This window comes from Siphateles boraxobius, unplaced genomic scaffold (assembly GCF_051911475.1).
Source record: "Siphateles boraxobius isolate OS27281-9 unplaced genomic scaffold, OSU_SipBor_1 33, whole genome shotgun sequence".
Classification (NCBI taxonomy): domain Eukaryota; kingdom Metazoa; phylum Chordata; class Actinopteri; order Cypriniformes; family Leuciscidae; genus Siphateles; species Siphateles boraxobius.
The window spans coordinates 3,729,098-3,972,632 of NW_027508953.1; the positions used below are offsets into that span (position 1 = coordinate 3,729,098).

The 243,535-nt window shown below is 38.0% G+C and overlaps 10 protein-coding genes and 1 long non-coding RNA gene across 29 annotated transcripts; 7 read left to right on the top strand and 4 right to left on the bottom strand.

Moving 5' to 3' along the window:
• The first annotated feature begins 39,615 nt into the window (after positions 1 to 39,615).
• On the top strand, positions 39,616 to 39,872 carry LOC143701628 (uncharacterized). Its single transcript, XR_013190146.1, has 3 exons — positions 39,616 to 39,647; positions 39,723 to 39,779; positions 39,851 to 39,872. It is a non-coding gene; the product is annotated as an uncharacterized LOC143701628 (long non-coding RNA).
• A 1,703-nt stretch (positions 39,873 to 41,575) lies between these two features.
• On the top strand, positions 41,576 to 52,173 carry LOC143701614 (CMP-N-acetylneuraminate-beta-galactosamide-alpha-2,3-sialyltransferase 2-like). Of its 2 annotated transcripts, XM_077195044.1 has the most exons (8): positions 41,576 to 41,775; positions 42,604 to 42,677; positions 43,301 to 43,616; positions 45,065 to 45,258; positions 45,959 to 46,138; positions 48,939 to 48,984; positions 49,143 to 49,262; positions 49,508 to 52,173. In XM_077195044.1, the coding sequence occupies exons 3-8, from the start codon at positions 43,347 to 43,349 to the stop codon at positions 49,673 to 49,675; spliced, it is 978 nt and encodes a 325-aa protein (XP_077051159.1). In that variant the 5' UTR covers positions 41,576 to 41,775; positions 42,604 to 42,677; positions 43,301 to 43,346; the 3' UTR covers positions 49,676 to 52,173. The 2 variants fall into 2 exon arrangements, with proteins under 2 accessions (XP_077051159.1, XP_077051160.1); XM_077195045.1 differs by lacking the exon at positions 42,604 to 42,677 and having other exon boundaries at positions 41,602 to 41,775.
• A 6,291-nt stretch (positions 52,174 to 58,464) lies between these two features.
• fbxl20 (F-box and leucine-rich repeat protein 20) lies at positions 58,465 to 81,585 on the bottom strand. The gene is made up of 15 exons (XM_077195023.1): positions 81,345 to 81,585; positions 69,549 to 69,610; positions 69,258 to 69,312; positions 69,033 to 69,107; positions 68,810 to 68,904; positions 65,435 to 65,503; positions 65,202 to 65,297; positions 64,993 to 65,119; positions 63,685 to 63,759; positions 63,469 to 63,599; positions 63,303 to 63,363; positions 63,159 to 63,203; positions 61,620 to 61,676; positions 61,155 to 61,367; positions 58,465 to 59,437 (listed from the first exon to the last, which is right to left on the bottom strand). The coding sequence occupies exons 1-15, from the start codon at positions 81,384 to 81,386 to the stop codon at positions 59,330 to 59,332; spliced, it is 1,311 nt and encodes a 436-aa protein (XP_077051138.1). The 5' UTR covers positions 81,387 to 81,585; the 3' UTR covers positions 58,465 to 59,329.
• Positions 81,586 to 84,234: 2,649 nt separating this feature from the next.
• cdk12 (cyclin dependent kinase 12) lies at positions 84,235 to 128,912 on the top strand. 2 transcript variants are annotated; one of them, XM_077194977.1, is made up of 15 exons: positions 84,794 to 84,892; positions 85,002 to 86,072; positions 89,247 to 89,912; positions 111,470 to 111,670; positions 112,646 to 112,785; positions 113,038 to 113,208; positions 113,687 to 113,876; positions 114,770 to 114,826; positions 114,985 to 115,086; positions 115,182 to 115,259; positions 115,343 to 115,459; positions 116,138 to 116,269; positions 116,790 to 117,016; positions 120,378 to 120,782; positions 127,993 to 128,912. In XM_077194977.1, exons 2-15 carry the CDS (start codon positions 85,027 to 85,029, stop codon positions 128,220 to 128,222), a joined length of 3,762 nt encoding a protein of 1,253 aa, XP_077051092.1. In that variant the 5' UTR covers positions 84,794 to 84,892; positions 85,002 to 85,026; the 3' UTR covers positions 128,223 to 128,912. The 2 variants fall into 2 exon arrangements, with proteins under 2 accessions (XP_077051091.1, XP_077051092.1); XM_077194976.1 differs by having other exon boundaries at positions 84,235 to 86,072.
• Positions 128,913 to 129,508: 596 nt separating this feature from the next.
• ppp1r1b (protein phosphatase 1, regulatory (inhibitor) subunit 1B) lies at positions 129,509 to 150,488 on the top strand. 10 transcript variants are annotated; one of them, XM_077195058.1, is made up of 9 exons: positions 129,509 to 129,666; positions 130,267 to 130,335; positions 130,913 to 130,962; positions 131,061 to 131,216; positions 131,892 to 132,387; positions 144,041 to 144,124; positions 146,138 to 146,213; positions 147,249 to 147,368; positions 148,797 to 150,488. In XM_077195058.1, exons 5-9 carry the CDS (start codon positions 132,274 to 132,276, stop codon positions 148,949 to 148,951), a joined length of 549 nt encoding a protein of 182 aa, XP_077051173.1. In that variant the 5' UTR covers positions 129,509 to 129,666; positions 130,267 to 130,335; positions 130,913 to 130,962; positions 131,061 to 131,216; positions 131,892 to 132,273; the 3' UTR covers positions 148,952 to 150,488. The 10 variants fall into 10 exon arrangements, with proteins under 10 accessions (XP_077051173.1, XP_077051175.1, XP_077051174.1 ...); XM_077195059.1 differs by having other exon boundaries at positions 129,530 to 129,837; XM_077195063.1 differs by having other exon boundaries at positions 129,547 to 129,666; positions 131,838 to 132,387.
• A 992-nt stretch (positions 150,489 to 151,480) lies between these two features.
• stard3 (StAR related lipid transfer domain containing 3) lies at positions 151,481 to 161,239 on the top strand. 3 transcript variants are annotated; one of them, XM_077195018.1, is made up of 15 exons: positions 151,481 to 151,554; positions 152,958 to 153,205; positions 153,591 to 153,668; positions 154,239 to 154,316; positions 154,918 to 154,971; positions 155,161 to 155,278; positions 156,587 to 156,688; positions 156,773 to 156,828; positions 157,616 to 157,708; positions 157,789 to 157,851; positions 157,941 to 158,036; positions 158,622 to 158,701; positions 158,897 to 159,001; positions 159,095 to 159,188; positions 159,630 to 161,239. In XM_077195018.1, exons 2-15 carry the CDS (start codon positions 152,984 to 152,986, stop codon positions 159,735 to 159,737), a joined length of 1,347 nt encoding a protein of 448 aa, XP_077051133.1. In that variant the 5' UTR covers positions 151,481 to 151,554; positions 152,958 to 152,983; the 3' UTR covers positions 159,738 to 161,239. The 3 variants fall into 3 exon arrangements, with proteins under 3 accessions (XP_077051133.1, XP_077051135.1, XP_077051134.1); XM_077195019.1 differs by lacking the exon at positions 151,481 to 151,554 and adding an exon at positions 151,557 to 151,678; XM_077195020.1 differs by lacking the exon at positions 154,239 to 154,316.
• Positions 161,240 to 164,319: 3,080 nt separating this feature from the next.
• LOC143701621 (melanoregulin) lies at positions 164,320 to 170,053 on the top strand. Of its 2 annotated transcripts, none has more exons than XM_077195056.1 (6): positions 164,320 to 164,482; positions 164,732 to 164,838; positions 165,323 to 165,485; positions 166,375 to 166,465; positions 166,550 to 166,713; positions 167,902 to 170,053. In XM_077195056.1, exons 2-6 carry the CDS (start codon positions 164,747 to 164,749, stop codon positions 168,094 to 168,096), a joined length of 705 nt encoding a protein of 234 aa, XP_077051171.1. In that variant the 5' UTR covers positions 164,320 to 164,482; positions 164,732 to 164,746; the 3' UTR covers positions 168,097 to 170,053. The 2 variants fall into 2 exon arrangements, with proteins under 2 accessions (XP_077051171.1, XP_077051172.1); XM_077195057.1 differs by having other exon boundaries at positions 164,348 to 164,611.
• Positions 170,054 to 171,464: 1,411 nt separating this feature from the next.
• Positions 171,465 to 201,273, bottom strand: chd4a (chromodomain helicase DNA binding protein 4a). 2 transcript variants are annotated; one of them, XM_077194970.1, is made up of 41 exons: positions 200,968 to 201,273; positions 200,439 to 200,564; positions 198,680 to 198,801; positions 195,635 to 195,859; positions 195,426 to 195,544; positions 192,773 to 193,023; positions 191,807 to 191,931; positions 191,440 to 191,575; positions 190,669 to 190,838; positions 190,342 to 190,575; positions 188,776 to 188,979; positions 188,237 to 188,448; positions 188,020 to 188,151; positions 187,216 to 187,315; positions 186,913 to 187,104; positions 186,051 to 186,251; positions 185,828 to 185,965; positions 185,567 to 185,688; positions 184,399 to 184,572; positions 184,172 to 184,313; positions 183,911 to 184,042; positions 183,158 to 183,275; positions 182,921 to 183,045; positions 180,181 to 180,273; positions 179,941 to 180,082; positions 179,664 to 179,833; positions 178,964 to 179,141; positions 178,721 to 178,807; positions 178,523 to 178,614; positions 178,305 to 178,438; positions 177,469 to 177,613; positions 177,184 to 177,346; positions 176,512 to 176,612; positions 176,167 to 176,395; positions 175,988 to 176,050; positions 175,728 to 175,895; positions 175,416 to 175,524; positions 174,481 to 174,613; positions 173,409 to 173,604; positions 173,159 to 173,322; positions 171,465 to 171,701 (listed from the first exon to the last, which is right to left on the bottom strand). In XM_077194970.1, exons 2-41 carry the CDS (start codon positions 200,491 to 200,493, stop codon positions 171,690 to 171,692), a joined length of 5,808 nt encoding a protein of 1,935 aa, XP_077051085.1. In that variant the 5' UTR covers positions 200,494 to 200,564; positions 200,968 to 201,273; the 3' UTR covers positions 171,465 to 171,689. The 2 variants fall into 2 exon arrangements, with proteins under 2 accessions (XP_077051085.1, XP_077051084.1); XM_077194969.1 differs by having other exon boundaries at positions 178,955 to 179,141; positions 200,968 to 201,253.
• A 6,788-nt stretch (positions 201,274 to 208,061) lies between these two features.
• eno2 (enolase 2) lies at positions 208,062 to 219,701 on the top strand. Of its 2 annotated transcripts, XM_077195025.1 has the most exons (12): positions 208,062 to 208,365; positions 210,455 to 210,540; positions 210,888 to 210,983; positions 212,175 to 212,233; positions 213,122 to 213,191; positions 214,073 to 214,206; positions 214,332 to 214,554; positions 214,657 to 214,854; positions 215,480 to 215,681; positions 215,762 to 215,870; positions 216,007 to 216,065; positions 217,449 to 219,701. In XM_077195025.1, exons 2-12 carry the CDS (start codon positions 210,456 to 210,458, stop codon positions 217,516 to 217,518), a joined length of 1,305 nt encoding a protein of 434 aa, XP_077051140.1. In that variant the 5' UTR covers positions 208,062 to 208,365; position 210,455; the 3' UTR covers positions 217,519 to 219,701. The 2 variants fall into 2 exon arrangements, with proteins under 2 accessions (XP_077051140.1, XP_077051141.1); XM_077195026.1 differs by lacking the exons at positions 208,062 to 208,365; positions 210,455 to 210,540; positions 210,888 to 210,983; positions 212,175 to 212,233 and adding an exon at positions 212,718 to 212,854.
• A 721-nt stretch (positions 219,702 to 220,422) lies between these two features.
• tpi1a (triosephosphate isomerase 1a) lies at positions 220,423 to 224,949 on the bottom strand. Its single transcript, XM_077195055.1, has 7 exons — positions 224,753 to 224,949; positions 223,907 to 224,030; positions 223,718 to 223,802; positions 223,420 to 223,552; positions 223,158 to 223,243; positions 221,893 to 221,980; positions 220,423 to 220,963 (listed from the first exon to the last, which is right to left on the bottom strand). The coding sequence occupies exons 1-7, from the start codon at positions 224,862 to 224,864 to the stop codon at positions 220,845 to 220,847; spliced, it is 747 nt and encodes a 248-aa protein (XP_077051170.1). The 5' UTR covers positions 224,865 to 224,949; the 3' UTR covers positions 220,423 to 220,844.
• A 1,544-nt stretch (positions 224,950 to 226,493) lies between these two features.
• Positions 226,494 to 235,200, bottom strand: gnb3b (guanine nucleotide binding protein (G protein), beta polypeptide 3b). 3 transcript variants are annotated; one of them, XM_077195038.1, is made up of 9 exons: positions 233,952 to 234,300; positions 233,037 to 233,127; positions 232,804 to 232,949; positions 232,223 to 232,286; positions 231,344 to 231,500; positions 231,194 to 231,260; positions 230,003 to 230,204; positions 229,597 to 229,813; positions 226,494 to 227,278 (listed from the first exon to the last, which is right to left on the bottom strand). In XM_077195038.1, exons 2-9 carry the CDS (start codon positions 233,091 to 233,093, stop codon positions 227,172 to 227,174), a joined length of 1,017 nt encoding a protein of 338 aa, XP_077051153.1. In that variant the 5' UTR covers positions 233,094 to 233,127; positions 233,952 to 234,300; the 3' UTR covers positions 226,494 to 227,171. The 3 variants fall into 3 exon arrangements, with proteins under 3 accessions (XP_077051153.1, XP_077051152.1, XP_077051151.1); XM_077195037.1 differs by lacking the exon at positions 233,952 to 234,300 and adding an exon at positions 235,115 to 235,200 and having other exon boundaries at positions 227,021 to 227,278; XM_077195036.1 differs by lacking the exon at positions 233,952 to 234,300 and adding an exon at positions 234,953 to 235,093 and having other exon boundaries at positions 227,021 to 227,278.
• Positions 235,201 to 243,535: the final 8,335 nt, after the last annotated feature.

Below are 243,535 nucleotides of genomic sequence, written 5' to 3' on the forward strand. Positions count from 1 at the left end.
ATAAACACGCGCACGTGACCATGTGGCGAGAGACGCACACACGCTTCTTCACCAGCCATGCGAAGATGTGACGTTAACTCCGCGTGATTTCCCCGTAGAGATCTTTATTTCTTTTCTTTGTTAGTCAAAGTTTTGTTTTCCGTAGTCGACTCTGTTCACTTCCACAAAGTGAAACAAACTTAGCCGAACTATTTTCCTTTGGTAATGTTACCCCAAAGACTTGGAAACTCCGTTCAACGCGCGCCAAGCAGCACCCAGGGACGCTTCCTAAAGGACTCCGCTCACGCACGCGCAGGAATGCCGCGACACAGAGAGACCCAGAAACTTAAGTATATCTCTTTATAGAGCTTCTAAGAAGCATCAAGATGATGTTTTTGTGTTGTCACAGGCAGGGGACTGTCAGGGGAATGTTACCAATGCTCTCTCTCTCTCTCTCTCTCTCTCTCTCTCTCTCTCTCTCTCTCTCTCTCTCTCTCTCTCTCTCCCTTCCCCTCTCACACGTGTTTCCATTGTCCACACTCTATGCATTTCTCATTCATCGATGCCTTGTCGTGTATTGTTGTTTATTATGTTTGTAAATACATATATCCCATGTAACCGTAGTAAATACATAAGTAGTTCTGCCTTATTAAATTCATTATATTCATCTGATTGATGTACTGCCTTTTTGCTCATTTAAGTCCCTTAAGTGCCAAAAGATCTTATAGCAACAAGCTTACAAATTAAAGATACTTTAAAGAGTATGTGTTTATAGGGCAGGAAACCCAATTCTTGTGGCCACAGAATTGCTTTTCCTGAAATCCTATAAAGTAAGATGATATTGTGGATTCCCACAGATATTAGTCTGACAATTGAGCTAATTAATTTTGCCTGGTTTGTAAAACGTGGTCCGTGCAGGTAATTGCAATCAACTTGTGGTTAAGTGCAAGGATACACAAGCATGCATGCAGGTAAAATTACATATCATCCCTTATCGGGAGTTTTATTAACATGTAAGACTGATCTAATCCAAACATGTATGAATAATTATTAATTACCAATTATTAATTATGATATGCAAATTCCCCACGGATTAGATCCGCCCAGAGTCTTTACATAATGGTGGAGAATGCAGGCACATTTTAAACTTGTTTTTGAGCAATTCAGTTTCAATCGATGTCTATATTGTGATTTAATAATGTACGCGCGCCTCGAGTGAGCGAACGCAACGCGAACTCACTGGCTGACTGATTAAAGGCACAAAGCCGAGTCCAGTTCAGCACATTAACAGCTGCAAAATAATGTCTAACATTCCTTTTGCGATTGTTAATAACTAAAAGTAAAACTGCAGTTTCATAGTATTAAATTTGTCCAACAAAAGACGAAGAAACCTCTTTTGAATTGTGACATTTTAATGTTAAACTCCCCTGTCCGAACGAGATTCTTCTGTCAGGGTGAAGACTAGATTTAGTGAAACGATGCTCTTTCACTATTCTTAAGAAAGGCCTGATATTATAATCGTTAGATTAACGATGAACTCCTGGTTAAACATTGACGTAGCTACTCAATTGTAAAAAACCTAAAGCATATTTAATCATAAGTGCTATTTGATAATATGTCATGGGAGTCGAAAAAACAGACGAATATTTCCTGTTTTATTTTTGCACGACGCAGCGAAGCAATCCTGCCAGACGTGTTTGTTAAAATATAGCACCAAAAAAATCCAAAACCGAAAAACATTTTTAATCATAAGTGATATTTGATAAATGTTATTTGGATCCGAACGACAGACGTATAATTCCTGTTGTCCATATTAGTGTGTGGAAGCGAAGAAATCCTTCCGTGCACACGTGTGTCGAATAGAAAAAACCCGCCGAGGTTTAAAATTCATAAGCGAACACGTGTGAATAATAGCGCTAATTGTTTATGTGGGAATTGAAAAACCGATGCCTAATTCCGGTTGTCCCTATGTGTGTGTGTAGAAAAAATTCCTGCCACGCCGTTTTGTGAAATATAGCTGAAAAAAAAAAAAAACGCTGAGATTTTATTTTGGATAAGTGTGATCTTACAGAAAACAAAGCGTCTGCACGCTCAAATTTGAATCACACATGGAAGCAGGGTGGTTGTTATTCCACTGACAAACACTAGAGGGCAGCCCTTAGGCCTAAGTGCTTGACAGTTCTCGAATTACGCACCGCCCCCTGACTTTACCCTCCATGAGCGAAATGGCGCCATCTCGTGGACACTAGTAACGAGGCCGTCTTTTCCTAAACAATCTCTCTCATCACAATTTCAGATTTTTCCAGTGAATTTCTGAAATTGTGTTTCTAACTTTCAATGCATGTGCAAGTTCCAGTTTTACTAACATGATTTCACTCCCGACTGTGTACACTTATTTTGAATTTGGTTCAAACCACAGTTGAATTTAAAATTTAAAAGTAAGCAGTACCAGTTTCTGATGACCACTTAGGAGGAATGCGCCCCTTGTGGCCTCCCCCCTCTACGTCAGCTCATCACTTAGTTCCTAACATCATTCTTTTCTGAAGTGGCTTTCTCCCAGTTGGTTTTATTTTGGTTATTATCATTGATACCTCACCGTAGTCGTGATCATCATCAAATATAATGCCAACCTTTAATTTCCTACACTTAATCAAATTTGGTTTGAAACAAACAAATTTCAAGATCAATTTGAATTAAGTCTCCTTTCCTGTTGGGAATGGTTTTATGGCTTTATTTCTATATTTCCTTTTTCAAATTATTTTCAATAATTTTGATTTGATACGTTACGTTATGTATTGGATACGTTATGACAACTGTATCCTTACCATTCTAGAAGTTACTTAACATCTATGCATACGCTTGATTTGAATTGTATTTAAACCAGTTTGAATGCAATTTAAATCAAGTTCTCTGTCAGCCAGGTTGACCACTAGGAGGAAGTGGCCCAAACCCTTAGTGGCCCAAACGCGCCACTACAGCTTGCTTCCTCCTGTGCTCTTCCTGCTGCACTTAATCTCTTCTCTGAATGGAGGCTAGGTTGTTCTGATAATTAACATTGTCATAATTCCCTTTTTGTTTGTACCATAATTTTAGTAAAACCGTTGCCTTTGATTTTTCTACAAAAAAAAATAGACACTCAATTTGATTTAGATAGAGAGAGCTTTAATTCACGTTGAGGTTCACTTGTCCTTCATCCTGTTTTGTGTTTGTAGGTAGAAATTTCTCTCGTGCTGTGGTGATTTGACAGTCATCTCTGCTTGGGGTCCAGCTGGCTGGTTCGTCTGACCTGCGTCACCAGCGCTGACTGAGCACGGGTCTCGGACTTTCCTGTATTTCTCCGTTGGTGCAGCCCGCAACACGACATCACCAATTTGGCACTGCCGGTTGTGTTCAAGGTCGGGTTGCGTGAGGGCACACATCGGTACAGATATGCGGAAGGGCCCGGGACACTGCTGTCAAGTGTTTGGGGACGACAGAGAGACCAACCAAAATGCTGACTCCAACCCGAATGACCTCAGTTCACCCCAGGGAAACTAGAAAAGGTATTAAATCCATCACTTAGTATTGGCCACAGAATCTAGAGATTCCCCCGGTCATTGAAGTGTTTGGCTCCCTCCTACTCTCCTAGCCACAAATCGCAGGCTTAGGCCTCCTCTTCCCCTGTAACACTTCCTGTGTACTATTAACGCCATTTCATTACAGACCTTTCCATCTTGGATGGTTGCATGTTACTTAAAACTTTGCTGTCTTGCCATTGCTCTTTTCTGTTGTGCTCTGCTCCTTTCAGTTCACTTAGAGACAGAACCTATCTGAGACAACAAGGAACGCTGAATAATAGTTTGACAACCAAGCCGTTAGCATCAACAGGTGACCCCTAAGCTACCGCCCCGTTAAAAATCTTTATTCAGGCCATGCTGACCTACCCAAATTGTCCTACCAAATGATTTAACTGTCGGCATCAGTTAACCAAAATTTTCATACGCGGCATAGCCCGTATTATAGCTTGTTAAACGTAGAACGAACCTGCATACAGATAGCTTTATTAATCCCCAAGGGGCAATTTAGTTCCATTGGTCTCTCTGTGTGTGTGTTGTTCCTCTCGCCCACAGTGAAGCCAGTATGTTCCGGTCCTACAGTCCCACAACCCGCTGGGACAACCTGGAGACATGGCTGAGATTCATGAAACCTCCATTCCTGACCAAGGTCGCCAGTGACTCAGAGCCCCGAGCCAAGAGCATCGCAGACGTGGACAGGCTGATGGCGCACAAACCAAGCCAAAGCTCCCACGACAAAGACCGGTCAGACACGTCAACCTCACTTGCCAGCTCATCGCACAAGCACGTCTCCACGAAAGGAGCCGCATCGCCCTGGAGCACGAAGTTGCAACGCTAAGGATGCAAGCCGAGGATGACAACGACCCCGAGCTACAGAAGGAAGTGGAAAGACTTCAAACTGCCCTATCTGATCTTCATCTGCACATAGACCAAAGAGTGCAGTCAGAGAAAAGAACCAGAGAGGAACTCAACGAGAAACTCCGACAAAAGTGAAGCCCCTTGCAAAGAGCAGAGACTGAACTTAAAGAGACTCGAAAGCCACGGCCTGCGAAAGAAACTCGCAAGAGGCCCGTGCTACCATCCACAAGCACGTTCAGCAGAGACAAGATCTCGAACACGAACTTGACACCGTTCACACAGAGTTGAAACCCTCTTATAGACCGGGAAGGGGAAACGCACACCACAAAGTTTCCCTGACCAGCCAGTCCGCACCTTTCAGCCAAGAACCCAGAGCTGTACAGGGGGGTGAAAGCCCACTGTTCAAAACATCACCAGCCAGCCCACAAGAACCCCCGTCAGCAGCGAGGGGGGAAGAGCCTTTCCAGGAGAGCCCCGGCCACTAACCACGGCATGGCTCCCAAAAGACTTAACAAGCTGGCCAGAAACATCCCTATGTTCACTCCGAACCATGCAGGAGGCCACAACGTGCACGCCATCCGCAGGACATTGACTTTCACTTACAAACTGTTTGTGAACAGGGACAGTTTGTGAGCAGGGACAGATTGTACCTGCTCAGAATCACGTCCAGTCGTGATGCGCGCAGCTTCCTCGACCGTCAACCAGAGACAGTCAAGTCGGACTACCAGCCGCTGCGGCAGGCCTTCACTAAAGAATTCTCTGATCCAGAATCAGACCAAAGACTAATCACAGCCATGGACCTCAATCAGTCCGGCATGGAGGATGATTTCAACCTCAGAACTTTGTCTCTCCGAAATCTGCACCCCACAGTGAGACATCATCTAGACATCCTGGCCTGACCACATAGCATGACTACTCAACAGCTAAAAGAAGCTTACACAAAGCAAAAGACTGTGTCCGAAAAGACTTTGAAAAACCCCACAATCTACTCTGTCTCTGAGCCCTACTCAGAGCTGCCTCTAGAGGGCGCCCCACAACACCATAGCCCTGTTTACAAAGAGCCGAGCCCCATCGACCAGACCATCAAGCCCAGACAGCCCAGAGCGTAACCCCTCTCGACATGCCACTGGTAAGCACAAGTCTGAACCCACATCAAAAAAAAAACAGTGCCGCCACATCTGAGACAGCTGAGACCCTGAAGTCGCTGAAAGAGCTTCTTCACAAAAGACTTTCCAAAGGAGACAAGAGGGACAAGACAGACATCCTATGTCTAAGCGTAAGACCTGAACCAGGCAACCAGAACACTGCTCGTCAGCCTCAGAGCACAGAGCTAACTGTCACATCACAAAATGACAGCATCACCCAGCCACCACAGCTGACAGCTGCACAGCCTGAGCGACACAGCACAGTTTCCCACAGCTGGGTCCAAAAGCCCAAAATACCTAGAAATGCTGCTTGTCTGTCTGTCTCCGCAGAGAACTACACAAGTCCGGCCCTAACCGCCCATCGATCACCACACCAGCCCCTACGCTAAGACTCCTGGGGAACCTGATCGAAAAAGGGGGTGGCCCGGAAACTCTACCTAGCCATCACTTTGGAAAATGAGGTGAGCTTGGAAGCCCTGGTAGACACCGGCTCAGACCTCACTTTAACGTCAGCTCAGCCCTTTGAAAGACTCGGCACTAAAGCTAAGAGCAAAGATTGAACTCTTATACCCCAGACGTGACAGCTGAACGTGCAGTCGTACAGCCAGAACAACATCCGGCTCGAACAAGTAGTTCCCAGGAACTCCAGCAGCCATCCATGGGTACACAGCCTCAGCACCAAGTCAAGATTCAAGTTCACTACCCTGCACCTTCCAGCTCGCCAGAGACCAAGAAGTGCTGCTCAACGATGCGTGAACTGATACAGAAGGCCTCTAACACATAAGGCCTCCTCAGAAAGGGTCCCCTAAGATCCCATTGTTTCCGAACTGCAAAACCAGAAGGCACACAGAATGAACATAATGCAAGACTCTGTAAAAGGGTCCCTGGTCAGCATAAAACATAAAACTTTTAAAGTAGATGAAAATGTGTGCTCGAAGAGAAGCAAGACTCTGCATTAGACAATTTAGAATTTAACTGATTTAAAGAAAATCTTGAATGGACGTGTATGCCTCACCTGCCAACACACTATGCACAACTTTTTCGAAACAAACATTTGCTACATGCTGGGTGAAATGACACTGCTAAACATTAGTTTCCATGACAATAAAGGGTTACAGGAAACCCTAGCTCCAAATAAGGCATACGTCACCTTGACGCCATAGTGTAGGAAAACCACCTGAGTTGAAACTACTGTTAACCTACAGGTTTAATTTGATCATTGCAATCCAAACGGAACACAACATGCGATAAGCATTTTGATCACTGGTTGCTGGCTTGTCTAAATGCAGATAAAACAATAGCTGGAATTGACATCTCTACTGTAAGTGAAAGAGTCTTAGATTTCCAACTAATATAAGTAAGTTCAGCAGTAAAGCGTAAGTCTGTTTGACAAAAAAAAAAAAAAAAATCTCATCTCAGCAGCTTGTAAACTGTACCGATATCTATCCTGCTTTGGTTAAAGAAATCCAAATTGCAGTATTGCTAAACCTGTTTCTGACAAAGGAAGCTCAGGACAGTGTTATATATACGTAGACCTGGGTGATGCTCCCCTTTCTACAATGTAAAGGCCTTACAAATTATTGTTAGATTGATGTAATTCACCTAAAAAATTTTTAGCTGCATCTACAAGCAGAGAGCTACCTAGCGATCAAAACTGTTCACTCGCTGAAGAGCCAGCATTTGTGCATGAGAGGGACGTAACTATAGATGCTTAGACAACCTTTGACTTACAGCAAATCTATTTCCTGTAAACAAATAGAATAAGTTGTGTAAAGTAAAGAGAAGAATTACATGAGGAAAACTAGCAAATGCCAAAACACAGTCGCATTTTACTTAATGTAACGTCAAGTTCTCAAAAGACTTTAAAGTATAGGCGCCCCCTTATAACCCTTTTAACCCGTTAAAAGGTGCAGACATTCTTCAGGTACTGTCGAATTGTTCTGACATGCTCTAGTTCCCATGACAATGACTTGTCACAGGAAGTGCTAACTCGTGATGTCACGTTGTAAACAAACCAGCCTAGGTGGCTAAGCTAACCTAACCTAGCGTCCATCCAGCTTAGGCTAAGCTAACCTAACCTAGCATCCATCCATCCAGCTTAGGCTAAGCTAACCTAACCTAGCATCCATCGAGCTTAGGCTAGGCTAACCTAACCTAACATCCATCCCGCTTTGGCTAAGCTAAATAATAACTTCTACAGTTAGCATCATTTACTTTAAGCCTTAATTACAGCTGCTGTTTATACAGCCCAAAGTATTCTAGAATACTTTCTTTAACCCCAGTTAGGGTTTGTAATTCTTCACTTTCCGTACTTTCAATTCTGCTCAGCTAAAGTTCACCTTCACTAGTTTAGGCATAGGCCTTGCTGAGCACTGTAGGCTAAATCGCCAATTAAACTTAAGCTTAAGTACATGTAAAATGTGTAGCTAGAGAAGAATCTGTATAGTAATGAGAATTTTCATCAGCATGTTGACTAAACATTTGAAGGGACACACAAAGTGGTCTTGAACACGCAACCGCTGTAACCCACCATCGAGTGTTGGTCCAAGCGAATTCAAAGTTTAGTCACTAGTGCTACTGACTATTCTCACATTCAGATCATTCCCGCTGTTGTGACCACTCACCCACGTTTTATTTTTATTTTTACTTTAATAATAATAGCATTCAGCTATTACCTTGTCTTTTCGGTCATCTATATGATTCAATTCCATTTCCTCTCTTGTTGGAATGTGGTTCCATTTCCCATAGGGCCCAGAAAGGAAACAGAGACACCTTTATTTGTGATTTTGTTTATTTTCAACAAGTGCACTAATTTTTATGACCCTGCAACACAAGTAATTTCAACGATTACTAGGGCATAACTATAGTCCTGAGGATTGATAATAAGCCTAATTTGAATAGGAAAGCTGTCCTTTTTCCCCCTATCATTCACTTCGTCAAGCCGTAGTGAACCACTAGTTAAGTCCTGAGAAATAATTTAGTCATAAGAACCATCTTAAGTCAGTTATTTCATCTCGGCTATGCCCTTTCCGGGAAATACTCTCGGAACCACATAAATCTTAGCCTCCTAACATCCACAGCTAAGATGATAAGGATACAAGACACACTTCACTAGCTAGATACACGTGAAACGCATAGCTTTATGCTACATTCCTAGCGAACCCATTAAACCTTGGTTCTGAACTTTTAGGGTCATGCATTAGTCTCACCCCAAGTGCGACAAAATGTCACAGAGCCTCTGCTTAACCTGACCTTAACGTTCCAGCTTACCAAAGACTATGACAAACAATGGACACTATGAGAAACCACCTCTCATACCCCTCCAACCACCCACGAACGCCGTCTGCACCCACCGACAACCAATGCCCCAGACAACCGACGTCTACCGGCACATGCTGCGTGCACAAGACAACATTCAGCGTTCTGCACCTGATGCCATCACTGCGCCACAGCTTGTGGTGCCACAGTGCAAAAGGGGGGTCATGCCAATGTATGCCCATGACGCACCATGTGCTGCACACCGCAGCACCAGAGACACTTGCAAGACACCGAACCAAGTGGCATACCGGCGTCCTCAAAAGCGGAAAGACTGTCCTAGCCAACCAAGGACGACACTCGCTGAAATTTTTCCTCCCTTTCTCTTTCTCTCTCCCTTTCACTTTTACCAGGATGCTGCTGTGGTTTGCCATCCTGTGCCTTCAGTCGACCAGAGGCCAGCCGCAATCGGAGATCATCTCACCAGGTCCGGCATCAGGCATCGTCCTGAGGGAACAACCGGGACTCCTGATCACCAACTGCCGGACCCACACCCAGAAAGTATATGTTCGACTAGACCCGCGTAATGTTTACAGAGCACATTACCCCAGCGCAGTGGCCCAATACAGTTGGGCCGGTGCCCGATGGACAGAGGACTCCCTCACTCACGCTGAGGCCGATGTCAGGCACATGCTCAACCAACTTGAGAAAATGACTGTCACACAAGCGGAGCTAAGTGGACACAACCGCCGCTCCAAACGGTTCCTTGGAGCTTTGCTCGGAGCCGCCGCTGCCGTCGGAACTCTGTTTAACATCGGTATGTCTAGTGTCAACTCAGTGAACTTAGCCACCGTGAGACGGCACGTGGCCGAAATCCGGACTGAAATCCCACAGATAAAAGAGCAACTCAACACACAAAGTGCCTCCCTTCAGACCATCGGCAAGACTTTGAGGGGAACTGTGGTGGTTCTCAACACTCACAGCGTCCTGCTGAACCAGACCGTGAACTCTATGAAACAGCTGTTTACGGTTTTCCAGAATGACTTTGCTCAAACTCAGCTGGTCACAGCCCTGATGGCAGACATGCTGCGGGAGGTGAGCTCTTCCATTGACAGCCAGGGGAAGGATTCCACCGTACCTGATACCCTTAAGCCTTGTCCAAACGGTGCTGGCTTCCGCCGTCACCACGCCAACTGACCCTCTACAAATACACCTCACCTGTTGTCCAAGCCTGGACCGCAGCCGACACCGCGCTGTGTATCTCTATGGTAGTCAGCCACATCCTGTCACTAGGCCTGGCCTTCATCCTGTATAGGAGGCTCAACGAGATGCGAACATCGACAGCCAAGCTCACGAAAGCCGTGTCTGGAGGTTTCCGACGGAACCCCCGGAAAGAGGGGATCACACCAGACACCGCTTTGAATCTCATCGAGCTGAGCCCTCAGCCTCAATAACCACCTGCTACAAAACCCTCATGATTCACCTGCCATCCGCCATTGTGATGATTGTCGTCCGATGATGTCTCCACAGAGACGTCATCCGACGAAAAGGGGGAATGTAGGGTATGAGCGCAGAATCATGGAGTCAGCATTCCTTAACACAATAAACACACGTTAACAGGGGTTTCTAAAGCCCCAACCTATGACTCTTCCAATTCTAAATCTTCCGTTAGCGCCAGCCAGTCTGGAGGGTAGATTAGTTTGTGACACCTTTACAGCGTAATGAGTCCCCAAAGAGATCCTCGCGCGATCCTGATTTGTTCGCGAGCCAACATCCAAGAAGACCGTTATCTCCAAACCCCCCCCCCAGCGAGGAAGGAATGCCAGATGCGCAAATGGACAACACACACTCACACACACACATATATGCATCTATAACATTAAAACCCAGAAATGAGTGATTATGAAATGTATACATGATGTATTCCTGTATGTTTGAAGTTTATACTGTATCCTGTCTATCTAGGACTGTTAGTTATGTAGTTGAACCTTGCGGACTTCTATAAAGGTCTAAGAGTTTATATATATCCTTGTATGCGTAACAGACACGGAGTGATTGGTATTAAACGAAATCGCTCAACTTGCTCGAGCCAAATATATGTAAGAAGTTAATGAAAAACATAGTTTACTATGTTTTCCATCTTTGGAGTGAAAAGAGACCAAAACTAACATCACTGGTGTTCTTAGATAACGGCGTTTACGACCCAAAGGAATGTTCACAGAACTGCCACCCTCTCTGAATTCTAACCAAGGAGGAGAAATGAATCCTGTATTCATATATATACAGTATATGCTATTATATATCCACTTGAGAATTGTATGAACAATGTATCTAAGTTCCCTATTTCATGAGTTGCCTTTTGGTGGTTTGGTCTATGTTTCTCGACAACTCTAATGCGATAATGTTTTAAACTTGGCCAACTAATGTTTAACCAAATCCATTTGTGGCAAGTTTGGTCTTGATAAACTCCAATCTTCATTCCCCATTTGTTAATTGACATTACATTTTGCTAAACTTGTGACACATTAGTATTATAAGAATTGTGAAGATTCTGCTCTTAAACACCCTAATTTCGTCGGTTTCAAATGTCTCTCTCTTAGACAAAGAGCAATAAAAACCAAAGTCCCGCCTGTGAAATTCCAACCCTCTAATTGGCCAAGTCAACAGGAAGAGGCCGGATTTTCTCCAAGGTGATAAATGACGCTTCCCCCCTCCGCTCGTCGCTCTGTTACTCTGACTGTCAAAAATGTAGGGTCTCGCCTCCGGGCGAGCTCTTCGCCTTTCTTTTATTTGTTTCTAGTTTAGTTTGTGTTTTTCAGTCTTAGATAAGTCTCCGTGTTTAATTCCAATCGACGAGTGAAAAGAACACCGCGTGACATATCTCTTCAGCAAATCCATCTACAAGGGACCTTTAAACGAGCGCGCGCTCGTTTTGAAGGATAAACACGCGCACGTGACCATGTGGCGAGAGACGCACACACGCTTCTTCACCAGCCATGCGAAGATGTGACGTTAACTCCGCGTGATTTCCCCGTAGAGATCTTTATTTCTTTTCTTTGTTAGTCAAAGTTTTGTTTTCCGTAGTCGACTCTGTTCACTTCCACAAAGTGAAACAAACTTAGCCGAACTATTTTCCTTTGGTAATGTTACCCCAAAGACTTGGAAACTCCGTTCAACGCGCGCCAAGCAGCACCCAGGGACGCTTCCTAAAGGACTCCGCTCACGCACGCGCAGGAATGCCGCGACACAGAGAGACCCAGAAACTTAAGTATATCTCTTTATAGAGCTTCTAAGAAGCATCAAGATGATGTTTTTGTGTTGTCACAGGCAGGGGACTGTCAGGGGAATGTTACCAATGCTCTCTCTCTCTCTCTCTCTCTCTCTCTCTCTCTCTCTCTCTCTCTCTCTCTCTCTCTCTCTCTCCCTTCCCCTCTCACACGTGTTTCCATTGTCCACACTCTATGCATTTCTCATTCATCGATGCCTTGTCGTGTATTGTTGTTTATTATGTTTGTAAATACATATATCCCATGTAACCGTAGTAAATACATAAGTAGTTCTGCCTTATTAAATTCATTATATTCATCTGATTGATGTACTGCCTTTTTGCTCATTTAAGTCCCTTAAGTGCCAAAAGATCTTATAGCAACAAGCTTACAAATTAAAGATACTTTAAAGAGTATGTGTTTATAGGGCAGGAAACCCAATTCTTGTGGCCACAGAATTGCTTTTCCTGAAATCCTATAAAGTAAGATGATATTGTGGATTCCCACAGATATTAGTCTGACAATTGAGCTAATTAATTTTGCCTGGTTTGTAAAACGTGGTCCGTGCAGGTAATTGCAATCAACTTGTGGTTAAGTGCAAGGATACACAAGCATGCATGCAGGTAAAATTACATATCATCCCTTATCGGGAGTTTTATTAACATGTAAGACTGATCTAATCCAAACATGTATGAATAATTATTAATTACCAATTATTAATTATGATATGCAAATTCCCCACGGATTAGATCCGCCCAGAGTCTTTACACACTCTTGCAAACATTTGTCCACACATGCCTTGATTGCTTGTGCAGTGTGTGGGTGGGCTACTTGTTCAAGGTTTGATAATATGTGTTCAGGTTTATTTTGTTCACCAAAAAAGTAGCATGAACTTATTGCAAGGAATGAAGCTGACAGTCCTGACTTTGTCAGACTTAAGGCCATTGCACACTGAGTCCAAAATTTTCGTATGCGTTTTTTTGTATTCGTGATTCGGTGGCTCTGAATTGTCAAAACACCATTCAATCATCATTCAAACTGCTTGCTACAGATGCGAAAAACGCAGAAAATCGAACCCGATCCGTTTTTTTTATGACGGATGAAAGTTTCGTATTCAGTGTGCAATCTTTGTTCAGTAACTTAACATCACTATCTTAGTTTTAAAAAAAAATTGTTTTTTCAAACGTGCACTCCGATTCAATTTGAGGACAGCAGCAAATACCATTTATTATCTTTAGCATGTCAATCACTTTTAATGTACGTTCTAACGGAGTCACTTCTCTAGATAACACCAGCCAGCAGGCTAACTTATACTGTTTCAGTTAAAGGGGCATTCGGAAACTATTTCAACTTAATAAAACGGTTTAGAAATCATTTGGATGGTTTAATAACCTGTTCTGGTGAGAATGGTGACTTTCCCCGCTCCCCCCAATGTTCCTAGAAACCAGAAAACCAACCTTGCAACATGAGGATTAACGTCCCGGTTAATTGGAAATAGGATCGAGCGAGAACCACAAACTGCTTTACGGCAATTCGACATAAACACACACTCAATGTGTATGATGTATTACCCACCTCAGTAGACATAGCTCCACACGATAAAGTTGGCCGGCTCCGATAATAACAAATGCACATCAGCAGCGGTAAAAGGGGGGAGGAGGGTGCCGCAAGTGAGTTTTTTACGACATTGTTGTGAAATATACGCCACACAGCTGTAGGGGGAGCTCGTTGACAAGCATGCGACAACAAAAGTAAAAATAAGCGAATAAATAGCTAGAGTTGCCGAATGCCCCTTCCGACTCAGGTAACGTTAAGCTGATATAATAGTATTGGCAAAAAAGTCGTGCTTACCTTTGCGTGAATTTCAGGATGATTCCCTTGCAGATGTCGCTTTAGATTTGTTGTTTTTACCAGCGATTTCCACTCCACACTCTTTACACAAGGTCTTGTTTGTCTTGGCATCAAATGTGAAATTGACCCATATATCTTCTCTTCTTTTTCTCCCAGCTGTTGCCATTTCATAGTTTAAGTCAGACAGACACCCAACGTATGCAAGATGATGTCATGTACTCGCGTCCAGGTGGATCAGTACGTTACTTTGTCAATATAATTTAATTATAGTTTTCGTCATCAACACTTAATTTCGCATTTTCATCAGTAAAAACTTGTCGTCATCAACGTAATTAACACTTGATAGCGTTCACTATCCATCGTGATAATCTCTGATTCGTGATCGGAAGCCCCTTGGTATGGCCACCGAAGCATGCAAAGAGCTGTTCCGACTGTCTGAATGGGGCAGAACGCTCCAGATAGATTCTGAGAGCCCTAACAGGGCAGAGCAGACCTAATTCTCTATCGTCTTCCATTAAGGGAAGCGCCGATGGCAAAATTACCTGGGCTCTGAACGGAGTGGAGAGCACCTTGGGTACATAACCATTTCTTGGTCTGGGGACAACTTTGGAGTCGTTGGGTCCGAACTCGAGACATGAGGGGTCATAGAGAGCGCTTGTAAGTCGCCCACTCACTTGACAGATGCTAGGGCTAGCAGGAGTGCGGCCTTGAGCGAAAGAGGCTTTAAGTCAGCCAACTGAAGCGGCTCAAACGGGGCTCCCTTAAGGGCCCTGAGGACCGTGGATAGGTCCCAGGCAGGTATAGAGGGAGGTCGAGGTGGGTTAAGCCTCCTGGCCCCTTTAAGGAAGCGCACGACCAGGTCGTTCCTTCCCGAGGACTGGCCAGCCACAGGAGCATGGAAGGCTGCTATGGCCACCACGTATACTTTGAGCGTGGAGTGGTCAGACCCACGTCCTACATGCTCTTGAATAAAAGATAGTACCACTGGTACATCACACAAGTAGGGGTCAAGGTTCCGAGCTGTACACCAGCCGGTAAACACTGACCATTTAAGGGCGTAGAGGTGTCTCGTTGACAGCGCTCTAGCCTCAGTGATAGTGCTTAGGACTTTTTCTGGGAGGTACTCGGATGCCTGTTGAGGGGCCATACATGAAGGGGCCATACATGAAGGGCCCACAAGTCGGGGCGGGAGTGTCAGACTGTCCCTTTCGCCTGTGTGAGGAGGTTCTTCCTCAGCGGTATCTGAATCGAGCAGCTGCACCAACTCGGGGAACCAAGTCTGGGTCCGCCAGAGAGGGGCTATTAAGCCTTGTTTATACTCGATGCGTCCGCACGAGCACGGCAAAAATGACGTCATTGCGCTGTGGGCGGTCGTGCGCGTTGGGCAGTGTGCACGGCACTTTTTGTAGCATCCGAAGATGAACGACTTCGAGGCGACTTTGTCCGAGCTGGTACGTCTGTACCAGCATGTTTATGATCCTTCTATACACATAGAGACATTTGCATTGATGGGCGACCATAAAAGCCTCTCATTTTGTGAATAGGAACACATTTGCATTAAGCACCCAGTTTGCACTTGTCTAAAGTAACTGCTAACATTTAAAAAACAAGCCTACAATAGCAGAAGTAAGGCCTGCGGATGAAATTAAAGGGGTGGTAAAACGCATTTTTTCAAAGGCTTGATTGTGTTTGTGGGGTGCACTGTAACATGTGTTCATGCTTCGTTTTTAAAAAATTGCATTATTTTTCATATATTTTACCTTTATTCTACACTGCTCTGTCCCTCCTTGTAAAAACGGTCTGATGGTTTCCGGGTTCTATGAAGCCAGTCCCTCAAAAATACGCAATGGGCTATTGGTTAGCTGGCCCAGTGTGTTGTGATTCGCTAACCGCCTAGTGCACGTTTTTCGGAAACGTCATGGCCCTTACCTTTACCGGTAGTTTGTGCTTTGGTGTATTATAAACAATGGCGTCAATAAAACCAATCGGACCCAGAGAATGTTAGTGAAGATGATTGAGCAGAACCTGTTCAAGAATGGCTGTTGAACAACGTTTCTGAAAGGTTTTTTGTTGTTCTCTCATTACTTTTTAGATACGCTGTTATTTAATTGTACTAATTATTATAGTATTACAAAAAATAAGCTTCATAAACAAGAATTTCATATAATCGTTCTAACAAATTATACTACAGTCCAAAAAGGGATTTTTTTGTGGAAAGACTGCGGATCTATTGTGATCGTTGCTGACTGTATGGATTGTAGCAAAATATTTGTCGACAGAACTATTAACGCAAATGAACACTAAACATTGGCTTTACTACAGTAGCCAAATCAAGCACAGAACCATGTTTAGTATGCCTGTAGATAAACAAGCATGTAGATAAACATAAAAGCTCTAATCAAAGAATAATTTACACTAATTCCAATTCACTGTTGAGATTAAAACGTTAGGTGTTTGTCGGATAACGTTAAGTATGAATGAGCATTTAACAAACCAGCAGAGCCAAACAGCGTTGTCATTTGTTTACTTCCTTGCTACAACGTACAATTAACAATACAAACTATTACAGGAAAACACATCGACGAAAAATAAATCATACTTACAGGTTTTGGCCCGTAAACAACAGCTTCTGTTCTTAAAGTTGGAACTGCTCCATCTTTCAGGACAAGCCGTTGTGCGAATCCTGCATTGAGCTCGCAAAGATTGTGGAAGCTTTCCTCCGTAAAATGTGCAGCACAGAGAGAGAGATTTGGGTAATAATTATGAGGGACCAAGTTAAAAACAAATTTTAACCATAGATCCCAAGTGGACCTGCAATCCGGATGAAAATAACAGCGTTTCAACGGCATTGCGGCAACAACAGCCTACTATACCACAACAACTCTTCTCCAAACCAATATGAAATGGCCTCGCCCCCCTTATTTAGTATTCTAGGAGGAGGGGTTTAGGGGTTAGTGATGTCAGCAACCCTGGGGGAATGTCGTGTAGTCCCTACCGGTTGTTTGCTGTAGTCCTTAGAAATTGATTTCTTTAAAAGCAAATATCTCCGTTTTACACACTAGCTAAAGTTAGAAAAGTGAAATCGTGTTTTACCACCCCTTTAAGGTTTAAACACTCTTCAATAAGGCTTCAGTTGTTTAACTAGGTTACATAGGAGGACTGCATGCTTGTTCTCCCTGATCAGCTCGATGACTTGAGGGAGCATCGAGACCGGAGGTAATGCGTAAAGGGGGAGGCTGGGCCACTTGTGGGCCAGCGTATCCCTTCTCTTTGAGAAGAATATTGGGCAATGAGAGTTGTCTTCTGAGGCAAAGAGGTATACCTCTGCCCTGCCGAAGACACTCCAGATCAGACGAACCGTCTGAGGGTGGAAAGACCATTCTCCGGGGGGAACGTTGTATCAAAATATAATGTCTGCACCCTGGTTCAGTATAGTCGGTATATGTGCTGCCCTTAGTTAGCACAGGTTGGCGTGAGCCCATAACAGGAGCTGTTTGGCCATGATGTACAGGTTATGCGACCTGAGACAACCCTGACGATTTATGTTTGACACCATTGCCATGTTGTCCATCCGGACCAAGACGTGGTCTCCCACCAGGTGCGGGAGGAAGGTTTTCAGGGCTAGAAAGATCACTCTCATTTCGAGGCAGTTGATATGTAGGCGTTTCTGTGAGCTCGACCAGAGGCCGGAGGTTGGCCTGCCCTCGTACAGAGCCCCCAACCTAGGTTGGAGGCATCTGTTAAAATTACCTTACTCCTTGAGACTAGACCCATGCTCACACCAGACCGGTACCAGCTGGTGATTTTCCAAGGGGACAGGGGTTTGATACAGCCGTGATACACCCTGAAGCGCGGGTGGCCTGATCGTCACAGGACACTGGGACTCTGGGCTTCAGCTAATGCTGAAGGTGACGCATATAGAGTAGACCTAGCTGAAGTACTGACGATGCTGAGGCCATAAGGCCCAGTGCCCTTTGAAACGTTCTGAGGGGTCTGAGAGAGCCCGCTCTGAATGAAGCAGCTAGCAGCTGGATGGAGAGAGCGCGGTCTGGCGTGAGCCAAGCTCTCATCTGGACAGAGTTGATAACTGTTCCCAGGAAGGTTATACGCTGGCTGGGGGACAGTACACTCTTGCAAAAATTGATCCTGAGCCCAAGGCATTCTAGACGACTGAGGAGCCAGGATCTGTGGGCTTGTAACTCAGCCTCCAATTGGGCCAGAATGAGCCAATCGTCGAGGTAATTCAAAATGCGCATTCCCCGCTGTCTCAGGGGGGAGAGTGCTTCGTCTCTGCATTTTTTAAACGTACAAGGTGCCAGAGACAGCCCGAATGGTAGGACTGTGTACTGATAAGTCTGCCCCTCGAAGGCAGACTCTCAAAAATGGCCTGTGATGTGGAGCTCTCTGGATATGAAAGTAAGCATCTATCAAATCCACTGACAAAAACCAATCCACTGGGCGAATCTGCGCGATGATTTGTTTGGTTGTTAGCATCCTGAATCTGATGCTCAGTATCCAACACAATCTTGGGTCGGGGGGCCTGGCGTTCCGGGAACGGGTAGCGCTTGGCTGACTAAGGGAACTGGAACATTTTGGCAAGAAGTGTCGCATGGCCTGCGAAGACTTCTGTGCTTTGGTGAAGCGCTCAGAGTAGCCCTTCACCACGGGACCGAAGAGGCCGGTGTTGGAGATTGGAGAGTCCAGGAAAGCAGTCCTGTCTACATCCTTAATCTCTGTCAGGTTGAGCCAGAGGTGGCGCTCTAACACAACTAGACTGGCCATACTCCTTCCAATCGCACGGGCGATAGTCTTAGTGGTGCGCAGAGCTAGATCGGTGGCGCTGCGCAGGTCCCTAAAGGCCTCAGGGTCCGGTCCAGACTCGTCCATGGAGCGGAAGAGTTTGGCCTGGAACACCTGGAGGACCTCCATGGTGTGCAGGGCCGATATAATCACAAATCTGTTAGTCTTGACTGGCAAGGCTACGAGTCGACTTTACGTCTCAGCCAAACGGTTAAACAAAAAATGCGAGCAGCGCCCGATCATGGAGAGAAAACGCCCAGGTGGAGCAGAGAGGGAAAGGACAAAGAAAAAGAAAGTACTCCAAGAAGAAGCAGCAAAGTGTTGCAAAATTACTGACCTGTTCACAGCTTCAAGTGCAGGTCAGTTTCAGCTGTACTGTACTTTTTTTCTACGTTAACTTAGTATTGAACTGCTAGCAAATGTAAGCGGTAGCACCCCTATTACTATCGTCTTCATTCGTGGAGAAATCAAAACAAATGAGTGAAACAGCACACAGAAAACTCACAGAAGAAATGTACTGAGGTAAAAATTCGAATTGTTTTTTTAAATTTTATTTATAACATATGATTTAGTTTAACATAACACAATGGAGCGTTTCGCTGAATATTATCACGATTGAAAATGTTACATTGAATTTATTGTTCAGTAAACAAGTAGCGTAGTTAATATTTATTTTTAAGTTACTTACGTTTTAGACACAAACAATATTAACTGTTTTTGTTCTATTTCACCAACGAAAATAGTTCCAAAGGAAAACAACAGCAGTGCGTGTTTTGTTACTGAATGATTCAGCATTTTGAACAAATCTTTTGTATGAATGACTCAATGACTCACTAATTAAGACGGTCACTTGCCACCACCTATAGGCGGTTCAGTTTAATGTTTAAGTATTGCATTTTTTTTATTTGCATATTCAAACATTTATTTAAAACATCAATCTCATAACATTATTTATTGCAGTTGTAATTTTGCAGTGCAAATTATTTAATGTGATGGGTAACAGCCCTGTAGTGTCTTATTATTACAACTGAATTTATTGATCAAATGTAAGAATTTGACATCAAAGATGATGCATACATTGAATAAGGTAATAAAAATTATTTTTATTAATGAATTTTATTAAATTTATTTAATAGATTTATTTTACTAAAAAGTCTTACGCAACCTGCTGACCTTCTAAGCTAACATTTTTGTTTAACCTCTCTTCTGCAGTTTATATACATTTATGAGTGAGAAGTAGAGAGGTAGAAACAGCTTTGAACTTGTAGAGTAAATGCTTCTATAACGTTATGTGCAGACCCATTTGATATTAGGACTGCTTTACTTGTAGGTTGGCTGTTTATGTTTTCAGGACGGAAGGTGCCCACTTGAAGACCCTAGAGATGTTCCCTACTCCGCTCAATCAGTAGGGTTGTTATGGGGGGACCGCACTGTGGTTGCAGCCGTTGTGTGTGCTCACGCGCAATACATTGTATTAACACTAGACAGAAGATTCACGTCACCAGATGGAAAGAAGCGTAAATGGATGGAGAAGCATAGGTTACTGTAAAGCTAAGTCTTAGTTGGTGATTATCTTGGCGAAAGCCCAGTACAAATCAGCATGAAGTTTTAACATCTACTCTCGTGTAATGGAAATCTTTCATGTTATGGTCATACTGTGAAATAAATGTAATTTAGGGGGAAAAAAACAGGGTTGTCACGTGTTTCTAAATTTTATTTGGGTGGATGGCCTGGATGGTTGTAGGATTTCCTGGCTTGAAATTGTGTCCCAGTCCGGCCCTGCCGGTGACATTAGTTTATAGTTTATATTGTGCCACGAGGATGTAGGTCTACATGTGTTTGTATGCTGATGTGACACACATTCACCTCTTTCATTCACAACTGAGACAGGAGTCCTTTTTTGTGTGGTTCATTTTGCACTCTACATAGAGACAATGAATGGTCCAATCCGATGTTTGAGCAATCTTGAGATTGGCATCATCACCATCATCATTACAGAGTTTATCTCTCAGCATCTATTTATTTAAACACACACAGGGAGAGACTGAATGTTCCAGGTTTGAGCAATCATGGATTGAAATAATGGAAAGAATACCCATAACCTATCCCTTAAATCAGAGGGAAATGATAGGTGAATAACACTGATAGAAGCACCTAACTTGTTGTAAGCCTAAACTTGACATAAACTGTAAACCCAACATCTGATTGCATCAAAAGACATTCCGGATGGTTGACTGGGACTGTTACTACTAACTACAACTCTTGATTCCACTTTGTATTTCACCCTCATGAAAAATAACTATTGAGAGTATCCATGATTTATCAATTTTTAGACCGTACATGTACACATGTAAAACCATGCGTGGCTCCACACTACCATGGAAGCAATGTGGTCTGTAGTAACACAAATTGTGATTAAGGTAGACGGTTACCTAAACATGCATATAAACTATAAATACAAATAAAATACAAAAACTTTAGAAACTGGGGTGGTGCCGCTCTTCTCTCTAGTAACATGGCACATGGTCTTAGAGTTGGCACTTGATTAACTGGGGCCCCGGTATATAAACCAACCGTCTGCTAGCTGTCTCACGTCACAGAAAGACAGAGAGACTCTTTGACCTAGATATCATATCATTAGATGTCCATTCCCCGAACTAGGCAATGCAAAAAACTAACAGGGTAAAATGTAATTGATATTAAACAAATAAAGAACAGATATAATAGAGATGAACAAATGATAAAGCTCAGTTTGCTGAGTATATTATGGCGCTTTTCCACTGCATGGTACGGCTCGGCTCGCTTTAGCTCGGTTTTAGTGATGGGTTGGATTAGGAACGATTCGTTCATTTTGAACGAATCTTTAATATGACTCGGGACTACCGAGTTGTCTCAGAGAGTGATTTTTTCATTTTGTGTTGACCGCGCATGCGCAACATCTGTACTGGAAACAGAAATGATTAGTTCATCTCTCGAGTCTTCAGGTTCGGGTCCGAGTCTTCCGTTCTTCCTGTCATTAGAGCCTATGATGTCTGTCTTCGGGTCTGAGTCTTTCGTTCTTTTGTCACGTGACGTGAGCGCTGGACACAGAAATAGTTAATAATTCCCTAACTTTCTTACAAACTATTATTAATTAATAACTTTTTTTAAAACAAAAATGGTTTATCTATGATGGGAAAAATCACTTTATTAAAGATGCCTATATAGGCTATAGCCTATGGCAAGCCGTTTTAACATTTAATCATTTAAACCTTCTAGTCTCTATTTTCATACTAATAGTACTTATTTTTTAGATACTAGTATCTATTCCATTAAGTACTAGAACTTATTCATTAGCTACTAGTGCTTATTCTTTAGGTTCTAGTGCCTATTCATTAGCTACTAGTGCTTATTCTTTAGGTTCTAGTGCCTATTCTTTAGATACTAGTGCTTATTCTTTAGGTACTACCTTTTTAAAGGTACTAGTTATTCATTAGATACTAGTCCTTATTTATTAGATACTAGTGCTTTTTCATTAGTTACCAGTACTTATTCATTATATTCTAGTGCCTATTTATTAGATACTAGTATTTATTCCAAATGTTACTAGTAAGATTTTTGATTTTACTAGTAAGATTTTTAATTGAACTCTAGTGACCGTTCTGACTAGTCATAAGATAAGACTAGTAAAAAAGCAGTTGTGACTAATAAGATAAGAATAGTTACTAGTAACAATTGCAAAAGATACTAGTGTCTAATAAATAGGTACTAGTATCTAATTAATAATAAGTACAAGTAGCTAATTAATAAGTAGTCTAATTAATAGGTACTAGTATCTAATGAATAAGTACTAATGAATAAGTACTAGTATCTATTGAATAAGTACTAGTAGCTAATGAATAAGTACTTGTATCTATTTAATAGGTACTAGTTTCTAATGACTTAGTATTTATTGAATAAATAGTAGTATCTAGAATGGGTACTAGTATCTAAAAAATAAGTACTAGTACCTTGCAACAATAGTGATTGTTTAGAATGTGGGAATGTGCTATGATGCGGATCCTTGGTAATATTATGGTCGCAGCACGGACTGTTTAGTAAGTTGCAGAGGCTTGCATGGTATGCTGTTGCACCGTTAATGCACTATGTATGTGTTCAAACTTATTGCTTAATAAACCGCCACCCGTTGTGTGTTAAACAAGATATTCTGGAGTCTGTGAGTATAAAGACCAGGATATAACATTGTGGCAGCGGAAGTGGACTTAGGCCGTTTAACGAGACGGTAACGGTGACGTTAGCAGAGTTGCTAACCGTGAGCATCCCCGTGTGCAACATGTAAGGATTGAAGTCGCCGCAGACATTGTGTTTGGACTCCAACGATCTTTCAAGGTCCTGGAAGACATGGAAGCATGGGTTAATGCTTTATGTGGAGTTAACAGTGAGTGACCACGATGAAAGAAAAAAGTGACACTTTTCAGCTATCTTGTTGGCGAAAGCGGCAGAGAATTAATGGACACACAGAGTGACGTTTGCCAGAGATACATGGAGGTTAAAAGACATTATCAACAAATTTGATGGACATTGCAACCCTTGTGTGAACGAAACTGTGGAACGGTATCGCTTCTTCACCAGGAACCAGAGGTCAGGTGAGTCTATTGACAGCTATATCACGTAACTAAGAGTACTGGCGAAAACATGCAACTTCGGACAACTGAGAGACTCGCTTATCCGCGACCGTATTGTATGTGGATTAAACAGCACAAGCATGCGAGAGAGACTGCTGCGAGAGAAAAATATGTCGCTGGACACGTGCATACAGCTGTGCAGAGCTGCAGAGTTGTCGCGGGAGAACTGTAAAGCCATCTCAGTGCCGATGGTGGAAGAGGTGCATGCACTACGAGAAGCAGTGCACCAGACGGACAAGTGACACAGTGGACTGCAAGTTCTGTGGTAAGACACATGAAAAAAACAAGCAGAAATGCCCAGCTTATGGCAAGAAGTGCAAAAAATGTGGAAAGGACAACGACTTTGCAGCCAAATGTAGAGCTTGCCCAGAACACAGAGAAAAGACTATTGTACATAAAGTAACAGAATGTGAAAGTGAAGAATGAGGAAATCAACATGACATCATGACTTTGCGTAAACATACACGCCACTTTCAAGTCAAGTGGCGTGTTATCTATACGCATTTTGAGCTATCCGCGTGTATGTCCACGCCGAAATCTTTTGCGTGTATGTCTTCGCCATTAAATGTCCGAGTGATTCCGCGTGTATGTGTACGCCGTTAAATGTCCGAGCGAAACGAAGCAAAATCTATATCTATATCTGTGGAGCGATCTTTTTTTTCCTAGGATGGTAGGAGAACACTCATAAATGGTATTAACCCCAGTGACGGGTAGGTTTAGGGACGGGGTTGGGGTAGGTCATATATCTATATATACATAATACAGTAATATAACGTTAAGTCAAAGGCGTTGATAAACACGCTGAAAAGCGATTATGCGTGTTGATAGCACGCCAAAAATGGAAATACGAATTGGCGTGTCATACATACGCCATTTCATGAGATGAGTCTGAGGAAATCCTGTGTGTTACTGAAGCACAGGCAGAGGATGTTAATGCAGTGGTCACGAGCAGAGCAAATGTCACCCAGCTGTTTGCAGGCATGCTTCTTGGGACAGACATGGTGAAATTCCAAATTGACTGTGGTGCCACTTGCAACATCATTCCGATCGATTTGATAAACCCGCAAAACAAAACTGGAACACACAGACAGTGTATTATGTACAACAAGAGCAGACTGAGACCACTGGGAAAATGTAAAGTGAAGTTGAGAAATCCTAGAAACCAGGAACTGAACCAGCTCGAGGTCCAAGTGGTAGATGGAGATGGCGCTGTACCATTGCTTGATAAAAATGCAAGTGAGGCCATGAAGCTCATAAAGGTGCGCTATGAGAATATTATGGCAATAGATAGCATTGTCACCAGCGTGGGAATTATACAGCGGCCACGCGGCCACGCGGCCATGGCCGCCGTTGCCCTACACTTTGGCCTTCATGCCCCGTGAAAAAAAAATCATCGTACGGCCACAGTGGCCTGTGTGCCCTGGTCCTGTCCAAGTTCCATGTATAAAGCGCCAATGCGTCGATGTAATCATTATGAGCGCCGTATACTGATGTGCTGTGTTTTCAATTCATACCAGCAGCCTGAGGGCGCTCTACTGGACATTATAGTCCATATTTGAAACACATGAAGAAGAGCGTTCGACAATGCAGGAAATCCCAAATCCCCGACCACAAACAGAGCTAACAGATCGCTGTAACATGCAGATTATGTCGTTTTGAAGACAATAAACATGTTTGAAATTATATTTGACTTACCTGTGTTCTTCGAGCCATGTCAGGCATTTTCATAATAATAGATTATATGTATAATGTTATGCTAATCGATAGACTTTATCATCGTTGCATTATACATAAAATATTATATTTTCTGTCAGATTTTTTTTTTTATCTGAAGCCAAATCAGATCACAGAAGGTTATTTAGAACACTCGACTTGAGTTATAAAGTAAGTTTGGAGCACAAACATGGTTTTAATCTCATAAATTGTCGTGTATTGATGGTGTGCTAAGCTATTAAATAAAGTCATATGACATGATCTTGAAAAACATTTACCTAAATACAGAGTTTTAGACATATCATCTTCAGATTTAAGTATAACATGGTCAGACATGTGGCTTTAGCTGCAATGCATTTCTAGACTGATACAATGCCAACTTCAAATTTATTTTCATGAAGATGTTTCATAAAGAAAAATTCTAATAACTTTATTTTTTTAAAATCTATTTATAACTATTTTTTTCATTATGACAATAATTAAAAATAATTCTACATTTACAATAAACTACCAGGTGTCAGCTTTCAAATGAGAGCATACTTGTGCTTTTAGTACAAAGGGTTCATGAACTGTATCTGTTTCAGTTTGGGTATGCCATTTCTGGGGATTTTTCAAAAGTGGGGTTGCAGCTTAACAGGTTGTAGTTGGAAACAGAGACCTCTTTCAACACATTCAAGGGTTGCTGAATTTGACAAGCCCTGATCTCAAGCTGAATTTTCTTATTTGTACAAGCCTCCATAGACAATAAATTGCAGACCAGCACCTGTGCATTTCCCAATGCAATTGTGTTTTTGTATAATTGCACAATTTGATTTCTCTGAATCCATTGCAGTAAGGCCAGAAAAGGTGGAGGCCAAATGGCCTTGCCCCTAAAATTACATAATTCCCACCCTGATTGTCACCACAGAAAACCTTAAAAATGGAAAGTGAAAAAAAGGAAAAAAATCAAAGATGAGTATGCTGATGTATTCAACGGAGACAGATGTCAAGAAGGAGAGTATAAAATAGAGGTAGATAAAGCTGTAAAGCCAGTGCAGTTGCCCAAGAGACGTGTGCCAGTCTCTATGATGAAACCACTCAAAAACCTCGCTAATTGCTTGTTTTTGGAAAAGGTTAAAGGCTACATAGATAAGAGTTCTTGTGTTGGTGCTGTCTTCCTAGACCTAAAGCGAGCTTTTGATACTGTTAATCACAAAGTTATTTTATCTATATTAAGATATTTTAATTTTTCTGAGCAAGCTCTCAACTGGATAAATTCATACTTGTCCTGTAGAAAACAATGTGTTCGTATAACAACATGTAAAATAACTTTTCAAATCAAAACTCAGTGAGTCAGTGTCATCTTTGTTTCGTGATTTTGCACTGCGTGTGTCACGGTTCATGGATTCATTGACTCGCCCTCGCTATGTGTGTGCATGTTGAGTGAATGGGCGCGAGATAACGAGCCGTGCTGATAAGCCGATCAGCGCCAGCTGTTCTGAATGAGGATGTCCTATATATTGTTTGTCATTTCGTCTTGTCTTTGTCAGATGGTTGTGGAGGTCTCCGGTTGTCTCACTATCATTTCTCCTCACTCCAGTTCCTGTTTCCCTTTGCTGTGGATTCTGCCCTGTTCGGAGGATCGTTGCTGTACCGGTCTCGTCGTCTGCCCACTGAGTCCTGCGTTGCCTAGCCTTGAGATCTGCTGCCTGTCTGCCTTTGGACCTGCACTACCATCTATTTTCTTTGTGTTAATAAACACCAGTACTCACTTGCTATTGAATCCTTGACTGTTCCTTTGTGACGTAACAGAACCATCTGACCAGACCATGGATTCAGCGAGTGCAGCCGAACTCGGGCATATGTTTTCACGCTCCTATTGTCCTGGATCATCCGTGGTTGGTGAAACACGGACCCAGGATAGAATGGGGTCAGAACTCTGTGTCCAATTGGAGTAATCAATGTTATGCCTCATGTCTTTCGTCTGCCGTCCCGTCTGTTTCTCGTTTTGTGTTGCAGGAGGAGCCAGTGAATCTGTCTAACGTGCCACCGGAGTATCTCGACCTGAAGGAAGTGTTCAGTAAGTCCTGGGCTGCTTCTCTTCCTCCGCATTGTCCCTATGACTGTGCTATAGATTTACTGCCAGGTATGTCTCCGCCTAAGGGCAAGTTATATTTGCTTTCTGCTCCAGAAAGGGAGCCTATGGAGAAACATATTGCTGATCTTCTAGCAACTGAGTTCATCCGCCCTTCCTCTTCTCCAGCGGGGGCGGGATTCTTTTTTGTGGGTAAGAAAGATGGTTCTCTGCGACCTTGTATTGATTACAGAGGGCTGAACAGCATCACGGTAAAGAATACTTATTCTTTGCCGTTGATGTCTTCAGCTTTCTTTCTCCCTGAGAGGTTGCAGGGAACATCAATCTTCACAAAGTTGGATTTACGTAACGCATATCATTTGGTTCGCATCAGGAAGGGGGATGAGTGGAAGACCGCGTTTAACACCCCCAGGGGGCACTTTGAATATTTGGTTTTGCCGTTTGGGCTTTCCAACTCCCCAGCGGTCTTCCAAGCACTCATCAATGATGTGTTCAGAGACATGGTAGATCAGTTCATATATGTTTACCTGGATGACATATTGATTTTTTCTTCGTCTCTCCAGGAGCACGTTCAACACTTCAGACGAGTGCTTCAGAGGTTGCTAGAGAATGGGCTTTTTGTCAAGGCGGAGAAATGCGCTTTTCATGCACAGTCTGTTCCTTTCCTAGGGTACATAATTTCGTCTGAGGGAGTACGGATGGATCTTGAGAAGGTTAAGGCTGTGGTGGAGTGGCCAAGCCCAGATTCCCATAAGGCCCCATACAGAGGTTTCTGGGGTTCGCGAACTTCTACCGGCGTTTTATTCGTAACTTCAGCCAACTAGCCGCGCCTCTGACTGCCTTGACCTCCCCCAGAACGGCGTTCAGGTGGTCAGACACAGCTGAGGCTGTGTTTGCCAAACTAAAGGGCCGCTTCGTTTCAGCCCCTATCCTTATTGCCCCTGATCCATCACGTCAGTTCATGGTGGAGGTCGATGCGTCAGAGGTGGGGGTAGGAGCAGTGCTGTCACAACGTTCTCCCACAGACGACAAGATGCATCCCTGCGTGTTTTTTTCCCGTCATTTATCGCCTGCCGAACGTAACTACGACATTGGTAACAGAGAGTTGTTGGCAGTCAAGTTAGTTTGGAAGAATGGCGTCATTGGTTAGAGGAGTCGGGGGTACCTTTTATTGTCTGGACCGATCACAAGAACCTGGAATATATCAGAACAGCCAAAAGATTGAACTCCAGGCAGGCTCGGTGGGCTTTTTTTTCCGGTCAATTTCATTTTTCTCTCTCGTACCGCCCGGGTTCCAAGAACATCAAACCCGACTCTTTATCTCGTATTTTTGACAGTTCCGAACGCCCGTCAACTCCCGAGTGCATTTTACCCGAGACCCTATTTGTCTCCACACTCACATGGGAGGTCAAGTCGAAGGTCAAATCGGCCTTAGAAGGGGTAACGCCTCCGCCCGGTTGTCCACCGAATCATTTGTTTGTGCCGGAGGGATTACGGTCCGATGTTATTCAGTGGGGGCATTGTTCCAACGTAGCTTAGTCATCCAGGGGTTAATCGCACCAGGTTTTTAGTCAAGCAACGATTCTGGTGGCCACGTATGGCTCGTGACATTCACAGTTTTGTTTTGGCTTGCTCGATTTGTGCCACTGGTAAGACTTCCAATCGACCCCCAGATGGGTTACTTCAACCGCTGCCTGTCCCTTCGAGACCCTGGTCCCATATTGCGCTAGATTTTATTACCGCCCTCACGCCCTCTCAGGGTAACACGGTAGTTTTGACCGTGGTGGACTGGTTCTCGAAGGCGGCCCATTTCATTCCCTTGCCCAAATTACCTTCAGCCAAGGAGACAGCGTTGGCAGTCCACAGGTGTCACCGCACTTGGACTAGAGCCTGTGAGACTCTACTCCAAGTGGGGGCTCGCACCACGGCTAAAGCCGATCGCCACCGGTCTAAGCCTCCCTTATACGTTGTTGGTCAAAAAGTGTGGCTTTCAACCAGGAATATTCCTCTCCGCTCCGTTTCTAATAAACTTGCCCCAAATTCATTGGCCCGTTTACTGTCACCAAGATCATTAGTCCGGTGGAAGTCCGCCTCTAACCTTCCTCCAGCGCACAGGAGGATTCATCCCGTCTTTCATGTGTCTAAAATTAAACCCGTGTTTCATTCTCACATTAATCCGCCTGCCCCGGTTACTGGTCTCATTGTCTTCCCACTGAGTCCTGCGTTGCCTAGCCTTGAGCTCTCCTGCCTGCCTGCCTTTGGACCTGCACTACCTCTTATCTTTGTGTTAATAAACACCAGTACTCACTTGCTATTGAATCCTTGACTGTTCCTTTGTGCCGTAACAGCGTGAAAAAATGGATGTGTTGCTGCGTGATAGTTGGCAGCCCTGCTTTATAAACATTGCCTTCATTTCATACTTCATAGGCCTATATTGCCGTAACTTTCTCGAGGAGTGTAGGCTATGCTATAAAACCGGTTTTCCTTTTTGTTCATGTGACGTTCGCCATAATGCCTATAGGCTAGATATGATGACTGGTGGCATTATTTAGTTTATGTTGTGCCATGAGGAAGTAGGTCTGGTTCAGTCTGCACTCTACTTATCTTTATTCTTATAATTTGTAGTATTATGTTTCAAGTTTCTTGTTGTATTTGTATAGTCGACTGGAAGCCTCAGCACCAAAACAAATTCCTTGTGTGTGCAAGCACACTTGGCAATAAAGCTCTTTCTGATTCTGATTCTGATTTCTGACTTAGAGACAATGAATGGTCCAATCCTATGTTTGAGGAATCTTGAGATATGCATCATCACCATCATCATTACAGATTTTATCTGTCAGCATCTAATTATAGAAACATACTGCAGTGACTCACACAGTGAGAGACTGAATTTTCCAGGTTTGAGCAATCTTGGATCTCTCTGCTTTTATTTTATTTCCTGGTTCTTATTTTCCTTATTCTTATTTCCTTTAAAAAAAAAACTCAAGACAAAAGAGACTTAATGTTTCAGGTTTGAGCAATCTTACGTCAATGCGCATTGTCAGCTTTTATTTTTTAATTTTTTTAGTATTTATTATTCTTGTTTCCTTTATTTCCATTGCTGCCTTTTGTTACCGTTGTTAATTTTGTATTACCATCTAATAGTTACCATGACAGTTCATTACCCACCCCTGTTCCTTGTCAGCCTTGTTACCCTGTGTATAAATACCCCTATGTTTCAGGGGCATAAAAAAATTCAGGACACTGTTTTCAACTAAAAATGGAAAACTTTTATATGTTTTACTTTTGGTTTTTATGCTATAGTTTTTTTTAAAACATCTGTGAGAAATAAAGTTATTTCCATTAAATGTGGCATTGAAGGACACATAAATATCAATGTATTTAACATGCTAACTAATATTCCACTCAAATGCATGAGCTGCTAAATGTGTTTGGATTAGTTAGGCAATATTGCATCTTTTGTATTTTATTTACAATATAGTTGAAGGGCTTTGAGATTTATACATTATATCCCCATATACATCAAATGATCTACCTAAAAATTGCTCTTTGTAAGTTACTTTGTAGAGAGACTAAACCAGTTTTGTAACCTATCGTTTTAATGGATTTTCAGTGATTGATATAAATGTGCATCCATGTACAGTATACATACTGGTTTATGCTAATTGTTGCACATGTGGCATTCACATTGTTATGTCCGTTTAATAATGAGACTCTTCATAAAGTTTGAATAGATTTGATCGAGGAAATAAATGATGATACTTTAATCCTACTTTAATCCTCGAAACATTATTCTCAGACAATTTGGAATGTCTGTACACAATCAATTGGGTGCTTATGTGTGAAAATAAACTCCACAAAGAAACAACATAGCAGCATCTGGTAACTGTATTTTTCACTATAAGGCAGCAGACAAAAAAATCCTGTGATTATTTTATTTTTCATGTAAACACTGATACCATCTAAGGAAAGTGATTTTCTTCAGAAAAATAGAAACTTTTTTACACTCACCTAAAGGATTATTAGGAACACCTGTTCAATTTCTCATTAATGCAATTATCTAATCAACCAATCACATTGCAGTTGCTTCAATGCATTTAGGGGTGTGGTCCTGGTCAAGACAATCTCCTGAACTCCCCAAACTGAATGTCAGAATGGTAAAGAAAGGTGATTTAAGCAATTTTGAGCGCGGCATGGTTGTTGGTGCCAGACGGGCCGGTCTGAGTATTTCACAATCTGCTCAGTTACTGGGATTTTCACGCACAACCATTTCTAGGGTTTTACAAAGAATGGTGTGAAAAGGGAAAAACATCCAGTATGCGGCAGTCCTGTGGGCGAAAATGCCTTGTTGATGCTAGAGGTCAGAGGAGAATGGGCCGACTGATTCAAGCTGATAGAAGAGCAACTTTGACTGAAATAACCACTCGTTACAACTGAGGTATGCAGCAGAGCATTTGTGAAGCCACAACACGCACAACTTCGAGGCGGATGGGCTACAACAGCAGAAGACCCCACCGGGTACCACTCATCTCCACTACAAATATCAAAAAGAGGCTACAATTTGCAAGAGCTCACCAAAACTGGACAGCTGAAGACTGGAAAAATGTTGCCTGGTCTGATGAGTCGCGGTTTCTGTTGAGACATTCAGATGGTAGAGTCAGAATTTGGCGTAAACAGAATGAGAACATGGATCCATCATGCCTTGTTACCACTGTGCAGGCTGGTGGTGGTGGTTTAATGGTGTGGGGGATGTTTTCTTGGGACACTTTAGGCCCCTTAGTGCCAATTGGGCATCGTTTAAATGCCACGGCCTACCTGAGCATTGTTTCTGACCATGTCCATCTCTTTATGGGCCACCATGTACCCATCCTCTGATGGCTACTTCCAGCAGGATAATGCACCATGTCACAAAGCTCGAATCATTTCAAATTGGTTTCTTATACATGACAATGAGTTCACTGTACTAAAATGCCCCCCACAGTCACCAGATCTCAACCCAATAGAGCATCTTTGGGATGTGGTGGAACGGGAGCTTCGTGCCCTGGATGTGCATCCCACAAATCTCCATCAACTGCAAGATGCTATCCTATCAATATGGGCCAACATTTCTAAAGAATGCTTTCAGCACCTTGTTGAATCAATGCCACGTAGAATTAAGGCAGTTCTGAAGGCGAAAGGGGGTCAAACACAGTATTAGTATGGTGTTCCTAATAATCCTTTAGGTGAGTGTATATAGCCTACTTTAAAGATATATTACTCACGCTCTCTGTCCTATCACGTTAACTAGGCCAGTGTTTCCCAACCCTGCACATGGAGGCACACAAACAGTGCACATTTCAACAGTCTCCCATATCTTTCCCATACTGTATATGTCTGGTCTTGGAGTCTCTACTTACGAACTGATGAGTTGATTCAGGTGTGATTGATTAAGAAGAGTTGGAAAATGTGTAGTGTTGGTGTGCTTCCAGGAACAGGGTTGGGAAACTAGGCAAAGGCTGTTAGATTATTAAATCAACTTCAAAACCACCCTGTTAAAGATGTTTTGATGGTGAATAGCATAAAACAAACCAGAATAAAAAACCTTGACCAATATGGAAATTCAAACTGCTGAGAACAAACTGTGTTCATAAAACAAACCAAAGCAAAGTTTTGTGTATTTATGTGTGGATAATTGATCAGATCTCTTTATAAAAATAAATAAATAAATAAATGTGACGACTGAGGTTAATCTTTCCCTGTCATCAGATTAACTTAATCTGGCTCTTAATCTACTTAATCTTAATATAGTGCATTTAGAAACATTCTTTAGAGGAACAGGAACTATCTGAGCACAAATTATTTGGAGCTGAATGCAACTGAAAGTTTTTTTTTTTTTCAGAAAGTTGTTGGTTGTCTTTCCTTGGGCAACATCGAGAAAAGCAACACTTCAACAATTGATGAGTGCAAGATTTACAAGACTCGAAAACTGAAACCTGAGATCCTGGATCCTCTTACTTGTTTTACTCTAGCTACATTCACACAAGTGATTTGATTCTTTTGAAAAGAGTGATATAATCAGAGCTGTCTGTTTGTTTTAGTTAATCAGCGACTTTTTTATCAGCGACAGACACAGTTGCACTGATTTACAGTGAAAAAATTAAAATAAACTCATGTTTCCAATTCCCTTTGGAGTTTTGCAATGCTGCTCCATTGACCTTGTATGTAAAACACACCTGATGCACATTCAGTGTTCTTCATTTTCTAGAAGTAGAGTTTAAAAACCTGGCTATGTTTTTGTGCTCTGACGAAAGTGACTTGAACTCACATGATCAGCTCTAGCCCGAGCTGGCCCGCTTTGGGCCAAATATTTTATAAGTCTAACCATCGAGATTTTAAATAACTAGAGATGGAACTTTTGTACACCACGTACAAACCACTGAAATCAGTTGATAAATGTAAATGTTAATTTTGTTTTTATCCTGAAAAACCAAAGCTCACCCGTTTACTTGCATTTGTTTACAACGCCCGTCTTGCCCTCAACAATATGGTTGATGAGTTGACGTATCGCAGCAACGTCCGAAGCGACCAATAGGGCGTCTATGTATTTATTATGTCTATGCTGGCAGGCACTAGCACACCCGCTTTTGGCCCGACAGTGGAAATGCGGCTAATGATACCTTTCTCCATCCCCCTACCTTTCGGCAGGCCAATTACTCTAACAAAGACTCACACTTGTGATGTCTGAAATCGCCCCCTATGCTCTTAAATAGGACACTATTTGAGAGGACAGCCATTTGTTGTGGTGTCCGAAACCAAAGTGGACGTTATTGTGTGCATTTATACAAATACCACAATGCACCTACATTGTGCACAACTGATAACTAAATGCTAAACGGCTAGAGATTACCCATAATGCACTTTTAGATTCGCGCGGTTGAATGAATTCCCATGTCTGTCCAGAAGATGGCGGCCGAAGCTTAATCATCCTTCTATTTTCCAAACCGCTGGTCCAATCTGGCTACAGGGTATTCCATACAGGTATAAATTCATTTTTATACCATGGTCTGGGTGAATACTCGATTCTGATTGGCTGCAGGGTGTCCATTAAAAAGTGATAGAGGACACCTAGTAAAGGAGTTCTGGTGAAACTGACTGTTTACCGTTCGAAATTCATAAATAAATGTGCTGGCTACATCAGCTATGAGTAACCATAGCAACCGGCAGTCAAAGTATCCATTTACAATTTATTGTATCAAAACAAACATCTAGTTAGCCGTTATACATAGCCTACTAATACAACAATGAGCGACTTCATTATTTCTTTTAACCTTTTTGTAGAATTTGACAACTTTGATGACTGGGATGCTGCTGAAGAAAGAAAAATTGTAAATTAAACGGAGAAACGACACAAGGAGATAACACCGCTGAGCGGACTATAAATATCTCCGGCTGCTTTATAAACCGTCAGGCGTAACCAGGGAATCCAAGTTATCGTTTGTAAAAACTTTAGATTTAGACTGTAAAACGAATTAAAACTATAAACTAATGTTTTAAAAATGTGTTATTTGGCAAGTGACCATGGTATATAAGCGTGTTAATGCCCTTCGAGGTGTCCATTGTCTAGGTATTAATGGACTTTGGCGGAGAAAACTTAATACCTGACAATGGACACCTCATCGGGCATTAGCCCTTACTTAATTGATTATTAAAAAATTTAATTAGGGTTTAACATAGTTTCCATGACAGAGTGATACATCTTTTCATCTTACTACTGGAGCTGCCAGTTTGCCTAGTATCAAGTTATAATTAAACACACTATGCAAAAGCACCAGCCCTTCCGGCGCACTCAGTGTCTCAATTCGCTCGCTCGTTTTCATTAACTCCTTCAAGTGGACTACATAAGTTGAGTAATGTAGGGGATAGGGAATGAGGGTATAGGGGTGATTTCCAACTTTGGAGATTTCTTGCTTTCCGTCTGAAAGAGTACTGAATCTACTGATCAAAACACAGCAAAAAAGGAGCAGAAACAAGCAATGAAAGCATTGCACACGTTGTAGCCTTTAAAACGCGATTTTCTCATCTTTTTGTTCAAAATGTTCCTTTTTTAAATTAAACTTACCCACATTCATGGGCTCAAGCCCCTGTCCCTTTTGTCTCAAAATGCATTGTGCCCCTCTATGATAATTTTAAATAATAATAATGATTATTATTATAAATAGTATAATAGATAACAATACAATTGTACTATTGCCACTTATAATAACAATAAAAAAAAATATTATGTAAAAAAAATTTTTTTGCGGAGGTGAAGTGGTACACAAGCAGCAGGTAACGTTAATCTTATATGGAAAAGTTTCATTTATCCTACATATGCTGCTGTAAAAGTTGCTGCAGCATGCGAGTTATGCTTAACTAAAATAAAAGTATAACTCGATTTCAGCCGCATTCTGAGTCTGACAATGTCATTCTTTGTTTTTATCCAAGGCGTGTTATTAGCTCGGGGAATTACATCTAGTGAAATTAAATCTTAAGTCCATGTCCAACTCTAAATTATAAGGAATTTATATATTTGATTTCATATAACACTTTACAATAAGGTTCATTTGTTTATTATTCATGTATTAACTAACATGAACTAACCACGAGCAACACATGTGTTACTGTAGCTATTTGGTCATTTTAGTTAATAATACACCTGTTAATTGTTTGTTCATGTTGTCACAGTCAGTGCATTAACTAATAACAAATACAACTTTTGATTTTAATAATGTTTTAGTAAATGCTGAAATTAATATTAACTAGGATTAATAAATGCTGTAGAAGTACAGTTCATTATTAGTCCATGTTAACAAATTGAACTAATGATCCTTATTGTAAATTGGTAGGCTACTGATTTCATAGCTAATGCTATATGCATATGTAGCAGGGTGACTGAATCCACTTAGGAGGATATCATTGGAGGATATCAAAATGGACGAGATTCGACTCAACATCACATGCAACAAGAGACTTTTGAACTGTAATGTCCTAATCTTCACAGAAACATGGTTAAACAGCGGAATACCGGACAACGCTATTGAGCTAGCGGGACACCATACATTCCGGGCGGATAGAACATTAGATGGCTCCGGTAAGACCAGAGGTGGTGGATTGTGCATCTACATTAACAAAGCTTGGTGCACAAACTCTGCTATTGTTGGGAGACATTGTTCAGCTAACCTTGAGTTTCTCATGGTTAAATGTAGACCGTTTTATCTACCGCGGGAGTTCACTTCCACTATTATCACTGCAGCCTATATTCCCCCGGATGCTGATGCCAAGTTTGCTATGAAAGAACTTCACGCAACCATCAGTAAACAACAGACCGTCCACCCGGAAGCTGCGTTTATTGTTGCGGGTGATTTTAATCATTCAAACTTAAAGTCAGTGCTACCGAAATTTCACCAGCATGTTTCCTGTCACACCAGAGGAAACAAAACTTTAGACCATGTTTACACAAGCATGGCTGGAGCTTACGTCGCGACACCCCTCCCCCACCTGGGACAGTCAGACCACCTTTCTTTGTTCCTCACGCCCAAGTATGCACCTCTCATCAATCGCGTGAAGCCATCAGTGAAGACCATCAAGGTGTGGCCTGCGGGGGCAGATTTCTCACTCCAGGAAAGGTTTCTACACACTGACTGGAGTATGTTTGCCTCTCAAGCCACCAGTGACTCTCACACGGACATTGACTGCTACACCTCCTCTGTACTGGATTATATTAATACCACCATTGACAGTGTTAAAACCCAGAAGCAGATCACCACATACCCAAATCAGAAGCCATGGATGAACAGGGAAGTGCGACTCCTATTGAAGACACGCAACACTGCCTTCAGATCAGGAGATGCACAAGCCTATAGCACTTCCAGAGCAAATCTGAAAAGGGGCATCAAAGAGGCCAAGCACTGCTACAAGCTTAAGATAGAGGGACACTTTTCCAACGCTGACCCTCGACGCATGTGGCAGGGCATTCAGGCCTTCAGTGACTACAAACCCACTCACTCCACCTCCGCACCCACAGATGTCAACTTCCTGAACGAGCTAAATTACTTTCATGCTCACTTTGAAAGAGACAACAGAGAAACTGCCACCAAGCTCAAATCCCCAGCAGACCACCCGCCAATCACACTCTCCTCCACAGATGTCTGCAATGCACTGAGCAGGATCAGCGGGCACAAGGCTGCTGGACCAGACAACATCCCTGGACGCGTACTCAGGGCATGTGCGGAGCAGCTCGCTGGGGTTTTTACAGACATTTTCAACCTGTCTCTTGCCCAAGCAGCAGTACCAACATGCTTTAAATGCACTTCCATTGTGCCAGTGCCAAAACACTCCAGCCCGAAGTGCCTTAACGACTACCGCCCTGTAGCACTCACACCCATCGTAATGAAGTGCTTTGAGCGGCTGGTCCTGGCACACCTAAAAGACTCTCTACCATCCACATTGGACTCACATCAGTTTGCCTACCGTAGCAATAGGAGCAGAGAGGATGCAGTTTCCATGGCACTGCACTCTGTGCTCACACATCTGGACAATAAGAACACCTATGCACGCATGCTGTTTGTTGACTTCAGTTCAGCATTCAACACTGTCATCCGAACTAAGCTAATAGCCAAATTTGGAGACCTGGGCATCAAAACCTCCATGTGCAACTGGATTTTGGACTTTTTGACCAACAGACCCCAGAATGTTCGATCTGGCTCCACCTGCTCCACGTCCATTACACTCAACACTGGTGTACCACAGGGCTGTGTGCTAAGCCCGTTTCTCTACTCCCTCTTCACCTCCGACTGCAAGCCTGTGTACGGATCTAATTCCATCGTCAAGTTTGCGGACGACACTACGGTGATTGGTCTCATCAGCAACAACGATGAGACTGCCTATAGGGAGGAGATCAAGCACCTGGCCACATGGTGCACTGAAAATAACCAGCTCCTCAACACCACCAAAACGAAGGAGCTCATCGTGGACTTCAGAAAAGAGTCAAGAGGCACACACGACACCATTCACATCAATGGAATCGCTGTTGAGCGTGTCTCCAGTTTCAAGTTCTTGGGAATCCACATCTCGGCGGACATGTCCTGGACAACCAAAACCTCCTGCCTGGTCAGGAAGGCTCACCAGCGCCTTTTCTTCCTGAGGACACTGAGGAAGAATCAGCTTTCCTCGACTATCCTGGTGAACTTCTATCGCTGTGCAATAGAAAGCATCCTGACCAACTGTGCTACAGTGTAGAATGGGAGCTGTTCTGTTGCAGAGCGCAAGGCACTGCAGCGGGTAGTGAAAACCGCCCAGCGCATCACTGGGACTCAACTACCTGCCATCGAGCACATCCAGAGGAAACGCTGTCTGCACCGAGCTCGCAGCATCCTTAAGGACTCCTCTCACCCAGCCCACTGACTGTTTTCTCTACTGCCCTCCGGCAGGCGTTTTTTTCCCCCAGAGCTGTCTCTTTACTGAACTCTAACCCTCACTGATCCCACTCCCCTCATATACTGATAATCTCTCCTCTCCCTCCTCACACCTAACTCCATTTTGTTATTGGTTATTTGTTATTTGCAATGCTATAATGTTAATTTGCACTGCTGACTATTATCATAGTAACAACTGTTTACATATGCATCTTGCACTACTCACCTGACTAGAATATCAATTTGCACTGCCGACTGTTTATTTACAGTACGATTGTTTACATATACATTTGCAATACCGTACTTTAACTGTAATATGCAATTACTTTCCATTGCACTTTTACTCGGATAGCTTCTGTCCAACTTAATTTGCACTACTTTAAATCCATTGTTATAATGCTCATTTAGCCTTACTTATTACATATATCTATCTGTAAATCCTGTTTATAGTAATAACCATCTGTTTATTATGCTCACATTCTGTATATTATCACATTCTATATATATCACATTAGTATACTAAGCTCACATTCTGTTTATAGTAATAGCCATCTGTATATATATTCATAGTACACATTCACCTGTAAACTCTGTTTATAGTAATAATCATCTGTATATTATGTTCATTGTACATATCTGTAAAAATTCTGTTTATAGTAATAGCCATCTGTATATTATATTCAGTACATATCTAGCTTCAAATTCTGTTCACATAATAGTTATCTGTATATCATATTCATAGGACTAATCTATCTGGAAAATTCTGTTTATAATAGTATTCAACTCTATATTTATTCAGTACATATCCATGTACTGCACTTACGGAACCATTGTATATCCTGCACTTGCTGCTATTGCACTTCTGGTTAGACCCAAACTGCATTTCGTTGCCTTGTACCTGTACTTGTGTAATGACAATAAAGTTGAATCTAATCTAATCTAATCTAATCATTCACCTGTGCTTAATTTGTTACCACCCCCGCCCCTTGTCCTATATATGAGATGTGTGGTGGCCACTTGGTATCGCCCACTTGACGTCATCTGTGGCTGCCGCAGGTAGGTGATTGTATGGGGAAACTCTCGCTTTCTTGTTTTGTGCTGGCGGTTTATATGAATTTTTCTTGCTGTCAGGTTGCGACGGTAGGCTGTTTCTCCCGTTGCTGTGTGTTTGCTGCCCACTTCTCTCAGGTATGTGTAGCCTCTTTTTTCAATGGGAAGAAATTGGCTGCGTTTGACAACTTGTGATTTAATATCTGCAGTGGCAACGATAGAATGTCATCTACAGTATATGTAGCCTACCTGAGTGAGAAGCTGTATTATAGTATGGTGTGCGACTCCGAAGCAGTTTGTGAGCAGTATCTCCCCATGGTAGGTAAGATTATGGTTTTGGGTATTGATAACTTGCTGTTGTTGTCTAACATTATCTTTCTGCTCGGCAGGCTCCCTGCATAACTGTCTCTTGGGCTAATCATGGGAACCGTGCATCACTGATGACTTATGATCGCGTACAATTACGACTGCGTCGCTGTTTTGCCTCGACCTAAATGATGGAAACCCTTTTTATTGTTGTAATTCTCTCGCATGCCGTTTGAGACGATTGTACATTCGGTTGACGTTGTGGAAGGCCTGTCTCTACTGGTCGCCGCCGATTGGAACTAACGGGTGCGTTTAAGCAGTTTTGCAAGCTTTGTGTAAACTGGCTGTCGCCATGAATCCCATTGATTTTCTTTTCTTGTTGCAGGAGCTGGGGGGAGGTTTCTGGAGGGGCGAAAGTGAAGCTGCCGGACTGTATGGTGTGCTCACATTGAGTATTGTGTGTTTTCTGGCATTTAACCTTCATGTGTGCAGTGGGTATTTGTAGTGGACTATTGTGGGGGGTCCCTCTTCCAATTTGGCAGCTGACCCATACCTCCAGACACCCCCGCTCTTGGTTTAATTTGTTTCTCTCAATTGAATGTGTATGTGGTGCTGATTAATGGTGTTTCTCATTATAGTGCTTGTGACAAGTTTTAAACTGAGTTTCTAACTATTTAATATTTTGCTGACAAACAAAAATAAACTTTTCTATTCTATACGACTCATGTCTTTTCACCCATCCACGCAAAACAAACCTGTGCCCTTAGGGCTATTTCCCTGGTTTTCCGGGGTGGCGTAGTCGATCGCATTATATTGTCGTTTCCGTTAGAAGTGTGGTAAAATCCTTGTTAGTTCTTTTGAGACTCTCTCTCGTACCCGCAACGCTACACATATAATACATACATAACATTTACAACATCAACAAAACTAAGCATGAATTCCTCATAATTACCTTCTTGATTCTCACTATGAAAAAGGAATTTATTCTAAATGTACTAGTTCAGGTGGGTGCGTGTTCGCACTGGTGTGTCGGTCAGGACATCTGAGTCAGGATTCAGTTTCCAGAATTGAATGAAATTATTCAGACACGATAGCACAGTCAGACCACAGGCATTTATTGTTCAAAAGTCTCATATAGTGGACATTTATAGATGTGGTGTATTTTCAATGACTCACTAAAAGGAATGTCCACTTTATGGAGAAGTTTTGCTGTTGTTTCAGCCTCAGGAAACTTAATGCTTATCTCTCTTCACCAGGCACACACTGGCTGACGTCACGCAGGGGAGAGCGCTCCTATTGGCCGGAGATCGCGCTTATTGATGTAGAGCGCGTTCATTTGCTGTGTCTTCTTAACACTCACTGTTTGTTTGGTAAAGTAAATAATATTTAGTAATATTATAATAATCTCCCTATTTTCATTTGATGTGTTATGCATTCTAATTGTATCAACATCTTTTCATAGAATGCCATGGAAATAAAGGATAAAAAAAAAAAAACAAGGAACTCTTCTTCTTTTTCCTTTTTCTTTTTGGTCCGGTTAATCCATTTTTTTTGGTCCGTCTGTGCACACCACTGTGCCGTAGCCTAACCAACCCGTATAAGAGCAGGTGGATTAACCGGTATTATCAGGGGGATAGAGTTACACAAAAGCTCCACTCATAAAGTGAAATCTAAATAAAGCACAGGTTCCATTACTCCACACACACACACACACACACACACCATCGGCAGAGTCTTACCTTGCGCATTACTCTAATAATGCGCATCTAATAACCCAGGATTTGAAAAAACACCACGCTGAGAAGTCTGAAATACATTACCAAAATAGGTTAGTCATTCTTTATTCTTAGAAAAAGTTTTATGAGTAAATTATGCATGAGTTTCAAATTATGTCAAATGACATTACCTATAGCTATGTATTCAAGTTCTACAAAATCTTCTAACAAAAAGTAAGTACCATGTTACAGTTGTAGTCGAATGCTTTGATAAATACTATGGTACTACTATCACCATATTTGCATGTTATAACCATGTAGGCGACAGCCTTTTTGTGTAAGTCCTGTAGAATTAAAACATGCATGTACACAAGATTTTAATAATGCTATAGACCTTATCAAATTAAAATATTTATTATACTGTCTAGTTATTAAATAAATCTCAGAATTCCAGGTATAAAGTCAGAACCCTTAAAGAAAGAAGTGTATTCATCATTTATATTCTATTAGACCTGTACTTCTTTTACACAAACGTTTTTGATTGAGATATACTTAAAAGTATAACTAAGTATTCTAATACTGGGCTTATAGTTGTCTTTACTCTTTTGATTGAGTAGCCTATTAAATACTTTTTTCCTATTAGTTTTACATACATACAAACAAATCATTGTTTGAATATATTGATTTATAAAGAAAACAGATGTTCCTAATTCTTACTTGTCTATGTGAATGTTTGTGTAGTCCACTGATAGTGTACATAAGAATTTACTTCAGATCTACTTAAAAGATATAAGTAGATATGAAGTCGCAATTGCAAGTTATATTTTCGAGTTATAATTCGTTATAATAAGTTATAATTCGAAGGCCAGATTGCCTCTAGATTTGCCAGCGGACTGTTCTACAGTTGGTTGGTTTAGTTATTGGCCATAATATATCTGCAGGTTGCAGCCGCTGGACATGCTCCTCTATCAGTGCGGGTCCTCACAGAACCGATCATCAGAGCAAACAAATCCAGGTAAATTAAATGGGATAAATCGAGATTTTAGCAGAAAATCTGAACAGAAACCGTTACTTTAATAGATGTGATAACAGAAAATTTGATATGGATAGAACAGCATTTACGTATCACAAATCATCCAGGTTTAATCAGATTTAATGGAAACTCTGTCTAATAATGATGTCTTGCCCGAAAAAAGACAGCGTTTCTGTTAATGATACACATAGTAGAACTGCACAAATAATCGGTAAAAGATCACAATCAAACACCAAAGCGATTTGTTTCCTAAATGACAATGATTCGTCTATTAGACCTTTGACAAGCAAGATCACAGTGGAGCATTCAGATCTGCATTTTCAAATTGGGGTCTGAGAGCCCATGACCCATTGCCATGGGGTCTGCAAAATAATTAGCTATCCGTATTTCTGGAGTTTTTAATCATCAGCGGTGAAAACGGCGTAATTTGTACTACAGAACACCATTTTTGCAGTTTATTTTCTTCTAAAACGCCTTTTCTGGACACCTGGGGGTTTTTTATTGGCGAAATATGACTTGTTTAGCTATCCATATGGTGCGCCTTTAGCCCCTTTGTATACGTCTCTTTTATAACACAATATAAATCACTCTCTTTCCCTCTGTAGATCTATTATATTTCTGTTTGAAGTGACAAATCCTCTAACATCACTGATGACTACTCTACTGAAACGTTTCCATTATATCACTGCACTCCTGAGCTCCTCGGCCATCTTGTTATTCCTGTACTTTCAAAACTCAGAAGTGGTTTTGAAATACAGTTATTACAGTTTTGTCTCCGAGCGAGCTCAGCGCACATCCCATATATGTTTGGAAGACCGAGGAAATAGTAGCTGGTTCAGTGAACGTTACAAACCCACTGTTCCAATTCTGCTCAACAGCACCAACAGTGAATTACATCCAAACATCTCCAGCTGGTGGAAGGTAAGAAAGTTTGCTTCAAAATAAATATGCCTTTACTTGGTATATGCCTACCCCCAAAATTAAGATGTTTTTAAAAGATGTCTCTTATGCTCACCAAGGCTGCATTTATTTAATTTATGAAAATACAGTAAAAACAGTAATATTGTGGAATATTTTAAATAACTGTTTTCAATTTGAATATAATTTTAAAATGTAATTTATTCCTGGGAAAACCATGTTAATAACCATGCTTAATATTTTTGTAAACAATTTTTAGTTTAATACATCCTTGCTTAATAAAACTAGTTGGGCCTATTTTTTTTAAAAACTCACTGCCCCCAAAAATATGAATAATATGTACATGCATGTCCATTTTTAAATTATATTTAATGTTTATTAATTGTAAATATTGATTAACATTTAAATATTTTCACCATCATTGATATAGATAAAAAAATAAAACATTTCTTACTGTTTTAAACCAGATGTTTAATGTCAAAATTCAAATTCACTTCCTGTTTACACCTGGGGCACGTTAAAGCTCAAACAACAAGTAGACAAAGGACACACAAACACTTTACACTTGTTGTTTTAATCCTTCTCTTTTGTCCACTTTCAACCTTTCTTCTGTCCTGATTTCTTTGAGGGAAGGGTTCTACATGTGGGTAATTTGTATGGACTTTTTCAGATCTTTTGATCTAATTGACAAAATAGCTTACGCAGTTTACATATGAATGCAAAAGAAGACGACGGAAAAACATACGGACAGTATCAGCTTTCATTTCTGCTCTGATAGCCGCAAGACCACGTTAAATGCTGTGTTAGAAAATCAGGAATGGTTAGAGAACATCTATTGTGCGTGCTTGGTACATTTTTTGTCTTCAAACCAAACTCAGGTCTTCAGCTGACAAAGTTTAAATCCTATGTTTACGCATTAGGTCAGTCGCCTAGGAGGAGAGTAAGCAGTCTTGTGGTTGTTTGTTTGTATTCGACTACATGAGTATTTACACTATAAAAACAATCCAGTCGAATGCAGTTTTGACTACCAAGTTCTGGACAAGCTCAAAACGTTTTAGACCCCATTTACAACTTGTCATACAATTGTGAATTGGATTGACGAAAACGCTTCTTAATATCAGGTGTAAACAGGACCCTAGAGACAACAAGCATATAAAACAATAAATGTGTAATGTGACTTTTTACTAAAAACCTCATGTTATGGAGATACAGAGCTTCAACAAGACCGTCTTTATTCTTCGTTCACAATGCCTCTTAAACATAAGGCACTGCACGCCTGTGTCCCCTGATTAGATACATGCGTGCGTCATGTGACTGTTGATGTGCCTATTGAGATGATTTCAGTTTGTCACGTCTTTACACGCTGAAGTAAAACATTTAATTTCCTTTTCTTTTCTTTTTTTCTTTGCCTTTTTAGTTCTGGTCCTAACTGATTAAATAATTTCATACAGGAGCTTCAAGATGTACCAAATGTCTCAAACTACACAGAGGTGGTGGACCAGCTGTTTTCTCTCTTTCCCGATAAAGAACACTACTCAGACGCTGGTCCAGATCGCTGCAGAACCTGTGCTGTTGTGGGAAACTCTGGGAACCTCCTGGGATCCAACTATGGTCAACAAATAGACAGCAATGACTTTGTCATAAGGTAATATAATAGATTATGTCAGACTGAAGGTTCTTTATTTGCATTGATGGTTCCATAAAGAACATCCATGGAACTTTTCCATCAAACAAAAGGTTCTTTATACTGGAAAAAGGGGGTATTCAGATTATTAAAATGTTCTTCAGAAGGTTTTTTTAAGAACTGATCACTGAAAATTTCTTTTGTCCAATGAAAAGTTTCTATGGATGTTAAAGCTTCTTCATGGAATCATCAATGCCAACAAATTCTTTATTTTTAAGAGTGAATTTTAAGAGACGAATAAGATGTTATTTAAACTATTTTTAAAAAGATGCCTTGAAGGCTTTTCATTAGAATATCATTGTAGCAAGGTTAGATTTGTAGGAAGAAGGAGGAGGGAACCAGCGAACATTCAAAGACTTTAATAAACGTAAAATTTACTAAATCAAAATCAAAGTTAAGACAGCAGCCTCTCACAAACGACTGCTGTCACATATAACAAAACACAACATAAATTCAGGCCTGGCCTCTCTCCATCTTCACTGTCGTCACTCCTCCTTTATGCTTCCACTTCTCCGTGAGCGATATGAGACCGGTGCGTCGCACAGGTGTTGCTTGTTATCAAATCACAACATCGGCCTCGTGGCGTTCTCTAACGGCCCTCTGCCTCATCCTGCTCGCCACAATCATGAATACCTCAATCTCCTGTGTGTTTTTCTTTCAGGATAAATAAAGGCCCAACAGAGGATTATGAGAAGGATGTTGGAAATAAGACCACTCACCGGATTCTCTATCCCGAGAGCGCTGTGGACTTGGATGACAACACCCACCTGGTGCTTCTGCCCATTAAAGTTCTGGACTTGCAGTGGCTTATCAGCGCTTTTACCACTAAGAACATCACACAGTAAGAATTAAACCAGAGATGATCTTACGATTAAGAGATACCAGGGTCCATTGGCTCTACCATTGGAGAAAGCGTAATGGCCAACTTGAATCACATGAGCCATGATAATCACATTACAGCATTGACGTACAGCCATTGAATTTCTTTCAGAGATGTGCGACAGTCAATGGGCGAATTCCAAATATAGTTTTTGCGCCCTGGAATGGCACTTCGGGAAGGGGACGCCAATTGTAGGGGTGTTCCTAACAAAAGTGAACACACCTAGGGATGCTCACTTCCGGTTGAAATTTGCCCGATGATGGCAGACACACGTCCAAAGTAGCACTTATGCTCCTCCTTTAGTTTGTGAAATTTACGATACTTGCATTGCCTTAGCCGTTGAACTAGAGTCCAGATGCAGTCTCAGGAGAAAGTCTTGATGGTTCCGTAAGTCTTGATGGTGTTGAATTTGTAATCAATTTCTTCTGTGTTGAACGAAGAAATGATGATGAACTTGCGGTGTTAGTTTGACTGTTGTGGTCGGGCAAGTTACAATGGTTGTAACTTGAGGCCCCTCCAGCTGCGCAGCGGGGAAATGTCCCACGGTCGGACTGGATGTCTCCAGTCTTTTCACATGAACCGCAACCAGGAGAACAAGGAAGCGAGGAAGAGGGAGAGGGGAACTGTGTGGATGCTCTTTAACCTCCACAGAGGTCACACCTCTTGAGTTTGGCTTGACCAATGAGAAAGGTGCAATTTTCAAGTGGCAAAAGTTCCTTTTTTTGGAAGCTGACTCATTCGCATGATTGAAGTAAGCTGGCAGTTTGTGTCCCTTTATGCTCTGATTAATATAACAAGCATTCAATGTTCAGGGCGTCACACAAGGATTTGATAAGAAGCATGATACCAATAAGGTTACTTTATCTAGTGGTTCAATCATAAAGCATGCCTAAAACAATATACAATACAAGAGATAATATACAAAACCGTGATTACAGATACACTGTCCTGGGGATACCCATGTTAATTTATAGAACATTGAATCTAGAAATTAATGAAGAAAGTCTTTCCTATAGCCTTTTTCATGTGGCCAACTTCCACATTCTTTTGAGCAAAAAAAGCTCTGGTCTTACCAGAGAGAAACCAAGGTAACCAGAGGCCTGTTCTGGTTTTTTGGGTTGTTAGTTGCTCTTCGTGGGTTGTCCACAGAACACAGTTTGCTTTTTGGGCGAGGGGGTTTGCAGGATTATTCATCAACTATAATGAATAATTGTGTGTTGTAAACACACAAAACACATAAAATTGATACTGTGAAACTAAGGGGGCCTATTATACAACTGGCACAATGCAGAGCCAGGCGCTACGCAAGTGTCTTTAGCTAGTTTTAGTTTATTTTACTTGCGTGCTTTAACCTCGCGCATGAGCATATCCGTTTCCTGTCTGGAGAAGTGTTCGCTCTTTCCACTTGCAAATTCCGCCATGTAAATAGCAATCCCCAATGGCGGGAGTGGAACTGGCTTTTAAAGTCAAGTCACATTTATTTATATAGCGCTTTTTACAATACAGATTGTTTCAAAGCAGCTTTACAGTGATAACAGGAAAATAATGCAACAAAGTCTGTTTCCAGAAGAAAATAGTGTCACAGTCCAGGTTAAGTAAGTTCAATGATGTTTCATTTTCGTTTTAAAAAAGTTATTAATTTAGTTCATTCATATATATAGCCACTCTGTAGAAAACCATGATGTCATCGTCCAGCTCAGTTCATTTCTCATATAATGGTGTCAATGCAAGCAGATCAATATTATTGTTGAATATGAAATTAAATGTCCCCAACTAAGCAAGCCAAAAGCCAATGGCAACAAAGGTGAATAAAGGGTGAACAGCACTTTGTTTTAAAGGGAATGGGAGATGAGACTCTGATAGGTTTATTGCACATAAAGCCCAAAACACACCCATTACTCATTAAAAGAGGGACAACCCTTTTAGACCATGCACCAGATGCGCCGACCATTTTTCCCGTTGTTATAGGACAAGTTCGGTATTTTACACTTAAAGCCCTGTTTTAAGATCGTTTCTGATGAAATAGAATGATTAAGATTGAAATTTGGACAAATGCTGCTGTCCCGAGAATTTTCGGTTTCTGTGTTAGCACCCCCCCACCTCCACAATGGTTTCATAGGGGCACTGGAACAATATCATTCATAAAATGTATTAAACTTTAGTTTACAAAGACGTGAAACTCACCGAGTGGTCTGGGGTGTTCACTGCTCATACAAAAATCGCTGCAAAAGATGCTTTCCAACAGGTTTTATCGTAGTTTTTGTCCTGACTTAAGTCAATGGAGTTGGACAAAAACTACGATAAAACCTGTTGGAAAGCATCTTTTGCAGCGATTTTTGTGTGAGCATATCAGTGAACACCCCAGACCACTCGGTGAGTTTCACATCTTTGTAAACTAAAGTTTAATGCGTTTTATGAATGATTGTTCCAGAGCCCCTATGAAACCATTGGCTATGTGGGGGCGGGGTTTGCTAATACAGAAACCGAAAATTCTCGGGATCTTAAACAGGGCTTTAAGTGTAAAATACCGAACTTACCCTTTAAACTAGCTAAAGTGGAATCGGACGCCCTAAGTGCACTTGCGCCGTACGCTTTAGACCATGCCCTTAGATCATTAAAATAGGGCCCTCAATGTTCCTTTACCCTAAAACAACGTTTTCCTTAACTAAAAAAAAAAATACTTAAATGCATTTTGTATAGTAATTTCAGGCCATATGGATATTTCATTTTAAATGTTGATCTAATGTATTTGTTTACTCAGAACATACACAAAGGTTCCATCTACAATCAAAGCAAGTAAGGACAAGGTAAAGAACAAAGACCTTATCATGAAATAAACCAATCAATCAATGACAAATGTTGATCTTTTTTAATTTGCATGGTTGATATTAGCATCTCCTGAATGAATTCTGTCATAAATACACATTTCATAAGTGTCCTGTTTTATTTCTGTTGTTGTTTTTAGGTGATGATTCTCCACCCTGAATTCATAAGATATGTGCATGATAACTGGGCAGAAGGTCATGGCAGATATCCATCCACTGGTTTCTTAACGCTGATATTCGCCCTTCACATCTGTGACAAGGTAAAAACTCCTGTTCTTCCGCTTCAAACGGTGTGTGGCACAGCTTCAGTGTGGCATTGCTGTTGTTCTTATTTATAAAAATAGAAAAAAAGACAATGAATTTATATTAAAATATGAGGAATTATTTTTTCACAATTTTCTTTTTCAAAAAGAGGGAGTTTTATTTTTTACATTTTATTAACTTAAAATAAGTTTTTTTCATGAATAAGAAACTATTAACGCACCGATAACTCTTTCTCTTACAGGTGAAGGTTTTTGGGTTTGGAGCTACGAGTGACAGAAACTGGCATCATTATTATGATGAAACATTGACTTTATTTGAATACGGCTCTCATGGTGGAGACTTCGAAAACAAAACAATCAATCAGCTCCATCAGGAGAACAAGATTTTGATGTACAAGGGTTTGACATGAAGTAGGTTCTTGGGGAAATCTACCTTTGTACTGCACAATATTGCGTTGCAATAGCACAGCAGAGACTTTCAGTTCAGATTCATCCCAATATGTGCAAGAAATCAACAAGAGTTTAATTTGATCTCCACTAGCAGCACCAACTGAATTCGTAGCATTAGCGGATTCATTTTTCGGTCCCACGTTATATTAAGTGCCTTTACCACTAACATTTAAATGAATATTTGTGTACATGCATGTTTTTAGATTGTAGTTATTATAATACATGCATTAATTTAATTTATTTTATTTATTTTTAAGTACATCCTTAATGATACTAGATATTAAGTGTGACCCATTTTTCTTTTGATGAGCCAGTTCAAACACCACAGACTTTTATGGGAAATTGACCCACAAATGTCTTAAGTTTCTTCTGAATATTAACCTGGAGTAGCAGGGCTCCAGGCTAACATTTGAGAGCAGTAGCACCAGTGCCAGTAAGTTCTACAGATGGTGGCACCAGCACCTGATTTGGTTGTGCTTCTATTGTACCATACTGAACTGACCGACAGCTTCAGTGATTATAAAAGTATCTTTACTTGCTTTCTGTGTAATTCAGTCAAAATTTAATTGTTTTACTTCATACTTCAGTACAAGAAGTGCAAAACACCAGGATATGTTTCCCCACTGAAGACCCTTCAATCTGGTTGTGGCAAGCCGAAATTGCGCAGAAATACACCTTAAGGGTAGCGGGGGTCAGTCCAGCTAAAAGATGCTCTTTTCGAAACTCCAGTACTGAACCAACCACCAAGTCGGCTGGGTTAAGATGGCATTGCTCACACCACGATGAGAAAAGATGTCATTTAAGAGCATACAGCTTTCTAGTAGCTACAATACTAGCATTGAGAATGGTACCCCTCAGGGGCCAGACCCACATTTTCCAAATCTGAGGTCGGGGTTGAAAGACTGTCCCCCAACCCTGGGACACAAGGTCCCACCTGGTTCAGAATCTCCCAAGGAGAGCCTTCCAGGAGAGAAACCAGGTCTGCAAACCATACTCGTGTTGGGCAGAACGGGGCTACTAATATTAAGACCCTCGCCAGAACTCCTGGGAGCAGAGCGATTGGGGGAAAGGCATACAGACGCAGCCTTGGACACATCTGTACCATGGCATCAGCCCTAGATGAAATGGAGGATTGAGAGAAAACCAAAAGTTGATAGTGGGTTGACTCCTCAGAGGCAAACAAGTCCACTTTAACCCTGCCAAACTTCTTCTAAATGGACTCAGATCTGCTGCACCGGCCTGAAAATGAAAATACCACTGGCCTGGTGATATACAGTCAAACCAAACATTATTCAGACACCAGAAATACATTTTTTTAATAATTTTACTAGTGGGTGCAGGACACTATAGTTCATTTATGTAAGTGAGCATAGCAAAATAAAGTACAATGTGACATTATACCCATTGCAACGTTTTTACAACGCAGACTGAACAAAATTAAGCATTGCTTGGTATTTGGTTGACCTAAATTGGTATTATCTAATTGTGTACTTAAATTGAACATCTGACAGCTATTCAACCTAATTCATCTGTGACACAGTCTAACAGAAGGATGGACAAAACCAGTGAAATATCAACTGATTTGTTAACTCTTTGTTAAGTTCTTGTTATATTATTACCATTTTCTAAACTATAGCAAATAAACTGTGATAATGTGAGAAATGTTGAAGGTGTCTGAATCAATTTTGGTTCGACAGTAAATAGGCGACTACCAATGTGTTGTCCATCCAAACCAACACTTGAAAGGGGATGAAGCACTTGGCCCACTGAGAAGGAAATGAATAGTTGAAATAAAGTCATTATTTTAGGGGTTTTTTTGCGCACAAAAAGTATTCTCGTCGTTTGATAAACTTAAGATTGAGCCACTGTAGTCACTTGGACTATTTCAACGATGTATTTAATAACTTTTCGGGGCCTGCAAGTTCAATCCCTGAAGAAGCCTATGGAGGAGGGATCCAGCTCTCAGATTTCATCAAAAATATCTTAATTCGTGTTCTGAAGGAACAACATGAAGGTGAATAAATACTGACAGAATTTTCATTTTTGGGTGAACTATCCCTTATATGTGCTTGGACACAGAGCTCTGTGAACAGCCAGCCACTTTAACAATGACCTTTAGTCAGTTTTGTCAGTGCCACAGACTGATCGACTCCATGCCACGCCGCATTGCTGCAGTAATTCAGGCAAAAGGAGCTCCAACTAAGTATTGAGTGCTGTACATGCTCATACTTTTCATGTTCATACTTTTCAGTTGGCCAACATTTCTAAAAATCCTTTTTTTGTATTGGTCTTAAGTAATTTTCTAATTTTCTGAGATACTGAATTTGGGATTTTCATAGTTGTCAGTTTTAATCATCACAATTAAATGAAATAAACATTTGTAATATATCAGTCTATATATAATATCCAAATTTCACTTTTTGAATGGAATTACTGAAATAAATCAACTTTTTGATGATATTTGAATTATATGACCAGCACCTATATATATATATATATATATATATATATATATATATATATATATTAAAATACAATGATGTATTTAAGTCTTTTCAATCCATTATTTTTCCTCCTCCTTACTTTAAGAGGTTACTTCATTTGTCATCACACAAATGGCATTTGACCCGTGATCTCAGTTTCATGTTTCCAGGACAAATTCAGAAACATGTCAGTTCTCACGTATTCACTGTAATGATACCAGTTAAACTAGTTCATGGTTTAAATTGTATCATATAAACTCCCCAGGCACTATACCAGTGCCAGTCTGAGTGAGTCAGCACAGTTTTAATGAGTTGAAAAGAGATTTGAGCTCCAAAATACCACCCTCCGTTTATTTGTTTGGTTGATTTTTTGAACTATAGTAATCAATTTTTATAGTGGAACTATACATTCAATAGTAGGTATTATCAGATATATTTGCAGTTTTACATTACAATTTTATTGTCTCTGAACCTCCACGTCAGTGACAGCAGCTCACTGTTAAAATTTTGAGGGACAAACATAAGTCTGAGGAATAACAGAAAAGATCACACATCTCTTAATAATATATAGTTATATATTTATTCATACTGCCATATCCATTTATATTGGTTAATTGTATAAAAAAAAAATAATCGAAGTACAGTCTTTGTGAGGGTTTCAATCCCCATGCACCAAAATCTAACGTCCTTGTCTCAAACCGTGACCCCGAAATTGTAAATGTATCTGTGTATCCCAAGATCAGAGCCCAAAAACTCCACAAGATAAACACTCATTGATAACAAGGTAACTTGATTTTGTGTGTGTGTGTGTGTGTGTGTGTGTGTGTGTGTGTGTGTGTGTGTGTGTGTGTGTGTGTGTGTGTGTGTGTGTGTGTGTGTGTGTGTGTGTGTGTGTGTGTGTGTGTGTGTGTGTGTGTGTGTGTGTGTGTGTGTGTGTGTGTGTGTGTGTGAGAATGACACAGACAGATAGAAAGAGAAAACGATGAGGTTAGACATGAAAGGTAAAAATACAACAAAACAGGAACAAAGGGCAGAATATGTTTTTAACATGACCTGAAACCTGTATATATGACTTAAAAGTAGCAGTACTATTTAGGGTATTGTTGACTATTGAGAAATTATGTCAATGTTTCGTGGCCTTCCCAATATATTGCTTCTAGTAAGTCAACTCGATGTCTGCAATACTACAATTTAAAAATGACAAAACTTGTATTATGGAGTTATACAAGCACATCAGTTATAATGTGTCAGTGCAACTGCTCATGGTTCATCTTCATTAACTGCAATCTTAATACAGGACAAATGCAAAGAAGGGACACAGACATTAAACACAGAGACAGAATATTCATTGTCAACATGTCTGTTTATGCAAAAAAATTCTAAAAGCAGGAAACGTGACTAAAAATAATATAGCAGGAAACACACCGGCATTATGGCGAGAGCCTGTTTTAGCAACCTACTGATCAATTTAATTGGCTCGCAAGCTTCCCTTACGGCATTCCTAAAAAGCAACATGACAACATTTGATGTGAAAGAAACATGTATGAACGAAAGTCACATTTCACCCCAAAATCAAGGGAAAAAACGTTTTTGGAAACACTTTACTTTAGGTTTCATTAGTCAAAGCTTTTTCACCATCTCTGTTCGAAATCTGCAATTGCTATTAATTGCAATTGCAATAGTTATTCGCGGAATTATCAACTTTACGTGGGTTGTGCCTCAGTGCGGATGAATCCAATGTTTTGAGGAGAATGTGTGGCTGTCAGTCATCACGCGATGTGGATCCTGTCATTAAGAATCACAGATTCTACTTTTTGGAAGTATGACCAACATAACAATTTTCACCTGAAAAAGTCATCTGAACAAGTAACATCCACTTTTGTTATGTCCAACTAAGGGGGACATAAAGCATTGCAGTAAATTGCGCCGATTAAATCTAACGATTGCTTATCATATCACGTCAAACCGTGCAAATTATACTTTGTTCTCAAATTGTTAATGTTAACATCAACATTGCATGTCTACATTTAATGCCCTTCAGATATTTATCCTTGTTTTCGCATGGGCCAGGTTGCAGTCTCTTTTTTTTTGTAGCCACTCCAAAGTCTTTTGCATTTTACAACAGGTGAATCTCCAGTTGTCACTGATTGTCGTTTGAACCTTTCTGGATCCGCCATCAAATTAATACGTTTAATCATATCAAGTGCTGTGAGAAAAGGCTATAAATCTCCACCTCCAACATCCTCATACGCAATATAGCCTACTAGCCGAGACTCTTCTTTAGCCTATGTGTACAGATGTGAAGTAATGACGCAAAGACATGCTCGAATTTCCAGCCGAAATCCACCATACCACTGGAATTAAAAACATCATTACAAGCTTACCGTTTTGAATCGAGCTAAGGCAAGCAGATAGTTTTGAACACTGGCTGGTTATGTACTTGCTCAAAAATGTATTTTGGATTATTTTTTATCCTAAAAAAAGTTACGGACTGGAGCTTTAACATTAGTTAATATATTCACTAACATGAACTAACCAGCAATACATTTGTTACTATATTTGTTAATCTTTGTTAATGTTAAAGGGGGTGGATTGGAATCCACCGCTGCTTCAATGTATAAGTAATGAGTGATTAATAATCAAGGATAAGCATTATACATAAATCATTTCTATATTCAATGAGTAATTTAAATATACCTTTAACCATATGTTGCTGTCAGCATTTTTACCAGTTTCTTTCTAAATGCATTTCTAATGTCTGTGACTAATCTTTATGGCCCTGGATGAGGATCCTGAGAACTGGCTCTTTGTATTGGAGAAAGCAGTTAATAAGATAATAGAAGAGGTTAAGTCTGAAGAAGACCCTCATCAGATGACCCTATGTCTGTTTTCTGCTGACCAAGTTAAGGGTACAGGGGTCATTCACTACGTGACCTGATTCACAGAATTGTACTTCTTTATGTGTATGTCATTAATGAATAAAGTGAACATTATCTGCTTTTCTTTCTGAGGAGGGAATGTTTCATCAGTATGTTTTGAGTAGTCTGTCCTGATTATGGTGAGCTCAGGACCTCCTCAACCTTGGAGGAACTGCTATACCCTTGTGCTTTGTGTGTGCGTTGTATGCTCTGTGTGTGCGTTGTATGCTTTGTGTGTGCGTTGTATGCTCTGTGTGTGCGTTGTATGCTCTGTGTGTGGTTGTGTGCTCTGTGTGTGCGTTGTATGCTCTGTGTGTGCGTTGTATGCTCTGTGTGTGCGTTGTATGCTCTGTGCAGGTTTTGTGAGATGCCACAGCAGAGACGAGACGCCTTTCTACGACATCAGTCACATCCGGATTAAATAGACCTTGGAAATGGTATAACTGCTGTGATCTTTGTAAGTGCAAGCGGGGCGGCCTACAAACTCCTGTGTGAGTCTTGAAGCTGACTTCTGATGAAACTGCAAACTATCTTTAGTAAATCTTTTCTTTCATTTATTATTATTCTGACTCCGGGTCTTCATTCATCTTATCTGGTTCTGGGTCTTTGACTGTTTATCCATAACAATGTTAATTAATAAAAATACAGCGGTTCATTGTTTGTTCATGTTACTTCATAAGTAGATAAACTAATGTTAACAAATACAACTTTTTATTTTAATAATGTATTAGTAAACGTTGAAATTAATATTAACAAAGATTAAAAAATGCTGTAAAAGTGCATTATGTTAACTAATGAAACCTTATTGTAAATTGTTACCGTTTTTTTTTACAAGAAATGAAAGCGATTCTACTCATTTTTAGATAATTTGTATTGTGATATTTTCATATTAATAAACCAGTTAATTTAAAAACAGATTTTTAAGTTTTATTAATTTTTAAGTGTCTATAGAATAGTTTACTTAGTTTGATAATGATGTCCAACAGTGGGTATATATGCATTTTTTGTGTGTGTGTGTGTGTGTGTGTATTATATATATATAAAATATACACACACACACACACACACGTATATACACACACACACACACGTATACAAATTTACATGTATATACAAACACCAACATGCACACACACACATACATAGATATACATCTATATATATATATATATATATATATATATATCCTTCCTTAATTATATGGAAATAAATAAATAATGTCACAATACAAAAATCTTAATTGTCTTAAAATAAGCTTAATTTCTCTATGAAAATGATCTTATCTGAGGGTTCAAATATAAACTGTTCAGTGTTCACGTTATAAAAACAGTGCAGCACTTCTGGGAAGAGCTCAGAGAGCTCTCAGATTTCATCAAAAATATCTTCATTTGTGTTCCGAAGATGAATGAAAGAAAGACATGAGGGTGAGAAATTAATGACAGAATTTTCATTTTTTGGGTGAACTAACTCTTTAATGCTTCCACCTAGAATCACTGATTTCTCCAGGATGGCTCAGATGTATGTTGTTTAATGCTCTAGAAGTTCTAGCATGCCTGAAGAAATCTGTTCAATGGCAGTGTATATCAGAAACTACACTAAACTGCAGTCGATTATTATTAGTCTCTAGAAAGATTGTTGTGTTATGTTATGCTCTGAGAGCATCTTGTTGATCAGCGATTGTGTCAAACCTGTAATTGCTATTATATCCTCAGACATACTGTGAACTACACTGAAAAAGAGTCATGAGAACTTACAAATGCATAAAACGTAAAGAATCTCAGGTGCTACCAAAGAAATCAAGTGCCAGTATGTCACAGATGATCTAATACACAGCTGAAAATGAAACATACATCTCTGACTGCAAACGGAGGACGCGTTAAAAGTCAAAAGTCGAGTCAAAATTAAATAAAGAAAAGAAAAGACCAAAAAAAGACAAAGCACCTGATGACATCTATGAGTCGCATACTATCACAGCATTTAGAAAACCTACTTCGAAATACTGCTTTTTATTGCATATATGCGAGGGAAATAAAATGCGTTCAGTGTGTTAATCCCAGCCGTGATCCTCTCTGTCTAAAGTGTAAAAGACTGAGTACTTCAGTACTTTTTGGAGCAACTGAATAGAAATTAAATTAAAAACGGCTTATTGTAATTGCAATTTTCATCAAATAGTTTTTATGCCAAAACAGCATATTTAGGGCACTGCATCACCTCCAGATCATCCGTATTCTTTCATAAAGCCCTGTCAAAATATTCTACATCTATAGCAACTCATTTCAGTAAGGTCATTATCTAATGCTTACCTGCAGAAATTCACAAAAAGAAAAATAGACGTTAACATTTTCACAAGTGGCCTCGCATGTCTCAGAAACAGATGCTAAACAGAGAAGACCACAATCATGATGAAAACAAGTACAACAAACATTCTAGAACAAACGCTTTTGATTGTTTTCAGAAACGGAGTACATCAGCTCAGAAATCAGTGTGTTCGTGTACTTTTATAAGTCAGCAGATGATTGATTGTAATCGGATGAGTTATTTCCTCACTTTCTTTTGAGGACGCAGAAGAATCAGTGGCGACGTGAAAACAAACACCGCTAAAACACATCAGGCCTCATTCATGAAACAGAAACAAATGAATTATCTGTGGTAAGTTTAAAACTGTCATTGAAACTTTATTATCATACCTTTACTATTTATTTCTTTTATGTATATATTCTGTCTTACCTTCATCCTAGACCCTGACTTTCGATCTTAAACTTATCTTAAACCATCATAAAAATATTACATTTTTAAAAAAAAAGATCTAAACATAAACCACTTCAATGATTGTCATTCATCTGAGTGTCAGTGACGATGCTTGAGACAACATATAATAATATATGATAGTAAAATGCCAGCAAATGTATAAAAAAATGTTTTTAATAAAATAAATACCAAAAAGACTTTGAGGTGTTTGAACTGTAATTTTTAATTTCCATCACAACACACACACACACATATATATATATATAATTGATAAAATATATATATTTACATATATTAACATTTTTCAGTTAAATTGTTTTAAAATATATATATATGTGTGTGTGTGAGTGAGTTTGTGTGTGTGTGTGAGTAAGGTGTGCTTGTTTGTTTGTTTGTTTGCGTGCGTGCGTGCGTGCGTGTGTGTGTGTGTGTGTGTGTGCGTGTGTGTGTGTGTGTGTTTTGATTTTGATTAATTTTTCTGAATCCAGATAATTTCCACCACAATTTCCATCTCAAAGTTTGTTTTTGGTATTTATTATTTAAATTCATTAATGAGAATGTGAAAATTGTGTTATTTTTCTTAAGGACCACAAGCCACGGTGAAGTACTGAATTTATGAGAAAAATTTATTCTGCTTGTTTCATGAATGAAGCCCACTGCTGTTCTCTCCATCATCACGAATGACAGATTTTCTCTCACACGCACACGCACACGCACACGCGCACACGCACACGCACACGCACACGCACACGCACACGCACACGCACACGCACACACACACACACACACACACACACACGACTCACTCATCCGCCCAATACATACACATTTTCTCACTTGCCTTTTTTACTACAGCCTTAATCTGTATGCCCTGGATCTCGATTGTAACTCTGGCGCCTTCTAAATAGTAAAGACCGATAAATAAAATAAAAAAATATTATTTAAAAATATTCAGTCTCTGCTCTAAGTTTAACAAAGCCACCGAGAGCAACACAAACAGAGAGAAAGAGAATCCATGTGTATGTGTAGGTGAGAGATGTGTTTGAATGTGTGTCTTTACAGGCTCACAGGTTAAAGACCATCATTACTGTGTGTTTAGGGGCAAGAAAGATGAGCTGGTTACCTTGTGATCGTCTCCTGTTTCTACCATGATCTCGAATCAAATCGAGGTGGTCCATCCAATAACAAGTGGCCATTTATTTTTCAGAAAGGCCCCATTGCTCTGTTCTCCAAAAAGTTTGCAATGAACAAAGTAGCACATTCCCCCAATTCGTCCACTTTAATTACCCTATAAGAGTCGTGTATAAAGCCATTGAATGGACTGTAGTGTTGATTAAAGCTCATGACTGGGTGTGGAGTTCTGTATGTCTCTCGGTCACTCCCGTGCGCTCTGACCCGGGACCCACCAGCACGTGCTCTAGGTGGACCAAGGGGTGAGAGGTCAAGATGCACAGTCCACTTTACATCATAGAAGGATACAGCAGCGGCAGAATCTCTGGCGGCTCCCGCCCACCGATGGAGGCGGAGTCACGGGTGCAAAGTAGGCGTGAACTTTAATGTTGGGCAAGTGAGTCTAAAGATGAAGATGGAAAAAAGAAACAAAGTACATAAAAAAGAAGCTCGCCAGCACATGATATATCTCATGCCCAATCATACGGATAACTCACAAAAACACAATATTATAAATAAACATGAACATCGGTTCATTTTGAGATGATCAGCACAGGCTGATGTGTTGTGTGAGCTCCCTCTTGTGTTCATTGCGAAATCTACAGACAGCCTTGTCAATGGATCAACTTATTAATGTTGTTCTGTTGTCTAATACTTTTCATTGATTTGAATACAATAACTGTATATCGTCTAAATACAACTGTAATTGTGTATTGTCTAAAATACAACTTCTTAAAAAAAAGGTTATTTTAAGTTATAAAATGTTTGTAATTGTTTAGTCTTACAATTTAATTTAGTTGTTACAATAACCTTTTAAAGGTCTATTTTCTATATCTATTATTTACATATATCTTCAATGTTTGGGGACGGTTTCTTTGAAAAGAAACTAATACTTTTATACAGTAAGGTCCAAAAGTTACAGTAAACACATTTGTAATGTTATAAAATATTTCCATTTCAAATAAATGCGGTTCTTTTGAACTTTCTATTCAAATAAGAAATTATATTAAGAAGCACAACTGTTTTTAACATTTGCAATACTACGTTTTTTTGTTTCGTTTTTACAATTACATTTATGCATTTGGCAGACAGTTTATCCAAGGCAACTTGTCAGTAAGATTTTTTGTTTTTTAATAAATAAATACTTTTATTCAATAAGGATGCATTAAATTGATCAATAATTACAGTTAATACATTTATTACAAAATATTTATATTTAAAATAAATGCTGTACTATTTAATTATATTAAAAGAATCCTAAAAAATCATGATTTCCACAAAAATTTTAAACATCAAAATTGTTGATTGATAAGAAATCTTTCTTGAGAACCAAATCATCATATTAGAATGATTTCTGGAGGATAATGTGACACACAAGACTGGAGTAATAATGATGCTAAAAAAATCAGCTTTTCCGTCACAGAAACGCATTTTATTAAAGGGTTAGTTCGCCCATTTAAGACATGAAGTTGTATGGAATCCTAAGACACTGACCCACTCTGTCGTCACCTCCCTGGTCAGAGTTCTGGCCGCTGGAAGTTTTTCAAGAAAGTAGGCCTACTCCCGGTTAGTTTCCGGGGCCTCAAAACTGTGCGTTTTTACGTGAAAAAATGATTTGCGTTTCAAAGCTTGATTAATTTAACACACAAAAAACACGCCGGTCAAAATTCATACCTCAGTTTTAATCGGCACTATTTTCTTTCCATTTCTATCAATCCGCGCTGCGGTCAACGTCAACAGTGCGCACGTTTATAAGATTTATAAACAGTTATTTCATTTTGGAATAATATTTCACAATAGTACTGTTTTTACTGTATTTTCCATCTAATAAATGCAGCCTTGGTGAGCATAAGACACTTCCTAAGAACCTATACCGCAGTGAATGGAATCTAATTTCAGAGATCGAGATGCATCACATCATCAATGAAAAATCAAATCAGAGCAATTATTTACACTTGTGATATCTTTAGAACCCATTTAAACCAATTCATACATTTCTTGAACCATACCAAGAACTGCAAATCAAACCTAAATCTATACATATCCCAAAAAAAGTTAATAAGAAACAACAAATCGCTATGTTTTACCTCTCACTGAACAAGCAAAAAAAAAGGTGTTACCCTCAAGCGTTTGATGCCGGCGCGGGTGATCTGCTGACAGTCGTACAGCTCGATGCGGTCCAGGCTGTGACAGGTTTTCAGATGCTCTAATGAAGCATCTGTAATGAGCGGGCAGTTGTCGAGCTCCACCACCTCCAGTCGGTCATGAGCACACGGTCCACTGCCCAGCTGCCTGATGCCATCATCAGTAATCAGCTCACAGTGCGACAAACTCTAAAACATCAATGACAACAACAAATACACCCAAGGAATGTTTCAGAAATTATTAGTATTAATTACATATTCTGATTAATTGCAATTAATCAAATATATTAATATTAGCTGAGAAAAGCCCTCAAATGAAAATAAGACATTGTGACATTATTGTGGCAGATAAAAAAAAAAAAAACATTGTTAACATTAAATTGACACCACTAAAATACAAATGTTTTTTTTTAATTGTACATTTTCTTTTTAAACCCTTACCAGAACCTGGAGTCGAGGACAGTGTATAGATAGCTGGATGAGCGTTCCATCTGTAATCTATGGAGAAAGAGTAAACGTTATAACAAGGCTTTTATAACATCTTATAGAGAGTTTATAGAGCACTTTACATGTATTAATAAATAAATACAATTATAAATATTCATGCTAACTGCATTCATTAATAATCAACAAAAGAAGAAATAACATTAGGAACTATACTCCTTTTCATTTCAATAAGACAAATAATTGCAATCACACAGTCAATGTCTATAATTAAAATATATATTTGGGATCTAGGGGGTCCTCTAGTGGTAATAAGCACATTTGTTTTAAAAACCTCAAGTTATAAACAATGATTATACAAACTAAAATGTATAATTAGAGGATACATTAAGGCTTACAATTTAACTTTAAAAAAACACAGTACTTTGCTCTGATTGGTCAGATGGCCAGTCTGTTGTGATTGGTCCACCACTTACAACGCAAGTTCGAAAATATCTGAATTTCAGATCAGGATCTTCCTCAGCACTTGATACACAGTAATAGTTTAAATGAGTCACCCCCCAAGATTACTTTTATAAACATTCGTCTGAAGGGCAAAGGAGGAGGTGTTTTTGTAATTTATAGTAATATTTCCAGAGGTCTAGTTTTAAGTATAATTCTACTGAAGTGATGGTGCTTTATGTAACGTTATCCAGTGTAAGTGATAAATCCTGTTTGACATGTGTACTGGCTACTAAACAGGCCACCAAAGAATTTGCTGATTTTCAATTGGAATTAGTACAGGCTGCAGATGAAGTCTTAATTGTTGGTGATTTTAATATACATGTAGATACTGAAAAAGATGCATTGGGATTGCCAAAAGACAACACGTGTCAGGACACACTCATAGTCGTAATCATACTTTATATCTAATATTGTCACATGGAATCGATGTTGATGGCGTTGAAATGCTGCACTTGAGCGATGACATCTCAGATCATTAAAAAACTCCGTTTCAAATATGGTTGAACAATCACTTGTACCACCAAATCATAAATCACACCGTGTTTGTTCGGTGGCTTAGAGGAGAACTCTTTAGCACACACTCTTCCAGGCCTCAGCTACAAAGGGTCAAAGCAGATGTCATTCACAGGCAGCCGATGAAGGCCATAGGCTGGCATTATGCAAATGTGTGACAAACCAGGTTCAAGAAGGAAGACAGACAGGAATTACAGAATTGATTCCTTCTTTTGCAAAACAATAACTCAGGGACTTTGATCCTTGCAGACTTTTTACATTCACAAAGAGCTATACTGCACTGTACATGAAAAGTAATATCCATAAAAGCATAATAGGGACACTTTTAAGAGTCTCCATATCAATTTCAAAGACTTTGTTTGAGAATTACCTTCAGCAAAAGTGATTGAATGGACTTCAATTGAGGGTTTTTATCAAATTATATATTCTTAATGTAGAAATAATAAAAAATAATAAAAAATACTGCATGTAACAACATTTTGTAATCATGTATTTTCATGCCAACCCATTCTGACTCACCTGTACACACTCTTCTAAATCCATCTTTTCTAGTTCATGACAATTCTGTAAAATAAGAGGAAATGATGTGCTTGATTTCGGTTGTTAGAAGCTCCAGAGGTTCAGCACAGATGGAGGTTTGTGGTTGTCAGATTGTTTACTCACCCGTGCTAGTGAGGTGAAGCCTACATCTGTAAGCTGAGAGCAGCGAGCCACCTCTAATATTCTAGAGACAAAAATATCAATGGTTCGAAGTTGAAGAGGATTAAAATTGGGTAATGGGTGATTGCACGCAAATGCATGGGTTTGATTACGTATGTGTGTTATGTACCTGAGACGAGGGCAGTTTTGGCCCAAGGCATTGAGAATAGCATCTGTGATGTTTGCACAGCCAGACACACACAAAGACTGCAGCCGATGGCACCCGCGACAGATGGTTATAAGACCTTCATCTGTGATCTGCTGCTCGATTCACACACAGAGATATACCTAGATGAGGAAACCATCCCATCCCGTGTATGAGAGAATGTGAATGTGTGAGTCTTACTGAACACGTCTGCAAATTGAGTGTGACCAGCTCTGGACAATGTGCTCCAATATGCTTTAATGCTTCGTCTTCCAACTATAAAGAGAGAAAACATAAAAGAGAGAGAGATAATGTGCTACTAAATGATTGATCGGATTTAAAGAGACAGTACTACCGTCATCATTTACTCACCCTCATGTTGTGTCAAACCCATATGTTTTTACATAGAATACAAAATGTGGAGATTCAGTGACAACAAATCAATGATAACATTTACCATAAAAGTCTTCTAAAGATATATGATAGCATATAGTCTATGTTTATCTGTTTATTTTTTCTTCTGTTCTCTTTGTGTCTTTTTGTCCTTATCAGGTTATTATTGCATGAAAAAGGAAGTTTCAGTGTTGATAACCATGGTTAATCTAGATATTAAAACATGAACCACATTTTCACTTGTTAGTTGATGAATAATCTTTTGCTTGTTGTAAACACTGTGGCCCGTTTGCTTAACTTGTGCGTCAACCAGTGCCATGAGTTTGGGTCAGGACTATATTATTCTTTTAATAATTTGAAGCTTTTATCTTTATATTTTCACTTTCATTTTAATTTGATTCATTTTGTCATGTGCTTTTGTAATTTTTATTAGTTTTTGTTTTGTTGTGTAATTAATTTCTACATAGCTTTAATTTTTTATTTCAGTTTTAGTAATTTCAGTACTTAAATTTTAATTCAAGTTTTTTTTAATGTTTTTAATTAGATTTTATTTATATATATTTACAATTAATTTTAATTTGTTTAAATAATCTACTTTTTAACATATATATATATATATAGCTTTATTTTTTTATTTCCAATTTTAGTTTTAGCAATTTTAGTACTTCACCTTGAACTTATTTCAAGTAATTGCCAAGGCAAAAGGTTCTGTTCGTTAACATTAGTTAACATGAACTAACAATGAACAATTCTTCTACAGCATTAATTAATTTTAGTTCATGTTAATTTCAACATTTACTAATGTGTTATTAAAATCAAAAGATCCATTTGTTAACATAAGTTAATGCACTATGAATTAACAAAGAACAATTATATTTGTACCAACATAAACAAAGATGAATTAATAAAAAATAAATTGCTCATTATTAATTGATGTTAACTAATGCATTTACTAATGTTAACAAAATACACCTTATTGTAGACCTTATAAGTGTTACATTAAGATTTTATTTTAGCTTTAGTTAAATTCAAAATGCTACAAGTGGCTTTAAATAACACAGAAAAGGGGAAGAACAGCGAAGAGGGCAGAAGGATGAGGTGAAAGTCCAGAATCACCTGTGTGCAGCCCTTGAGGAACAAGCCTTTGAGTCCTGGACAACACCTCACAAGTGCCTGTATGCCGTCTTTGGTCACCTGATCACACCACGAGATGTTCAACTGCTCTAGCAAAGGACAGCCCTCGCTAAAATCACACACAGAGAGACATTTAGCCCTAGAGAAGCATTCTGCATAACCAGCAAGTGTGTATGTCTGCGACCTCTGACCTCAGAGCTTTGAGGGACAGGTTCGTGATTGAGGTGCAGGAGGCAAGATCCAAGTGCTTTAGTTTGGGACAAAATTTACTCAAGCTGTTACAGGTACTGCAAAAAGAAAGACAGAAGTTCAATTGAGATCAAAAAGTACTTTCACGCACTCATTCACTCACACACACACTCTCTCTTTCTCTCTCTCTCTCTCTCTCTCTCTCTCTCTCTCTCTCTCTCACACACACACACACCTGTCAGTGATCTTGGTGCAGCCGTTGAGGCTGAGCAGCTCAATATTTCTGCAGTTCTGGGCAAACGTTCTACGAGAATAAAGCAAATTTGACATGATTAAACTTTAAACAATACTTAAAATTTCCCTGCAAGTCGCAATAATGTCTTTGTCTTTAGTCCATATGTGATGTCCTTCAGAATGGAAAGCATTACTAAACTCATTCTTATTAAAGAGGCAATATACTTTCTTGACAAGTCTTAAAGTCAGCATGAAATGGCATCAAAGTTGTGATAGTCTTTTCTTTCTTATTGTGACGTATATCTGAGTGTAACGGCTTCTCATACAAGAAAACATGTAAGGCGGGACTTGATTTTGTCCATGGGGTTTTGATTGGATGGTTGTGGTTTACTATTGGTCGATCTCATGTGAGTGACAGGTTGTCCCGCCCTCACGCCAGAAAACGCATCATCAGAGAAGAGAAGAGATGTCGCTGAAAGAGGGAGGGGAAGTTATTTTGATAAAAGATTACAAGGGGACACATTTAAAATAAAAAAGAATGATGTGCACGAATACATCATTTATGATAAAAACTGCAAAATTCCATCAAAAAAATACAAATTTTAAATTTTGATTTCATGGTGACTTTTAGGCTTATTCACATAAAGGGTAAAACGACAAAGTGAACCGAAACAGTTTTTGGTCTAAAGCTATTAACAAAAGGTTTGCGTGCATGAAACATCAGACATACTTAAATCCAAGCATACCGTAAGCCATTTTAGCAGTTTTTTATTAAAATGATTGACAGGCAAAAGTGTTTCTGATTGGTTGGTCTTTTCTGCTTTAGAGTTGACACGGGCCCTGTTTAAACCGGGTATTAAGACGCTTTTTGGTCGAACGGATCACAAGTAGACGAGGAAGACACATCCGTTTACACCTGTTTTTTTAATCCGTCTCTTTTGTCCACTTTCAACTACTTGATTGTCCTGATTGCTTCGAGGGGAGGGTCTATGGGCGGGTCAATGTATGGGTTGTCAGATCTTTCTATCTAATGGATGAAATAACCTTGTGCAATTTACATTCGATCGTGCCCGGAGACAACGGAAGAACATGAGAGCAGCAGCTTTCGTTTCTGCTCTGATAGTCACAAGACCACACCGAACGCTGTGAGTGCGTGTAGGAAATCAGGAATGGTGCAAGAACATTGTGCTTTTATCGTCTTCAAACCAAACTTAGGTCTCAAGCTGAAAAAAGATAAATCCCCTTTGGCTAGCGTGCTTCCCATTATGTTTAAGCATTAGGCCAGTAGGCAGAGAGTAGACGATGTTTTATGTGGCTGTTCAAACACATTTGATCACATGAGCGTTAACTCTACGAAATCAATCCGGTCGAATGAGTTTTTGTCTACCTCTGGAAGTGGTCGAAAGTGGACCAGCTCAAAATATTTTGAACCCGTTTACAACCTGTATTTAGCGTCATTAGTTCATTAGTTAACAGTAGGTAATGTATTAAAGGAATAGTTCACACAAAAATGAAAATTAGCCCATGATTTACTCACCCTCAAGCGTATACATCCAAGGTGTATATGACATTCTTCTTTCAGATGAATACAATCGGATTTATATTAAAAAAAAATGTCCTGGCTTCAAAGTAAATGCATCCATTATAAAAGTGCTCCACACAGCTCTGGGGGGTTAATAAAAGCCATCTGAAGTCAAGCGATGAGTTTGTGTAAGAAAAATATCCATATTTAAAACTTTAGAAATTAAATAACTAGCTTCCAGCCAAACGAACATATGGATTCTCCTTAAGTCTAAGCGCAACCTATGCGAGTAATGCGACGTACAGCTCATATTTACGCTACTTCCGACATCACAAGTAGCGCTGTAGGCGTAAGTAGACTGCGTATGGCCGTTTGGCCGGAAGGTAGAATTTTACTTTGCAACGTGTTAAATATGAATATTTTTCTTACACAAACGCAGGGGCGCGGCTAGAAATGTTGGGCCCTATGAAAGAATATGAGGTTGGGCCCCCTACTCCACCCATTCCATTAATAAAATCGATCTCTGGGGGCCCCAAAAGTGTGTGGGCCCTTAGAATCGTCCTAACTTTTCCCCCCTTAGCGGCACCCCTGCACAAACGCATCGCTTGGCTTCAGAAGGCCTTTATTAACCCCCGGAGCCGTGTGGAGCACTTTTATCATGGATGGATTCACTTTTATGTACTTCAAAACAGAAACGGCCATTCACTACCATTATAAAAATTGGAAGAGCCTGGACATTTTTTATTATAACTCCGATTGTATTCGTCTGAAAGAAGAATGTCATATACACCTAGGATGACTTGAGGGTGAGTAAATCATGGGCTAATTTTGATTTTTGGGTGAACTATCCCTTTAAACTAAAATGAACTAACCATGAGCAATACATTTGTTACTGTATTGGTTAATCTTTGTTAATGTTAGTTAATAAAAAGACAGCTATTAATTGTTTGTTCATGTTAGTTCACAGTGCATTAACTAATGTTAAAAAAAAATTATTTTAAATATATATTAATAAATGTTGAGATTAATATTAACTAAGATTGTTAAATGCTGTAGAAGTATTGTTCATTCTTAGTTAATGTTAAAACTAATGTTAACTAATGAACCTTATTGTAAAGTGTTACCGAAGTTTGTTGTGCTCACCAAGGCTGCATTTAGAGCTGCACGATTCTGGAGAAATTGAGAATCCCGTTTTTTTGTTTAAAATAGAGAACAGGATTATTCCACGATTCTAAATAGGCAACTAAACAAAATAACATCCAATTTACTAGAGGTTCTAACAAAATGTTAATTGCTGCAGTGTATTTAAAAAATATTTAATTAACTTTGAAGTAAGTCGGTTTGAATGAATGATTCAATGACTCACTTATAAAGACTTCACTTGTTTCATTACTGGATGAATCAGCGCTTTTGAATGAATCTCTTGAATAAATTATTCAATGACAAATACATTTTAAGTCACTTGTCACCATCTACCGGTGTAACGGTGAAATTAATACAATCTTTACTTGAAGCTTCAAGTTACTTTTTTAAAAGGTGACTTACTCTATTTTGATTGCTACCGCAGACATCAGTGTTTATATACGAACTATAGACTATAGTTATAGACTATAGTAGAGAAATAATGATTCTGTGTGGTTGAAAAGACTGTTTGTGAAGCTGTTTCACACCTATACATAACAACTGCTCTCTCTGGCTCAGCGGCAGCACCAGAATAGCATTTATTTGAAATAGAAACATTTTGTAACAAATGTAAATGTAAAAGAACACTTTCAAATGGGTCTTTAAGAATGAATATTCATCTTTTTGCTGTGAAAATGTGCTCAAAGCATTCATCTGCTACCTCTTTCTTACCTGAGTGCACTATCTCCGACTCCGAGACATCCTCTAAGACTCAACTTCCTTAGGAAGCCTCCACACCGCTTAGAGATGTTCTCCACCACACGACCCTATACATGAAGAGATTTTTAAGATCTGTTAGCCACCTTCATATTAAATAACATCTGAAATTGCTTGTATTTTAATAGCTAAAAGAAAATGTTGACTTCATCTGCCAAAAAAAAGTCTGTCTACTGACCTCAATGTCTCTCTGGAAGTCAAAGAGGTCAATGCGCTGCCAGTTACTGCCATCCAGGGCTAACAGGTTCCATGACTGAGAGAAAGAGAGCAAGTGAAAAACAGAAAGTCAATAATCATAGCAAGCAAGCAGGGCTCATGAAATGAACAAATGTCAAAATAGATACTTAATGTGCCACAAAACACCAGTCTAATCTATAAAGTCCCTAGACTAGATCACACTTACTCGTGAGACTTGTGCGCAGCGGCAAAGTGTGACTACATCTAGAAATGAAAAGATTCTGTGGAGAAAAAAAGAGAAGAGAACATCAAAACCATTAGCAAACATCATTAACAAATAGGTGTGATAGAGCATGTCGTTAAAGTCATTCATTATTTATATCCTATAAAAACAGCAAAGATAAGGAAACATGATGGAGATGGTTAATACTATTAACAAAAATAGATAAAAATAGATGATTTAAATAAGTAAATAAAGCAGGAAGAAAGAGAAGTATTGAATGGGTTTCACACCAACCGTAACAGCAGTTCCTTCGGCAGCTTCTTGTTAATAACAGCCTCGTCGTTATTGGAGAACATCTGAGGAGAGAGAAAGACATTCATTTATAAAACTGCATCTTGTGAGTTCAAAGGTCAATAGCGTTTACAGTGTTTTGCAGCAAATCAAACACTTTTAACAATAAAAAAAGACTACAATTCTTTAGTTCGAACCACAGAATGACAGAACAAATAGTGGTCGATTTCGAGTTTTGTTGAAAAGTGTCTTTCGTATTCTAATGCAGAGGCTTTATAACAAAGTTCTTTAAGGCATCACACAAGCTTTAAATTAAGTTTACATTTGAAGTTCATACAAAGATATGCAATACCAGAGAATGAAATATTATGAATGCATCAAAACTATTTTACAGAAATAACTTTCATGTTACCCAAAAGCTATTTACGGTGTCAAGAATTTCATCCAGTGCCAGTGTTGTTTTAGTATTATTTATATACTATTATTTTATTTATTAATATTTTTATTTAGTTTATATCTTTATATTTTCAGTTCATTTTCATTGCAGTTTAGGTCACTTTGTTTTTAGCAATTTTGTTATGTGCTTTTGTCATTTGTATTAGTTTTTTTTTTTTGGTAACACTACAATAAGATTCCATTTGTTACCATTAGTTTGTTCATTTGTTGATATGAATCCTATGATATGAATCCTATTGTAATGATACTAACAATAAAAAACTTCTACAGCATTTATGAATCTTAATTTCAAAATTTACTAATACATTATTAAAATCAAAAGTTGTATCTGTTAACATTATTTAATGGCCCTGAGCTAGCATGAACTAACGATGAACATATGTATTTTTATTAACTAATATTAACGTATTGCTCATTGTTAATTAGGGGTTCAAGCACGTAGTGCTGAAACCCTATTGTTATTGTTAATTTTCCCATGATGCAGCATTCTCCATCTAAAACTGATCGGGCAGACCGAACCGTAAGTCGTAGAGACTTGAAACTTTGAGAGCTGGTGGTACTCACACCGCCTACAACGTCACCAAGGCCCGCTCCGATCGGCCTGACGGGGGCGCTACAGAGGTCAACAGTATGAAATGGCTCATAACTCCTAGATCGTTAGTCGCAGACTCAAATGTCTCGTATCATTGGAATCCTTGGCTCAAGGCGGACACAGATTTGCCTCGGATTCGCTCGCCCTTCAGGAGTCATTTTCGAGTAAAATTGAGGTTTTTGCGAGCTACTCGTAGGTTTTGGGTCTGATCGACACCAAACCACTGCAGAAATATTCTCTGGAGAGTGACTATCAATAGTCATCAAAAAAATTGTTCGATGTGACACTTTTACTACAACGGCTATAACTTGTGAACAGAAAGAGATATTTTCACTAAACTCGGGACACATGTTTATGAATTTAATTTGGTCATATTAAAAAATCGTGAAGGTTGACCACTTGGTGGCGCTTCAACAGGGAAAAAAATCATGAAAATGGTATGCGACAGTATGCGTCATCGGCAAAATGCCTTGAAGGCGCGTGAGATGTTTCAAGCCACCGTTTTTCACGGGAGTGACCTCCTTAGACCCCTGAATCCTTGCAGAGTCCAACGATACCAAACATGCCAGGTTTCACCTTATAGTTTGCGTAACGGTGTCATTTAGCGATAAAAAACTTGCGATTATCTTCAAAACCGTTAGTCGATAGAGACAAAACCACCACAGGTAATTTGAAAACATAGGTCAATAGCTAAACAATAATGCCCAAATGTCAAAATTATGATAGGAACTGACAAAAAAATCCAATCAATGTCGCCTATGGATCATTTCTATGCTCTCATAAATATAAGTGTCTAAACCTCTAAACGAAATGAGATATTTACAACAAATTTGACACACATATGTATGGGCACACTTTGTGGACACCTAATAAAAGTGGTGGAGATCAGGCAAGACATGGTGCTATAACTGTCAAAAAACAAAAAAAGCTTTAAAACTTATATTTATCCTTAGTAAATTGCCTGTAAATGGTCTTTTCCATCTATGATGTAAGTTTATTTGGATCCCCATTAGCCACTACCTAGGCAGTGGCTACTCTTCCTGGGGTCCCAACAAGTAAAAAATACAAAACTACATTTAATCAACAGCAATAAAAAGTCAATGAAACATACTAACCCAACATTCATTCCAAATATCAAAATCAACAATTTACTATATAATTAGCCATTAAATGTTATTTTAAATATTATTTTAAAACAAATTTTTCTTGTTAAAAAATATATAATATCTATGGTAAATCCTTCCATATTTTAATTCCTCTATACATTACAGTCTGTTGTTTTGCAGTGGTTTTCGAAACAGGAAATAAAAAACATTTCTTTTATGCATGCCTGGTGTTCAAATTATGACTAGTGCTACTTTAAAAAAGTTGAGAGTACAGGACATTAGGAACTCTAGACACAGAAAAATAACAAAGCAGAGAGACAATCCTTCCCCAGTGCATTGTTATATTAGCCCTTCTATTACAGTTTAAAGTGAGTCGTGTCGCTCAGTTCTGGACTAAATGTAATTTTTCAATTAGTTCAATTGTTTGTCTTTAATTGATGCACTCGACCACACCACTGGGCAATAATCTAAGCAAGAACCATTGTTTGCACAATTTTAGAAATAGTGTTGTGGTAAAAGGTTTACACATCTCTTAATAACTGACAAACCTCTTCCCAAGCCCCGTCAACATATTTTCTATCGGTTTTGACCACTTCAGCCTACTGTCTAATATAACTCCAAGAAGTTACTTATTTTCTCTACCTGTTCAATAGGCACACTCTTTACAGACAAATTTAACTTTTGATGCAATCAACTTTTGATGCAAACACAATGCTTTTGTTTTTTTTTATTAAGTTTAGAACCAACTTATTATTCTGTACCTATTTTATGACCAATTGTATTTCCTCATCCAAAGCAGTAGACAGCTGTTTAATTGATGTTGCAGGTAAATATGTTTTATCATCCGCATACATGACTGTCCATGCACACTTTAAAACAAGAGCAAGATCATTGGTCTTAAACAACTTGCTCGAGTCACATCACATTGCAACTCTTTCACATCTGAATAACTTCCATTATAAAATACACATTGTCCCATTACACAGTTAACTTTTAAACCAATGTACAATATGAGAAGCAAATTTGTAACATTTCAGTTTATCCAGCAATAATTTACGATCCAGTACATCAAAAGCTGAGCTAAAATCGAACAATGCTGCTCCTACTAAGTTATTGTCATCAATCTGTGCTCTCTCAATATGCATGCTGAAAATTAGAGAGCAAGTTATTCTCCTTAAAAAATAATTGAATTTGCTCACAAACTATCATTTTCAATACTTTGCTAAGAACTAGAAGCAAACTTATTGGTCTTATTTATTAATGAAAAAATCATTAAAATAATTTCCAATTTCATATGGTTTAAAAATGGTTAAAAATGAGTCACCTGTAATAATAAAAGAAGGAATTTGACTTGAATTCCCATCCATTATTTCATTACTCCACATTTTTTTTACAATCATATTTACATTCACTTATTTTAATTTTGTAAAACATTCTTTTCTTTTTCCTATTAAGTTTAGTTACTTGATTTCTTAATTTGCAATAGACGTCCCAATCCTCCTTGTTCTCAGTTCTGTTTGCTGTACCCTTTGCCACATCTCTCTCAAACAATGTTTTTCAACTCATCAACAATCCATGGTGCCCTAACATTCTTCACTGAACATTTTTTCATAGGTGCATGTTAGTCCACCAAAGGGTAAAATAATCTTTAAAATGCTGACAATGCATTATTAGGATGAACTTCCTTATAAACATCAATCAAACATACATTATTAACGTCTGTACAAAATCATTCTCGGCTTAATCTCTTATATGATCTTTTGGTTTCCGAAGTTTTCAAAGTGTTTACATACTTGCTAAATAAAACATAATATCTTTTTACGCATGTGCTTAAAGGCGTTAAACCGCTTGAACCCCGATAAATGCTGCTTGCAGCTTTAATTAATGATTGTAAATGCACTAACTAATATTAATAACTAATGAGACCTTATTGTCAAGAGTTACCAATATGAATTCATATTAGTAACACTTTACAATAAGGTCTCATTTAAGTTAACTAACATGAACTCACAATGTGCAACACATTTATTACTGTATTTATTAATCTTTGTTAATGTTTCTTAATAAAAATAGTAGTTTATTGTTTGTTCCTGTCAGCTCACACTGCCCTAACTAATGTTAACAAATGCAACTTTTGATTTTAATGCATTTGTAAATGTTGTATTTAATATTAACTAAATGCTTTTAGAAGTATTGTTCATTCTTAATTCTTGTTAACTAGAGTAGTTAACTAATAAAACCTTATTGTAAAGTGTTACCAATTGAATTAAACTGTATGTATGCATGTATATGCAAGTTTTTGTTTTATTAACGTTAACAAAAAATAATAATTAATCTATTTCAGTTTTAGCAATTGTAGTACTTCATTTACACTTAAACTTATTTTAGTTAATTGCAAGGCAGCATTTCTAATTTTAATCAATTTCAATTACTGAAAATTACTTTTAATAGGTTTAGTCATGAGATGACAAAAATCTGTCAGACTCCACCCTCACAAACGACTTTATTTGACCATATATTTCCCCTTAGAGTTTCCTTATAAGGTTAGTCAAGGTTTCTTGCACTCTCACTCTGTCTCTCTCTCGCTCTCTCTCTCTCTCTCTCTCTGACCTTTAGAATTGAAACAATCTCTTGCAAAGTTTGTTTGTTCTTCCTCAATCCCACACAAAGCCTTCACACATTCTCTTTTCTAGCTCATGGTACACTAACAGCAGGAGGAACATCTAAGACCAGTCTCGGTTTATCGAGACGTAATATTTTCACCAAACTTTAAGAAAAGTCTGTAAAAACAGGACCCAAAGTACCGTGTTAATAAGAATTGGCCGTACTGATTTCTCTGGGGGTTCACGCATATTTTACGCATTGCATTGTGTTGTAGGGTTAAAGGAAATGTCCATAAACTTGACAGACAATGTCCTGGCAGAAAATTACCAGTACCCATTTTTTCTATTGAATTAGGCAATCCATAGCACTTGTTTTGTTTCATTCTGTCATTTAATTGGCAGTAGTGCCGAATGTATTTTAACATTGAAACAATTAAACTAAATGATTCTGAAAAAATAATTCTTTTTTTACAGTTGAAATTTAGGCTTGACTGTGTGCTGAACATACTAGAAATGAACACCAGAGGTCGTAACTTGGTTTCATCCAACCACAAAACTTTTTTTCCAAATGGTAACAAGAGAAACAGATTGTCTTTCTGAATAATTTAGACCAGACCGGATGTTCCTTTTTTTTTATTTTGGAGAAGTGAAGACCTCACATTCAAAAATAGTGGAGTGCACTGGAAATTCCTTTGTAAAAACGAACACACTGATATCTATTTGTATCCCTGTCTTGGTCTGAACAAGAATTTGATCCCAGCAGTCTGTGATCAAATGTATTCACTAATCAACAATGAAACCAACAGGAAAACCAGTGTCCAATCCCATAAGAATCATCTGATGTCAATGCTTTCGAATATATAATGTCTAAGGAACAATTCACATCATGGGTGATGATAATAACTGAAGTTTTAATAATATGAGAATAGGAAAGTCCACACTAGTACAGATAACAACACAAGCGATATTAGATTTGAATCACTCTCAGAACTAATTTTCCAGCTGAAGAACAATAAAAACATTCACAGCCAATCAGAGTCCATGTGACATTAAAGAGATCGAGCATTTAAAGTGACAGATGACGACAACTGTGTGCGCTTATAATAAACACAATGTTATCGTCCATTGGAGTGAGCACCAATACAGTGATCTTTACAGCTCTCATTGTGAAAGTGCTTTTTTGTAAAAGGATAAACTTCAAATCTTTTATAAAATTTTTAAGGAAACTTTAACAAAATTTCAGAGAGCTGTAAAATCAGCTAAATCTAGATATTTCACAGAACATATAGAGAAAATTTGGAATATTCCGAAAACACTTTTTCATATTAATACTGTAGTAAACCCTTCTGTTAAGGTAAATTTAATTCCATCCCCAACTTAATGTGAGAACTTTCTTGATTATTTTATTTCTAAGATTGAGGCAATTAGAGTGGATTTCTCCCCGATGACTTATAAACCATCAAGTCCTGTTCGGCATATTGCAGTTTTTAATCGCTTTGAATTGGCTACATTCCAGTGGTTACAAGAGGTGGTAAGTAAATTAAAACCCACGGGCTCCGATGGAGATATGGTCCCTCCATGGTTTTTTAAAGAGACTATTGAGGTGATTGGGCCTGGTGCCTTGCAAATTATAAATAAAAGTTTAGATACTGCGATATTTCCAAATATGTTGAAACAGGCATTTGTGCAGCCTTTATTAAAGAAACCAAATTTGGACCCGACTGTTCTGGCAAACTTCAGACCGGTATCTCATCTTTCATTTTTATCTAAAATTTTAGAAATTTTTTTTTTTATCAATTAAATAACTTTCTAGAAGAACACAAGATCGGTGAAGTCTACCAGTCTGGTTTCAAGAAACACCACTCAACTGAGACAACCCTTGTAAAAGTTTTTAATGATTTGTTGATGACTTTTGATGCTGGAAAATCTGCTGTGTTAGTTTTATTAGATTTAACCGCTGCTTTTGACACAATTGATCACCCAGTGATGCTATCACGTTTGGAGGAGTATGTGGGGGTTTAGGGGAAGGTCCTGGAGTGGTTTAAATTCTATCTGACTGGTAGAAGCATGGTAGTGAAGATCGGGACAAGTTCCTCTAGATCAGCGCTGATCATGTGTGGTGTGCCACAGGGCTCCATTCTTGCTCCTATTTTATTTTCTCTCTATATGATTCCTTTGGGAAATATTTTCAGGAAATATAATATTAAGTTTCACTGCTATGCTGATGATGTGCAAGTGTATCTGCCACTGTCACATGAAAATGGCTTAGAACCTCTTATGACCATTAAGTCATTAAGTATGGCTATGTCTTTTAGATCTTAAAACATGGTTGACTTCGAATTTTTTACATCTAAATGAAAACAAGACTGAGATTGTAGTTTGCGGTTCAAGTGAAGCCAGGGGTACAACACAATTAGACTTTGGCTCTTTGTCATCTCAAAATAAAACATGTATTCGAAATCTAGGTGTAAATATTGACAGCTCTTTAAAACTGGACAAACAGATAAACCCTGTTGTAATGTCAAGTTTCTTTCACTTACGCAATCTAGCAAAGATGAAATCATGCTTGACGTTTAAAGGCCTTGAAACCGCGATCCACGCTTTGATAACATCCAGACTTGACTATTGTAATGCGTTATATACAGGAATTAGTCAGTCATCTATTTCTCGTTTACAAAAAGTTCAAATTTCAGCTGCTAGACTTTGAATGGGGATAAAAAAAATGTGAACATTACTCCTACCCTGATCTCCTTGCACTGGCTACCGGTTTATTATAGGATTGATTTGAAACTTCTGTTATTGGTGTACAAAAGCCTGCATGGACTCGCACCGACCTATTTGTCAGATCTTTTAACTGAATATCAGACTGGACGAAGTTTGAGATCCGCGACTCAGAAGCTACTCAAGATACCCAGGACACATCGAAATCAAAAAGGAGATTGCGCCTTTACTGTAGCAGCACATATTCTTTGGAATAGTTTGCCTAAACATATTAGAGACGCTGCTACTGTGCAGGATTTTAAAAGACAACTTAAAACATCTGTTTTCAATAGCTTTTAATCAGTGATAATTTTACTATATGTGTTGCCTATGTGATGCTTCTTTTTAGATTAGATCTTTTTCTCCTTCTGTGTTCTGTGTTACATCAGGGTCCGAAATTAACTTTTTGGCTCACCTGCCACGGGGACTGGTAGATGAAAAAATCCACCAGCCAAGCATATTTTTTACCGGTCAAAATAATAAACAGCCTTTTTGTGTCACATATACATTCATTTCAGTACATTTAATTGAGATAAGGTATTATGTTGAATGAATAAGAGTACATAGAAGTCAAAACAGAGCAACAAATAAGACATGGACATGAGCATGGAACTAGTGCTCATAACAGTACATTTGAAGGTTTAGTAAGAGTATCACATACTTTACCGAAAGTAAAAAAATTACCGATTAATACTATCAGTTAAACGGTTTAAAAGTTAAAAAAATTGTTTATATATATATATCTTTTTTGTTTGTTTGCTGCATGGTTAAAAAAAACAGTAGGCTATATAGCCACATCATGTAGACATGTTACTTTTTAAAGTAAAAACTAGACAAGCTGTGGATTGAGGTAGGCTGCCATTTTTATTTGACGAAAAAAACGTAGTCTGATGGAAAAAAAAAGTTTATTCAAAGCTTCTTCAAACTGATTCAGTGTTTTCTTTTTGTCATCTTAATTTGTTAATTATTTAAGTTAAAAATATATATTTAGTGTAGGTCTATTTTAGGTGTGAAGGTTCACACACGCTTCTTGACGCACACACGCACACACACGCAAGGTCTCTCGCATTCTGCGGTGCGCGCGCTACACGGTTTGAAGCACAGTAGGCTATGTGCGCGCTCTTTCTCGCTCGCTCTAGATTCCAGGAGGTTAAACTAATTTGCGGGCATCAGGGACCCGCTATCAATATGCGGGAGACTCCCGGAACTTTCTAGAATGTCTGGAACATTCACCCGCCAGTGTGGCGGATAGCCTTTTGAGAATTACTCGCCAAACGGAAAATACACCCGCATTTGGCGCTTGGCGGGTGTTAATTTCGGACCCTGTGTTACATTGTAAAACACTTTGGTCAACTTGTGTTGTTTTATCTGTGCTATATAAATAAAGTTTTTTTGAGCTTCACGACCCCAAAGCCTGTTTCCTTTCGTTATTTGGGGCACTTGGACATTCTGCTAAACATCTCCTATTGTGTTGCACAGAATAAGGAAAGTCATATAGGTTTAGAACGACATGAGGGCCGAGTGATTGATGCCAGAACTTTCATTTTTGGGTGAACTATCCCTTTAAAGCACCGACTCAGCTGAGAGAGAAACAATATGCTAGATAGCTTACAGGTATTCTTTAGCAACTCTCAGTTGTGTTGTTCCTCTTTCTTTTCACTCCTCCATTCTCTTTCCATTTGTTTGTTTGTTTAAGGATGAGCCATGTCATGTGATGTGCAGACAGTTACAAACCAGGAATGATTGATCCCTTGTTTCCAGCTCATCAGAAACACTCTATATCGGTGGATGACTTTTCTCATGACCAAGCTCCCTTTTATAAGTAAATGTCTCCTGCAATTGTTTTTACATGGGTGAATCTCTCAAAGACGTGTGTGGGTAATACTTTGATACCAAATAAAAAGAAAATATAATAATTCTTAAGTGTATTATATATTTAGTTTATTATTTTCCTGAGAATATAGAAATTTGTCTCCTTATACTTATAATTGAATGAGAATAATAATCATTAGGAAAATACAAATTATAAATTATAAGGTATGGACCATATATTTCATCACATAACTAAAAAAAAAAAAAAAAATGTTTACTTTATAATAAGAAACTATTTTCAAAGCAATATATATATATATATATATATATATATATATATATATATATATATATATATATACATACATATATACTTTATTTTAAAGCTACATAGCACAAAGTGCTTTATATACGTGATTATACTACAGCATAATCAGTTATTAATATTTCATTGGATCTCTCTTATTTTTTGCATGTCTTTATAATTTCATTCTTTTGTTACAATAGGTGTTGTTAATACGGTATTGGTAAAGCAGCTACTCCTTTTATTTTGATTGCAGGTTTTCTGAATATCTTTGCAGTAATTTCAAAATACAGTAAACTGCTACTGACAACAGCTCAGCTACTGCATGACACTTGTTGTCTCCTCTTAAGTAGCTTTTCATGAAAAAAAGTGACTTCCTGCGGGTTTACAAGTAATGCAACACAGTTTCTTGCTCGCTGTACATTCTGTTGACATATAAACAACCCCATTAAAACAGTAACATTTAGGTCAACACTGACTGAGTAGCCAGGTTACCACTGGTACAATAATGAAATTGTAATATGTCTGTGCTCCTTTTACCGTTACAAAAGCCAAATGCAACTAAATATGTGTATGTAAAGGCAAAATCAGTCCACCAGCTGACGCTATATCCATGTTTTCTGACAATATAGCAACAATCAAGGAGACAAACATAATATGAGCTATCAGTTATTTGTAAAGATCACTCTCATGCTGCTGTCTCCAAAACAATGTCCAGATAATCACTCTGATCCTAAAAAAAGAAACAGGCTTAAGCTGGCAACAATGCATCGCTGCTTAAAGACTGATTACATTCATGCCTTTGCAATATACTGAGATTAGGCCTAGTACCTTTACAAATATTAAGTTATCACAATTTCCACTTAAATAGCATGGTTACCTTTGTAATGTCTCATAATGAAGTAGTATGGGTCTTTTAAAACGTTATAAGAAGCTGTCAGAATGCATCGGCATTTTTGGCATTTTAATTATTGCATCACAAAGGAAAACTTAATGTTTATTTTATCGTTCACAATACTTTTGCTATAGAGGACAATAGTAAATGTTACAGGGATGCATTACCACTTTTATTATGTTATCATAAATAAAAAATTTAAATGGCATACAAAAGTTGAACTGGACGTAATGTCACACCCTGGCTGGTTATTGTAGGTTTGAAGGTTGTTCACTGTTTAGTTAAGTAATTTTGGTTAAAACTGGATGCCATCGTAAATTTTCGGTAATCTTATGGAAGAGCAACATTGTGGTAGGCTACTATTTGACAAATTAATCTTTAGTAGCCTAACTTGGCTACAATGTTTCAGAGTGCATGTGTGATCTTTAAAAGCAACTAGACATAAAGCCCCGATAACAGCATCAATACCATGTGTCTCAACATTACGGCTGTGTTTCAAAACCTAGTGAGCTCCCTATCTAGACAGCATCACGTGCGCCCAAAACTGCAACACGAGCCCATGAAGTCCAGAAAATTCAGTCTAGGTAGTCAACTCACTAAGTTTTGAGGCACACCCGATGTAAACACAGTTATAACTTGTTTAAACACGGCAGATCTTGAGTCTTCAAGAGGAACAACAAACTAAATGTTTGCGTAACCCGGCCCAACTGCTTTCTGTGGTGATGAGTTGTGATACGCGATGTGTTTTATCGCGTAAAGGCCCGTGTATATATCCAGCTTTTGTTTTGGCCGGCTGTTTTTCCCCACTCCAGCCTGCTGTGGGCCTACCAGCATTATCCGTCTCCTATAATCTCAGCTAACCAGTTTAATTCATAAAAAACACCGAAGCGTACATCGCAACCTACTGTTGCTTCGCGTAAATAAGCGAGAAATTGTAAAGCACCTTTTGAGCCACACTAAGCTTTGATCAATGGTTGTGTTTATACAATTCGACACAAAGTAGTCTAGATTTTACAAGAGAAAAAAAATATAGCCAATTAAAAGGGATATAATGATGGATTTGATGCTGCCTTTGGTCAACATACATTAATGAATGTGTTTTATAGACTGGCAAGCGATTAGAAGAGCTGAACTCGTATATGATTGCGGAAGTTCGGCCTCTTCTTCTGCAATAACACTTATAATCCTACATTATTTCAGGCGTTTAGAAGTAAAAACGCAAGATTATTTACATCGACATGTCAATCTGGAAATAAACAGTGACTACTCGCCTCAAAGCGACTCCGAGAGACGCCGTTCACCTCCTTACCCATCCCGAACACTATAAAGTCGGTAAACCGGAGAGGAAAAGCGCGTCCGGTAATTAAAAGGACGCAGATGTGTCGGTGCCGCCGGGTTCCGTCGAGCTCATGCCGTATTTCACTTCATTTCTTCGCGTTTGTATGGCGAAGATGCAGAAAAGCCCCAGTGGTTGAAGTATGAACAAATCAAGCTTATCTCCTGTTGTGTTGTGGATCACCCCCTCCCCTTTACCATGACAGTTTCCCCATCTGCAAACTACTATTAACTTTTTGTTCATAAACATTGCATTGGTAGCCCATCTGTCCATAAGATTCTGCCAGTCTGCATTAATATTTAATACTTTAAAGCTATGTGTAATGTGGTAACCGTAGTAAAAGTAATAGCCCCTAAGTAATTGTCTGTGGACAATGTTCATGGTTTTTAAGGTCGAATATAGCTACTTTATAATATAATATTACCCGTTTTTTAGTTGTCATATTTCCAAACAGGTAATATTACCTATTTTATATATAAAAAAAAATGTGAGCTACATTTTAGATTAATTCAATAGGCCTATAGTTCTACTCGGAATGTTAGTTTGTTTGGCGTTCTGAGGAAATGCAAATATATGTGCGGATAAATATGGGCAAACTACTTGGAAAAAGTGCAATAGTTTATCGTAATGTTGTATGGAAAGAGAACAGACTGTTAATCATTTGTTTTCATGTTATTTGTATGCTCGTTTCCGGGTTTGGTGCGTCAGCTCCTCTTTTAGCGGGTTTAGCCAATAAAAACACAAAGATGGCCTTCGTCATTTGACGTAATCGTGCTGGTAACACGAGGCAGCGTTTTCCCAAACAAATGAAAACTAATGGTTTAGCAACGCGGTTTACATATTAGCTTAAGAAAAATAAATACATCTAATATATATATATATATATATATATATATATATATATATATATATATATATATATATATATATATATTATTAATGATACTAAATTATAATTATCTTTCCCTACTCTTTACAATTTAGTTATTTTGCAGAACTGTAAACAACTATATGAATTGAACTTTTCCTGCTAAAAATAAAACAATAGAAACCCTTGTAGAATTTATAATGGTTTTAATGATTATAATGGAATTGTATTGGTTTTAATGGGAACTGTAACGGTCCCTGGTTTGTTGCCTTCTATTGGTGGCATGTTAAAACAATAAATCTGTGTAACAAAACCAGCCCAAAGGCCAATCAAAAATAGCCCCAAACAAGCGAGTGACCCTTTACAAATATCAAAACTCAAAAACACCACTCCCAAACCTAAAATAGCCTACATATTTTACAGTCACTCTTCTGCGTTAAAAATCACTGCTAGTAATCATAAACAGTGTTATGTGTAAACAGTGTAGGCCTAAACTCCAATGCTTTCTCACAAAAGTCATAATCTAGCACAATATAATATTTCAATACATGCATTTCAGTTAATGACAATTAGGCTACAATATGTCAAACCTTTAAATCACTGAAAATCAACATACAGAAATAGTTTACAAATAGCCCAATTCTGTGGGGAAGCTGCAAACTTGGCAACACTGCAACTGAAACCATTAGGTGATGGTTTTAATGCTTTGATGGTTCATAATTTTTGTGTATGGCATTTTTAGCGGAAACTAGAACGTCTGTGATGGTTTCTATTGTTTTATTCAGAAGGGTGGTAAAATGAAATACTGCATACAACTTCTATTCACACTACACACACACACACACACACACACACACACACACACACACACACACACACACACACACACACTTGTTTACAAATAATATGCACAGGTATATGTAGGCTAATATTGTATGTAAAATAGCCAATGTATATGTAATAGCAATGTATGAAGTGATCATTATCACGTCAGATTTTGCTTTATAAATGTAACAGCCTTTAAAAGAATTGTAATCACTGTTGGAGACGTGGACTCGCACTCTGACGTCATCTATGAGCGACGCTAACATGTGAAAATACCGAGCTTTTTGGAAAATATACGAATAAATACAGCAAATCGATCAACTGTTATTCAGCTACAAAACAGAAACTGCGAACTCGGCATACATTCGCCGTTGATGCATGCTTACGAAGGTGAAAGTATACTGCACTTAATTTATTTGTTACACAAGGCTAATATAACCATAGTTGTTGCAAAATTACATTTATTTAACAGCATATTATATGAATAACGTATATGATCGGTCGATTGTTGTGATATTATACACATGTAAATACTTAAATAAAAATATCCATATTCATGTATGTGGAGAGGTATAATTGGCATAAACATTAAAAGGCCTCTTGCTTAGGTTGATTTGGAAATTTTTAACAGGTTTGTTTTGAAATTATGTTTAATATGCTTGTCTGCGAAGGGAGAGTCTGTAAACAACGTGCTACAATAACATAATAGTGTTGGTAATGTATTGTTATTTTGTCTTATATATTATCATTAAACGTATTAAATCAAATTGTTATTACATAATAAATTGAATACAATTTATATATATCACATTTAAACCTAAGGAATCAAAAGGTGAGCAAAGTCCAGCTCAAGAGAAGCGCGATTGAAGGCGGGGTACAGTTGCCTCTTTTCATTGGCTGTCGCCCAGTTACCATGAAGATTGACAGCGATCTTGTTCTACAGACGCAGGTTTAACAGGCGATTTTATAGGTTAATAAACTTCCTGCTTAGTTTTCACCATTTACCTACGAAATAATCTATTTATGCTAAAGTCAGTTATTAAGGACGAAATAATACACAATACGGTACATTCTATTCTAAATGGTGTAGCCTTTGGTATTTCCTTTTCCGTGGGATGGGCTTAAACCGCGCATGCGCAGAAAAGGCTGCGCATAATTTTGGCTGTAATGGTTGAAGTGAATTCTCTCTGAATTAAGGGCCGTGGAGGGTTTTATATCCACGAACATCGCCCAATTTCTAGGTCTGGTCTCTTTCAAGGGCCGCTTAAGTGAACTGGAATCAATTTTAACACATAAATATGTGATAATTTGCGATGAATATGAAACTACAGAGAGTTTACACTGAACATTAAAGCGAATATGTGAACAAGAAGCAAGCGGGTCAAGTTTTAATTTCAGTTATGTGGGACAATATCCCTACAGAGCGAGCTTTACTGCTTCAAAGCTCAGAAACCGTGTGCAAGGAGAGCTAAACATCTGTTTAGGCTTTGATATCGAACAAGGATAAACAATCTAAAACAAGGACATCCTGTATTTTTCTTCTTTCTTTTTGTCTTTTCGAGGGACGCTAGCTTAGCTAAAGCTAGCCGAGAGGCGCGAGCGCAATGCGCTGCTTGAGGCGCCCTGGAAACAAACGACCAGTGATGCCATCGTGAAAGACATATCGTTAAAAAACATTTTTTTGTTGTTGTTGTTGATTTTGTACTCTCGGATTGGATATATTTGGACGCGATTCAAAGACACCACGGGACCGGGGATGAGTTGTGGATAACCTATGCGCATTAAATCGCGTGCGCATCTTTGTTTCGCTTCGATCCGACTCTTTCGTCTGGCAAGATTTCACACTTTTACCCAATACTGAGCGATTTCTGCTGTTCATGTGCTGTCTTGACTACGTAGGTCCGCGTCTCCGGAGGACAGAGGTATGCCTGGATCAGACCGCCTGCATGGGACCAAGAGGAAGGCTGAATTGCTGCATCATCAGCAGCTGCAGGCGGCCGCCGAGGACGGTCAGCCTTTGCACGCGGGGCCCGGTCGGCATCCCACCAAAACGACGAGCTCATCCATTTCTTCCAAGCACAAACGAAACAAGTCCAAACACGAGGCCGAAACCGGCTCCGTGTGCGCTGCCGCCGCGCCGCCAGCAGTGGGCGCCATCAAGCCTCTGGTGGAGTACGACGACATCAGCTCCGACTCGGACACGTTCTTGGACTCCCCCGCCACCGGGAAACAGACGAGGAGCGGAGACGCCGAACGCCTAGAGCTGTCGGACTACGGCGAGGCGGGGGTTGCCAAAGAGAACAGGGCTCATAAACACAAGCGCTCCCGCAAGAAGTCCAAAGACCCGAATCGGGTCAGGGAGTCTGCAGAGAGGGTTGAAAGCGGAAAGAAAAGCAGCAAGGACCGGGAGCGAGCGAGCAAAGAGAGCCGGAAAAAGGTCAAGGAGAAGTCAAGCCCAACCGCGTGCCTTGCGTCTACATCCAAACGCTCCGGTGAGCCCGGTGGTAAGAGGCCCGGTGACTCTCTCTCATCAGGTGCGGTGCAGTCAGCGGTCAGTCTGGGGAGCAGCGCCTCCTCCGCGTCCTCCTCCATCAGCAAGGAAAGTGTCCGATCATCAAAGTCTCGTAAAGAAAAGCGGAGGAGCGAGGAGTATGAGGAGGACCGGAGTCATCGGAAAGCCGCCAAGAGCCACAAGTCAAGCCCAAAAGGAAAGGGCCAGTCCAGGAGAAGTGGAGCGGACAGTCCTTCCACTGCGGAGCACGAGAACAGCTATTCCTCCAGGCGCAGGGCTGCGAGCCCGAGCCCGTACAGGGAGCCGCCCAGGCGGAGCAGACAGAGGTCTGAGAGCCCCTATAATAGGAGGAGGTCTTCAAGCGCTGAGAAGGATGGAAGTCCGTATGTAAGCAGAAAACACTCACCTGGAAGTCCTTACGGCAACCGACGCTCATCCAGCAACAGTCCAGTGTCCAGGTGAGTAAAACACTCTTTTATTCACACATCTGATATGTGTATCATTTGCTACACAACTGACTCCAGACGTTTTTGGACACGTACGTTATTGCATTGGAAATGTCCAAATCAGTGTGGTTTATTTTATAGAAAGGATGCGTCTGACCAGATGCAATGCATGTCATTGCAAAAGCAAATGTGACCTCGGTGTTTAAGTTATAATACTTTTATTCACATCATACTGTTTAAACTAACAGGTTGACAGGTAAGTTAGTTGAAATGCATTAGGCTATATACATTGTGCCGAAAGATTGCCACAATTTTTTTTTTTTGTTTTTTTGTTATTGTTTATCTTTAAAGAAATGTATTTTGCTTGTGAAAAAAAATAGAGATATTTAACCCATAAACTAAAATTCTGTCAACATTTATTCATCCTCATGTTGTTCCAAACCCGTATGAGTTTCTTCTGCTGAACACAAGAGAACTAAAGATATTTTGAAGAATTTTGGTAACCAGACAGTTGACAGTAGACATCGACTTCTATAGTATTTTTTTCCTACTATTTGGATGTCAGTGGCTACCATCAACTGTCTGATTACCAACATTCTTCAAAATATCATCTTTTGTGTTCAACAGAAGAAATAAACTCATACAGGTTTGGAACAGAATGAGGGCGAGAAATGACCATTTTCATTTTTAGGTGAGAAATCAATGTTCAATTTATTTATGAAGCACAATTAAAACAATCTTAGTTGACCAAAGTGCTGTACAAAGTTGCGTAGACCCTATCACTTTAAAATAAATGCATCATTAAAAAGGAGACAGTCACAAAACATCCCTTTAAACTGCAATATTGTTAAGGTATCAGCACATTTCTAGTAATTGTGAATTTATTGCAGCAGGTAATGTTATTACTGTGATATCAGTTAGATATTCAGTCCTAATTTTTTTTTTTTTGAAAGCACGTCTTTACGAAAACTCTTGTGCATTGTACTGTCAGCTTTACCGTGTTTAAAGTTGCATAGTTTAGTGAGTATGAAAAATGCTGTTGCTCATTACTCTGAGATTTCAATCTAATGTCAACATACCATAATTCCTGTATTACAGGTCTATATTTAGCTGGGGTCTCCCTTGCAGGCTTTAATTTACTTATTACCACCATTATCTATGAAGCACAGAACTGCACCTACTCTGTCAGGTTCTGTGCATTGTGGAAAATGTATGTGTCTAGCTCGTTTGGATACTAAAATGGTTCTAATTGTTTTTTCTGTTACAGAATTAAAATGTTCACAGTTTGCCATAAGAGTTAGAGTTAGGTTACTGTAATTTTGCAGTTTTTATAATGGCAACTTATTGCCAGCTGCTCCTTCAAGTGACCAGGGCTTACCTGCTGTTAAATGGTGAGCTTACAAAGCTTATTTTTCGAAGGGCAACATTTTTCGCGACACATCAATAGCACCACAAAAAAAACCCAAAGTGACAGCATATTTTATTAACTAAAAGCCTATGTATAGTAGTCAACATTTGAAGTGGATCAAAAAAGTTAATCAAAATTGTCCTAAGACATCAAAAAACTTTTGATCCACTTCAGATGTTCACTACTGTATTATCGGCTATTATAAATGTCAGTATGAAATAAATCCACCCTGTTTATTTTCTAAATGCGTGCTATAGATATTGTGAAAAATGTATCTGTGCATGTTTTATTAAAAAAATTACCTTTGTTTAATAAAATGTCATTACTCAATCTCCCAATGAAACAACCAACTTCTCTCTGCTGATGTTTTCAGGATTTGTCTTATCATTTAGTCTCCTAAAACCCCTCTTGCTGAAAGCTCATGTTCATCTGCAGGACCCATCCAGTCTCAAAATCCAATCCACTAAACCATGCATAGAACCAATTCGCCAACTATTTTCTTGATAATTCATTACTGGGATGCAACAAAACTAAAAATTCAGGATGCACTTCATGGCTGAAAACTGAAACCAAAAATAAATAATCAATTAATTATTCAAACTTATTTAATAATCAACACTCAGAGAGCTAAAACTGAGTTGTACACATTGAAACTGCACATTAGGAAGTTTTATATCAACTTTTTAATAACAGAATGTTTCTACTACAGTTTGTGAAATATAAACATTTAAATGACAATAAACCGTTTATAACTTGTTTTCATTAAATATTTATTTAAATATACATTAAAACAATAAAGACATGACTAACAGGTTAATTAAAAATATAATGAATGCATATATTTAGTAAAATGCTCTTCTAAAGTTATTTTTTCTCTCGCCGATTTTATGGACATTGAATAGCTTTCTTGAGGTGAATGTAACATTAAGTGAAATTGTGTAGCCTACAAGTTGTTTTTTAAACACTGATTAAGCAATTACATGAGATAGGATTCATTTCTGTAATGTACAGTATCTTTCCACATACCTTCTGGTGTTTGATCGCCCACGTTTATTTAATGCTGTTACTAGTAAAGCGAGGATGAGATGATCGGTTCATGTGCTTTAGATCTGTGTTCTCTCTAAAACTGAGGCGGCTACAGTGATCTGTCACTCCGTATAAAAGTGTGCCAAAATTACATTTATTGTTTGAATTTCGTAATAAATCAACAGAATTTTAAAGTTGAGACTTTGCTTCATATTAAAGGTTACAAAGCACAAATGTGAAATTTTGTTCACGCATCAACAGAAAACAGGCCAGACTAAAAGATTTTAGATTTAAGAAACCAGATCATTAGTGATAAAAATCGAGAAATTAATATTGGCAGTCTAGAGCTCGTGTCCACAAAGGTGACATGTTGTAGCTTATCCATGTTGTGTGCATAAAATGGACACTGAACCATCAAAATCGAAGAATTTCATCGGAGAAGCTCTAATTGAACGTCTGTTTTGTTACGTCCGTCCGGTCACTGATTTCGACGTTCGCTATTTCAGTGTTTCCTATCCATTACACTTGGTTGTACGTCAAAATGTGGAAACATTTCTGTTGCGTCTTCCGTTTTAACCCTGTGTAATTAGACTGGTTGAGTGTCATTCTTTAAAAGAGATGAATTTAGAGATGTTTGCATTCTGACTGCATTATTTGAACAAAGTTTGCATGTATTGTCTGTCCTCATGAAGTTGATTTGAGCAAGTTCACATGTCTGATTTTAAAACCTTTCTCTCGTTTCTCCTCCCCAGGCCTTCTCTGCGTTCCCGGAGCCGTTCTCCTCACTACTCCTCTCGCCGCTCCTCTTCCCGTTCTCGCACTAAGAAACATTCTTTATATTCCGGAGGATCCGGAGGAGGCTCCTCCCACAGCGGTCACCCAGGCAGCCGCTCCCCTTCGTCTTCACGTTTGCCGATCACGTCCAGCCTTGGAGCCGAGCTGACGCGAAGAAAGAAGGAGCGTCAGGCGGCTGCCGCCAAGAACTCACCCTCCCTCCGCCTGAACACGTCCAATGTGGCAAATACACCGGTGAAAATCACTGAGCCGCCACTAGAGACGGCCCCGCCCCCTGAGCCTCAGAGACCGCCCTCCCCACCTCCAGACATTGTTACTGCGGAGGAGCCCGCTGTGGTTCCTCCACCCCCTCTCCCGTTAACCAGTCCTCCTCCGCTGCCTCTCTCATCTCCTCCTCCTCTCCCGGCACACTCTCCTCCTCCTCTTCCTCTCTCATCCCCTCCTCCTCTTCCTCTAAACAGCCCTCCGCCAGCTCCTCCAGCCTCAGCGACTGTGACGCCTGTTTCTTCTCGTTCCAAAAGCCCCACACAGAAATCTACACAAAGTCCCGCACACGTGATGAAGACATCAACACTTCCACCTCTTCCCTTGCCGCCGGTTCTTCTGGGAGACTGCAGGGACAGGTGAGTCCTGCAAATGCAAACATGCGTAGTTGGCATTTTACAATACAGTGCTCTTGCATTGCTCTGGCGGTATCAAACTTCAGTGCTCAAGAGGGTGTTAGACTTCTCCAGTCATTTAGTCTAGGGGTGGGCAATATTTATATCATGATATAGCTATTTTTGTTATTTTATTTTAGTTATTAAAAGTAAAGAAAAAAGAAGCAAATAATTTAAAAAATAGGAGGTATACAAAGATACAAATTAAATAAACTCGATTGTAGTAAACGCTACGCAATGGCAAGTGGAAATATTGGTTAAATTCAGTCATATATGTTTGAACCAGAAACTGATTCAGAAAAAGATGAAGAGTGAATTATAAAGGCTCGTCTGTCTACAAGTCGATGTATCAGAATGCTAATGCGTTTTTATGCATCACTCTCTACAATGTCGGACACATAACAGTAATTGATAGGATTAGCCTTTGGCTTGACTACGTTGTCAAACAGCTAATATTGTGCTGCTAATGTTACACAAACCATGTTCCCGTTCGCCACTCGAGTCAGTCAGCTGCCTTCTGAAAATCAGCATTCTTAGAAATGCTTTGAAAATCGTGTTGTATGTTTGTTATGGTAAGAAAGTGGGCTGTTTCAAACCGCGTTTTTGAGACTGTCTTTGGTACACTGCAGTTTTAAGGAAAAAATCAAAATCTTATTTCACAATATGAGAAATTTTATTTCACAATAATGATATATATATATATATATATATATATATATATATATATATACTGTATATATATTGTATATATAACAATAGGACAAATTCAATATAACAAAATATGAATTAAACTAAGTTTATCAGGTACTTAATGTCAATTTAAATGTATTTAACTACATCTTACAGGAAATCAAGTCCAATTTATTTAACATGGTTAGAAATGGAATAATCAAATGTGAAAAATAAAATACTACATGTAGTAGGGCTGGGCGATATGGCCTAGAAAAAAAAATCCCCGATTTTTTCACAAAAAATCCGATTTACGATTTAAATCGATTTTATTTCTCTCCCTACTTAAAATCAGTCTACAGATGACAAAGAAATTGTTCAAAACAAGTTTTAACTTTATTTTGTTTTAATATTCCCTTTTGGGATTTGATCTGGATTTAATTACAATCAGAAACAACAAGCCAAAAAGACAAGAGGACAGGCCCTGTCTTTGAAAATATTGAAAATGTAACAAAATAAAATGGGTGGATTGGGATTGGGGGGATGTGTAAAAAAACCAAAAACTTGCATCACAATAAGTGTGTTGTGATTGTCAAATTATTTGGTAACTAAACAATTTTATTAAGTTAATTAACCATGTAAACAATGTTTACATGGCACAATGACTGGTATGCTAGTGTTTTTATTATTGCTTAACTCAAATTTCACAATTTCAATTCAATTCTTGTGAATTGATTCTGATCTTGATTCAATATAAATTCGTTTGGATAAATATTAGGTATGGTAGATACGTTAATGTGTTGTTAATTGTTCTCAAAAAAAAAAATTCACCTAATGCTGTAAACAGACAGCCCTGTCAGCTGGTATTATTAAAGGTTAAAACTAACTCAAATTAAATATAATGCGTTTTTTATAATAACAACGTTATACTATTTTAATGATATAGGTAAAAATACAATGAATGTGTAATATAGTTATCATATTTAGCAAAATACTCCTCTCTATAGCAATTATTTTAAGTCCACATGCGTGCTATGGGTCATTAAAAGGGATTCCTGAGGTAAATGTAGCGTTACGTGGCATATGTTGTTCTCCAGCTGTTTTATGGACATCTTTCCGCGGTTGAAAAACACTGATCGATCGATTTTATTACATCTCGGTAAGTTGGTAGTAAAGAGTAACAGATGATCGGTTCACGTGCCGCTTGAACTGAGATCTGTCAGCGTTCTCTCACGTCACATTTACAAGCGCCAAAACGGTGTTTATTGTTTGAATTTCGTAATAAAATTGACAGAATCTGAGAGCTGAGAATCTGTTTCATATCAACAGTAACCTGCTCCGTCTTGTCTGTCCGTGTCAGTGTCCTCTTTGCTTCGCGATTTTTCTCTGCATGAGAAAAGGGATGTGCGGCGTGAGAGCGTGTAAAAAGTGACAAAATTGCGTCTCTCACAGTGAACTCTTGAGAGTTGGCGGCCCTGCAGATTCAGCTTGTAAATGTTTTCGGCGGGTGTGCCTCTGCTGCTGCGGCCTTGTTCATTTGCCATGTTGTTTGTGTATCTCTATCATGGCAAGCGCTGAGCCCGGTCGGAACTACGGGAACCCAGAGGGGAGCGTCGGCGGTTGTTAAAGAGAAAACCGATTTTCATTCAAAAAAATCGGCGTAAACTACACATTCGAGTTAATCGATAAAATCGATTTATCGCCCAGCCCTAACATGTAGTCTTCACTATATGAACTAAATATACATTCATTCTTATTAGAGCTACAAACGTTATTCATTAAAGAGCAGCAAGTTATTTTCTCTTTTATTTGATTACACACAGACAGGTCAAATCAGGTTAATTAGGCTTCTGTCACTTTAAGACCAAACACACAAAACCATTATGCTGATACACATCTGGTTTACACCCAACTGTTTACTTTTACTAGACATAACTGACTGTTTACATGAATACTTCACATGATGGCCATTTTGACATGACTGTGTATTGTATAGTTTTGAAAGAGATGGTGAGAGAGAGCATGCTGAGATGCTGCTTTCTGTGCACGTACTTCAGCTGTGTGTCAGTCAGCGTGACCAGTGAGCACCGCATTAAGATGTTTTTCACAGTTTATTGCGTTGAATAACTAACTCTTCTGCCATACATGGTGTCTAAATGTAAAAATAAAAATAGCCAAATAAAGCATCTGATCTCATCTAAGGCTGCACGATTTGGGGAAAATGTCATCTTGCGATTATTGAGGTCAATATTGCTATTGCGATATGCGATCGCAATATAATAAACATATGGTTTTATGAGTCAACTTGCTTGGTTCTAAAGCAAAATGCACACACAGATTAGTGATAGTTCTGAAATGTGTATTTCTCATCTCAAACTAGCAGCAGCAACAACTAAATGATTGATAACACCTATGATGATCAATAAGCCATTGATCTCTGGATAAAAATGGACAGTCTGCGCTGCATAAATTATATAGACTAATCCTTAAGCTACAAAAGCTACTTAATCAAGAGCAGTGAGTAATTTTCTGTTCTCTTTGTTCTTTGATTAACTTTACTGACAGAAAGCTTTATTGGCTGCTGGCCCTTTAAGAGCAGCCGCTGCTGACAGAGACGCCGATCTCACACGTGCCTCATTCTCTCACTCTTTACGTCCATCATAAGTAGGGATGCACCGATCCACATTTTTTCAGTTCCGATCCCGATACCTGAATTTGGATATTGGCCGATACCGATACTATTCCGATACCAGAGCTGTGTTTGCTTTAATATTATTATCATTATTGTTGATTTTATATGATGCTGCAATAAACTTCTCTCAACAGGCAAGTATGATATGTACGCATGTATGCATGTATGTCCCAACTTGAGGTAAGTATAAGGTTAGAAACAAATAAGAGACAATAAGTGTATTGTATTGTTGTAAAATACATTCATGAAAAACAAGATAACAAAAATCAAAAAGATAAATTATTTTTTATATAGTAGCTACTATAAAATTAAGACATTTTTAAATGTATATCACAGATGTTTATTGAGGCAGCAACATATGATAGATGGGACATTTAATAATCTTTCATTGCGCAAAAGTATTATGATATGATTATGAAAGACTCCAATACAGTGCGGCACAAAGCGCTTATCTCAGCGCGCAGCGCGTCAAGTCCGCCTTGAAAAGTTCAAAGCACAAATGAAAGACATATTGATGCGTAGTGTATTATACAGTATCTATCTATGCAATATTTTATTCAGCCTTTTCTTTTAACAGTTTTAAATGTAAGTTACTGTGCGCGTGAAGAACAATTATAGTGCTCTCCAGTGTTGTGATCTAACAGACACCCGGTAAAAAGTAACATGATTAAGGTACAGCAAGTCCAGCAAGATAGTCATTTTATGTGAAACCATAGAGCTTTATCTACAGATCAAGTATAATAATAGTAATTGAATCATCTTGGAGAGTTTCATCGATTTGACTGTCATAACCGAACGCGACGCGCTGTTGAATGCTGAATGAAGAATAATTGACGGCCGCAGCGGAGGGAAAAGTTTACGTGATCTTGAATTTAATGACTTAAATATTCATTTCTATCTCACATTATACTATAGAATGGCTTCAGAAAACTTATAATATAGTGCATGAACACTTAGTGGTGCTTTATAATGCTTTTGTGGGGCTTAACAATAACCAGGGATTAAAGTTCTCCGTCGCTACGACGGATTTCCGTTAATTGCAGCGAGTCTATGACGGATTTCCGTCAATTGCAGGGTTCCCGTCTGTCCTTAATGTCTTAAATTCACTTTTCATAATGTTAAGGCCGTAAATAGGCTTTCATTTCTCAAATAGTGTGATAAATGTCTTAATTTTAGTTTGAATAGGTCTTAAATTAAGGAAAGACGAGGTGTATTCACCCTGCTAAGGGGGATGTGATAAAGCCTGGATCGGAGCGAAAGCACGTTCCTCTCTCCACTCTAACATTCTGTAATCACTTCGCTTATGGTCCAGTCCGGGTTTTCAATTCCCGCTCACGGAAAAACTGCTCCGTGTTCACTCAATTAATCTTAGTTTTGGAGAAGTGCATGTCAGGCTACAGCTGGTTTGCTGCGGTCCGAATCCGAGCGAGTTTGTTCCCTGCGCCCCCCGCAGCGTTGGTCTGGTTTCACGTTCAACTTAATTCTATCGAACCCTGGTGCGTTTGCGTGCATATTACGTCAACGCAAACGTGCACGGCGCATGATAGAAAACAGAACGCGGGTCAATATTGGCCGTTTCTCAATACCAATAGGCTACGCAAACCTCGGACTTGCGTCCTTGATAGTTCGGACGTGGCAAGTTCGACTCGGGAGAACGAACTCCTGAGGACGCGAGTCCGGTTATTCTGCAAACGGATCCGCGCCGATCTTGGTTTCGTCACTCATCTCGCTCTGGCTACTCCGGTTATCTCTTTATGTATATTTTAGTCAACAATAAAATGAAATATGGTATAAAATACAACTCTGCCTCTTTTCATCAACAATAAAACGAAATATATACAAAACACCTCTTTTCATTTATAAATGAACATATTATCATAAACATATTAGGCCTATATGGCCACACAAATGTGGTTCAGATAACGCACATTGATTATCTTCACTCCATATATTTATAACAACACGCAATATAAAACACAACCCTGCTTCTTTTTGTTTTCATTTTAAAAATATGAAACATTATTGATCATTAAAACTGACAGACTTAACAAACAGAGACAGGGTTGTATCATTTTATTTTATTATGCATGTACACATACAAGAGAATGCATAGTAAAATATATAAAGAATATTCTATATATTTTAGAATATATAACATTACACAACCCTGTTGCTTTTTGTTAAATGTCAGTTTTAATTATCAATAATATCCATAAAAGTATAAGTAGCCTAATATGTAGGCTATAAGAAGCTATACAATGAGAAATAAAGCAAACAATTCAGTCAAACATTAGTCAGCTCTCTAATAGGCTACACAGTTAAAGTTAAATAGCCTAAATATATAAAGTTATGAAACTTCACTTTGCCCTCAGCCAAAACGATTTGCCATTAAACAAACTATATATTAATATAATTTAGCATTGTTTGGTCTTATAAGATAAATAAAAACATGCACTGAAAAGTTATGTAGATGGTTGATTATTTGTCAAGCTAAGTAATTTTTTTTCATAGATTAAAATAGCTTTTAAAATATGCAAACTGGCAATATTAAAGCGGTTTAAAACATCTCCCCTTAAAACGATATTGTTCTCGACTATTTAAATAAAGTTAAAGGAATATGACTTGGCCTGAAAAAAATTTTCAGTCAGAAGAATTTTTTTCACTTTAATCCCTGCAATAACACAATAGTAAACACACAATATCGGATTTAGATCGGCCTTGTCTGACCGATACCCGATCCGGCAAAAATGGCAGTATCGGAGCCGATACCGATACTGGATCGGATCGGCCCCATCCCTAATCATAAGACTGCTTTTATGTTATGGAGATATTCGACGACATTTTGGCATTATTGTGTGTGTTAATGTTCGTTCAAGCGAGAAAGAGAACTGTATTCTGGCGTGCGGTCTGTGCATGCATATGATACTGGCGCGCGTCTTTCTGTGAGCGTCAGGACATTCACAGGCAGCGCGCTCTTTTGTCTTGTCGCGCATGATTGGTTTAAAAGCACTTGCACCAATAAGAGTGGGATCATGTAACACTAGCCAAAGGATGGCAAAAAATATTTTTTTATTAATAAATAATTTCGTGTAAAATCGGAGCATTTTGCGTCATATAATTGCTTAGGCTTGACATCGCGATTGCGATATGATTAATCATGCAGCACTAATCTCATTTTACCTTTAAATATTCAAATCCAATTGGGCTCAACTGATGAAATATTACCGTTTTTTTTTTTTTTTTAACACTGCTTTGACTCTCGGGACCCAATATCCTCATCTTTGGTGACTTTTTTGTTTAGGTTTTTCTAATTTTCACTTACAAAGTGCTACTGCTGCCCAGATGGAAAAGAGTTCCAATAAAAGTATTGTCCGGACCTCCGCTGGGAAGGAAATACAGAGATTGAACCTCATAGAAATTGAATTGAATACCCCCTGAATATACTGATACATATCTGTATTTTGCCCAACTGTTTACGTTCATTTAAGACAGTCGACTATGTTTGAGAATATTCCACACAATGGGCATTTTGACATAATTGTGTGTATTTGACCATTTAAGTGCAATAAGCCATGAAAGAGAACTGAATTTGGGGTTGCGTGCTGTCTGAAGGCCCTTTCACACTGAGCATGACACGACGAAGCTAAGCGAATCGCTGACAAACGGAGCTTTCACACTGAACACGAAATGATTGATTGCCTTCAGCTAATTCACTCCTGCACAATAGGTGGCACTGACTGAGAATGGATTTTTCCTCATGTACAGTTGTAGTCAGAATTATTTGCACCCCTGTTAAATTTGATCAAAGATGCCTGTATCCTTTTGGTCTTTCATTAAAAAAACCACAAATCCAACCTTTCATTGAAGTAAAATATCTAAACAAAGTAAAGTAAAAAGTAAATCACATTATGAAATAAATGCTTTTCTCCAAAACATGTTGGCCATAATTATTAGCACCCTTTTATTCAATACTTTTTGCGACCTCCTTTTCCCAAGATAACAGCTCTGAGTTTTCTCCTATAATGCCCGATGAGTTTGGAGAACACCTGAGAAGAGATCAGAGACCATTCCTCCATACAGAATCTCTGCAGATCCTTCAGATTCACAAGTTCATGTTGTTGCTGCTTCTCTCATTTTCTGTAGGGTTCAGGGGACATGGGACTGGGATGGTCATGGCAGAAGCTTCATTTTGTGCTCAATGACACATTTTTGTGTTGATTTTGATGTTTGTTTTGAATTGTTGTCCTGATGGAAGATCCTACCACGGCCCATTATAAGATTTCTAGCAGAGGCCGTCAGTTTTTTTTTTAATATATATATATATATTGGTATTTGCTAGAATCCATGATACCATGTATCTGACAAGATGTCCAGGACCTCCTGCAGAAAAATAGGCCACCAACATTAAAGATCCAGCGCTATATTTAACAGTGGGCATACTTTTGTATCCCTGTTTGGGAAAAAGCTCTTTTTTTAGTTTCATCTGACCACAGAAGCAGGTCCTGTTTGAAGTTCCAGTCGTGTCTGATAACTGAATATGCTGGAGATAGTTTTTGGATGAAAATTGTTTTGACCCCAAGACTCAAGTAATCTCTGCAATTCTCCATCTGTGATCCTTGTAGAGTCTCTGGCCACTCGAACTTTCCTCCTCGCTGTGCATTAAGACAATATAGACGCATGTCCTCTTCCAGGCAGATTCGTAACGTCTTTAGTTTATTGGAACTTCTTAGATATTGCTCTGATGGTCAAAATGGGAATTTTCAGCCACTTTCTATTTTGTAAAGCTCAACAATCTTTTGCTGCACATCAGAACTATATTCTTTGGTTTTACTCATTGTGATGGATGATTAAGGGATTGTGGCCTTTGTGTTTCTTCATATTTAGGCTATACTCCTGTAAAAACAAGAAGTCATAGCTAGACAATTTCATTTTCCTAGGTACCCTGGTGTGCTAAAAAATGTCAATATTAATGGGAATATACTTCAGAGATGTTTTACTCATAAAAAATTTTGGGGTGCCAATAATTGTGGCCACCGTGTTTTGGAGAACATTTTTCAAAATGTGATCCCCCCCCAATTTCAATTATTTTACGTCAACGAAAGGTTAGATTTGAACAAACTTTTTGAATGAAAAAATAAAAGGATAAACAATATAGATTCATTTTTACAGCCATCTTTGATCATATTTTCCAGGGATGCCAATAATTCTGAATTAAAAAAACGATATCTTGTAGTTCTCAAATAGCTCAAGTATCTCAAGTAGCTCAAATCTAATTGGACTGCTCAAAATTGACACACACAATGATCGAAAACAAAAATATCGCTTTGTCGTGCTGCAATTGATCGCGCCCGGTGTGAATAGCTCCATAGGGATCTATTGTTTCTATTCAGGGGTGTTATCGCAACGTTTGCGTTGCTTAAATGTGCTCAGTGTGAAAGGCCCTTGAAGGAGGTGGTTTTAATTGTGGCTTATTTTGTTTAGCTCTTTTTAACATCAGTCAAAAATGACTGATCTTATCTTTTATCTGCTTTTATCCCTTTTATCTGCTATGAAATAGGTTATGATATAGGCTACGTTCACAATGTCAATTTTTGCGATTGACAGCCTCATTTACTTACAGATCTGAGTCTAGAAATGTTCCGTTCACACAGCAACTTATAGCAGCGTCTCGAATACTTTGTATGAGCGTACAATGGGACTCAAGCCTGTATTCTCTGTATTCTCTTACCAGTAACCATAGCGATAGTGTGTAAGATCAATATCAGTGTAATATCAAAGTTGGCGACGTCCATAAAACTGGAGTCTTATCATTTTTGACACAACAAGAGTCCAATTGAGCCCCAAGTTTATCCTTCAAATCTTGATTAACTGACCGAAGCTTCAATGCGCAAACACGATAGCCGTATCCGTTAATTGTTGTGCTTTCGGTGGAGAAAAGTGACTGGATCGAAAACCTTCAAATGAGAAAGCTCATATCTCCATCTCTGTAAGTTGCCAAAAGCGAAACCACACACAAAACCCTTTAGCAGAGCGGCTCTCTCGCAATGTATGACATGACGGACAACTAGTTGTCAAGTGCGGTAGCGTTCACACAGCGCGGTTTTGCCGTTGTGAGTCCTGAAAATAAACAGGTGTGAGTTCGGTTATAGAATGCGGTGTGTCACTCCCATAAATAACTGGACTGTGTGTGAAGGTAACCATATTAAGGATTCAAATACAGAACTGACAACCGTATTCTGCTGCTGTGTGAACATGGCCAAATACTCTTCATATCATTACCAATTTTATGTATTGTCATACCGCCCATCCCACATTTAGCCTGCTTAAACCTGCCCCTTATTATAAAACTTAAACTAAATAAAAACTATAAATGTTGTCTTTTGCAACTCACTGAAATAAATTTAGATTTAAACATTAAAATGAACTGAAAATAAGATTAGATTTAAACATTAAAATGAACTAAAAATAAATGAAATAAAAGCTAAAAAAAATAAACTGAAATAAAAATAAATTAAACTGTACAGTAATACTAAAAAAATATGACAAACTCGTAACACAAATAAAAAAATGACTAAAATGAAATAAAACTAAAATTAGTGCTGCGCGATTAATCATATCACTAATGCTGCGATTTTCTGAAATAATACATGTGTTGACATGACAACACATTCTGTTTGCCCATTTTCTATACCGCTAATAAAAAGAGGGCCAGTCAGTTTCAGTTTAGGCAGTGGCACGTGTGGTGTGTATGGTCACGCCGTGACTTTTTCTGGTGTGTAGTGCGGAGAACAGATGAAGATATGACGCAGAGCAGACGGACACTGAACTGGTGGCCAGAAAAGATTCTACCTCTGTTATATGGCGATATTTTGACTTTAAGATAACCGACACTGAGCAGAGAGAGCAGGGCTGCCGACTCTTACTCATTCAGCGTGACACTTTTCACTAGGGCTGTAATCAACCAAAGAAAATCTTGGTCGACTGAAGTTTCGACTAAAAAATCGATTCGGAGGTGGGGTGTCTGCGCAACACGTGCGCCTGCGCAATATAGCCTATGATTTCCGAAAATAGTACTGACAACTAATGATATCAGCACAAGAACTGTTGAAGAATATGCAACATAATTTAGACAATTGTTTTTGTCATATGTTATAATAACGGACAGACACTATTATTTCAGCCGCTGAGCATGTCCTCGCACGGAGCGTTATCGGATAAGCGTTATCCGTTATCTATGTTCGTAAAATGCTGCCACACTGCCGATGTCTTTGACATGGTAGAGGAGGACTGACAGTTAATTAAACGCTCACAATTAAATTAATATTCAGCAAACCACCAGACCAATGCCTTCTTGTACTTTCTTCAATCTGTCTCCAGTGGGTTGGGCTAATCCAAAAAAAAGGGAAAACAAGGGGGGTGTTCTGAAGACAGACTGTTACCTGTGAAACAGGGGTGCTCTGAAAACACCCCTTAGCAATTAGTGCTTTCCACCTGATGAAATTAACACGGCAAAATATAAACCAATCAGAATTTTGGTGGAGCCAGAACGTATCGACCAATAAATCGACTGGGAGATTACAGCCCTACTTTGCACACGCTCTCACGCCACACATCCATTTTCTCACGCAGAGAAAAATCGTGAGGCAAAGAGGACACTGTCGCCTACAAACAAGACAGAGCAGTAAGGATGCGCGGTATACCGGTACTGCCAAAATACCGGTATATGTTATATTTCAAACGGTACAATATCATAATTTTGTTCAATTCGGTATTTGATGCGCTGCTGTTTCGAAGTTCACCACTAGGCGGCAGTGCGCTACCTAAACTGACGCGGGTCATGCGAAACCGGCAAACGGTGACAACAGAGGAACACGATGGATCAAACGAAGCTCATTCGAATTTCTACACGCCCGAAATTAATAAATAGAGAGAGCAGTATGAGTGAAATAAGGCATTACTTTGCCTACAAAAGTAATGAGAAAAGTAAAGAAACAGATCTCAATGCACCACTCTGCAAACGGAGAGGCAACACATCAAATCTGCCCAAGCACTTGACTCGTCAGTTGCTCATCCTGACTTGTTCAAAAGAGTTCAGAGATCGACAGGTTAGTGACCGTTAGTCCATCATTCAACTGACTCTCCAAAATCAAAATTTAACCTACTGTATGTTCCCTGACTGAATTTTTTAATTTTTTTTTATTTACATTTTGATACCCTTTCTTTGCACATTTGGTAGTGGAGAGTTTCAAGCAGTGTTTTTTAAGTGTCACTTAAATTTTGAGATTGTTTTTTTTTACCTGTGGTATCGATTTAGTATCGATACCGAGGTATTAGGTTCTGGTATCGTACCGAAGCCAAAATTGTGGTATCGAGCCATCCCTACAGAGCAGAACATTACTTTTGCTATGAAACTAATTCTCAGCTCGATTCCCATTCTCAGATTGTCAATTTTATTACGAAATTCAAACGATAGCGTTTTGACGCTTGTATATGTGACGTGACAGATCGTGGTCGTGAACCGAACATCTCTTAGCCTACTCTTTAGAAAACACGAAAGAACAATACGTTTTTTGAAACGTACAGTACAACTTACCGAAATGTTTATGCCTCATATATAATATCGATCAATCAGTGTTTTTTTTTTCAACTGCGGAAAGAGTTCAATAAAACCGCCGGAGAACAATGTCACATAACGTTACATTTACCTCAGGAAAGCCATTTGATCGCTCGTTAGTTGGCTAGACAAATTATATAGAGAGAGGAGTATTTTGCTAAATATGTGCACTATATTAAATACTTATTATATTTTTAGTTATCTTTTTAAATATTGTAATGTTATTATTTTATTAGCCTAGTAAAAACCACATTATATTTAATTTGAGTTATTTGTAGCCTTTAATAATAATACCAGCTGACAGGGCTCTCTGTATGTTTACAGCATTAGGTGAGAGATTTTTTGTTCTTGAGAAAAATTAACATGTATCTACTGTACCTAATAATTATCCAAATGAATCGATATTGAATCAAGATCGGAATCATATCACAAGATTTGAATTGAAATCTTGAAATTTTTGTCAAGCAATAATTAAAACAGTAGCCAACATGTCATTGTACCATGTAAACATTGTAACATGTTGTCACTAAACTTAAAACAATTATCTTTATAGAGATGCACCGATTGATCGGCTGGTGATTGGAATTGGCCGATTTTCATGTGATCGGCCTATTCCGATTTTATGCCGGTTAGGGCTGGGAAGGTTACCGCATTACCGCAAAACCGTGGTCACATGACTCCAACCGCGGGTCTGAGCTCGTCACCGTCATCACCGCAACATTTTTTTAAAGATCATTGGCCTGCGCATGTGTGCACGTTGTGTCTAATGACATGGATTATATCTAATGATATTGTGTCTTACATGGATTCAAGGTTTTCTAAACAAAACTTAAAGGGGGTCGCACACCGGACGAGCAGCGCCGCGTCGCGCAGCGCCATGTCTTTAAAATTCTAAAACATTATTCTCTATGAGTGTACATTCGGCGTCTGTCTGCGGCGCCCAGCTACGGCTCAGAACCTTGTTCAAAACCCTGCCGCGCCACAGAGCCCCATTTACATAGTTTTATATTAAATTTACATTTATTTGTCTCAAATCGTCATTAATTTATATACTGACTTCACCCTGTGCTGCAAAATACATTTAGTTTTACATTCATTTACAGAAATCAGCTGCTTGAATGAAAATTGCTGATGTTATGGTATTTCATATTTAACGGCTCTGATTTTCAGGTGATATTCTCAATTCATTCAGTTAACGGATGCTCTGAGGTAAAGTGTGCAGACGGCAGACTTAGCAAAGATTGTATTTACTTGTACAGTACAATCATAACATAGTACAGACATTATCTTAATTCCATAACATCCGCGGCGCTGACTGTTTTAAGGTCTATGAGCAATGCGAGGCGCTGCTGCCACGAGGCTAGAAAGCTCTTGGCTGTTCTAGAAAAAGCACTGATCCAATGCAGCAAAGATATTTAAAGGCTAAAGTCCCTAGTATATTGGCTATGTTTTATCCCCAATATCAGCAGTGAACTCCGTCTCAGATCGGCGCACAGGGATAAATATAAATAATAGCCAAACGCACATCGGCAAACCTGACCTTACCTGACTAGGCTACTGTAGCTTAAAATTGTATCATTTCGTTTGAATTTTGTTTAAAAGTAGACATTTAGGCCTAGCCTATGCCGAGTTTCGGTTCATTTATGAGACGAGCTCCAGTTCACGCGCAAGAGACCGCACAGGCGCTTCCACGTCCTCCTGATTATATGTCTGCTATATTTGCTTCTTATTTATTAATTCCAGGCAATTAGTTAATGTAACAGTGATTAAAATTAAGGTACAATTTGTACAAAATGAAATTTAATTTAAAGAAAGGCTTTCTACAAAACAAAACTTAATAAAGTGGTCAAAATCATGTCTGACCCATCTTATGATCCTATCTTACTCATGCTGTTCACTTTTCATATAATCGACATAGATTAAATAAAAAATAACACTATATTATGTAAACATAAATATGGAGTATACTACTTGTAATTAAGACATGTTGCTAAAGGTGTTCATCTTTCATTTCCAATGTGAACATCATAATGTATATTCTCCTGAAAATGATGAATTTAATGCGAATGTATCTGAGAATATTCTTAAATAAGGAAATCTATTCAGTGATTGGTTCATGTCAAAAAATCATGTTAGAAAAAATCCATACTGCCCCAGCCCTAATGCCGGTCAAATGCATTCAGGCGCCGCGTAACATCAGCATCACAAGGAACGTACATGTAGCGAACCTCGTGAAATACGCCGTTTCACACCGCAAGTGTGAGCAGTGCGGGTTTTTTTTTTTCTTTTGGCGTGCATGTTAATCAATGAGTGCATTCACAGGAGTGTCGAGTGAGCAGCGCGTTATCAACAGTGAAGCGGAAGTTTCAGCGCTGAGTCTTTTTTTGCCGCGCTGCTCACGCTCAATTAAAGTGAAAGCACACTTTTGATGGACAAAATAAATGTGATTTCACACAAAAAGTGCCCAAAATGCACAGAATTTGCATGTCTAGTGTTTTAACAAGAACTGGAGTAGGCTGTCAGAAAAGAAAATGAAGACTCAAAAATATTCATAGAAAATTTACCCTTTAAACTTGTTTTTATTATTTCCCAATCCTCGAGCTTACCTCTCTGCACCATGTACAAGCGTTGACAGTGAGCGCTTGTTTAGTCTGGCTGGACATGTGGCAGAGAGAGAAGAAACGGAGTATCTGGTGACAAAGTAGACAGTTTCTTCTGTTTGCGAAGAAAAAATTGCCATTGATGTACAAGCGATTGCAATTGGCCTGTGTGTGTGTGTTTTGAGAAATATCTTTATACTGCAAGGCTATATTTATATTATTTTTATTTGTTATTAATATATTATTTTATTGCCATTACCTGTTTTCATACTGATGGTTGGATATTGGATGTGAAATCAGGGTTCTACGCTAAGGTTTTTCCCAAGGAGCACATGTGCTCCTAAATGAAAAAATCTAGGAGCACACAAAGACATTTTGGAGCGCAGTGAAAAATGTTCAAGTAACAGAGTTTAATAAACTGTTTATTATATATATATATATATATATATATATAAACACAACGTGTGTGCTCCTTCTCTTTCTGTTCAACTATGGTGTGAAACCGTTGTTTTGATGCAGAAGTATAAATCACACTTTACAATCACTTTAGTAAAACAGAACAAGGGGAACGTGTTGCTCTCAGGAGGAGGAGCACATCGGCACACCTGTGAATCTGCATCTTTCACTTCAGAGGCTTTTTCCACAACATGGAAATGAGAGTATTAGTATTTACTAGTATTAGTCAACTAAAACTAGTAGAATAGTCTTCTTTCAATGAATGATATATGCTTTCTTTATAACTACTTGCATACATCATTCTTTATTATTTCAAGCAGCAGACATATTTATTTGTATGAATGAAATATAATGGATCCTTATTAAAGCTATTAACGAGCAGTGAATGCTTTTCTCTTCTTCTTTTGTTGCTTGATCAATATTAAGGACACAGACTGCATTAGGTTTATTACTCACTGTCACTTTAAGACATCGGATCATGTCCAATGACATGCGGATCCAATTGCACTGATGCACATCCGATTCACTCAAAACTGTTTAAGACTTAACCGACACAGTTTACGTGAATACTCTCCAAAACGGACATTTCAACATAATGTTGTGTATTTGTCCATTCAGACACGAGAGGTAAATGCAGTCTGCGTGTGTGTGTGTGTGTGTGTGTGTGTGTGTGTGTGTGTGTGTGTGTGTGTGTGTGTGTGTGTGTGTGTGTGTGGCTGCACGCTTCGAGTCGAGTGTGTGCGCACAGAAAACTGTGTCGTCGTCGTCACTCTCATTCAGATCTATATGGCTGCTCTACTCATTCTCCCAAACGTTTACATTTTTTAATATTTCATGAGACATGCAGCGCACGTGAACCCGTGTGCCGCTGGTAGATCAGCAGCACGTCCCTAATACTACAGGACAAATATGTGCATCTACAAACGCAGGACATCAGTTCTGACGTGATCGCTTCCCAAATCGTCACTATCTAACATTTTTGTCTAGTTTTTATTCGTTGACGAAAATGTCAATAGATTTTCGTCATAGTTTTTGTTATTCAAAACTTGTTTTTATTTAGTTATCTTCTCGTTTTCGATTATGGTAGGTTGTAGTTACTCGCACATTGTGCTCGTAAATCATTTTTCCGGTTCGCACGGATCGATTTTTAGGGGCATATGCGAGCAAAATGGTCGCAATGTAGAGCCCTGGAAATAGTTCTTCCATAACACTGCACTTTAGATGTGTGTGAATTTCCCACACCAGGAGTATATATTCTATGTTCTATGTAAAATGTTTAAGCAAAATGTAAAATGTTATAATAAAGAAAAGATAGAAAATAAATATTTTTGTGTGCTGTAAAGTGGTTAGAAAAAATGAAATCGGATTTGGCTAAAATCGGTATCGGCAGGTCAAGCACAATGAGAAATCGGAATCGGCCTACAAAATTGTAGTCGGTGCATCTCTACATCTTTAGTTACCAATTGTTTTAAAAATCACAATACACTTACACCAAAAATGATCCACAGACTGAGTTTAGACTACGCATATGTTGCATCCTGCTTAAAGTCCATGCTTGTCTGGACAATGTTCAAAATATCTTATTTTCATGAGCATACAAATGTTCTTATTTATTGTTCAATTTATTTTATACTGTTGGACTATTGAGACAATAACAAGTTTGCAGTAATGCAAAGATTTCATTTTATTTAATTTAGTAAAATATTATTTGAATTTGAAAACACTGCATTTAGTTGATGCTAGTTTGAGTTAAGAAATACACATTTCAGCACTATCACTAATCTGTGTGTTAGGGCTGGGCGATACGGAGCAAAAAATATATCTCGATATATTTTGCTATATCTCGATATACGATATATATCTCGATATCTTTACAGGAAAAATAACCCAACAAAAACTAATGCAAAAACAAATATGCCAAATACCACAGTCTTTTTTTTTATTGGAGTGCAAAGAGGTAGGCAGTTCATGTAGTCCAAAGTGCTTCTGCGACATTTAAAAAAAAAATCCCTGTATACAAAAATAATAATTGTATACAAATTAATTGCTGTATACAAAAATAATTGCCACCTGTCCCGTTTTACCAGGATTGTCATCCTTTTTAATAACATGTGCCGGGAAATGTATCGTTTTCGGAAGGCTGTGTGAATGTTCAAACCGTGTAGCGTGCGCACGGCAGATAGGGGCAGAGAGCGAGAAACCTTGCGTGTGTTTGCTAGTGTGCGTGTGTGCCTCAAGAAGTGCATGTAAGACAGCATTTAAGACGATCTTTTTAGACGAGTTCTGTAGCCTCCGGGCTAGTTGCGGGCGCCGCCATGTTGAATGAGACAACACGCGAGGGGAGGGGGAACAAAAGCAAGGAGGCGGGGGCGAGGACAGCGCAGAGAAGACAAAGCGGCGAAATCAGAATTAAATATAAACAATATATCGATATATACGATATGTCAAAATCCATATCGTGTTTAAAAAATATCTCGATATATTTTGAATATCGAGATATCGCCCACCCCTACTGTGTGTGCATTTTTCTTGAGAACCAAGCAAATTTACTCATGAAACCATTTGTTTATTATATCGCAATCGCAATATTGACCTCAATAATCGCAATATGACATTTTCCCCAAATCGTGCAGCCATACTTAAATTATAAAAATTAAAACTAATTGTATACATTATAGCCTATATAAAAACAACTTTGAACTAACTTTGAATTCACCATAGTTTGCCAAGAAAAGAATTTGTCACTTGTGGTAATGGTGATTATACAACTGTATCTGTGTTGCAAATCTGATCAAATTTGAAATGCAGTGATGCAGAAAATCAAGCTTAGTTTGGGCCTTAGACCTTTATTTGATCACACCTGGGGTGCTTTTTTGGGCTGTTCCTCAGGTCTTGCGTCACGCAGAATATTATTAGGATTGTCATTAATCTTTCTTTTTCAATGCGTTTCACTTAAAGTGTGTTTGTGCTACCTTTTAAAATGAATGACATTTGCTTTGATATTTTATTTAATGCAACAAAATGTATACAGTCCCAAAATAAGTATTTGGACACTTTGGCTATAGTAAACTTGTTCGTTTTCTCCATTTGAACATGAATGCTCTGTCACATGATCAAAGCATATGTGCTTGGCCATTTATATCTTATCCCCAGATGCACGTGGGCATGTTTGGGCTGTAGAGAATGTAAGCTGAGAACAAACTGTTAGTTTCTGGTGGTGTCTGTTTACACTAAATGCAAACAGCTTTGTTGACAAAGACTGTTGTCGCTAACTACACCCACCATTTTGCAGACCATTCACTGTTAGCAATCGTATTACTTCTATTTGCATGTGGTGAATATAATGTAGCAGAATTTTCCCTTTGTGAACAAGATGCTAGTTATTGCTGCTAGATACTTGTGCAGTCTGTATCTACTATTATCTGTATCTACCATTATTATTATTATTATTATTATTATTATTATAAATAATATATATTATTAGGGCTGGGTGATATGGCCAAAAATATTTGACAATATTAATTTACCATTAATGGGGAAGGAAATGCTTTCCACATATTTGTTAGACCTTCAGAATGAATGTAAACATGTAAACTTGTTTGCAATTAAACTCTACAGAGTCAACCTTTTAATTTAGGGACCATTGAAATCCATTGTTTTTCCCCAACTTCTTTTTTTTTCCATTTAAAATTTTAGAGATTCCATGTTTTATGATTGAATACAAATTTATTTAACTTTGAACAATTTTATCAAGCTTTTAAAATGCAATCAAATTAAAACATTGCAATTAATTTACAACAAAACATTGCAATTTCTATTTTTTTGCTACACAACAGAACTATATACATTTAAAACATGGATGAAAAAAGTATCTTAGTGGATGAATGCTATTCCTTCATAATATTCATAATACTATTATTATTATTACTTTGATAAGTACATTTTATATACAGAAGTGATATATTGCTGTCATAATTTCGTGTCTGTACCTGAATGCAGTTAGATTTAAGTGAAAACCATAAAGCACTGCTTATTTCTTTGTATTTGTGTTCTGTTGTATTTATCTATGCTTGTAATTTGTTTATTATTTTGATAATAAATAATAAATGCACTCTCAGATGCACTCTCCTACAAAATTGCCCCAATCATTTTAGAATGGTTACTTATTTACAAATGGAGCTATTCAAATCATCTGATGAAATTGTTTTAATATCACAATTTATATCGCAGCAAAGCAAAATATCGCAATGTCAGTTTTTTTCTATTATCGTGCAGCCCTAGTAGTTACTGCATTTTACAGAAATATTTAAAGAAACATCCATTTCAGTAGATTAAAGTTATTTTCTTACATTTACTACTAGTGTTATTCCTCATTCATCTTTTACTTTTAAAGTTACTTTTAGCTACAACTGTTTTTTTGTTGTTTTTTTTGCTTTAAATAAGGTTTGTTTTATCATTCAAATTTGTGATACCATTGAAAATACACAATTCTTGTCACCAATTTCAAGATCACAAACTAATACTAGCCTATGTAAAAAATAAAATAAAAAAACTCAATCTTACTGATGTAAATAGTGATAAAATAAAGAAATACACCTACCTGAAAAACTTCAAGCACTAGAAATAAGAAATACTAGCCTACATGAATTGTATAAAGTAATCACATGTATAAAAACACTGCATATCTTCACTGTGTAAATTAAATATACATTTATTCTTATTAAAACGAGACAAAAGTGAATCAGTCAAGAGCATTGAGAGATTTTTTTTTGTGTTGTTTGATTAACATTGACACAGATGACAGCAGGTTTATTAGGCTCCTGTCACTTTAAGGCTGAATGCACATATCCAATATACTGTTACGTATGCATTTTCTTTCTCAAAGGTTTAAGTTAACTTAAGACTGCGTTTAACAAGGATACTTGCAAAGACAGGCATTTTAATACAAGTATGTGTATTTAACCGTTCAAGTCTAATCAGGCAGCAAAAAGAACTCTGTGTTCATGCGCTCTGAGCAGCGGCTTCGTGTGGGCGTCTCTCAGACACCGTGCGCATATAGCGAAATTATTCTCTTTCGCTGCTTATTGCGTTTCAGCACTTTATCATCACTTGTTTTTAAACTGAAATGTTTAAAACCACATGCAGATGATAAGCTTTTGTGACCACTAGGGCTGGGCGATAAATCGATTCTATCGATTAACTCGAATGTGTAGTTTACGTCGACTTGTTTGAATGAAAATTGGTTTTCTCTTTAACATCCACCGACGCTCCCCTCTGGGCTCCCGTAGTTCCGAACGGGCTCAGCGTTTGCCATAGAGATACACAAACAACATGGCAAATGAACAAGACCGCGGCAGCACAAGCACACCCGCCAAAAACATTTACAAACTGAATCCGCAGGGCTGCCAACTCTCACTCATTCATTGTGAGAATCACGCTATTGTCACTTTTCACACGCTTTCATGTCACACATCCATTTTCTCACACAGAGAAAAATCGCAAAGCAAAGAGGACACTGACACCGACATACCAGACGTAACGTTACATCAACCTCGTTAGTTGGATTTTTAAAAATTGCTATAGAGAGGAGTATTTTGCTAAATATGATAAATATCTTACATATTTATTAAATTTTTACCTATATAATTACAATATCATAACGTTGTTATTATATAAAAACACATTTAATTTGAGATGTTATTTTTAACCTTAAATAATAATACCAGCAGACAGGTTATTTTTACAGCATTAGGTGAGATTTTTATTTTGGGAGAAAAATTACATAACACATTAGCGTATCTACTTACCTAATATTTATCCAAAGGAATCGATATTGAATCAAGATCAGAATTAAATCTCTTGAATTGAATTGAAATTGTGAAATTTGTGTCAAGCAATAATAAAAACAGTAGCTTTCCAGTCATTGTACCATTTAAACATTGTGTTGTCAAAATTCTGTTTAGTTACCAAATGTTTTGACAATCACAATACATTTATTGTGATGCAAGTGTTTTTTGGTTTTGTTTTTTTTACATCCCTCCCAATCCACCCATTTTATGTTATGTTATGTTACATTTTCACTGTTTACAAAGGCAGGGTCTGCCATCTTGTCTTTTTGGCTTGTTGTTTCTGATTGAACTTTAACCTCAAAACAAAAAACTTGTCATTTCTTGTCATTTGCAGATTGATTTTAATTAGGGGGGAAAAATCGATTTAAATCGTAAATCATATTTTTTGTGAAAAAATCTGGGATTTTTTTTTTTTAGGCCATATCGCCCAGCCCTAGTGACCACACAGCAATTTCACGTGGAGCATAACCACGATAGTCCAAAATCTCTACTGGTTAATCGTGTGGAAACTTATATCGCCCACCCCTAGTAACTGTAGTTACTGGGATTTATTGCTCCATTTGAATTAAATAATAACGACAGACAAATGTGATTGTTTTGGCTATCGTTTTAAGGTTTATTTTCTTTTTTTTTTTTTTCAGTCCAAAGAAGAGCAGTTTTTCCCATAGGTCATCACGAAAGGACAGGGAGAAGGAGAAAGAAAAGGAAAGAGAAGGCAGGACACGCCTTCTCAGTGAGTTGCCCCTCCCTCCGGTACTTTCTGGAGGAGACCCCTCCCCCCCACAGTCCCCCGCTCGAGCTTCCCCACCGCTTCTGCAGCCAACCTTCAAGAAGAGACCAAAGTAAGTCACTGTTCCTCATTCATTCAGGGCATTTCTCAGGACGACTGGGTAACATTAATATTCCGCTACTCTACCATTCAAAAGTTTGGGGGTCTGTAAGATTTTTTTTTTTTTAAGTAGCCTCTTATGCGATAGTGCTGAACGTTTAATGGAAATTAAACCGGAATCAAGTTTTTGCCTTAGGAAATTGCAGAAGCTTTTTTTTTTTTTCATTAAATAAATGTGCACAGCGTGTTAATGAAGAGCGTAGTAGGGCTAAATGCCGCTCCATCTCTGAAAGCACTGCAAGTTTGAGTCGCTTATAACCTGCATTTGAAAAAGCGTCAAACGTCTACCCAAATTTGTAATACGAAGCATTTATAAACCTGTTGTCATAACGTTTTTACTCATTTTAACTCATTTCATAACGTCAGTCAAGTGTTTGAAATAATTTCCTCTTGTGAGCTGATGTAGCTTCTTATCATAGAATGAGGAAGACAATATATTTTATATTATTCTATACAGTGATAAAGGCTATGTCGAATAGCATTGCATTATAAATATAGTTTATTATTAGGAAAATACCCGAAAAGACTTGAAGAACTAGGATAAACCATATATTGTGGCAGTCGTGTGTTTATTGTCTTTATAGCGTTTTTATCTTGTTTTTGTTCAGCTACAGCGATAACTTGATTCCTTTGTCCAAATTAGAGATTATCTGGAATGTCGTACGTATATTACTTCTGTGAGGCATATTTGGAGTTTCTGCAGGAAGGCGCCCTCTGACTTGTGTTTAGCTCTCAGTAATGCTTAATCCTTCCTATTGTGGGTAAAAAAAAATTACTATAATTTTTTATATACATGCATAATTTTTTTAATGTGCATTTTGAATCACAAATTGCAATTTTAACCAGAAAAATCGCACTTTGATTTTTTCAATCAGAACCTTAATAGTTCAAAGAAGGTTTCCCTCAAGAGTCTGTCAAATGTGTGCAGGATTTGCTGTCCGAGATATGGAGAGAGGAAGCAGACTCAAACTGACTGGGGAAAGCGCTGTGTGGATAAGTTTGACATCATCGGCATCATTGGAGAAGGAACCTACGGTCAGGTGTACAAGGCAAAAGACAAAGACACAGGTGTGTTGTTTATCTGTAGTCTGGTTAATAGCTATGTTTCCTTCACTGTAAATGCAGAAATTATTTAGTGAAGCTCTGCAAATCTTTGCCCTCTCAGTAATTACACCAATATTTTTGCCATGGCAAAAACCCGACACTGTGGGGCTTCTTTTAAACGGGAATGCCTAAATCAACTCTCACTTCCTGTCATGGTGTTTGAAAAGAGAATTCGTGCTGACAGCCTTCTGTTATGTTTTGTTGTTGATTCTAAAGGAGAGCTGGTGGCGTTGAAGAAGGTTCGATTAGATAATGAAAAGGAGGGTTTCCCCATCACTGCCATCAGAGAGATCAAGATCCTGAGACAACTGAACCATCGCAGCGTTGTCAACATGAAAGAGATCGTCACTGATAAACAAGACGCACTTGACTTTAAAAAGGACAAAGGTCTGTTTGTATGCATTTGCATGTTTACACATGTATGCATGTTTTTCAGGCTTTCAGTTTTAGTAGTGAACATGGGACGTGTTTCATAAGCCATTCTCCTCCTTTTACAATTTGTGGCAGTAATTCCCGGTTTCACAGACAAGGCTTAAGCCTAGTCGCAGACTAAAATGCACGTTTGAGCTGTTTTAACTGAAAGTAACTTGCACTGGCATATCGTAAAATTTGTCAGTGCCATTGTTTTGTCTCAAGACGCTCATCAGTGATGTTTTTTCTAAGGCAGGTTTATAAAAGCTAATTATATATCCTTATTAAACTAAGGCTTAATCCTGGCTTAATCTAAGCCTTGTCTGTGAGACCAGGCCAAAGAGTTTTTAATCAGACATGGGCTATAGGAACCATCTGTTTAGACTTACCTGAAACATTTTCTGCCCGCACATATCATTTTCTAAGGCTTTACCCTGTATTTGTTGTGCATTAGGTGCGTTTTACCTGGTGTTTGAGTACATGGACCATGACCTGATGGGGCTGCTGGAATCAGGACTGGTGTCTTTCTCCCATGAGCATGTGCAGAGTTTCATGCGTCAGCTGATGGAGGGATTAGATTATTGCCACAAGAAGAACTTTCTACACAGAGACATCAAGTGTTCCAATATCCTGCTAAACAACAGGTACTAGCCTGTGTTTTAAAACACGGCAGACGGTCTGTGTCATCAGTGTCGTAGTGATTTACATGTTCTTTCTTCAGTTACACTACTGTTCAAAAGTTTGGGGTCAGCAAGAATATATATATTTTTTCTTAAAGAAATTAATACAGTATGCATTAAATTGATAATGTGTCAGTAACAACATGTATAATGTCACAAAAGATTTCTATTTCAAATAAATGCTGGTCTTTTGAACGTTTGAAGAATCTTGAAAAAATGTATCATGGTTTCCACAGAAATATTAGGCAGCACAATTGTTTTCAACATTGATAATAATAAAAATTGTTTCTTGAGCAGCAAATTAGCATATTAGAATGATTTCTGAAGGATCATGTGACATTGAAGACTGGAGTAATGATGCTGAAAATTCAGCTTTGATCACAGGAATAAATTATTTTAAAATATATTCAAAATTGAATGATTTTAAAGTGTAATCCAATTTCATAATATTACTGTTTTTATTGTAGTTTGATCTAATAATCAAGCTTTGGTGAGCGAGAGGCTTTTCAAAAACAGAACAAAATTTCAAAGCGTGTGCAATGATTTTATTCATCAATTTTGCATTCTTACCTAACCTTGCACTCTGAAATAAACTCACAAGTAGTCAATCTCCTTCAATTAACTTTATCATGTTTTTTCCTTTCATAAACTCTTTTGCAATAAATCATTGTTATGTACCGGCATTTAAGCAATACTTGCAAATACCTGCATCTCAAATTATGAAATGTGGCCCTGACCTCATATTTGTAGTTTTCAGTTTACAAAATAAAAATGTTTTTAAAATGTATATTCTAAAAGTTTACGGGCTTTTTGAAAATTGCAATCCATTTGTCTTACATCTGTTTGTTTTTTTGCAGTGGTCAGATCAAGCTTGCAGATTTTGGTTTGGCTCGTCTCTATAACTCTGAGGAAAGGCAAGTCCATGTTAGGATTTTTATTTCTCAGTTTTACTGCAGGCTGTGCTAAACGTCTTTAACTTCAACTTTAAAGTTTCACGTGATTTCAACAACAGTAAACATAATTGATTCTGCAAAGCTCTGTTGAATAATTCTAACTTCATGGTTGTTCGCAGTCGGCCATACACTAATAAGGTGATCACTCTGTGGTACCGCCCACCTGAGCTGCTACTGGGGGAGGAGAGATACTCTCCCGCTATTGATGTCTGGAGTTGCGGGTAAGAAGTCCTGTCTGTTTTCCATCTCACTACATTTACACAGCAGCTGCTGTTAATGTAATAATGACATGGTTTGTTTTTGTTGTTGTGTAAAGGTGTATTTTGGGAGAACTCTTCACTAAGAAACCAATTTTCCAGGCTAACCAAGAGCTTCTACAGCTTGAGCTGATCAGGTATGCTGCTCACGATCTCTAAATGTGTGTGTAGTGTAGCTCTAATGCCATTACACTCCAGTGTTGTCTTTTGTTTCGGTCAGTCGTTTGTGTGGTAGTCCGTGTCCTGCTGCTTGGCCAGACGTAATTAAGCTGCCGTACTTCAATACCATGAGACCCAAGAAACAGTACAGACGACGCTTACGAGAGGAATTTTCCTTGTAAGTTCAACCTGCTTCCTAAAACACTTCCAGTATTCTCCGATAGTTTTTGAAAGAAGTCTCTCATGCTCACCAATGCTGCATTTATTTGATCAGAAATACGGTAAAAACTGTAAAATTGTCACGTATATTATTAGCATTTAAAATAACTGTTCTCTATTGAAATATATTTTAAATGGTAATTTATTCCTGTGATCAAAGCTGAATTTTCAGCATCATTACTCCAGTCTTCAGTGTCACATGATACTTCAGAAATAATTCTAATATGTTTCTTTGGTTCTCAAGAAACATTTCTCATCGATGTTGAAAACAGTTGTGCTGGTTTTTTTTAATGTGTAATGAAAAGAAATTAGGATTTTTTGATGAATTGAAAGTCCACAAGAACAGCATTTATTTGAAGTAGTAAACGCATTCATGTTACAAAAAGTACTTCTGATTTTTGCTGAATAAATTTTTTAATTTCTTTAAGAAAAAAATTATATTATTGATCCCAAACTTTTGAACGGAATGGCAGTATATATATAAAAAATGATTTTGATTGTGCATGATTATTACTGCCATTGTTATGCTCCTGAATATTAAAGTCTCTTTTTATAAAAACATCTGCCAAAATGCATAAATGTATTTATCTTTTTTAGTAATAATTTACAGTAGTATAATCCAAACGTCTCTTTCCAGTCTGCCCACCTCTGCTCTTGACCTGCTGGACCACATGTTGACGCTGGACCCCTCGAGACGCTGCACTGCTGAACAGGCCCTGGCCAGTCAGTTTCTGTGTGATGTGGAGCCCAACAAGATGCCGCCACCAGAGTCAGTGCACACACAAAACCAAATCCTATGTCATTGAAATCTTGTTTTATTATGTTAAAAGGACAATTCACCCAAAAATGAAAAGGATGTTTTCATTAACTCACCATAAGTTGTTTCAAACCTGTAGAAATTACTTTGTTGTGCTGAACACAAGCAAAAACATTAAGGAATGTTTGTAATCAAACAGTTGTGAGGCACCATTGACTTCCATAGTATTTATATATATTTTTTCTCGATGCTATGGAAATCACCGTTGCCCCACAATTGTTTGGTTGCAAAATTCTCCAAAATATCTTCCTTTGTGTTCAGATTTATTTTATTTTATTTCGGTTTTGGGGGAATCGTCCCTTTAATGACACTAGATTCATGGGATGAGTAGTGAGGTCACACAGACTCTATTAAAAGAGCTGAGTTTTTTTTTAAATGCTGCTGCGATTAAATGTTCTTAGGCTAATGACCGGCTGTTTGTACTTGTAATTACACATTCCTAACTGTTTTGTAATTGTGACCTTTCTTTTAGTTTGCCTCATTGGCAAGACTGTCATGAGCTCTGGAGCAAGAAGCGGCGGAGGCAGAGGCAAAGCGGAGTGTCTGAGGATGTCCCTGTTGCCAAAGTTGCCCGAAAGGAACCCGCAGGAGCTTCCGCAGGGGAGAACAGCCGCCCGCCACCCAGCCCACCCCCACCACCACCACCACCCTCATCGGCCAATCCTACACCGGCAAACATTACAGCCACTGAGCTGGAAGGTGGGCCATGAGTTTGACAGGAACCTTTGTGTTCTCTTCATCTGAGAAATACATGCAGGTAGTTAGAGGAGCTAAACTACTCAGGTAGGTAGCGGGACAGAGTGACCTGCTTTAAACTTCAACCAGAAATTAGGTGTTTTCTAAGGTGAATACGGCTTAATAGACGAGCTTGCCCTAATCTGCATATTTCAGTGGTTTTGAGGATTTACCGCTCTGCACATTTCGTACGTCTCTCTATTCTGACACAGTCAGTTGAGTTCATGGAGCTCTCACCTAATGAGCTGATGATCAGAATCAGGTGTGTTAAAGAAGACATACAAAATATGCAGAGCTGGAGGGGGAATATTCAGGATGAAAAATGAAGATTTCTTGAACCAGAATAGTCATAATGGATTTTACACCCTCTTAGTAACCCTTTTAGGCCCTGTTTGCACCAGGTATTAAGATGCGTTTTGTTCGATTGGATCACAGGTAGAATAGAGAGATGCAGACCCGTTTACACTTGTTTTAATCCATCTCTTTTGTCCACTTTCAACCACTTCTGTCTAGGGGTGGTGAAAAAAATCGATTATTGATTAATCGCGAATATGTTATGGACGAGTATGAATCGATTATTAAATCTTCAAAAATGGATTTTTTATTTATTTTTTAAAAAAATTGCATTTTATTTTGTAAAAAATTTTATACCGGAAGTTGAACGTCACGAACGCGCCCAGTTCCAGTTAGCAAGCGCGTGTAACGCACTGTCTATGGTGTAAACAGCCAGAGCGAGTTAGAGCAGGTGTGTAAAAGCTTGTTTGAGCCTATTTACAATCGTATTTGATTGCAGAGCGCCGTAGCGCAAGCACTACCTCTCGCTCGTTCCTCTCTCTCGCGCGCGCGCTCTCTTTACCTCATATGAGGCGCCGTTTAGGGCTTATATCAAACTTGATTCACGCACACATATATGAAACACTTGCATACACATATATTAAGTAGTCAAACATACATGTATACTGCTGAATGCTCAAACAAATACATATGAAATGCACAACGACACACCTAAAGTCGCTCACGCACATACACGCAAACTCTACACACACGAGATGCGCGCACATACAAACTCTCCACGCACATAGCCTACTCATGAGACACGCGTGGCACACACAAACTCTCCACGCACATTATGAGACATGCGCGCACACACTCATATGAGACGCGCGCGCACATAAACTCTCCACGCACATACTGACACACATGTGTGTGCCAACACACACACAAACTCGTGCACAAACTCAATGAGATGGAGACACAAACTCAATGAGACGGAACACACACAAACTCTCCGTGCACATACTCATATGAGACGTGAGCACACACACACAAACTAACGCACATACTCATCTGAGACGCATGGTCACACAGTACATGATATGATTCTCAGTGTGAACAGAAATCACACATTGGTAAGTGCATTTTTTGTTAACAGAGACAGAGTCCATTGCTTTTATTGTTTTTGGTTGTTTTGTTCATTTAAATAGTCTTTAGAAATAAAAGTTTATTGATCTTTGAAAAGGTGTACCTTCATTATTATGCCATTATCATTATTTTAGAAGAAAATGGTCTCAGAACGACTTTATTATCAATATTATCGTTTATCGCAATAATTTCTTGGACAATTTATCGCCCAGCAGGCCTATTGGTGTTACTGAAGTTACATTAAGTTGTTCAAAAATGTTCATTTTGTCTTCTTAATGATTAAATTGGACAATTTTCTTCTAGAAAGGTGTTCAGGTGGAGAGAAAACCTTTTCTTTACCTTGATATGTTTCGACTGCAACCTACAGTCTTCCTCCACCTGAACAACACCTTGTCTTTCTAGAAGAAAATTGTCCAATTTCTACAGTATGTTGGTTCTGATCTACTTCCTAAAGGAAATAAGACTTTCATTTATTTGTTATTGTTTAGTTCAACTTGATGAGTCACAACACAATGTGATGTATTCATTTCTGTGTTCTACAGAACATAAGCTACATACAAATATTTCTTAAGTTATAACTACACGAAACAGAAAGTGCTTTGAGTTGTTGTTACTCAATAAAAGAGTTAAGTAATTCAGCAGCTGACTTTTTTTAATACTGCAATCACTTTGTAGTGTATTTTCGTTTACTGTTGTGAAATGGAAAATCAATAATCGCTAATCGAGAATCGTTAATAATCGAAAATTGACTGTAATCGAATCGGGACTTCAATAATCGTAATCGAATCGGGAAATCAGACAGATTAACCACCCCTACTTCTGTCCTGATTTCTTCAAGGGGGGCGGCGGTCTATGGGCGGGTACATTATTATTTTATTTTTTTAACTGAATAAGCTTACGTAATTTACATATGATCGTGCCCAGAGACGACAGAAAAACATACAGAGAACAGCAGCTTTAGATCCAGCCGAACGCTGTGAGTGTGTGTTAAAATCTGGAATGGTGAGAAAACATTGTGCTTGGTACACTCTTTGTCTTCAAACTAAATTTGGGTCTCTAGCTGACAAAGTTTAAATCCCGTCAGGCTAGTGCGCTAGAGTAGTCTTTTGTGGCTGTTCAAACACATTTAGACCACATTTACACCACGAAAGCAATCTGGTCGAATGTGTTTTCGACTATTTCTGGAAGTGGTCAAGCTCAAAATGTTTTAGACCCCGTTTACACCTTTATTTAGCGTCGTTCACTTGTGATCCGATTGACCAAAACTCATCTTTACCATTAATATTATGCAAATGACCTCTGTAATGACCGGCTCCCAGGCAATCTCTCGCCTCTGAAAGAAGGGATGACTGCTTATAGGTCGCAGTTTTATTGTTGCAGTCAGTGTTGCGTCTTCATTTTTTTAAATAAAAGCCTCATGGCAAAGCCTGCAGTAGATGGACCCTTTTCACAGACTGTGATGACTTCCCTCAGTCATCAGTTTTTTATGATTGCAGTTAAATTTAACATTAACATTTAAGATTATACTTTGCTTTAGTACCTTGACATTAAACTACAGAAAACTGGTTAACACTGCTGCGTCACTGTTTATAAATCAACAGCTTTTCTTTTGCTATTGGGGCAAATAGCAAAGCAAAAATTGTTGTTTCCCTTCACCACTATAGAAGTTCACCTAACTATGACGACTTCTGCTTCTAAGAACCTGGAAGTCTGAAAGTGTCTATTTATGACAGGTTCAATATCCTTTTCTGGTGTTTTTGGGATAATACTCTCTCCACAGCTTTCTCATTGCTTCAAAACTGTGCAGGCCAATTTGCTGAAATACTGCGATATGTAAATGGAAAGGCGAAGAACATTCTGTTTTCCGTAAGTGGCAATCAAATGTAACTGTTTGTATGCACAGGTCTGGGAGCCGCAGCGGAGCAGTTGAACCAGACTGAGCTGGCGGTGCTGCTGAACCTGCTCCAGGGCCAAACAGACAATCTGACCATCCCACAGATGGCGGAGTATCTCCGCAGCACCTCCTCTGAGGCCTCTACATCAGTGGTGTCCCGCACCCCTGAACCTGACGCCGCACAGCAGCTCGAGCTGCTCAGCCAGCTCTCCACCCTAATCCAGTCCTCTAGTGTCCCGCAGCAGTCGCAGGTCCCGCAGGAAGACCAGACCGGGCTGCTCGCGCTCCTGTTAGAGCAGCTGATAAAGGCCCCGGCGCCAGGGGCGGAGCGGGCAGAAGAAAGCAACGGAGTGCGGTCGGACGAGGGCACGGCGCGGGGCGGCTCCGCTTCTGTCATGAGCGGCGATCGCGAGGGCAAGTGTTAGTTAAGTTTATGGGGGCGGGGCCTGAATAGTCGAATGCTGTGATTGGCCACAGCTAAAAAGACGTGGCGTGGAATGTCTCAATGGCGTGCTGGTTATGTGGGACCCTCCCGCATCAAAGAAACGCTACGCTTTTCTTGCAGAGATGTCTCTTTTTTTGTTGTTGTTTTCTTCCTAAAATCTTACAAAGGGGGGAACATTTAATTAGTTAGAGGACTGCAAGCTAACGAATAGAGAAATAAATTGTCATGCTTTTTTGAAAATCCAGATGTTTATTTTCTGTTTTCGTGAACTTCCTCTTGAGTTTTACAGTCTTGCAGTATTTAGTTTTATTTTCATAGGAGCAAAATCCCCAGAGCACCATGTGTGACATTCATTCACACTGCGTAGGTGCCCAGCGGACCTTTTGTGTGTGGAAATAAGCTCTCAGACAATGTGCGAGCTCCTCATCTATTGGCACACACTGCAAGTCCTTGAGAGATGGTTACAGTGATTGCGTAAAATTCTGTCACTCTTTTAAATCCAGATTAAATAAAGAGCCGTTTTGGACACACCTCTACTTATGTGTCTCTGTTTTAGTACACTCAGAAAACGACACTTAACTGGAGGAAGCTAAGTAACATTTTCGGCCGATGACTTTCACGCATCATTATGCCTCTCATACTGAATTGGTTTAGCACAGTTGGGTGAATCTTAACATCCTGTCAAGAACTTGCATGCGTCATATTTCACCCTAAAATTGAACATTTATATTTTGCTGTAAGAAAATACTTAAAATAATTAGGACCATGATGGGTTTTTTTTTGTTTTGTTTTTTGCATTGATACATTATTTTCATGACAATTAATTTTAATTACTGTAATAGAAAGAAAATATTCTCAATACTGTAATGCAGTAATGCAATTTATTAAATATAAAAAAAATTATAATAAAATAATCATTTAATTAATAACAAATATAATAAAACATAAACTAAACATTAAAAATTATACAATAAAATTAAAATATCTTATATTTGATAAAAAATAAAGTATAAAAAGTTAAATATATAATTATATATTTAATTTTTTATATTTTATTTTTATCAAATATATATCAAATCGATTAATTGCATCTAACATGAATGTTTACATAATATATATTTGTGTATATATTATATTTATATAATATATTTGTCAGTATGTGAATATCTACTGTATATACACATATGTATATGTATGCACACAGAAACACAGACATGTAAACAAACTTTTATGTTAGATGAGATTAATCGTGATTAATTTGACAGCTCTAATATATATATATATATAAAAATGTTTTTTAAATGAACAAATTTAAGGTGGTACAACAAATGTACCACCTTAAATTTGTTCATTTAAAAAACATTTTCATTACATTTTACAGTGTCTCCCCTTCGAGAAAAATGGAAATGACAAAAAAAGTGAAACATCAAGACTCGTTACTACGGTAATGAGGCAGAAAATGTGCTTATTTGATTCTTTTTATTTTTTATATCTATTTAAATTCAATTGATTTGATTTTTATGTCGTCATCACATGCAATAAATCTTGTAAAAATAGACTTATTACACGCAAAATATAATGAATTGATTATTTGGGTGAAATGTGAAGCGAACATATTCTTGGCACATTTTTATAAGATGCATCCATTTGTGAAAGATACTGGTTCTCATCTAAGAGAGATGTTGCTTTTGCCGGTTCATGAAGTCTAATTAACATCAGCTGACCTTATCCTGCCAACTGAAACCCTCCAGCTCACACGCTTTTTGTCTTCACTCTCAGTTTCGTCATTGGCCGTTTTCTTTTGTCTCTGCCCTCTTCCTCTATCACATGGTCTTTGGGTTTTAATCTGTGAACACACAGGAATACACACTGTAATAAAAGCCTTATTGTGAGTGTCAAATAAATTATAGCTATACTGCATATTTTGTCCTCACCCTTATAAATCCTGTTTTCTTTTATGGAGAAGGAGAATTGTTTTGGGACTTTTTTTTTTAAATTGTATTTTAGTTTCTGTATCAGGTCAGATCTCTCCAGCACACTGATGAAAGTCTCCAAACTGTTGTAGTTATTGTGTGAATGTGAACTTAATGCTCACTGGTGCAGAGGGAACACATGTAGCATGACATCGTTTGTAATAATAATATTAGTCAGACTAAAATTTAGACAAACTACAATATAACATGCACACCCAGTTTAAAAAAATTACATTTTAGTGTTTCTTGGTGTAAAAGGGGATTTTGCATAAGCTAATTCACTTCCACAAACCCATATGCGTCTAGAGAATCTAATGTCATGCATCTATAGATTTAAACTCTCCTATCGTGATTTTAGACTTCTCTCGCCTTGACTGAACAAATGGATTTCAGGTGGCTAGGGTTTGGTTCATTCAGTGTCGTATTGGAGCACAGATTTCTCCAGGACCTTTTTTTAGTTAATGAATAAAGTTTGCTGAGATGAACTACTGGTCAGATTTGCAGGTGCATGTGGGGTTTTGTTGTGTTGAATTTGGATGACACTGACATCGCTCAACTATCTAATTGTTTTTTAATAGTAAGATTAATTTAATATTTTTTGTCATAGCCAGCAAATAGCCTTATTAAAAACAGCACAAATATATAGTGATGGCCCCTTTATCTTTCAGATTAACAACTTGGATGTTTAAAAACTAAAAGCGTCACCATCTACAGTCAGTCATTTCTAAAAGGATAGTTCAGCCATAAATAAAAAATGAAGTCATCACTTAACCCTCAAGTTGTTCCAAACCTGTATGAGTTTCATTCTGTTGAACACAGACACACAAAAGATCTTTTAAAGAATGTTGGTAACCAGACAGATGATGCTAGCCATTGACTTCCATAGATTATTTTTTTTCCTACTATGGAAGTCAATGGCTAGCAAAAATCTTTGTGTGCGTGTTCAGCGGGAGAAAGAAACTCGTACAGGTTTGGAACAACTTGAGGGTGAGTGATGACTTCATTTTATATTTTAGGGTGAGCAATCCCTTTAAGTCAAAAAGAAAACTAAATTCTATATAATTACACTCCTAAATAACAAAAGCAAAGTTTAAAATTAAAAACCTTTCCTTAAAACTGAGACGTTTGTTAGATCAGAATCTTATTTAACATTTGAAATATATGGATTATAACAAGGCTATTAACACAATAGTGGTTTCATAACCAAAATATTAATGAATTATGAAAATTCGTGAATAAGTCCTGTAGATAGTCCCATAAACAAATCCACAAGGATAAACAAAAGAAATATGCAATCTGACCATTCAAGTTTCGGACAGTGCTGCAAATTAAGTTCCCACCATTCCTGTTGTGAATGTACAATTAGTATCATCATCATCAGAGATATTTAAATATGATGCGAGATATTTTTAATTATTATTATTTGGCAGAACTATCCAACATTTGTAATGTATTTTTTTAAGAATAGTTTTAAAAACCACCTTCAGTGACTTGAACCAGTTCCTGTAGGTCGATGCGTTTATTCCCACATCTCCCGCAGGACTGCCTCAATGTCAAGCATGGACTCATTTTAGGATGACTTCCCTATTAGCTTAGAGACAGTCCAGCTGCTTCTAAAAATCATTTTAGCCATACAGTCGTGGGTGTTTGCTCATCATATTAGTGCATTTCTGAACTGTGATTCAGCTGGAGGGCATTGATAGAGATGCCGATCAGAACGTGACTTTACTCCTGGAATGATAAATCATGAATGCCTTACTGACTAATAAAAGCAAATTACATCCATTTAAACTTGACAGACATTACACTCCCTGTATTAAGTTTACAGTAAATAAATGAAAAACAACTGAAGCATTATCCGGTGAACAGTCACACAATGCTGTATTAATCTTTGAACAGCAATTATTACATATAACAACTATAACGCTGCATTAATATTACTAATTATATACTTCTTAAAATAACATTTGAAATGTATTAAATAAAAGGTTATATCTGTGCACTATAAATTTGGCCATAAAGATTTCAAATATTTTCAAAAATACTTTCAAATGTTGCACATATTTAACAGAATTACTTTATAAATGTAACCATAAAGATTTAAAATACTTTCAACTGTTGCACGTTTAACAGAATTACATAAAATAAAATGTGCTAAGAGGAAATAAAGCTGATATTTGCTTGTGAGTGAAGAATAATTCCTCCATGCAGATTCATAGTTTCATATGCGTTTAATACTCCTCCAGAATTAGAATTATAAGATTTTTTATTATTATTATTTATTTGTTTTTAAGTACGTGGCCAGAAGGGGCAGTGACACATTTTATTTTGCAAAGTTTGCTGCTCCATCATTTTTAGATTAATTTTTTCACGTTTCTATGGTATAATGGAAAACCGTGATAAGCAGTTTATATGTTTTAAATTGAAAAAAAAAAAGTAAATATTTACAGCGCTGGTATGTACATTCCCTCTGGTATGCTGGATATCAGCTTCTGGACTAAATCCTGACGGATGCTGATCCATTCTTGCCTTATTAGTGCTCGGAGTTTCACAGTTTGTGGACTTGTGCTTGTCCACTCGCCTTTTGAGGACTGACCACAGGTTCTTTATGGGATTAAGATCCGGGAAGTTGCCTGGCCACGGATCCAAAATTTCAATATAATGATCTCGGAGCCACTTCATTATCACTCTTGCGTTGTGACATGGTGCTCCATCATGCTGGAAATGCACGGATCACCACAAAATTTCTCCTGGGTCGTTGGAAGAAGTTGCTCTTGCAGGCGTTTTGATTCCATTCTCTATTCATGGCAGTGTTTTGGGCAGAAGTGTGAGAGAGTTCACTTCTTTAGTGGAAAAGCAAACCCACACATGAATGTTCTCTGGATGCTTCACTGTTGGCACGACACAGGACTCATGGTAGCGTTCACCTTTTCTCCTCCGGACAATCGATTTCCCAGATGTCCCAAACAGTCGTATGCGAGCTTCATCAGAGAAAATACCTTCGTACCAGTCTTCAGCTGTCCAATCCTGGTACTTGCTGCAGAATTTCAGTCTGTCCTTGATGTTTTCCTTGGAGAGAAGTGGCTTCCTTGCTTCCATTCTTGACACCAGGCCGTTTTCCAAAAGTCTTGGCCTCACTGCATGTGCACAAGTACTCACACCCTCCTTGCTGCCAATATTGAGCAGCACAGGAGACGGTCCTGGCGCTTGCTAGACATGTCCTGAAGCCTTCTGCAGTTGAACCTCTCCTTGAAGTTCTTGATCAAGTAAATCAAGTGTTCTTTAGATGCAATATTCTTACATGCGAGGCCATTTTGATGCAAAGTGTTGATCGCTGCACATCTTTCTTTGGAGGCAATAATTGCTAACACAAGAACACAATGATAGGAAACACTTCATGCCTACTTTAATAGCAATCATTCTGCTCTTATAATCCAATCAGTATGATAGAGTGAATTCACCTGACTAGTGCTTGATCACACTTCCCATGTGCTGATGACGTGAAAAAAAGTGAAATTTGAGTTTTTGTCATAAAGTTGTTGTTTTTTTGCAATCATTTAAATTCAGGGCTGTCAAAATTAACGTTGAGAAATTCGATCGTTTGTTTTAGTTTAATGCATTACATAGGGCAATTAAAGACCCAAAAATGAAAATTTTGTCATTAATTACTCCCCATGTCATTCCAAACCTACAAGACTTTCATTCATCTTCTGAAACACAAATGAAGATCTTTTTGATGTAATCTGAGAGATCCCTCCATAGACAGCTACACAACTAACACTTTGATGCTTCAAAAAGTTCATAAAGATTGTAAAAATAATCCATATGAATTGAGCAGTTTGTCTGAAGAGACTCGATCGCTTTATATGATGAACATTTTGAATTTAGACTTTTATTCACATATACAATATTTGGACTAAACCGCTCAATTCATACGTTTTATAAAATAAAACAATCAATAGTTTTACTATTAGCTTTCAATGGAGGGACAGAAATCGCTCAGATTTCATCAAAAAGATCTATATTTTTTTAAATTATTACAAAATGAAAAATATATTAAAAAAGTTAACGTTGGGTGCGAGTAATTACAGAAATATGTGCGTTTGGTTAATTGTTTTAAATGATTGATGGCACATTTTGTAATGCATCTGATCACTCTGCACAACAAAACCGTGTGAATCAACACCACAACAACTGAAGCAGCAAACTTTTAAAATTAATAGTTTTATAATAATAATCTTTAGTTGTTTATCACTTAATGAAATTGTATGATTTGGCTTACTCAATATTTCAAGTTAAGTGTAATTCAAGGTAGGGTAGGCAATTTTAGGAGCCGCTAGCAATAGTAAGCTAGCTTTGAGAGCATAAGATCCCACCCTCCCTTCAGAGCGTCTCCAAAGCCAGGCCTCCTTCAAAACACATGAACACACACAGCGGGGAGCAAAACAAAACCGACACGAGAGATGGCATTAAACTACCTCATGTCTCAAATAACATTACAATACTTAAAGAGCACTAACCTGTACCACCTGACTGCTTCAGATTCATTTCGTAGTTGATAGTGCTGCCATTGAAATGCGTAAATTCGAGTCGCGAACCGCTCCAAGTTTAACGTCACGTGTTTCCATCTGTTACAAATTGCAGTAGTTATGGCGTGAACGCAGCATAAGCTGGTTGTTTTGGTTCAGGAAGAACTGTAAAAGGTGGCTGCTGTTTCTGTCGCGGCGCTCAGTGACTGACGTCTGTCTAACTCTGCATAGCATGAAATGCGCTGATGATGTGATGTCTGCGCGAGCAGGGGTGCGGTAGTATGGAAATACATGCGTTGACAGGCAGGTAGGACATCGTATCATTGATTTCGGTAATTGGAATAATGCAAATAATTGGACGAACATTTTATGGTCCTACACCTTCTACAGATGAGATATATGCATATAAATAAATTTAGATTACTTAACTTAGTGATTATTATCAGGATGTGAAGAGACTTTCCACCAGCATAGCAAAAAATGTTTCTGGAACAAATCACCTACCCTGCCTTTAACACTTGTGTCATTCAAAGTCTAAAGTTCTATTAGATTTAAAAATAAGTTTGTAAGTACTTACCTCAAATTTGAGTCATGCAAACTCTGTGTCAGTGCTTGAAATGCTGTGAATTCATTGATTGACCATAATAGTGTCTTGTCTATCTTTTTGTCCTGCACAGATGCTCCAAAACACGCTCACGGTGTTACTTCAGACGTAGCGGCGACCCTTCTCCAGCTCATCTCCCAGCAGGCCTCGGACAGCAGACGTGCTCCTGCAGACCGGCGTCCCTCCTCTCCTCTGAGCGCCACCCCCCCGCCAGCCTCCTCGCCCGCCGCTGCTACGGAAACTCAGTTCACCCAGGACCAAGACCTGCGGTACACCCTGGGAGGAGCCGCTGGCCCTTCCTGAAACGTTGCTGTGAACTTTATCTTTTGGTTGTTGTCTTTTTTTTTTTAACTCAATGTGCTTTACCCGTTAAACTTTCGTTTACTACTCATTAATGTGTTTCTTTCTTCCGTTAAAGGAAAAGTGAATGTTAAAGGAACTGTTCTTGAATGCGAATGGATGATGTTCATCCCCCAAGCGATGTACAGCATTATTTGAGGGCCGTCTTTTCGCACGTCTCTGACTGCAACAGTCTGTGAGTTTTAGCCATGTGTGATTTCCTTTAGGGCTGCGTAATGTGTCTAAATCAATCTACTTTCCCTGAAAGACGTCTTTTCCTTTAGTGCTGATATGAAGCAAGGGATTCTATCCGGTTTGTGCTATACTTCATCCTTTCTGATTCAGTACAAAGGCAGAAGGAGAACTAGAAGTAATTTGCTGTACTTGAGTGAGGCCTTAGTTTTCAACTCTTCATATAAGCTTGTGCAAAAGACGTGTTTTTATTTAGATTTTTGGTGGGGGAAAAGCGTGTGTCCTTATCCAAATATTGTTGTCAGGACTACATGGTTGAGTAAAGTTCGTTTAATTCAAAGGCATCTTCAGAAAGACACTGAACTGAATTAAATTTTGGCAACAGAATTGCCATTTTGATTTGAAACCGCCAAATGTACATGTTGTAAAATTATAATAAATGAAAAATGTGGCTGAGTAAAATGTGCCTGCTACATTTTATGTAACTGTGTTATAAATATATGCATGCCAGTGTTGTCGTTCACTTGTACTTTTACATTATGTACATTTCTGAAGTACAAGCTCACCCAAAACATGCTGCCATAATACTTGCCATAAGACATGGTTTGAAGCACAGCGAAAGGAAAATTTAAGGTAAGTTTTAAGATTAGCTTTTTTCTTGCTTTTTTTTGTTTTTGTAGTTTCTATGTAAATCCAACAACTATAAAGGAAAATAAGAATACTTTAACAAATCAAAGTTAGAAGTAAATCTAAACTGTTTACTGTTGAGTATTCTATAAGTAACAATCATTTTTTACTTTGACCTAATGCACTAAAAGAGTAAAAAAACATTTAGGTAATTTCAAAGTTAAATCTAAGGAGTTTGTTTTAATCAAAAAGGTTATTTTCCTGTTCTTTCAGGCTGTTTCCAATGGATGCCAAATGGAGATTTAGGACATTGGCATTAAGTGCATGGCTCAAATGGTCGCAGGGATTTAGGAAGGTTGAGACGTGCACTTGTCAGATTTCATCTGTGAGCTAATGCTCCATAAATATGTGAGTGAGAAATTGTGAGAGTTAAACCATCTGCAGGATGTGGCATTACAAAAACAAGCTCAGTCTGAGAGATCAACAGCTGCTGACATGCTCATTACAATTCATACTGACTTTTTGCACTTTTAGGCTGGATTCCCACTGAACTTCAGGATTTGGGGGAAAAATTAAGTAGGAGAGCAAGGTATATATGTAGCATATGTAGTTTTTGGTTTTAATTATTTAGTCAGAAAATATTGAGGGCAAAGCTTTGAAATTAGTTTGAAATGAATTCAAATGAATTGAGCCAGATCAAAAAAAATTAAAAGACACGGAGAACATTATGGATTGTGATCGTATTAAACGGCTTCAAAAGGTAAATAGAAATGCCTTACTAAATCTGGTATATATAAATTGTATATTCAAAAAAATAATTTATTCAGAGTTTGTTATAAATGCGTTTTATTGTAGCAGAAATCTCAAACCGAATCATGTTTAAGTGTTTGTCTAATGTATCTGAAATGTTGTAGCAGTTTCACTTTTAACCTTTGGTCTCAGATATTTTGATATTTGATATTTTAACCTTTGATATTAGACGTAGGTATACATTTGCGACTGCAGTTTGAATAAAGCCATTTTTAGTCACTATTTTTGGTGCTCTTAAATGAAGAGTCATGCTGAGATAAACCAGATGAGCTTCAGATTGATTTGATCAGTGTCTGAGCACTAAATAAGGTTAGGTTTATGTTTCATTATGTTTTCCATCCGTAGTTGGACTCTAAAGTAAACTGTTTTTATCCACTAGGTGACGCTGGTGAGTTTCTGAGCGGTGAACCTGCTTGTCATTCAGTGTGAGAAGATCTTCTGCAGGACGGTTTGTATAACTTTTGGACATATGACTTGCAAAGGGATTGTTTTGAAATTATTATTTTGAAAATAAATACTTCAGGGACAGGCTATAGAAACTGCTAAGACTAGTCTCACAAGTTAGTCATCTATTTGTTTTCTTCTTTAAGAAGTCAGTTACATAAAATGTAGATTTGTCAAATTTAACTTTTTATTAAGACTGGCTAACTGCTAGTTGGTTGTACTAGTTGTTAAAACACAGTCTTAAAGGCGCAGTAAGCGATTACACTGTTGATATTTGACATCAACCCAAACACACACACCCCTCCCTTCACACAATGCAAGAGTGGATGTCTCTATATCATATCAAAATAATGCTTCGTGAAAAATAAAGCGAAGATGTTGAATGAACTAAAAGGGGGGAAAAAGAGAGCATACAGTACACAAGATTAAATACAAGCAAGAGTTTGTCGTTAGTCGTTGGAAACTCCAGACAACTAACATTAGCTAACATTACAGTAACAGCATATCTTGGTTCTGTGAAACAATGTAACTCACGTATGGAGCAGAAACAATGCAACCTCTGAATCTGTATCCGTTTTCAGGTCTTCCCGCTCAGGTCTCTCCAGCGCTGGAAAGCTTTTCTAATGTTAACGTTAGTCCTAAAGCTCTTGCCTGATTATTACCCTTCCAGTGATATTCCTCTGACCTTTTCTCTTTTGTAATGTCTCTCAGCTATCTCTCTTTCTACAGTCTTTCTTTAAATCTCCCCCATCATGAGTGGACACGCCCCCAGCTGCTGATTGGCTACAAGTGTGTTGTGCTACTCGGTCATATCCACTTTCAACAGCGTTTCTCAGAAATTGCTTTCTGCAACTTTTATGTCTGTGTTTGTGCAGCTGGCCCAAGGTGTGCATCTACATCACAAATCATTCATGTGTTGCTTCTGATGCTTGATGCCCTGTGTTATTTTAGTGCTATTTATAGACTATTATAGTATTTATTTATATTTTGAATTACAGTTCATTTTCATTTTAAAGTTTTAGCCTTTGGAATTTTTTTATTAGCTTTTGTTTTTATTTTAGTTTGTTTTAGTAATGTTACAAGTTAAGCTTATTAATTTCACTTTTTTAAGCTTAAACATACTTTTTAATTATTTTAGTTAACAATAACACTGAATGTCCCCTGAGTTTTGACTTAAAACTGCTAGCAGTGTGCCATTGTATGTTTTACATTTTTACAGCAATATTTGAGAACCATTATTTATACTCACAACAGGCCAAATATTATTTATATTGTGTTTTAGATATATTTTATATATACCGTGGCCCCAAAAAGTATTTAGACACATGAGCTACATTTAAAAAAAACATCTGATTGGCATCATATTAGATACAATTATCAAACCAATCATCTTCTTGAAAAATTATGTGTAAAAATGAAGTATGCATTGAAATTGGTAGCTGATGTGAATTATTGCCCTCTCTCTATATTTCTCTTTCTCTCTATTAATCTCCTATTCACAAATAGAGGCCAAAAGAGGCTCAGCCAGCTGGATGAGATTATATTTTTTTCCCTGATTAGAAATCAACGTCAGCACACTCCCCTAAAACACGCAAGTGTACCATCCTCTCTCTGAGCTCCACCTCTCTCTCTCCCTCCCCACGGCTGATATAAGGACGCCCACTCCGACTCAAACACTCTGAGAGGGAGAAAACCAGAGGTCACTGATAAGAGAAGGCAAAAAACAGGCCACCGGCATATCTGAGAGCTCAGCAGAGAGGCAAATCAGAGAAGAGTACTATCAGTCAAGGAGAGAGGAGACAACACCACAAGCATTGAAGAAAGATATCTGGAGGACGCCACGTTTGTGCGTGTGTGTGTGTGTGTGTGCATATGTATGTTGAGACAGGCATAGGTAGATTCCAGGGATATTTGTGAGACGGACAGAGGACGAAAGCAGATCATGGATCCCTCGAGTCCCTCAGAGGGCCCCGTGGAACCCAAAGAAAGAAGGAAAATCCAGTTTGCCGTCCAAGCAACAGAACCGACCCAGCTGGACCCTCGGCAGGTTGAGATGGTACGACTTTCACATACACACACAGATGCTGACTGGTAGCAAAGACCTTTCTGACCTACTTTATCCTGATGAAGCTGTTTAAAGTGACTTTAAAGTGTTAGTTTGTGTGATGTAGACTTTTGAAAATGATTATTATTATTATTATTATCTTGAACCTGTCAACAACATGTCTGGGTCATTTTTCAAGCCAAAATTTTACTTTTAAAAAAATGAAGCTTATTTTTTGTATATTTAGTTTTTTTTAATGCATTGTGACATTAGTTTTCTTGCTTGTTTATTTAAGTGTAAATAGTAGTTATTACTATTTATACTTATAAATAGTGGCAGATACTATTTGCTCCGCAATGTTGTTGTACATTAAATGGTATGCAATAATATTTGTATTTATTGAAATCATTAACCCTAACCCTACCTGATAAATACTATATTATTAAACACTTGTTAGAAACTTATTTCCACTTTCCAAATATATTCTTCATTTTCATTGAAAATAAATCCCTTTCCGATCTGATATATGATGGGGAAAAAGTAATAGAGAGAGTTCGGCAAAAGGCGGATTCGAACTCGGGACGATTTGCATAAAAACTTTCTGCCAAGCATCTTATCTCTACACTATTTCTGCTGTTCACAATCCAGCGTTTTCTGTCATTTTGTCTGGCCCAACCAGTGGAGTTAGTGTAAATAGCCTCTGCCAACAAGGCTGATTACAAGGCAATTACATTTTAGAAGAGTTTTAGAAGAATAATTTAATTTGAAATATATTTAGTTATTATGCCATTTAAATGAAAAAAAAAATTAATGTAAAAATTGTACACATTATATAATGATAAAATACTCTTTTTTTTTAACTTATTTAAAAAATGTGTTTAAGTAATAAGAATCTTGTGAGAATAATGGAAAAATTACAAAAAATTAACACAAATACAAAAGATCTGTAACTTACTTTATTTATTTTTTAAACTAAATGCGTTAAAATAAGTAAACATTTAGTACTTTTAAAGTAAAATGATAATTAGAAAAAAAATCTTGTTACAGGAATGAGAAACTGCTTATATGGAAATGTGCTTATTAAAATAATGTTCAGATGCAAAACAATCTTAATGGTCCAAAAAAATAGGCTTCATTTTCTTTATGTAAAATTTTAATTTTGCAGTCAAATGTGACCTGGAGACATGTTTGCCCTACACACCCACTGAGCACGCTCATAAAATGAAGTTTTAAGGCTATAAATCTGTCCTGGAAATGGTAAACGGTGTGTGACCTGGACTGGGGTGAGTTGATGTTCTGGATACCAGGACGTGGTTTTATTGCCTCTGCATGCACTGGGTAAAAATCACTGTGGCCGTGTGCATGTTTCTAAGTCCGCTATTGATTTTAGCCTTCAGTTGTGTTGCACATACTTTTTTGAGATAAAGAGGTGAACCGACGGCTGTGAATTTGTCTTTTTCTGGATCTCTGAGAGTGCAGATGCACGACTGTGTGTGTGTGTTGTCCTGGAACAGTTCCCCGTCCTGTTAGTGTTGTAATTTTAGTCTTAAAGTGGGTCGAGGAGCTGTTCTGTACTGCGCTGCAGCAGAGATAGGCCAGCGATTCTTCCTCAGGAGACACGAGTTAAAAAAAGTGAGAGCGAGGAAGAGAAAGACTGACGCTCCTGTGCTTCATAGCATTTATGAACATGTTTAGATGGCAAAGGTATCGATTGTACAAAAATGAAGATTCCTTCATCATTCGCTCACCCTCACTGCAATTATTCCAAACAAATTTGACTTTCTGTGAAACACAAGAAAGTAAAAAAAAATGTTCTTGCCACTTCAATCTTCAATCCACTCTGACTGCTAAAAACGATTGCTGTGCTATATTATAAGTATTCTTCAGCAAAACTGATAAGTTGTCATTAAAATCATATGAATGTGCTTTTGAATTGTTCTTTTGAGTCTGTTGATCATCTTCACAAAATTGGCCTGAATGATTTGTTTACAAACTGGGCTGTTCATACGAGTCTTTTTTTAATAGACAACAACTCCATTTATTGTGCACTTTGATCTTTGATACTTTGCAGACCTTTTACATTCACATACAGCTGTTACACACTGCATGAAAGGCAATATTGGGAAAAGCATAATAGGGGCACTTTAACTGGACAAGCATGTGTTGTGCCTGTTGGTGTCAGATTGAATGGATGGGTTGTATTTGGTTCTAGTCCTGGCAGGATATTTTGTCTTCTCCTTTTTTAATCATAATTTGCAGCGAATGGAAACAGCCCAGCAGCGTCTGCTGAACAGCTTTTTGTTCTGGCTCTCTTCTAACTGAATCCTCTGGCAATGTTTCAAAATGATGCATGCAAATAAGTAGTTTATCAGATGTTCTCTATATTTTCTGTTTTGATCAAAAGTGATTCCATGTCAAACAATAGTGACAGTAAAGACAAAAGAATCATTTTCAAATAAATGCTGGTCTTTTGAAGAATCTTGAAAAAATACATCATGGTTTCCTTAGAAATATGAAGCAGCACAACTGATTTCAACATGAATAATAATACATGTTTATTGAGCAGCATATTAGAATGATTTCTGAAGGATCATGTGACACAGAAGACTGGAGTAATGATTCTGAAAAATCAGCTTTGCATCACAGGAATAAATTGAATTTTAAAATATATTCAAATACAAAACGGTCATTTTAAATTGTATTTTGATCAAAAACATGCTGCCTTGGTGAGACTTTTTTCAAAACACACATACATATAAAGACACACGCAGTCTATAAACTTAATTAAAGAAAAATTCTCTGAAAATAAGTTTTCTTATGTTACACATTTTTGCTTCCAAAGTAATTTTATCTTTTTAAAATGTTTTAAATAACTGGGTCACTTGAACCATGTAATGTAAATGCGGCCTATGTAGACACCACAAAGGACTTGGGCAGGGTTACGTGCCACTTCTTAACTTTGTATATTAACAGAAATCAGGGTTGCAACTTCACCGTCCTAGTTTTTATAATTGTTCTTTAGAAGTCCTTATTACAAAAGTAGCTTAAGGTTCGAAGGCAGAGATCATTGAAGACATCAAGATGTGAGCTAGTGACCCGCTTCAGTACTTTATAAACACCCGCAGTTACGTTTAACTTTATCTTTACCAAGATACACATTAGATGAAGTAGGCCTGATGCTGATCCAAACTATGGCCTCTATACACGGCAGCACAGTTTAACTTTAGACGTCCCAAAGGGGATAAAACACCCAGGGATCTTCATCAGCCTAGATCTGAAGTTCATTATGAGGCTGAAATGAACCTCTGTTACTCAAAATGAAAAACATTTGGATAAAAGGAAAAATTGATACCTAGTTTAGAGTAACATTAGTGTAAAAATGGCTATTGCATCCTAGTTTACTACTAATTCAATGATGCCATGAGGACCAGTACTGTTTCTTGTTTTCTTTGTTTTTTGGCGTTTTGGAGACGGCGCTAATTGTCACATGGGGAATTGTCATACAGTATAACAACTTACCATATATACTGTGACAAAATGCCCTGCCATTGGGGTAAACTTGTTTAATGAAGTGTACTTTTCCTGATCAATAATGGTAAAAATGTTCAATTGTAGTCAAGATTTTGGGTTTTGTCTCTATTTAGAAACTAAGTAATTGAAATAAAAAGTGACAACTAGACCCAGTCTCCACTCTGTTTACACCCGGTATTAAGATGCGTTTTAGTCGATCGGATCACAAGTGGACGGGACTAAATACAGGTCTAAAAGCTTGTCCACTTTCAACCACTTCCAGAGGTAGTTGAAAACCCATTCGCAAGCCTTTTTTGTCGATTAGATCAAAAGATCTGAAAAAAGCCCATACATTTACAGACATGTCGACCCTCCCCTCAAAAAAATCAGGACAGAAGTGGTTGAAAGTGGACAAAAGGGACGGATTAAACATCAGGTGTAAACAGGTTTGTGTCTCTCTCTTCTACTTGTAATCCGATCAACCAAAACGCATCTTTGCCAATGTACTTCATTATGGCAACTAGATAAGATAACAGGAAAAAACAGTTGGAGTTACAGACAAAACATGAAGAGTGAAGCCAGAAAGTGATATATATAAGAGAGCAATTTAGTGTAGACACATACTGCTCTTGTCAACAACTAATTCAGATAGAAAAATAAATATAAATGTAAATTATCCCTGTGGTGAAAATCAAGTTTTTAATGTTGTTTATTTGAAGTTTGTAGTATGGTTCAAAACAAACCATGTGCAAATTCATAAGACAACACCATTGCTGAGTATTTTCTCCTTGAAAGTCCAGTGAACCAAAGACTCAAATGCAAAATCGACTGTGTTTCTTACGTCACAAACTACCTTGTAACCAATCACGTCACCGTGGGCTTTAGCATATCATCATTACTATGCTGTAACAAAAAAGTCTCTTCTGCTCACCAAGGCTGCATTAATTTGATCAAAAATGCAGTAAAAACTGTAATATTGTGAAATATGATTATAATTTAAAATAACTGTTTTCTATTTCAATGCATTTTAAAATGTAATTTATTGCTGAATTTTCAACATCAACTCCAGTCTTCAGTGTCAAATGATACTTCAGAAATCATTCTAATATGATGATTTGCTGCAGAAACATTTCCTATTGTTATCAATTTTGAGGCAGTTGTGCTGCTTAACTTTTTTTTTGGAATACCATGATGCCATATAATAATAATAATATATTTAAGCCAAGGATTCTGGAAAGAATGACCACAAGATTATCGTTTCTGTTGTGATTAATCTCTCCAAAGGTAAATGTCACTATCTCATTGTGCAATAAAGACAGGCTGCTCTCTAATCCTGTGCTTCGAAATAAAGAGATGTAGTGTACAGTAGACACTTGCATCATGGGATACATCTGTGATGGATTTAGTGTATGATGCACTATTGTCATTTCCCTCAGTAGAGGGACTATAGATTGCGTCCAGACATTCATCTGATTGAGAATTGTTTTGTTCACAGGAGAAGAGTATTTATAATGACCTACTTATATGTGAACATTAGGGACATTTTGGGACTTATTGATCACTGACTCGTTACCTATGACCTGACATCACCAGAGCCACTAGACAAGCTTATAGATTTGAAAGACACCGAGGTATTGATCGAGGAACATTCTGGATTCAGTACAACTCAAGCTTAGTTGACAGAATCTGTGGCACGTTGAGTTCCACAAACAGACATTTCATTTTTAGACAGTTGTTGGATGCATTTGAATTTTTGTGATTTATAGATTTATTTTGTTAGTTTTGAGTTTGTTGGCTTGACCTCTGTAAGAACAAACCCTTGACCTCAGGTCGCTTCAGGGGGATTGTCACTATAATAAGTGGAATCTGTAAATTGAGTAAACATCTCAGAGAAAACAGCTTGTTCCCGCAAAATACATGAGACTTGTAGATTGTTTGTAGATAAAACATTTTTTTCAGTTTTATTTTATAATAGACTAGATAAAACATTTTTTTCAGTTTTATTTTATAATAGACTGGATGTAGATTTTATTTTATTTTATAATAGGGTGAATTTTATATTAGATTGTATAATAGATCATAATATATTATTATTGGAATTTATAATACAATGGATGAAGGATTTAATGCAGTTTTGACTGAATGTATGTTTTATATTGTTTTATTTTATAATAGATTATATCAAAGTTGAATGAATGCATATTTTATATAATTTTATTTTATAATAGATCAGATGTAGATTTGAGAATGTAGATTTTTAGATTTTATAATAAATTATAATATATCATTATCTTAATTTATAATAGAGCAAAGATTTTAATGTAGTTTTGACAATTTATATTTTATTTTCTTAATTTATAGTAGAATTTATGCAGATTTTATTTTGTTTTATAATAGACAATGTAGATTTTATTTTTAGATTGTATAATCAATTATAATATATTTTATAAATGAAATAATTTATCTTAATTTATAATAGAACATAGATTTTAAAGTAGTTTTGACCATTTGTTTTATTTTCTTAATTTGTAGTAGAATTGATGTCGATTTTGTTTTATAATAGACAATGTAGATTTTGTTTTATTTTATATTAGACTGAATGTAGATTTTGTTTTATTTTAGATTATATAATAGATTATAATATATTATTCTCTTAATTTTTTAGTAGAATAGATGTAAATTGTATTTTATTAATCATTTGTTTAAATAATAGATTGGATGTAGGTTTTATTTTATAATAGAAATAGTTCAGACATATTATTTATTCAATTTATAATTTACCTCCAGTAACCTTCAGTTACTTCCGGATTTAAACGTAATTTTAAATCTCAGATTTCCAGCATGGTCTCAGACCCTAAATACAGTTTGAAACTAAAAGTGAAAGGGCACATTATATATTACATAAGAAGACATGGCGAGCGCTTGTATTATAAAGAGGTGATGACAGCGTCAGAGATTGAGATCATGTAATTTGAGCAGCACGAAGCAGTCATTGAACTCTCACAATGGTCAAGCTATGCTTCGGAGCCACTGACTGGAAATCTGCTGAATGGCCTTCTGGGACACGGGTGTAAAACGCTGCGTAAAAAGTTGCAAGACTCTTGATTTTACAGTTAATCCGCTATCTACTCACAGAGGCTCATTGACGTCGCAAGGTGACCTTTGGTGTGGTGTGTGTTTGTGGGTAAACAGAAATGGACAAAGACTGTGATTTTTATACTGTCAGTTCAGACACACCATCAGATTCACTGCTGATTTCAGGCTGAAGTGCATGTCCAGGTTCATTTAGCAGACCCCTGCAAAAACATACTATGGTGCTATCGTCGTTCTTTGCTATAGTTTATATAATTCATGCCATCAATTATTAGCATGTTTTGTTTGTGATTTGTGAAGAACTAAAGGGGAACTTTATGCGAGCAATTTAATAAAACCTAGCTGACTGGTGTTATACTTGAATTTCTAACCTCGATATGATATCTTGAAAAATATTGATACTTGAACATAATTTTTATACCATGGAGAAAACTGCCATATATTTCAAAATACAAATCATTTGTTGTTGTCTCATAATGTTTTTGACAATTTGGGTAATTTTGTTGTAATAGCTTACACACAGCACAGGGAGGAATAATTAAACTACATTAACAAAAAAAAAAGACAAGTAAACAGTCAGTAATAAAATAAGAACAAAAAACTAATTGCAAATGATAGCACAAATAAATACAATAGAATAGAGACGTGGTTTAATAGAAATAAACAAGTTTTACAGGTGGGTCTAACAGTTGTATTCAGGTAAGAAATACTACAGAAATTAAATAAAGTAATGAAGTAAAAATATGTAAATTTGTCTTTTGTTTGATTAACATGACAGACAGCAGCAGGTTTATTAGGCTGCTGTCACTTTAAGAGCTAACACACTAATCCAATATAATATTACACAACATGCAATTTATTTTTCAACCATTTACCTTCCAAAACTGACTGTATTTACCTTAATAATCGGAAAGACGGGCATCTTGACAACATTTTGTATGTATTTGACCGTTTAAGTGCAATAAGCCACAAGTTTTATAAGAGCGCCACTTATTTAGATCAGTGGTTTGCACGCTTTTGGTGTGAGCGTGAAACTTGCGGGAATGATTCAAATTTAAAATTTCTACTATTCAACTAGAGCAAATGAAATGAGAGATGAGTGAGAGGAAGCGGCTGTGTGCCAATTTGCTGTTGGAGAGAAGAGAGAGTGAGAATGTGCAGTTTGGTATTGGAGTATCGATACTGCAGAAAAGAAAAAAGGAAAACCATTTCAGATATTTCGGTATCGATACATATCGAAATCAATCAATGTTTTTGGCAACTACTTTATAATAGCTGTCAATTATTTGTTTAAATAAATTTGTGGCTTCATTTTCTGTAATCATAATGTCCATCATGAGCAGCTAGGTTGTTGCTTGCTTTTGGTTTCTTAAAATCAGCCTATAAACCATGAGTGTTTCTTGTCTGCAATGCTCAAAATGTTGGAACTGTTTATGTAAAACATGAAACACAAATATTTAACAGAACCTGAGGGAAAGAGGGACTCGTAATATCATAAAAGCAAGTACATCTGGGAAACAGGACTTTCCGCTTGCATAGAAAATGCTGCTTCCTGTCATTATCACAACTGTTTTGATAAAAAAGGTACTTGCGTTCTTACAAAGATCTGTCCGATATTGTGCTCTTGGGTATTTTTGGTCTTTTCCTTAGTATAATGATGTCTTGTGACTTTTTTTAAAATAAATGACTGTAATCAACCGCAAAACAACTCTTAAGTTTACAGACAAAACATCAACTGTCAGCCATCAAACTGCCAGACAAAACATCAGGAGTTCAAAGAATGAAATGAACTAGATGTTTGTTGTGAATGGTTGGCTCTGTGTTACTATGCAGTCACTAACTTCTGTGTGGTTTTTACTGTTGCTATGAGTTTGCTAAGGCATTGCTTACTGACCTTATTCCGCTAGTAGTTGTATTTTTCAAAGGACTCATGACAAAAGCTGATGCACATTAGGTTGTTACAAAAAAAAATCATGAATATCTAGTTTACGTGCTTGCCTCAAATAAAACTGCCAAATACAGTGATTATTTCCTCCTCCAAAGAGCTTGTTTTATCAACCCAGGACCTTATAAATATGACCTTGTCTCCAGGCAAACTGATACTCTAGGAGATTTATGTAAAGTCACCCGGCCTGATTAGAATTTAGTCTGTAATATGCAATAGAGAGTCAATGAACAGACCGACTGTGGACTGTCATCTGAGGCAGAGACTACAGGAACTATTGAATAGTGCAGCAGGGACACACGCATGCCAGTTTTGTGATGAGAGCATAATACCGACACAGCCAATTAGGTCAAATGCAAATGCACATCCACCAATGAAAAAGACTGGAGATGGAAAAGTTTGCAAATTGCACAACTTATTTTTCAGTGTGAAATGGGAAACTATCTTTTATGTTGGTTGACAATAGTGTTGGGGAAAGTTACTTTTAAAAGTAATGCGTATACAAGAACTCTCTAACTTTCTTGTTACTTTTTCTAATCTGGGCTAGGCTTGCTTGTTTTGTTTTTTGATATCAACAAAGTTTTATTTTTGGCAAATGTAAGGGACCTAATCTAAAATGAATAAACCTCAACTTTTCAGCTTTGCTGCTATTCTGCATTGCAGTAGAATAGGACGCAGGATCGGAAAGTCCAAGACTTGCTTCAGCAATAAAAAAAAATGATGATGTGATGTTTATCTAGAGTAATTTTTTGCTTAGAATGGTTGAATCGGATCAATGTAGATCATTGGTTAATAAAGTGATATTAAACACATAACGTATATTTGTGTAATTTTACACATTTATTGCAGGTTTGCGTAATATTCTGAGTCAGCATTTCTCTGTTTTTATTCATTTTGATGAATACCGCAAGTGAGATGAATAAATGGATGCTCACATTTAGTCTAAAACTACAATAACCATCATCTTTATACACAGCGCACACAATACCTCTGCACTTACAACTCCAACATGGGGACAGGAGAGCTGTCAGTCAATAAATGGAAGAACAAAGTAGCTTGTGTTTCAAACACTTATTTGAAAAAGTAACTTAGATATTTCCTTGTAAATTTAAAAGTAATGCATTTCTTTACTAGTGACTTGAAAAAAGTAATCTGATTACGTAACTCACATTACTTGTATTTGCTTTGAAATGCATTACCCCAACACTGGTTGGCAAATAAATGTGTATATATATGGGATATGTAATGAGAAAACATGGTTAAAAAAAAGTGCTATGATGTAAAATATTCATGTAACTTTACCTAGACTGCATACAGTTCTGAGAAAACTTTAATAAGACATTATCTGGATTTCTGCATGATCGGCGCCAATATTGTGCTTTTCATCAAAGCTGGTTGTAGCAAACAACAAAAAAGATGTTTGATAGTATTTCTGTTTCACCCCGACAGTGCCACACTTCACTGAACAAATGTTAATTTTTGCGAAGGCCGTCAAGCTTCACGTTGCAGAGGAAGATTTGCCACAGAACACTTTGTATTCTCCAGAACGCTGTGAACTCCGCTCGAGTACATCCAGGTGGTATTTTGGAAAGTTCAAATGGATGGCTTTCTTGTCCTTTATTTGGAGAGCTTGTTGGTAACATTCAAAACTTAACTCTTATTCAGAGTTTTTCATTGGACCCTCCTGATGATGAAAATGACATCTCAGGGCTGAAGTATACCTTGAGCATCAGAGTTTAGCTCCAACCTTGATCAAACTCACACTGTAACTTCCTAGTAATCCTGAAGGCCTTGATTAGCTTGTTCAGGTGTGATTGATTAATATTGAAGCTCAACTTTAGCTGGGTCTCATTTCGAAGTCTTCGTCCTCCGTAGCTCGCATTTGTCCGCCGCATCATCATTACTTTACTGAAATGAGGCAGCCTCAATGCGGTATACGGGCGACAAATGTGACCTCCGAAATGAGAGCGAGCTTCTGAAGGAAAGTGCACCTTGAGGGCCAGAGTTGAGAATCCCTGGGTTAAAGGAAGTCCTTGTGTAATCCTTTAAAGCTTCTGTTCTCCTTGGAAGATTCCTCTGAAATGTAATCAGGTGTTCTTTTTTTATATATTTTTTTTACATTTACTTTTGATCAGTGCATTTCACATGGGTTTTGTTTGGGGTCAAACACACTGAATTGATTTATCTTATTTTTGCCAGATTGACTTTGACTGTTTGTTTGTGAAATTGTATTTATCTATAGTTAAACTGAAAATGAAAGATACTTTATTGTCCATAAATGTCATTTTTATTGGACTTCATTGTGATGCTCACATAAACTACTCTCCTGTTCTTTTTTGGTGAACTATTGCTTATAATTTAATTTAGGAATTGGTTGGTTTTTAGTCAAGATTTTGCCATGATGTGGGTTGTTTACCTGGCAGAGTTCCTAGAAGACTAATAGATCAGTCGAGGAAGAGTTCTTTTCTTGAGATCATTATTCAGTCAGTTCTCTGTGTATTGTTGAGCTTTGTTGTATTGTAGCCTCACTTTTTCCATTTGTGTCCTGCAGTATTTGGCAGATTTGTATGAATGTTCTTCGTTCATGGAGTGTTGAGTAGAGGAAATGGAAAGGGTTTGAGTGGAGGGAGGCAGCAGATGCAGTTCTCCCATTCTCATTTTTTTGGCCAAGATGTCACACGTGCAATGACACATATTCAAAATGTCCTCATTAAAACCGACATCTAGAACAGTGTTTCCCAAATGGGGATATTGCTGGGGATTTGTAATAGGTTGTGATGGAAATTAATTACAAACAAATACAAATAAAATAGAATAAATAGTAATGTAACATGTATTATCTTAAAAATAAATGAATGCGAAAAGGTTCATTTAATAGTAACAAGATAAAATATAAAAAATAATATAAAAATGAAAAGTAATAAAAAAATATACATCACAAGTTAATATGAATCGATGTTGAGAAATGAATTATAGTGTAGCGTGGAGGCTGACCCTGTTATAATTTTACTGTTAATCACTGTGGATAAAACTGACTACTCACTAATACTTATTCAAAATGTGATTTCGATTTATTTTCTATTTTTCATTAACAATTCTCTGCTCCTTGTCTTTCAGATTCGCCGAAGAAGACCCACACCTGCCACGTTGTTCAAAGTAGCAGACCAAACATCTCCTGAGGATGACATCACCAGCCATCAGGTACCACAGTGTCACCTCAGTCCTGGAGGTTAAACTGCATTCATACATTAAATGAAAAATGCTGAATCTAGCCTTGTTGTATGCATAGTTTTCGTATTTTCGCCAATAACTTCCCTTACAAAAAAACAATACTGTGGATAAGGGATGATATTGTAGTAATACGGCGGTATCTCCATTTTACATGATAAATAATACCATTGTAAAATATAGAGTCCCTAAAAGCACATAGTGATCGGCATGCTTTATTCTTGCTGTTGTTTATGCATTTACAATATTTTCAATAAAAATGTAAATGTTTATCTTCAGTTTAATAATAAGTAACCATAATTTAATTTAAATGATTAATTATTATAGCAAATATTAATTATAGAACTATTATATACATACAGTATAATCATTTAATGATATAACATAATAACAATTATATTAAAGAAATTATGATTTTGCATATTGTTTGACCTACAGTTGTAATCTAAATTATTCAACCCCCATTGCAAATCAGGTTTATTGGCAAAATGTACAGACTTTCAGCTGTTTACAATGAACAAATCAAACAAAAGTAATTGAAATCGCTCAAAAAATGCAACTTTTAATGACTTCTGCAGTCTCAAAATTATTCAACTTATTAAACAAATTATCCTTTCATGGCAAGCATCTTTAGTACTTAGTTGAACACCCTTTTGCTGTTATGACCTGCTGCAAACGAGATGTATAACCAGACACCAGCTTCTGGCAGCGTTTCTGAGGAATCTTTAGCCCATTCCTCATGAGCAATGGCCTCCAGTTCAGTAATATTCTTGGGTTTAAGAATTGGGTTCAAGTCAGGTGACTGTGGATGGCATATGTAGAATCTTCCAGGACTTCTTGCCAAGCCTTGGTGGAATTTGAGGTATGCTTGGGATCTTTGTCCTGTTGGAAATTCCAATGACGCCCAAGATTCAGCTTCCTCACTGACGGCATGAAGTTTTCTCCTAAGATTTCCTGATACTTCAATGAATCCATCTTGCCTTCCACACGCTGCAGGTTTCCAGTGCCAGAGAATGCAAAGCAGCCCCAGAGCATCACCGAGCCCCACCATGCTTAACTGTAGGCAGTGTTCTTTTATGCTTTTATGTTCATGTTCATATACTTCATTCTTCCTCATGACATACCGCTGATCCATAGGGCTGAAAAGTTCCAGTTTTGTTTCATTGCTCCACAGAACAAAATCCCAAAACTTCTGTGGCTTATTTATATGATTTTGAGCACATTTCTTGTGCTTTTGGGTCAGTTGTGGGGAGTTCTAGCATGTGTACGCGCCTTACTGTGCGAGCTGAAACCTGTTGTGAAACTGATGCATGTTGCCATCAAGTCTTGCTGCAGTCACTCAAGGGTTTTTCTGAACGTCCCTTCTCAGAAATCTGGTTGCAGCCGTTGACAGATTCCTTTTTCTGTCCCGTCCAGGTAGTGTAACCAGTGTTTCTTTAACTTTCAACTTGCAAACTATGCTTCCAACGGTGTCTCTAGGAACATTTAGTGCCTTCACTATCTTTTTGTATCCTGTTCCTTGTTTGTGAAGGGCGATGATATCTTCTCTTTTTGGACAATTCTTTTGACTTGGCCATATTTCTAACATGCAGTCAAACGTGACACTCAAGAAACTTAGCCAGTTTAAATATTTCAAGTTCTAGCTAAAGCACACCTGGTGCAACTAATGAAGCCCTTGATTAGTTACATCAGGTGTGTTTGAGACAACACCTGTTTTGCAGATTTGTGCTGTTGTGAGGGATTCTATTCAGGGGGTTGAATAATTTTGAGACTGCGAAGTCATTAAAAGTTGCATTTTCAGTTCAATTTGGGGAAACCACTGTTGTTGTTTCGAGATATTACTTTTGTTTGATTTGTTCATTGCAAACAGCTGGAAGTCTGTATACTTTTCCAAATAACCTTATTTGCAATAGGGGTTGAATAATTTAGATTACAACTACTGTATGTGTTGATACGGTAATTTATTGACATCGAAACTATCTTCAGTGGGTTGTAGGAGAAAATGGAGTCCTCAAGCCAAAACGAATCAACCCAAATATCTACCAGCCACCATCATTAAAAGGTAAAAGCCCGTAGTTTTGCTTGTGATCTGTGCCTACTGTATTGTGTATATTCCGTTGATTTGATAGATATATTGTTCCAAAGACTTTCCTGCACTGTTCCGGATCTGGGTTTAAAAACTCCCCCAAGCTGCAAGTCTGTTTTTCACATTTTACCGTGTGTGTGTGTGTGCGTGTGTAAGATTAGAGATGGTGACAGCTGTGATGGGTGTGAGTCTGTGCTGCTCTGGATCATCCTGGATTACAGCAGATAGCATACAGCTGCAAACACACACACACACACACACTCACACACTCACACACACACACAGAGTTTTAGAGGACAGACGTCCATCAGAAACATTTTCCATCAGATAAGTGCACTACAAAGATTGTGACCCACTGAGGACAATCTCGATTACTAGATTATGTCAACATAACGGTGCTGCTGTTTTTGTCTTTGGCTTAGTTTAGAACTATTTTCATTAACGGAGCAAAAATAAAAATAACTGCGTATTTTGTCTAAATTGTCAGTTAGTGATATGAACTTATTGTTTATAGCGATTTGAAATTCAAGGTAATCAAGTTTGACAGCACTCCTTGTCTAATATTGCTTAATTTTCTCATTTGATCCAATATTTTTCACTTGAAATTCTATGAAAACTTAAAATGTAACAAATGTAAACATTCTGCAAAAAAAAAAAATCTCATGATGAAATGAGTTTGTTCTATTAACAATGTATTGAAAAAAGGGAAGTAAAGATAGCAATGCATTAGTCATATTAACTCTGAATGTGCATTTCGTCTGTTTTGTGAAACGTCTATCTGCAGAAAGACAGGCAGGTGGGATTATCCCTGTCCATACATGTTCTGTCATCGCAGCATAAATGAAACCCTTTCCAGTCGGCATGGTGCAGAAGTCTTGTTAAAGTAATACAGACCCAGCCCTTTTTGCCTGTGTGTGTTTATGTATGTGCCTGCATTTCCCCATTGTGATTTGGTGGTCCCTGATTTGTGTGTTTCCCCCTGTATGTGTGTTTGTGGTCGTGTGTTTATAGCCGTGCAGCAGATGGCTGAAGCTCAAATGCAGAAATTAGGTGTGTATCCTCATGTAGAGGAGGAAGGGGAGGAGCCTATTCAGAGAGAGAGGGAGGAGCTATCCTCATCCTGCACACCTGGTAATCTTAATATCACATCACAGAGGAACCTTCTACATGTGCATGTGATCTGTACTAAAGTCATTATCATCAGGAAATATAGGCCATCCTCACGCAACGGTGACATTTATATGATATGATATATACGCACACACACAATCATGGTCAGAATTATTGGCACCCTTGGTAAATATGAACAAAGAAGCCTGTAATTATAAATTTGCATTGTTTATCCTTTTGATCTTTAATTTGAAAAAATCGAACCTTTCGTTGAAGTAAAAAAATAATTCCATAAGACGTAATCTTCCATAAGATTTTCCGGAAGAAAAACAGGCCCACAACATTAAAGATCCAGCGCTATATTTTACAGTGGGCATGGGGTACTTTTGTATCCCCGTTTGCAGCAAACACATCCGGTGTTTGCTGCCAAAAAGCTCTTTTTTTTAGTTTTATCTAACCATAGAAGCAGGTCCTGTTTTAAGTTCCAGTCGTGTCTGACAACTGAATATGCTGCAGATTGTTTTTGGATGAGAGCAGAAGATTGCCCTTGAAACCCTCCCAAACAACACGTGGTGATGTAGAGGTTGTTTGAATTTATATTTATTAGGCTGAGTCCAAGACCCAAGTAATCTCTGCAATTCTCCATCTGTGATCCTTGTAGAGTCTCTGGCCACTCGAACTTTCCTCCTCGCTGTGCATTAAGACAATATAGACGCATGTCCTCTTACAGGCAGATTCGTAACGTCTTTACCCTGATGGTGGAAATTGGAATTTTCAATGCTTTAGCTATTTTGTAAAGCTCAACAATATTTTGCTGCACATATTTTGTATGTAACTATATTCCATTAGAATATATTCTATAACTGTATACATATAAATATATTCTTTGGTTTTACTCATTGTGATGGATGATTAAGGGAATTTGGCCTTTGATTTTCTTCATATTTAAAACATTTATTTCACAATGTGATGTCCTCCCAATTTCAATTGTTTTACTTCCAATGAAAGTTTAGACTTTTGCGATGTTTTTGAAAGAACGATCAAAGGGATAAACAATGCAGATTTATATTCACAGAAATTTTTTTTTATCATATTTACCAAGGATGGGAATAATTCTGACCATGTATGTATGCCTGCATGTATATGTGTGTGTGTGTGTGTGTATATATATATAGAGAGAGAGAGACAGACAGAGACACACTTTGGATTAATGGGTTTTTAAGATTTTGGAGTTAGTACAGTCTGTCTCTGTTTCCTTATGTTGTACTACTCTAGTATCAGTTCTAAAATATTTTAGGAAAAAAATCCAGATTAGAAAGTCAACAAACATGGTGACAGTTGCATGTCTCTCTTCTAGCATTCAAAGATGAGATCATCTGTCGACTATATATATGTGTGTGTGTTTTTTTTTTTTACTTTAATTATTTTAAATAAATACTCCTTTTTAAGATTCACAGGAGCAAAGGGGCATGGCAGAACACCAGTCTGGCATAAGAAAGGCAGGAGCCACAGCACCTACTGAGGAAGAAGAGGAAGAGGAGGAGGAGGAGGACGTAGAAGCAGCAGACAATATGGCCGTGGAGGAGAGCAGAAATGTGGACTGATAGCGCAAAAGTTTGAGGAACTTTAGAGATTTTTTCATAATGCAGAATTTTATTTTGAAATCAGAATTGTTTATTGATTGTCAATGATTCCATCATTTGATAGCAGCTGTCTGTTTGTATTTTGAGAGAAAACAAGACATACTCTAAAATACAGACATTTTGGAGTGGTCAAACAACCTGAAAAGGTTCATTCACCCTGACATTGCAATGAAATAGAGATATGCAGTTGTGCTCAAAAGTTCACATACCCCTTGCAGAATCTGCAAAATGTTATTTTAACAAAATAAGAAGCATCATACAAAATGCAAGCTAATCAAGGGTATATAAACTTTTGAATGGGGTAATTATAATACATTCAGCTATTTTTTGTCTTGTGAACTATATGTAAACATCTTTTATGTACAATATCTTATTCAGGACAGTAGTAAATAAAAAATAACATGCATATTGCAGATTCTGGAAGGGGTGTGTAAACTTTTGAGCATGACTGTATAAGGTAAAATCAATCAGCAGTCACATATTATATCATCCCTGCATATGCATTTCATACATTCAAACAAACAGGTAAAGTACAAATGTTTAGATCTTTAAGCAGCGTGGTATAAATGTAAAATGTCGAGATATGTGTCGGTGTTTATTTCATGTTATGTTTTATGGTCCGTTCATTATGTGTGTGTTTGAGTTGCAGTATGTCTTGCGATCGGTGCATTTCTGTGGACATACAATGCCATCTAGTGTACAGACAATTGTTATACTGAATCCCGTAACATAATTTGTCAAGAGCTATAATCCTGGAGCACATGGAAAGGCTCTCTAAGTATTTAGCAGCATTTTTGTTTAGCATTATTTGTTAAACTACTACCATCATTCTGGCGGTCGGGCTGCATATGCAGTAACAAAACAGCCGAGTCCGTTAGTTGGCTTTATCTCAGTAACTTCAGTGCTGTGGGGGAAATGAATCATGGCTGACTGAATAATGCATTCCTACAGTGTTGTCTTTGTGACTCATTTGTTGTTTGTCAATGACATTGTGATCAAAGCTGCTATAAACATCATATTTGCGTACTGAATAGAATTTGCATCTCTTGATATGACTATTTGGTTAACAAAAATTCCAAATTCAGTGCCTCGGCTTTGCTCATGTGCATCAGAAATATGCAAATCATTTCATTTTATTCGTTTACTGTAGTTAACGACTTGCATTTATATTAGCTGGGTATAACTTAGTTTTTCTTAAGTTTCTTCCTTAGCAAAGTCTTTTAAGGGAAAACTGTTGAACTATTTTTAAAAATGAATAATGATTTAAAATGATGAACCAAAAGCCACTTATTGCTTTTTTATGAAATTACACTGCTTTATATTGAATATAATCTAATCATATTTGTATGCATATATAATCCATGCAGGTACATGTTGTCGATTTTGATTAACGTAGTGAATCTGAGAAAATGTACCAAATAAGTAAATGCATCCATATAAGAACTATGGAAATGTTTTAGGTTCAAGTCTCTGTATCAATAAATATATTTGCACTGAATTAGTGTTATGGAATCTTTTTTCATATTTTGAGATTTTAACTGGCTAACTGTATATTTCTTGACATTTGACCTCTGTCAAAGTGCTGTTACTTTACATTTGGAAATAAAGATTTTTATTACTCTACATAACCAATGGAAATGATTTAAAAAAAATATTCAGCAAACAGGCATATTTTCAGTTTGATGTCGCCAAGACGAGCAAACATGGGCAGTTTTGGCAAAAACATTGAGTTTCTGTTGTAAACAGATGGTGGCACAGTGGTTCTCTATCCCATATCTTGAATGCCTCTGACGCTTTCAAAATCGGGGCTGAAACTGCTCTGGCTTAGATTCCCATAAGAGGTGGTCAATATTTTAGATGAACATTTCTGTGATTTCTCAGCTTCTGCCTTCACTATCACAGCATTAGAAGGATCCAGGATTAGAAAACTTCCCTGTGTTTGCCATTGTGGGGATGCACGGGACATATGACCTTGAGACCTACTTCACACGATAGCAATAGGGATCTGTGTTTTATGGTGAGTTATGAGAGCATGATGTGTCAGACAGAGGAAATGAAACCCAGTGGCATTATGCTCTGCTACTAACTGTGGGAAATTCTAAAACTAGATCAGACCAATAGCATATTTAAGAAAAAAACTACAAAGTTTACAGACACCGCCTCATGATGTGGGAAATGAGGCTATCCATTCAGCAGAAATCATAATGGAGAGAACTGAAACTGAAAGTACAAAAGTCCTTCACTTTTTATACAATACAATTTCTTATTATCATTTATTTATTAAATCTCATATATATATATATATATATATATATATATATATATATAATTGTGACTTTTTCCCCTCACAATTGCGAGGTCATATCTCTAGAAAATATGATGTATATATAATAAATGTGCATATACAAAATACTGCATCACCTACTACTTCACCGACCATCTCTGGCTTCACTCTTCAACTACCAGAGTGACGATCATCAGCTGGCGGAAGTGACGTTCTCACACATCCGGCTGTAATCGCGGAAGAGCAGCAGGCTGATAATGAGAGTGATGCGCTGATTTTGGTGAGTTTCGCCTTCGCTCTGTCTCTCTCGGCTGTTTTTTTTAGTAACAACGTTTTTGATGCTTATAAATGACAAATACAAACTTTTTTCAACTGTTAACTAAACGCCGAGTTGCATTAGATAGGTCAGTAAGTTAAGTATTTAAGTTTAGAGCTAACGTTACAAGCTTTTTTCTGCTCCGCTATTAGTGATATACATTATAAGTGTCAATATACTCATTGATAATAATTAACGTTACGTCTTTTCTGAATATCGAGTATTTGTTAACGAATGGTTGTTTATTGGGACAGTTTTTTACAGTAAAATATGTTTTAAAGCTATTTTGTTGTTCCCATTGGCACAAACGGGGGAACTGCATTCATGTTGGCAGTGCAGAATCAATAACTGTATGATGATGTGATGCTTTTGCTTCCCAGATACGTGTTTTTTGGCCTGTTTATGGCTTAATATATTTATTCATTCTTTAGACAAAGAGGGAAGATAGTGCTATCTACTACTGAAAGTTAAAATGTCTCTGTTTAATCACCTTACCTGCAGTCATAATGTAAATTAAGTATGTAAGTATAAAATAGGTATCAAAAGTATGGCAGAGAGATCAGGTTAGATTGTAATGAGCTATAATTATCTTTAGAGCTGCCATGCAAGCATTTTCACTTATTTTACCACAAATGTTATATTTTTAGTATGTTTAAACAATTTTATATTAAAAATGTATCATAAACATCAAATTTGATTAAGGGATGCACGATATATAGGTATATCGGCCGATATATGTTCATATTTAATGTTATCGTTATTGGGCCGATATATATTAAAGCCGATAAATAATGGATTATTTATTTCCATCAGCTGAGACACTTCAGATACGCACTGTTCGTCATGATGGTTTTGAATTGGTAAACCCAGCCCGATCTGCCGGCGATTTGATTTCGCCCAGCAGGTCAGGATGGAAACCTGTACATTTTTCTATCCTGCTTCCGTTACAAATCTGCGGGGACCAATCAGAACCTGGCTTATCCACCTGGCGCACTATTGGCGGGTTTAACACGATGACGATAGAGAAGCGACTGATGACAGCCAGACTATCGGTTATCGGCTTTCAAGTAGAAAGAGTTATCAGTATCAGCCGAAATTTTCATATCGGTGTATCTTAATTTGATTGACACAGAAATACAAAATGTAAGCATAGTACATTTACAGATTTACAAAATCCTTTGTCGTATTTTTTGCTAGGCCATGAGTCATGACTTTAGACCAGCTCTAAAAGTGACAAATGCTGCTTGATTAGATCATGTATTCCTGCATGTTGATTTGATCACTGTTCTTTCAGTATGTTGCATGAAAGCCAGATAACGCTTGTGTCTTAGTTTGACTGTTCGATCATCTTTTCTTCTCTGGTTCAGGTGATGCGCTCCAACTGCATGTAGGTATGCGGAGCGGCGTGGGCTACAGCGAGTTGGAGGGAAGTCTTCCAGCCATTGCTTCTTTGAACGCCTCGTATTCCCAGGCGTCCCTCTCCCTTCCCTCCCCTTACTACTCCCCGCTGCCCCCGGGAGAGAGGAAAGCCTTCTCAGACGTCCGCCGAACCTTCTGCCTCTTTGTTACGTTTGACCTCCTCTTCATCACTCTGGTTTGGATCATTGAATTAAATGTACGTTTTTATTTTGTGCTTCCACATTGTCTTATTGCCCAGTGTTAATCATTTTTCTTTGTCATGCAGTTTGTACTTCTTTTTTTTACTTCGTCTATTATAATTTGGGTTCATATTTACGGTTGATTGTACGTGCCTGTTTCACTTCCTCTGATAAAAATTCATGCAAAATTTGCATATTATTTTTAACCATATTTAGTTAAGTAAATAGAGATGTGTGTGTCTATGTGTATTCATTTATATAAAATATATGAAAATGTTTTTACTCATTTTTAATGTATCTTTGGCGTGTGATATATAAAATAGTACATCATGTGCAGTTTAAAGTTTTTTATTTTCTTTAAACATGGTAAGTTTGATCTGTTTTTCTGTCTGTGTCCCTCAGATCAATAAGAGTATATGGACCAATCTTGAGAATGAGGTCGTTCACTATAACTTCAAGTCATCTTTCTTTGATATATTTGTAAGTATGAGTCCCAATGCTTTGTTAACTAGTGAACCATAATAGAATGTGGTATATTTTTGTATTGGCTTTAAACTGAGTTCCCTTCACTGTTGAGCTGATATATCTCTCTTTCATGCTATTCACTTCAGTCTAACATTAACACACAAACAGACACTTAACTGTATAAAATGTCAATCATTAAACTGTTCCAGTTTTTTTATTTATTATTATTTTAAAGTGTTAGTCTGTTTACTTAAAGCTTGTTGATCAGGAGGTGTGAGAAATTGAGATTTGTACAGTTGCTTTCTTGCTACTGTCACTTTCTTTAGCATGTGACATACATAGATTGTACTTCAAAAGTGCTCTTACAGCATGTACAAATTGAAAAAACTGGGTGTATTTGGGGTACAAAAAGGCCTTTTTATGCATTGAAGCTGTTCTCATATCTGCAAAAAAAAAAAAAGTGATGTCTAAACTCTGATATTTACTACCTTTCTAAAGGATCAGAACAGTCCCTGTGCAATCCTTAGTTATTACTTTATATAGCAATAATCTCTTTCTTTTTCTCCTTTGCTTGTTCCCGCTCAGCTTTTAGCTGTGTTTAGATTTCTGTGTTTGCAGCTTGGTTATGCTGCATTTCAATTGAGACACTGGTGGGTCATTGCGGTAAGAAAGACCAACATTAGCCTATAAAAATCTCAGTATTTGCATTTTTTTAATCATATTTGTAATGTATATAATTACCCATTTATATTTATTTAGAATTATTTTATAATGTATTAAAAAAAAATATATATATATATATATTTTTTTTTTTTTGTGGAAATATTACTTTTAGTCTTAGATATGGTGATATATTATATAATGTTAGCATATAAGTCAACTCAACTTGAGTGTGTGTATATACAGTACTGGTCAAAAGTTTGGAAGTAATTTAAAATAATGATTTCTATTTGAATAGATAAGGATTTCTGAAGGTCATGTGACTGAAGACTGAGAGTCATGGCTGATAAATTCAGCTTTGCTTCACAGAAATAAATTATATTTTAAAGTATATTAAAATAAAATAACTTTTTTTTGTAACAATATTTCACAATATTACTGTTTTTTTCTGAATTTTTTACAAATATATGCAGCCTTGATGAGCAGAAAATACTTTTTTCAAATACATATATATATATATAAACACACACACAGACATTTTAAACTTTCATTTGTCTGTTTAAACATTTCATCATTTGTCTTTTTGTTCTTTCTCTGATCTCAGATCACTACTCTGGTGACCAGCGCCTTCCTCATTGCCAAAGTCATCATATCAGATGTAAGATAGTTAATGTTTTATCTTCCTAGCTAATGTATTTCAATGCTTCAATTATATGAAGTGAAGTCACATTGTCTGCTTTGTTCCTCAGATGAACTAACTGCCCTCTGAATTCTTTATATGTTTTATTACTTTGCTGTAATAATAGAAATAGGTGTAGGAGGTCATAGTTGTCTCTTGTTTTCTCAGTTGTTTACTCAGAATCCTTTTGGCTATGTTCTTCCCATCGCCTCGTTTGTGTTGGCATGGTTGGAAACCTGGTTCCTGGATTTCAAAGTGCTCACACAGGAAGCAGAGGACGAGAGAGGTGAAAATTTTAAAAAGCATCCTTTTAAGCTGAAATATTACATATTAGAAAATAGCGGACAGTGGATGGCAGGTTATTTCTTTTTTTCTCCTGATCCTAAATTTACTTTATTTCAGGCAAACCCCCTGAAGGCTCCATAATTATTTTTTTTTCATGATCATTTCCCTCTCTCTCTAAGGCTGTTAGAAATATGTAGTTTGGAGTCAAAGCTTTTTGCATCTGTAACTTTAAGACGTATGAATTGCATAATATTATGATTGGCTGACCTTTTCCAAATTAAATTAGTAAAAACATCCGAGACGTGTAATGATACTGCACTTAATTGATATGTAAATGTAGATAATTGTTTGATGGTTGGGACATAGGCTTTTACACTTGGCATTTACACTTGGCATTAGCGATCACCTTGATCTGATCAAGCAGATCGGATCATAAGCCAATCAGGACACGGTGCGTTTACACCTGTCCACGTCAAGTGGCTTCTGTATCTGGATAAAAGATCGGATCTCGCATTCCTGCAAAAAACAAAAAAAAAGATAGCTCCAGTGCAAAGTCGACCTCAACTGGTGGGTTTTCTTTTAAAAACATTTTTTAGTCGGGGTACATTTTACAAATCTCACAAAATGAGGAGGATGAAGAGGCTGCAAGTACTAATAATGTGGATAGATGTCGTAATGGAAACGGTACAGAGAAACGTATCCGAGAACTTAGCCAGCTGTGATATGGAAAATGCTACGTGCAGCAATTCCTGGAGAGAGGAGGGGGATAAAGACAGTGGGCGGGGGTTTGTATGACGTCCACCTGTGAATGGTGGCTGGATTGCGTTTACATTACACTGAGATCCGATCACAATGCGTCCTCGATTACCTCCGAACCTGGACACGCTGATCGGATAACATTCAGATCAGAAGCCCGTTTACTCTTGTCTTTTCAATGTGTATGTGGACAACATCCGGATACAGGTCGCATGTTAATGCCAAGTGTAAAATAGCCGTGATGATTTCTGAGCGAGCAGATTTGGCTTATTAGTTGTGTGTGGACTGGGGAACTTTGCATTATGAGAATTTGAATGCTTACATAGTGCAAGGCCTTTCAAAAGAGGAAGAAAGAACCTTTTTCCTGTGATATGTCATTTTAATAATCATGGGGTCACTTAAACGGTCACATTACTTTAAGATTTGGGAAGGGAAACATGCTTCTGCTTTGTTCTAGAGATGCACACTAAGACTGTCACTGATGTTTGTGAAAGTCCTTGTAGGATAGGAAGAGCGCTACATTGATGATCTGTCATTTCCTCATCTCCTGCAGTGTATCTGGCAGCAGTAAATGCGGCGTGTGAGCCGGCCCCTCTGATCACTCCTAGAGCCGTGTCTGATGGACAGTTTTACTCCCCGCCAGAGTCCCTGGCAGGTAGAGCCATTCGCTTTCATTCTAATGCGACTCAATGTCTGTTTTTGCTTTAGTTCCTGCCTAATGTTTGTGTTTGTCCTGTAGGTTCTGAGGATGATCTTGATGAAGAGGGCCTCGGCAGGAGAGCAGTAACTGAACAAGTATACACATGATTGTTTTCTTTCTTTTCGTTATGTTTGCATGAAAGAAATATCTGAAAATGACCCAATTTCTGTCTTTCTAAAAGTAACAAGAACCACTTATTTCATAGGCAAAGCTGGGGTGCATTTCCTGAAAGTCTCATTAGCCAACTGTGCTCGCAAGTTCCGTCATTACAAACAGAATTCAACATTTCACGAAACCATAGTTCCATTGAATATTCGCAAACAGCGTCCCAAACTTGCGTGGTTGGAACTACAGCTCTCGAGCTGTGGTTAAAAGCATAGTTTCTTGTTAAATTACATGTTGACTTAAACAGATCATGCTTTTGGGCACAATAGGCCTCTATCACACTTCCATGTTCGAAACAACTAGGAGCGTAAAAAAGTAAATAATTAAAAATATTTACATATTAATCTATATAATTTATCTTGTCAACAATCAACGCCTTTTTTGAAGTGTGCATGTGTGTAAATTCGCAAGGGAACTCTGGAGTATGACGTATAAGTGAATGAATCAAACATCAATTAAAGCAAAAATGACATGGAACAAAAGCAGTGAAGTAGTCCATCTGCACGTGACGTCATTAATGACATATTTTTGAACCAATGTGGTTCAAACGACAGAGGTGTGACCATTACAGTGGACACCATTACTACAGTGTCGGGAAACAGTTGTGACTAGTTGGGTAGTTTTCTCCAGCGATGCAGCGTACTGTGGTAGTTAACCAGCGAATTACATCGTTGTATGGGAAACACTCCAGGTAATTCTGCATTCACTTGTTTTTAGGACAAAGAGTTTGTACGACAGGGACGGGAGGCCATGGCAGTGGTGGAACAGATACTGACACAAGAGGAAAACTGGAAGTTTGAGAAGACTAATGTATGTACACATCCATGATTGCAGTATTTATTTGCTAATGGTTTTGCGATTGGCTTAATGTGAAACTTTTTCATTCTTAGGAGCAGGGAGATGCAGTATATACACTTGAAATCCCATTCCATGGGAAGACGTTTATTTTAAAGGTATGATGCCCTATATATTATGAGCCTTCTTACTCCATGTTTCTTCATGTATACAGAATCAGTTACGTACCAGTGTTGGCGTGTTTTAGGCACTCTTGCAGTGTTCTGCAGAGCTGGTGTATCAGGAGGTCATGTTGCAGCCAGAGAAGATGGTGCAGTGGAACAGAACCGTGTCTGTTTGTCAGGTACACGTACACTCACAGACTCCTCCGTTAAAGACAGCTGAAACACATGTGGGTTTGACTTATGTGTTAATAGTGAAAAGACACATGTACACATCAAAATGTACAATAAAACATTAGATCACTACCGTTCAAAGGGTTTGGGGTTGCTAAGACTTTTTTATTGTTTCTGAAAGCAGTCCGCCAAAGCTGCTTTTATTTGATACAGTGTAATGTAACAGAGTAAAATTGGGAAATATTACAACTTAAAATAACTTTACTTTTTTAATATATTTTAAAATGTAATTTATTCCAGTGATGGCAAAGCCCAAATTATGCTGATCCAATCTCACATGTTGTCCGGTCAAATGATGATTTGTTAGTCGCTGGATGTCAGTGCATAATGGAGAACTAAATGGATGTGTAAAATTGGGGTTCATGCCAGAGATGTGACCTTGCTTCAGCAGGGAGATATTTATATGGATAACATGGATTTTACTATCCTCTGACTATGCCTGCTAATTATAAAGAAGCTACAAAACATTTTTCTATGTTGAATGGATTGAGATTACAATCAACGTTCTCTCGGTTTCTCTGATCTGCCCATAGATTCTACAGAGAGTGGATGACAACACAATGGTGTCATATGATGTATCTGCAGGAGCTGCTGGAGGTGTCGTGTCTCCCAGGTGGCTGTTTTTGCTTCTCAATGCGTGTCAAATTGAAGATTAGGCCTGTTTTACATGCCCTCCATATTAACAGGCTGCAGTATTCACACTGCCATGTGGAGGTTCCTTTTAGAACGAATATATTTTCAAAACATAGTCATGTGATCATTTATACTAGTATTCAAACAGTGTCTCTTTCTCGTTTTTGACATTCAGGGACTTTGTAAATGTTCGTCGGGTGGAGCGCAGGCGAGACTGCTACGTTTCTGCAGGAATGGCGACCAATTACATCAACAGACCTCCTCAGAGTCGCTACGTCAGGTCTGTCGTGTCCTCAGCCTGTTAAAATGGTTTACAGCTTAAATATGTTCTGCAAACTCTCTCTCTCTTTCTCTTTCTCTCTCTCTCTCTCAGAGGGGAAAATGGTCCTGGTGGATTTGTTGTGTTGAAATCCAACAGTAATCCCTCAGTTTGCACCTTCATCTGGGTTCTCAATACAGACCTTAAGGTAAGAGCTTCATGTACATCCAGTTTGTAAGTATTCAATTTAAACGTATTCAAATAATGCATCTTTTTAATTATGTGTTTGTAAATGCAAGCATCACTATTAGTGTTGTGCATATTTGATGTTAAGGGGTTGTTTAGATCTCTGACCCCAAGTATTTAACGTCATTGTGCAACTCATCCTGCACTATTTGTGTTACGGACATGAATTATGCCTTAAATCCTGCAACTTGTTGAGGAGATGTGCACTATAACATTTTGAAGCATTCAGATTTATTGCAGATGTTAAAATGGATGATGATGAATGGAATGAATGGAAAAATCCAAAAGACTTACAGCAAACCTACTTTTTTGATGTGGCCCAATTAGAACCCCAAAGCAACCCCTATTTTTTTTATAAAAATATAAATATATTTCATATAATAAATGTATTTTCTTCTTACAGGGTCGCCTCCCACGGTACCTCATCCACCAGTCACTGGCCGCCACCATGTTTGAGTTCATGTCTCATCTCAGGCAGCGTATAAATGATGTCCACTTGTCCTACCGGTGATCTCCGGCTTTGACTCCGGCTTTGACTCTTTATCCAGCCACAGTTTACATTGTGGTGACTTCAAATTACACTGCGCCATATTCAGTCTCCTGTAAACTACAGTTGTCATGAGGGGATACAGCATTACATTTGACTGGTGGCAGGTTGTTACAGGCTGTAACAGTGTTTGGCTGCACTTTATACTGAAGTTAAAGCTGATATAGATGTACTACTACAGCACATGGACATGAGGCTGAACTCACACTGTCAAATCACACAAGAGAAACATGCACAGGAAGTTGTGTGTAAGGGGAAATGGATGTGCTATTTAGATGTGCTATTCAGCTGTGCCTAAAACCACTGATGTCCCCCTAGTGAAAATGACTGAAGGCTTGGATGAGTTCTATACAATATTCTGAGCCAAATCCACTGCGGTTTCTCATTCTGTTTTTACCTGTGCCTTAATCGTTCATGCACACATATATATATTAATATTAATTATTGTTTGAAGTCTCATTATGGTTTTTAATTGGCTATCGTGGCCAAACATTTCTGCGTTAGATTGTTAAAAGTAAATGTATTCATCTGTAGTGTAGATCAGCGGTCTGCTATGTATATGATCATTTTGTCTAATAATAATGAGTTTGATTATGCAGTTATGTCTTAAATCAACATTAACCGGTTAACTAGTACCAAAACACTTGTAGCATGCATAAAAAATTCTGCTGCTACAACAACAAAAAATATTGAAGCAAACATCTGCGCTTGGTTTTATTCTATACAATCAATCTGAAATGAATATAATAGTCCTTTTATTGAAATTTGCATTTATTTCTCTTCTGTGTTGCATGTCCGTTTATTTTCACACAGAGCATAACTGTCAGCTTTTTGTGGTTATACACTCATGTTTACCACATTTATACAGGGCATAGCATTTTATAAACATTTGAAACAGGAAATGAATCATAGTCACCAGTTGTTTGATTAGTATTGCCACTAATATAAATGCTGCTTATAAAATGTGAATGTGACCTTCGTGAATAGTTGCCTTGAAGCAAGCAAAATACTTTTTGCTTTTATTGGAGAGAAAAGACACTCTTACAGGGTATCGGGCTTCCTTTTAAGGGATGGCACGTTTAGGTCAGTTTATCAGTGATGTTGTGAATGATGTTGATCTTTTTAAATAGTCTTGTTCTTGTTTTGCAGCCGTATTGGTTTGTACTTGTGTGCCTTTGTTACCGTTTCCCTCACTGAAATCTCATGTTCAGGATTGCTTACATTATTTAGATTTATTTTGTATCTGTACACCTTTTTTGGCATCTACAGACTGTAACCACATTTATTTGTGCAGAGCCTTTTGCAGTTGACTTGAATGCATTCAATTCAGGTTCTGCGTGAATGTTATTTTTATACTGATTTACAGTAATATGAAGCTATACAGAATTTTGTCATGTAATTGAAAAATCAGAGTTTCTGCTGAATTCAATAATCAACATTTAATAAAACTAACAGTTTATACATGATGTCTGTTATTTGTATCAGATTTATTGTTAATTAAAACCCAAAATTGCATGAATGTTTAACACTTACAAAAGTCTGAATGTCATTGAATTAGATAATACAGGACTTGTTATATATAAGTTTGTTGTTTTTTTTTGTTTTTTTGGAGGCCCCAGTTGGGCAAGTCATGCAAATTTCCACTGGCGCCATCAAAAACATTTTTAGTAGCACTGTTAACAAACATTTGGTAACTGTTTATTACATTTAGAGCCAAAAACTTCCATTACATCAGTCAAGGTTGTTGCCGAAACATTGGTTCAATACACTTTTGTGTGCAGTTAAATAATTTTAGTGTATATATATAATAACTTTTTTTATAAAATTATATATATAAATATTATAAAAAATTGTTTTACCAATATATAAGCTACGGCTGTAATGGAACTCTTTGACGGCTCTAAATAAATAAAAAAACAGTCATTTTGACAAATGGTGGTATATAGTGCACAACACTTTTTTTGTGAACTATATATCTGAAATTTTATCATATAAAACCTAAAAATAAAAATGTTGTGAAATGCTTTGCTTGTACATTGTTCTCGTGCCATCTTTATTTGAAATAAATGCCATTTGTTTGTATATTTTAGCTAATGCAATGACATTCAGACCTTTGAAAGAGCAGCTTTGAGTGTCCAAAAAGTTTGGAATTACATTGATTCATTCAATTGACACTTTTATCCAAAGCGACAAAATAAGGATACGCGGTCAATTTTCTCTTCACTTTCTATAAAAACACCCTGACATAATCACAAGGATGATTATTTGTATTATGTCTTTTCAGTTAAGAGCCTCTGGCAAGGTATGTTGTGCTCCGTCCACCATGTGATAGCACACAGCCTATGAGCCTCTCACATGAGTGTCACACATCAAACACTTCTCTCTTTCCCTCTTTTAAATTCTGAGGTTTGGAATTTTGTTTATTCATGTGATCCTTGAATACATTTGGAGGATTGTCTCACTTTGACAAAAATCCGCATTTGAGATGAAAACTTGCCGCACTGATCAAACAAAAAAGATGCAATAGTGGATGTGGGATGTGAAGTGTTTGTTAGTCCTCAAGGACTGTAAAATTAAATTATACATCTTAAACATCCATAGCAAAATGGATGTGTCTGTTTAGTTCTGGATTTTTGATAAATTACATCTGACAAAACAAACATTTGTGCATTTCGTATTTGTCTTGTATTTATAAAGAGACATCATGCCAAACCTTGATGCTGACAACACAATTTTTGCACTACCTCATAAAGAGTGGTGGGAAAAAAACAGGATGTGTGTGTCAGATCTGCATCATGTGCGTCAGGTCTTAAAGTGACAGGAGCATTAACCATTAACCTGTCTGTGATTAATCAAATAACAAAGAGAAAATCACACGCTGATCTTGCCTAAATCACTTTTGTAGCTAAATAAATGTGACATTGATTACAATAGCTTTAAGTGAAGATTGTGTGAAGTTCACGTCAATTAAAAATCGTTATATTTTTTAAAGCCTATTAAATGTTAAAATTGAGAAAACAAATCCATGTAATAAGAGAGAGTATAAGTACTGGTATCAGTTATTTATAGGCCTAGTGCTTAGTAAAAAGCTGCCATTAGAAAAAATCGCCTCTAACATGAAAGTTTTTGTTTATATTTGTTTATAGGCTATATGTGCGTATATATATATTATATATGTGTGTGTGTGTGTGTGTGTGTGTGTGTGTGTGTGTGTGTGTGTGTGTGTGTGTGTGTGTGTGTGTGTGTGTGTGTGTGTGTGTGTGTGTGTGTGTGTGTGTGTGTGTGTGTGTGTGTGTGTATAAATAAATCTATATATACACACACACATATATTATATAAACAAAAGCTTTTATGTTAGATGTGATTAATCGATTTGAATGCCCCAAAAAAAGTTTTTAAATTTAGTGTTGGGTACAATTAATTGAGATGATTACAGAAAAATTGCGATTAATTCGTTGATTTCTTTCATCGATTGACAGCACTAATAATAATAATAATAATAATAATATATATATAGATATATAAAGATATAGATATATACAGATATAGATATATTAGATGAATAAAGTTTGTTTTATTTAGAGTTTGACAAGGCAGGATATTGCAGAACAAAACCCTGAAATGTATCAAACATTAACACATACTCACGAAAGACAACCGTATATGTACCTAATTTTAGAAAAATAAAATAAATCTCAAATATACTTTCGTTAGAACATCACAACGGAGACACGCGTTTTTTAGCAACACAGATTCTAGGACACACCTTCGAAATCATGTAGCCTACTTAATGTGGCCGTCCCACGACAGATCATAAGAAATTTGAACTCCCAGCAGTTTAAAGGTGAAAACTCTGCTAATTACATGTCCTGCAATTACAGGAGAGGAAGGGCAGGGAATGTTTACGTCTTTCCTGGTGCTAATGGCCATGTCCACTGTCTTACCTCCATTCATTGCCATTGAACATTCCTATAAAGTAAACTAAACAAAAATTTAAAACATTGCCTTGGCAGCTAACTGAAATAAGTCCAAGTTAAAAGCACTAAAATGACATACTAAAAATGATTAAAAAACTAAAACTGAAAAATAAATGAAACCCGAAATAGTAATAAACTAATAAAATGATCAAAGCACCTCAAATTACTAAATGAAAATGAAAACTGAAATAAAAGCTTATTCTTTCAAAATTGTAATAAAACTGTAATTAGTTCCTAAAATAACACCGACCTGCTGTTATGTGCTTCTCAAGTCTGGTATTAACTGGTTTGATTCTTTTGCCAGTGAGTTTTTCCATGAAATGTGAGCTGAAGGTTTAGGATTATTGTTTTTTATAATAATATGAAGCAACTGTGCTATGTAGGCTAATCACTATTTTACCTTCAAACCTGCTTCATTTTTACTGAAACAGTTTTAAAATCTTATGAAGTTCTGGTGCATGCAATCCGAAACTGAACTGTTGAAAACGTTCCCAGAGGTAAAAGTACATTTGTGTTTTAGGGCTGTAGGACGAGAGGCTTTATTTAGAGGCCTGTGATGGCCTCAGGTTACACGGCTCAGACTCATGACTAAACTGTGATGCTATTCATTAGAGAGTCGCTGAAATGTTTTAGTTGCTCTCTGGGCCCCAAAAGATGCTTCTCTTCTGAATAAGAGAAAACTGCGTTTAGACTTGAATTGATGGATTCAGCATTTTGGCAGCTGTTTCTTGGGTGAGTTAAATCAAAACAATACATTACACAATTTTCACCTGAAATTACTCGACAAATGATACTCTGAGGGACGAGGTTCACCTTGAAGACCCCGGAGACCTACAAATGACGCTGACAACTTGAACAAAGGCAATAACACTCATGTTTTTATATTCATCTTCAGAAACCTCACCTTTATTCTCTTGGAGGGGCAGACGCTGTTTTACACTCATCTCTTGTACTTGAACTTTTTCTTTCCCTATCTTCTAGTTTTGTATTTTGAGGATGGGTGCCGCCTTCAAGAGGTTCTGTGTGCGATACTGCTGTTGCTGCTGCTGTGAGGATGATGATGAGGAAGAAAAGACACCTTTACTTAGGTATTCAGGGGAAGTGGGTCGGTTTGTTTTTAAATCATGCCTGTCTGATAGTTTGAGTTTAGACCAGTTTTCTGTCTAAAATATTTTATTTTTATTATTTTAAATAATAATACTACTACCACTGCTAGGCTACTATAATTGTTTTTTAACAGAAATATCTTTGCAAATTATTTTGGTTCAAACTGTGCTATAAGTTTAAACATACACGTTTTTTCTTTAAAATTAGAACAGCTATGGCACTAACTCTTCAACATGTTGTGGAAATAGTTTTTACGTAGGCTATGTTAAATTCATAACTCACGGTCCAAAGTTCTTCTGCTTTCCCTTTGTTCAGACAAACAGTTCCCTGACAGAATGAAGAAAACCGGTTTTATTGCTAACTACAAAATAATATCTAACACACTAATACAAATATTCACACTAAAATGTCTTCATATGGCGAAAGTATTTACATTGTGTGTGTGTGTGTGTGTGTGTGTTTTAGTCACGACACATTAGAATATTTTGAACGTGAGGCAAAAAGAAGGCGGGACCAAGAGACCAACCTGTGGAGTGAACCAGGAGACCCTTCCCACACTGAGAGAGATGACGACCGCATTCTCTACAACCTGCTGCAGACCAGAGCCCAAACCCAACGAGGCTCTCATGTAAGACGTGTAGAACTAACTTGCATTTAAATACGAGACGTGACTAATTGCGACATGGCGTGAACTCACTTTAAAAACAGATAGTCTTTTGAAGTGTATGGCTGCATCGGAAATTGTATACTCTTTTGAGTAGGAACTCGTTTTTAATTAGATTACTTCACGACCGCTAAAAAAATATGTTCTATGTAGTATGTTGAATGTATGTAACCTAGTATTAATAATCTAGACGTACTATACATTCGCCATGCTGTCATTATCATGTGGCAGCGTCAGTTAGCTTTACTGCCATTCACAAATCCTCTGTCGTGGCCTCATCATGGTATAGTAAAGTGTCCATCCATCATAATATGCACATTTTAGAATCTCGCCGGAAGTAATAGGTATTTTTTCCCCTACTCTTTTATGAGTACTATGAATTCAGACATACTTATTTTGTCACATATTGTTTTTTGCCTACTGTATAGTAGAGAAGTCTGCGATTTTGGATGCAGCCCATGTCTCAGAAATGAATCGCCACATGCTTTAATTAGGCCTACACATTACACAATAAGGTATTATCAACAAGCTAATTCCTGTAGAGATGACATCTGAAATTATTATAGCCCTATATAATAATTAAAAAAAAATTGGGGGTGGTTGTATTGATTTACAAATACAGCGATATGGTGTATCAACATTAAAAAAAAAAGAAAGTTTAAATAAAAATTATTTAGTCCCATTATTTGTTGCATTTGGACAAATTGAAAAACATCAAGGTGTTTTTTTCTATAAACATTACAATATTTTCTTCTATCCCAACTTAGTATGTAGGGACAACTAAAGTAAAATATTTGTAGGTGTCATTTTTGAGTCTTGATGTTTGAGTTCAATCATGTCTTCTGTCCTGTAGGGTTACCGGCGTTTGAGCATCGACATCGAGGCCATGAGAGACATGAGAAGAGAGGTGCAAGATAAATGGAAGATAATCTTAGAGAATCTGGGTAAGAGATTGTGTGAGAAATTATGTTCAAATGATTTGCTAACAGGGACGGTCTGTCACTGAGAGGTTTTGTTGATTCTCTCAGGTTTCATGGCCGAAGCAGAGTCTCTGTTGAATGTGTCTGCCAGCGCCTCATACGACCGCATGAGAAACGCAGCGACCGCCCGCACCCTTCTGCAGACCCTCTACACCGAAACATCCTTATTCAACAGCAATGAGCCTCCACCCGAGAGATACCTCTTCATCCTGGTGAGCATGTCACTGAAACTCACTTCAAGACAGTCTAAATCAGAATTAAATATTGCTGCGTAATACTCGTCAATCAATGCAGCATATTTCTATTTAAAGGGAGGTGATTCACGCATAAATGAAGGGGGATATCATTTCTAAAAAGTTGAATGTAATTGAATTTAAAATAAAATTATATATAAACAAATATAAATATTATTTTTAAAAAAATTTTAATTATGTAATATTTAGAATCATCTATGCTAAAATCAACTTTCAGAAAGCATAAAAAAAATCTAAAAGATGAACAAATTGTTTTTATTTCACCTTTTCCAAGTAAAAAAGCATAGGTTAGCATCTTTTAATGAACACTGGATTTTAAAATTATATCGCTGGTAGTTGTCAGAGGGTCTTTGAAAAATCATGACTCTTTTATAAAGCATTTTATCTTAACAGGGGGCTTGAATTGTACTAATTTACATGCAATGCAAAAATGTTTTAATCATTTTTTGAAAATAAATAAATTATCCTTCCACTAAACTTTAGGTTCTGAAATTTGCCAACTACTGATTTAAAAAAAAAAAAAAGGTTAAAAAAATTCTTATTTAAAAGTTTAAGATAAACGGTAACACTTAACAATAGGTCCCATTAGTTAACGTTAGTTAATGCATTAACTAACAATGAGGAGCACATTAATTGCTGTATTTAATCAAATATGTTAACGTAAGTTAGACACAACTGTTCATTAGTTCATGTTAGCTAAGGTCCATTAAATAATACGAAAAGATACTGCTTTATATTTTAATAAGGAATTAGTAAATCTTATTAACATTAAGATCAATAAATGCATTAGGATTATTCATTATTTGTTCATGTTAACTAATGTAGTTAACTAATGTTAATAAATGGAAGCTTAAAAGCTAAAAAATGTAATCATTTTTTTTAATAATATTAAAATGTGTGCATAATTTAAAATGTCACATTGGAAGGTATTATTGATAAATATATATTTTTTTAAATGTAAATGTTTTTTTTTGTAAATTTCAGAAAATGTTATGTAAATCTTTAGTACCTCCCCCCAGAATATTCTCATATTGTGAACTGTTCCCAAAAATGCTGTCTGGTTAGGCAACACTAGGTTTTGAGACAGCCATGAACATCAATCAAATCTTCTTCCCAACTTTTCATATACATTGACATTTTGCTCAGGACCGGCTCATTTATCTGGACGCTGCTGAGGATTTTGTGGCCAAGGCTCGTCGCTTCTACCCTCCTAGAGATGACGATGATGAAGAAGAGAACCCCCTTGCGATTAACCTGCCTCTGTTGCTGTCCCGAATGAATCAGAACATCTCTGGAGGAGAGGATGAGGATGGGGGTGACATCACCGGACCGGAGGACTGACACTGAGATTATTTCATAATCAGTTAGAGGGATTTCTGGAGGTGCATCCCCATTGCCAGAGAAGTTGTGACATTGTGTAAAATGCAATAACATCAAGAATAAGGGATTCGTTAATTCTCTTGAAACCTTTATTTAACTGACAAAAGTACAAAGAAAAGATTTCCAGTGTTTTCACTGACCAACTTAATTGTTTTTTTGCAAATATAAACAAATTTTGATTTTGATGGCTGCAAAAAAGTTGGGTCATGGTTTACCATTGTGGCAAATTTCATGAGATAATTGTCAAACAATTTAAAATCAATGGAAGATTGCAACGAATTAAGGTCTTCAGGGAATCCAGAGAAATCTCAGTCTGTGTAGGGCAAGGCAGGACCTCTGTTGACTCTGTGACCTTTGACCCCTCAGATGGCATTGCATGAGAAACTATCATTTTACTGTGTTAAATTTAGCCAGATGGGCTCAGGAGGACTTTGGAAAACCGTTGTCACTTAACACAGTTTGATGCCGCTGCATCAAAAACACAGTGGAAATGTGTGCTGTGGTCAGATGAATCCATGTTTCAGCTTGTTGACAATAACAGACATCGAGTTCTCAGTCCCAAAGACGAAACGCACTATCCAGACTTTCATCAGTGAAGGTACCATTGATGTGGAGCCATATATTGTGGGATTGTACGGAGACATATATTGCCATCAAGATGACATCTTTCTTGGGAAGCAAGACAATCCCAGGCCTCATTCTGCACGTGCTACAACTGTTTTCGAAGACACTCTACTTCTGCAGTCCAGTAGCCTGGCAAGCCAGACCTATCAAGATGTTAGGTCTGGGAACTCACAACTGGCATACCTCAATCCAAGGGGCGGGATAAACAGTTGTCTTTCAAATTCCCAGAGCAACGAACGGCTGTGGCTGAGTGAGTCCCATGCGTTTTTCCACCAGCGGAGCTAACGTTAGTTGATAGGCCTATATTAAACTTTTGCCGTATCCGGACGTCAAAATTCCAAACACATCTTCCTTGTTTTAAGAATGACTTAAGTGACGTTCTCTTAACTCCAAGTCATCCAGAGTTGCGGCCAAAGCCGATTCGAAAGACCGCTGTTCGCCAGCAGCATCTTCTTTGTTTTCAAGTAGCAGGGAAATCACGCGGAACCGTCACAACTCTGCCGTCATTATGTTAAGCCCGCCCACCAACTCTATACACGATGTGATTGGCCTGACCAGAGTTTGGTTTTTCCAGCTCGAATGCCAACGGAGAGTTGCTAGACCACACTTTGCTGCAAAATAATTTTTGCTGTCGCTAGGGTGCGTCTAGATTTCCAGACTAGCAGTCCAGATCTGTCTCCTATTGAAAATGTACCGCCCATTATGAAAAGGAGAATCACACAACGACAACCACAAACTGTAGCAAGAAAAATACAAGATTGGGCAAAAAATCCATTTAAAAAAATGCAGCAGTTACAATCCTTAATTCCAATTAAAAGGTGATGTGATAAACATGCTTTTTTCCCAACCTTTTTTTTTTTTTGGAGTGTGTTGCAGCATTCACATATATTTACAAAAAAAAAGTTGGTCAGTCAAAACATTGGAAATCTTCTCTTTGTACTTTTGTCAGTTAAATAAAGGTGAATCAAGTGAATAAGGTTAACGAGTAACAGATTCTTGATTTTATTGCATTTTACGAAGTGTCCCAAAACTTCCTGGAAATGGCGTTGAAAATGGATTTGGACTGATATCGGCGCGGGTCAAGGTGGAAGATTAAATGGCACAGGTTAAATGCTTTTGTGAGAAAGGGGAGACTATTTCAGAATCTTCAAAATAGCTGAAGAACTCACATCTTGTGGAACTATGAATTATAAGATCAGTAGGAGATTTAGGATTACTGAGGCATGTTTATATTGTAAGTGTATGATGGTAATGTGAATTTGAATAAATAGAAAAGAAAGTTTTTCTCTTGAAATTTGTGTCTGTGTTCTTTACATTGAATGCGGATGTATGAATCGTGTCCATCATCTCTGTTGCGGTGGCTGAAACGAGAGGACACAAGAATCCATTCATACCTATGTTTGGAAACCTTAAAACTATCTGTTTCATAATTAAGAGAAACAAGTATTCTCAATGAGAGCTATTTGTAATGCAACATCCATGTACAAATGAACGAATGAATCTTGTTTGGACTCTATTTGTTTAGAATATTGCCAAAATTATTCTGGTGGTGGTTTGAAAAGCTCTTTCCAGAGACCTTGGTATTGTTGTACATTATCCGTATAATATGATTTCCTAATATTCATTGGACGTTATATAGCTGACTCAAGTTCATAATTGTTTGATGCATAATAAGGTTCTTCACCTCATTATTTTCAGAGAAACAACTGTTTATCTTTCCATAAGACAACATAATTCTGTCACTGCAGCACAAACTTCAGCTCATCGCAACATCATCACTTGTTTTTATGCCTCTTATGCACTTTATTCCTTTATCATTCACGGTATTTTATTTAGCAGTTGTGTTGATTTACTCATTTATTTTTTTGTTAATGAAATAGATTTTATTACACTTGTGTATTCCTTGTTCTGATAATACAGTAAGTAATCTGATATCTCACAAATCCTTCAGATGACAAAGACCCTTTAATTTACATACTTTTTATTTGTTCAATATTCTTTGATTGTTCTCTAATGTCATGGTGAAATTTCGGGATGGTGCCTCGCAATCAGAATCATCTAATAATCTGATGTACACCTTAGATGTCATGTGACCAAAACAAAACATAATTGGTGCCTTGTGTGAGGTTAAGATAAACTGCCACATGCATCCAAGTGGACAATTTTTGATTTAACAACTGATTCAATCATATTTTAAAACTTAAGATTATATATCGTTACAAATAGTAAAATGAAAAAGAAACATTTATTCTTGGCTTATCGTTTCACCAACAATTGGCTGAGTGAAACTATATTGTTACTTTTCTTTGCAACTTTTCTATAATTAAAACTGCGAACAAGAGCAAACCTTAGCATTTTAACTTGAAAATAAAAGATGCATGTAGTTTGCTTAATTGACGGATCCAGAGAGAAAAATACATGCGCTTACTATGCTGGCAATAATTTAGGATTATTGAAAAATAATTCAATACATTTTGGACATTCAATGGCGTACTATTCATGTTCTAGCTTTAAAAAATGGGATGTTTAAATTATTTATTTTTGATAGTTTAGTTCTCTAAAATGATCCAGTTAAATGGCCTGTAGATTTAATGACTGCCTAAATTTGATTGGTGAACCGTAAAGACACCCTATTGCTTTAGTGGTTGGCAAAGCAGAAAAATACACAATATCTACAAATAAAATGATTAAAAGAAACAGTAACCTTTTTATTGAACATTTTATTGAGGTCCCAAAAACCATCATCAACAATATTATGTAAACAATATTAATTAGGAAAATAATAAAAAAAACAACTGCTCAAATGTACACAGCCCCCAGGGTTGAGCGGACAGTACGAGGGAGTGGATTCAAGCTAAGACGAGATATCGTGTGCAATCAGGAATGTAGACATGGTGTGCGGCGCTCTGAGGACTGGAGTCTGCTGAGGGCTATTGCTGGACCTGCCAACATCATCAGAGAAATAACAGATTTAACAAGAGACAACTGAATGGGAATTCAGCATGTCTATTTGTATGGACATGCTTTTCATGACTGAAATTCATGAAGTGTCTAAAACAATGTGAAAGTTATTTTGTTCTGGAGCTGGTATAGGTTTTCTGTACATTGTCACTGTCTATCATTTATGTATAAGGTTAGACGTGGCACAGAGCCAAATTTAGACATTGCACAATACATGTCAACGGTTTAATGGGGGAAAAAAGATTAGAGGTATGACCTCATGTTTTACTTTGAAAACACGACCTAATTCACAACATGTCAAGTTTGTTTTTACATGATCGATTTAGAAAGTGAATGATTTCTGGGAAAACCTTAGAGGTTACTCTTTTGCAGAATTAATATGTAACCGAGTGTATGGCTGACTGAATAGAGAAATAATAGCCTTGTATGGATTATGGATGAAGTTATTTTTAACTAATTGTATTTGTCTACTATCTTAGAAAATATATATTCAGTGTGTGATTTATGTATAAATTTTGGTCGATTATATTTCAAAGCCGATAATAATAATAATAATGATAATAATGATTATTATTATAATAATAATAATAATTTATTGTCCGATAAATCTAAATTAAATTTTATATAATTTTTGAAAGCCTGATTACAAAAACAAAACTCACCAATAAATCCATGTCCTAAGCACACAATAGATGTTCTATTATAATTTTATGTAGCCAATATGACAGACTTGCGCTGAACATGTTGCACTGAACTGTATTTTCTTTTTTGAAGTGATTTCAATCATATTTCAAGCAATTAAAAACCATCATGTCGAACAGTGTGCAATGCATCTAAAGAGTCTCAGCTAAAGGAACTTATTAGCCGTCTACTATCACATTAAAAGGCATTACTTAAATGCATATATAAATAAATTAAAATACATGTTATATATATATATAATAAATTATTGTATGTATAATATATATATATGTGTGTGTGTGTGCGTGTCTCATATATATGTGTGCGTCTCATATATATATATATATATATATATATATACACACACACATATATATATATATATGTATATGTGTGTGTGTGTGTGTGTATATATATATATATATATACACATACACACCAACACACACACACACATATATATATACATACATTCATACATACACAGTGGGGGAAGGGTCTATCATTTTAATGGTATGTTTTTCTGGATTTTTTGGTTGATATTCTGTCTCTATCCGTAAAAATAAACCTAACATAAAAATTACAGACCCTTCATTTCTTTGTAAGTGGGCGAACTTACAAAATCAGCAGGGGATCAAATAAGTATTTCCCCCACTGTATATATATGGCTTGCTAATAAGTAGTTTTCAAAATGCTAAATGTAGACTATAAAAACATATAGCATAAATCATAGCAGTACAGGTAGGTGTTGACATGCCTGCTGAGACTGTGTGTCTGGTCCTCTGCTGGCCAAACGGCTGAGAATGTTTCTTTCAGACATCTGCAGCCTCACGGCAACAGGCGGGATCCTGGCGATGGTCGCCGGGAGACGGGTGACATCTGCTTTCATGTCACTTAGCAACTCCTCCAGCTGTTTTAGTACTGTCAGAAACATATATAAAGAGGTAGTGAGCGTGTGACTTCTTCTGTAACGCATCACACAAATAACATGAGCTCACATGAAGTACCTTTGTGTAGGACGGCGTTGGCAGGTTTGTTTCCGGACATGGATTCCTTGCTCAGGTGCTGGTGGGACTCGGCCAGACACTCCACTTCACTGAAGCGTGTGTTGAGAGCCATGGAGGGGTGAGAGGGGTCTTCGGTCATGTTGAGATACGCAGCTCTGCGCAGCTGTTCTTCAATCACCAGAGCCTGCTCAAGCAACTACAGGAGACGTCGGAAAATTGTTACTGCTATGTTCACACAGTCAGTCCAAATCAGATTATTTGTGTATGGAATCTGATCTAAAATTGGCTGTCTACATTTTGTATCGCACTGCTCAAATCCGATTCGTGCGTCAATGTTTCATTTTCCGGAAAATCTGCATTGGTTTCTATGGCAATGATTTTGCGTTGGTAGGTAAACATCAACAACAACTTCATGACAAAGTTTAACTGGAACCGTATGAGGCTTGTATGTGTGGATTTATTAATCTCCGCTGGTTTCAAATCATGTCTCCGTTTTATTGTCATTTCCTGCTCATCCAGCACTTTGCAACAACACAGCATTGTTTCGCCAGTGACTTTCAGCACGTTTCCTATAACAACGTCAGACTTTTACATTTTACATTGCGTGAGAAAGTCCCAAACCAAGCGAAATCCAATCAGAGCAGTCGAGGCGAAACGGATTTCCAGAAAAGAGATTTGAATAGGATTTAAAAATATGAATGCAGCTCGAAAGGGATTTGTAAATTTCAATCGGATCTACACAAAAATCTGATTTTCGACTGAAAGTCTGAATGAGGCTTATAGGTACATTCACACCATGTAAGAATGGCTGTAGTTACAAGACTCCAGCTTGTAAAAAGTGTTTACGTCCTCATAGAACTTGTAATCACTTGTAAATTAAACATTTTCGGAGTGCTCCGACTTGTACCATAGGACCGATGCAGATTCATTTAGGCGGATTCATAGAAATACCTAATTCCGAAGAAGTGAACAGAATATCACAGGTAGTAATCTTGTAATTACAACATGTGAACAGCATATCTCATATATGACTTTTATGCAACAACAACAAAAAAAGATTGATTCCTTATACCTTGAATCTCCGAGCCAAAAACTTGTTCTTGATCTCCAGGAAGTTTCCTCTGTTGATCTCTCCCTTGAAGGGTTCATTGAGAATGGCGAATCTGACGTCATTCTGAATATCTTGCCAACGAGCATAACCATGTCTGAGACAGTGAGTTAAGGTAGATTCATATTCATGTTCATATTCAACGTTTCATTGAACACACGTAAAACACAGACACGTGCGCACCATAGACTGTAAAAAAAAGATGGAGATGCCCCTTCGTTCTCATCCATTGGCGAGAAGTGAAGCCGTCATTGTCCCGATATGGCGCTGACATCTTGGGACTTGAGTCTGCGCAGTTGCGATTTCGGGACCAGACATGCGCAGTAGTGAGCAGGAAGTAAAGCCGCGAAATCAACGTCCCGCTCTGGTCCCGCCCTCACTTCGCTGAATCAATCGTAAGCACGCGCCTCTGCTGTAGATCAACCCATTATGTCGGTGTGAAATGATTAATTATAGAAATTTAGATATTAAATTTACAGCTCCAATCTCCTCAGTCCTCCAAAGATCCCGAAAAAAAGTCCATTGTTGCTTCAGTGACTACTTTGCTCAAAGAACCTGTCAATCGAAGCTGTCAATCATGTACGCCACAGCGCCGTTTTTATAGCATCAAATAACTAACTAAAAACAAACTTATTTTAAAAACAAACACTTGAAATTACATCAGCGTGATGAAAACTACAGTAAATGACAGAAACTATCTTTGGAAAAAAGATAAGTGTAATTTAATTGTTTAGTTGGTCTCACGTCCCATTGAATAACATGGGGAGGTGGGGTTTATGAGCTATACTAGGACCGGTCACCGGGGGGCGAACGAGACGCTTTGGCTTCACTTTTCAGGGCTTGTGCGGCACGCTTGGTGCGCACATACACTGAAAGCAGCGGGGGGGTTTTAAGGATACTGTATGATGCCAGCAAGTAACCAGTAGTCATGGCGGCGATGCCAGATCTCGTTGGTCTTCTTGGTGACGGTAGCGGCTCGCTCCTCATTCTGCCACAGTGAGTGTAATTCTGTGAGAAAGAAAGAATTGGTACAAATGCACAAATTTAGGAAATTTGAGCAAAAACTGATAATTATGACCAATTCAATTCTGCATTTTTTTAACGAGCTTGTCAAGGTCCCACGTTTTTTGGATCATAATGGCTTATAGCTTAAAATTAGTACAAAACCTGAGAAGAATTTCTAGAACAAACACCTCAACAGGAGATCTTACCGGTAAACCCTCCATCTGCAATGTTGAACATGAACCGTGTTTTGGCTTTCTTCCTCTCTTCAGCACCTGCTGCTGCTGCTGCTGCTGCTGCGCTGTCTTTGGCACTTTCTCCGTTCTGTAGTTTTCCTGCTTCCTCGGTCTTACCAGATTCCTTTTCATCCTTCAGACCTGGAGCGAAACGAACACCACAAGTTAGTAAAGTGGGAGGGAGAAATTCATAAACTACATAATCATGTCAAATCCAATCAGGTGGTACAGACCTTTCTTCTCATCTGTAACAGGGGTAGTGTCCATCTTCTCAGGTTCATCATCCTTCTTTTCTCCTTAAAAAGGACGTATGTATAGAAATTAGCCACTGCATGTTTGGATTTTAAGATTTTTGACCTTTAAATTCCACATTATTAAAGTGTAATGGCTTGTGAATGCAATTTCTGTTCACCTTTGTTGTCTGAAGTTTCCTTCTCAGCCTCAGATCCTTTGGGTTTGGCATCTTCGGTCTTCTCATCAGCTTCTCCAGACTTCCCTTTCTCCTCTTCTTTCTCAACTTGATTCACATCAGCCTTATCTGCCTCTGAAGAAGATTCAGACGTCTTTTCCATCTCCTCTTTGTCTTTTACTTTCTCTCCAGGAGCAGAGGTAGCCTCATCTTCATCCGGAATGGCAATGACCTTTTGATGAAGAAATAATCACCTCATTAATAACCAAAATCAACTAAAGTCACATGGTTAAAACACTGAAAATTAAGCAGAGATCCAGAGAGTTTGTTGCATAAGCTGACACTCACTTCATTGTCTTTATTTTCACTGGCGTCCTTCTCACCGTCTCCATTTTTCACCTTTTCTTTTTCAGCGTCTTTTCCGCCATCTTCTGCTTTGGAAACACCATCTGTACAACAAACACATAAAAAGGTTTGGTATTTGGACTGCAATATTTGCAGCAATAGCTCACAAAAAGAATACGTTTTAATGCTGTGTCAGCAGCATGACAAGAGCTTTTGTATATTTTCATGACAAGAGCTGTTGTATAATTTCTACCAGTTTACAAGGATATGTATAAATACAATAAAATGAAAACCCAAACAATATAAAACATTTAATTAAATTAAATTTACACAAGATGTTTTACATATGATGAAAACTCTAAGGACTTGTACAGTAACATCCTTCCAGAAAAGTTTCAAAGTCAGCATGAACTTTTTTTAGGGCGGGACTTGATTTTTGGGAATTAATTGGATGGTTAAATGGTTGTAGTTTGCTATCGGTCGATCTCTAGTGAGAAAAATAAAGAACATGCATAAAATTGGAACTTCACCTTTCAGCAGAAACACATGCGTCAGTCTAGTCTAGAATATACTAAACACCTGGTGGACACCACTTAGGAATGAATGTCTGCTCGAGATTTTAGAATAGATTTCTCACAAACGGGAAGTAGATGAGCGAGCGGAGGCATGCAGTACCTGGAGCAGGAGTGTTCGGCTGTGTGTCCGCTGGAGTGCCAGTAGAGGGCGTTTTGCTGGGGGAGTCAGGCTGGCTGCCGGCGGACGACACGGTTTTATTCTCGTTCAACTCCATCATCCAGGGCATGGACCACTGACCGTTTACATGCTCGAACTCTTGCACCTGAAAACAGACGTTATCCAAAAATTATTTTGCTTTCACGCATCTTGGAATTTTTCATATGAACTGTTTGTGTGAACTCATTGGTATTGCATTTTAACTATGATAATGCATTACTAATTTACCTTCTTTCGGATCAACGACATCACACCAATACGAGTAAGGACGTGTTGCCGTGACAGTCCCTCCCGAGGAACGCCATCGGCAAAGCTTTCAGCACCATCCGCACCAGGCTCACACAAGTGCCGCATAAAGAGAGAGACGTAAGCCCTGAGAGAAAGAAAAACAGGTTTATAGATCCTGATACACCAGATACCAATATTTATTTAGGATTTTATGGAGTTAATGGTGAGTGTGTTTCAAAGAAAACAAAGTCAAAAAAAGTAAAGTTCTTTTTATGTTTGTAACCTAAAATACATACATTTAGTCATCTAGTAGTAATTATAATATATTTTCATATATTATATGAAATATGCGACTGTTCAAAAGTTCGGGGTCGGTAAGATTTTTCAAATGACTATTTATTTGATCAAAAACACAGTAAAATTGTGAAATATTAAAATAGAAAGCAGTTATTTTAAATAGTAATAATATATTTTAAAATACAATTCAATCCCGTGCTGGCAAAGCTGAATTTTCAGCAGCCATTATTTCAGTCTTCAGTGTCACATGATCCTTCAGAGATCATTCAAGAAACAAACTTAGGATAACAAATCAGTAAAAAAAAGAAAGAAAAACAACAAACTTAATTGGCCCCAATTCCGATCCTTGAGATCGGGGGGCATTTCCCAAAAGTATCGCTAACCAACTATGGTCACAAGTTCCACTAAATTGTGTTAATAAAGACGGAGCTTGCGACCATAGCTGGCTTTGGGAAACACACTTCATCTAGGGACTGATCTATAATGATAAATGGATTAAACGGATTGAAACTTAAACCACTAAATGAGCTAAAACTCACTTGAACTCCTTCTCTGATTTGCCACGCAAGTCTCTGACCAGCCACTGGGTTGTGAAGGCGTCCTGAGGCGGCATCCCATAGCGCATCACTGCGTTCAGGAAGGCCTTCCTCTGACGAGCGTTGAAACCCAACACCTGTCAAATCAAGATGTTTTAGTAAGTGCAACTCAAAATACATGCGTTTAAGAAAACAAAAATCCCAGTTTATTCTTCCCTCACCTCAATGTTCCCGCTCACTCTGGCCAGCAGGGGGGGCAGGGGTTTGTCTTTATCGTTTCTGAGGCCTTTCCTGTTGGGTCGCCGTGAATTGGCTGCAAGCAGATGACAAAATAGTGCTCAGAAAAAGGGAGTTAAGATTTTAAAATCTTTTATGCATTTATAAATTCCTATCTTTACTTTTCGTCATGCTCGTCTCACCTTCTGATCGTTCGTCAAAGTCCTCATCTCCTTCCTCTGAAGCAACGGAATAATCTGACTGGCCATCAGATTGATCATCCTGCCAGTCTGAAACAGAGCAAGAAAGATGACGAACATTTAAACAATTGTAAGTAATTGATAACGTTATTTTAAGTTCATATGAACAAAATGGCAAGTATGTTTTATAGTCTTGTTTTGATTTCGAAGAGTTGTAGAAGTTTTCTCAATCCTTACGTCTCTTACCTCGGTCCTCCTGGGAGCCGTCATTGTAGTTGACTTGTTTGCGGATTCGTTTGCCCTTGCCCAGATTACGAGCCAAATCCTCCTGCTGCTGCTCATAATGGTGTCGGAGCAGCTTCTCCCAGTAATCTGGATCCACACTTTCCTCCTGCTTAATGATCTCCCTCTGAACTTCCTCTTCCTAAGGGAGAAGACAAGAAAGAACAGTGAATAAGAGCAACATATTGTAAAAGTGAGATTATAGTTAATATATAAGAGTAAATTGAGTATTTAAGCAAAAAAAAAATACAGTATACTTAAATTACAAAACTAACATTTAAGGCTGTTTTTCAAACATCAAACCAAGTTATATTACTATTATAATATTTCACTGTATGATAAAAAGCATTTAAAATATAATAATTTTGAGAATTTATTTTTTGTATTTTTGTAATACATATACAACTGTCTTAATTCATTTCTTTGTTAAACTATTTAGTTTTATTTTGCCGTAAAACAGCAGGAGACTATAAGCTTCTCTTTAGTTGATGGAGAGCTTATAATCTCTTTTCATAGCAAGTTTGCGAAGAGGGTCGCCGCATATTGTGTTCATAAATGCACGTTATGAGCGACACCAAGCCACATCACGTTTTTTGGTTTTATTTTGATTAACTGTGCAGTCACACAGGTCCAACAGCCCACATTGCTCTTTATCGGCACTCACTGCTTCCTCCTCGTCCTTGACCACATACTGAGCCACTTTGAAGGAGCTGAGATACTCGTTCATGCTCTGGATCTCCGTGTCATCCGTGGCGTCCTGGTTCCGATCCAGCAGCCGATCGATGGCTTTGTCATCATAGTGAATCACGCTGCTATCCTCTTCTTTGTTCTCTCCTTGACAGACAAACACAAGCAGTTTCACACATCTCAGTACCTTAAGTGAGAAGCTGTACAGGTAGTAAAGTAAGAAGAAGTAAAGAGGTTTGTAATTCCAGCCACACCTTCTCCCATTTCATCCTTGAAGAGCTCCTCTGTACCAAATTTGAGAATGTCATCCAGCTCCTGTTTGGACATTGAACCGGTCTTTGAGCCCAATCCAGGACGCACAACCAAGTGAGTCAACATCATTTTCTTCTTGGCCACCTTGAGATTAAACACAAAAAGACCAATCAGTTTACATTCAAAAGACAGTGTTGCCAAAAAAAAATTAACATTTCACTTCCCAGAAAGATAGGGTATACCTGAGTAATTCTTTCTTCTACAGAGGCTTTGGTCACAAAGCGGTAAATCATCACCTTCTTGTTTTGACCAATCCTGTGAGCTCTGCTGAAGGCCTACAAAGAGAAACATCAGCCAAAGTGAAAATGAGGATAACAAACCCAACAAAATCTAAATGGAAACACACTAAAGTTTCTGATGATTATCCTGACACCAAACACCAGATCTTTTTCACCAGAGGAACTTTTTCATACTTCCTAGAACTATTGTCGGAAAGACTCGGTTTTTGGCGTGTTCGCTCCGCAGGAACTATGAATTTGGGGGAGCTAAATTAGTATGGTTTAACCCAGCACAATAGGAACTACCAGTGACGTAAGTGTACACCGATTGGCCGAACGCACGCGAAACACCAGCACCCGCCATTTAAAAAAAAAGCTATCTCTATATTTACTCCACGTACTAACTCTACGAAAATGGAAAACAGCGATAGATGGACCTCTCAACCTAAGGAGAAAATCCAACACAACTTTGAGGGGACCAAGCAAAACATGATGATGCATTTCTGCTCAGCTAGTGACATTGGGCATCAACCACATGAAAAACGCTAATATATTTTCATATTCTTAACTTTTTTCTTTGTATAACATTCCTGTCTAATACATTATTAGACAGAAATGTTATACAAAGAAAAAAGTTCACAATATGTTAAAGGCACAATATGTAATATTTTTGTATAAAATATCAAAAAACCACTAGAACAAAGTTATATATTTTTTTTGACTTTGATACATATGATTTCTGCTCGAGTCCCGTCGGATTCTTCTCCACTGGCTGTAGAGGTAAGTCAACTCCCATGATTCTGCGAAACCAAGGCATAATCAAGCTATGCCTATGTTTTGAATAAGCGACCTCTAACGGCGAAAATTACATACTGTACCTTTAAACAGATCATAAACTAATTAAGACTGAGTATGGGAGCACTGTGTGCTCAGGCTCTGGCGTTCACTTCAGAGGTCCTACTGGCGGTGCGAGTGCAACCAGGAAAATGGCCCTAGGGGAACATTTATGGCGCTTTTTCATTAGCAGTACCAGCTCGACCCGACTCGTCTCGCTTTTCGCCCCGTTTTCCATTGCAGATAGTACCTCCCCAATAGTACCTGGTGGTCATAGCAACGCCGCAGGAAACTGCCGTGACGTAATCTTCAATGCGACACACCCCCGCTATCCACACACAGGACAATGGAGGAAATCGAGTGTCTGTTTTTGAGCCTCGTGATGTGGCTGTCTCTCACACGGCGTATTCTTCCAAGTTGTCATGGGTAAAGTTATATCTATTTAAAAATCACGCAATCTCTGACCAAACTATTTAAAAATGACGGGGTTATTCAGGATACTCCGTCTGGCGCGTGCAATGATGACTAGGGATGGGCATTCGATTAAATTTTCTTAGTCGATCGTCGGGAGAATTAACGATCGACTATCGATTAATCATTAATATTTTTATATTCAAATTCATTATTTATTTTTATATTATATACTTTTTATAAATTAAAAATGCAATGAAAATACACAAATACAGCGCGTTTTTTCCTCGATTAGATCTTTATTACAAGATGATCAACTTGTGGCAGTAAAACTGGACGTTCGGTTAGGCTAAACTTGAAGATATATGCGCTGCGGTGCTCGAAAGCAACGGAGCCTGCAGCTGCGAGTTGGCGTTCTTAAACAGAGACCCTCGTTTGTTCCAAAATAATAAATAATAAAAAAAATCATGTTAAACAATAACTTAACCAAAAACATAATAATACTTAGATCTGACAGGTTTTGTCAAAATGTAACTCAGAACTATCCAAGAACGGAGTCGAGAAAGAGGGTGAGAGAGATTAGCCTACTTACTGTAACAATCAATTCGGCTAGGCTACTTAACAAAGCCTCATAAAAAATAACTAGTAACTCACATACAACTTCTACACCAGTCTACTGATTTTTGTTGAGAAAGATAAGCATGTTGATGACATGATCTGAGGTCAGACGCGACCGCAACCTGACCGTCAAGCCTCGTTTACACCTTCGCCTGGCTCTGCAGCGCGAGTCTCCACAGACTGCGCGCGCACCTCTCCAAACAGACGAGGCGTTTATACTCGACGCGCTCGCCTGTGAAACACCGAATACCGCAATGACGTCATTTTTGCCGCGCTCACCTTCGCGCTCGAGCGGACGCGTCGAGTGTTAACAAGGCTTCAGTCCAGCCGCTGAAAACACCCGCTCTGAGGGGACTGACGTTGCCGGGATGCACAGGTACCTCCGCGCTAACTTGACCAACCAGCCCGGGGAACACGTTCACTTTCCGCAGCAGCATTAGTTTAATGATAATCGATAACAAATTAACGTGATCGACGAAATTCTTAATGATCAATAATCGATCGTCGATTAATCATGCCCATCCCTAATGATGACGCAGTGAATAGTGACGATTCTCTCTGACCAATCAGCAGTCTGCCGTGTTTACACGTCACATTTTAGTATCGCTTCAGCTCGCTCGAAACCTCGCAGGAGGTGATACGAAAAAAAGTACCCGAAAGCAGGTACAGGTACAACTTTTACGCAGTGGAAAACCAAACAAAGGCGAGTCGAGGCGAGCTGGTTCTGTGTAGTGGAAAAGCGCCATTAGTTCTCTGGGAACCGTCCTGCTGGCTAGAACAGTTCCTAGAACTACCCAGTGCAAAAGGGACTATAGAGTCTTTTGCGGATGAATGATCTTACTTGAATGTCATTGTGAGGGTTCCAGTCTGAGTCGTAGATAATGACGGTGTCTGCGGTCGCCAAGTTGATACCCAAACCACCGGCTCTGGTCGATAGCAGGAAAGCAAACTGAGGAGCACCAGGAGCTAAAGCGAAAAAACAATTCATTTTGACGCATGAAAAATTTCAGAAATTGAGTTTATACAGAGCAACAGAGAACAAATGTATGAACCATATTAGTTACACATCTGGTCCTACCATTAAAGCGATCAATGGCTTCCTGTCTCATGCCTCCTGTGATGCTTCCGTCAATACGCTCATATTTGTAGCCCTCATTCTCCAGGAAGTCTTCCAGCAGGTCCAACATTTTGGTCATCTAGAGAAGAGGGACAAAACAGCTCAAACTCCTGCAGTTCATCATAGGTGTTTTTGTCATTTTACACTCACTTTAGTTTATCTTTTTACACTGTTCAAAAGTCAGGTCATTAAGACTTTTAAAATGTTTTAAGAGGTCTGTTATGCTCACCAAGGCTATATTTATTTGATTAAAAAAAAACAGTAAAAACAGTAATGTTGTGAAATATTACTAATTTAAATTAACTTTTAATTATCAATTTTTTGAATTTTTAAAATGTAATTTATTTCTGTGATGCAAAGCTGAATTTTCAGCATCATTACTCTAGTCACATGATCCTTCAGAAAACGTGAATACACTGACTTTTTTTAATAATTATCAGTTGAAAACATTTGTGCTGCTGAATATTTTTGTAGAAACAGTGATACATTTTTTTCAGGATTGTTAAAGGAATATAAAAGTTCAAAGGAAAATATAAAGGTCATATAAAAAATTAATAAATAAAGAAACGAACCCCAAACTTTAGAACAGTAGTGAAAATAATTAATACTCAATAATAGCAATATTTATTATTATTGATACATTTCTAGCAAAAGAAAGAATTTAAGAAGTTTAAGAAAATTATTTCTAAATAAATAAATAAAATGCTTGTTTACCTGAGAGAAGATAAGCACTCGGTGTCCACCGTCCTTGAGTTTCCGCAGCATCTTATGCAGTAGCAGCAGTTTGCCAGCAGATTTGGTCAGGGCACTGCCCTCGTACATCCCATTGGGCAACTTGGCAGCTTCCTGTTTCACACAGCCAATCAGAGAGCATGTTATCTTCAATTTACTTGCTTGTTTCAAAAATCACATAATAGAACATAATGCTATCGGTCTATTATTAAAGGTACAGAAGGAGCAAAAAGTGGAGAGTACCATAGCAGCCACAGGGAAGAGATAAGGATGATTACAGCACTTCTTAAGGTCCATGACGACGTTAAGCAGAGAAACCTGGTTTCCTCCGCCACGAGTGTTTAGAGCCTCAAAATTGCGGGTCAGGATGAACTTGTAATATTTCCTGGATTAACATATGAGATTTAAAAAACTCTGTCTCTACCAATCCTGTAACCTAGTTCGCAGTCCATACCGCATCACATACTCACTTTTGCATGGGGCTGAGCTCGACTCGGACGATGAGCTCGGTTTTGGAAGGCATGTGCTTGAACACGTCTGCTTTGAGTCTCCTGAGCATGTGCGGTCCCAGCATGTCGTGAAGCTTTTTGATCTGGTCCTCCTTGGCAATGTCGGCAAACTCCTCCAAGAAACCTTCAAGATTACTGCAGAGTGAGAGATAAAGAGCATCATTTATGTCTGTAGATGCCCAAGGGGCCACCAGAGGGTGCTAAAGAGGTTCATTTAAAAATGCACAAGAAAAAAAATAAAATTCTAGTGCTGTCAATCCATAAAAAAAATAAAACCTAGATTAATCACACAATTTTTTCTGTTATTAATTGCAATTAAAAACACAGAAGTTTTTAATATATTTTATAATGTAATAATTTCACAGATAATCTGCAAATTAATGTAGAAACAACATGAAAACAGTATATTTTAAATACTTTAATGGATTCTTTTTATGAATGATACTAATACAGCTACTGATGTCTCAATGAATATTAATTTTCCACGCAATTTTCCACATTTATAGCCATTCAACATCAGTGTATTGAAAGCTATCAAATTGTTTTTTTTAACATATATTAGACTTAAAAATATATAACAACTTCTAATTTGAATGAACTTAAAACAATCCTCACATGAATCCCATAATAAATGTCATTTACCTGTGCTCTACCTACCAGTCTTACATGTAGGAAATATACAGAAATTGAATGAAGTTATCATACAGTCTGCACTGCATAATTTATAAATTATATAGAGATTAAAGAACTTTTGTAGCTTTAACAATGATTAGTCAAGAGCAGAGAGTAATTTTCTGTTACCTTTGTTCTTTGATTAACATTAATGACAGACAGCATTAGTGGCTGCTGTCACTTTAAGATCTGACGCTGCTGCACATGACACGGATGTCACAGGCGTCCCAGTTTCTCACTCTTTTACGTTCATTTAAAACTTTACTTAACTCATTTAAGACTGCTCTTATGCGGATACTCGACAAAACGGACATTTTGGCATAAATGTATGTGTTATTGTTCATTCAAGCGTGAAGGAGAACTTGATTCTGGTGCACTGTCAACTTTATTGGAAAAAGACTTCAAGATCTTTTGGTTTGAAATTAAACAGAAAAAAAAAACATTTTGACAAACATACCTGAATCTCTCTGGTGTGAGGAAGTTGAGCAGATGGAAAAGCTCTTCTAAGTTGTTCTGTAGTGGAGTTCCAGTCAACAACAACTTATGCTGCAGAGGGTAATTGTTCAGCACCCTGAAAAACTGCATAACAAATACCACCACAGGACAACATTAAAACATCATTAAAATATAAAGTGTAATAAATTAGTAATTTGAACCAGTTTTAACCACACAACTTGTCAAATTAATGCATAAAAGTGAATATCGATGTTGGACTCACCTTTGACTGGTTATTCTTCAGTCTGTGGGCCTCGTCAACTACCAAACAAGCCCAGTCGATGGAGCCCAGGACGGCCGTGTCAATAGTGATCAACTCATAGGAGGTCAACAGTACATGGAACTTCACAGAGGCTTCTTTCTGCACGATCATAAGGGAAACAATCATTGATATACAAGTGTCTTACGATTCTTTAATGGAAAGCAGAGTTCTCCAACTCACTAACCTTCATCTTAGAGGGTTTCTTGCCACCACGGATGGCGTTGTTCTCAAAAGAGAACTCGTTTTCCCTGATGACAGCCCTGCTGTCCTTGTCACCGACGTATGTGACAACGTACATGTCCGGGGCCCACATCTCAAACTCTCGCTCCCAGTTAATGATGGTGGACAAGGGGGCACTCACCAGGAACGGACCCTTAGAATGACCCTGGAGAACGAGCACACCAGCGTTTTAAAACTGAAGAAAGAGGACACGCTGTACAAAAGATAGTGACATTCAATGTCTCAGTGACCTTATATTCTATGCTTACAAGACATCAAATATACCATTTAAGAACAGCATTGTATGAAAATGTATGGTATCGTTCAAAAGTTTGGGGTCAGTAAGATTTAAAAAAAAAATTATAATAATACTTGTATTCAACTTTCTATTTATCAAAGAATCCTGAAAATAATGCATCAAAGTTTACACAAAAATATTAAGCAGCACTATTGTTTCAAACATTGATCATAAGAAATGTTCAATGAGCAGATATCAGCATATCAGAATGCTTCTGAAAATTCAGTTTTAAATATAAGGTGACATTTTTAAAATTATAATAGTTATTTTAAATTGTAATATTTCACAATATTACTGTTTTACTGTATTATTGATTAAAATAAATGCAGCATAAGAGACTCTTTCATCAAAATAAAAATAAACAAAAAAATCGTACCCACCCCAAACTTTTAAATGGTAATGTAGTTGTTCTTGGATTACAAGATTAATAAAGCATAATACATTTTTATTATGTGTTCAATTTATCACATAACCCATCATAACTCTTGGACTCTCAATGAAAGTAAAAACAAACAAACAAACAGGGCACCTCTTTATAGAGTGAATAGAGGAAAACAGCAGTCTGCACGGTCTTTCCCAGACCCATCTCGTCTGCCAGGATGGTGTCGGTTCCCTGAGCCCAGGAGAAGCGGAGCCAGTTGAGCCCCTCCAGCTGGTACGGATGCAACGTTCCTCCTGTAGAGTCCAGATACTCTGGCTGACGATCAAACTTAATGGTGGGCTACAGGAGAGTAAACAAATTGGGTTTTAGCCATCGATGAGCAAGTGAATGGTGCAGCTGGGTCTAATAAGTCCTGCCAGTGTGTAGACCAATAAAAAGCAGCTCACTTACATCCACAACAGGGTTCTCTGGAGGCCGGTCTAGTTTTCGCACCTTCCCTTTGATCTTCAACTTCTTTCCTGGTTTACCTTCATCACCCATCATCAACTCCCTTTAGGACAGAAAAACAGATGAATATGATGGGCGTGTGCATCAGTGCGTTTTCTAGCACTTTCAGGCTAAGAACCAGAAGATTTTTCCTTAAATATCCTAAAAATCTAAATGCATTTCTTAATTAAAAAAAAAACTGTTTATAGTCTTTTGTATAAATTTCATTGGCTTTAAAACCACTTTTCTTGTATGCTGTTGCAACCAAGACTGTTACTAACCAAAACATAACTTTGTTCTTTGAAATATTTGTATTTTAAGGCTAAAATACTAAATTTACAAACAAACTTATTTCAGTAAGTTGCCATTTCTAATATTCATTTAGTTTAAGTTGAAGCACTAAATTAACTGGAAATAAATAAAAGCCCAAATTGAACTAAAACTAAATTAATAAAACCTGAATAGTAATATTTAAATATAATAATAATAAAAAATTACAAAAGCACAAAATTACTAAATTTAACCAGTAACATTTTGAAAAATTATTGAAATTAAAACCAAAGCTACAAAAATATAGGCAGATTCAAGATATTAAAACAATGTGTTTGTGTATAAATAATACTAAATATAACACTGACGGGAATTAAAAATAGTATCAAATAATATCATAAACTTCACGACCTAGATGAATAAAAGTCTTGCTTATGTTTTGCACATTATTGTGGAAGTTAAATGCCTTGCAAAGGCTGTTTCTGTTCACATGTATACCTGTGGTTCCAGTACTGCAGTTTGAAGGCGTCAAACTCTGGTATATCCATATCCTCTGCCTCCCAGGTAGACTGATCATACGTTACATCCCTCCACTTGATAAGGTAGTGACAGTTATTCTTCTTATCCACACTAAAAGGAATAAAACAACAGGCACGGCATGAGCCATGAAATTGATTGAAAGAGATTCAATACAAAGTTCTTGAGCTCATCTCACCTATGGTTCAGAACACGGTGAATCATCATCCACTCCATCTTGATGCCGAAGCGGTAGTACTTCTCCTCCATCCGAGCGTAGGTGGGGTCTTTCTTCTTTCTCTTGTCACTCTTGTCCTCATCTCCCTCAACACCGAAGTCTGTGGCCGGTGGCTCGTCCATGTCGTTCTTGCGCTGGTAGTTCCTGAACATCACCTGACAGTGCATCTCCAGCTAGAGAGAGAGATGTTGCGAGCCAAAGTTAGGATCAAGGAAACTTAAGTGTGAATTCAGCCCAAATCTGGATTCAAAATGACATTACAATAAGCCATTGTCTGGATTCACAGATTAGTAGATTAAACCCTGAAAGTTTGTGCTTAAGCCAAATAAAATGAAGTGAAAAGTCTGAAGTGTGAATTTTCTCTTAAATTATACATAAAACATACATTTATAATAAATGACCAAGAATAAATTACAATATATTGATTAAAAATATTAAGATGACACTGTCAAGCCATTTTTATGCACTTTTTAAGACCAAAATAAGACCCAGTGATGTACCTGTAGCTCGGAAACCCATGAGCAGTGCCAATAAGACATATTCTGCCATTTAACAAAGAACTCCCTCTCAGGACGACCAGCCAATGGTGTGGGGTCAGGCGCCTCAGCTGCGAGTTCAGTGGGCCGGGGCACAGGGGTCGGGGGAGGAGGTTCAGTCCAACGCCAGGTCAGAATCTTCTGCACCTTCCCTTTCATGGTAGGACACTGGAGGAAAAAAAAAGAAGAAAAAAAAGAGGTATGAAATATTTCACCAGTAATTATATAAGTAGGCTATTTTTTATCTAAATTATTTAAAAGTTCGGTAACACTTTACAATAAGGTTCATAAGTTAACTACCTTAGTTAACATGAACTTAAAAAAGAACAATACTTCTTCAGCATTTATTAATCGTATTTAATATTAATTTCAACATTTATTAATACATTATTATGATCAATGGTTGTATTTGTTAACATTAGTTGAGCACAGTGAACATGAACCGCTGGATGTTTATTAACTAATATTAACAAAGATGAATAAATACTGTAACAAATGTATTCCTTAAAGCGGCACTATGCAGGATTTCTGTTTTTGTCAAACAGCGATCCCTAGAGTCGCTGTAGAGTACTTGTATTTAACGTTACTGTCGTAAATACAACTCACGCAGAGCGTATCTGCACTTCATAATAATAAAGTAGCCTACCGCGTTAGGCTTACCTGAGCCTAAATGCCAGATGACACCAATAAAGTGTATCATGTACGTCGCATTATTTCGTAACAATGTCCGTTATGATGTTGTTAGACATGATTATTGCAATTTATCATAATAGTTTGCAAATTGCGCTCATTTACACTATTTACAACGTGTAGGCTTATTTATGTCCTGATAATTATGTGAGATATTGATAACTGTTCTCATGATAATCGCAGGAATCAAGTTAAACAATGAAAGCCTGAGCGAGTAGGACTCTTGTCCGGTTCCTTGCGCTGTCAGATTCTCGTTACCTTTTTCTAGACTCTTCCGACCACGCACACTTCGTTTATTTTCGCCATTCTGAAAGCGCAGGTAAGCGATGTTTACTCGTGTCCGACTTCTTGCTCGGTCAGTCTGCCATTTCCTCTTTCTCTGTTCCTCCGACAATGCTTTTCTAGCTTTCTGCTTCTTATATGCCGGCTTTGCCATGAGACGACAGTTGTTCTTATAGCTAGCCGGATCCTAGATGGGGGCGTGTAATGTGTGCAGTGCCGTAGAGCAAATCGTTACATCGCTAGAGCTGAAATCACGCGATACTTCCTGACAGCGGTGCGCCGGCCCAAAGTTGCAAGTGCAGTTTTTCCACTCACAGGCACCAGGGGGGGGGGGGCGAGACGACCACCATTCAACCCGAAAAGAGTCATATAACCATTCCAATAACTCCGAAGCTGTTCAGTTAAACTAAAAAAAACTGCATAGTGCTGCATTAATGTTAGTTAATACATTAACTAATGAACCTTATTGTAAAGTGTTAACTAATGAACCTTATTGTAAAGTGTTAACTAATGAACCTTATTGTAAAGTGTTACCAAAAACTAACGTGGTTGACTTACAGTGCAGCGAGGGCAGATCCATTCTCCGTTGGGAATCTCGGGCAGGGGAGGGTTAAGGCAGTGAATGTGGTATGATGAGGGGCAGGAGTCACAGCACAGCAGCTCTCCGCCATCCTTACACACTCTGCAGAACTCCATGTGATGGTCGTCCTCTTCCGCCTCGCCTATCACCTCATTCTCCTCCTCTCCGTCTGACCCGTCCTCACGAGCCTCCCACTGGATGCCCATCTTCTCCTGAAAGAAGAGTACAAGGTCACATCAGGGCCTATGCTCTTTGGACATCTTTTAGATTGAACTCATGTGGAGATTGAAAGTTGGTTCACTCACACAGTGTGGGCAGCTCCAGGTGCCCTCCGGTGCCTTCTCCATATCAGGGTCCAAGCAGACCATGTGATAGGCTCGTGGACAGGTGTCGCAGAGAATGATCTCTCCTCCCTGCTGACAGACCTCACAGTAATCCTGATGATCCGTCTCATAGCCATCGCCATCATCATCTCCTAGCAGAGAAAGAGAGAACAGATGAACGACTGATAGTATAGCCCTATGATCTCCATACCGCGGAAATAAAGAATGGAATCGTGGATTCCGGTAATAAAAATGGAATTTACAGTATAATGCGTAATATCAGAGAATTTGGGATTAATAAATCAAAAGTAGGGGAGTTCACTTAATCAAAACGTGAACAAAATAGTGTCTGTGAATAGTGTAATGCAATAAAGTGCATAAAGACTGTTATTTACATATCAAGTCTACAAGTTCTGCGTGTCTGTGAATAAGTGATGCAGTTTAACCATTAAAATGGAATCCAGAAAAATGTAAACAAATAAAATGGAATTTTAAAAAACAAAAACATTTCACAGGGTCCCAAGATAGTATTGTCACTTAAATATTTTTTTTTTATTTAGGGGAGGATCTCATGCTAATTTCACTCTGGGCTTTTCCATATATTCCTGATGGTTTTAAGATGTACAAGAGACATAAATCTCAAAAATGTGAGTCCCTTAAGTTGTTCTCAAAGAGACAGGGAAAAAGTGTCTTAATAGGCCTGATTAAGCCTAAAAGTTTCACAAGCACCGAGACGGAGAATAAGATCCTCACCCTTTTTCGTCTTCTTTTTGGGCTTCTTTTTCGCACTGCTGCGACTACTGCGGCTATTTGATCCATTCGAAACGGACACACTGTTCATACTGCCGTCATCAAAGTCACTATCCACGTCAACATCGTCCTCTTCACTCTAAAAAAAGAAAAAAGAGGGGGTTTGAAATATAAAGAAATAGAAGCAGAGATAAATATACTGAGATTCCGTTCTTCGGTCCATAAATGACCAGAAAATTACTTTGATGTCATTAGTGAGATGCTACGTCTAAAATTGGAGCCAGGAAGAAAAAACAGCGTCGTCGCTCATGAAAAAAGGTTAAAAGGTTGAGTGCAAAGGCTAGCTGGAGAAATGAGCGAAGGGTCTTACAGATGAGCGTTTCCTCTTGCTGTTGAAGCCTCCTAGTTTGATTTTCAGAGGAGCAACCTTTTTGGTCTTCACCTTCTTCTCCTGAGGTTTGGGAGCAGGTTTGGACTTCTTACGTGCATTGGGACCTGAAATGCGCAAGAATTAGCATAATTTATTCTTTATGCAAGCAAAACATTAGCGGCTAAGAACTCATACATCACAAATAATTGTGGAAATCATCTGAAAAGCATTGTTTTATTAGAAGCGATATAATACACACTGATATACGCTACTATTTAAAAGTTTGGGGTCAGTAAGAATCTAAGGAAATTATTAGTTTGATTTGAATTAATTCAATTGAATAAATGTGATAGGAAAGACTTCTACAACCTAACAAAAGACTTATTTTTCAGGTAAATGCTGTTCTTTTGAACTTTCTATTTATTAAAAAAAAATTCTCATCAGTTTCCACAAAAACATTAAGCAGCAGAACTGTTTTCAACATCATTATAAGAAATGTGTCTTGAGCAACAAATCAGCATATTAGAATGATTTCTGGAGCGTCATGTGACTGAAGAATGGAGACTGCCTTTTTGATCAAACAAATGCATTAAGCAGTCCATGTTCTGTGCCCCCTTTTGCAAGTGATATGAGCATCAGTGGTTTGCTGTCGGGTCAAATAAGTTTTAACTGCCTCATTCAAGCTTCTCAGAAACCATTCAAATGTGATGATCACAATTTAAAAACAATCTACAGTGAAACAAGCTTAATAGCACATAGAACAATGTAAATATCAAGGAAACCACGTTTCCTCAACACCGCAAAAAAAAGCTGAATGTTTATGATAACACTGCCCAGATGAAAATGCACAAATCAAATAAACATCTCAGCTGGGAAAAACAGCTGTTGTAATGGGAAGTCACTCACACGGTAGAAGAACAATCATAATTACACAAACAAACAAAAAAGAAAGAACCTTGCACCCACCCTTGCCCTCTTTTGTCTTGGCCTTGCGTAAGGGAGCTGCTGGCGTGGACTCGACACTGACTTGGGCTGCAGGTGCAGCGGCTGGAGCTTCAGTTTCAACAGACGCTGCGGCACTAGCGGCCGCCAGGGCCGTGGTGGCAGCAGCCGAGCCCCGCAGAGGATTGTTAGTGCTGAACTCACGCCACTTTGCTCCCAGAACCATCATCATTTTGGAAACAGCAATTTTGGGGTTCTTGGCAGCAATCAGAGGCCTGTGAAATTGCAGGGAGGTGTTGTTGTTGGTGAAATCTCTTTATGTTATACTGATGATCTTGCTGCCGTTATTACTTTGTTGGTGTAAAGCCAACATCTAACAGTAAAGCTATTAACATCATGCAGTGCTCCAAACAGTTAAGCTGAGGTAACATTTACCGCTGTTTAGCGAATTTTCAGAGGCCAAATCCAGTCATTTCAATAGAAAAATCGTGCAATTTCGAGTGAGGGCGAAAGATTTTGACACAGATTTTGCATCATGTTCAAGTTGGTCATGCAAATTCTTCACGTTGACCAACAGAAAGCTGCTTGGTTTGAAAGAGACTTATGCGTGATCTGTGCTTCATTCACTGCTACATCAGTAATGGATGGCAGACATTTTTTTGCCCTGCGAAATTTTAATAATGTGACCGTACCTTTAGCCAAACAAATTTTTTTTGAAGTAGATGCCATGTTACTTATGATGATCATATGTTGTAAGTCAGGAGATAACACTTCTAATTTGTCAGCAAATAAAAAAGCAGCAGTTAAAGTAACCATGAAACAAAGGTTGCGATTGTCTTTTATTTTCTATTGTTACATATAGAAAATGTTCAATTTCTTCTGATTGAACATGACAAAATGTAGGTCAGGACTTGATCCATTGGGAATTGATTGCAGCATGTCATTCTGTGAGCATTATCTCTAAATCTACACATCAGGTTATGTTGCGTGTTGACTCGTATGAATCGAGACAAACTGCTTGAAATAAAGATGTGCAATTTACTATGGTTTTCTAATGGCACCAAAGTCTCTTCTGTATACTGTTTACATTTGCGTCAAGGGCTGATCGATCAGAGAATCGTCCTCACATGACATCACAGCAATAGGTAACCAACACGATCCAACAATTCAAACAGTTCCTCGTGGAAAAAATTAAATTCTGCACTAGATTTTTTTCTTGTTTGAGAAGCAGTTTCACTCGGATATACGTCACAAGAAAAGACTCTTGCAACTTCCATTTCATTCCTACTTAAAGATAAAGATTCACATACAATGATTTTTCTCACATTGTTAAAAGGTTAGTTCACCCAAAAAGGAAAATTCTGTCAGTATTAACTCACCCTCATGTTGTTCAACCCCGTAAGACCTTCGTTCATCTTCGGAAAACGAATTAAAGGTCCCATATTATATAAAATTCACTTTTGCATGCTGTTTGGACATAAATGTGTGTTGGCAGTGTGTGTACACAACCACCCAATAGTGATAAAAATCCACTCACTCCTTTTTTATTAATCCCCATAAATCATCAGCAGTGTCTCCTGTTTTCAGAATGCTGTTTTAGTGACGTCACTAAGTACAGGCCCCGCCTTAATTAAACTACTAAACTATACCTGTTCCATCTCTATACAGCACTCTGACTCTGTAGGCATTATTGTCCGACTCCGGGTCGAAACGAACACCGTTACTGAAGAGTTTCTGATATTATTATCATCATTCTGTGAGATGAAATTGAGCGCAAGCTCTTGAAGCTCCGCCCCCTGTGCCGTGCTCATTTGCATTGAAAGGGCACACACTAAAACAGTGCATTTTTCTGAGCATCAAAAAAATGACAATTTAAACATGCTATAAAAAATTATCTGTTGGGTATTTTGAGCTAAAACTTCACATACACACTCTGGGGACATCAGAGACTTATTTTACATCTTGTGAAAAGGGGCATAAAATGGGACCTTTAAGATATTTTTGATGAAATCTGAGAGCTGGATCACTCCTCCATAGGCTTCTTCAGGGATTGAAACTTGCCAGCCCCGAAAAGTTATTAAAGACATTGTTAAAATAGTCCAAGTGACTACAGTGGCTCAATCTTAAGTTTATCAAACGACGAGAATACTTTTTGTGCGCAAAAAAAACAACTTTATTTCAACTATTCATTTCCTTCTCTCTGGGCCTCGACTCATTTCACTAGTGTAATAGCATAAGCTTCTGTTGTTGTACGTCACACGCATCACACACATGACCAGCGTCAGACAACAGTGAGCCTACGTGTGTCGTAGCTCTACGCAATCTCACTACGTTAACTGACTAGAGGCCCATAGAGAAGGAAATGAAGTCGTTATTTTTGTTTGTTTTTGCACTTAAAATGTATTCTCGTCGCTTGATAAACTTGAGATTGAGCCACTGTAGTCACTTGGACTATTTTAACAATGTCTTTAAAAACTTTTCGGGGCTGGCAAGATTCAATCCCAGAAGAAGCCTATGGAGGAGTGATCCAGCTCTCAGATTTAATCAAAAATATCTTAATTCGTGTTCCTTGAAGATGAACGTCTTACGGGGTTGAACAACATGAGGGTGAGTAAATACTGACAAAATTTACATTTTCGGGTGAACTATCCCTTTAATCTGGGTAATGCACTCATACCTGACGAACTGGCTGAAGGCTTTGTAGTTGGTCAGAGTTCTATAGTCTTCCTCAGAGAAGACATGATCGATGTCCTCCATACCCCAGGTATCCAAAAGCTGAGAGGAACTTTTTGGCTCCTTAAAATCAGTACAGAGCTTATGAGCGATTTGATTTACATGTACTTTATCATAGAGTTAATTTAGCAGTCAAATTACATATGAACTCACAGAATCATCATCATCCTCATCTTCCTCTTCCTCAGGTTCCCTTCGTTTGGAGGCTGCTAAGTTTCTGTCGGCACCAGAGCTGCTTCTTTTCTTCTCCTTTGTGGTGCTGGCTCTTTTCTTCTTTTTCTTGCCTGGTGTGTAGTCACTACCCTCGCTTTCTGAGCGGTCTTCACCATCATCTAGTTCTGGCCCTTCCCCTGGCTCCGGAGAACTGATGCCGATATCCTGGAGGACATATAGGACATATTTTGATCACTTCTGGAGGCTGCTAAAATTATCTATAGTGGTTAATTTTCCAAAACCAGATTTTAGGCTACATTTTATATGATTGTACAATAATGTTCAAAGGTTTGGGGCAAGTAAAGCATTTAATTGATCAAAAGTGACAATGAAATTTATAATATTACAAAAGTCTTTTTCAAATAAATGCTGTTCTTTTCAAATTATCCAGGGGGAAAAAAACATGCATCATGTTTTCTAAAGGATCATGTGACACTGAAGATGCTAAAACTTCAGCTTTAATATCACAGGAATAACTTACATTTTAAAATAGAAAACAGTTGTTTAAAATTATATTAATATTTCACAATATTGCCATTTTTACTGTATTTCTGATCAAATAAATGCAGCCTAGGTGAGAATAAGAGACTTCTTTCAAAAACATTTTTAAAAATCTTATCAAACCCAAACTTTTGAATGGTAGTGAAGGGAGAAATCACCATTTGTAAACGCTTTTTGTCTTTAAGTAAGGGGTTAACTGTAAATGTCAATAGAGAGCTTACATATCACTTATATAAAGCTTGAATGATCGGGACCGGTATTGGACAATCATGATAATAAGAAATCTGTAGTCGGCATCGGCTGCAAAAATCCTGATCAGAGCATCAGGACTTCCCAGTTCAAGCAAACAAAGGTACCATCCAAGTTGTGCATGAGCTCGCTTTTACTTATAATCCTTTTAACACCCACTTATGATGTTGTAAAAATCGATTTGAGATCTTTACATTTAATAACTCAGCTTGTCTTACAAGATAAAGCCAATTACTTTATTTTATGTTCAGTAGGGGTGTAACGATATTCAAACCGAACCGAACGCGCCCCGCCCCCTGCTGCCCCACCCAGCCCTTCTACATTGAGGTTGACCTCACTTTACCTCGTCACAAAACATATTTCTCTTCCTTGACATTTGATTAAATAGTAATTAGGGGTGTGACAGTTCACGTATTCTTTCTTCAATTCCCTTTCATTCTTTCTACAAGACGAATACAGCATTGTAGCCTAACCACTATTGACAACCAATAAATCGCAATAAGCTCCACGTTCTGTTACTTTCAATAAGAAACAAAGTGTCATTTTTCAAATTATGACCATTTTGTCACGAAATTAAAACAATAAATGCCATTTTGACGCTCTTTAATTCGCCGTGACAGATTACTATATAGGCGCCTCAGTTTAATCCCATGACTTTTTAAAATGTTATTATTAATTTGCCATGAATTTAAGATTTTATTCATTTCAATGACTTATTCATTAAGCGAGTGAACGCGATCATCTATTCCTAACAAAAAATGAAACAAAAACTGCCTAATGTGCAGTTTACATGTGTTCATACAATTTGTTATTTGAGTGTTGATTATTATATCTAAAAATAAATAGCAACTAAATTTAGGCTAATAGTTTGGGCTCTGTTGTGAACATTTAATATTATAGTAATGTGCAAGTAAGGGCTCCCTATATAGTTTACAGCATTAGCCGAGATCATTTTTTCATCCATAGGAAACTTAATTATTAGTGAATCTGTTTAAAGACAAAGACGCAATTTGTTCAGTAAACCACTGTTTAATAAAAAAAGCAATTTATGTTTAGTTCTCCTCCCCTGCTGTACCGAACCAAACCGTACCGTGACGTCAAAATCGAGGTACGTATCGAACCATCAGTTTTGTGAACCTTTACACCCCTAGGGGCTATTTACAGCTGTTTGGCCACTTCATGCGTTTTCTCAGATCGGATAGCTATCTGATTTAGCAAAACGATTCCATTTACACCTGGTCACATAAATGTGTTCCCGCAAAACGGATATAAATCCGATCTTCAATTCCCGCGCTATATGCAGATTTAATGGGGTTTACGTCACCGAAAGCAACAGATATGAGCTGCATTTTACTGATAATCAGCTAAAATCAAAATCAAAGACCGCAATAAGAGAGAGCGGCAACAGCACTGGTGAGATCATTTCATTTCTTTACTTTTAATGATGATGATTGTGCGTTAAGCGTCTGCGACTTTCACTTTGATTTGCGATAGTTTGCTCGTTGGCTTGATGAATAGATGCTCAGCTGCGGTAATGCGTGTTGCAGTAGCGCCGTCATATCTGTCTATAACATTACATTTAGCCAATAACACGCTCTCACAGGTTTATTTTTTAGCATTTTTGGGAGGAGTAAAATTTACATATGTAGTTTCAACAACCAGATGCATTTACACTTGTCCAGTTTCGTCTGGAATGCGGCCCAGACCTCCTCCTGAAGTGGTTTGAGCGATCGGATGTAACTCCGTCTCGAATGCGTTTTGGAGGGCATTTACACCTGGTCCTTTCACGATCGGATACCCATCCGATCACAGAAAATGCATGAAGTGGCCAGATGTAAACAGACCCCTAGTGTTCAGTATTTTATAAAATAAACAGACCACTTGACCAGTTAGACTAGAATCAGATTTTGCAGCACAAATTACATTTTGTTAACACTACATGGCTGTGTTCCTACAAAATCAGTCTTTAATAAACAACAAGTGTAGTTATCATTAATAAAGCAGTCGGATTGGGATTCGGTACCTTTGAAAAAAATGTATTATGTTACCTTTGATATGAACAGTCATTAGGACATGATATCCTATTTGCGATGGCAGCTAAATTGCTCCGTTTCTCATTAAGACACTGTGGGGGAGGTTTCTAATTTCATAACATAAGGAAAGTGAATACTGCATTCTTCAAGGATATTGAACACAAACAATATCCACACACACACTCACAAAAAATGTCATTACCTCTCTGCGGGAACGATTTCTCTTGCTGCCTTTACTCTCACGGCTACTTTTTTTGGCTTTCTTCTTCTTTTTCACCTTTGGAGCATCATTCTCAGACAACTCCTCGTCCAGGTCATCCTCATCTATGGAACAAACACACACCAAATTAATTTGCGTTTTTTTAATAATTTATTATTTTTCTTGACTTTTCCAGTCATACGGATAAGTACTATTGGATTAATATTAATAATAATAAAAAAATTAATAGAGATTTAATTGAGTGCAATATCTACTCAACTTAATATGTTGGAGTTTAGTCTATTTAGTCTGTAGCCTATATTTAATATTTAAACACTTTTTTTTAAATCCTAATTTTCAGGCCTGAAAATAACAATTAAAAAAATCATGAGCTTATGAACCCAGCTCCTTAGATTAAGCCTCAATAGATCAGTACAAATCTATTTTTGTCATTTGATCTGGGCTGGTTGAAAATCATCTGGGGCACTATGTGTTGAGACAAATTTCAATAACACTGTGATACAGGAAATATTAAATTACCAATAAATCACTGATATAAAGGAGCTGAACATTTTATCAGATACAATAGGTTATTTTTGGAAACAATGGCAAATACTAAATCTGAGGACATGTACTTTTGTGTCACTTCTTACAGTTACACATGGCACTGATTTTACTCTGTAAGTCCTTTACTAAGTGTTCCCAAGGACGACAGTAATATAAGATCTTAATGGACTTGCCTCATATACTTCATTATGAAACACATATAACGTTACTTGCTTTTCTCCAGACACTACAGTAACGTTATATTAATATAGAAGTCCATGACTAAAAGCACTAAACATACTAAATTAAGCATTACCTTCCTGGAGTGATAGACTTAATCTTACATCGTGTCTTATATAGTTAGTAAGGCAAAGGCACACAAAAAAATACACCCGAGTATTTTGCTCCATTCAAAACACTGAATACCCGGGCAAAGCCCCCCTTCAAGCATTTCCCTGAAAAACTAGCGTCACATCCGATTCCTGCACACACTGATGTGCAAAATCAAAATATCAAACTGAAAACCGATATTTACAGTTGTTTTACAAGCAAAAAATCTTCTTTTTTTTTATTAAACACTACAGGCCGACAGCGCGCGAACAGTGAGAGCGCGAGGACACTGAAAATCCTCACGCGTCAAACTCGCACGCGACTGTTACCGGTAGGCCGCGAAACACCGATGCCGGTACAGCAACAACATAATACATCAAATGTTACTATAAGCCCACCGATACTGTTCAATAAGCCCACCAAGATGTTCAAATCAACGTAATATGCCATGTTTAACTAATATGAGTGCATATTATTTGACCGTGTAGGCAAAAATAACAGGTAAGTTAAGTCGACGGCTAGCCGCGTAAAAACCCGGCAACACAAAGCACTGACTAAAAAACTGAAAGAGGGTGATAAAATGCAAATGTATCCAAATACATAAGGTGATTTACTCGTTAAAATTACATTTCTAGTTTAATGTTTTATAAGAAATGTAATATCTAGCATCAGCCCCGCTTGTTGTTACGTTAACGTTAGCCGACTAGCCACTGGTTCATCGAAAATGAAGTTTCACAGCAATACACTCCAACTGAGAACATAAAATACGTCACAAATAATCCGTTAAAACATTTAATGTATCTACTTTTCATCCACATATGCGATAAGAAAATCTAACACCGACCAAACTACAGTTGACCCGTATCAGTAAACGTAAATATTTTACCTTGCATCATAGCCCGCGGTTCAAAATCGTCTCTATCGTCTTCACTGCCGGACATATTGTTGATAACACCAGATAGAGAGGATTGCGAACCCTTGTATGCCGATTTTCGCCTCCTCTGGTGCCTTCCTGAAGCCGGGGGAGGCAGAAAATAAAAGAACAATACAAACGGAAGTTAATACTCACGGTAGCATGCTGATCGTAGTGGTCACTACATGCCAAAAAAAAATCAGAAAAGCATGCAAATATATGTGATATTGTTGTACAAAAACCCTTTTGGTATGCAAGTGAATAAAAGCGTCAATAAACTTTTAAAATACGCGGTTAAAACAAGTTATGGACATTTAATAGGCAAATGGGGCATGATGTGAGTGAGGCATTAGCTAAGCAGGCTAGGGATGCTAACCTGCAAGTCTTCATAACTTTTAAGATTCCTTTAATTTTACATACATTAAAAGATGTCATAAATAGAATGATTTATAAAAACCAATTATTAGAATTAATGTAATACAATTTTAGAATGTATACTCACACAACTTGACCTATTCCCTTTTTCAAACAAACAGCTAATGCAATTTAAGATGTCACCACGTTGTATTGGCTCCTTTTCATCAACACTTAAATACAATTTGTAATATCCCTAATGATTAAGTATTGAAAGTGTATCCAGATTATATATTTTTTCTAGGCTGTAGGATGCACACAACGTCGCAGTTTCTCCTTCTGCCACTTACACCCTTTGCATAGACACAAAGAGATCAGGGGCCAGACATCCCATAATAATCACCCTCCCCATATTCACACATACACATACATACAGACATTCACCCCTCCCCCCACCGCATAGTTACCTTGCAACATACAGACCATAATACCCCCCCCCCCCCCCAACAACCAAAGACAGACCCTCTCTTCCCCATTCCACCATGCCCTTAGCAACAGTTGCCATGGAGACAGCCACCCCTCCCACCCCAGTTAACATCCCATAATAATAAACATAGTCACTGACATCCCACAATAACCATAACTCCGAAAAAAGAATGAACGGGAACTGAACCGGAAGAGAGAGAGAGGGAGAAAAGTCTATTAGAAACTCCTCGCCAGCTTGCTTCCTTATTACAGTTCTGTATATACAGTATATGTACAGTAGACATTTGTGAGCGTATAAAATGCCATTTATAATCAAAAACTTAAAGTTAGTGCTCTTCAGTGTAATGCCATTTTAGAGCAACAATTCTCTACCACATGTCACTAACTTTATTTTGGGGTCCAAAAATGAGCTCAAATAGCAGATAATAGTTCTGGTTTGGGGGGTTTTAGGTTCAAGCTAGGCCACATTCAAATATGGTCTACCGTTCAAGTTCAAATATCAGACTGATAAAGAAGCTATATAATGGCGTAAAATGAAAGTGGCACTATGTGATTAAGGCCTTCAGAAGTGATAGTCTCTGAATGGGACATTGGGATGTTTTGTAGTTTGACCTTCTCTTAGCTTCAGCTTCACCTTTTGCCATTTTCACCCCGTTGTGAAGTAAAATGACAAACATTGACATCTCTTGACGCACACATCTAGTCCATCACAAAGCAACACATATGTATGTATGTACACATGTTCATATATAGAAGCAAATGTAATTTCTTAGAGGGGGGATGGGGAGTGGTAGGCAGCATATAGCATAATTACATATGAAAGAAATGTAGAGGTGGTTGTCATGACAACCCACTCAGGCGCACCCCTCCTCCACACTCCAAAGCACCAAATATCCAGTAATAATGTTTCAACCAAAAGAAAACACAGACCCTAATATTCTTCCTGTGCTGGCAGTTGTCATGGCGATCCGCAAGAAAGAGGTGTTTCTGTGCGTGACTGTCTTTTTTTTGGGGGGGGGGGGGGGGGGTGTATAAAGGAGGGGTTTCAGATTACCATGCATGCTAAAATGAATGCCATAATACTCTTTTAACGCTCTCTGCTAGTTCCCTCCTCCCCCCACACCCTCACCATACTGAACGTGACTCCATAACTGGGTGAAAGAGCCACATATGGACACCAGAGATCTTTCTACTGATAAACTCTTAAGACATAAGCAATGTTGGATGTGGCCAAAAAACAAAAACCAATACCCCGTGATTTCAATTTGAATCACTAACTTTGCTGGTGCAACTATTAGTCGCCTTCAAATGCAAAGGTTTAATGTAGGCTTTGTTGCTCAGTACAATAAACGTCCCTGGAAATAGCAACATTTATATTAGTGCTACATTTGTTTTGAGAATATTTTTAGGGTTTTTTGCGCTACACCGAATTAAGAACATTCACGGATATATATATATATATATACACTAAAAATGTTGCAGTCTTCTTGTTTCGTGAGGTAGAAATGAGAATAGCAGTCTCAGGTGAATCTTCTACCATACAGCCAAATAAAAGCCCCCAAAAATAAAGAGACAAACATGAACAATCCTGAGTGTGATATTCACTCTCTTTTTCTTCCCCCCTTTAAACCAGTCCCCCACCCCTCCCCCTCACTAATGGCCCAGACATCCCATAATATGCCCAACGAATATCCCCACCCACCCACCTTTAATCTCAGTCTGAACCCCATACTAAATCATGCAAAACTGTTCATAAACTGATTTCTGCTCTCTACTGAGCATCCTTGTATTTGCAGGTTCATATTTGTCTCAGACTAGATGTTATCCTTCAGTTTGGTGTTTAATTGTTTTTCTACACCTTTCAGACATTTATGAACAATATACATTGTAAACATTATGAAAAGGGAAGTCATCAGTCCAAAGGCACCCATGGAGATTATGTGTATTCGAGACATTCAATAATATACATTATGATATAATGGCCATACCCTTTTCCATGACCTCATATTCCCCACCCCCATCATATTCCGGAGAATTGTGATTGATTAATTTTACCACGTGAACGTATTGTGGTTATAATGCATTAGCTTCAGGGTCCCCATTGCAACATATGAAATGCAACACACACAATAGCGTATGTAGTTCATGTGTGTAAATCTTTCATTCTAAAAAAGAATACAAGAGATCATGTGTAATTTTCCAAAACATTTGAAATCAGGTCAAATGCACGCTCTTTAATCATTAATCATGCTTATAGGCGCACCGGGTTTATATTTTTGTGGATCGCATAGAACTACATATCTTTAGCAATATAAAGATATATTTTCTTTTATGAAAATGAATTTAAATATCTGAATGATTAAATTTTTTTTTTTTCAGGGAACATCTTGCTATTGCATTTGTACTTGACTTGCACTGTAGACATCATCTGCCACATAAGAGTGTCGACCTCTCCGTTCAAAGCTTTCAGATCTAGTCATAGAGTGTCTGGAGTAGAAATGTTCGACACAGTCTATACCCTGAAAATATAAGATCACTTCAATAGCCGTGACTTTCTTCCAGATGTGCTTAAGAGCTATGCGCTATTTTCAACCAACCAACATCAGGCCATCAGTTTTGATTGCAACTTCTAACATACTGTAGCAGAGAATGGTTAGGATCTATGCAGGGTGTTTATTCAGAGAGAAACTCAATCCATAATTCAACTGCAGTAAATCTGCCTGAGAAAAAAACATCATAAATCCTGTCAATTAACACAAGGAGTTCTAGGAGAAGACTACGAAACCCTTTTGTAAAATATTTTAAGAGATTTTAAGAATGAATGAATTAAGAATTAGTAAATGAACTGTCTGTATTTACTAGTGGTGGTTAACTAGAATAATGATATAAAATGAGGAACGTGTTGATGGTGACCTCTAGTGATTGAATGTGGAAATCTTGGATACGAATATAATATAGCTCCTCCTAGTGACCAGGAGTAATATATCCACAACCTGCAGACCCAAAGACTTGATTATTATATAGTTACACATCTTAATTTGTTTTGTTTGCAACGTCTGGTTTAATTCTCAGTAGAACTTGAAATACAAGTTACAAGAACACAGTGATTTGTGTCATTTGAATTCATTAAAATGATCTTATTTTTTGATGCTTACACTACCATTCAAAGTTGTGAGTTAAGTTGAATAAATTAATACTTTGCTTGCATTAAATGGATCAAAAGTGACCGTAAAGACAGGTTTCTATTTCAAATAAATGCTGTTCTTTTGAACTTTCTGTTCATAAAATAATCCTGAAAAAAAGTATCACGGTTTCACAAAAATATTAAGCATGCAGCCTGTTTTAAACATTGATAATAATAAGAGATTTTTCTTGATTTCTGAAGGAACATTTGTCACTGAAGACTGGAGTAATGGCTGCTGAAAATTCAGTATCAGATATGTATACCAACAAAAGGTAGAATGCAGTTGTGAGTATAAAAATACACATTCATTTATCATACAACTGTGGTGATTGCATTAACTAGCCTATTGATTTAAATGTGATTGAATGCTATATTGATAGAATCAAGCAGTTTTATGGGGTGTAACATCGACACATTAACAGAGTGCCAACATGTCTTCAGATGCACACATTGCTGTATATTCTCTTCTAAAGAAATGATAACAGTCTACAGTGACCGGTTTGCTATAAAGTGAATTTGACACATGCTGGGAAGCCATGCATGACTCAACAGAATACATATACCATAGATTTGTTTATTCAGGCTCTAATGTCAACACAATGAAAAAATCTTTCTTTTAAGAGTGGCATTTCAAAAGGGACAGAGAGACACTGCTGATCTTATACGTATATCCTTGAATCCTGTTGGCAGGTTATATACTGTATCCTGTATGTTTATTCAGCACAATAAAGAGCAAGTTTCAGGGCAGGGTTTTCTCGCTTTTGTTCAAACCTTCAACTCCTGTGCCAAAACGAACTCAAATTTTGTCAATATTTTATCCACTTGAGTTTTGAATTATTTATAATTTTTGTATAATGTAGCTATTTAAATTATAATCTTAAAAGGAATTTCATGGACACAGAAATAAGGTTCACTCAAGGAAATTTCTAATATCTAAACCACTTAATTGAACATTATAGTGATTCAAGAGGCCTGAACATTTACTATTGCTTTGTTTGTAATTTTTTAATACAATTTTAATATCCTGATAGTGTTTCCACTTTTTCTATTGTGAATTTAAGAACAAACATGTCAGGTTAGAGAAACTGGCACCAGTTCTTTAGAGATCAGACTCATTTTAAAGACCTGACACTTTTAGTTTAATCTATTTCTTGTTAGTGAAACCATCTCTACTACAGGCTTTGTAGACGGAGGAAGGAATATTCTCTTATAACATTAATAAAAAACATGAAACATTAATCACACTGGCCAAGAGGTTTGTATAGCCTGTTATTCTCAAAATACGCTTTATCTCAGTATGAATGTATGTTGTGTCAAGATCAGTGTGACCCAATTCCCTGAAAAAATAATCTCATTAAAATAAACATCACAGATTATCTTTCACTCCCCTTTATGTGCCGATCTCATATACTTTTCACACTCGCACACAAACACAATATATATAAATATGATCTATTTTCTGCTTTGATACAATAAAATCTGTCAGTCGGCAAACCGACTATTTGTTTTGACTGTATTCCAAATGCATACAACGCATAGAGATATTCGTCCAGTAGTCTTCATAAATATAGATTAATGATTTCCATTACACGAGAGCAGATGTTAAAACTTCATGCTGATTTGTACTCGGCTTTCGCCAAGATAAGCACCAACTAAGACGTAGCTTTACAGTAACCTATGCTTCTCCATCCATTTACGCTTCTTTCCATCTGGTGACATGAATCTCCTTCTGTCTGGTGTTAATAGTGTATTTGCGCGTCAGCACACACAACGGCTGCAACCACAGTGCGGTCCCCCCATAACAACCCTCTGGATTGAGCGGAGTAGGGAACATCTCTAGGGTCTTCAAGTGGGCACCTTCCGTCCTCAGTGTTTCGTCGACTAGCCCACGACACCTCAAGAGGGCTCGACACCCCCCTCCGTCCCCCACTCAACTCAGCCCAGCTTACTGACCTCTACATCCCTCCTGCTGCTGAGACCTAACCACAATCTCTCCACAACCCAACCATACGCACCAACCCGTTTGACTAAGGCTGTCGAGCCCCACTGGTGTGTTAATATGCAGTTTCAGTGGCAACGGTTCCGTATGGCATACCACCTACCGCAAAACACAATATCTGCCCAACCACCCGTCACTGTAAATACTATACAACCTATACAAATAAACCAACAGACTCTTCAAGTTTTCAAGAATTCTACGAAACCGTAGCATGGCGGCCTGTACACAGCCATCTAGAATCTTTCCGTCTCAACCACAGCCAGTTGCTGCTCCTTTCTGCTGCTTCAGATAAGTTCTTTACTGTGCGACGCAACTCTTGACCACTGAATCCGACGTCTCTGAGGAACCGGGTTGTAGAGTGTGCCACAAAACCTCGACAACCCACTTCCGCTGGATAAACCTGGACTCTCCATCCTCGCTGTTCTGCTTCAGTGGCCAGATGAGCATACCGCAGTTTCTTCCTCTCATATGCCTCCTCTACCCCATCCTCCCATGGCACTGTTAACTCTATCAGTTGAACAATGCGTGCTGATCCAGACCACAAAACAATATCTGGTCGTAGGTGAGTGGTGGCAATCTCAGGTGGAAAAATAAGCTGTTGATCAAGATCAGCCAGCATCTTCCAGGAATGATTTGTTAAATTAAATTATGTAATTGTTCAATTAAAAAACAAAAGCAATGCACTTCCGTAATTGTGCACTGATAATTTTATATAATCATATGTTTAAAAAAGTATTAATATTTTAAGAAGAACTTGAAGGATTTGTAACTCACTGAAAAATGAGTCAAAATTCACATGAATTCAAAAATAAACATGAATTTCTTAAATATATCTCTTATTAATTTAACATAATCTTTTTATGTTTTACGTTTACGTTCTTTAAATCCCAAAGGGTAAATTCAGGATGAGATGAAAGTTGCGATAGCATTTTTTCCCACCAATGTGACATACAGGTGAAACTCGAAAAATTTGAATATCGTGCAACAGTTATAATTTTGATGATTAGGCCTACAGCTTATGAAAACCCCAAATTCAAAATCTCAGAAAATTAGAATATTACAAATCAGTAAAAAAAGGATTTTAAATACAGAAATGCCTGCCCTCTGAAAAAGTATAGTCATGCATATGTGTATAGTTAGTTATATATACTAAAAATATTAGTTTCACCTTTTAATTATGAATTACTGAAATACACGAACTTTTGCACGATATTCGAATTTTTCGAGTTTCACCCGTATATCTGAGTGAAATTGCTTCTTGAACAAGAAAAACTGTAGGGCCAAACTTGATTTTGCCCATGTGGAATTAATTGGATCATTATGGTTTGCTATTGGTGGATCTCATGTGAGTGACAGGTTGTCCAGCCCTCGCACCAGTAAACACGTCATCAGAGAAGAGGATGGGAATATTCATGCAGTTATAATAAATGATTCAATATTTCATAAAAAAAAAAATTAATTTTGATTTCATGGTGATTTTAATAGTCATCATAAGCTTTGCATTCCCTAAGATTTTAGTCTAGCTTCTTTCTACGGTCTGCCCAGATCCTCCATCTATTTTTACCAGCAGTCAGAGGAACATTGCAGTACCCTACTCTGTTTGTTGTTTCCCCTCCTCTTCCCGGGTCCCTTGTTCCCGCTTATTAATCCGTCGCCTTGACCTACTCATCCCCCTCTTTCTCTCCTCCTCTCCTCTCTAATTCTCAGCATCTTCCTCTGACTCATCTTTTCATCCCCTCCCCCGTCTGTTTCTCCTCTCATCTCGCTCTCATTCTGGTTTCCACCCACCCTCGCTCGCTCTGTTTTGCCTATATCTTCCGCAGTTCAACACTTCTTTCCAGGCTTGCCTCTCGCAAGGCTACGCGCACTGACGGCAGGTAATCATTGCATGAAAGTCTTTTTTCTTGTTTGCACTTTCCGCTGATCCTTTGCATCATAAATGCATCATTAATGTCGCGGTGCCATTAAGATGGGTTGGCTTGGCCATAAATAATGCTATTGTATGGGTTAATATAGGTTTGGGCATGACTTTGTGCATGTTGCATTAATTAACCAGGAATTAATTGTCATATCAAGACATCGCTGCTGTTTAGGGCATGTCTCTGTGCACTCTGTGTCTCCTGCATGAGGAGTCACTCCTTATGTTGGGATGCTGAATGAGAATTTGGGTGGCAATGTTTTTTTTCTGGTGCTCGCTGCTAAGTGGTCTGCTAGATGGATCCCGCACTATGTTTCCGATTTACTGTTTGTACATAGGCTACGTGTTATCAATGCGCGTCCAAGCTGTTCTCGTTGGTGTCGGGTGATCGGCCAATTTTACTGTATTGATCTTAAATCTTTATGTTCATTTGAGCATAGCAGTGCTGCCTATATTTTCAATTGCCAAATTCCCCGAACACGCTTTTATTATCAAAACGAAGCAATTAATGTAGTTAAGTAGTCTATGAGAAGCATAAATAATTAGTTCAGCGCGCGAGTTCCGACTCTTTCGTCTCTTTGTCACGTGACAAACGCAAAAAGAACGAATCGCTCGTGAACGTCCAATCGCTGGTTCTTATTTCCGCCCGTCTCCAATACGCGCTTCAATGATCCAGAAAGCTCTTCTTTTCACCAAAGGGATGTTAAATTATTTATCTTTTTTTCTTGCCCCATCACGCCACTTTCTGCGGTATCTACCCCACCCCTGCGTTGATCGCCCCCTCCCCCTGTATAACTGCTGACAGCAGCAAGCTTGCTGCAGTACCACACTGACACGGCGTAAGCAGCGTCTGGATTTGGATGCACGATCATGAGCTGGTCGCACCGTGCGGCACCTGCAGGCATTTACATGCCCGTCTTCTCATTACATTTAAAGCCCTTCCTCCTCCCCGCAGTCTAAATTCTGGTGGTCGGTGCTATGCGACGCGCATACAATTAGCAAGGTGACACGTGTGCCCGTGTCGGTCGTGGCACATTTAGAATGAAATTGTCATGTTCTGGCTTTTTATTGGCTGCCAGGCTGGCATGTCGCTGTCGATGCTTGAGCTATATCTCTCATTGGTAAGAAGGACGGAACTTAATGTTCCAGAAAAATAGTCCTATTTTCAAAGCAATCAGATTGATTGGCACTCCTGATGTATTTGTATACTGAGTCAAAATGGATGCTATTCACTTTATGCAAGATCCTGGTCTTGTTTTGAACAAATAATCAGTGCACTTCATTCTAAATGTTTCATTTCTTTATCTTAAATCAAAATTGAATAGCTGCTCAATAAAAGCTTGTAAATGTATGTTAACGGATAGCCAAATAGGTGTTGTTTTAGCAAACTCATATTCTTGAACAGAAAGCCCATTATTCATGATCCATTCTCGGCCAACTTTTTTCCTGCAATAAACTTCCAGGTTTTGACCCCTTGGAGGTGAGCAGGCAGTGATCGTGTTCATTTAGACATATTTTTTATCGCCTCTCCAGGCGGCAAATGTAACCTGAGTAATTCTGTGGACTAAAAGAATGATGTAAAAAATGCAGTATTTCATGATAAAATGCAGCTTCGTATACAGGAAGACAAGAGCCAGCTGCTTTTCGACAACAGAATTCTAAACCCAAAAATTCCATTTTGTGTACATGACTTGTCCAAACACCTTTGATGAACAAAATGCATTAAGCATTTCATGAAATGCCTTTTTGCTCAGAAAATTGCTCATTCTGTTAATCATTGTCAGGATCACAAAATACTTTGTGTCCATTAAAACCCCTAGTTCATCACTTATTTATGTGTTTTGCATATGAGCAAGATTTATAATATGTAAAAGGAGATTTATGGCAGATGTAGGTTAACCACAACAGTGTTTTGACCCACTCACTGTTAGATATTTATCTTTCTCATGCAAAGTCAATTCATTTGATGCCATGAGTTTCTAAACATCATGACCAATGATGGCAGAAGTTTAGCTCTCATGCTCTCTTGTTTCCTCTCTGTCTGTAAGGATGTCCATTGTGAGCATCGTTGCCAGGGAAATCCTGGACTCTCGGGGAAACCCTACAGTGGAGGTGGACCTGAGAACCGATAAAGGTGAATCAATAGAGCCTGTCTGCAAAGGGACTGAGCTGAATGCCATCCTGGATTTTAAAAGCAAAGGAATATGTAAAATGAGTTCCTGGATGAATGTCCATTAAAAATAAAGTGTATTTATTAAAAGAATTTTCAAAATGGATACATGTAAAACACAATTTATAATAAATATAATAAAAACTAAATCAAAATATGTTATGTCCACATACAAGTAACTTTTAAGAGACAGATGTAAATGCTAAAAATGTAATTATGTTGACACAGATTCATCAGTAAGATATGGATGCACTATGTATTAATCACCGGTATAAACGAATGACAGATTTGAAGTGTCAGTGTGTTTTCAGGTCTGTTCAGGGCTGCGGTGCCCAGCGGAGCATCGACAGGCATCTATGAAGCTCTGGAACTCAGAGATGGAGACAAGAGCCGTTACAAGGGCAAAGGTGAGCGATCAGAGATAGTCCATCGTAACATTGGCACTATTATATAACATTAGATTATTTAAAGTGCCTCTGTTATGCTTTTTCTAATATTACATTTTATGCAGTGTGTAATAGCTGTTTGTGAATGTAAAATGTCTGCAAAGTTTTAAAGATCAACAATGTAACAAATTTGCATAATGCCAGCCTATGGTCTTCATTGGCTGCCAACGAGTGACGGCTACTTTGAACAGCCCTCAAACACTGTAGTTGTAGCTGAGGCCTGGATGAGTTGGGTTCGTGTTTGTCGACATGTCGAGAAGACGCTGTTTTCAGCACTGCAAATCTACTAAGTATGCACTTTAAACTTATGAAGACTCTGGCTCAAACTGATATAGTGACAAAGCCATCGTTACTGTTCGTATTGCTGGGTATCAAGTGCTGAGGAAGATCCGGAGCTGAAATTCAGATATGGCCGTTTCGTGTCTGAAATGCGCTGTAGGCGGTGGACCAATCACAACAGACTGGCCCATCTGACCAATCAGAGCAGAGTAGCTCGCGGAAGGAGGGGTTTTCGATAAACCAAATCTTCAAGCAAACTGTTTTCAGGCTCTTTGAGAAATGAGGTGATGTGCAATATACACAGCCTGACCAAAAAAAAAGTCACTATTTGAATTTAAATAGCCAAATGCTTAAGGGTCTATGATAAGACTGGATCATTATTGCAGTGATTATTATGTTTCTAGCATGTTATATCAGAGTGCTTTACTCTTGCATTGTCAACACAAGATCTTGACCAAAAATGAATGGACCTCTTGATTGAAATAAATGTTGTTATGTCATTTGCATCAAGAGGTGTATCAATATATGGTCAAGACCTTGTATAGACAATGCAAGAGTCAAGAGTTAGAATAACTGTTGCCACACATATACCATAACATGCTAGAAACATAATAATCACTGCAATAATGATCCAGTCATGGACTCTTAAGCATTTGCCTGTTTAAATTAAGCAACTTTTTGTTACACCAGGCAGTGTATATTAAGAGACCGTATATTTGACCTTATAGATGCATCTAAACCTGTTGTAGTCTTTAAAACAAAAAGTAGGACCTTTAAAATAGAATAATATGGGCCCTTTACGAGTAATTAGATAACCTCCTGCTATAGTTTTGTTTTTTAACCTGTTTTCTTGTGAATGTCATGTGTTTTAAGGTGTTCTGAAGGCTGTTGGTCACATTAATGACACTCTTGGACCAGCCATCATTGCAGCTGTAAGTGAAAAAAAATGGTCTTGTTTAATTAACCTTCTTTTTATAACAAATAACCAAACTATTCATTTCAACCAGCATGAGAAGGATTATAAACGGCAATCTGTGCATATTTGCTTACTTCTGGAAAAGATTATCTACATTAAGCTGAGACTCATTTCTGCAAGAAAAAAATGACAAATCATTTGCAACTAATATTCAAAATATACTTTGTTTTAATGCTTGTATTTAAACCTACAATATTCCTTTAAAATGAATGTGACTACATTTTTTTCCACTATGATTTACATTATTTTACAGCCTCCTATATTTTTTCATTCATACATGTTTTTCTTCAGATGTTTGTCGGCACTTTCCCAATAATCAGATTTCTTTCACAGTTCATTTCTACGCAATTGTTGATTTAATTATTTGTTATTTGTTTATTTGTTTGTTTGTTTGTTTGTTTGTTTTACAGATCAGATTCCGATCAGATGGGATCAGAATCAGATCCCACCCCTGCACTTTTTGAATCATTTTCCTTTTCATATTTTATACCTGTTTACTTGTAACAGGAGATTTTAAAACAAGTCCAACTGCTTCAAATCTCCCAAAGGCAGAGACACAAAATCTCCTATTATCCAGGTCTTGATTTTCATTCTGATCTATACATTCCATTCTTTCGTTTTCATGTTTGTTTGTTTTTTACTTCCATGTCTACAATGCGAAAGCTAAAGGAAAGACAAAAATACTCAAATGCTGCAAGAGTACTTTTAGACTGATTTGACTTTGATGATGATTTTTAATTTCACAGCAGCAGGGCTAATGATTAGGCAACATTTTCATCAAGCGTCAATCAAGCACTGTATTTTATTAATCTGGAGAGTTTTATCTTCATGATGTGAACTTTAGGAGATCAGTGTGGTGGAACAGGAGAAACTAGACAACATGATGATTGAAATGGACGGCACAGAGAACAAATGTGAGTTATTGTCTTATATGATAACAATCATATCTTAAAGAAATAGTTTCACCAAATGGAAATTCTGGCATCGAATCACCCTCATGTTGTTCCAAACTTGTATGACTTTCTTTCTTCTGTCAAACACAAAATGAGATGTTCAGCATATTCAACGCTGTATTTTCTAAACGCTAAAAGTACAATGACCAAGAAGGACAAAAAGCAGCATAAAAGTTGCTATATTCCATGTGTTCTGAAGCCATGAAACACTTAAAAGCATACCAAAATTGTACTTATTTAATTACCGAAATCATACATATTGTAAGCAATTGTGATGTGCAAATGTGAAGTTTAAAAAACTATATATGATTTAATAGGATTATAAGATTTTAAAAGAACTCAAATTAGTTTCTAAAATACATTACTGTTCAAAAGTTTGGGGCTGGTAAGATTTTTTAATTTTTTTGGAGAGAAAAAAAAGTATTTTATTCTTACTAAGGCTCCAATTATTTATCACAAATACAGTAAAGGATTACAATTTAAAAGAACTGTTTCCGAGGGGTACATTTTAAAATGTATTTTATACCTGTGAAGTTAAAGCTGAATTTTCAGCATCATTACTCTCATGATCATGATCCTTCAGAAATCATTCAAATATGCTGAATTGCTGCTCCAGAAACATGTATTATTATCCATGATAAAAACTGACCCCAAATTTTTAAACTGATATTTAAAAAAAAGAAATTGTAATAATTTCGGCACTTGTTGCAATAATGTTAAAAAAAATTAATGTACAGTATATGAATTTTTATTCTACACAATAAAACTACCATATAAATCACATAAAAATGAAATAATAATAAAAAATAATGATAATTGCTATCCGTTCATCATGTCTACAGCCCAGTTTGGTGCTAACGCCATCCTGGGAGTTTCTCTGGCCATCTGCAAGGCCGGTGCGGCAGAGAAAGGCGTCCCTCTGTATCGTCATATTGCTGATCTGGCAGGAAACACCGAGCTAGTGCTGCCAGTTCCTGTAAGAAATCTCATTACTCAATTGCACGACTACGCAACATAATAATTCACATCTGTAGGTATGTTTTTCCTTGATTGTCTCAGGGAATAGCCTGACTAAGCACATTTTCTCTGTCAATTTGTCAGGCGTTTAATGTAATCAACGGAGGCTCCCATGCTGGAAACAAGCTCGCCATGCAGGAATTCATGGTACTTCCTGTGGGGGCGGAGTCATTCCGTGACGCGCTGCGTGTCGGAGCTGAGCTTTACCAGACGCTGAAGGGTGTCATCAACGAGAAGTACGGCCAAGACGCCACCAACGTCGGTGACGAGGGAGGTTTTGCCCCAAACATCCTGGAGAACAGTGAAGGTGTGTTTATGAGTCTGTGCATCGCCTTGTCTGAGCTTGTGATCCAATTTAATCATAATGAATTTATCTACTGTTCTGCTTTGTTTGCTTCTGTCTCCACAGCTCTTGAGTTGATAAAGACTGCCATAGACAAGGCCGGGTTCACAGATAAAGTTGTGATTGGGATGGATGTAGCCGCCTCCGAGTTCTACCGCGACGGGAAGTACGACCTTGACTTCAAGTCCCCTCCAAACCCAGACAGACACATCACCGGCGATGAGCTGTTAGAGATCTACCAGACGTTTGTCAACGATTATCCAGGTAAATTGTGAAGAATAAAAGATGTAACAGAGATTTCAAAATTCAAATGTTAATAAAGTCACCTTGAGGTCCATTTACATATATACATCCTAGGTGTGACTTTCTTCTTTCAGACGATATATTGAAAACCATTCACTCTCTTTCAAGCTTTATAATGGTAACAGCCTTTTGCTCTATCCTCTGTGCTTTCGTATTCGTCAATATGTCATGTGTCGGGTCAGAGGTCACTCTTTCTCCGGATAGAGACTCAAGTACGGCCGTTACCAGAAGCCAGTGATTATAGTTTATTAAGTTATAAATATGGATATTTTTCTTACAAAAACGTATAGATTCGCTTTAGAAGGCCTTTATTAACCCCTGGAGCCATATGGATTACTTTTATGATGCATGGATGCTCTTTTTCGGGCTTCAAAATCTAGGGTACCATTCACACCCATTATAAAGCTTGGAAGGGCCAGCATATTTTATAATATAACTCCGATTGTGTTTGGCTGAAAGAAGAATGTCATATACACCTAGGATTGCTTGAGGGTGAGTTAAATATGGGATAATTAAAATTTTTGGGTGAACTAACCCTTTAATACAGAATATTCTATCATGTTTTTGTTCTTATTATCATTGACAGTGGTGTCCATTGAAGACCCGTTTGATCAGGATGACTGGGCCGCCTGGACTAACATGACAGGTTCAGTGGGGATCCAGATTGTGGGCGACGACCTGACCGTGACAAACCCAAAGAGGATAGAGAAGGCAGCGGAAGACCGCGCATGCAACTGTCTGCTCCTGAAAGTTAACCAGATCGGCACCGTCACAGAGGCCATCCAGGCGTGAGTAACTCTAAACTATGTCTAATAAACCAGCATGTTCTAGCTCCTAACCTTCCCATTTTGAACTGTGTATCCCACAGATGTAAGCTCGCTCAGGCCAACGGATGGGGCGTGATGGTCAGCCATCGCTCAGGAGAAACAGAAGACACTTTTATTGCTGATCTAGTGGTGGGACTCTGCACTGGACAGGTACGCACACTTACACAAATGTAACCAGTAAGTACAGAAATTATATGGTTTATATATTTATTTGTTTTACAAAACAATTATAATCAAGTTTGATTAACTTGACAAACTTTCACTCTTTATCTCTCTTATCTTTCAGATTAAGACAGGAGCTCCGTGTAGATCTGAGCGTCTCGCCAAATACAACCAACTTATGAGGCAAGAGAGTGTTCAACACACTATTTTTTAGCAATGCAGTAAAAACATCCATTCGAATCCCCAAAACAATGTCCAAATAATTTTAACATGCTTTTTGCCTCTATTAACTCTTTCCCGCCATTGACAGAATTTTCCGGCTTTCCATGTTTTCACTATTATACTGTTGGGGGCGCTATTACGCATCTTCTGAAAGAATATTGAATCTCCTGATTAAAACTGGTGAAGAAGAAGCAGAAACAAGGGAATACATATGTAAAATAACGCGATCATCAACATTAAACAGCAAATCAATCAAAACTGCCTAATGTTACTGAATGAAATGTCGACCCAGGACGAGGTATCGGGGGTGTTGATGGACTCGATTTACTCCATCTATGTTTTGATCATCGTTCTGAAACTGATCCAGACAGTCTTTTTCTCAGCTTTTGAGTTTTGAAACAAATTTTTTTTTAAGCTTACCCACATTCAAGTGTTGATAAAAAAAAAAAGAATGCATAAAGCTAGAATACATTTTTTGGGGGGGGGGGCCAAAAAAGCTGGCGGTGACTGGCATTTTTTTTTTTTTTACCCTGTCGAGGAAAGAGTTAAACTAACACTATTTTAGCAAAGCATCTCCAAAGAGGTATTTTGTTTTTCTTGATGAAACAACTTCAACTTCTAACCATATTTTTAGTGAGTTTTTATTGTTACATACTTATGTTTATGTAGCTGTAACAGTAAGTACTGAACGTCTTGCTTTAACTCATCTTTCATTGATTGTTGCTTGTTTCCGTCACAGAATTAAAAAAAAATAAAAAGGTAATTGTGACTTTTTGTCACACAATTCTGACATTTTCTCGTAATTGTGAGAAAGTCGTAATTGTGAGATTTAAAATGTGCAATTACATTTTTTATTTTTTATTCTGTGGTGGAAACAGGCTTCCATAGCAAAAATACCAGAGACTTCCATTGAATGAAAGACTTGAGCCATATTTTGAGATTTTTTGTGCGTTTTGAAATCTTTTTGCAATTTTTAGCGCATTGCTAGGTTGTTGTAATCAGTAATCAACCACTTAGCAACCTGTCAAACCACCATAGCAACGCCCTGGCAACAATGCTAGCATTGTAGTGCCACTAGTATTGCACAGAAACAGCATTCATATTTTCATTTCGATTTCATTTGTGCCTCAGCACATGCTCTCATGAAAATGACTCAACTTGCATAATAACAGACTGTTGTACTTAAAAAGCCCCAGTCTCAAAAATAACAGTGGCTGCAAAAAGAACCAATATAATTACTTTGATTAACATTGCTGATTACAGGCTTCTAGCTCTTTCTTCGTCACCTCCTGTTCCCATATAATTAATCCATGTCCATCTGTCTCTTTTTTTTCTGCCTCACAGGATTGAAGAAGAATTGGGTGATCAGGCTCGTTTTGCCGGGCACAATTTCAGAAACCCTAGCGCTCTGTGAGACTGACGTCACCGCACCGAATTCACACAAAAAAAAAAACAAGAATATGTACTGCACTGAACCGACTGACTACCCCTGACATTCCCTAAAATCATTCAAAATGCATCAAAACAGCACTATTTGCACTGAGATACTAAAAACGACTTACTCAGACACTCAAAATATGTATTTAAAACTGAACTGGACTGCGGACAGGCTTTGATAGACCAAATATTATGCACAGCAGATTCTGGACAGACCAACATTATGCACAAGTGATTCTGAGGTACTTGACGGGCAAAACATGTGCACAGGGTGGACATGCATGCGTAAGATACAGAAAATGGACCTTGAATTTAACGAGGCAAAGACTTCTTGTTGTCTAAAAAGAAGGATTTAACTCAGATGGAATAAAAGTAGAGATTTATTTGAATCAGGTGTAATCTTTAAATTTAAGCTTCAATTTAGATGTGAAATATATGTAAAAAAAAAAATCTAGATTGACTTGCCACACTAAAGAAATCAAATGTATGTAATTTTATGGTTCATTGCATGAGAACTTGGTAAAAATGGTAGAAAAATATAATAGTTACAGGAATATTAATGCAGCAGTGGGATTTTCAATGGGAAGATTGACACAGTGACGTTTTCAGATATATAAGGGACCAATGATTACTAAGTAGTTTGCCCAGGGCATTAGATGCTTTTTATCAAACAATACTCTCTTTCTCAGATGCAGTTTTTGTCTCCATCTGACCCAAAAGCATGCTGAAGAAAAAGAGCATTTTAAAACAAACTGTTATTCAATCAAAAGAAAAGACCAAATCAGCAAATTAAATTAAATATGGTGCTTGAACATTGACTTCAATAAAAAATATAAAGTTTCATAAATTTTAATATATTAAAAATTCAAAATAATGTGTGTAGAATATATTTCTTCTCATAAAGATGCTTCGCTTTTTAAACCAAAATTCATAAGTTTCTGTATATCATTGTCATTGAGTTGGGAGGTCTCAAATATGTCCTTGAGTGATTATGTCATAATCACCTTCAGCCTACATAGATCAACACAGTCAAACAAAAACACACACACACACACACACACACACGAGATAATTAAATCTAAAAGTATTGAACAAAGTTCACGTCACTTCTAATAACTATAATTATATTCAAAAGTCCCCAAATCTTCATACGTCTGCCTGATTTTCTCATGCAATGACTCTTAAAATGTATTTTCTTTCACCCTGGATCTTAAAGGGGAAGTGAATTTTCTTTAAAAGAATAGTTTTCCCAAAAATGAAAATTTTGTCATCATTTACTCGCCCTCAAGTTCTTCCAAACCTGTACGAGTTTATTTCTTCCGCTGAACACAAGAGAAGATCTTTTAAAGAATGTTGGTAACCAAACAGTTGACGGTAGCCATTGACTTCCATAGTATGTTAAAATACCTTCTTTTGTGTTCAGCAGAAGAAAGAAACTTGGAACAGATTTGGGACAACTTGAGGGTGAGTAAATGATGACAGAATTTTCATTTTTGGGTGAACTATGCTTTTAAATGGGTAAAACACTACCTCCTCTCCCATCTTAATGTGGATATTAAGTGAGCCATTCGTAGGTAGATTTTCTTAAAGAGTGTAAATACTGTTGATCTGTGGCACACTGATGTCTGGCTCAACCAATGGCGTGTGTTTGGGGCAGAGCTAGCTTCGTCCAAATCATGAGACGGGGCAGAGAGAGCAGTAGAAATGACACGCTTCTCCTTCAAGATAAGTGATCTTAATCCAGCAGTGAACGAAAGAGAGACATAACAATCACAATGACGGATCTAATTCAAGAACTCGACCGACAGGCACACGCTTACACGGATAGAGACACACATTCACTCACATTTGTGTAGCAAAGTCTCACCCTTAATGCACACGGCTCCTTATTCTCTGCCACCTTGGACTTGCAGTCTGTGTTTCTTCCTTTCTCGTTGTGTCATCTGTATCCTCCACCCCTTTCCCTTCTTGTGGTTATGACTTGGCTTGTTCCCCCTTACCTGAAATCTTTTTTCTCCTTGATGACTTGTCTTTTCCTTATTTTGTGGGATTATCGTGGTGAAAGAAAGAAAAGAAAGCAAGAGAGAAAATAAAAAAAGAACTGACAAGCCTGTCAAAGAATAATGTTATGGAATATTAAAGCTGTCATTACTTTCGTCACCGCCGAGTCTCTAAGTGTGTTTTCTTTTGTTCTTTAAAAGCAGAGGAGGACGTTTAAATGGCTTTTCGCCATTAAGATGCTCAATTATGAAACATTAAAACAGATGTGAATGCTTTTATGGGTTTTAAAAATTGCTGCTCGTGTCACCTACATTACAAAACGTAAAATTATATAAAAAAATTCATATACTTATATAAAAAAATACATGCATTACGGTTCAAAAGTTTGGGGTCAGTAAGTTTTTTCTTTGAAAGATATTAATATTTTCTGTTAAATTGATCAAAAGTGGCAATAAAGACAATTATAATGTTACAAAAGATTTCTGTTTCAAATAAATGCTGTTCTCTTTTGAACTTTATATTCAGTCAAAGAATCCAAAAATATGAGGCAGCACAACCTTTTTCAACATTGACAATATTAATGTTTCTTGAGCAGCAAATCAGCATATTAGAATGATTGCTGAAGGATATATATATATATACATACATGTTTTAGGCTGTTCAGAATTGGTTATTTCTTTTGGGAGAAGTCTATGCATATATATACACACATACATACATACATACAAACACACACACACATACACACTTAACTGTAAAAATACTCTTAAAATAATTTACACCATGTAGTCTTTAGTTTCAGTATGCACAGCATTTATGTCTGTGATAAAAGCAGAAAAACAATCTTTACACCAAGTAAAGACACCATGAGAAGACGGGATAAGTAGCGTAATTTTTTTATTTTCTACCGAGGTAGTCATTTCTACAGAGGATAAAGTGCTCTTAAAGTCACTACAAACTTCACCGCTGGTCTTGTAAGTTCATCAGTGTGGAGTGTACAGTGTGTTAGACTTCAAGTAATGTGCTCTGCAAGTGCATAGACAATACGGTGGTTTACTCAAGCGCAGCAGCAAATAAAGAACTAACGTGCCCGAGCTCTCTTCTACCTTTATATTACCACATTTTCAGTAGGAAGGGAGATAATATTAGTATTCCAGACCAATAACCCAACTCAACCATTTAACAAGCAGGTAAGTTAAAGCAATACAACCACAAATAAACATTCAGACCTGCTGGAATGACAAGAAGCTGGTATATATTTATTAGTGCAGCAGTTTGGACCCTCAAAACAGTAGAGCATCTCTATGAGCGGGCATTTATGATGTCAACAAACTCAGGCTTAAGGGAAGCACCTCCAACCAGGAAGCCATCAATGTCAGCCTGGGCCGCAAGCTCTTTACAGTTTCCCCCAGTAACAGAGCCTGTCAAATGAGGGAAGAGCATGAAAGCAATCCAAGAGTTACAAAGCAGATCTTTATTTTTCTATTCAATATGTTTTAAATGCAATACAAATTAATGATCATTAAATTATACATTACAGGTTCATTTAAAAATGAAAATATATCTGTCATTGTGAAATGATTTAATTAGTGGTTATCACAAAAATGAAACTCTTTCATTAATTACTCCAAACCCGTAAGACCTTCATCCATCGTCAGAAGCACAAATGAAGATATTTTTGATGAAATCTGAGAGCTTTCGGTCCCTCCATAGACTGCAACGTAATCACCACTTTCAAGGCCCAGAAAGGTAACCTTAATGTTCAACCTTAATGTTATGAAGCGACGAGAATCATTTTTGTGCGCAAAAAAAGAACCTGGAAGCGCTGCACTGTGTTTACAATGTGAACAGGAAAGCAGACTGCTAAGGAGATTGGTTAGATTGGAGATTGGTTTGCGCACAAAAAATATTCTCATTCTGAACCACATGGACTACACAACCACAACCACTTGAGTCACATGGACTATTCTAATGATGTCTTTCCTACCTTTCTGGGCCTTGAAAATGGTGATTATGTTGCTATGGAGGGACAGAAAGCTCTCAGATTTCATCAAAAATAACTTAATTTGTGTTCCGGGGATGGATGAAGGTGTTACGGGTTTGGAACGACATGAGGGCGAGTAATTAATGACAAATTTTCATTTTTGGATGAACTATCCCTTTAAATTGCGTCATGCATGGACAAGCAAGGACATTCTGCAAAACTACATTTGTGTTACACAGAAGAAAGAAGATCATAGTGATGTGGCATGAGCTGAGTAAATGACAGAACATTCAATGTTGGGTGAAGTATCTCTTTAAGGCCACTCAGAACTGAACAGACAGGATGTTCCAAACACTGCAGACTCACCTCCGTAGATGATGCGCACAGATCCGGCTACTGCATCCGACACGTTCTCTCTCAGCCATTCTCTCAGCTTCTCATGCACCTCCTGAGCCTGTAGCACACACAGGAGAGCACAAGACTTTAAAGACTTCTTAGACACCGATTCAAATACATGATCATGAACTGAATGTGCCCCTATTGTGCTTATTTGCATAGTATCTTTCATGCAGTGTGTAATATAGTCAGATGTTTGTGAATGTTTGTAAGAAGTCTGCAAAAGTTTCATAGATCAAAGTGCACGACGAATAAAGTTACTGTTTCCTAAAAGAATAAAGCGATTCTGAACTGCCTGAAACGAGACGTCAGTAATTCCAGTCTCACTTCCTGCTTAAACCCATGTAGGTTTGTAACACATTTGCATAATGCCAGCCTTTGGTCGTTAAGGCTTCCCGTGAACAACGTCTACTTTGACCTGCCCTCAAACACTGTAGTTGTAGCTGAGGTCTGGAAGTGTTTGGTTCGTGTTCGACATGTCGAGAAGACGCTGTTTTCAGCGCTGCGAGAGCAAATCCACTTCAAAAAGATGTGGACTTGATACAGTAAAACTGACTCATCATTACTGTTCGTATCACTGTTTATCAAGTGCTGAGAAAGATCTGGAACTGAAATTCAGATATGATAATGGGCATTTTATTTTCCAATTCGCACTTTAAGCAGTGGACCAATCACAACAGACTGAGCCGTTTGACCAATCAGGTGGGGTTTAGCGAGACCAAATCCTTTATTCCTTTATTGCTTCAAACACTGATGCTTTACCTTGGGTGCATGTACACAATTGGTAAAAAAGCATAACTGAAGCACTTTAACTTCATCCGATTACTGCTCGTGACACACCCACAAGCTTCCATGTTTACATATGTGATGTGTTATGTGTATGCGTTTATATGAGAATAAAAGCCTAAATTAAAACTGTTTCACATAAAGCAATCTTATCTTTTCACAAGACTTGGATTAAATTGCTTGATTCATATAGATTTATCTAGTTTTGGTTAACTAGACTTTAAATGGAGGGATAGAAACCTCAGGTTTCATTGAAAATAAATGAATCTGTTTCGAACAAAAGGGGAACATTTTTGGGTGAACTATCCCTTTAAGCATATTGTTACTCCTGCTTTAGTGCATACATATGCATTTCATAAATAGAAAATGAAAGCTATAAAACATAGAGTTGACACATGATATGATGACATTTTGATCTATGTCAAAATGCGCTGTCAATACAGATATACCTGATCAGGAGTGGCAGTTTTTCCAGTTCCAATCGCCCACACTGGTTCATACGCTAAAACCACACGAGCCCAGTCCTTCACATTTTCTATAAAATATATAAATTCATCCTGGCATTTAGTGTTTTATAGGTATGCATATGTATGCAATCATGAACAAGGTCATGAACAAAATAAATATTCCTAATGAGACAGCTCAGCATATTTGCTGACAATCCATGCTATCAATGTTGACATTTCATGATTTTTTTTTTTTATAAATGACCTGCAATGACTTTGGTCTGTTCAAACACCACGTCTTCAGTGGTTCCAGCTTCTCTCTCTTCTAGTTTCTCCCCAATGCAGGCGATCACACCCAAATCATTCTCTAGGCAATGGGCCACTTTCTGGCCAATCAGCTGTAAAAGACATCCCAGCCAATCAGAGTGAGACAGGACTGAATACAGAATAGGATGAATATGCATCAATATGACGTCTGAATTTCATCATACAGAAAAGGAAAGGCATAAAAGAGTTTTGACTCCTAGATCATTTAAAAATGAAATTCCTTCTCAAATCTCAACCTCATCACTCTCGCCAAACACATGACGCCTCTCAGAATGGCCCAGAATCACCCAGTCGATGCCGCAGTCTTTAATCATCGCTGGACTACAGCCGAGAAGAAAAGGAGAGAGCGAGAAATATGCTTTTAAAGTTTTGACAGTGATAAATGGTTGTTCATAAAAACTAAAGATACCAATGAGCATGTATACCTGATCTCCCCGGTGAAGGCTCCTTTGGGTACCTTATAGCAGTTCTGGGCGGCCACACCGATCCTCTGGTCCAGCTTAGACCTCACATAATCCAGATAGATGGACGGTGCTCCACACACCACCTCTAAACCATGAAGAAAAAGCCACTGTTATGATGATATATGATCATGAAAGCCAGCATGACTATTTTAAACGGATATTTCCCCCTGAAAACTAAACATCTGTCAACCTTTACAATTACAACAGTTTTTGTATGAAATATTTCTTTTATTATTATTTTTGTTTACAACCTCTGACTTTATTAGATAATTTCCCACTGAGAGAATGGGAACATTTGGCTAACAATGCTTTTTTATGCATGTGATATGGGACCAAAATGGCATACGGTTAGCAATTGTTTATATAATAAACTGTATTTTATGAAATGTGTATGCTTTTGGGACAAATATGGGATAGGACAGATATAGTAGGTAGAACCAACAACTGTAAATGAATGATGAGGCTTTCTACAGCAGACCTATGCAAAATTGTCTGCGTTTCTTAGGAAAAATAACACATGACTGTGATGATATGCAATGACACAAGAATAATCAACTCAATATCAATATTAACTAGTTTATAAAGAAGTTTATAAGATATTATAATTAAAACTGTCTGTGCGTGTGCACAAACATGAGCCTCCATCCAAGTATCACGTGACGTCATGTATAGCGTCTCTGATGCGTCTAAACATCTCTATCGATTCTATCAAAATACATCAGACTAATTGGCTAAAATGAAAACTAAAATACTTTCTGCTTAATATGCTCTCAGGTTAACAACATAACATCAAATAACACCATGGACCTGCTTCATCGTTGAGACTGGCCGTGTTCAAGGTCATTATGAGCTCGCCCTGAGTCTCTTTATCGCCGTTCATTTTCCAGTTTCCCCCGACGAAGAATTTTCTTGAGGACATGATTGCGGGACAAACTAAACGGACCAAACACACCTACAGCGGTATTATCTCTCCCGTGAGCGAATTTACGAATATTACTATGGAAAAGGTTTGGTCGTTAATATTCAGGAGGTGGTTCTTTGTCATTGGAAGGTCGCAAGAAACGTCACAATAACCTAATTAATATGCATGAGGCGAGGCCTCGCCATGAAAAGCAATCGTGCCCATGGAACGTAAGCATAGATATTTTTTTTAATAATTATTATTTTCGTGAGGTAAACTTGAGGAATACTAATCAGTCAAATTTACTAAAATCCATTTAACTATGAACTGCATAGAAGAGCTCAATGGATTTAAAAACTATATATTTGTATTTACAATAGGGCACAAAAGTATGAGATCACTAATGAAATTGCATTTATTTTGCATTTTTTAAAGTCGCTACTTTTCCCTCAATACAAATTACATTATCTATTTTATCCAGGATGGTTTTGGGATGTACTGAAGAGCATCTTGTGCTTCAATTGATTTTAAGAAAGCAATCTATATAAAAGAGTTAACATGGTAAATGCCATTTGCATGGCCTTCATTTATTTTTTTTGTTTTATTTTTTTATGTCACTTTATATCATTCAGCTTTAGATATGAAGGTCATTCTGTGTAATTATTTTTAATATGAATTATATTTAATTATATTTCTTACAATGTAAGGAGTTAATGCCCTTCCGAATGCTGTTGCCATCCATGTGTGCTTTTTCTTACAATGAGTATAGATCCACAACTGCTTTTTATGTCATATTATATTATGTCTTCTTTCTCAATTCACAGCCAAAGCTTGGTCATCTCAGCCATGCACCTGACTTCAACTTTAGTCAATTAGTCTTCTGTGCTTCAGTGCTTGCTAATGTTTCTCTGGGAGAAGCTCTATTGAAAGTGGATTAGAGTAAGCCTCACGTCCTCCTTCTTGAAGCGATAGAAAAAACAACTGTCTGATCTATTTTCTCAAGGTGAGATTGCAGTAGGTGATAAAATATACTTAAAGGAATTAGGTTTACTTTGGTTGTGACCTCATTATAACTGAAAGCCTATTATACAAAGTTCTGTCATGAAACTCTAGATGGCGCAGGCTCAGTCCTTAACCCAATCTGCTTGCATTTACATCATTTTCTATAGGGCACAGCTGATTTGTTCCCACTGTGTTGGTACTAGAATAACACTGAAAAACGTGCCTATCGTTTGCTGTAGGGTTTGCAGCATGCTTTCAGATACCCTCCACCTTCCCTAGCTCCACCTGTATAGATCCGCTATACAGGGGTGATTCATGTATGCTTGTCATTGATAGAAATGGCCAATTAACAAATTCTGACCTGGATAACTAAACATTCAATTCTCCTTTTTTACAATCTAACTTCAGATATCTTTCTTTTTCCCTATTATGAACTTTATCCTGCTATTAAACTTTTTTTTTAAACATAGTTTTGTGGCCTAATTAAATTTCTGTCACCGATTCTTTAATAAGTGCCCAGTGCAAAGTTTTCACAATAAAATGCCAAGATCAACATTGTTTTTATCAATTACTCCCCCTAAAATCATCAAACACGTATTTTATTGGACATAACAGCTTGACAGACACAAATAGCCCACACCAAAATGTCGTTTAATTCAGAATACTATGTTTATTAGAAAGGAATTCGAGTAACCACTGCAACATTTAAGAGGAACTGTCTTGTATGTAAAAGCCCTACAAAAAGATGAAATAAGTAAATAGAGACATTTTCTCTTTTAGCATAATGTGCCAGGGTAATGTTGCCAACAGCATCGAAGAGCCATCAGATCTCAGACAGTCAGTGGGGTTGTTGGGAAAAGTCACTGTACATTTTCTTCTGCATTCTATCATCATTTCTAATACATAAAAATAGTCATGCAAACTTTCACCTAATGATGAGGATTTTTAACAGACAAAAACTATATTTTTTATTCTTGAATGATTATTCATTTCCCTCATTTGTAAGATGTCAAACACTATAATTTCAAGTCAAAGTATTGCTGTCATGATGAGATTGTCATTTTAACAATAACTGCATTCCTGTGTTAGTTGTAACTTGCATTTTTACAATTAAATATTCCATGTAAATATTCTAATAAAATCCAGTCTTCCAGAAATCCCACACATACAGATGTGACATTTGTGTGTTTGTTTGTTTGTTTGTTTGTGTGTGTGAGAGAGATTCTTTGTTGATTCTTCGAATTTCTCATTTCTCATCCTCTCTCTCAACCTTTACTCATCCTTTCTGTCATATCGTCTTCTCATCTTGATGCAGGGTCCAGCTCAGTTCCAAATCTTCAAGAAGCTGTCCCATGAGCCAGTGCAAACGCACATGCCATCTGCTGGTACTCCGGTGCAGCTCACCCTGTTGTCATGGCCAGACAACACGCCTACAAGAGAGATAGGAAGAAATGAAGTGAGAAAATGAATTTGATAGGACTTTGTTCTTCATGCATGCTTATTTATTCAAAGATGCAATGAAACGGAAGTAGCAAATTGCAGCAAATCTTTTCTTCCGTATTGTGATATAAATATGTGTGTAACGGATTATCGGAAGATAAAAAATGTAGGGTGGGGACTTGATTTTATTCACTGGTTGTTGTGGAGGCAGAAAAAAGACTAAAAAGTGGAGGCAGACGAAAATGAGCTTTCAGCATCGCGGTTTAAGCGCACTAAATTGTTTGGAGTCTGGCATACGTCAGCAGAGAGAAGTCTGTAATTTCACCGGAAGATGCAGTGATGACATTTTGATTAAACATTAATTTATGAGGTAAACATTTTTTTTTAAATATGTATGGGTGAATTGTTGACAATAAAGTCTATAATTTAAAAATAGATGGGGTGAATTTTCATTTCATGCCGACTTTATAGAAGACTTCCTCGACTTAAAGCCCCGATAGCCTACTTCAAGCGAAATTGAAGAACGATCTGGTGTGTCATTTAGAACAAAATTAGGACACATTTTTTTTGGAGTTCGTTTCAGGTGTTCGAAACTGCTGGCCAGAGCGAAATGTCTGGAAAAGTTCACATTCCGGTTGGTAAACACCTTTGAAATATTATTGGTCTCCGGCGATTACAGTATCAGATAGCACAGCTATGTTTGTAAGATGTTTGCTAAAGATCTGTTAATCTGGAAAGCATCTGCTGTGTAAAAACATCTGGTAAACGTCTTAGAAAAAGCAGTTTTAGATACATTCTAAATCTTAGACATCTTTAAGATATCTTCTTAATGTCTATATGACATCTGATAGGAAACGTCCTAGAGACGTATTGAAGATGAACAAACACTTTAAAATAAATGCAGACATCAAATAGACGTCTTTGAGATGTACTTGTGCTATCAGGGTGTAATATTAGGTGATTTCCGCCTAATTTGATGTGGCTAATTTCGGTTAATTTAATTTCTATTCAGTCTGTTGAGGTCAGATGTGAATAAAAACATAAAACACACTGGAGAGCTGCTTAATAGTATAGTACCCCCCCCCCCCCCCCCCCCCCCATGCTTTAAAGCTATATATTCTATAAAGTAGTATAAATAAACATAACGTGACTTTACTGGAGTGCCGAATTGCAGAGGTAGTGCAAACATATCCACATCACTATGATCAGATGCTTTCTTAATTGCTGTTTTTCTCACCGCTGTCATTTTTGTTTTTTGTTTATTTGGTTACTGAGAGGAAAGTACAGCAAATATTTCCATATTCATCGAAACGTCGCTCTCAGCACTGTATGTGGAGTCGCTAAAAATATACAGCTGCAAAGATATTTCAAACTTCTTTTTACGCAAGCTAAGAATGAAAAAGAGCTTTGCTGTGAGTATATCGGGGCCTTATTACACGGCTCTGTGGAATACTTGATTCTGATTGGTCAATAGGGACATCCAGCAGTTAATTATTCCCAGATAACAACCGCTCAAAACAGATAACGCATGCCTGCTAGGAACGTTTTTTCTTCGTGGAAGTTTTGCATTTGGTGAGCTAATAGAATATTGAATCCATATTTTGTATACAGTTATTTAATAATGCCATCCAGTATTGTGGACTTGCTCTCTCTTGTTTCATACAAACGCAGATGCTGCCATTTTGTGACTATTGTTTTGTACAAACAGGTACGATTTTAAAACAGTTGAAATCTGAAATCAATATCTCTTATCTCCATAATTATTTATGTGGCGAAATGCTCTGTAATAAGTGGTATGACTGTATACCGTATCTCTTAAATACGGTATACCGTATCTCTTCCTGCTAGATGTCCGTCTAGTATGAACTTGCCGCACTAGCAACTGCTCTCTCCGCGGAAGCTTTGCGTTTAAAGAGCTAATAAAATATTACTCAGATCAATATTTCGTGTCTAATTATTTACTTATGTGGCAAGTAGCCGTGTAATAAGCGGGATAATGTACATCCAGCCGGTTGTTCTCCCAAAATAAACCCCCTTCGGGCTAATCAAGACCCCCTCCGCTTCGCGTCAGGGTCCTCATCCCCCTGTTTGGGGTTATTTTGAGAGAACAACTGTCTGGATGTACATTATCCCTTGCTTAACATTAATGCAATATCACATTCCTGCTAGATTTTTCTACTCATAAATTGCCTACATGGAAAATAACTGCTTGATGGAGTTTGATTTGACTTTTTTAAAAGGGACTTAACTGCTTAATTAATCAGCACTAATTATTCACTCCATCCGCTTCTCCTTTCTTTAAACGTACCCACTTTCTCGCCCTTTAGCGAGTCCCAAATATTGCAGTTGAAGTCATCGTAGCCAGCAAAGATGAGGCGGCCAGACATGGACAGAGCCAGTGATGTAACGCCGCTGTTCAGGGCGGCATCCTGGTAGCAAATCACTTCTTGATCAGCGCGAATATCATACATCTTGCATGTGCAGTCATCCGAGCCTGTGATAATTGCGTTGCCACTGGGGAGGAACTGAAGAGGTAGACACATTTTGGTGAATCCATTTATGTGCTTTTCTGTTATCAATTGGAAAATCTCAAATCTTTGAAACTGGTAGAAGGTTAGCATCATCAACGAAGAAGGAAATTACTGGCTAAAAAATAACTGATGCCCTTTTCTGTATTTTCTTGGTAGTGCATCAAACATTTCCCTTAAACTCACTGAAATTGCATTGATGTCACTCGTGTGACCCTGGAAGGTTTGCTTGCACTGGCCATCCCTGATGTCCCACAGCTTGGCCAGAGAGTCGCAAGCACCAGAAATGAAACTTTTATTGTCCGGGGACAGAGCCAGACACATGCAGTCACCAATATGGTTCAGGAAAACTGTCTTCTGCTTTCCAGTCTCCAAATCCCACAGTGCACTGAAGGGGAAAAAATGGGATAAAATTAAACTAAACAAAAGCTTATTACATTTTTTGAAGACGTGAGTGGGCTTTCTGGTTGGTCGCTAGGCGGTTGCTATGACATTCTGGTCCGTAGATATCACTGGGAGCACATATTGTAAGTTTATGGAATCCCCCAACCCCATCCTTTTGATTTTCCCGGCAAAAACGTCCCGAGTCCTTCACATGAAAATCAGTCTACAGGCTTTCATATGCAACCGAGGAAGTCGGGGAAGGCCTCGTTTATTTTAGGTGTATATGACTTTCTTCTTTCAGACGAATACAATCTGAGTTATATTAAAAAATGTCCAGGCTCTTCCAAGCTTTATAATGGAAGTGAATGGCCGTTAAAAGTGCATAAAAGTGCATCCATCCATTTTAAAAGTGCTCGACATGGCTCCAGGGGGTTAATAAAGGCCTCCTGAAGTGAAGCGATGCTTCCGTGTAAGAAAAATATCCATATTTAAAACTTTATCAAATAAAATAAATAGCTTCCGGCTGACAGCCGTACGCATCGATTTACGGTGGAAGAGTAACACTTGACATGACGCACAACGTAATGACGAACGCGGAAGCGCAGAGGATAGAGCAAAACAAAACACCAGTCACGAATTAGAAGTCTAAAGCGAGAATTTTTAAAGAGAAATGTCCGAGGAGCTTGAGTTGGTTGCCCAGCCCTGTGTGTTTGAAACGCGAGAGGCATCTAAGCTTATGCTACTCCTACCTTGACAATAGTTACTCTTTTGACGTAAGTGGACTTGGGTAAGTTAGGCTATCTGCCGGAAGCTAGTTATTTTAGTCGATAAAGTTTTAAATATGGATATTTTTCTTACACAAACTTTCACTACCCTTCAGAAGGCCTTTATTAAACCCCTGTAGCCGTGTGGAGCTCTTTTATCATGGATGGATGCACTTTTATGGACTTTTAATGAAAAATCCTCTTAAATGTAAAAGTTACATGCACAAACCATGTGGTATCACCAGAGGCGGTGAGAATCTCATTGTCACTGAGGAAGCGGCAACAGGACAAGTAACCTATAAAAAATAGAGAGAGACACAATTACATAACAGACACATGAAAGAATAAATTAAAGATTCTCAATACTTATATACTTTACCTGTGTGAGCATCCAATTCTTTCACGGTCTTGATTACGGGTGTCTTCAAGTTGTAGACAGTACACATGTTGTCGAGACCACCGCTGGCCACAAGGTTTCCAGAAGGAGCATATGCACAGGTCATCACCCATGAGGACTTGAGGGGAACAGCATTGACCTAAAGAAAGACGTATTCAGAATTGCACCATCAAATGTAATTGCAAAATAATCACTGTTCTCAAATATGTTTTCCAGGTGTTGTTGTTTAAACCGATCCTGTCCTGCCAGAAACTTTTAAAAACAAATTAATATTCTTAAAGTGCCACATTCACGATTCATTCATGACAAAGGTCATGATTCGTCAATAATGTCAATTATGTGTAAAGTTGACTAGGGTACGTTTACAAGACAACAATGTACTAAAAATAGAATAAGCTTTTCCTTTTCCTGCGTTTTTGAAAAGTTTTGTGTACAGACGACAATGTTGTCAAAACGATCTCCGTTCACACGGATCTGCGAAAACGACTAAAAGCGCTGTATTATTCATGCCAGGCCAGTAGTTGGGGATGCCACTTTGTAAAGAAACACTATTTGCCTGTAGACTGAACACAATATTCATGCGCATGACGTCACCGTTTTCACAAATTCACATTTTTATAGTTTACACGGAGACGATTACGGTGCCATTTTCCAAAACTTTAAAACAGGCCCCAAAAACGTTATTGTTGTGTAAATGAACAGCCAAAACGCATGAAAACGGTTGAAAACTGTCATGGTTACAATATCTGTGTATTATTAGAAGTTAAAATATTTAGAGATCGCTTGATGGTATATACAGCTTAAATATATTTATGATTCCCCATCTTCTCTTGAAAGTGTATGTGAGTAAGTCAGACTCACCTTATTTCCAGAGTGAGAATCCCAGATAAGGAGTTTGCCATCCTGTGATGCACTGACCATTAGTCTAAAGAAACCAATGAAAGATAGAGCAAAGAAAGGCTGGTAAGACAACAGGATGAAAGGATATTGTCCATATATCCAGTTAATGTACTCCATCCCTCATTGGAAGGTTTTTTTTTTTAATTTTGAAATCTCACTAACATACTGATTTAATGATAAAATATGATTTTGCTGTCACTGCAGTTTAATAGACATGGTTAAGTCCCTTCTTGAAAACACTGAGGCTTAAGTCTGCTTCAGGTCACTGACCCTGATAATTGATCTAACTAAGAATTAGCTAATTCAAGGTGACCACAAGATGCAGTTGCATTCCATGTGAGAGCTATTAACCTGGTTGAGCAGATCATGACAAGCAAGGGCAAAAACTAATATATTTCACATTTATGTCAGATCATTTTTTTTATTCCTGTAATGTACTTTTGGAGGCCAAATTGATAAAAATGAATGAATACTTCTACTGTGCAGTCTAGCCAATCATATCTCCTTTTATACTTTGATTTGACCCATAATAATGTTCTCACTTGTTGTCTGTACACCAATGCATGGCGTAGATTTTGGCCAGGTGGCCTTTGAGGGTCCTCCTGGTCTTGAGTTGGACCCGAGGGGCCGGGGCCACCCCAGCAGCGGCCGCGGCCATGTCTGTGTCATTGACTGCTTTGCGAGCCGCCTAGAAGGGGAACAAACATGTAATATTAGTATTTCATCATTAATTGTTTAAACAGCTAGTCATTGCATTATTCTCATTTACTCTCACCTCGATCTGTGTCTTCAGGCCTTCGGCCTCCTTTTTCATCTGTTCCATTTCACCCATAGCTGCTGTTGATCGGGGTGCTTACCAACACAAGCTAGAAGCAATCAGAAAATAAAAATTCTACTTATATGTAATCAAGTAGAAGTAAATAAATAAATAAAATGGCTTAATTAATCTGAACTAGGCCCTGTATGTGCATGACTATTACGTCATCAGGCGTGTGGAAGCCATTTTAATAATATTGAAGATGTATGATTAGACCTAGTACTGACGAATATTGGTTTCATACAAAACCTTTCAGCCAGTATCTCACTGGGGACAAATTAAGACTGAACTTTTCATGTAATATCTCAAAAAGCAAGTTCTTCCTGCTTAGTAGACAGTATTGAATACAGATTTGCAAAAGTTGTGGAACAGCAATATGGTCTGTCATTTAGAAACTACGCAGTTATATAAACCAGATCCAATTGAATGTTCAGTAATGTTTGCTATATGCTAAGCGTTACATAAATAACAGTGCTGTTGGGTATTTCAACTTTTACTGTCATAGATACTGAGATAAAAAATTTAAACTGACAAAAATTAAAATAAACTAATTAGCACCAAAGTGAAAGCAAACCCAAGCAAACTTCCAAATCAATCCTTTCGTTTTTCTTATAAAATATTATGCAATTTATGATACAAAACAACAACAACAAAAAATATTGTAAAGTAAGCCACATCTAATATTAGCCATAAACATATCTTGAGGCTTGACCAATGAGAATGTTTAGATTTTAAATGTCTAAGTCTAATTGAGATCTGTAATGCTACCTAAAATAAAATATTGCAAATGTTTGATGCAGATGTACATCAACCTAAGTTGCAACTTACTATAAAAAAATATTTGGTTGCTAGTCTACCGCCATATAAATGTACCTCTCAGTGGGAGGCCAGAAGAGATGACGAGGAATTATCAGCCTTGTTGTACTACGGAGATCCTAATGAACTTAATTCACGGTCAAGAAGTAGGGCCTACTGCTCTGTAGAAACTGTGATCTGCAGAGCTGTGTCTTGCATTGTGCTGCCAATGATCAAATTATGATATGTTATAATAGTTACAAGATTACTATGTGATGATGTCTGTTCAGCTCTTGCTGAGAGCTGTTGTTTTATTGATGTCAAGGCTATGAAAGGTTTAAGCCTTTGCTGGAGCTGTTGGGGGTGGCTTATCAAATCTCCTGTCATCCGATTACCGACTGCTCTTTACTACGGGATCAGGTGGGACCTGAGGTAGGGAGAACAGAGACAAAACACAAGGAAAAGGGCAAGAAAAGACTTGGGGATTTGTATGTGTACACGTAAGAAAATGAATCAAGATGAAATGAGACCTGACAAATCTCAAGATTTCTGAGGTGTATTTGTTTACTCGCTCAAGAGCAGCTTTAGCATTAGGTTAATCCTACAAAGAGACAAATGTGAAAACTTTGCCAGTTGCGACGACATTATGATCAGTTTAGAAATGAAAAACCACAGGAATGCATTAGCTAACAAACTTTGCTACAAACTCCTGAAAGTGCTGGATGCATTTGTGATGGTTGAAATACCAAAATGAACAACCCAATGTAATTTTATGTGTTATAAAAGTTGCAGATTAACAATAACCTTTCGCTATAGGGTATTCTGAGAACTTCCAGGAAATCGGTAGAAAAAAATATTTCTTACAATGCAGGGTTTTTTAATCTGTAGTATGTGTGCAAAATGCATGAACGTTCACAGATAAAGCGAAGCTTTCCCGTGCATTCTGCATTCATGCAAAATAAAAAACAGTTTTAGGCATATGACTTCAAGTTTATCACAATCCACAAGGCTTGTATTTGTTCGCTCTATACAATTTTCTTACACACGCTAATGAACGACCAAACTAAAAACAAACTCACCTGTCTACCAAAAAAAAAGCTTCTTCCCTTTCTCCTCAATAACTCCAAAGCCTCTCTCTCTCTGTATCAGTCTCTATTTTGCTTAGTCCACAAGACAGCTCTTCAATCGTCTTTCTCTCTCTGCCTCCCACAGATTCCTCCAACAGACTGTATGTAACTTACCTGTGGAAAAACTCTCTCTTCCCCTTCTGCGAGAGAGGAATGGATGAGGATTGGAGGGGATGAAGGAGATCAGGGATGAAAGGATAAGCCCAAAGATGAGCAGAGAAAGGGTAAGGGAGAGAGAAAGAGAGAAGGAAAGGGGAGGGCAAGGAACAGGTAAACCAATTGGAATGCAAAATCAGGTTATGGGGTCGAAAGACGAGGCAAGAGTGAGTGCAGAAAGCAGAGGACAGAGGAAGGGATGGATATTGTCTGGCATGAACAAAAACATGGTTGATTCCTGAAGAACATCTTACAACTATCATAAAGTTCTCAGTGTTGTTTCTACCACCTATCATTTTCGAGTAATATTCAAAGCATTTCACACTAGTTTTGTCACTTTTGAGCAAGTTTAACACTTAATGTGTCATTTCTAAAAGGGTCAATGGTTTGGTGAACACTTAATGGAAGGGGGTCTGTGCTTTGGCATTGGGGTTGAGGGGTTTGAATTGGTTTGTCAAAGGCTAATGAGTTGAGCTTGCCTAATCAGGTTCTAAGTGGATATCCGGGGAATCGGCAATCCCGTTAAGGAATTAGAGCTGGTGAATCCGTGGACCAGACGTCACAGGTGACACAAAGAGCAACAGGAGAAGGAAAGTGAGGAAACTGATGAAAGTTTTGATGATTTGATGGTGATGTTCTCATGACATTGTTGATTTTATATTTGATCTTATAGGATGACTTGCATTTCCCAACTCTGGGGAGAGTCAAATGCAATGGAAAAAAGTAATGACAGCGTTTCCTAAACTCTGGAATAGCCTTCCTGATAATGTCTGGGGCTCAGACTCACTCTCTCAGTTTAAATCTAGATTAAAGACGCATCTCTTTAGCCAAGCATTTGCATAATGTACCGCATAACCTTGTACTCCAGTTATATCAGATGCTTTTGGTTGAAATGTTATGAACAGCAGCTATGCTAATTATTTTTCATTTGCCTTTCTGTCTCTACCTCGGGATGCCTATCCAGCTCCAGTTAGCAATCCAGCCTCTTATGAAGTTTCAGATGACCTAACACCTGTGAGGAGATGACGCCAACCCCTGCGAGGAATTAAGATGACGCCAACTCTGAATCAACATGCACCACTGCCAAATTTTCTATATATTGTGTAATCATCGTGATCCCAACTTGTAATAATTGATTTAAGGAGATCATTGTTGAAGGGCACTAAAAAAAACTATGACTTTAATTGAGGACACATCACATTTTTATACGATAATGCGCATGAACTACGATGGAAACACATTTACAGTAGAAATCTCTCGATGTGCAACAAAAAACACATGAATTTGCCTTAACAGAGGATGCGATTGCATAACTGGACTAATGCCTGCTGCAGACGATTTCTGCAATCCTATAAGATTACAAATTACACTGTACGACATGGATCTAATGTCATTGTACGACACGGTCTCTTGGCTAGTTTTTGATGTTGATTATTTTCAAACTTGTTTGATATTATCCCCACGTGATCATCCAGCAAATCACAGTGCAGATCGTATAAACTGAAAAATCACATAATCGGGTTCATTTCATAGCTGTCCAAACACATCCCAGACGTCAAGGCAAAATTTGGGCTGTCAGTGAAAATTTAATAGATGTAAACCATAGCCATCAATTAAATAACAAAGAAATTAGAGTGAAGAAATGAAACCAAACACTTTGTAATCACTGTTGACTTGTAACCAAAAATGATATGTAACCAAATTCCATTTTTAATATTTCGCGCCATTTTCACAGGAAATTGATTTTGTTCTCTTGAACACATGGGATGGAAACACTGTTTTATTCTTAAATGTTTTATGCGATATTCCAATTTTGCACATAAGCTAAATTCGCAACTTTGGATGGAAACATAGCTAATGATCTTTGTGAAGTTGAATTATGGGTAAATCCTGGTTCAGAAGCATTGCTGCACAGTACACCAATTAACCGACATTTTGAGACCCATAGCTATATTACACAAGAAAATAGAATATTATATATACTATTTATATAATAATAATTTTTTTGGATATGGTAAGTGCCAAATGCACCCTAAAGCATTGACACAAGTTCACTGGGTTTTGAACATTTTCAATGTACTGGACTAAAGTTTGCAACAACAGATATTCACAATAAACCCTATCTGATCCATTCTTTGAAGAGCGAATGGATCTAATTTACAAGATAAACATGCAAAGAAAGGCTTATTTTCTCAAGTTGTGTTGTATGTAACTGCCACCTTCCCTTAAAATCCTCCTAACATGTTGAAGCACGTTCATTTGAGGCAGTGTTAAAGCATACCATATATTTGTTGTGTGTATTTTTTGATAGTGTGCATGGGAAGAGTAGAAAGTCATAGTTTCATTGCAAGGAAACACCTGTAAATAAAATGATGTAAACTAACTACAGTTAGTAGCAGCCTGATTGAGGCCACTTAGCTTTAATTAGTGACCTTCCTGTGCTTCCTGACCACACGCTTATTTTCTGAAAGGTATGAGCTCATGACGCTCCTGGTAACTGTGTCAGGGATGGTGAAGAACAACACAAGGTTACCCTTAGGGAACTGCATTATCTGTTCAGACTAATAATTTAGTACACATTTTCTGCCCAAAGGGATTTACAGTGTTGCAGTTCACATGGAGAAACCTGACATTATCATGAAACATTTTCATGAAACTCCCCCTTCTGGGATTTAGGCTGCCAACCTGATCTGGATCTTTAACCACTAGGTCACACCACCCACAAAAGGTCTCCTATGACTGTTCCATTGTAGGTTGCATCAATAATAAAGATGAGTCAGAAAACAGGAGGTAGGGGGAGAACTTTAAGATTGGTTTGGGTACAACTATCTTCAAATGAACAACACATCACACTGTAGTACTTGTCAATGAAATGTGCTATAAATGTGCCACTGCTGCTTAATTGATCAGAATAATAACAATCACTCATTTATGATTCCGCAACATGATCAGACAAAAAACTCATGTAATTTAATAATATTATTATGCCTGCACAATGGCAAACTGAAGGCAACTCATACTCTGTAGTGTATGTGATTGATCTGACAATATCTTTTTTTATTTTCCTTTACAATCTGTCAGCATGGATGTAATGGACAGAGAGACCTCTGGTGGAAAATTGAGGAATTTTAAGTCATTGATGTGACAGCATTTGTCATTTAGTCATTGTGTTCACTTTTGGCATTGTACAAGCAAGTTTAAATTGGGTTCTGCATTTTGTGGAGGGATCTTTGTCACAATTAAAATGCCTTTGGTTCAGTCTGTCTTGGCTGGAGTGACTGATTTTTATGTTAAAATCTACAATTGACACTTTAGACATTCTACTAACTTGAAGTAACTTTAAAATGACATGTCAATTAACTCTCATTAGAGTATTAGACTGTATTAGACAGTCCATCACTGTCATCGCTCCTCCTTTTATGCTTCCGAAGCTCATCCGTGAGAAACTTAAGACCGGTGCAGCGTCCAGGTCCCTCAGCCTTGTCCTGCTTGCCACAGGTTATCATTGGTCACCTTGATAAACAACACCACAAACAATAAGCCCAGTTAAAACAAAAAAAGCTTTTTCCTTACAGGATAAATATGCAACAAAGGTCATTCCCCAGAGATAGAGTCATTGAATAATAATGTGAAAAGAAGCAGTGATTCAGTGCAGAGTGATGCAGAGGCGGAGTTCAACTTCATTGGACCAACACACACACACACACACACACACACACACACACACACACACACACACACACACACACACACACACACACACACACACACACACACACACACACACACACACACACACACACACACACACACACACACACATACACCTTGTGAGGACATTCCATTGGCATAATGGATTTTATACTGGCCAAACTGTATATTCTATCCCCCTACACTGCCCCTATCTGTAAACCTACCCGTCACAGGAGACATTCTGCATTTTTACATTTTTAATAAAACACTGCTTAGTATGTTTTTAAAGCCATTTGAAATATGAGGACTCATGAAATGTCCTCATAAATCACGTTCAAGTTGTAATACCAGTATAATACCCATGTCATTATACACATTTGTGTCCTCACAAAAACAAGCACACACACACACACACACACACACACACACACACACACACACACACACACACACACACACACACACACACACACGCACACACACACTTCAGTTCACTTTAATAATAGCAATAATATGTGGTTTGGCTAAAATACCATTTGCAATATTTTGAGATAATTACTGTATGGAATGATTTCTGTGTATATAAAGCAAAGGTATATCGTAAGGTATTACTATGGGAGAAAGTGCAACACAATGTGGCGGAATTAGTCCTGCCTTCTAAATAAAAGAGCCAATCACCAATTGGTAAAGTCATTGCGTCACTGCAGCTACTGTTAGAAGTTGGTCAGTGTTCTGAGACGTGCGCAAAACAAAATTTATGAGACAATTGTTGTCAGATTTCAATGGTGATTTCAAATATGAAATTTAATCGTAAGCTTGGTGACAGCTTTGGAGAATTCGATGTTTCTCCACTTAAAGAGAGTGGAGCTGCTTGCACTACTGAAATAGCTGCCCGAGAGATGTTTCAAAGATGGCCACCGAGTGAAATAGCTTAAGTTTAAAGGGACTTTGCAATAACTAACTTTGCAAGTATGTCAAACTATTGTAACCCTATACCTAACTTAACGGTCTACTAATACTCTAACGAGAGTTAGATGACATTTAGTAGCAAATCAATGAAAGTTAGCTTACTTGTAGTTGCAAAGTTACTTAAAATTAGTAGAGTGGACTATCAAATTATGTGTAACCACAATTACAACTCGGTAGGTAAAGGTACAAATAAAGTGACATGTAGTTACTGAAGAGAACACAAAACAGTCACAAAAGCTACATTTGAAAGGCTCAAGAAGACAAGATTTTGGGGTTACGTTCAGAAGTTCCAACTGAACAATGGTAAGCTGATAAAAAGTGCTTCACTTATAGCAAAAAATAATAATAATATGGGTACAACATGGAAAAGTCATTGTTAAGCAAGTACCAACAACTAAAGCCATTATCCTCCTGGGGGGAAAAAGTCAGCAGAGAGCTGATCATACATTACACTGATAAAAATCACTAAACAATTCAGTCTGTTGTGCAATGTGAATAATCGTGCAGAATTATCTACGTCTTGCAATGAGTTGGAACCATTTGAGTGCAGAATGAATGTCAGCTGCAGCCATAAATCAAACTACAGTCTAGTACTCAGTAAAACTCAGATAAAACCAACTAATGGACATTCACTTTTACAAATTCATCTTTATTTAAAACCTCTAATACATGTCAGCATTTATAGATGTATATAACATGAACTGCTCTATACCTTTGCTGCTATTACTGCTCAAATAATACTGAACATTTGGTTAGGAGGTAGTCATTATTCTGGTTGATATTTTAGCTATATTGTTAAAATAGTAATGCTCATGTGTTTGTTATCCTTAATTGGAATGGGTCTAATCTTGTGAATATATAATGACTTGCCACAGATTGTGCTCATAATTGATTTTATCCAGAAAAAGCTGTGGGATAAACAGAACTGAAGAACTTTGATTACTTGCCATGTAATGCGTTTCGGGTTATGTAATCATGGTCTGCTGCAAAATTATACAAGCTGCAGGTACCTACAATATTTATTATATTTCAAATGCCAATAGGTAGAATTTTTTTAATTCAGTGGTTTACAATGGCAGATGGCAATACCGTAATAGATTTATATATACACTGCACAAATGTACATAAAACAAATTTTAATTTTGCCTATAGGCCAATATTAATTTCATTACAGAATTAGTCATGACCAAGTATTGAGACAGAGTTTTCAAGAGAGTCCAAGACCATTTTTTTCATGGTCATAGGTAGTCAGGACTTGGCCTTGACTCAAACTCGACCCTCTTCTTTTCTTGGTCTTGACTACAACAACGATTTTTTTTTTAAATTAATTTTAATGAGTTGACTGCATAGTAAAAGAAAAACATCAATAATGCTACATTATTAATGCGTAATTGTCACGGTGTGGGTTCTGTCATGATTCCTGTCTGTGTTCCCCTGTCTTTTTCCATGTTTGGTAGTTCCCGTCATGTTTAACTAGTCTCCCAGGTATTTTAGATTAGCCACGCTCCCTTGTTATCTTGTTTAGCTTGTCCTGTCTATTTAAGCCCTGTGTCTTGTTTAGTCTTTATGGGTTCTTAACGTTGGATGTTGGCTGTCCTGTTCCCGAGTCTTGTTACCGAGTCTGTGTCTGTATTTTTTTACTTTCAAGTTTATTTAATTAAAAACACTGCTGCACTTGGATCCTGCTTCTGTATCTGCTTCAGCCGAATCGTCACAGAAGAACCCATCAAAACATGGATCAAGCAGCACAGATTATATGTCTCCATCAGGGAGACAGGCCCATTGAGGACTACATCTTGGACTTTATTGAGCTGGCACATTTAACATATTTTGATGAAGTGTGCCTAATGATATTTTTCCGTGGAGGGCTATCCGAGCCGCTCAGCTCCCTTATGCCACTTCATCACCCTAGCTGGAGTCTTGGAAAATATATTGTCCATGCTCTTTTACTGGCCGGTTTACCTCTTACTGTGGGTTTTGCAGAGGAGGAGCCACACAAGCCCACAGTATCTCTTCAGCATGAGCTTCACATCAGTCCTGTCGAGCCTGAGCTTCTTCACATAATGTCTGCCAATCCTGAGACTCTTCACGTCATGCCTGCCGAGCCTGAGTCTCTTCACGTCACGCCTGCCAAGTCTGAGTCTCTTCACGTCACGCCTGATTCGCCTGATCTTCACGTCACGCCTGACCAGCCTGATCTTCATGTCACGTCTGACCAGCCTGATCTTCACGTCACGCCTGACCAGCCTGATCCTCCCATCACGCCTGATCTTCACGTCAGCCCTGCCGAGCCTGTGCTCCGCGTTAGCCCTGCTGAGCCAGAGACTGTTCACGCCACGTCCGCAGAGCCAGCGAGTGTTCACGCCACGTCTCCAGAGCCAGCGTCTCCGGACAAGATGGCCGCCGCCGAGCCAGTGTCTCCAGACAAGATGGCTGCCGCCGAGCCAGTGTCTCCGGACAAGATGGCCGCTACCGAGCCAGTGTCTCCGGACAAGATTGCCGCCGCCGAGCAAGTGTCTACGGACAAGATGGCCACGGCTGAGCCAGTGTCTCCAGACAAGATGCCGCCGCTGAGCCAGTGTCCCCGGACAAGATGGCCACCGCCACCTCGCATGAGCCCTTGGACAAGATGGCCACCCTGGTGTCTGGTCCTCCTGAGCCGGTGTCTGTTCCTCCTGAGCCGGTGTATATCCAGCCCATAACCCCATAGCTGCCCCTAAGAAAATTTTTAGAGGTTTGTGGGGCAGTAGGTTCCTTGATGGGACTATGGAGGCCGCGCTGCCCTGGCCACCTGAACCGCCTGGTCCGCCCTGGCCTCCTGAACCGCCTGGTCCGCCCTGGCCACCTGAACCGCCTGGTCTGCCCTGGCCTCCTGAACCGCCTGGTCCGCCCTGGCCACCTGAACCGCCTGGTCTGCCCTGGCCTCCTGAACCGCCTGGTCCGCCCTGGCCACCTGAACCGCCTGGTCTGCCCTGGGTCCCTGAACCGCTTGGTCCGCCCTGGCCTCCTGAACTGCCTGGTCCGCCGTGGCCACCTGAACCGCCTGGTCTGCCCTGGGTCCCTGAACCACTTGGTCCGCCCTGGCCTCCTGAACCGCTTGGTCCGCCCTGGCCTCCTGAACCGCCTGGTACGCCCTGTCCACCTGAACCGCCTGGTCTGCCCTGGCCTCCTGAACCGCTTGGTCTGCCCTGGCCACCTGGTCCGCCCTGACCACCTGAACCGCCTGGTCAGCCCTGGCCTCCTGAACTGCCTGGTCCGCCCTGGCCACCTGAACCGCCTGGTCTGCCCTGGGTCCCTGAACCGCCTGCACGGCCTACTCCGCCCTGGTCGCCTGCACGGCCTGCTCCGCCCTGGCCTCCCGTCCTACCACAGTCTCCAGGCCCTCTTCCGCTGCACAGCCCAGGTCCGCCCACATGCCACGGCCCAGGTCCGCCATTGCAATGCCCTTGTCCCGTTCCCCTGCACGGGCCTGGCCCTCCATCCCTCCCCCAAGACCGCCTCCACTCCACCACCCTCCTGGTCTGTTGTTTTTTGTTTTGATGGGCGTCGGGAGATGCCCATAGAGGGGGGGCTATGTCACGGTGTGGGTTCTGTCATGATTCCTGTCTGTGTGCACTTGGATCCTCCTTCTGCATCTGCTTCAGCCAAATTGTCACAGTAAGGCTATACAGTGAATATTTTCTCAAGGTAGGTTTACAACTGAAAGTCAATTTCTTT

Excerpts from the sequence above, each read along its gene's own strand:
- LOC143701621 (XM_077195056.1), top strand. The coding sequence starts at position 164,747 with ATGGGTGCCGCCTTCAAGAGGTTCTGTGTGCGATACTGCTGTTGCTGC. Across the intron at positions 166,466-166,549 it reads GATAATCTTAGAGAATCTGG|GTTTCATGGCCGAAGCAGAG; the intron begins GTAAGAGATTGT and ends TGATTCTCTCAG. Across the intron at positions 166,714-167,901 it reads AGAGATACCTCTTCATCCTG|GACCGGCTCATTTATCTGGA; the intron begins GTGAGCATGTCA and ends CATTTTGCTCAG.
- gnb3b (XM_077195038.1), bottom strand. The coding sequence starts at position 233,093 with ATGGGTGAAATGGAACAGATGAAAAAGGAGGCCGAAGGCCTGAAGACA. Across the intron at positions 232,287-232,803 it reads CATTGGTGTACAGACAACAA|ACTAATGGTCAGTGCATCAC; the intron begins GTGAGAACATTA and ends TGGTTTCTTTAG. Across the intron at positions 230,205-231,193 it reads GCCTCTGGTGATACCACATG|TGCACTGTGGGATTTGGAGA; the intron begins GTTTGTGCATGT and ends TTTCCCCTTCAG.
- tpi1a (XM_077195055.1), bottom strand. The coding sequence starts at position 224,864 with ATGTCCTCAAGAAAATTCTTCGTCGGGGGAAACTGGAAAATGAACGGC. Across the intron at positions 223,803-223,906 it reads GCCTTCACCGGGGAGATCAG|TCCAGCGATGATTAAAGACT; the intron begins GTATACATGCTC and ends TCTCGGCTGTAG. Across the intron at positions 223,244-223,419 it reads ACAGACCAAAGTCATTGCAG|AAAATGTGAAGGACTGGGCT; the intron begins GTCATTTATAAA and ends TATATTTTATAG.
- eno2 (XM_077195025.1), top strand. The coding sequence starts at position 210,456 with ATGTCCATTGTGAGCATCGTTGCCAGGGAAATCCTGGACTCTCGGGGA. Across the intron at positions 210,984-212,174 it reads GAGCCGTTACAAGGGCAAAG|GTGTTCTGAAGGCTGTTGGT; the intron begins GTGAGCGATCAG and ends ATGTGTTTTAAG. Across the intron at positions 214,555-214,656 it reads CATCCTGGAGAACAGTGAAG|CTCTTGAGTTGATAAAGACT; the intron begins GTGTGTTTATGA and ends CTGTCTCCACAG.
- stard3 (XM_077195018.1), top strand. The coding sequence starts at position 152,984 with ATGCGGAGCGGCGTGGGCTACAGCGAGTTGGAGGGAAGTCTTCCAGCC. Across the intron at positions 156,689-156,772 it reads CCCGCCAGAGTCCCTGGCAG|GTTCTGAGGATGATCTTGAT; the intron begins GTAGAGCCATTC and ends TTTGTCCTGTAG. Across the intron at positions 156,829-157,615 it reads GGAGAGCAGTAACTGAACAA|GACAAAGAGTTTGTACGACA; the intron begins GTATACACATGA and ends ACTTGTTTTTAG.
- fbxl20 (XM_077195023.1), bottom strand. The coding sequence starts at position 81,386 with ATGGGTAAGGAGGTGAACGGCGTCTCTCGGAGTCGCTTTGAG. Across the intron at positions 63,364-63,468 it reads CAAAACTGCCCTCGTCTCAG|AATATTAGAGGTGGCTCGCT; the intron begins GTACATAACACA and ends TTTTGTCTCTAG. Across the intron at positions 59,438-61,154 it reads CCGGCATCAAACGCTTGAGG|ACTCACTTGCCCAACATTAA; the intron begins GTAACACCTTTT and ends CTTCATCTTTAG.
- ppp1r1b (XM_077195058.1), top strand. The coding sequence starts at position 132,274 with ATGGATCCCTCGAGTCCCTCAGAGGGCCCCGTGGAACCCAAAGAAAGA. Across the intron at positions 132,388-144,040 it reads ACCCTCGGCAGGTTGAGATG|ATTCGCCGAAGAAGACCCAC; the intron begins GTACGACTTTCA and ends CTTGTCTTTCAG. Across the intron at positions 147,369-148,796 it reads ATCCTCATCCTGCACACCTG|ATTCACAGGAGCAAAGGGGC; the intron begins GTAATCTTAATA and ends CTCCTTTTTAAG.
- LOC143701614 (XM_077195044.1), top strand. The coding sequence starts at position 43,347 with ATGACTACTCTACTGAAACGTTTCCATTATATCACTGCACTCCTGAGC. Across the intron at positions 46,139-48,938 it reads ACCACTAAGAACATCACACA|AACATACACAAAGGTTCCAT; the intron begins GTAAGAATTAAA and ends TTGTTTACTCAG. Across the intron at positions 49,263-49,507 it reads CCCTTCACATCTGTGACAAG|GTGAAGGTTTTTGGGTTTGG; the intron begins GTAAAAACTCCT and ends TTTCTCTTACAG.
- cdk12 (XM_077194976.1), top strand. The coding sequence starts at position 85,027 with ATGCCTGGATCAGACCGCCTGCATGGGACCAAGAGGAAGGCTGAATTG. Across the intron at positions 86,073-89,246 it reads AGCAACAGTCCAGTGTCCAG|GCCTTCTCTGCGTTCCCGGA; the intron begins GTGAGTAAAACA and ends TCTCCTCCCCAG. Across the intron at positions 117,017-120,377 it reads TACAGCCACTGAGCTGGAAG|GTCTGGGAGCCGCAGCGGAG; the intron begins GTGGGCCATGAG and ends TTGTATGCACAG.
- chd4a (XM_077194969.1), bottom strand. The coding sequence starts at position 200,493 with ATGTCCGGCAGTGAAGACGATAGAGACGATTTTGAACCGCGGGCTATG. Across the intron at positions 190,839-191,439 it reads CAAAAAGAAGACGAAAAAGG|GAGATGATGATGGCGATGGC; the intron begins GTGAGGATCTTA and ends TTTCTCTGCTAG. Across the intron at positions 183,046-183,157 it reads AGCCATTGATCGCTTTAATG|CTCCTGGTGCTCCTCAGTTT; the intron begins GTAGGACCAGAT and ends TTTTCGCTTTAG.